Genomic DNA, 288,358 nt, shown 5'->3' on the forward strand with positions numbered 1-288,358 from the left:
GCATGGGCTCTAAGATCTGCTGGGGAGGCCCTCCTCTTGCTCCCACCACCGTACAAGCAAGATGGGGACGAGGGAGAGGACCTTCACAGTGGTGGCCCCCTGACTTTGGAACTTCCCAAGGGAAATTAGGTACGTCCCTACATTGTCCTCCTTTCGCAAGGATTTGAAAACTTGGATGTTTCAGCTTGCATTTAAAAATGCCTAGTCCCTAGTTATAAATGCCCAGTCCCTAGGTTCCATAATAATATTTTGTTCTCTGCACTTCATCCAACACCCAGCCCTATATTATGGTAATTGCACTATCCCTTTACCGGCCCCATTATAGCCTGGTCACACCCTTTGTACTACTGGCAATTGACTTAGGTGAATATTGTTTTAATTGTGCTTTAATGCGGTTGTTTTATACTCTTATGTTTTATTGAATTGTGCATTTATCTGGATTGTTATATTTAACTATATTTTTATTTTTATTGTGTTTTTGCTTTGATGGATTGTTTTGTATTTGTGTCTGTGGGCATTTCAAACTACAGTAGTCTCACTTATCCAACACTCACTTATCCAACATTCTGGATTATCCAATGCATTTTTGTAGTCAATGTTTTCAATGCATTGTGATATTTTGGTGCTAAATTCATAAATACAGTTATTACTACATAGAATTAATTTGTAATGAACTACTTTTTCTGTCATATTTGTTGTATAACATGATGTTTTGGTGCTAAATTTGTAAAATCATAACCTATTTTGATGTTTAATAGGCTTTTTCGTAATCTCTCATTATCCAACATATTTGCTTATCCAACATTCTGTCGGCCCGTTTATGTTGGATAAGTGAGACTCTTCTGTATATGTAAGCCGCCCAGTGTCCTTTCGGGGAGATGGTCGCGGGGTATAAGAATAAAGTCGTTGTTGTTGTTGTTGTTGTTGTTGTTATTATTATATAAAAAAGCTAAGCCATCTCAGGACCTCTGCTTACCAGTCTGAATGGGTGACTGAGATAGTGACACCTTTGCTTTTTAATGGTTCAGCATACCCAAACGTTGCTTTATTCACAAAATTATTGCCTTCAGTCCAAATGTATAAGATAAAAATGTTTAAACATGGGTCCTATTGCTAAGATATTTTGGTATGTGTATATATATGCCAATGCAGATATACCAAAACTGGGAGGGGGGGGGGGCAGAAATCCAAAACACTTCTGGTTCCAAGCATTTTGGGTAAGAATTACTCAACCTATGTTAAAAAGTCTCCAACCAGAATGTCACTCTTATTCCCAACTAAAATATTTCAATTTAATTAGTAGAATTTAAATCAAGGCTGAATTACCAAGTTACCATTGGTTTAAAAGAGTAAGTCTAACAATAGGTAATAGATCTTATTTTCTTGGGGGATATCCAAAACCAAAATGAAGAGATAGTACGTGCATCTCCCCCAATTTGGCACCAAGCAAATTCCACATAGAAAAGCATTTCCATTTGGATATTGACTTCCCCTTTGACTCCAGGGTGCTTTGTAAAAAAAAAAAAAAAAGGTAAATGCTCTGCACTTGCTTAGGCATAGTTACTTGTTTATTAATACTTGATAAGTGCTTAGTCTTCAACATCAGAAAAAAAAGTAGTTGTCAAGAATGTGGAAATTGAGAAGGCGCATCGGTTGCTTTGATAAAATTGTCCACAGATGCCTGTCTCTTTGTGGGTGGGTGTGTATTGTGGCTGAAGCAAGTAGTAGGAAGGAAGCACCATCAAAAATGTCAATAGTTTTTGTTTCCTCTTTTTGGCTTTCAGTTGAAGTTGAAAGCAGGGAGGGACTTGCCATGGCAAAGGAAGATATGAGTTTCACACTTGCCTCTTTCCCAATTCTGGGTATTTTTCGTACATCCGATTGAGGCCATGTTGGCTAAATGTAGCCAATAGCAACTGATGTTTGCTGATGGTCTCTCATCCAAATATTAACCAACTCTTACCCTGCTTAGTTTTCAAGATCAGATGAGATCTGTTGTCTTAGCGTACCTCTTTAAGCTAGACTTAAATCAGAATTATCCCAGAGTGCATCTACACTACAGAATTAATGCAATTTGACACTACTTTAACTGCTGTGGCTCAATGCTGTGACTTCATGAGAGTTGTAGTTTTACAAGATCTTGAGCCTTCTCAAGAGGGCTGGTACCAGGATTACAGGCATTGCAGTTAAAGTGGTGTCAAACCGCATTCATTCTTTCCTCCGAAGTATTCTAATAATTTTGTTCATTGCATCATTTAGTACCCGTGCACCCCATCTAAAGAGGCTTCAGCAGTTAGTAAACTAAAGACAGAAGAGGAAACGGGGAAGATCTGTTAGGACTGCCTTGTGTTCAGGTCAAAAAAGCAGAAAGATGCAGGAAATGGGTAGCAGAGAAAAGAAGCTCTCGTCATGTGGTGTCATCCGGGTCCTAATGCACTCTCACTTTCACCTTCCACAGCTCAAAATGTGCCTTTTCTGTGGCTGAAATGGGGCTCAGTTATCTATTTGCTTCCCTCAGAACATCATGTCTATTGGGTGATGCTTAGTCCTTTCTCTCCCAGATTTCTTATAGTGCTCAATGTCGTACATCATTCTTGCCTCAGATTGGTTAGCACATATAAAAGGAAGATCCAGTATAATGGTTTAATAATAATAATATTTATTTGTATTCCACTTTTTTTCTCCCAAAGTAGTTCACAACTTTAAAAACTATCCAATCTAAAAACCTACAAAATATAAATCTATCTATCTATCTATCTATCTATCTATCTATCTATGTTTCTATTTCTTTTCTATACACGTAATAAAAGTGAAAATCTGTATGTGTGTATGTGGCACAGGTATCCACTCACACAGACAGCCTCCAGCCTCCACAAACAGGCTATAGTTCCCAGTGCTGAGGAGCCACCAAGTCACTCCCTCCCAGGACATTGCAGGTTACAGCGAGCACATCCCAGTGTTCCTTTCTTTTCAATTTGCATGACCCCACCCACGGCCTCTCCCATGAACGTTTCCTATTCTTTTCTATGGTACATCGCAACTGAACATACTAGAGAGAGAGGTTTGGGGAGAATTCAGCATGATTTATAGGAGTTGTAGGGACTGGGGTGTATAGTTCACTTGCAATCTAAGAGGACTCTAAATCCCACCAACGATGGAACTGGAACTCACTTGCCACACAGACCCAACACAGCCAACTTTGCATACTGGCATAATTTGGGGGTAATTGACCTTGACATTCAGGGGTTATAGTTCACCCATATTCAGAGAACACTGAACCCATCTGATGACGGACCTGGACCAAACTTGGCACACAAATTCAACATGGCCAACTGGGAATACTGGTGGACTTTGGGGGTAATTGACCTTTAACACTGGCAGATATAATTCACTTGTATTCCATGAGCCCTCTGAACCCCATCAATGACTAATCTGGACCAAACTTGGCAAACAGACCCAACACTGCCAACCTGGGGTGATTGATCTTGGCATCAGAGAGATATGGCTCACTCGTATTCAGAGAACACTGAGGCATCAGCATTCTCTGACAGAGAAAGCTAAAGATCTTGTGGAACTACACCTCCCATGATTTTTGCATTGGCCTATGGAAGTTGCAAGCTGTATTAAACTGCCTTAGTCTACAGGGTAGATGCACCCTCATTCATAGAGTTGTCATAAGTAAATGCTGAATAAATGGTATGTAACAGGAACAAATACCCCACTTAATGAAGTAACTGAGCTCCTAGGACCCTTCCACACTGCCCCTATATCCCAGGATCTGATCCCAGATTATCTTCTTATCCCAGATTATCTGACATTGGGGACTCATATAATTCAGTTTAAAGCAGATACTCTGGGATCAGATCCTGGGATATAGGGCAGTGTAGAAGGGGCCTTAGGGCCCTTCCAGACAGGCCTTATATCCCAGGATCTGATCCCAGGTTTTCTGCTTTAAACTGGATTATATGGGTCCACACTGCCAGATATTCTGGAATAAACAGAAAATCTGGGATCAAATCCTTGAATATAGGGCCTGTTTGGAAATGGCTCTTAGGCATCACTTATTTGAGATAAAGTTTGACACAGGTGGCAGAAAAAATACAGAAAGAATATGCCACAAAAAAGAAGAAATTTCAGATGTTACAGCAAACTTTTCATTCCAAATTAAGATGCACATGTGAAATGAAACGATCAGATTGACCCACTTTTTAATGATTTCTTAGGTTGGTGTCCAGACGTATAGATCTATACATTTTTAACATGTAGGGGTAAACTAATCTGCACCCCCCTCTTGTCTCTTTTATGCATAGTCAGTAAGGAAACACGAAGAAATCTGCTGGTAGGAAATCCTTAATGAATGTCAAACCCCAGTCCCTGAAATTAGGCTTTTGGTTCAGCCTCACTCATCCTATCAGCTCAATTTTGCCAATTGTATGGGCAGACTTCATCACTACAGCTGCTTAGATAAATTTGCAGTAATTTCGCTGTCAGTCATAACTCCCTTTTGACACATAGCAAACAGGACTGGAGCCTTTGATTCCCATTTCCTTAAAAAAGCAACATTTAAACTGGAATCCTGAGTTTTCATTTACAGTAAGAATTTCATATAAAATAGAACAGCTGTTTTATGAATGGTGTTATTTTTTGACAGGAGAAATGGTTCCCACCAGGAGACTTTGGGTGCGTCTGTACTGTAGAATTAGTGCAGTTTAACTGCTATAGCAAAATGTTAGGGAATCATGGGTGTGTTGTCGAAGGCTTTCATGGCTGGAATCACTGGGTTGCTGTGAATTTTCCGGCCTGTATGGCTATGTTCCAGAAGCATTCTGTCCTGACATTTCACCCACATCTATGGCAGGCATCCTCAGAGGTTGTGAGGTCTGTTGGAAACTAGGCAAGTGGGGTTTATATATCTGAAGGTGGGAGAAAGAACTCTTGTTTGTTTGTTTGAGGCAAGTATGAATGTTGCAGTTGGCCACCTTGATTAGCATTGAATAGCCTCACCGCTTCAAGGTCTGTCTGTTTATATTCCACAGATATATAAACCCCACTTGCCTAGTTTCCAACAGACCTTACAACCTCTGAGGATGCCTGCCATAGATGCAGGTGAAACGTCAGGAAAGAATGCTTCTGGAACATGGCCATACAGTCCGGAAAACTCACAGCAACTCAATCACGGGTGCTCTACAAGATCTTTAGCTTTCTCTGCCAAAGTGCTTAATGCTTCTGCTCCAGCAAACGAAAACTCCCATGATTCTATAGCATTTGCCAAGACAGTTAAAAGTGGTGTGAAACTATCTTAATTCTGCAGTGTAGATACATCCAATGCCTGAAAACATTTTAGGTCTATTCTAAAACCAAAGATGATCTGATTTCTTTTTATTTTCTCCCTGTTTTGTTTTTCTTGATGTACATATGTATGAATTTGTTTGTTTGGATCATCTAGGTAAGCAGCTTGCAAATGCAACATGATCCTGTATCCACCGGGGATATCTTCCTGTAGTTTGAATGAATACGCTGAACCATGGATAATAGCAAATCCCATAGAAATGAAGGACTTCTAGCCTTAAGAATACCATACAATCATGCTGGAGGATCTCAGAAATATCATGAGAGGATATATTTTGTTAGATATGGATAAACAAAACTACGGATATTGGTCTTGCAGATATGTGAGCTTTGTTGTAGCACCCCAGGAACACTTTGCTATTGCTCAAAAGAACGCATAAAAGCATCGGTCCATTAGAGAGTGCGAGAATCCCAAATCTACTCTCAGGCAATCGATAAATCTTTCTGAGGGTATAGCCTAATGTCACAGAATAGTGAGCGAGCTTTCCAGTCGTCGAACTGATCCATAATTTTGGTTGACATTTTGATCTCTATTGTGATTTTTACAATATCTCAGTTGCCCCATCAGCAATCCCACACTTGCGTGGACCCCAGCAGCCCATCTGACCTTGGGAGTTGTCTGCACTGTGAAATGAATGCAGTTTTGCACCACATTGACTGCCATGGCTGAGTACTATGAAATCCAGAGAGCTGTAGTTCGATGAGGTACCAGCACTCTTTGACAGAGAAGGCTCAAGACCTTGTAGAACTACAACTTCTGTGTTTCTGTGAGTTTTCTGGGCTGTATGGTCCTGTTCCAGAAGCATTCTCTCCTGACGTTTCACCCACATCTACGGCAGGCATCCTTAGAGGTTGTGGCAAGGGAGGCTGATATATCTGTGGAAGGTCCAGGATGGGAGAAAGAACTCTTGTCTGTTGGGGGCAAGTGTGAATGTTGCAACTTACCACCCTGATTAGCATTCAATAGCCTTGCAGCTTCAAGACCTGGCCGATTCCTGCCTGGGAGAATCCTTTGTTGGGAGGTGTTAGCTGGTCCTGATTGCTTCGTGTCTGGACTTCCCCTGTTTTAGGAATGTTATTCTTTATTTACTGTCCTGATTTTAGAGTTTTTTAAAAATACTGGTAGCCAGATTTTATTCATTTTCATAGTTTCCTCCTTTTTGTTGAAATTGTTCGCATGCTTGTGGATTTCAATGGCTTCTCGGTGTATTCTGACGTTGTAATTATTAGAGTGGTCCAGTATTTCTGTGTTCACATATAATATGCTATGACCAGGTTGGTTCATCAGGTTAACACCTCCCAAGGCAGGATGATCCCAGGCAGGAAGAAGCCAGGCCTTGAAGCTGGAGGGCCATTTAATGCTAATCAAGGTGATTAATTACAACATTCACACTTGCCTTCAACAGACAAGACTTTTTTCTCCCACTCTAGACCTTCCACAGATATATAAACCTCCCTTGCCTAGTTTCCAGTATACCTCACAACCTCTGAGGATGCTTGCCACAGATGTGGGCGAAAGGTCAGGAGAGAATGCTTCTGGAAAACTCACAGCAACCCAGTGATTCCGGCCATGAAAGCATTCTACAACACGAAGGGGACTGAGACTGTTAGGAATTGTAGGAGTTGAAGTCCAAAACACTTTGTAGAAGTTGAAGTCCAAGTTTGTCCATTCCAGGTGTAGATGCACCTATTGGTTGCATCTACATGCATCTCCAAAAAACCATATGGCCAAACATTTTGGGGTTCAGACAATTGTACAATAGGGAAAGGGGACACACACATTGCGTCAGTGGTAGATATTAGTAGGTGCTGGGATTTGGTTCCAGGATCCCTATGAAGACCAAAATGCTCAAGTCCCATTATATACAGTGACACAATAAAATGGCAAAATTTCAAAACGTGGATGATGAAGCCCGCGGATACGGAGGCCCGGCTGCGTCCCCTTTCCTCCCTCCGCCCCAAACGCCAAGGGCCGCCAGAGAGCTGCGTGGGAGCCGCCGACACGAGGACGGTATTGGATTATGTTGGATGGGGATGATGTTAAATAATTGATCGGCGAGGCCGAACCAAAGCGTGGCCCCGCTCGCTTCCCTCCTCGCCCTTCCTTCCCTCTTGTAATGGGTTGACGAGTTCAGTGGGCTTTTTCTCCCTTTCTTTGACAGGGAGAGAGAGAGAGAGAATGGGAGGAGGAGGAGGAGGAGGAGGAAAAACGTGTCTCGCAGCAGCGTTTTTTTCCGCTTCCTTTCTGGTCGCTTGTGCCTGTGTGTGCGCCCTAGAAGCAGGATCTCTTTAAGACCCAGAGGGAATTTCCTCTTATTTCCCTTCTGCTTCCCTCCCTCCTTTTTAATTTCCTTTTTTCCCCCCTTCTTCTTTCCAGGGTGCCGTTTGCATCAGGGCTGGGTCTCCATCGCTGAGCTGCACAAGCTGAGGATTAAAAAAAGACAAGAGACAGAGAGACAGAGCGAGGAAGAGGAAGAAGACTGAGATGAAGGCGTAACCCACCCAAGCTGCCTGCAGGAGTGGGCCTGGGGAAGGAAGGAAGGAAGGAAGGAAGGAGGGGAGATCTCTTTCTGTCCCCCCCATTTCCACCCATTCAGGGGTAAGGAAGCCTTGGCTTGGACTCCACTCCAACCTCCCACCAACCCTTCCCTGCCTAGCTGCTGGCCGGCCCATTTTTCACATTCCCCCACAGCCCCAGTCAATGACTGACTGACCGCATTTCCCTCCCCGACACAATGAAAGCCGCTTTATAGATGGAGCTGTCGCTGTTGCTGCTATTGCAGCCTCCGCTGTTGCACTACGGCGCCTAAGCGCAGTTCCTCGCTGGCTTCTCGCGATGTGAGTCTGGGCTGCAGCTGAGCAAGGAAGGGAGGAAGAGCCAAGGAGGAAGCGGTGGAGGCTATGTGGTGTCCGCGACACCCGGAGTCCGGCTGAACCATGATGAAGACGGAGCCCCAAAACTGTCCAGGCAGTGGCACCAACAGCAGCGCCAGCAGCAATAGCAGCACCGGCAACGGAGGGAACCTACGGAGCGCCTCGCCTCACCGGAACGCCTACGAAGCCGGCATCCAAGCCTTGAAAGCCCCCAAAGATGCCGAGAGCGAGGAGGCCAAGAAAGCCCGGCACAAGAAGTATGGCTCCAACGTGCACCGGATCAAGAACATGTTCCTCCAAATGGGAGGTGAAGCCGGAGGAGGTGGTGGTGCCGGCGGTGGCATTGGCATTGGAGGAGGAGTGGAGCTGGCCAAGCTGAAGGAGAAGCCTGTCCGGCTGTCCTTGCCCCGGGCCAGCAGCCTGAACGAGAACGTGGACCACAGCGCCTTGCTGAAGCTGGGCACCAGTGTGTCAGAGCGGGTGAGCCGCTTTGACTCCAAGACGGACAAGCCACTGTCCAAGCTCCAGGAGACCCGGAAGATCTTTGAGAGGAGCCTTCAAGAGAAAGAGACCACCAACAAGCTCCTGCTGAGGAAAGAGAGGGGAGGCTTCCAGGACAGGAAGCTGGACGTGGTGGTGCGCTTCAACGGGAGCACCGAGTCGCTGGACAAGCTGGACACTGAAGCCGTCTCGCCCACCGTCAGCCAGCTCAGCGCCGTTTTCGAGAAGGCTGACCTGAGGAACAACCTTCACAAAGCGCCGGGCAAAGTTGGGCCTCTCAACTCCAAAATTGTCCCCAAAAGGTCCAGGGTCTTTCTCCAGGCTCCTGAAGCCGGGGCCAAGGCAGACGCCCGGAGCAGTGATGGGCCTGCCGCTCAGGCAAGAGGACAGCAGACAGAGGCTGACAAGAACCAAGCCAAACCTCCGTCTGGTGGCCCAGGTGGCGTCGGAGCAGGAAAGCCAGGCGATAAGGACGCTCACGCAGGCCTCCGTCCACAGAAGGTCCAAGAGGTGCGCAAGATCAAGCCCGTGGAGGTGGAGGAGAGCGGAGACTCAGAGCAGGAGTTTGAGGCGGCAGAGGTGGCAGTGGCGGCCGCCATAGCGGAGGAGCACAGCAAGGCCTCCAAAGGGTCGGACGCTCTCAGGGCCGAGGTGATCCAGGCGGAGGTCACGGTCCATGCAGCCTTGGAAAATGGGAGGCTGGGGGCTGAGTCTCACTTGGAAACTCCAGACACATTGGCAAGTGCTTACAGTGAGGAAGCTACCAAGGCTGAGGGACCAGAGGAGAATGACTTATGTGACGAGTCTAAGAAGGAAGACTACTCCGAGGCTGACCTGGTGGACATCAGTGCCTATAGTGGGCTGGGGGAGGATTCGGGAGGGAGCGGGCTGGATGAAGACGAGGATGCCGATGGACTGTACGCACCAGAATCCAGCTGTATGGAGATCCCTGGGTTGTCAGATGAGGAAGAGTCTGCCCCCAACCGTAAGATCCACTTCAGCACAGCCCCTATCCAGGTAGGCCTTTGGGTGCAGTGTCCCTTGTCATGGCAGCAGACAGCAGGGCCCAGAAGGACCCTTGTCTTGGGGTATGATGAGGTTGTTAATAGAAATGCAAACTCTAAACCAGAATCCCACATCCTTAGTAGGATGTAAGTTCACAGGCCCTGACTGTGGGCATAATTTCTCATTGATGAGACAGGGATCCAAGGTTTCTTGTTTGTAGCTTTTCAAAGACAGCAAGTGGATGACAATGCTCTTCCATAGAAAACCCAGCAAATGGTTAAATAACTATAGTTTTTTGCACTAAGAAAACGAGCATGTCGAGGACAAGGCTTCCAGCCTCACCTTTCCCCTGATGTGTTACCCTTCTATACGTGGCGAGCTTTATAGGGACATTGTTTTGTTTTGTGAGTATTCAGGCGTGTAAGCTTCCATCTGTCATCTGAAGCGGCACAGGCAAGATACAGGCTTTTCCACCCTGTTTCTGAGAACCAGGCCGAGGCCTGATAGATAAGCAAGGGCTCCCCCTTCCTCTCTTCAATATGATTTCCTGTTGAAGGGCTTGATTTTGCAAAGCATGTTGCTTTTGTGCTCAAGAGCCAGAAGCACCAACAGGAAAGAGGCTGTGTTTTCTTTTGTTTGCATTTTATTCTCTTGGTTTTCGTGCATTCAAATATTCAAAGGGAAGTAGATTATCTCACTATGAAGGGCTGGTGGGTGAAATTTGGGCCTCCTTTTGACAGAATTTGGTCTCTGACTAATGCTGGGCATTAAAATGGTGAATCAGGCTGCCAGAATATCTGTGAAAATGTGGTTTTTATAGCATCCGGCCAGCAGATATCACCAGAGAGAGTGCTGGTATTATACGTACATCTCCTCCCACCCAACAACTCCTTTTTTGCCCCCCCCCCGCCCCCCCCCCAGTGTTGTGTTTGTTTGCTCTCCATTGCAAAATGGGGAAGGAGACAAGGGATGGGGTTGTACAAGCCCACTGGGGTGACTTGATTTCAAAAGGTGGGAAGGCAAAGGGAGAAAGAAATTGGCCTCCATTACTCATCCCCCCATTGCTAAAGCATCCGTTTTATGAAACGCTAGGGGCGAGGGAGGGATTATTAATGAACCCATTTATGTCTGGTGGCTGGTAGTAAAGGGAATAACACATCTGATATGAAATCTCTGCTTCTCGCCTGCTTTCCGGCCTTGACTGTGTGGGGTGGGTGGCAGTGGAGGTGCCTTTGAGACAGATTTAGAGAGATGCTCTCCCGCAAGCGGCACCTTTCTGTCTTTGCCTGCACACCTTGTGCTCGCTTGGGAATCTCTGTCGGTTTCAGTCTATTCTCATAAACCTGTTAGCCTTAAAGGGGTTTTAAGGCCCCTCTTTCCCTGCTCCATCCCAATTCCTATCAGTTGGTTGTCTCACACTATCACCCCCTCCAATGCTGGCAAGGATCAAAGGCATGCTGTGTATCATTCCCTAGGCTTGGACGAATTTCATAAGAGGTAACCACTTTGCCAAGGCAAGGTTGGAGGGCCCTCTATCTTCCCCAGAGAAAAGGAGAAGAAAATGGCATCTCGCTTTGACAAGTCATTGCCTTTACTGCAGCTTTTTCCCAAGGTGCTGTCTTCCATATGCACTGAATTATAATTCCCACCATACTCTGCCAACCATACCCTGGCTTTGTCTGGTGGGATTTGTAGTCCATGGATGAGAGGTGTAGTGCAGTGCATCTGGAGGACACAGTAGCTTGTGAACGGCTGCTGTAGGGTCATAGAACTGGACAGATGACACTCGGCCTGTCCTATCCAATCTGCATAAGACTCCAGGACAGGATTTATGACTTAGTAACCTAGTTTAGCCATCAGCTTCATTCAAGGCCAAGAGCGGGCAACATGCAGTCTTCCAGATGTTATTTGTTTATTTATTTACTGTATTTATATACCGCTTTTCTCACCCCAGGGGGACTCAAAATGGTTTACAACATAATAATGGCAAAATTTAGTGCCTAACATACATATAAAACCAAATCATAAAATCTAAACAAGAAACCCATAACTATGCATTCAAAACAATAAGACGATTAACCATAAGATAAAACAACACTTAGACATGAGGACATAGAATTAAAACCACCTAATATAAACATTAAAATCACATGATCCAAAATCATAGACTGAGGCCATTCCAGTTAACTGCACATATTCCATATTTATTTCTTGCACTGCATTGCTTACTGGACAAAAGCTTGGTCCCATAACCATGTCTTTGTTTACTTTCTGCAACTTCTATCCACCATAGCCAGGATAACAAATGGGGAAGAATGTTGGCATATTTTTGAGCTCCAAACTTTGCCCATCCCTATTCTAGACATTATGGCATAGGGGTTAGCAGACTAGATTAAAAAAACAAAACAAAACAGAAAGATCCTTCTTGAAAGTTCTGCTTAAACAGGAAGATTACTGGTGACCTTGGGTAGTCACCATCCCTCACAATATTGTCACAAGAATAAAGAGGAGGGAAAACAATATGCCAACTTGAGGTTTCTGGAGGAAGAAAGAGCAAAATACACAGAGATGGATTGTAACAGGTGGGCAGACTTCAGGCTTCTAGGTGTTTTTTGTTTTTACTTGTTCTTGATACAAAAGAGAAGCACTATGACATACAGAAGTTTGAATCTGCTCAACAGCAGAACTGATTGCCCTTCTCTACAAAAATCTGCCTTTATTTAAGTGGTATAATTTCAGGCAGGAAGGGTCATTGTTAGGAAATGAATAAAAAAAATCTATGGCAAAACTCACTTGAGATCGTAGGAAGAAACCCATATCTTCTTCCTTGGATTAAAACCTGGGTAAGGATTTTTACACTGTAGACAGATGGTGGGCATGAACAAGGTGTCACATGCCAAAGGTTGGATTTCCTGGGCTCTTGGGGCATGGTTTCATCTCAGCCAACATTCTGTCTTCAAATCACAGCCAACTCAAATGCCTGTAGTAGGGGAAGAAGCAAGGGGACGAGAACGCTTGGTCCCTGGGAGCTGTCCTTACCTTGGGTTTACAAAAATATTTAAACTTAGAAGCCCAAAGCATCTCAGACCCTAGGATTTTAAAACCACTTCCTGATTACTATGAGCCACAATTTACATATGACTGTAACTCTCTAGGGGTGGCAGTTAAATGGGATATGGTTAAGTGGCAGGCTTCAATAGACAATAAGTACATTCAGTTTTGCCTGTTTACTCCCCCAACCTACATTAAAAACTACCAATCCTTACCCACCCAATCTATGTCAGAGTCAAAAACTGAAAACAGGAAACCATAGTTTACCTTTAGAGATAGCTCTTACATTTGTGACCTTTCCAAATATATTCCGCCATTACTCCTTGTGCTGGCTGTGGATGATGGGAGTTGCCATCAAAAAATCTGTGGAGAGGTCCAAATCAGGGGAAGCTACTCAGAGCAATAATTCTCTGTCTTTGGCCCTCCATATGTTTTAGCCCTTTTGAATTGCTACAGACAACAAGGTATGCTCAGTTTTGCTAGATTATTTTCTTCCGCCCGCATACCACTAACCACCTCCCTCTGGAGTATGGAAGGTTGAGGACCAAAGTATCTGAAGAACAAAAGTTGAGAACCACTGCTCTTGGGACACACAGAGGACTGCCACTTGAAGGCTATGAGGTACTTGGCAGTGTTAATGCTTGCTGTGTCAAGCAGGAGGTGTGACATTTGCCATATTTTAGCCAAAGATGGAAAATTTGCTTTAGATCCTGTTGTTAAGCTACCTCTAAAGTTTAGACTGGTCCTCTTTCACCCTCCTGTGAAAACATTCCTTGGCTCACTTGCAAGAACGAACTGGAGTTAGACAGATGTTGCAGTGACAGATGTTTAATCTTGTTCTCTTCTTGGAGATTGGTGGATTGTGTGAGGAGTCTTATCCTGGAAATTTAGTTCCAGCTTCTGTGATGCTGGGAATTTTCATGTGCTCCATCTTTCTCCAAAATCAGGTTGTTGTTAAGTTTGCATCATTATGTGACAAATTATAGGTGCAAAACGCAAAAGGGCTTTAAAAAAAGTATGTTTAACATAGGAAAATAAGGACAGTTCTGCTAGATCAGGTCAAGGGCCTGTCTAGTTCTACAGTCTGTTTCCACAGTGGCCTATCAAATGTTTCTAGCAAGTCTACAAAGCAATATATGAAGGCAGCAACACCTTCCCACTCATGTTCCCCTGTAACCATTGTTCCTGGATATATTGAATAGGTTGCTGGAGGTAATATGTAACAATCATGACTATTAGCCACACGTGGCTGTAAATTTCCTGTTTAAAGCCATCCAGATTGGTGGCCTTCACTACCGTTTTGTGAGCATAAAATTATGTAGTTCTCATTGTGTATTGTTTGAAAAGGTTCATTATTTTGTCTTTTTAATTTCATGCAGTTCATCTTACAGCTGAGTGAGGCACACACAACTTGTAGGAACTCATTTTAGAATCATACAATCAAAGAGCTGAAAGATACCATAAGGGCCATCCACTCCAACCCCATTCTGCCGTGCAGGAACATACAATCAAAGCACCCCTGACAGATGGCCATCTAGCCTCTGCTTAAAAGCTCCCAGAAAAGGAGACTCCACCACACTCCTGAGGCAGCATATTCCAATGATGAACACCTCTTTCAGTCAGGAAGATCTTCCTAATGTTTAGGTGGCATATTTTTCCTGAAATTTGAATCCATTGCTCTGTGTCTTAGTCTCCAGAGCTGAAGAAAACAAGCCAGCCTGCTCTTCAATGTGACATCCTTTCAGATATTTAAGCATGACTATCATGTCGCCTCTCTGCCTTCTCTTCTCCAACATACTCAGCACCTTAAACCATTTCTCATAGAGCAGTGATTCTCAACCTGTGGTTCCCCAGGTGTTTTGGCCTACAGCTCCCAGAAATCCCAGGCAATTCACCATCTGTTAGGATTTCTGGGAGTTGAAGGCCAAAACATCAGAGGACCCACAGGTTGAGAATCACTGTCATAGAGCTTTGGTTTCCAGACCTTTGATCATTTTAGTTACCCCTCTCTGGATATGTTCTAGCTTATCAATATCCTTCTTGAATTGTGGTTCCCAGAACTGGACACAGTGTTCTAGGTGGTCTCAGAAGCCCACAAGGACACTAGAGACCCAATTTTTTTCGATGACGGGTTTTTTTTGTTTTTTGTTTTGCTATCATAATCTCCATAAGAACCTCACATCGATTAACACTTGCCCAAGGCTCACTTTCATCATTGTTAAAGGATTTGTATCTGGTCTCTCAGGGTCCTAGTCCATCTCTCAAACGACAGCCTTCTAGATCCATGGATTTTGTAACCATGGATTCAGCCGTCCACCACTTGAAAATGTTTGACAACAACAAAATCCAAAAGGCAAACCTTGATTTTTCCATTTTATATAAGGAAGTAATTTAACTATATAATGTATATAACGAGACTTGAGCATCCATAAGTCATAATAGCCATAGGGAGTCCTGGAATCAAACCCTAGAAATACTTAGGGCCCACAGTAGTTATGTTGGTTTAACCATTTATATGTGTATGTTTGTGTGTGTGTTTGTGAATATATAGATTGTTAAATGATTAAAAAGAAAGCCAACAGCAGTTCTTACAAGTTATTCCTGGATCAAGAACGATGCAGTTAATTGCTTATATATCTCCAGTGATTAACAAACAAAACTTGAATACACATATAAGGGCAAAATAATTCAGCTTCTATTTTCTCCAGTTGCAAAGAAGGAATTGGAATCCATACCAGGTAGCAGTTTAGAGCATTATACTCTCAGTATTATCAGTAGATGTTGGTATTATTCTGTAAGGCAGAGGTGTCAAACTTGTGGCCCTCCAGATGTTTCAGACTCCCAACTCCCATGAGCCCTAGCCATCTTGTCAAGTGGCAGAGAATTCTGGGAGCTGAAGTCCAAAACACCAGGAGGACCACAGGTTTGATATCATTGCTGTAAGGTGCGGCCATGTGATGGTAGCATTTTTATTGTATAAATCTAAAATGTGTCATTTTTGTCCAAAATACATGAAGAGGATGGCACCACAATGCCCAAAAGAGCAAAATCAGAGATGCGGGGATGTTCCAAGTTGAAACTAAAACCACTGGTTGCTTTAGTTTCCTGGTTGGAATAGCAAATCTGTACGCAGGTCTGCAAATGTTTTGTCCACGTATATCAGACAACATCTTGCATTCCTGCATTCAATCACATAAATATGATTGGAGGACTAGCCAGTGATGTGTTCTTTAATATATTAGACCCTGCCAATCACTGCACTCCTTAAACTGAATGTCTACTAGGACATTTGCAGGTGATGCAGTGCTTTGAATCACAAGGGTGCAATCTCAGAATGCTGACTGGCGTTTTCAGGCCAGTATTTACCAGCAATGTCTTTAGATTTGGTGGCTAGTGAAAAGCTACCACTGGAGGCGTGTTGATGGCTATAGGAAATTTGTTAGCAATGGATAGCTTTCTCTAAGTGTTAGGAAGTGCTGGATGGAAATCTACTACAAATGGGATATGTTGTTCTCTCAAAATGATGGTTACTCTCCTGATGTTGACATCAATTATATGAGAAGGATATCCCATCTGAAGTAGATTTACTTGACCAACCAACTCAACTTTTAGGAGCATCTCAGCCTCGCTGATTTACCTCTGTTGGTTATTGAGGTGCCTTCTTATTTGGACATTTTGGGCAAGTGAGATAATTTTTGGATTTATAAAAACTCTTTAACACCATGTAGCTTCAGCTTAGGGCCCTTCCAGACAGGCCCTATACCTTAGGATCTGATCCCAGGTTTTCTGTTTATCCCAGATAATCTGTCAGTGGAAACTCATATAGTCCAGTTTAAAGCATAAAACCTGGGATCAGATTCTGGGATATAGGACCTGTCTGGAGGAGCCTGTAGATGTTAATATCAACATCCACTAAGAATGCTGCTAATATAGTGTTCTAAACATAGCATGAAATCATGGCAGTTAAAGTGGTTTCAAACTACATTGACACTACAGTGTAGATATACCCAGAAAGGAAAACAGCTTGCTACCTTCAGATACAAACTAAAATGAAAAGCCTTTTTAAAATATAATTTTAAGAGGAGAGACATAGTTGAGGAATATGTTGTTGAAGGCTTTCATGGCAAATCACTGGGTTGCTGTGAGTTTTCTGGGATGTATGGCCATGTTCCAAAAGTATTCTCTCCTGACGTTTCGCCTGCATCTATGGCAGGCATCCATCTGATGTTGTGAGGTCTGTTGAAAACTAGTCAAGTGGGGTTTATATTTTTGTGAAATGCCCAGGGTGGGGGAAATAACTCTTGTCTGTTTGCGGCAAGTGTGAATGTTGCAACTGGCTGCCTTGATTAGCATTGCAGCTACAAAGCCTGGCTGCTTACTACCTGGGGAAATCCTTTGTTAGGAGGTGTTAACTGGCCCTGATTGTTTCCTGTCTGGAATTCCCCTCTTTTCTGAGCATTGTTCTTTATTTACTGTCCTGATTTTAGAGTTTTCAACAGATCTCACAATCTCTGACGATTCCTGCCATAGATGCAGGCGAAATGTCAGGAAAGAATGCTTCTGGAACATGGCCATACAGCACGGAAAACTCACAGCAACCCATAGCTGAGAAAATTGGGTGTGTGTATGTGAGGCCTGCTGAGCAAAATGCCCTTTAGTCAGTCCCATTGGTCATTTAGGGGCAAAAAGAGGTGTTTTATTCCTCGATTAAAGCTTTGTTTGAAGAATATACTGATTAAATCAGTTAAAATTTTGAACCCTTCTTTTAACATATTATCAGGCTGTACCATGGAAGTTCTTCTGACTTACTTTAAAATGTTATATCACTTTAACAACTAGCTTCGAAATGAGGTTGTGCAGTCGATTCTTGCCTTAAATAAAGACGTGGTAGAAATTCACCCACTCCATTTTTATCTTGAGCTTCATTTTGGAAATGCAGAACAGTTTGTATAGTTTTCCTCAGTCCTGTATCTTTGCAACAACCCTGTAAGAGTGAGAGATGATAGATGCATACTATAGAATTATAGCGTTCTGATGCCAGTTTAAGTGCCAATGGTCTGTCCTATGAAATCCTGGATTTTATACTTTGGTGGAAATGCTTGCATTCCCCAGAGTTCTGTAGGATAGAATTTGGAATCCCTTGTGACGCTGCAAATCCCAAGATTCCATAGAATGAACCCATTACACTTATAGTAGTATCAGATTGCTACAATTGTACAATGTGGATATATCTAGAGAGGGAAAAAGTAATCAGTCCATGGTTAGTCATGAAGCATTTTTTTTCAAATATTTATATACTACTTAAATTCAAAATTACAGTCATATACGGTACACAGACCTAGAAAATGCTCATATTAATACGCGTCTCTTATGAGGACCTTATAAAAGGAAGGCTTACTTACTTGAATATGGTTTTTTTTTTCAACCTGCATCTAAAACTAAAAACAATGGGAGCATGTTGCTTATTTAATTTAATTAATTTGACAAAGGAACACATGGTTAGGTTAACAGAAATCGATACTTCCATTTGATATTCAGGTAAAACACAAAACCAGTTAACAGTTACTTCCTGGTTGTCAACCTGGCATGTCATGAATTTTGATTGTCCCTTAGTTCCGTTTGCAGCTTTAATCCTAGAAAAGTAATGGAAGTAAAAGAGATTTTTCCTCTCTATTTGGTTAAGTCTGCAGTAATTTTCTAGTTGGCAGCTGAACAGATGTGATCATGATGTATCTAAGTGAATTGCTGCATAATGTAAATTTTTAAGGCCTGATTTACACATGCAGCAGAATGAGGCAGTGGAATGGAGAGTGCCACTCAAAACTACAGGTGGGAAGGTTTCCTTTTTGAATGTTCACTCAAAATAAATAAATGCATGGAGATGGGAAAAGAGCATACCAGGCAGAAATGTTCCTTACTGGCCTACTCTTCGGTGCACTTTATTCCTTTTTATTTAAAAAATGCAGATGGACACTTTAAAAATAAGTTGCTGAGAGTTTTCCAGGCTGTATGGCCATGTTCCAGAAGCATTTTCTCCTGACATTTTGCCTGCATCTATGGCAGGCATCCTCAGAGGTTGTGAGGTATGTTGGAAACTATGCAAGTGGGATTTATATATCTGTGGAAGGTCTAGCATGAGAGAAAGAACTCTTGTCTGTTTGAGGCAGGTGTGAATGTTTCAATTGGCCACATTGTTTAGCATTGAATAGCCTTTCAGTTTCAAGTTCTGGCTGTTTACTGCCTGGGGAAATCCTTCGTTGGTGCTGCGATCCTCCCACCTCTGCAGGAGTCTACCGTATACCATAGAGCTGTGGACAAGTCTACATAGAGACCATCAAGCACGGCATTGCCCAAACATGAATCAAGGTACACGAAAGGCACTGCAGACTGACTCAACCAGAGAAGTCAGCCATAGCAGAGCATTTGATGAACCAATCTGGACACAGAATATCATTTGAGAATACAGAAATGCTGGACCACTCTTAACAACCACCATGTCAGACTACACAGAGAAGCCATTGAAATCCACAAGCATGTGGACTATTTCAACAGAAAGGGGGAAACCATGAAAATGAACAAAATCTGGCAACCAGTATTTTAAAAAATCTAAAATCAGGACAGTAAATAAAGAACAACACTCAGAAAACAGAGGAATTCCAGACATGAATCAATCAGGGCCAGCTAACACCTCCCAACAAAGGATTCTCCCAGGCAGGAATCAGCCAGGTCTTGAAGCTGCAAGGCTATTCAATGCTAACCAAGGTGGTAAGTTGCAACATTCATGCTTGCCTCAAACAGACAAGAGTTTTTTCTCCCACTCTGAACATTCCACAGATATATATAAACTCCACTTGCCTAGTTTCTAACAGACCTCACAACCTCTGAGGATGTCTGCTATAGAAGCAGGCGAAATGTCAGTAGAAAAGCTTCTGGAACATGGCCATACAGCCCGGAATACTCACAGCAACCCAGTGATTCCGGCCAAGAAAGCCTTCGGCAACACATTTAAAAAAATATGTTCCCCTCCATGCAATGCAAAATAGTATGGATCTATTCTACCTTATCTACCATACACTTTCAGGCTGGACCTAAGGATCATCCTCACATCTTAACTACTGCCTACTTTGGCTCTTGCTTACACTGTTCTACTCTGATACAAGATGCTTGGTTCCTTGCTTAAGATTTCTCAGGTGGTTAATGCAGCCTGTGATGTCGTTCAGATAAAATGCTTCCAGGTCAAAGGTGCTAGAACTATTTAATTAGTGGAAGGTAATAGTATCCGCCAGTCTCCATCAAGACTTTCATATTCTCTTTGAATTTAGCAGGAATCCTCAGATTGATGTTTTTCTTGAAATAAAGTTGTAAGATATCCCAAAGCAAAGTGATTTGCGTGGCTTGGTTTTAAGAGACAGTTAAGATCTGTTAGCTTTACAAAAGACCTGCTTGTTGTTGAGATGGAAATACGTAACCTTATGTGAAGCAGCTGGACTCTTGGCGTATCATTAAAGTCAGGCCTTTTACTCCTCTATACTGTGTCTGTGGTCAGAATCAACTCTCTGATTTAAGGTCTTGCATATCCAAAGCATTTCCAGTCTCCAAACTTTACTGAAAGCTGCAAATCAGTGTGAATACATAATGCCAAATTGGTAATGGACCAAGATAGTGAAAGACCAAAGGGGGGGGGGGGGGGAGAGATAATTCAGTCTAATCTAAACAACAGGAAGAAAACAATAATAGCAAAGGAACAGAGCAGGTTTAAGGGAAGCTTTTCCTCCCATTATAGCAGCATTTCCCTGACTTTAAATAACCAGCAAAGAAAGGATTTAATTTTAGAGTACAGTAGATTCTGGCACACATGGGGATTGGTAGATGCCGGATAAATGTAATTTCTAGCTGGTTGAGAGTTGCTATTAAAAATAGACCTAACTCATACTATATCATACCATAAAGTCTGTATTGATTTGATATGAATATTGAAATACAGTCATTAAAAGCATATTAGGATAAATAAAGACAAACTTAACTTAATGCAACACAGTTTTGCTGTATTATAAAAACATCTTTGTGAAAGCAATATGCAATTTTTGTTAAATGTTTTGTCCAATTGCTTGATTGTACATACAATGGATGGGCAACTTGTGGGCTTCCAGGTGGTTTTTGGACTACAGCTTTTGCACTGGTTTTGTTAGGCTCAGGCCGAAGGGAGTTGCAGTCCAAAAGCATCTATAGGACAACAGGTAGTGCATCCCTGATATTTGTTGTTGTGTGACTTCAAGTTGTTTTGGATTTACAATGACCCTGAAGTGAATTATCACAGGTTTTCTGAGGCTAAGACTTGCCCAAGGTTATCCAGAGGGGTTTTCATGGCTGAGCGGGGATTTGAACCCTGTATCCAGAGTTGTAGTCCAATGCTGAAATCACTATGCCAGATAGGAATGAGTTGATCCCTGGAGAGAATGCTTCTCTTGCATTTCTGCATTTCTGACTGAGCCCCCTTCTACACTGTCATATAAAATCCAGATTATATGCTTTGAACCGGATTATATGGCAGTGTAGACTCATATTCTAGTTCAAAGCAGATAATGTGGATTATCTGCTTTGATAATCTGAATTATTTGGCAGCTGAATAAAATCCCACATTATCTGCTTTGAACTGGAATATATGGCAATGTGGACTCATATATCCCAGTTCAAAGTAGATATTATGGAATTTTCTGCCTTGATATTCTGAGATATAGGGCTATGTGGAAGGGCCCTGAGACTCTTAACTGGAAGTAAAGAAGTGTTATATGCAGACCAAAGAACAGCTTCATTCTTGGCTCCTGTTACAAGAAACCCACAGCATAATCACTCTCCTGTATTGGTGTGTTTGGTTGCACACCTTCAACCAAGCTAATGTTCGTGCCGGAAGCCGAAATTTACCATTTTTGTTTCCCTTATTTCCGCAATGCATAATTATGCGACATCTCTGCAATGAAAGCAGCCAAACTACCCAGTCACATCCAGATGTATTGAGCTATCTGGTCATATTCAGCTGCACATCCAGCTATCCTACTGCATGGACCTCCTGCCTCCTGAATAGCAGGAGATCAAGCCAGTACAACAAATTAGATCAGAGAAACGATAGGCAATCCAGCCCGAGACATTGTGCTGCCCAAGGCAGAGTAGCAAATGATGATCTAAACACATGCATTTTGTCAATTATCTAGGTGAATAAGTATCTTAAATTAAGGGATATTCACAAGGGAGGCAGAAAATCTTACAAACACCTTTTCTCTACCTGATAACCAAAATAGATTGAATGATATACCAGAGCCAAAATGCCTCTGCTGAAGTTCTGAGCCAAACAGGACAACCTAAGGGTGCATCTCTGTACTACTGTAGGAGCAATGCAGTTTGGGACCACATTAATGACCATGGCCCATTGCTCTGCAATCCTGGGAGTTATAGTTTGTTGAGCCACCAGGGTTCTTTGCCTGAGAAGACTGACGGTCTTGTAAAACTGGAACTCATATGATTCAATAGCATTGAGGCACAACAGTTAAGGTGGTGTCGATACATTAATTCTACAGTGCAAATGCATCCATAGTCGCAAGACGGTGATTTTTTTCGCACATGGCTACATGAACTTTGGTACTCCATTGTTGTCCATGAATTTGCTGTTTTCCCCTCTGGTGTTTAAATTGCATAGACCACTTTTTCACATCAAGGGGTGCCCCCACATGCAATACAAATCAAGAATATAGTAGCATTCTTGGGGAAAGCTGCTTTTTCTTCCCATATCATTGCCCTAGTTTGCTTCATGAATCCGTTGCTAATTTATTTAGTTTCTTGATGTCTGTGGCAAGGTAATCTGTCTCCTCCTCCCACACATTTTGTTATAGATAAACTGGACTCCTTCATAAGGCTGAATCAAGCTGCAGTTAACAGTTAGATTCCCCAAATTATATTACAGTAGTTGCAGAGCCAGCCCTAGGTATTTTTCAAGTGTAGGCGAACAGAATTTTGGCGTCCCCTGCCCCCCAAACCAATCACTGAAAAATAAAAGTGTTGGATAAGCAAAAGTGTTGGATAATAAGGAGGGATTAAGGAAAAGCCTATTAAACATCAAATTACATTAAGACTTTACAAATTAAGCACCAAAACATCATGTTTTACAAGAAATCAACAGAAAAAGCAGTCTCAACTGCGCCCCCGTATGTTTTGCGCCCCAAGCGACCGCTTAATTCGCCTCATTGTTGCACCGGCTCTGAGTAGTTGCTTGTAATAAGCTAGATTCTCTCATAAAGCTGCCGCTGCTGCTGCTGCTGTTGTTGTTGTTGTTGTTGTTGTTGTTGTTGCCTCCTTTCTCTCCCACAAAGGAGACTCAAAGCAGTAGTGTTTAACAGGCTAGACTTCAGTGTTGTAGTCTTTTCCTGTTTTGCTATAATCTGTCATAAGTAGTGAAGCTGGAATACCATACAGTACAGTTGGGCTCTCTATATTCACAGCACACCATCATCATCATCATCATCATCATTATTTATACCTTGCTTTATCTCTCCCGAAGGGGACTTAAAGCGGCTTAATATAAAAGCAGCATTAGCACACAATTTAAAATAATACAAACATAAAAACATTAAAACAGAATTAAAAATAAACAGTATTAAAATTTCACAGTTAAAAACCATTCAAACCTATTCAAGCATTTACATTGTCACTATTTTATGTATAGAACAGTATTTGTGGAAATTATGGATCTGAAACCTGAAAATTTGGAAAATTCACTTTATAAAGAAAACTGTGTCTTACACATAATACATACATACAATTGATTACAAACAATGTATGAAGGTCTATATATTCATCTATGTATCTATGGATACATATATATTGAGAGAGAGAGAGAGTTTATTCAGTGCTTAGACCAGGGGTCCTCAAACTTTTTAAGTGGAGGGCCGGTTCATAGTCCCTCGGATTGTTGAGGGGCCGAATTATCATTTAAAAAAAAAAACAAATTCCTATGCACACTGCACATATCTTATTTGTAGTGCAACCCCCCCCAACAACAATTATTTATTTATTCATTTACTACATTTATATCCCACCCTCTCTCATCCTGAAGGGGACTCAGAGTGGCTTACAAGTTGTATGTACATACATACAATATATTATATTATTAGCATAGCACAATATTAGCATTATATATTAATATATTGTACTATACCACACTTATGGCCCCTGGTGGTGGCTCATTGTGTTAAAGCGCTGAGCTGCTGAACCTGCAGACCGAAAGGTCCCAGGTTCAAATCCCGGGAGCGGAATGAGCGCCTGCTGCTAGCCCCAGCTCCTGCCAACCTAGCAGTTGGAAAACATGCAAACGTGAGTAGATAAATAGGTACTGCTCCAGCGGGAAGGTAACAGCACTCCATGCAGTCATGCCTGCCACATGACCTTGGAGGTGTGTACGGACAACGCCGGCTCTTCGGCTTAGAAATGGAAATGAGCACCAACCCCCAGAGTCGGTCACGACTGGACTTTATGTCAGGGGAAAACCTTTACCTTACCTATACCACTATACTGTAATACTATTAGTAATATTACATTTAATATATAATATATAATTAATATTATTATATTCTACAATATTATTATATTGTGTTATTATTATTAGCTGCCCTGAGTCCCTTACTGGGTGAGAAGGGCGGGGTAGAAATACTGTAATAAATAAATAAATAAATAAGTATTATATTGTATTACATTATAATATTATTATCAAGATTATATGTATACACAATATGTTATATTATTACCATAGCACAATATTAGTAAATGAAAGAACAATACAATATTTAAAAATAAAAACAGTTTTAACCAACTTACTGTAAACCTTTCAGGATTTCAATGGGAAGTGTGGGCCTGCTTCTGGCCAATGAGATAGTCAAGTTAATCAGGATTGTTGTTGTGTGCCTTCAAGTCATCTCAGACTTTGGGCGAACCGAAGTCTAAAACTGAGGGCGGGGGCCAGGTAAATGGCCTTGGAGGGCCGCATCCGGCCCCCGGGCCTTAGTTTGGGGACCCCTGGCTTAGACCATAGGTCTTTCAGATGAAGGTGTGAATTTTCAGAATTGGGGGGGGGGGGATCCATTTTGGATAATAGATCTCCGGAAATCCCATGGCCAGCATCATCACTCTCCATGCTGGTTGGGGCATTCTGGGAATTTGCTGTTGAAATAATATAATTTCTAAAAGCCCTAGTTAAAATTACCTAAGGCCAAAGAACGTCAAAAGGTGCTTATGGGTCGGGAGGGTGGAATTCTCTCTCCCACTACTCACAATTAGATCCTATCATTACAAACATTTTAACATAGTCAATGCCAAATAATACTCCTGAAATCCAATTTTTCTTTTCTCCTATTTTCATCCTTCATCCTCTGCTTGTGTTGGTGGCTCCAAACAGCTGAAGTAGTTTGCGCCCATTTAATTCAGAGAGAAGAGAAGATAATCTTGCCCTTTGCTGTAGATTCCAGTAAAATCAAACTGCTGCAGTTTCTCTTGACTTGTGTGTTCCTCCTCATTTATAACTTTTGCCATCTTTGACCACGCTCTGCTGTTGCTTGGCTACGCATGTCCCAATTTCCGCTTGTGAAATGTGGGAGGGCATGAGATTCCCAAGGTTGCTTTTCTCCTTCAATGCAAGAATTGTGCTCAGATGCAAGGAGAGCATTTGGCAGTGAAAGCGTGTGGGCCAATTCCTCCTCCTTCTGCTGCTTAGTCTGCACACCTGTGGCACTTGGAGAAAGAGAGGGACCAAAGGGAGATCAGCAATGGCAGCAGTCGGTTCGATAATGCACTTTCGCACACACATTTTGCTGTTAAAAACGGGCCACGTTCTGTTTCACTACACTGAAACAGATCTATGTTTGAACACAATAATGAGATGCTCTAGTTCCGTCCAAAGCGCAGCTGTAACAGGACCTTCCTTGTGGCCATCGGAACAGGAAAAGGGTCAGTGAGAGAATGAAAGAAAAGGAATAGCAAATGCCAGCTCGAGCTCAATATTAGCTGATGACACTCATCACCTGGGAAAGAAGTATTTATAGCAAGCACATGCTTCGTGATCCGTTTGTGACATCAAACAAAACCGAGGAAATTCAGTATCAACCAAGAAATGACATCTCATTAAAGGCCAACTCATCATGCTAAGATTATTTGAGGGTCAATGTCAAGGGCAGAGAAAGGCAATGCTGAAAATCCCTGCCTTTGGTGGCTCCCTATTGTCCTTTTCAACAGTTGCTGCCTTGCTAGTTATGGTATCAGCCTTCCACATTTGCTGGGGTTAGGGGCACAGGACCCCCATGAAAGTGGAAAAGCTTCTCTGTGATCTCTTAGAACAGGGGTGTCAGTCTCAAACAGTAAATAAAGAACACCACTCAGAAAACATACCTCACAACCTCTGAAAATGCCTGCCATAGATGCAGGCAAAAGTCAGGAAAAAATGCTTCTGGAACATGGCCATAGAGCCCAGGAAACTGACAGCAACCCAATCTCATTTTTATTGAGGGACACATTTGCTTTATGGTTTTTTTTCAGAGGGCAATTGAAGCCATGGCTACAGATGAGTCAACTACACAATGGCCATTGCTCTTTTGTTTTCCCCCAGTCTGGGCCCCCAGATATTATTTAATGACAACTCCCATTACTTTTGATGGTTACTTTTGAAGACTAGGGATCATGGGAACTGCAACCCAACAACACTGGTGGCGCTGAAAAGTCAAAAGGACATTTTAAAGTCAGGCATCCTATCCACAAGACTTGTATTTAAATCCAAACCCCACTCACCTGACTAAACAGAACAAATGGCAGTTTTCCTCATGCTACTGTTTCAAAATTCCCATCAACTCTAGTCATGATGTCTAATAATACAGGAGTTGTAGTCTAGCATCTGGAGGATCATCTAAAATGACATGTTGAACCAGATTTGACCTGTGGGCCTTGAGTTTGACACATATGAACAATGGTGAATATGTCACATTGTCACTCATGATGGGTGTGCCTGTGTGTTCTGTGGATGTGGCATGAAGAGGCACTGGAATCCACACTTTGGGTGTTCAGACATTTTTTAGTTTATGTTCTTGTAACATAGACATTGCAGATAAGGTGAACGTTATTCCTATCTAATACATTGTAACAGAAACTAAATGAAAAGCAAACCAATGTGCTGAAGGGCATATATTGTGCTTTCCAAGTTTTCTGATGTGGTAGACCAGTGGTTCTCAATTAACGCCTCGACCCCTTAATACAGTTCCTCATGTTGTGGTGACCCTCAACCATAACATTATTTTCATTGCTACTTCATATCTGTAATTTTGCTACTGTTATGAATTGTAATGTAAATATCTGATATGTAGGATGTATTTTCATTCACTGGACCTAATTTGGCACAAATACCAATATGCCCAAACTTGAATACTGGTGAGGTTTGGGGGGAGAGGGGGGGGGAATAGATTTTGTCATTTAGGAATTGTAAAGTAAAGGTAAAGGTTTCCCCTGACATCTCATCTCCATTTATAAGCCGAAGAGCTGGCATTGTCCATAGACATCTCCAAGGTCATGTGGCTGGCATGACTGCATGGAGCGCTGTTACTTTCCCGCCGGAGCGGTATCTATTGATCTACTCACATTGGCATGTTTTCGAACTGCTAGGTTGGCAGGAGCTGGAGCTAACAGCGGCTGCTCACGCCGCTCCCGGGGTTTGTACCTGGGACCTTTCGGTCTCCAGCTCAGTGCTTTAACGCACTTCGCCACCGGGGTTCCTTTTAGGAATTGTAGTTGCTGGGATTTATAGTTAACTTACAATCAAAGAGCATTCTGAACACCACCAACAATGGAATTGAACCAAACTTAGCACACAGAACTCCCATGACCAACAGAAAATACTGGAAGAGTTTGGTGGGCACGGACCTTGAGTTTTGGAGTTGTAGTTGCTGGGATTTATAGTTCACCTACTATCAAAGAGCCCCTTGAACCTCACCAATGATGGAATTGAGCCAAACTTCCCACACAGAACCCGCATGACCAACAGAAAATATTGGAGGGATTTGGGTTCCTAAGATCATCAGAAATATGTGTTTTCTGGTGGTCTTTGGTGACCCCTCTAATGCCCCCCTCGCAACCACCCGACCCCCGGGTTGAGAAACATTGTTTTGACCATAAGTGTGCCAGGGACCAATATTTATTTGTGCACATTAACCACCATTATTATTTCTTTCCTGGAACTCAACAGGGATTGGCAGCTGATGGTTCAGGGGCTGATACCAATCAATTCATAGGCCACCACTTTGAGCAGCACTGCTCTAAAGAACCCAAGCTAGAAATCAATTTCCTGCAGTCCAGTGCTTCTTGGTTCTTTTTTTCTGGAGCCGGCATTCTGAAAAACTGGAGCAGGGGTGGATAAAATGCATCAGTGAATTCAATATCACTGTTATTTGGTTGTTTTTTTCCTGTGCAATAATCTTCTGCTGCAGTCCTGGTGTTGCGAATCAGAGGAAGGTCTCGAGAGAATGTCGAAACCATGACTATCCAGTTGTGATGAAATAGAAAAAAATGGGGAGCGGGAACAGAGTCATTTCACTGGGTAGGACAAACATGGGTAAAAAGCAAGGCTATGTAGAAAACTGATATTGGGAATTCGCAACAGCAAAGTGCCAGCATGTTTCAATTGCAACGAGGCTTAAAATAGAGTATTCCAATGATGTTCCATGTATTCTACTCATAAAGGGTTGTAGTAATGGTTAACAAAAGGTACAGCTACACTGTAGAATTAATGCAGTTTGACACCACTTTAACTGCCCTAACTCAGTGCTGTGGGATCTTTGGAGTTCAGTTTGTGAGGCACCATTATTATTTGACAGAGAAGACCAAAGACTTGTTCAACTACAACTCCCAAGATTCCATAACATTGAGCCATGACAATTAAAGTAGCATCAAACTACAGTAATTCTGCATGTAAATGCACCCAAATACATCAGCCCAATTTTCCCGTTGAAAGAGAACTGAGAATCTACTGAAAAATGCAGCATGTACGAAATGCCTTCTGTCTCCTTATCCCCCGTGTTGTGGGCGTTCGTGATGGTTTTGATAGATAGCTGCAAGCCACCAGTTGTAATCTCATTATTCTTCTGACATAACATCATTTTGGTACATTGTAGGAAAATTTTTAAAAAAACGACAACCCATTGTTAGAAATTTAAAATGGTGGGATCATGAGCACACATTTGTAGACATATTTTCCAATATTTCACAGGTGGCCACCAGGATCTGAGCGGCCAGCCAACATCAAAATGTAGCCAAGATGGCAAAAGTTATGAATGAGGGGAGAGACATAAGCTAGGAAAAGCGACAGCAGTAGTTTGCCTTTGCCTGAGTCTAGAGCAGGGTTTCTCAACCTGGGGGTCAGGACCCCAGGGAGGGGGGGGTTCACGAGGGAAGTTTCAGAGGCATCGCCAAAGACCATCAGAAAACACATATTTCTGATGGTCTTAGGAACCTAAATCCATCCAATATTTTCTGTTGGTCATGGGGGTCCTGTGTGGAAACTTTGGCCCAATTCTATCGTTGGTGTGGTTCAAGGGGTTCTTTGATTGTAGGTGAACTATAAATCCCAGCAACTACAACTCCCAACTGTTAAGGTCTGTTTTCCCCACACTCCACCAGTATTCAAATTTGGTCATATTGAGTATTCATGCCTAGTTTGGTCCAGATCCATCATTGTTTGGAGTCCACAGTGCTCTCTGGATGTAGGTGAATTACAACTCCAAAACTTGAGGTCATTTGCCCACCAAACCCTTCCAGTATTTTCTGTTGGTCATGGGAGTTCTGTGTGCCAAATTTGGTTCAGTTCCATCATTGGTGGAGTTCAGAAAGCTCTTTGGTTGTAGATGAACTATAAATCCCAGCAACTACAACTCCCAAATAACAAAATCATCCCCCCCCCCCCCACCGAACCTCACCAGTATTCAAATTTGGGCGTATTTGGTATTTGTGCCAAATTTGGTCCGGTGAAAAATATATCCTGCATATCAGATACTTACATTACGATTCATAACAATAGCAAAATTACAGTTATGAAGTAGCAATGAAAATAATGTTATGGTTGGGGGGTCACCACAACATGAGGAACTGTATTAAGGGGTCGTGGCATTAGGAAGATTGAGAACCACTGGTCTAGAGGGAAGGACAGGATTTTGCCCCTCTTCTCCTGAGTCAATTGGGTATGAACTACCTTTTGAACTTAGTGTGCAGAAACTGATGTAGGTTGAGGACAAAAAAGGAATTAGTAGGAAGAGGCAGAAACTGACATTTTAGACATAGCTAAAAACATGGGATAACAGAGGATGGATTGGGGTAGTTAGGAACTGCAGGGGCACAGTGGGTTAAAACCTTGCGCTGGCTGACAGCTCCCGTCTGTCAGCTCTAGCTCTAGGACATGAGAGAATCCTCCAGCGTACACATCGGGCATCCCCTGGGTAACGTCTCTGTAGACAGCCAATTCTCTCACACCAGAAGCGACTTGCATTATGTTCTCAAGTCACTTCTGACACGATTAAAAAAAATTGGAATAGTTGAAATGTGTATTGCAGCTAGTGAGGCCTGCTGGGGCAACAACGTCTGAGTTAAGTCTTTGGTGCCAACACCATTTCTGGCAATGTGCACATAGGTTATCAATATGGCCAGTTCTGAGGAATGCGGAATACCACTCCAGGTCAGTGCAGCATGCAGTAGTTATGGGTGTGAGATTCAGGGTCATGTTCCCATTCAGCCATGAAATGCATTGGGCTACTTACATTTAGCCAGAATAACCTCACAAGATCGTTGTGAGGATGAAGTGGGGATGGAGAGAATCACTTATGTGCCACTGTGAGCTCACTTAAGGAAAGGCAGGACAGAAATATAACAGGAAAATGTCAGCTAGCAGTGACTCGTGAAATATCAACCGGCAAGGTTATAAACAAGGAAATCAAATGCATTCTGAGTATCAAACACAGCTAGCGTATAGGCGGCAGCTGGGAGACTAGCTGGCAAATCTACAGCAGGAAAGACAAATTTAAGTATAATTTCTGAAAGCCTATTCATCTTTGCTACTTTGGCTTTAGTACCAGCGATATTGGAACTTAGCTCCACGCCCAACCGCATGGATTCCTTCATATTATTTTGGGTGGTAGAGTTTGTCCGAGGGTGTTATTGTCTTCCATGTTTAACCTCCTGCTGCTATAATCCCCCATGCCCCCTCCCCAGGAGAGGATGCGGCTTTATCCTCTTGGTTGGTGGCCTCCATTTGCCGGCTGATGGGCCATCTGCTCGGCCTCATTCTTGGAGCATCAGGTGTACCCTAAGCAGTGGGGATGAGTGAAAGAGAGCAAATTGTCAGACAATACCCTTTGTTGAAAAATATAGCACTAACAGGCTTGTTGAAAGAGCCGGGACGTGCTCTTTTGAGTTGTGCCACACTTCCCCTTTATCTGATTCTTGAGAGAAGTGTGAAAGTGAGGACAAAAGAGAGGCACATGGCACAAAAGTCCTCCTTTGCATGCACCAGATGGGAGATGTTGATGAAAGGAAAGAGGGTGTACCATTCATTGAAGAGGAAGGTAATCTCATGTTTCCAGAAAACTTGGCCACAGAGAGCCCACAGTGGTTATACTAGGCAGAGACAACAGTCTGTCTGGCTCTATGGTATGACAAAGTTGCTGTGCAGAAGAACATCAACAAGTACTTCTGGGTTGAAGATGGGTACCTTGTGTCCATACCACTGGAGTATATCACATGGAGGTGTCAAACAGACAAAGTAGCATTGTGTAAGACCTGTCTGTCACCTCCCTCCCCATGATGATAGCCCCTGGCCATAGAGCATTCTAGCTGGAGATCAGCAGTTACCAACAGTGCTGTGGATTTTGAAGAGGCACTAATAAAGGGTGAAAGGGAGAAACATGTCAGGAGGAAGGCACATCAAGCCAACCCTTGTCGGGACCGTCTTCCATCTGTAAATGTAGGTCCTTATTGCAAAAGATACAGAATAGGTCTCTATAGTCACTTAAGGGCCCACCACCAAGACTCTAATAATAATAATAATAATAATAATAATAATAATAAACTTTATTTATACCCCGCCACCATCTCCCCAACAGGATCGTCTTCCTAGTCATGGAAGACAATCATACTCAGCCACGAGTGATTGCCTATGATGATAGCCCCTGATTTGACACATTACTGGGACTTATCTTGTGTGACAAGGTCTCCTGGTTTCTCTGGTGGCATCTGCTCCTCCAGGTTTTTTGTATTTTTTTACTGCTTTAAACAAAAAGAAAAAAACAAACAAACGGAGGGGGTGACTCACATAGTCGAGGACTTTCAATTGCACAATGTCTGTAACCATGCAATGTTAACCATCACAAAATAATAATAATAATAATAATAATGATAATAATAATAATATACTGTCTTATCTCCCTGACTGAACTCAAGGTTGGTGAACAGCAAACTCAGGAAACATTCAATGCCGTACAACAAACATAAGTAAATAACCATCCCACCCAAATCCCAAAACAAGTACTCATTTATACCATAAGTAAGAATAATTAAAACATGATAGCATATCAAATTTATGATTCCATAATAACTATTGAAAACGAACAAAATCAAACAGGCAGAGTGAGATTTAAAATTTAGGATAAAAATTACAGGTTAATTACTGTCGGCAGCCAGGATAACTAGCCATTTCCATTTGATGATATAAGGACAGTAACTAGCTGCTAACCCGCACCATGGAGACACTGAGAGATAGCGATCCATGTGTGATAATGTACTCTGTCACTGGCATGTTTTCTTAGTAATTTTCCTAAGCTCTTGTTTTCTCAACCTTTCCCAAACTACATATTTTGAATTCAATTTCAGCAAAAATTCCTTTCTCCTCCTATCAGATATAACACTGACAATTTGGAATGGTGTACAGAAAGCCACGGGGTCACACCTTTTCTTTTCTTCCGATAGATCAGTAGTTCTCAACCTGTGGGTCCCCATGTATTTTCTAAAACTCCCAGAAATTCCTGCCAGTTTACCAGATGTTAGGATTTCTGGGAGGTGAAGGCCAAAACATCTGGGGACCCACAGGTTGAGAACCACTGTGATAGATGTTTCAGCTTGCAATATTGTCCAAGTTAATCCTATCTATGATGTATTGAAAGAAGTCAACTTCGAACTGTGGTTTAAGAAACTGGCTTATAGTTGGTATTTTGTGTTCATTCAAAATGCTGAGTTGTGGTTAACTCAAAAGTGGAAGTGAATATTTCTTTATTGTAGCTGCATCAGCAAAGAGAAGGGAGGAAATGGAAAATATAAGACCAAGAAAATGATTATTCCCACAAAGGTGCAGCATGCTTTAGTGCTAACACCAAACTCTGATTTTGTTAAACCAGACATTGTGCTAAATCATGGTTAATGAGGCTTTTCTATAGTTTAACATGTCCAAACTACAAACCCTGTTAGACATCAGTCAACCTGGGTTTGAAATAGATTTGTATTAAATGTGATTTAGCACAATATAATGAGCCCTATGTTGTCAGACTGCAATTTGATAAGCCATATATGGTTAGAAATTATAGGAGTTGCAGTATGACTGCATCCAGAAGGCCACACATTATACTTTCCTGCATTAAAGCTTCTAGATCTAGATCTTATCTGATATTGGAAGCTAAGCAGGATCACCCCTGATGAGTATTTGGATGGGGGTCTACCAACAAATACCTCATTCTGTAGAGTATATATCGGAGGAAGGAATAAGCAAAACCACCTCTCTAAGAAATCGCTATGAAATTTATGGTGTCACCATGAGTTAACAGGCAATTTGAAGACAACTACGTACAGTTACAGTATTTTATTGCTGGTGTCTTGTGCAGGTGTGACATCTGGGGTAGAGTGAACCAATATTATCTTGGACTACATCCATGTTTCTGGTTATGTAGAAAAATGTTGGTGTGGCCCTACTGTGAAATGAAGTGGCTGGTTCAGCCAACAGGTCCAAGAAGCTGGATTAGACCAAGTCCATTTACTTCTGGTTCCAGTAAGATGAAGCTTGCATATGGTTATCACAGCAAATAGCCACTGATGCTTTATCCTTCATGAACATGGCTAACCTCCTTTTAAAGGCCCCTAAGCTAATGGCTGTCACTATATTTTACAGCAGCAAAGTCAATGAGTTTGTCATTTGTCTCTGATTGGAAACCCCTGTCAGTCTCTCTCTTGTCAAATCAATGTCATTGAGTAGCCCTAAATTCTTATAGTATGAGAGAGGAAGGAAAGGGCCTTTCTCCTCCATTTTTCCACACCATACATAATTTCATCAGAACTTGGGAAAGTCACTTTATGGATTACCGCTAGTGCTACCAGATCAACACTGTTTTAGGTCCTGCAGTTTCGGGGCTTCAACCTGAGGGCAAGGACAATCTCTTCTGATGCCATGAGGATGAACCTTGGTCATGTGATCAGGGTAATATAAAGGTCAGCCCCTGGTGATGCCAATAAACACGATAAATTAAACATACAGTGTATTCCAGTAATTTTTTTAAAGAGCCAGAGGAAAATATATATAGACATGGGTCTTGAACTGATATTCTTCCTTTCCCCCTGAAAACTAGAGAAGAGGGGCCAGACCTGGAGATCTGTGAATTCTCACTACAAATCTCAGAGTCCTCTGTCAGAACGTTTGCTGGCTCAGGGATTTGTAGAGTTGTAGTGCAAAAAGTATAATTTCCAAAGTCTGAATGATCGAAACTGCTATCACGCTACCTTGAGTATTTTTTTTCCTGAAACTGAAAAATGCTATATGTCATAAACTTTATGCAATTACTCCAGTCCTTTAAACATGTTAGTTCACCTTTTTTTCTCTAATCTACAATACCTGAGTTGTTTTCATATATGGCATCTTGGGTGAAATAAAGGGTGACTATGAACCAGCATAATGCAGTGTTTTGAGCACTGGATAACCTTTGAGGCCAGGATTCAAATCCATGGAAAACTATTGAGTGATCTTGAGCAAGTCAACTCTCTTAGCCTCAGAGGTAAAGGCAACCCCCTTCTATGCAAGAAAACCTTGAGATAGATTCACTTTAGGGTCATCATTGGTTGGCCTTAAATCAAGAAATAGTTTTCTAAGATACTTGCAGGAACATCTCAGCAAGTGAGAGCCCAAAAGTGGCAGGCTAAAACCTGGAACATCAAGCCATGGCTGATACCGAGTGAGAGACTCCTTCCTGGGCACACAGAAGACTGGGTGACTTGGAAGGCACTGAACAGACTACGCGCTGATACCACTAGATGCAGAGTCAACCTTAAGAAATGGGGCCACAAAGTGGAGTCTACAACATGCGAGAATAGAGAAGAGCAAACCATAGACCACCTATTACAATTGAATCTAAGCCCTGCTACATGCACAATGGAGGACCTTATAGCAACACCAGAGGCACTCCAAGTGGCCAGCTACTGCTCAAAGGACATTTAGTATAATGCCAAGTTAACTTTGTGTTTTTAAATACATTACAACTGTACTTTCAGTTTGCTACTGACACGATAAATAACCATAGGTTGGAAATAAAGGCATACAATACAACATCAACCAAGATTATTGAATAGAACTCTGATTTGACCCAAAAGCATTAATTCAGCAGGCAACACTTATGCCAGTGACCCTTTGAGAAGTTGGGAAGTTCAACTTACTCGTCATCTCCTTCAACAATTTTCAGTAAGGTTGTCCAAGGAAGAACAATTTCCATGGATTGCAACACATGTTAGGTGTGTGCATGCACTAGGTATGTAAAGAATGTACCAACATGTTCTGTCTTGGATGAATAAGGGTGTTTTGACATATGGAGGCACCTGGTTCTTCCCTGCTCCAAAATCAACTGCATCTAGATTTTTGCATTGGGGGTTTTTTTGTCATTAAAATTTGGGGTAAAGAGTTTTTTTCTTTTTCTTTTTTTTTTTTGCAAAAAGACTGGGGTTTGCACAAAAGACCATGTTTCATTGGAAGAAACAGTGATAGTTTGTTTACAGTGCAATCTTTCCTCTTTTTAAAAAGATTATTTTGTGCAGAAAATAATCCTAATAAGATTTTCAACGAAAAGTCTAAAAGTGAAAAAAATTAAAAAAAATTATGCAGACATTATTGGAATTTTCACCCAGTGTAGAGAAACGATTTGCTACGTTTTCTTCATGTATGTGAAAATGAACAAAAATATTGATGTGGAAACCATAGGGCGACTTTCACTTTTAGCCTCCGGATAATAAATGCCATGAAAACCCTAAGCAGAAGGGGTATTTTAATCTGTATTTCAGAGTCATTTCCTGATTTGTGTTTTGGATTCATTTCCTGTAATGCATGGCGAGGCAGCTCTTAGGCATCTGTAGAGATGTGTGAAAATCTTTTCCTAGCTTTTAAAGAGGGCAAATCAGTGCCACTGTTTTGTAGTATTCCCATCTGTATAAAGAACAGGCTTTCTTTGAGTGAGTCTTTGAGCCGGAAAAGAAAAGTCTTGGTTCAGCCTCCAGTGGTTTGGAATGAAGTTGGCTAACTTGACCACACTCTGCAGGTAGAAACAACTCAGGACTCAGGAGAACGTTGTTCGGTCTGCATTTTAAATCAAGCTAGTGTACAATGTGTTGGGTGTGCATTTTAGAGCCTACATAACCCAGTTTCCAGTTTGCTTCTGAGCTCAATCCAAAGTGTCAATTTTGACTTGTTTGTGTTTGTATGTGTCTTCAAGTCATCTATCAACTCATGGTGAGTCTATGAATTTCATATGGTTTTCTTATTCAGGAATACTCAATGGTGGTTCTGCCTTCTGAAATATATCCTACAGTACCTGGCTCTCACTGGTGCTCCCTCATACAAGTCCTAACCAGATCTGACCTTGCTTAGCTTCCATGGTGAGACAGGATCAAGTGCCTTCAAGGCAAGTTATCTGCAAGATCTTGAGCCTACACAAAATTTGAGATTTTTACAAGATGCCCTTTTACATGTCTCAACATTGTGTGAAATTAAGTTGCTATGTACATGTAACAGAGCTTTCTCAGTAGCAGCAGCCCCATCATGAACTCCTTGTCAAAGGAACCTAGTGATTTCATCTGTTTTGAGTTTCTAGCAGGCAACGAAGACAGTGCTCTTCTTCCACGTGGCCTGTAATATTTGAAACTCCTCTGTTTTTGTTGTTTCAGAATTGTATTTTAGGATTGTTTTTAGACTGCCTTCAAAAGGTTCTAAAAGTATTTTGATGTATTCTTAATTTTTTAATCTTTGTGCTCTTTTAATTGCTTTTATTTACTCATCACTTAGAGATCACTCATGGACTAAGATATAGAAATAAAACAACACAAATCACTAAGCAAGCCACCTAATTCTCATTTCCTAGACTAGTGCGCATAAAGAGAGTTTTGTAATACTCTTCTGGGCTCCAACGTTGAACTCCCAATGTGCAAATATGGCATGCAATTTGCCTATGTTATAGGAAATATGTAGGCAAATAATTGCTGTATTTGTATTGCTGGAAAAATTGCATGCAAGCTGTGTGTATTAGGGGATGGGATAGGCTAAAAACATGCATATTGGGAGATGATGTGCACAAAAATGTGTATATTGTAAGGAATGGTGAGCAAGATAGCTATACGGGGAAATCATGTTTGGAAATAAATGTGTATCACTGTGGGTATATTTGATTTAATTCTTTTTAATTAACTTAAATCTCAGATTTGGGAAAGGTAGGAAGCAGACATAGGCTGAATAGACATGGAATTGGCACTGACAGACTGCCCCTGTCTCCCTACCCAGCAATCTTGAAGGGAGAGGAAAAGAGATTGAGACACATTGCTTTACGACTATGAGCACCTTCTAGATTCTTAGATGGAAGGAAGGCTTCTACTAGCAGCTTTTTAAGAGGTGTATGTCCAAGAAAGCACAGTACAAGAAACTGAGTCGCTGCTTAATTTCCTTGCAGACTCAGGTCAGAATGACATGTTTGTTGCTGATGTACAGAGCGCTCTTGGGAGGGATGGGGAAGAACACTTGAAAGCTCAAAATAGCAGATGTTTCTGGGGGTTAATCCTTCTGCTGCTTTTCCTTGGCGTCTCTCTCCTCCCCACTGCTTCCCATCCCTCTGGATATGTCTCAGTTACAGCAGAGCTATGGAGGTGCCATTGCTATGCATAGGCCCTGCATGCTTGTCCTCTCCAGCTCACTTTCTGGCAATTCCAATTAAAATGGGCTGACCTCTTGCCCTACTTTATGCTGATCTGTCTTCAGTATGATGGGTTTTCAGGGGACAGCCCTCTATCTAGAAGCACTCATAGAAGAGCTTTCCAGTCCATATCCAGTTTAATAATAAGGGACCATTAACATAAGAATGAGGCCCAGGAGCCATGAAATTACCATACTTTCTAATTTGTCTATCATCCCAATTTTCCAACTACTTTTAAACTGTCCCAGTTTCTCTTCTATTCTCCCACTTTCCCCATTTGGTTGCATGTTACTTCAGTGATGGAAACTGAGTTCAAAATCCAAAAGTAATTTGCATTCAGTGTGCTTAGCTGGGGAAGAGGACCGAGGCAGACAAACCTTGAAGAGGATAGAAGCCCAAGCAAAAAGCATATCATGTCCACAGGTTCTGCACTCATGGGTTCAGCCATCCACAGCTTGACTAGATCAATAGATAGATCAGTCAATCAATCGATTGATCGATCAACTGACCGACCGGCCAACACAGAGACAGATTGATGGAGCTCAAAAAAAGAAGCAAAAGCAAACGTTGACTTCGCTATTTTATATAAGAGGCACCTTTTTATTATCTATATATATAAAAGAGTAATGGCATCACGGCGACCCACAAAACAACAAAACTACAGGCCCCCCAACCTCGAAATTTGACAACACAACCCATCATCCACGGCTCTAGGTTGATACAACAAAAAGAAAAGAAAAATAAAGTCCTAATTAGAGAGAGAGGAATAATTGCTTTTATCCAATTGCTGCCAGTTAGAAGGCTAAGCTCCTCCAATTTGGTCTCCTAGCAACCCAATAAAAAACAATAAAAAACACTAAAAATAATTAAAAACACTAAAAAAATTAATACAATAAAATACTATAATAACAGAAAATAACTAAAAATAATACAAGAAAATAATAAAATATAATAAATAAAAAGATAACTTACAATAAAATTAATTTAAAAAATACAAATAACGTCAAATAAAAATTACACAACACTTTTTAACCAATACCATCACCACTTTGCCACAGCAACGCGTGGCCGGGCACAGCTAGTGGTACTATATAATGTGACATGATCATCCATGGATTTTGGTATCTGCAGAGGGTGCTGCAACCAAACCCCAGAGGATAACAAGGGCCAACTATATATCAAAGCTGGGCAATATTGTTAACAATGGCACCCATTCTCCTTCATTGTTGGATATACAGACTAAGGAGTTTCAGTCCACCAATATCCATAGACATTAAGATTGTAGTCTTTCCCTGATTGCGAAAAACCCTTCTCCTATAGACACTATAACAACTGTACCAACTAGTTCTACTAACATTAATGAGGAACTAAACGCTCTGGAAGACCATGGAAAAATAAAGCTAGAGGAGCAGAAAGTAGTTAATAGGTCAGATTTGGAAGTGGCCAAGGATGGGGATGGGCTATTATCTGGGAAAGAGGGTCAGGGGAGGGTGGCCTGGAAGGAAATTAATAGAGTCTACCAAAGGACAAACAACACGCTGTCCCCAGAACTGTTTGGACAATCTCGAGATACTTCCTGCAATCTGTTGCGAACCAACAAGGTGGCAGTGGAAGTCTCAGACTCTATGCTAAATAGAGGCAGATGGACATCAAAGCGAGCTGTCCAGATATCTCTCTCTCAAATTCTTTCTTTGAGCTGGTCGGAAGTGAAGATCAAGACCATTGACTGGCTTCGCAGAGACTATCAATCTTGGAACCGCTCCTTATGTCTTCTCATTGGGCTGGAGGATAGAATGTTATTGGAAGAACTGTTTTTGTACGGGCCTAAACTCCAACAATGGGGTATCATTCTTAAGAGGGTATTAGTAGACCCAGTGATCCGCCCCCTAGACATTGGGCTGTCTCGTGAAATACAAGAGTCTCTAATTTCAAGCCATGTCTGTTCTAACCCCCAGCCCTGTCATCAGTCATTAGCTGTGCCTAGTCCCCCTCCCACATTAGATGATGTTATCATATTAGATGACTCCTCCTCTCTCATACCAGCGGAGATAAGCCTCTCTTTTAAACAATCAAATACACTTGGAGGCCTTTCATCCCAGGATAGCTGACTATCCCCTTCAAATGGCAATCTCAACAAGCCAATCCCTCAGGAGGAAGAGGGTTCTCACGGGTGGGGCCCCATTGAGGTGGTGTGGGGGAGAAGGAAGAACGGTCACCAACGACCCAGGGAGAAGCGCAACAGAGTTATTGCGACCCTGGAGAGGAATAGGTGTGGTAGTCTTCAGGACAGACCCCTCAACCTTAAGGTCCTGCTTCTGAATGCCAGATCCGTCAATGGTAAGACAGCTATCATCCAGGATTTGATCCTGGATGAGGGGGCGGATCTGGCATGTACTACCGACACATGGTTGGATGAACCGGGTGGGGTGAATCTCACCCAGCTGTGTCCACCGGGTTTCGGGGTCCATCAGCAGGCCAGGGTTGAGGGACGGGGAGGAGGAGTTGCGGTGATCTTCCGGCAGTCCATCGCCCTGATCAGATGCACCGTTCCACAATCTATGAGGTTTGAATGTGTCCTGCTGAAGGTGGGAGCCCGAGACAGCATGGGGATTCTGTTGGTGTACCATCCACCCCGCGACCCAGCAGTCTCCCTGTCTGAGCTAGCAGAAGTGGTCTCTAATGCGGCCTTGGTCTCCCAACAACTCATAGTTTTGGGAGACTTTAACATCCATGCCGAGACCACATTAACAGGTGCAGCTCAGGATTTCATGGTTGCCATGATGACCATGGGGCTGACTCAAGTTATATCTGGGCCCACACATCAGGCGGGACACACGTTGGACCTTGTCTTCATTGTGGACGGTGGGACAGTCAGAGTGGAAGAACAAAACATCCTTCCATTGTCATGGTCTGACCATCATCTGATCTGTTTAAGTTTCGCCGTGTCTTCTAACCTCCGCAGGGGTGGTGGACCCATTAAGATGGTCCGCCCCAGGAGGCTGATGGATCCAGATGGACTCCTGAGGTCTCTTGGGTATCTTCCTGTTCTGGAGACTGGCGATCCTGTCGATGTCCTGGCTGATCGCTATAATAGTGAGCTGGCTAGGGCACTTGACACGATCGCTCCCGAACGTCCCCTCTCGCTGCGTAGAGTCACGTCAACCCCTTGGTTCACTGAGGAGCTGGCCGTGATGAAGCGTACGAGGAGGGGACTAGAGTGCATCTGGAGAAAATCTCAGGATGTGTCCGACCAAGCACGGGCTAAAGCTGCTATTAAGGCTTACTCCGTGGCTCTGCGAGCAGCCAGGAAAGCTTTCACGACTGCCCGCATAGCGTCTGCAGCCAATAGGCCATCGGAGTTGTTCCGAGTTGTTGGGGAGCTCCTGCGGCCTCCTGAGGCCCAGGAGCTTCCCGATGACTTGGCGACTCGGTGTAGCGATTTCGCACACCACTTCGCAGGCAAAGTTGCTCAGATACGTCATGAGTTGGACTCCAGCTTGACTGTGGTTTCAGCGGAGGTAACCGAGGCACCTGTCGGTTCGATCTTATAGGATTCTTTCCGGCTTGTTCTTCCTGATGACGTGGAGGGGATTCTTGGGTCTGTGAGGGCGACCACTTGTGCTCTGGATCCTTGTCCCTCTTGGCTGGTTAAACTGGCCAAAGATGGGTTGTTGGAGTGGTTTGTGGCTATAATAAATGCCTCCTTGGGTCAAGGGTCATTTCCATCCTGTTTTAAGCAAGCGGTGGTAAAACCGCTAGACCCATCGGTTTGTGACAATTACAGACCAATCTCCAACCTCCCATTTTTGGGCAAGGTTCTGGAGCGGGTGGTTGCCACGCAGCTCCAGGAGTTCCTCGATGACACTGATTTTCTGGACCGCTCGCAGTCTGGCTTCAGGCCTGGGCACAGTACTGAGACGGCTTTGGTCGCCTTGGTGGATGACCTCCGCAGGGAGCTGGACAGGGGGAGTGTGACCCTGCTGGTTCTCCTGGATATCTCAGCGGCTTTCGATACCATCGACCATGGTATCCTTCTGGGGAGGCTCTCCGGGATGGGGCTCGGGGGCATGGTTCTGCTGTGGCTCCAGTCCTTCCTGGAGGGTCGTTCCCAGATGGTGAAGCTGGGGGACACCTGCTCGGACCCCTGGCCATTGACCTGTGGGGTTCCGCAGGGGTCTATTTTATCCCCCATGCTATTTAACATCTACATGAAACCGCTGGGAGAGGTCATCCGGAGTTTTGGAGGGCGTTGCCATCTCTACGCAGATGACACGCAAATCCACTATTCCTTTCCACCTGACTCCAAGGAAGCCCCTCAGGTGCTGAACCAGTGCCTGGCCGCTGTGGCGGACTGGATGAGGAGGAACAAGCTGAGGATCAATCCTGACAAGACAGAGGCCCTCCTGGTCAATCGTGCGTCGGATCGGGGTATTGGGTGGCAACCTGTGCTGGACGGGGTTGCACTCCCCCTGAAACCACAGGCCCGCAGTTTGGGGGTCCTCCTGGATTCAGCGTTGACGCTTGAAGCACAGGTGTCGGCGGTGGCCGGGAGGGCTTTCGCACAACTCAAACTTGTGCGCCAACTGCGACCATACCTCGTGAAGTCTGATTTGACCACGGTGGTCCATGCCTTAGTTACCTCTAGACTGGACTACTGTAATGCGCTCTACGTGGGGCTTCCCTTGAAGATGGCCCGGAAATTACAATTGGTCCAACGCTCGGCAGCCAGATTAATAACGGGGGCGAGTTACAGGGAGAGATCCACTCCCCTGTTTAAGGAGCTCCACTGGCTGCCGTTCATTTTCCGGTCCCAATTCAAGGTGCAGACTATCATCTATAAAGCCCTAAACGGTTTGGGACCCACCTACCTCCGTGACCTTATTTCCTTTCATAAACCTGCCCGATCTTTACGATCATCCGGGGAGGCCCTTTTAGCACCACTGTCTTTATCCCAGGCCCGCCTTGTGAGTACAAGGGAGAGGGCCTTTTCTGCTGTGGCCCCCCGATTGTGGAACTCACTACCTACTGAAATTAGGCAAGCTCACACGCTGTTAGCTTTTAGGAAAGACTTGAAAACATGGCTCTTCCGCTGTGCCTTTGGTGAGTAACTTCTGTTATTTCTGTGTTACTCCCACCCCGAACATCCATCCTCTAGATTACCCCACTTCCATATGTCCCTGCCCGCAGTGGAGTACCCCTATGTCCCTCTCACCCCAGGTTTTATCTTTGTGTTCACGTGGCCTGCCCTTGTTTTACTGGTTTTTTTTTTTTTTGATTTCTTGATGTTGATGCATTTATTGTATTTTTAATGGTGCTATGTTATGTTGTTTTAATTTGTTATATTGTATTGCTCTGGGCATGGCCCCATGTTAGCCGCCCCGAGTCCCCGTTGGGGAGATGGTGGCAGGGTATAAATAAAGTTTTATTATTATTATTATTATTATTATGCCCACTTAGATGCAATTAAGTGTTGAATTCAGTGGAACCTATATCTGAGGGGACATACAAAGGATACCCTTATCACCATCCTTCACAGATAGTAAATTCACAGATTTCAAGCACATATATGATTAGTAGATCCGTTTCTCTCAAAAGAAGGAAGAAAACAGTTCTTGTGAGCATGGCAGGAGCAATGGCCTTACAAATGGGGCTTGTTATATATGCTGTGTATTGCATATTTTATGTGTGCTGCACCTTGGAGTGCTTTTGTGAGCCACTCCGAGTCCCTTCGGGGAGATGGTGGCGGGATATAAATAAAGTTGTTTATTGTTTATTATTATTATTATTATTATTATTATTATTATTATTATTATTATTAGGTCTTCTCTCTGCCATTTTGCTTCCACAAGAAGTTGGCTTGACAGAAATTAGGGTGTCTGCTGTCAGAGGGGCAGGTGGGGAATGGAGACCTTTGGGGATGTTCTTACTAACTAAGGGGAGTTGTTGAGGTGGAGGGAGCCATTTCTCTTTGTCACCAAAAGAAGGACAGAGGAGCAGATGTTATGTTCCTGTATGAATAAGACAATGAAGGTCATTTGGGGGAGTAGGTACAAAGAGAAATGGTAACAACTGGAATGCATGAGCGAGGAAGAGAGATAAGAAAGAGGCTGGTGGTGGAAGAGAGCAAGAGTGGATCACAATAAAAAGAGATTGTACTTTTTATTGCCCAAACTCTACGGATATCTGTGCTGATCTTTGTTGGGCCCACAGACAGTAATTTGGAAGAGATACACTCATATACAAGCTACTACACAAAATGAACACAGCAATCCCTCAGTGTGTGTCTCTGTATAGGATAGGATCTTACTTATCCATCTTGGATTTTTCTATCATGTCAGAGGCAACTTGAGAACATACTGCAAGTCGCTTCTGGTGTGAGAGAATTGGCTATCTACAGAGAAGTTGCCCAGGAGATGCCCAGATGCATTACCATCATGCTGGGAGGCTTCTCTCGTGTTCCCGGAAGCCAGAGTTGACAGACAGGAGCTCACCCCGTTTCGCAGTTTCGAACCGCAACCTTCAGGTCAGCAACCCAACCTTCAGGTCAGCAGTTCAGCCAGCACAAGGGTTTAACACATTGCACTATTGCAGCTCTTCCAGATTGGATAATAGACAAAGTTACTAAAGAAGAACTATTGGGATGTATAGTTGGCCCTACACATGTGTGGGTGTGATTTCTTTGGAATTGGTTATTCATGGATTCAATTAAAATGTCTTATCTAAGAATCTCTAAGTTTTCCAGTGCAATTCTTTTGATAATGCCTCTATGGCTGTCCTATTTATCTGCCTCTATACTAAGATGTTCTAGGCAATATGGTTTCTACCCACTATGTATGAGAGAGGCCCATAGACTTCTGCTCTTGTGCCAGATCTGTAAAACGTTCAAAAGAAATGGCAAGACCAACGTGATGTTTAGAATAAAGGACATCAACCTCATAAAACAAACGAAACTGTCCTTGCCTGGGGATGTAGTGGGTGGGCATGAGTACAAGGGAATTAGCCTGTATTATCGGACCATGCCGCCATTACCAGCTGGCCAAAATCAATACCTCCCCCCAATCTTTTGTGTGAATTTCATGCAGCCCATCTATCAAATCCACCCCCCCCCCTTTCCCTCTGCTCTCTGTGTTACTTCATCAACAACGTGCATATGTCCAGTTCGGGCTCAGCTGTTTCTGTAGGGGAGCCCTCCTTTTCCAGTAAGAACAAAGCAAGGGTGCAGAAGGGGAAATGGGAGGAAGAAAGACTGGGGAGCAAGCTGGTGGGGAAGGTCATAGAAAGGTTATCCATAAAGAACAGAAAATGAGTTTTCAGCTGTCAAAGCACAAGGCCATGGAGTCCTAGTCGATGTGCGCTGTACGTCTATGTGGTCTCTTTCTTTCTTTCTCTCTTTGTATCTTACCCATCTTTGATTAAGCTGGGCAGCATCTTGCAAGGCAAAACAGCTCTCCTTCAGTCCTCCTCAGCAGGTTACCTTCAGGAAGTTGTGCCTTTTTATGTTGCAGCAGGCTGAGAAGAAAGGGTGGGGGAAAGGAGGCAACATTCATGTACAGGTCTGGGTGGATGGAAGGACTTGGCCTTGCAGAGGTCCAGCAACAATGCAATGTGAAGGGCTTCTTTTCAGTACTTTAGCACTTCCATGAAGGCTCAGCAGTACAGCACACGTTATACATGTGGATAACCACAGTCTCATCTCCCATCATTTCTAACCAAGTATAGCAGGGCAAGCTTCTGGGCAAACTTTGGATTACATGTTGATAGCCTGTGTGGATCAACACCTAGAATTATAAAAGGGGCATCTATTAGTCTCATGCATTTGTATGGAATCACTACACGTTTCTGTTTGTCCTGTTCGTATGACCCCGCTTCTGTCCACCACTTCTGGAAATGGGCACCTATACAAATGAGCGTTTTCCCCCAAGGTCTGAAAAAAACTAAGATTTTCAGACCTTGGGCAGCAAAGCACCAGGGCCTGTCAGGGTCTATAGGCCCTGCCAACCAGGGCTTACATCCAAGCAGGCCCGGCGCTCAGCTGTAGGCCCTGCCTGCCAGGCCTATAAGCATCGAGCACTCGACTGTAGGCCCTGCGAGCCGGGCCTATGAGCATCGAGCACCCGGTGCTTGGCTGTAGGTCCTGCAAGCCAGACCTACGAGTGTCAAGCAGAAAATCAGCTGATCAAACAGCTACTGTCCTCATCCCCCTTTTTTGTTTCACTGCTCTTTCCATTCTAGAGGAGGTTGTACCATTCCGTGTCTTCCAAATGGATGGAACAGAATGGAAACACAAAAGAAACAGATTAAATGGGATTCGGGCCCAACTCTAGTGTGTATAGCAACAGTTTGAAATTAATTTGTGATCCAGTGGAATTGAGTGGAGTGTTTAAAGGGGAAGGTAAATTGAAGACCCCACTGGCATTTTAGTATAGGTTGAGCATCTATTACCTGGAATTTGGATATCCAAAATTGTCATTTGTTTGGCTGAGATAGTGATACCTTTGCTTTCTAATGGTTCAGTGTGCACAGGCATGGTTTCATGCACAAAATAGGCCCCTTCTATGCTGTCCTTATATCCTAGGATCTAATTCCAGATTATCTTCTTATCTCAGATTATATGGTAGTGGAGATTCATATAATCCAGTTCAAAGAGGATAACCTGGGATCAGATCCTGGGATATAAGGACAGTGTAGAATGGGCCTTAGTGAAATGTTTGAAGAAATTTACCTTCTGGTTATATGTATCAGGTGTTTAGACTTGGGTTCCATCTCCAAAATATATCATTATGTGCATATGTGCAAATACAGGTATTCTAAAATTCAAAAGAAACCAAAACATCTGGTCTCAAGCATTTCTGATAAGGGATACTTAACCTGTAGGTACCAAAAGATGTCCAATGAAGATATTGAGCCTTGATATAATACTGCTGAAGAAAGCAGTAGTTCTCAACCTGTGGATCCCCAAATGTTTTGGCCTTCAACTCCCAGAAATCCTAACAGCTGGTAACCTGGCTGGGATTTCTAGGAGTTGTAGTCTAGAATAATTGGGGATCCACAGGTTGAGAATATTGGCCTAGGAGATCCCATTCCCCTCCTGATTGTGGCTGGCAGCTTGTGTTCCCCCAGATATTATTGGAAGGCAACCTTTCTTACTCTCAGAAGGTAAGGACTGCTGTCCAAAAAATCTGGAGGATTGAAATCTTCTCACTTCTATTACAGGATGAATACACAATGGCAGAAGGTGGTATGAGAAGATCTCAAAGGTGTCTCTTAGCAATGAAAGGGGGAAACTATTGCAAAGAAGACAAGCTAGAAGGATCTTTGGCTTGTTAAAATCTTGAGTTAACACTCTTCAGCTGTGGCTGATCCTAAGAGCAAATAAAATCACAGCTCATATTGAGTTACAAAGTGAGAACAGGAAGGATTTGCCCCAGGTAATGTCTCTACACTAGAACAACCTCTCTTCACCTTTTGTGCTGTGTTTTTCTCAACTTGCTCACCTGACCTCTCTTTGTCTGTCTCTTGCAACTTTTTCACTTCCCCCAGATTGGGCCAGGCTTCTGTTTTGCTTTCCTTTTGAAATATTGCTGAGTATTATGCATCCACCTCAATGCCCAGAACTTTGCTTTATTGTTGCAAACAAAGAACAGAAATATTTTGGACCCTTGGAGAGTCCAGTACAGTGTTTGGGACCCGTATAAGCACTCCCCCAAAATACATCTCAGAAAGAAATAAAGGCAGAAAAAACCACATTTTGAAAGGTTAAAAACAAATCTGCAGAGCTCAATAGAAATGCTGCTTTGCATAGAATTTGTATGTATTAATTTGTATGTTGAGATTCAAGTTTAGAAAGAATTCTTGTTTAAGGAGAAGTATATAAGAGAAATGTTGATGATGCTGTTTTTATGTTATTGTCTTTTGTAATGTCTGATTTGATTGAGTTATGTTTTAATCTATGGTTGGTTTTAATCATTGTTGGTTTGGGCTTGTCTCCGTGTAAGCTGTCCTAAGTCCCTGCAGGAAGATGGAGGCACAATATAAAAATAAAGTTGTTGTTGTTGTTGTTGTTGTCTCTCACATTAGGTGATAGCTAAATTTGTTTTCTAAATGCTTGCTGGCGATGAGCAACTTCAAAACCCCTTTTATCTCCATTCTTGTGACTCTGTATCTTTAAATTGGATTTGGACTGGATTGTTTTGTAAATAGAGAATACCTTGAAATAGAGGACAGTCCTCTGAAAGCCCTTCTGTCAGATAAATGCCCCTTGTGAAGCAGAGTGCATGGCCATCCTTGGGCAATTTAACTCTTTCCTCTGTGCCATTTTCTCATTTTAAATCGCTTGTTAAAGCTACTGTTGGCCGCACCGGACAAATGTAGGGGAGGGATGTATTTAACAGGAAGCGGATTACTATAACCTTTTCCAGAGGGGAAACCATGTTTGTCTGTGCTGCAGCAAAACAGCAAGGAATCGTGTGGCACATTGAAGCCTAACAGATTTATTGAGTTTTTGTGGGAAGGCTTTTAATCTAAAGGTGCTACACGACCATTGTTTTGAAATTGACATTAACAAATTTCATGAAAAGTGCCAATGCAGCTAGACCTTTGCAGACTCCCTGCTTCCAAATTCTATATAATCTACAAGCACATGAGCTGGCCGCCTGTTTCATGTGCAGACAGCATGGGCACCCACACAGTGATGTTCTATATAGCTGCTCTTCAGGTCCAGAAATCCCCTTTCTTTCTACAGTGTGAGCTAGCCTCCCCCCGTGGATAGGGCTCTTAGGGGGCATTACACTGTAGAATTAATGCAGTTTGACAGCACTTTAACTGCCATGGCTCAATGCTATGGAATCCTGGGAGTTGCAGTTTTATGAGATCCCAGCACACTTTGGCAGGGAAGGCTAAATACTTTTAAAAACTATAACCCTCATGATTCCATAACATTGAGCCATGGCAGTTAAAGTGGCATCAAACTGTATTAATTCTATGGTTGTAGATGCACATTTGGAGTGCATACAGAGCAGACATAAAAAGATTTCCTTTTTATGGGATCCATCAAACAGCATGTCTCAAATCTGTTTGAGCAGAACCTAGATTTACACTAGGTTCTGTAGGACTTCAGTTCAGTTGGACTTATCCAGTGGTAAATTTCTTATTCAATGCCAGTCTTACCAGTCTTACCATTGGGCAGAATGGGGCAGTGGCTTCAGACAGCAGATACAGGGGGGCAGCAAAAGCAGTCCCTTGGCTAATACTTCTGATCCTCTTGTGCATTTCCTTCTGTTGGAAACATAGTGTCCTGCTCTCACTAAGGGTGCATCTACACTGTAGAATCAATGGTGTTTGACACCAACTTCACTGCTATTACAATGCTATAGAGTGATGGGAATTATTTTACAAGTTTTTTAGCAATCTCTGCCAAATAGTAATCGAGATTCACCAAATTACAGCCCCAGGGTTCCCTAGCACTAAACCATGGCAGTTCTAATGGTGCCCAACTGCATTAATTCTACTGCTTGGTGACCTGTTTCCTACTATACACCTTCAGTTTCATCCGGCCTTATGCTTGCTTCTCTTTCTGAACTCAATAAGATTTTATTCATCAGGAAGACACAAGGCGTAAGGCTGAGAAAGTGGTTCTTAACCGCATCAGATTGTATTACAGTTGAGGAAGTGGTTCTTTGAGAATCTCATTATAAATACATGCAGTTATATTTAAGTGTTTTGAATCTGCTGTTGAATTTGGGCATGGTATTGATTCCAGATCATCCAGTTGCCTTATAAAAATTAGCTAAAGAAGCAGTGGTGCCCACCAATAGAAATATTTGACCAGCTCAGCGGGTTTAGGTTTGAAATGCATGCCTAAACATGTCTATGCCGAAGTAATCCCCAGTGAGTTCAGTAGGACTTATTCAGTGGTAAATTTCTACAGAGTTGCATTGTGAGAATATCAGATGGACAGATGTTTTTCCTTGTTTTTTAGGGAAGTGGTTGCCAAGTCTGAAGCATTTATTTTTTGACCTATACATTCTGCAAGTGTGTGATTTTAAACTGTATTGCAAAAGAGGTATTTTTTTCAAGCTCTGCTTATTTCTCATATGAGTTTAGAAGTTAACACATGAGACTTTAAGATTCATAAAAAAGAGCAAAACTATTTACGAATCCATATTTTAGTAACTGTAGGGCAGGGATTTAAATCTTTTGACTATTTTGCCCTTGCACATATATTTTTCTGAATATTTATGAAAATATTTTCATACTTTTTTGTCTGGTATTTGCACTTTCTTAATTGTTTGAGGAAGCAACTGCAAAAAAGATATACCATTTTGCTTGGGAAAACTTTGTTTTCAGGACATTGTCGTTTTGTACAAAATTTCAGTGAGGGCAGGAACTATGTCCCATTACATTAGATTTATAGCAGAGCACCTGAAAATGTTACTTTTTTAAGCTCTGTTCTGGCCTATTTGAACATAAGGGGTGTTGGCATTATGCAAGCACACTTCTTTTAATTTCATCTTGATGATTCATTGGTAATTATTTATCATGTCAGAAGTGAATTGGGAATACATACCACACACAAACAAAGTTAAAAACTTGGCATTATACTAAATGTCCTTGGAGCAGAAGCTGGCCACTTGGAATGTCTCTGGTGTCTCTATAAGAAGGTCCTCCATTGTGCATGTGGCAGGGCTCAATCTGCATTGTAATAGGTGATCTGTGGTTTGGTCTTCTCCACACTCGCATGTCATGGACTCCACTTTGTAGCCCCATTTCTTAAGGTTGACTCTGCATCTCGTGGTGCCAGTCGCCCAGTCTTCTGTATGCTTGGGGGGAGTTTTTTCATCTGGTATTGACCACTGATTGAGGTTCCAGGTTTTAATCTGCCACTTTTGGACTCTTGCTTGCTGAGGTGTTCCTGCGAGTATCTCAGTAGATCTTAGAAAACTATTTCTTGATTTAAGGTGTTGGTGTGCTGGCTGATACCTGAACAGAGGATCGGCCGGAGATGTCCCTGCTTTTGTCCTTTCATTATTGGCTGCTACTTCCTGATGGATGTTAGGTGGTGCAATACCGGCTAAACAGTATAATTTCTCCAGTGGTGTAAGGCATAGGCATCCTGTGATAATGCAGCATGTCTCATTAAGAGCCACATACACTGTTTTAAGATGTATTCCATACTGGGCATCTGTATTCATCAGCGGAGTAGCAAAGTGCAAGGGCAGATGTCTTCACTATATCTAGTTGTGATCCCCAGGTTGTGCCAGTCAGCTTTTGTATGATATTATTTTTAGTGCCCACTTCTTGCCTGATAGTCATGCAATGTTTCTTATAAGTCATAGCAGGGTCCTGAGTGACTCCCAGATATTTTGGTGTTCTGCAGTACTATAGTGGGATTCCTTCCCAGGTAATCCTCAGGGCTTGAGATGCTTGTCTGTTTTTAAGATGAAAAGCACACGTCTGTGTTTTAGGTGGATTAGGAATCGGCTGGTTTTCCCTGTAATAGGCAGTAAGATCACCTAAAGCTTCAGGGAGCTTCTGTTCAACCATTTCAAAGCTCTCTGCTTGAATGGTGATGGCATGATCATCAGCATAGATGAAACTCTGTCCCTTCTGGCAGTGGCTGATCATTTGTGTAAATGTTAAACATTGATGGATCAAGCACGCACCCCTGAGGCAGGCCGTTCTTCTGTTTTCACCATCTTCTTCAATCCCCAAGTGTAAAGATATACCCTGTTTCCCCTAAAATAAGGCATCCCCAGAAAATAAGACCTAGTAGAGGTTTTGCTGAATTGCTAAATATAAGGCCTCCCCCAAAAGTAAGACCTAGCAAAGTTTTTGTTTGGAAGCATGCCCACCGAACAGAACACTAGGATTGGTAAATGTACGTACCATAGTGTTGTACATGGAAATAATGATAATAACAAGAAATACTTGATAGGATTCACAGTTTATCTGGTTATGCTGGTTTGTGATGACAACTACTGTACAGTATATAATAAATGATCATTTTTTTGTTCAACAATAAATGTGAATTCTTCTTCATGGAAAAATAAGACATCCCCTGAAAATAAGACCTAGAGCATCTTTGGGAGCAAAAAGTAATATAAGACACTGTCTTATTTTCGGGAAAACACGGTATCAGTGAGTACTAATGTCAAAACCATCCATACCATATTATTTCTGATATTAGTGAAAGCAAAACAGGAAAGAAATCTAATACGAAAGAAAATAATTTTATTTGCAATGGGGTCCTGGGGCAGCATTCTTCTGACATATTAGACCAGGGGTCCCCAAACTAAGGCCCGGGGGCCGGATGCGGCCCTCCGAGGTCATTTACCTGGCCCCCGCCCTCAGTTTTATAATATAATATATTGTATATACATATAATATTGATAATAATATTATAATGTAGTACAATATAACACTAATTATAATGCCATATAATAATATTAATTATATATTCTATATCACATATAATATTACTAATATTACAGTATAGTGGTATAGTTCAATATAGTAATATACAATGCTAATATTGTGCTATGCTAAATATATAATATATTGTGTGTACATATAATTTGTAAGCCACTCTGAGTCCCCTCTGGGGTGAGAAGGGTGTGATACAAATGTAGTAAATAAATGCAGTAAATAAATAAATAATAAATAAATACATTTTAGTCTTAGGCTCGCCCAAAGTCTGAAATGATTTGAAGGCACACAACAACAACAACAACAACAACAACAACCCTAATTAACCTGACTATCTCATTGGCCAGAAGCAGGACTACACTTCCCATTGAAATCCTGATAAATGTATGTTGGTTAAAATTGTTTTTATTTTTAAATATTGTATTGTTCTTTCATTGTTCTTGTTGTTGTTGTTGTTTTTGCACTACAAATAATAAGTGTGCATCGGAATTTGTTTGTATTTTTTTTTTCAAATGATAATCCGGCCCCTCAACAGTCTGAAGGATTGTGGACCGGCCCTCGGCTTAAAAAGTTTGGGGACACCTGTATTAGACTTCCAAAAAGACAGATAAAATATTGAACTCTCCCTAGAACCAAAATGACTCAAGTAAGGCTATCATACATTGAGCATACCATGAGAAAACAAGATATAAAAGAAATGACAACAATGCTTGGTAAAGCTGAAGACAGTTAGAAAAGAGGAAAATTGAGTTTGCAAGACCTGAGCTGGTATGATAATACATCTGCTGCACTTTGGTTCCAGGACCTTTGGTGGATACCAAAATCCATGGCTTCTCAAGCCTCATTATATACAATGGTGTAATAAAATAGCATCTCTTATATAAAATGGCAAACTCAAGGTTTGCTTTTTGGATTTTTTAAAAAACATTTTCAAACCATGAGTGGTTGAATCCATGGATAGCAGAATCTGTGTATACGAAAACACAGCTGTAATCACGATCTCTTGGAGGTCTCTCATTCATAGGGTCACCATATACCCAACTTGATTTGATGTCAAATAACAACAAGAAGGCTCCTATTAGTACAGATATTTTAGGATGGCTCAGAAAATGAGAAGCAAAATCTCAAAAGGATCCAAATGCCTTTTCTATGGCGAAGCATTAAAAATATTACTGGCTTACAGCAGAAGAAGAGCCATGCTGGAACAGATCCAAAGCTTATCTAGTCTAGGGCCCGAAGGCAATTGCCCCTCCTGCCGTTCTTCCCCAGCAAGAGCTATTCAGAGACCTACTGCCTCTGATCCTGGGGGGTAATATATAGCTATCCTAATCCCTCATTGACTCTGATACCTTTATCCTCCATTTAATGGGCATAAAGCCCCTTTAAAGTGATCTCAGTTATCTCAGTCTCAGCCTGGAGGCCATTATCACATTGTATGACAGAGAATTTCGTAAGTTAACAGTGCATTTTAGTTTGGAAAAAAGGGTTGCTAAGAAGGAACATAATAGAGATCCATAAAATCATGAGCGGTGTGGAGGCAATGGAGAGAGAGAACGAAAGATTTTTTTTGCCATTTCTATTCTCAAAATGCTAAAATGTAGGTTATGCAATGTAATCGATTAGTGGTAAGTTCAGGAGATACAAAAGGAAGCATTTCTTCACACAAGTTGTAATTAACATGATTTGCAGCCACAGGATATAATAATGGACCCAGCTAAGACATCCTGAAGAAAAGATAAAACAATTTTAAGAGTGGAAGGCATCAATAGCTATTGGCTGCATGGTAGCTCAGTCAGTCCTCCGTGTCCTGAGGCAGCATGCCCTTTTTGTTGTTGTCTGTGTGCTATCAGGTCATTGCCAACTTATTGAAACCCTAAAGTGAAGCTATCACAGGGTTTCTTGCCAAGATTTATGCAGATAGGGTTTGCCCTTGTCTTCCTCTGAGGCTGAGAGTGTGTGACTTGGTGAAAGTCACCTGGTGGATTTCCATGGATGAGCGAGAACTTAAGTCCAGATCTCCAGAGGCATGCTCAAACCACTTGCACCATACAATTATAGCATTATATTCCACTCTAATTGCTGTAGCCATATCTTATAACATCCTGGGATTTGCAGTTAGGGAGAGGTACTTCTCAAAGAGCTCCATGGTATATCACCAAATCTCAAATTCTGGGATTTCATGGGATGCAGCCATAGTAATTAAAATGGAATATGTTGGTATTGTTGTACAGTGTGAAAAGCTCAAGTGAATAGCTTTGTGAAATTGACATTTGGACTGTAATTCCCAGAATTCACAACCACCAGAATGCTGGGAGTTCATTCATCAAGGAATAAAGATAGACGGCGTTTTGGGCATCAAGGTTTGCTGAGTAAGTGAGGAGGTACACCTTTATGTAACATATAAACCTCTACAGACACACACACAAATATCAATTTCACAGAAGGTGGGCAGTGAATTTTATAACTTTAAACACTAGCAGGTGGAGGAGATCAAAGTAGATGATAATGCTTTTTATTTTTAGATGGAATGCATCTTCACGTGATGAATGATGTCTGTTCATTATAGCACATGCTATTCCTCTGGAGAGAAACTGCTGAGAGAGGAGAAGAGTCAGACCTTGACCTTCCTTGTGTAACTCATTCCTCTTCATTCCTTTTCTTTTGTGTTGTGGCATTTAATTTGTAAACTGTAAATTGTAAGACAAGTCTGTCTTGTTGCTAATCCTTGTACACTTTGTAACTTTAGTTGCTTTATTACTCTTACTGTTACTAATGCTACTTAAAGTGGGCATAACTATGGAAATACAGCAGACTCGCTTATCCAATGTTCTGGATTATCCAACACATCTTTGTAGTCAATGTTTTCAATACAACGTGATATTTTGGTGCTAAATTCGTAAATACAGTAATTACTACATAGCATTACTGTGTATTGAACTACTTTTTCTGTCAAATTTGTTGCATAACATGATGTTTTGGTGCTTAATTTGTAAAATCATAACCTAATTTGATGTTTAATAGGCTTTTCCTTAATCCCTCCTTATTATCCAACATATTTGCTTATCCAACGTTCTGCTGGCCCGTTTATGTTGGATAAGTGAGACTCTACTGTACTTTCAATTTGATTGGAATTCAAATGTGTTGTAGGTGCTTGGATGACATGGGGTCATTGTCACATGTGAATCTTCCCTCAAATAAAATGTTTGATTAATACAGAAGTAGAAAACATAAACCCTTCCATAGGACTTGAACTGCAACTTCCAGCTGCTCTGGGAAGTGTTAGGGATGCTAGAGGCTGAAGTTCAACGACATCTGGAGGGCTGCATTATTCCTATCCCTTGAGTGCATTTAATTGTAGAATTAATGCCGTTTGAGACCACTATAATTGCCATGACTCAATACTTGGGACTCAGTACTAAAACACGGAACCTCAAACCATGGCTGATACACAACATGCGAGTGTGGAGAAGAGCAGACCACAGACCACCTATTACAATGCTGTCTGAACAATGCCCATGCACAATGGAGGACCTTCTTATAGCAACACCAAAGGCACTCCAAGTGGCCAGTTACATGCAAAGGACATTTAGTATTATGCCAAGTTTTTAACTTTGTTTGCGTTTTAAATACATTACAAATGTACCCTTGGTTCACTTCTGACATGATAAATAAATAAAGATATTAGGGAATCCAGGGAGGTGTAATCTTACAAGGTCTTTTGCCTTCCTTGCCAAAGACTGTCCTTCTCCAAACTACAAACCCCTGGACTTTATAGCATTGAGTTGAGACATTAAAAGTGGCTTCATAATGCAGTAATTCTATAATGTAGATGCACCATCAAACTAATTTTGAAAGATTTCAGAGTGTCCTGGAAATCTTCTGAATGTAGAAACTTTCTGTTGTGATCTTAAAAATGTGCTTCTTTCCGTTTATTCTGTCGTTTGACACTTTGCATACTCTGAAACACTTCTTCCTACTGAACCATGTTCCAACTTTCAGCAACAAAAATTGGGGGTAGAGGTAAATCTTGGTTAACTATTGCCTCAGTTTAACTTTTGGATTTGTTCATCTTTGAATCTAGAGGCTGTTCCAGAGCAGATGTCTGACTCTGGATTGTTTTCTCTCTGATGGAGTTGCTTTCTCCCACAGCTTTGGTTTTGTTTTGCCCCTTGAATGCTGCGAGGCGGAAATCCTGGCCCATTTTGCTACAGATGTCCTGGCCCCGGCTAGCTCGCATGCGTGACTTCCACCATATGTGTGCCTGCTGACTCATACTCTGCTTGGCAGGTTGGCATTCTCATTTGTAGGGCTTGGCAGCTTGCATGTGGGCAGACTTTTCTGGTACAGCTCGGCTCAGTTCTTTGCTCCTCCGGAGACAGTTAAGGGAAATCAACTGCTGGGATGTGGGCGAGGGACAAGAGTTGGGACCTAAAAACAACTGAGATGTCGCCAAGAGCAAACACAAAGGCTGGGTGCCTAAGCCAAAGGGTCTTCAAGGCACCTGGTTTCTTGGGGAATCACCTCTGGGGAGGTATTTCTCAAGGCCGGCTCCAAGAGCCCATGTTTGTGTCCCTTTTTGAGGCAGTCCGAGCCATTGCAATTTTAGGTAACAGAAAACATGGTGTCTCCTCCATCCTAGGATGCATTTATACCAGGCATGGGAAAATTTTAGCCCTCCAGGTATTTTGCTCTCTAACTCTCACAATTCCTAATAGCTGGTAGGCTGTAAAGAATTATGGGAGTTGAAATCCATAACACTGGTAGGGCCAAAGTTTGTCCATGCCTGATCTGTACTGTAGAATTAATGGACCTTGGCAGCTTTCTAACTGCTACGGCACAGTTCTGTGTAATCATGGATTGTGTCGTTTTACAAAGCCTTTGGCCTTCTCTACCAAAAAGTCCTGGTGCCTTGCCAAACTACAAACCCCAGGATCCCATAGCATTGAACCATGGCAGTGATGTCAAATTGCATTAATTCTATGGTGTAGATGTACTCTTAAATGCAACACAATGGCAGTTTCATCTTATTTTGATTTTGGGCGATGGTACAGCATCCCTCAGCATATCCTCCAATGTTTCACAGATGAAAAATGGGACACGTGTGGTTAAGCAATTTTGAGGTATGGTTATAATAGAAAAAGAAAGAATATTTAGGAGAAACCACAACAGTTTTGCTTTTGATCAAATTTACATGAAAGGACATGATTCGGCCCCTTCTTCTCTCTTCCCCGTTGAGTTGATTAAGTGCAAACTGCTATTTTGCATTTACTTTCCAGCAACTGAAATAGGTTCTGGACAAAGGGTGGGATGTTGGATGGAGGACAGAGAAGTTGGGACATTTTAAAAGCAGTTGAAAATGTGACAACAAAGCATTAATAGGATTATCCATGCAAAACTGAAATTGTTGAAGAGTATATCTTCATCTAAGGCAGTGTTTCTCAATCTGTGCTCCTCCAGATGTTTTGGGCTTCAACTCCCAGAAATCTGAGACAACTTACCAGCTGTTAGGAATTGTGGGAGCTGAAGTCCAAAACATCTGGAGGAGCACAATTTGAGAAACTGATCTAAGGACTGAGTGATAGCTGAAGGAGGCCACAGTAGCGTGCCAGATTGGACCAGGGACAGGGTTACTCTAACGCTTAATAGATCTCTGAAGAAGAGAAGGCTTAGCTAGTGTAGCCAATGATGGGAAATGTTGGGAATTAAAGTCTAGGAGGGCCATACATTCTCCACCGCTGATCTGTCTTCTCTCTGGAAAGCTTCCAGAGAGCATGGGAAATGCTTTAGCATGTACCTGCTATTACATTCGGCCAGTCCTGGTCCTTTGAAGTAGATAGCTTCTGAACACAGATGCTCAGTGTATCAGTCTTGGTCAATAACCACCAGTATGTCAACCCTCTATGTTTTAATGGTTGCTTTGTGCACTTAACAGCTCCACACCAGTGATCTGCTTGTGTGAGCAGCATAATAGATGAGGAGGGAATTTGCTCAGTGACACAGATCGACTTACGCAATAGCAGAGCAAGGATGCGTACACGCGCACATATACCCTGCTCGTAGAAGTGCCACTATTGCATAAGTTCCCTTTTCATATATTGCACCGCTCCCATGAGGAGACAACTTGTAGGAACTGTTCAAGCCCAAGTAAGGGAACATAATTCTGTCAGTCTTGGAGTCAGTCTTGTGTAGGTCAGAGGTGGAGAATTAGTTTTGGGTGATGAGGGTGCCTCATCCCATCCCTGTTTGGCCCTCCAGAGATTGGGGAAGGAAGGAGGATTAGGGAAGAAGCCACCCACTTCCTCTTCCCTATTTAAGAGGCAGAAGAAGCAAAACATATTGCTTAGATCTGAGAGCAGATAGCTTTGCATACACAAGGAATTCCTCAACTGACTTTTGGGAAAATTTAAATGACAACTCCAATCTGCTTAATACTGATCACCATGTTCTTATTATGGTCCTAGGAATATACATGTCAATATTTTACGTAGGAAAGCCAGGAAAAGTGTTGTCATTTAGCATCAGAATGTGATCAAGATGGCAGGAGTAAATCAGGAGGAAGGACATACCATCTAGAAGAGGCTGCAGCATGTTGCTTTTGCCTAGGTATCCCAAGGAGGGCAAGATTCTACTCCCTCCTTTATCCTCCTGAGTTAAGCAAATGAAAGCTCCAGTTTGTGGCAACTGAAGAAAGCTGAGGACAAAGAGGAGAAAGAAGGGAAGGAGAGAGAAACTGGAACATTTTGACCATAGGCTAGCACTAGAGGGTTTAGACCAGCGGTTCCCAACTTGTGAGTCCCCAGATGTTTTGGTCTTCAACTCCCAGCAATCCTAACAGCTGGTAAACTGGTTGGGATTTCTGGGAGTTGTAGGCCAAAACACTTGGGGGGACACACGTTGAGAACCACTGGTTTAGACATTTCTAGAAAAGTGTTTCCTCTAGGAATCTCTAGGTCCTTCAGTATAACTCTGTGGTCCACCCCTCTGAATTGCACTTTGTTACGTGAACTGCAGTTTACTATTGCTGTAATAGTACTCAAATTGCTTTATGTGTCCAATGACGATGGTGACGGTGATATTGGTAGTGATAATTGTTTCAATGCAGTGTGTTGCGTTTTCATTGCTTTGTAAAAACATGCCTTTGTTGGTCAGAACTACCAGCCAGTGTTGAGCCCCCACCTTAAAAACTTTTCCAGTTTCCATACATATAGGTAAAAAAGGCAAGCTCTAAGCTTTCAGATGCCAATTTTCTAGTACCAGGACTTCCATTGACACCCCCCCCCCCCAAGAAGATGGAGGAGGAGGAGAAAGAGAAATTGGGAGAGAGCAAAACAAAGAGCAGCAGTGGGTGGAAAACATTTCCATCTTTTTTTCAAGGCTTTCAAAAGTTGCATGCATCTTCTATAAAAGGAGAGTCTTGGGCTTTTCCACACAGCCCTATATCCCAGAATATCACGGCAGAAAATCCCACAATATCTGATTTGAATAGGTTATCTGAGTCCACACTGCCATATATTCCAGTTCAAAAGCAGATAATGTGGAATTTTATTCAGCTGTGTGGAAGGTGCCTTGGATGCTTCTAGGAGTAGCAATTCTCCTTTTTTCCAATGAGTTTTGTGCTTGAGAAATGATCTGGCAGAGGCTGTAAAACAACAACAAAGAAACCTGTGGTTCAAAGGCCTCATAATTTCCACCATTGCTAAAGACCCAGATCCTATCCAAAATGTATGTGGAATTTTGACCTTACGTTGGTGATGTTCACTAGACAGCGTCTGAAAATTGTCATCCTCTAAACCAGATTTTTCCAAGCTTAGCATTCAGGTCCATAATACATATATGTGTAGGCAATTCTAAGTCAGCAAGAGATTTTTAAGAACCTTATCAAGTTTATGGAGTTCCCCAGTGGCGCAGTGGGTTCAACCGCTGAGCTGCTGAACTTGATAACTGAAAGGACGGCAGTTCAAATCTGGGGAGCAGGGTGAGCTCCCACTGTTTGCTATAGCTTCTGCCAACCCAGCAGTTTGAAAACATGCAAATGTGAGTAGATCAATAGGTACCGCTTCGGTGGGAAGGTAACGGCGCTCCATGCAGTCATGCCGGCCACATGACCTTGTAGGTGTCTACGGACAACCCCGGCTCTTTGGCTTAGAAATGGAGATGAGCACCAACCCCCAGAGTCAGACACAACTAGACTTAATGTCAGAGGAAAACTTCTACCTTTATCTATGATGTTTATATCTTCTTTGATGCTGGAGTAGCTGTTCAGAGCAGTAGCAGCACATTAGAGAAGAGAGCAGCAGTTTGTTCTCCAACATGTAGTGGAAGTTGAACTGCAGAAATTGCATGGGAATATCTCTCCCTCCTGATGTTCCCTTCTTACACTGGTAATCTAGAGCCAACCCCCATGGCTCCCATTGGATTTTTTAAGGATAGGCAGATGGGCAAATGAAGAGTGGCAATAATGTCTGAATTCAGAAGAGAAATGACATTTTTCCAGATTTTTTAAAAGAGTGAACAACTAATTGGAAATCTTGGGGGAAACTCCAGAAACACACCTGAATGTATTTCTTTCTCAGATGTTTTATCTTCCCCTTGCTGGGCGATTATATCTCAAAGCAGGTTTATTTTGTATATAATTCAGTTTGAAGGACATGGTGAGAATTTAGTGAAATATTAGGTAGTGGGGGCGGGGGGGAATAATTAACCCAAACTTCAATTTCTCACCACACCAATGTTGTGGGTGGTGCAGAGCTATGTCGGAAGGGCCAAGCTAAGGCAAATAGGCGGCTACCTTGGCAGATTAATTAATGCTGCCAAGGATATGCGGTGGGGAGAGTGAGGGTGTTTTCAAGCTTTGTTTCTCTGACTGTGACAGCCTGCGTGGCTCAATTACAGGATAGAGCAAGCGTGAGAGACGGAGGCTGGGGGCGGAAGAGAATCAAACCTGCTCACAGGAATGCTGGCAGAGGAAAAGAGGCAGGGGTGGTGAGGATGTGCTAGAAAGATCACACTGAGTCTCCCAATTGTGGAAGGGTACCTGTGGGGGAACAGATAAGCTTGTGAAGGGCAGAAAGTAGGGGCAAAGATTGGCAAACCTCTTTGGTTCTTGAGCATGGCAAATGCCAGGAGCCTTTTAACACTAGACAATTACAGCACTTTAACTGCAGTGGCTGCGTCCATGGCAGTTAAATCTTAGGGTTTGCAGTTTGATGAGCCACTAGAACAATCTGAGAATTGTAAATATCTCTTCCTAAACTGTAGACCCCAGGATCCAATAGGATGCAGCTATGACTGGTAAAGGGGAATGCCAAGGGCCCAGTGTACATACAGGAGGATCCAAAACATGGAGGCACCATCAGCCAGCTAGAACCAGAAATGGCTCTGAGATAGTGGTTCTCAACCTGTGGCTCCCCAGGTGTTTTGGCCTACAACTCCCAGAAATCCCAGCCAGTTTACCAGCTGTTAGGATTTCGGTGAGTTGAAGACCAAAACATCTGGAGACCCATAGGTTGAGAACCACTGCTCTAGGACATGGGGTTGACTTGCAACTCTTCACTGCCTTTGCCAGTGTAGGTAATGCTGAAGAATAGTGGGAAGGAATATTGGTAAGACGTAACAAACTTTGTAAACAAGCTACTTAGCTTAACCAACTGGGGCTGACATTAGAAGAACTCTATTTCATCTATATGACCAGGGAAATTGGGAATTTTATACCCACCTACCCCAGTTCGCTGGTTTGTCCCATCAAATTTTCCTGTCACATATCTAAAGCTCTGTTGTTCCACACAGCAGACGAAGAGAGGTGGATCAACAAGTGGTAGTTGCAGTTTACACTGCATGTCCAATATGTCATCTCTGACATCTTTAATCCTAATCAGAGGCTACTCTCTTGAATTTCTCCATAAATTGTCATGCACCACAGCTTGTGTGACCTCCTCACTTCCTTTTTCAGCCACCAAGTGTTAACAATACTAGCAGTGCACACAAGGAAATCAGTCCTGAGGAAATGCTGCCCTTGATTTTGCATTGCAATTACATGTGAAGATTAAATAATACCAACAAATCTATACCAACAGAAATATAGGGTTTTTTTAAAAAAAATATCTAATTTTTAACTGAGCAAACACCCCTTTGAGACTATCTAGGTTCTTCAACATGACTCTGTGGCCAACTTCCACTGGAAGCTAAGCATAGTATCACTAGAAGACAGAGATTCCTGGATAGAACATTTTAATCAAATCTGAATAAAAATATCCACAAAAGTCAGGCCAGCAAATGTGGAGGGTCAACTATACTGTAAATACAATTGTGATGAACTCAGTGCACTCTTGTCAGACAGACTGCAGCCCCTACCTCGAGTTACTGGAGGAAGCATCCCGCCATAAGTCATTATATCAGGAGAAAGGTGAGATGGATAGATGGTTGATAGATAGAAAAAGAGCAAACACTCTCAGACATTCTTTCTGATCCATCCAGCCTTCTCACACTGTTGAAGGGCAAAGCCTTGTGTCCTCCATGGCTTCTCATGGTATACAAGCCTGCTGCTCTCAGGTGCACTGGAGGACACTGTTCTGTCATTCATGTTGAAATATTATGCAACACCAGTCAGATTCACTTCTGCGTGTGGAAGCAGGGAGCGGTTTCATGTTGTCCTTTGCTTCAGGCAGTAGATTGTCTTGGGATCTGTGGCATTCACATTCCTCACTCCTTTGCATGTTTGCTCAGACCTACTGTGTTCCGTGAACACAGTGGGTAAGTCTGATAGAGGATTGAAATCTCAAGTAGCTGTTCACCCATGGCATCCAGTCGACTAGTCCAGCCTTGCAAATAAACCTGCAAAAGGTGTGTGTATGCCTTCACATTGTTTGTTGACATGCACTTGAAGCACACCTGAGGGCAGCAGGCTAGTTTAGGAAGTACAGGACAAGCCATCACTGGATCCCACTCAATTTGGAAACTTTCGGCCTATCTCCAATCTCCCCTATTTGGGCAAGGTCTTGGAACATGTGGTTGCCTCGCAGCTCCAGGGATTCTTGGTTGACACTGATTTTCTGGATCCGGCACAGTCTGGCTTCAGGCCGGGGCATGGTACCGAGACAGCCTTGGTCGCCTTAGTCGATGATCTTCGCCGGGAACTGGACAGGGGAAGTGTGTCCCTGCTGGTTCTGCTGGACCTCTCAGCGGCCTTCGATACCGTCGATAACGGTATCCTTCTGGGACGCCTCGCGGGAATGGGACTTGGAGGTACTGTTCTGCAGTGGCTCCACTCATTCCTGGAGGGTCGGTCCCAGATGGTGTCATTGGGGGACGCCTGCTCGGCCCCACAACCATTGGCTTGTGGGGTCCCGCAGGGCTCTGTGTTGTCTCCCACGTTGTTTAACATCTACATGAAGCCGCTGGGAGAGATCATCAGGAGTTTTGGGGTCCGGTGTCATCTGTACGCAGATGATGTCCAGCTCTGTCACTCCTTCCCACCTGTCACTAAGGAGGCTGTTCAGGTCCTGAACCGGTGCTTGGCCGCTGTGTCGGACTGGATGAGGGCCAACAAATTGAAATTGAATCCAGACAAGACAGAGGTCCTCCTGGTCAGTCGGAAGGCCGAACAGGGTATAGGGTTACAGCCTGTGCTGGATGGGGTCACACTCCCCCTGAAGGCGCAGGTTCGCAGTCTGGGGGTGATCCTAGACTCATCGTTGAGCCTGGAGCCCCAGGTCTCAGCAGTGGCTAGGGGAGCCTTCGCACAGTTAAAACTTGTGTGCCAGCTGCGACCGTACCTTGGGAAGCCAGACTTGGCCACGGTGGTCCACGCTCTCGTTACATCCCGTTTAGACTACTGCAACGCACTCTACGTGGGGCTGCCTTTGAAGACTGTTCAGAAGCTTCAATTAGTCCAACGGGAGGCTGCCAGGTTAATAACTGGAGCGGCGCACAGGGAGCGTACTACTCCTCTGTTACGCCAGCTCCACTGGCTGCCGATTAGCTACTGAGCACAATTCAAGGTGCTGGCTTTAGCCTATAAAGCTCTTAACGGTTCCGGCCCAGTTTACATGTCTGAACGTGTCTCCCGCTACGACCCACCTCGAAGCTTAAGATCATCAGATGAGGCCCTGTTCGCGGTCCCGTCAGCCTCACAGGTGCAGCTGGCGGGGACGAGAGAGGGCCTTTTCAGTAGTGGCTCCCCGCCTATGGAACGCCCTCCCCATTGAAGTCAGGCAGGCTCCCTCCCTCCTATCCTTCCGTAGGAAGGTTAAAACTTGGTTGTGGGGCCAGGCTTTCGAATAAGAATCAGCAGCATTAATTACTATTATGTATACTGGAACTCAATTGACAGACCCAGTCTTTTAAACTTGAGCACGCCTATCTGTATTTTATAATGCGGTTTATGAATGTTTTATGTAAGTTAATTTTTTAAACTGATTTATAGTGTATTGTACAGTTTTTATATGTGTGTTTTATTGTAAGCCGCCCTGAGTCCCCTGTTGGGTGAGAAGGGCGGGATATAAATATTGTAATAAATAAATAAATAAATAAGTCATTGAGAATATCCAGCTGTGCCTTCCATCAAAGAAGGAGTGAATTTCACAGGGTTTTCTTAGGCAAGGAATACTCAGAAGTGATTTAGTTATATTTTCGCAAAAAAGGTGGTTTGGGAACAGATTGATAGCCTACATTTCCATGCTCAACTTCAGATGAAAGGGTTTTTCTTTCTCTGTTAAAAGCAGATTGTCTGTGGATGTGGAACCAAGATATGCATCCCCTGCCTTTCGTTTCACCTAATTGCAGTGAATTTGTGGTCACCTGTTAGTAACAAGGATTAACTAATCACTCAGTTAAACCATTTTCAAAGGTTATCTCAGTTTATCTGTCAGAGAAGGTGAGACCTTTCTTAAAAAAATGTATGTTTGCTTAATATCTACCATGTTTTTAAGTAGGCTGATTAAATTGTCTTTTTTCTATGTGTCTTCAGATACAGTTGCCCTCCATGTCAACGGATTCTGAATCCTCAGATTCAACCATCTACAGATTGACATTTATAAAATATTTCTAAAAATAAAATTCAATTTTTCCATTTTATATAAGGAACACCATTTTACTACACCATTATATATAATGGAACTATAGCATCCATGGAATTTGGTATCTACAGGGGGCCCCAGTGAATACCAAGGGCCCACTGTAGTTTCCAGTTTATGGCAATCCCTAAGGCAAACCTATTACATTGTTACAGGATTTCCTTGAAAATATTTGTTTAAAGAGGGTTTGCCTTCTTAGATGTGAGAGTGTGACTTCCAGTGGATTTCCACATCTGAGCCAGTATTCAAACCTGGTCTCCTAAAGTCCTAGGATGCATTTACACAGCTTGACACCACTTTATTTGCTATGATTCAATGCTTTGAAATCATAGGAGTTGTCGTTTAGTGAGGCACTAATGCTGTTTGCAAGAGAAAGCTCAAGACTTTGTAAAACTGCAACTCCCATGATTCCATAGTATTGAATCATGGCAGCTAAAGTGGTGTCAAACTGCATTAATTCTGCAGTATAAGTGCATCCTTAGTCTAGCACTCAAGCCACAGTAAAAACAAAATGCACTAAAATAGTTACATCAAGTTTGAGATGATAATCAGTTGTTTAAAAACATCCTAATCATAACAGATAATTAGATGTTCATTCCAGCAACAAAACTGTCTCCTGAAGGCATTTGAGAAGACATTTAAAATTGGTTCAGTGTTTAAGAATTAAGAAAGTAAAGGCAATAGAACTAGAAATCAAACCCTCTTTCATTAGTCAAGGGCATTGAAGTGTCTGTAACCATGAGAAGTTGCTCAGTGGAGCGGTAGCAAGGTGACCCACCTAGCCTAAAAAAGACTTGGCAGAAGATTTTGAACACTCTTTGTTTTTGCTGTCATCAGGGATTCTCACCTAATCCACTCCAAAGTACACCAACTGAGTTCTCCATTGTTCGGAGTCTAAAATGAAAAAGGCTGAAATGTACCCTGTACCTACTTCCTTCTTTTAGACATCAGTTCTGATGTGAAAATCTGCCTTTTTTAGTTTCTCTTACATTTTTAGAACCACAGCTTTTTCAGTTACTGGCAGTGAAGAAATTAGACATTTTATTTTTTTAAAAAGATGAACCAAAATGGAATTGCCCCCCATCTACACTGTCTACATCCAAGAGATGCATCTCTTCTCAGAATGTAAAGAGTGGTATTGTGCGCTTGTCCTTGTTGTAGATATAAAAAATTGGAGGGCAGGGGAGCACGAAGAGGTGACAATCCTAATTTAGCCTATCGTGGTTAGAGACAAGTTTTTATTCATTCCTCTTTATGGAGAGAAGTGGATGGAGAATTAAGTTCCAGTGTGCCTAACATCAACCCTTGAGGTGTCCAGGCAAATAGCCTTTTGGGGTTCTCTTCAGCCTGTCAAGAAAGCATAGCTTCTGTTCAGATTTGTGGCTACTTGATAGGCACTCTATGTTCTCGGAAGCACTCATTTATATGTTTCAGAACAGGGATCTCATCTCTGAAAACAATTTCCAAGATTAGGATTGACATGTGTCAGACCTAGTTATTATCTACGTTATTCATTTCTCTCTTTTTTCTTCTTTCCAGGTTTTCAGCACCTATTCCAATGAGGAATATGACCGGCGGAATGAAGACGTTGATCCCATGGCTGCTTCAGCAGAGTATGAACTGGAGAAGCGAGTGGAGAGGTTAGATCTCTTTCCTGTGGAGCTAGAGAAAGGTAATGGAATGAGCAACGAAATGTATAAACAAAGGTGGGGGTGACTTTAATTTTTTTTCTTCCTCTGGACAAGAGGGAGCATGAACGTGCTTTCATACAACTATTTGGACTGATTGGAAAGCCAGATTGCCCTCTGTTCTTTGGTTCTATCATAAAAACACGGAAAAGGTTTATCTTCTTCAAAAACTTTGTTTTTGTGGGACATCCTGCAGCACATTTTGTTATAGTTTTTCAATGAATACCTATCTCAACCAATTCAACATAGTTCATGGCAACCACAAAAGCAAAGTTTCTGGAGTATAATTATTACTTTCACAGTAAGTACCACACAATTAAACAGGAAATAACACTTTCAAACCAGAAACAGAAAATTATCTAATTTTGTTACATAGCATCATGCAAAGAGGCATTGGAGTCTCCTTTCTCAGAGGTTTTATCAGATGTCCAATCATTTGCCTTGCCCCAAAACTACATTATACATTAAGTTTTAAATAAGTTCAAACTTTATAGCACAGGGGTGGCCAACCTTTATCAGAGTGGAAGGCCACATTTGTCCCCATTGAATCCTTTGTCAGCTGTATGAAAGAGCATTTATTTATTAACACATTTATTTCTTATCATTGAAAAGAGATGGTTCAATTACAATTCAAGCACGCTACAGCTATGGGATAGACATAACATTGTGCAACAAGCCTCAACCAAAGGCAATGTTATCCTACCACAGTTGTGTGTTATCGGTCTCGTGTGATGGTCCTCAATTCAAGAACCAAAGTGCTTAGCTCTTGTTGTTCCCATAGAAAGATCCTGTTTAGAGCATAGTTACATGTAACACTCGCTACCCTTAACCACCTGTCTCCATCCTGTTGCTCACCTGTCATTAGTCTCCTTCTCAGCTGTTTTTCTAGAAGAAGAGAAGAGGAAAATAAACCATTCTAAGAAAATGATCAACAGCTGGGTAAAACCCACCAGCGCTTTCTCTATCTCTGTAATCTTCCATCTGTTCCACTACCAGGGAATGCTGATGTTCTGAAGTGCTGATGTACGGAGTTGTTCCTTCCTTGTCCTACTCTGTTTTTTATTTAATGTGATCAAATCTAGGAATTAACTCTGAAACCAGAGAGGTGTTGCTATTTTTTTCATTGCAAGCAGCGAAATTTCCATCCAAATATTTCCCTGAACAATTCACATCTGCTCTGCTTCATTCCCAAACACCCATCTACTCCTTGTTTCCTTTTCAGAGTCCTTCACTGATGTACATCCCTTCTTACACAGACACACTCCAGTCATTTCCCTGCCATGTGTCCTCTGTAGTTACATGCTTCCCTTTTCTTTTTCAAGTCCTCACCTGCATTGAGCCACTCTCTTTCTGCCCCCTGGGGCTGGAAGCTGGGAATACATCTTCTTTTCCAAAAAGCCACGAAGGATTTCCTGAGACAGGATGAGGAAAGTTACAGTACTGGATTTCAAGTGTAAAATGTCTTGTTGGGTCCTGATTACTTCCAGCCTCTGCACTTCATATTTTTTGTACACAAAACACCCAATTGCTTCCAGCCTTAGCACCTCATCTTTTCACACAAAGCACTTCTTTGTTTCTCCCCTGCAGATTCTGAAGGTCTTGGAATCAGCATTATTGGGATGGGAGCCGGGGCTGATATGGGCCTTGAAAAACTTGGCATTTTCGTCAAGACAGTGACAGAAGGAGGAGCTGCCCACCGAGATGGCAGGTCAGTCGGTGTGTTCAAAATGCTTGCCAGTGCAAACTGGTTTTGTTGGTTATACAGTGTTCCCTCACTTATTGCGGGGGTTAGGTTCCAGGACCACCTGCAATAAGTGAAAATCCGTGAAGTAGGGACGCTTTATATTTATACATTATTTTAGTAGTTACACACTATTTTAAGTCTTTATCAACCAATCATGTGTTGCTAAATCTCCTCTTCCTCCTCCCGTTGCCGCTTAGGCTCCTTTTCTCTCCCTTCGGCTTCTCCTTCCTCCCTTCCTTAGGCTGTAAATTGTAATTTTTATGATTTATAATAGTCTTTTAAAGTTTATTGAAAAACCGCAAAACAGCAAGTGGGAGGAAGGCTGAATATATGTCAACACTTTTAAAGTGAATGACATTTTTTAAAAAAAATCAGAATATTTATTTATTCAAGACATGTATTCATTGCCTCTCGGCATAGGATGGGCCCTGAGGCAATGCACAGTTGATAAAAAGATTTTTAAAACATTGCATAAATAACTAAAATCCCGTTAAAAACTGCCCAAACTTCTCTTTAAAAATAATTCTAAAAGTAATCATTTAAAAAACAACTCGAGCAGGCATTCCTAGTTTTAAGAGCCAAAGGCCGCATAAAATAACACAGTCTTCAGTACCTGTTTAGACAAAATAGAGCCAGCCTAACTTCTCCTGGAAAATAGTGTTATCAGCAGAATGCTGCTACTGAGAACCTGTTGTCATGCGTGCCCACCAGCCTCACAGGATGATGGGATGTGTAACACTGCAATTCCTATGATCCCGGACCATAATAATAATAATAATAATAATAATAATAATAATAATAATAATAATAATAACAACAACAACAACAACAACAACAACAATCACTTTATTTTTGTACCCTGCCTCCATCTCCCCAAAGGGACTCAGGCGGCTTACATATGACACAGAGTGCCTAAAACAATGCATAAAATAAACACACAGTACAATACAGAAAGTAAAACCAGTAGCATATAAAACCACAATTTAAACGCAGAACAACACCCAAGAACCTATGGTGGCCATTAGGCATATTGGCAGGAAGTTGTTCCAAACATCTAGGTACACCTACATGCCTTATCCCTAGAGTATTGGAATCCCTGATGTGTGTATATCAGTAAGCTGGGGGTGGCATGTTAGTTGGATTATAATGCACCATTTGAGACTTGCAAACCATTAAAATGTCTAAAGTAGAGAGAGACCTCTCTCTTAACAATGCCTCTCTGCAGACAGTACAGAGGCACAGAGAAACGTTCTCAACAGTTGCTCCACATTTCAGGTAGTCCTTTGTCTGGGAAACTTGCCAAAAGCTAGCTTGAATATTGTTTAAGTAACACAATAAGAGTATTCCCTTAAAAATATTATAAATAGTAACTGACCTCAAAATCCATTGTTCCATATCATTGTACCAAGAAATGAACAAACGTCTGGTTTGTCAGATTGGTTTTGATGATTCTTGTAAAAGAAAAACAAATTGCAATCTGGTGCAAAATACTTGCTTGTGTACCTTCAAGTTTTTTTCTGACTCATGGTGACCCTATCACAGGGATATCTTGGGAAGATTTACACAGAAGAGGTTTTTCCTTGTCCTTTCCTTGAGGCTGAGAGAATGTGACTTTCCCTAGGGCACTCAAGGCCCTTCTACACTACCATATAAAATCCAAATTATCTGCTTTGAACTGGATTATATAGCAGTGGATTATCTGCTTTGATAATTCGGATTATATGGCAGTGTAGAAGGGGCTGTAGTCCTTACATAGAATAATCTGCCCCTGGTTCAGTGATGCTTCCTTCATTTCAGTGCAATTTAATACCTGGTGAGTTGAAAATCATTTCTGCTATTATTTAATGATTCGGCTTCAGATTTTCTTCTCAATCTAGTGAGACCTGCTAGCAAATTCAGATTTACCTTTTGTCCACCCCTCTTACATTTCCTTAGTAAATGAATATATGCAAAGGAAAAGAAATCTAGAATCCACTATTACAACTATTTCCATATTAAAGGATTGAGCCACTTTTAAAATAAGTTATTGCGCTATCCAGATTCTAGCACTGACACAAAAGGTGATGCATATGTTGGCACATCTAGAATATGCTGAACAACTTCCGCTGTATGTAAAATGGTATTGTTTGCTTGCCATCTCAAATGCTTTTAAGAGAAGGTCACATTTGTCATTTTGTGCCCTTTTTACTGACAAAGCAGCCGAAATTCTCTTAAGTGTGTCACGCAGCTGCAATTGTTACAGTATAATAGTCACTTCATTTGGAATAGCTTTGTGGAGGTTAAGTCACAATAGGACTGATACTTAAAAGATTGTTTTATATTGTGTGATTTCCTTTAGGTTTCCGGAATACAGTCAGCCCTCCACATTTAGTAGGTTTAACTTTTGAGGATTTGATTATGCACAGATTTGATTAATATGTTATCTAGGAATCTGTAAGTTCCTCCGGTGTAAAGTTACCAGAAGCTGACCATACAGTCATTTTTGAGGATCGAGAAATTCCTAAAGAAGTGTTACTTTGATTTTAAAAAATCAAAAATGTGTGGTTTTTCACTTTCATAAGGGTCTTGCATCTTTAACCCCTGCGAATGTGGAGGTCCGACTGTATTCCAGAGTCTCGCTAATCCAACATAAACAGGCTGGCAGAACATTGGACAAGCGAAAATGTTGGATAATAAGGAAGGCTTAAGGAAAAGCCTATTAAATGTCAAATTACATTATGATTTTACAAATTAAGCACCAAAATATGCTTTACAACAAATGGACAGAAAAAGCAGTTCAATACACAGTAACATTATTATGTAGTAATTACTGTATTTATGAATTTAGCACCAAAACATTGCAATGTATTAAAAACATTGACTACTAATTTTTTTTACTACAAATAAAGATAGAATTGCATAACAACATTGTCAGAAGTTAAATCCGTAAAAAGTTCAGTCCTGTGAAGATTTTTTTAAAATCTGTGATCCTTGCCCGCCTAGAGAAACAGCTGTGGATCCGGGCGGGAAGCAGACTGCGTTGGATAATACAGAACATTGGATGAGGGAGGGCTCGATAAGCGAGACTCTACTGTACTATAACCCACTGTGAGGCTACATGAAGGGAAAGAGCAGCCTTCCATATGTGCAGGACTACAATCCTCTTCTTCCCAAACGAACTATGGAAGTTATACTCCATATTATTATTTTCAGTCCTAATATCCACTAGGAAGCTGAATAAAGGGAAAGAGCAGCCTTCCATATGGGAAGGACTACAAACCCCTTCTTCCCATCCAACACAATGGGAGTTGTAATCCATATTTTTGGAGAGCACAATCAGCTTCAGAAACGCTGGAGTAGAATATATATGTGTGTGTGTTGTTGAAGGCTTTCATGGCCAGAATCACTGGGTTGCTATGAGTTTTCTGGACTGTTTGGCCATGTTCCAGTAGCATTCTCTCCTAATGTTTCGCCCACATCTCTGGCAGGCATCCTCAGAGGTTGTGAAGTCTGTTGGAAACTAGGCAAGTAGGGTTTATATATATGTGGAATATTCAGGGTGAGAGAAATAACTCTTTGTTGGGAGGTGTTAGCTGACCCTGATTGTTTCCTGTCTGGAATTCCCCGGTTTTCTGAGTGTTGCTTTTTATTTATTGTCCTGATTCTAGAGTTTTTTAATGCTGGATGTACCAATCTAGACACAGCATATTATTTGAGAACACAGAAACGCTGGACCACTCTAACAACTATGATGTCATACTATACAAAAAAAGCATGTGGACAATTTCAACAGAAAGGAGGAAACCATGAAAATGAACAAAATCTGGATAACAGTATTTTTAAAAAATCTAAAACCTGGACAGTAAATAAAGAGCAACACTCAAAAAACAGGGGAATTCCAGACAGGAAACAATCAGGGCCAGCTAACACCTCCCAACAAACTATTCCCCCAGGCAGGAAGCAGCCAGGCTTTGAAGCTGCAAGGCTATTCAGTGCTAATCAAGGTGGTTGATTGCAACATTCACACTTGTCTCAAGCAGACAAGAGTTCTTTCTCCCACCCTGGACATTATTCAACGGATACATAACCCCCCACTTGCCTAGTTTCCAACAGACCTCACAACTTTTGAGGTATGCCTGCCATAGATGTGGGCCAAACATCAGGAGAGAATGCTTCTGGAACATGGCCATACAGCCCGGAAAAATCACAGCAACCCAGAATGTACATACATTGGGATGAATAAGTATCACCTGCTACATAAGAAATGCAGTAAATCAATATATATATAGTTAACCAGCATCCATGGGGATGAATAGATACCTTATAAAGGTAGTTTCTGGTTGCTTGAAAGTTACTATTAAAAATAGGTGCAACTAATACTATATCCCATACTATAAACTATGTATTGACTTGATATTAGTATTGAAATACAGTCATTAAAAGCAAATAGAGACAGCGTAATTTGATACAGCTTTACCATATTATCCATGTATTTTAATGTTTATATAGAGTATTATTTCTTCGATTTTGTTTTGCTGGTTGTTTGAGAGTTCTGGTTAATTCAGAGCCTACTGTAGCTTTGCAAGCTATTTTCGTCTCCCCCAGACCCTTGAGGTTGGACAGGCCTTCCATTTAAATAAATAAGCAGCCACTGAAACAGCCTTTAATGCTGCCTGTGCGTTTCCACAAAACCGAAATTGTCCAAAAAAAAAAAAAAAAGGCAAGATGGGGGAATGGGGGAGAGGAAGAGAAGCAGGCCTTGTACTCCATGCCAGCAGGGTTGCTGCTTGCTGTCATGACAACCAGCATGGCTCCCTGCCCGGTTCTGGGGGCACCAGCAAAATATAAACACCAGCCTTTATGGGAGAGAAGCTCAGCACAATCACATGCACACACAGATATTGGAGATATTGCTCTCCCAACTTGCGTCAGGGAAGAGGTTTTGTGTCCTCGGATGTTTGACTTTTCTTCCCCATTGATGCCACCTTCCATCCTTTCCTTCTGTAAACTTGGGCAACTATAACAATATATTTCTATTTCAGGAAGGACTTTATCCTTGGTTGCATCTACACTGTAGAATTAATGCAGTTTGACACCACTGCCATGGCTCAGTGCTATGGAATCCTGGGAGTTAGATTCATGAGAATCCAGCATTATTTGGAGAGAAAAAACTAAAGGCCTTGTAAAACTACAATGCCCATGGTTCCATGGCATTGAGCCAGGGCAGTTAAAGTGGCATCCAACTGCATTAATTCTCCAGTATAGATGCACTCCTTGATGCCTATGGGTTCATCCCTGCTGCTTTTTACTTCCATCTCTCTCACACAATCCATCCAAAGATGCTCCAGTGGTATGATAGCCTTTGCATCATGATTTATAGTGGCATGAATAAAAACACAAGGATGTGTTTTTCCAGTGTCTCAAACTCAGATGTAAAACCAGAGTTTGGCATAGTAAGTAAAAGGTTGTCTTTGGATGAAAGACATCAAAGTTCAAGTCCTTGATTTAGCCACGAAACCCATTGTATAACCATGGGCTGTACACACCACTGCTTTTTCAGGGTATATCTACATGGTAGAATGAATGCATTTTAGTACCATTTTAAATACTGTGTCTCAATGTTTTGCAGTCATGGCTTTTGGCATTTTACCAGGTCTGTAGCCTCTTCCGCCAACTTGCATGATTCCAAATCATTGAGCCATGGTAGTTACAGTGGTGTCAATCTGCAATAATTCCACAGTGTAGAGGCTCTCTCAGGCTGTATCTACACTGCCATATCATCCAGATGATCAAAGCAGATAATCCAGATTGTCTCCTTTGAACTGGATTATATGACAGTGTAAACTCATCTAATCCAGTTCAAAGCACATAATGTCGATTATCTGCTACAGCAGTGTAGAAGGGGCCTGAGTATATATAATATATATATAAAACTGCCATATAATATAGTTCATAGCAGATAATCTGGATTTTATATGGCACTGTAGCAGGGACCTCAGTTTCACCTATTTGCAGATACGTAAAAAAAATATAAGAGCCAGCAGAATGTGGTGTTTTCAGCTTTGGAAACCAGGATTCGATATACTGCTTGAGCATGGAAGTTCACTGGGTGACCTATTTATGTTCAGGAATATTTTGCAGGCAGACAATTAAAAGAATACACATCCCTTCCTATACTGAGAAGTTCTGTAGAAATGACTGATGAAAATAACAGCAGGTTTTCAGATTATAAAAATAACACATATTCTTCCGTCAAATGAAGACGGACTCCACTTTCCAACAATGAGCCAAGATTTAAAAATAAAAATACAAGAGATGCTGCTTGACAATGAAATAGGAATGTATTCCTAGATATCAAGTTGGAATGTATGGTCTTGGTGGTCTCTTCCAGCTCTGTGATTCTATGAATGGTCTTTTTGCTACATTGCTGGCTTTGCACAAATATATGAATGCTTACCCTCTTCTTTTTCTCCTTCCTGTCATTTCAGGATCCAGGTGAATGACCTGATTGTCGAAGTCGATGGCACCAGTTTGGTCGGCGTGACCCAAAGCTTTGCGGCATCTGTGTTGAGGAATACCAAGGGTAGAGTCCGGTAGGAGAACAGTGTGCACCTAAGCGGTGTGGTGGGACCAAAATATATTGCCTGTCTGCGTGTTTGTCTGCAATATACGAGACATCTACAGTGTGGAATTGATGCAGTTTGGCACCACATTAACTTCCATAGTTCAATGCTATGGAATCCTGGGAGCTGTCGTTTTGTGTGGCATTAGCATAGTGTGGCCGAAAAGCTTAATGATCTTGTAAAACCACCACTCCTGTGATTCTACAGCATTGAGCTGTGGCAGTTAAAGTGGTATCAAACTGTATCAATTCTGCAATGTAGATGGACCTAGAGGTAAATAAGAACAAGATTATTACCTGTGAGGAAGTTCTGAAGCTATTCTATGAATTGACATTTTGTTTCCTGGGATATCTTTATGGGAACAAGATGGCAACAGATAGGTTTTCTAATTATATATGATTTTGCTTTTTCTGTTTATACAGGGATGAGCAAATATGGGAAGGTATTGCCTTGGGGAGTTCATTACATCATGGGAGAGCCAAGAAGCTGAAATCTTAATGGTTCTCTAGCAATATTCGGCTCCCAATTTCAGTTGATAAAATGCTCTATGTAGGAGGCGAGAACAGTGGAAACACATGGGAATTAATGTAAAAGACATATAAGACAGACAATCATTGCAAGCTTTTAACTAATTGTGCCAAAAAAGGTATAAAGAACACTAAGCAATGACAACATCTTTTTTTCCTAGCAGTGAACAAACATAGCTTTTGCTCCTGTGCTTTTAAATTTCTGGTGAGAGTTAGATGTTGAAATAATAACGACACAAAGCTTTGTAGTTTAAAGACTGCCTTTTGTTTAGGAGCATTGAAATAGAATAAGATACATAGTTTTAAAAGTACAGAGGAATGGAAAGGACATCTGTGCTTTTAAAGCTGTGTGAACAGAAGTTCAATTGGTGCAACCTTCCCACGTTATACAGAAAGGCTTCATTTTGGCAAATATCTTTTATCTGTCACATCTGTTCCAAATTCCATTTCAGGTATCAAAAATGAGCTTTAACTTCTAGAACATATGTTCAACAATCCACATTTCATTTTTGACCAAGTATAATTTTCTCACTCTTGCTTCCAGTTGTAAATGTGAATTTAATTCTTTTTCCCCCTTCTCTCTTTAGCAATTTTTCTCAATATGTTATCTTCAATTCTACCAGTATTAAATCTATGAGGGCCCTTCCACACTCAGAATATCAAGGCAGAAAATCCCACAATATCTCCTTTGAACTGTGTTATCTGAGTCCACGCTGCCATATATTCCAGTTTAAAGCAGAAAATGTGGGGTTTTATTCAGCTGTGTGGAAGGGGCCTTACTTGAAATGAGCCAGAGATTCTAAGATTTGGAACATCTTAGGGTGCATCTACACTGTAGAATAATTTAAGCTGCCATGGCTTGGTGCTATAGGCCCCTTCCACATTACAATGTTTTTGCAAGAATCTGAAGACATGGCTCTTCAGACAGGCCTTTGGAAATGATTAAGACATCTGCTAATATAAGGACCAATCTAATATTGTCACTAGCACTTTAATTGCTGAATTGGGTCGGGGATGGGATGCTGTATTATTCGTTTTATGGCAATTTGTTCTGTGATTTATTGATTTTTAAATTGGATTTTTGTGTAATGTGTTGTTTTTATTTTAATTGTTATTGTTTGATATGTGATGTAATTTTACCTCTATTTTATGTATTATGGCACTGTATGTGCTTCTGTAAGCCACCCCGAGTCCTTCTGGGAGATGGTGGCGGAGTATAAATAAAGTTGTTATTATTATTATTGACACAAAGACAAAGTATGACACAGCAAACGAGATATATATGCTGGATTTCATATCACAGAATCACAAGTCGAACACTTCCCAAGCATTTAGGACTGTGTGATGTATTTTCGGATGATGCTCGCAGATCCCAGTAATATTTTGCGTAATATTGTCAACGTTTATTGTTTTCAAATGCCGGCTGAGATCTTTTGGCACTTTTATTTTATACTGCCGTTATATTCCAGGATCTGATCCCAGGTTGTCTGCTTTGAACTGGATTATATGAGTCTCCACTCTCAGATAATCTGGGATAAACAAATAATGTAGGATCAGATCCTGGGAAGTGTAGTAGGCGTCATCGAATCATGGGATTTGTAGTTATGTGAACCACCGGCACTATTTGGCAAAACAGCAAAATACCTTGTAAAACAACTACTCCTGGAATTCCATAGCATTTAGCTATGGCAGTTGAAATGGCATCAAACTGCATTAATTTTACAGTGTAGATGTATCTTTAGACTCCTTCTACACTGCCATATAATCCAGGTTAACAAAGCAGATAATCCAGATTATCTGCTTTGAACTGGATTATGTGAGTCTATACAGCCATATAATCCAATCTTGATTTTATATGGCAATGTAGAAGGGGGCTCAGTCATGCATTTTGGAATGGGATTTGATTGTGGGATATTCAAAGCGCCTTTTTGTTTTTTGGTATCCCAAAGTTTTATCTTAGCTGTCCAGTGAGATGAATAGTGCAGTAGAGGAAAAATAAGGCACATTTGGATTATCTAGATTTCAGTGTGCAGTAGCTGCACATTGACCCTGCCTGTTTTATGTGATGTTTTATTACAGCCGTTCCTCTGTATTTCCACAGCTCTTGCCCAGCACACAAAGTCTTCTGACTGAAATCCAATGGGAGGGCCGAGCGGAACGTTTTGCGCTTTGTGGGTGAACAGTCAATGAGCAGGCATTTTGTTTCCTACGAAATGGACAGCAGCGATTTGCCTGGAGCATTGTGCAGATATTTCATAGAAACTGGGAAAGAGAGCAGAGCCTATTACTTTGTAACGTGTCTTCATGACATGATGGGGAAAAATGTTCACTGTCGCGGCCGTTTTAATTCTTAGCTGAGAAGCGAATAAAAAGGGGTTTTTGCAATGGGTGCTGCTGCTGGTGGCGATAGACATGGAGGAGCTGGCTGAATTTCCCTCTCAGCTGTCGCTCTGTTTTGTCCTTTTATCCGTACAGCTGCCTCTATGGCCTTTTTCGAAACCTCACCAGAGGCATTTGGCCTGCCTTTTCCTGGCAGCGTTCAGAAATCAGGGGTTTGGCCTTCTTCCAGCATCCTCGTTGTAGCGGTTTTAAAAGAATGGTCTGTTTGAGAAATGCCTCACAATCAGGAAAAATCTCCCATTCTCATTTGCATCGTTCTCTCTGTGTCTCTCACACACAAATATACATTTTGGGACAGGCCCATACAGCAGGGAAGCCTCTGCAGAATGTATATGGGGCCAGACCTAGAACCCGACGCCTTGCCTTCCTTTCTCATTTGAGTGATGCTGTGTTCCCAAGCGACAGGAACCTCTGCTGTGAGAAGGGGTTGCTAGGCAACCGTTTTCCTCCATGCGCCACGGCAACCACTCTGCCTTCCCAGGCATCGCCACGGCCCTGTTAACCAATTAAAGCCTTTGGGTAATCAATTTAAGTGGTGCGCTGACCCATTTTAATCACAGCGCCAGGACACACAAATGCAAGGGGGCATCCTTCCCCAGTCCTTACATAGCACTTGCATCCCAACAATGATGCTCGTGGGACTCCAGCCGAACTTGTCAGTCATTTTGTTTCATCTGGAAGCCCTAAGCGTGGTCAATAGCAAGAAGCAGTTATCCAGATATGTAGAATGACTCTTAAAGTGCAGTCATCCAGCCACATTTTGCTAGGATTAGGGCAGGCATGGGCAAATTTTGGCCCTCCAGGTGTTTTGGACTTCAACTCCCACAATTCCTAACAGCCGGTAGGCTGTTAGGAATTGTGGGAGTTGAAGTCCAAAACTCCTGGAGGACCAAAATTTGCCCATGCCTGGGTTAGGGGGGAAAACTATCTGAGTGAAACACCTTTTTAGGAATCTTTAGGTCCTCTACTGCGACTCTATTGTCAACTTCAAATAGAATGATTCGGGAGGAGCTGTAAAAACCTACAGATGTGCTCTATCTATGAATCTCTAGGTCCTCTAGCATGCATCTATAGTTAACTTCCAGTGGAAGTTGGCCATAGTGTTATGATGCGGGACTTAGGCCCCTTCCACACAGCTGTATAAAATCCACATTGAACTGGAATATATGGCAGTGTGGACTCAGAAAACCCAGCTCATAGCAGATATTGTGGATTATCTGCCTTGATATTCTGGGTTATATGGCTGTGTGGAAGGGCCCTTAGATATTCCTAGGTCCTTTCCACACAGCTGAATAAAATCCCACATTTTCTGCATTGAACTGGAATATATGGCAGTGTGGACTCAGGGCCCTTCCACACAGCCCTATATCCCAGAATATCAAGACAGAAAATCCCACATTATCTGAGTGTGGACTCAGATAACCCAGTTCAAAACAGATATTGTGGGATTTTCTACCTTGATATTCTGGGATATAGGGCTGTGTGGAAGGGCGTTTAGATAACCCAGTTGAAAGCAGATATTGTAGGAATTTCTGCCTTGATATTCTGGGTTATATGGCTGTGTGAAAGGGCCCCTGGAGATAACAATCAGATCTGCAAATAATCACATCCGCCAAAGTGAAATCTGCAAATGAGGAGTCCTTTTTCATTCTCATGAGTACATGAGTCTTCTATTTGAAAGCAATCCCAGGCCCTGTTTACACTGCCATATAATTCAGTTTCAGAATGCAACATAGATCTGCATTATATGGCAGTGTAGACTTATAATCCAGTTGGGACATGGGAGAAGCCTCCCACAAGAATGGTAAAACATCAAAACATCCGGGTGTCCCCTGGGCAATGTCCTTGCAGACAGCTAATTCTCTCACAACAGAAGCGACTTGAAGTTTCTCAAGTTGCTCCTGACACGGGGGGGAAAATCCCAGTTAAGTGCAGTTAAACTGCATTATATGGCAGTGTAAATGGGGTCCCAATCATAAAGAATAAGAGTCAGGCTGGATCTATATTGCCCTATCTCCCAACAACAACATGCTGTCATATAATCCAGTTCAATGTGGATTTTATACAGCTGTGTGGAAGGGGTCTGAGTCTCCACTGCTAGATAATCTGGGCTAAGAGAATAATCTGGGATTTATCCAGGCTAAATTTGCCACTAGGATAGAAATTGGGGAGGATCCTTGCACATTTAATGATGGCGTAAAAGAGGGAATTTCAACTGGTTTTGTTTGCCATGCAACAAGATAATGGGGCAAACACTTTTTGAAATTCCCTTTTCTATTCAAGATAAAGCAGCTGTCTCCAGCTTTCATTCTGAGAACCCTAGTCCAGAATCAAGATCAGGGACCTATCCTCCTTTTGTTTTTTGTTTGCCTGGGACACGCACCCTAGACCACCCTTACTGTGATAAATTCATTTCAGCCATCACCTTTTCTTGGCCCCAAATAAATTAAGGTTGAAAACAACCTGAACAGCTATGGCATAGACTAGAAAAGGGCTGATCAAATGGAAGACCATAGACCAGTACTGGGCCACAAATCACTGTTTGCCAGTCTGCATCAGGTTTCCAGGAATGAAAGACTCAGTAATGAGCATAAATATGGTATCAATCCCTAGCACATTAAGGAAAATGAATGCCAATCTTCCATATGAGATAACTTGAGATGCACTAGATTAGAAACTCCATCTGCAGGGGAAATAGTGTTAGTTCACATTTTATTAGCACAATTGTATTGGGGTTGGAATGGTTCCTTTATGCCTCTGCATAGCTTGCTAGAACAGAATATATGCTTCTCCCATGGTATCAGTTTATTTGGGTTGGGGAAGACTAATACACTGCAGAGCTAATATACAATGTGTGTGGTAGGTAGGATTTAGTTGAGAAAAACCGCAAGAGTCTCTCTTGTGTCTGCGCGCACACACAGAGGCCTTTTCTACACTGCTATATAAAATCCAGATTATCTGCTTTGAAATGGATTATATGGCAGTGCAAACCCATGTAATCCAGTTGAAAGCAGATAATGTGGATTATCTGCTTTGATAATCTGGATTATATAGCAGTATAGAAGGGGCCACACATAATGTGGATTATCTGCTTTGATAATCTGGATTATATGGCAGTGCAGAAAGGGCATCCGTCATACTTACTTTGCGACACCATTGCCCAAATCATATTCTGTCCTCAATTAAAAGAAATCCAGTATTATATCCCCCATTATTTCAACCCTCAGAAAGTGTGGACAAAAAGGGGTTTTATTAAGATGACGGTTTTAGCCCCCAGTGGTGCAGTGTAAGTTAAACCATCGAGCTGCTGAACTTGCTGACAGAAAGGTTAGCAGTTCAGATCCGGAGAGCGGGGTGAGCTCCCGCTGTTAGCCCCTAGCTTCTGCCAACCTAGCAGCTCGAAAACATGCAAATTTGAGTAGATCAATAGGTACTGCTCCGGTGGGAAGGTAATGGCACTCCATGCAGTCATTCCAGCCACATGACCTTGGAGGTGTCTACGGTTAGCGTCAGCTCTTTGGCTTGGAAATGGAGATGAGTAATAACCCTCAGAGTCAGCATGGGGCTGCTGTCAAATTACTGCACCATTTTGGGACCCTTACTCTTCCCTTCAGAGAGCCACCATGGTGTTGTGGTTTCAGACCTGGACTGGGATTCTACGAACTAGGGTTTATATCAGTGCTTAGCCCTAGAAACTGCCTGGCTATCCTTGGGCAAGTCATAGCCTCAGAAGAAGGTAAAAGCAAACCCACTCTGATGAACTATAGCCAAGAAAACCCCATGATAGAGTCTCCATAAGTTGGAAACAACTTAAAGGCATATAAGAACTCTTCCCTTCATTCTGCTTCCTTTCATTTCCCTTAGGTTCCTGATTGGGAGGGAAAAGCCAGGAGAGCAGAGCGAGGTGGCACAACTCATCCAGCAAACACTAGAACAGGAGCGATGGCAGCGGGAAATGATGGAACAGCGGTATACCCAGTACACAGAAGAAGATGAAGAAGTAAGTAGAATATTTATCTGGTTGCTTGCGAGGAAAAGAAGACACAGCTTGAGTTTTCTCCCCAATGTTCTTTTTTGGACGGCTGCTGATGGATAACAGCATGGAGGCTCAAAATGGAAGGAGGAAATTAGTGGGCGGATTTCCTAGGCTGGATTTACATTGCCGTATACTCCAGTTTCTGAATCCAGATAATAATAAGATTGTCTGCTTTGAACTGGACTATATGAGTCTACACTGCCATATAATCCAGTTCAAAGGAGATAATCTGGATCCAGAAACTGGATTATATGTCAATATAGTTGGGGCCTTAGTTGTCAACAAGAAACTGCCATACAGACATACACACTCATGACCTTTTCTCGTATTGCTGAATTAAGTTCCTATTCCCTTTGTAAGATCTCTAGAATCACAGAGTTATGGAGTTAGAAGATACTACAAGGATCATTCAGTCCAGTTCTCAGCCATGCAGGAATAGTACTGCTGACAAATGACTATCCAGCATTTATTTACAAACCTTCAGAGAAGACTCCAAGGCAGCATATTCCACTTTCGAAAAACTCTTACTGTCAGGATAATCTTCCTAATGTTTAGATGGAATATTTTCAGTTGGTCTGTGTCTCATTCTTTGAAGCAACAGAAAACAAGACTTGATTCCACTTTGATATAACATACTTTCAAATATTTAAACATGGCTGTCATGTCACCTCTAAACTTTCTCTTATCCAGGCTAAACATACCCAGCTCCCTAAGCCGCTCCTTATAGGGCTTGGCTTCCAGACCTACTTCTGTTTTACTGTGCTGTCTTCTTTTAAATTTCCTTGACACAGCTCCACATTTCATCTTGAAAGCTATTTTTTCTCATGCCTTTTGCTGTTCATCCTACTTCTTTCCCCAACCTTTATGTGGGTTCAACTGCAAATAGCCAACTTTATCTACATTTCTCACATCACTTCTCTGGCCTTCTGATACCGGTGACAGATTTGGAAAAGTATTTCAGATTCTTGTATGCATTCCCATATCCTTTGAGGCCATGTTTCAATTAGGTCACAACACAGGAGAAATTTACCGTTATGATTTCCATTACGTGTTTTAGTGCAAGAAGTAAATTGTTTTACTTGGTTTTAGATTTTATCAGTTGTTAGTCAGCATCCCAAGATACAGCTTATGAATGTTCTCATTTTAAAGCTGGGGAAACAAGTTGAGAGAGAACAATTTATTCAAAGGCCATTTCAGGCTTTGATAAGGTGCCCCCGATGGCACAGTGGGTTAAACTCTTGTGCCGGCAGGCCTGCTGACTTGAAGGTTGGGTTGCTGACCTGAAGGCTGCCGGTACAAATCCAACCCGGGGAGAGTGTGGATGAGCTCCCTCTATCAGCTCCAGCTCCATGTGGAGACATGAGAGAAGCCTTCCACAAGGATGGAAAAAACATCAAAACATCTGGGCATCTCCTGGACAACATTTTTGCAGATGGCAAATTCTCTCACACCAGAAGCGACTTGCAGTTTGAAAAAAGGCTTTGATAACATTAGATATCTCAAAGGCACCAGAGCCTGTCTGATCTTGGCAGCAAAACAGGGTTAGCTCCAGGTAATACTGGGAAGGAAGACCACCAATGACTTGTCAGGTGCTGTGGGCTATATTTCAAAGGAAGGAACTGGCGAAACCATCTCTGAATATCCCTTGCCTAAGAAAACTCCACTGAATTAATGAGATTGTCATAATATGATAGGCAAGTTATATACATACGCATAACTCATCACTTCCCTCAGTAGCTGTAATGTCCATGCTGCTATCTTGGAGAAAATAAAGGGAGGACTGGTAGATCAAGATTTTAAAATCCACACAGTTCAGCATCTTTTTGCTTACAATAGGACAACAAATGATTCTGGGACAAGGGGCAGGGGGTGAAAATAATCTCCATCCTTCTCAGCTGTTGTCCTTTTTTTCCCTTTCCTTTAGCCAGACAGATCTTTTGCATCCACTTGTAGAAATGGATATATTGTTAAGATCCTATTCGTGATCTTGGCAAAATATTTGAGAACTTTATGCAGAACTACATTCACTTAAGCAGTGGATACTAGATCCCACCCCAGTTCTAATGAGAAAAGTGTATGTCAAGTTCCAGTATTTGTTGTATAGAATCACCCACACAACCGAGGTCAACATTTTCACATAGCTTGAATAAGTAACATTTTTTAAAAAAATTTGAAGATTGATGTCAAACTACTTCACCCATTTTCTCTCTGAGGGTGCATCTACACTGTAGAATTAATGGAGTCTGACACCACTTTAACTGCTATGGCTCAATGCTGTGGAATCCTCTGATTTGTAGTTTGGTGAGGCATTAGAGCTCTTTGGCAGAGAAGGTTAAATGCCTTGTAAAGCTACTATTCCCATGTTTCCATAACATTGAGCTATAGCAGTTAAAGTGGTGTCAAACTGCATTAATTCTACAGTGTAAATGCACCCTACTAGTAAACCAGATTTAAAAACATGCCATATATATAAATACAGTTAATAAACTAAATAAACTCTGCCTGTGTCTCTTTCAATCAGAGCATTCTCTCTGTTCTGTAGAGTATATAGCATACCCCTTGTGTGAATACAAAATTGCCCAAATGAGAATCTTTTTTTCTCTTTTGCGACTTGCAGACAGGTGAATATGCAACAGATGAAGATGAGGAGATGAGCCCCATGTTCCCCAGCAGTGAAATGGCTATTGAGGTTTTTGAGCTGGCTGAAAATGAAGATATGCTGTCTCCAGTAGAGATGGACCCTGAAAAGTTGGTGCATAAATTTAAGGAGGTAAATATAATCAGAGAGCCGGTGTCATATAGTGGTTTGAGTGTTGGACTACCCCTTTAGAGACCAGGGTTGGAATCCCTGGTCAGCCATGGAAAACCACTGACAACCTTGGAAAAGTCATACACTCTTATCCTCAGAAAACCCCATGATAGAGTATCTGACAGAGCATCTGGCCCAAACGGATTATCCATGAGGAATGTTGTCAAAATATATTCACAGAGCTCTCTGACTGGTGGAAATAGCACTGGGACCTCTTTCTGTTTCTGTTTCTGACCATTTGGTCAGTACTGTTAGCACAACTGAGGAAATGAAAGTTCTGTTCTTAAGTTTGAAACAAACATACATGAAGAGTTCCCTTTCTCAAATTGTAGAATGATAATATAATAATAATAAATTTTATTTGTATACCTCCCTATCTCCCCGAAGGGACTCAAGGTGGTTTCCAACATGTAAGGCAAACAGTCAATTGCCGGAAAGAAAACCGTACAGACAATAAACAAAATAGACACATTCAACAATATAACACAACATAATTACCATGTTAAAACACACTAAAAGTAAAAATAAAATATTTAAAAATCCATCTCATTGTAGCTCCATCAGTAAAAGGTTCAACAAACCAATGGCCAGGATTACAAGATGAACATGGCCAACTATAAAAGGGCTGGGCCAGGGATAGTACAACAGTGTATCATAGGGCCAGGGAAGTGGATAAAGTGCAAGACAGAGCACTATCTGGATTAACTAGGGACTGGGCTCAGAAGTGCACAATTAGCAAATGCCGTGTGCATGAATTATACCTGGGCAGATCTTTGTCTAATGCAGGTTGAGTGTCTCTTTTCAGAAATTCTTAGAACCAGAAGTTTTTTTGGACTTTGGAATATTTGCATATACATACCGTAATGAGACGGGACTCAAGTCTAAATGCAGAATTCAAAATTTGTGTGCACTGTACCACCAGGAAGCAACAGTGTCACTATCTCAGCCATTTGTGTGGACAGTTTCAGATTTCTAGATAAGGAATACTTTTTCTTTTTAGCCTCAGGACTCTTACTAATGAGACCTCAGAAGTTTCCCCCATTTTTCTGCCCCTTCTTTGCGTCGGGAACCTTAGCCACAGTGCGTGAAAGAACTATATCTTTTTAATATATGAACTATGTGCACCTGATATTCCAAAGTGCGTTCATGGGGTCTGCCGCTTTCCCATCCCTCCCATTTTGAGGCATTTGAGAGCTTTAAGTGAAGATCGAGTGACAAATGTGGATTTTGTGATGAAAAGCAAATTTCCACATGGATGATGACTGGTTGAGGGAGAGAGGAGGGGCTGCTGATGTGAACACGAAGGCAAGAGAGGCTGGCACCCATATTTCACATCTAGTGACATTTCACACTCACTGAGCCATGTTGCCTTGAGACTCAGACCTGCCACTTGGTCATCTACTGAAAAAGGGCTGCCAGATTTCAACACAGTGAATTGCAGCTGCTACTGACAGACACTCTCCTTTATTACTGTATGCCAACTGGTCTTCGTTATTAATGTGGAAAAAATTCTGCAAGCCCTCTGTATTGGGTAAATTTTGTTTCCCCAGGTTAACATTTTTGGATCTTAGCAATATATAAATATTTGTAAAGAAATTATGCCACCTTCCCTGCTTATCACAAAATCCCAGTGCCTTGAACCTATTGGCCTTAGCTCCACTACAACACTGTGCCCAGCAGGCAAGAAGCATCTTGCAATTGCATGGGACTGAGCAAAATTGCTTCATCTGTACTGAGCTGAATTGACATCCCTGGTCTCTGCTGGCCCCTAGTGGCAGACAAAAACCTTCCATTTTTAAGTGGGCTGTCTTAAATATAGAACAAAGTCCTTGAGATGGCTGGGCTGTTCCTCTTATAGCTCGGCTCCACTGTGAAACTTGGCCTGTCGCTGTGCTCTACACACTTTCTACTTCTTGTGCCTGGCAGGAGAAAGCACCGTTCCCTTTGTTGGCTCACTCCAGGTGGCTTCATATACAATTCCTGGAATAGTAGACACTCAATGTGTACCTGGTTCTCCTCTGAAACACATGAGGTGGCTAGCCATTCTTTTGATCCAGAATAGAAATGTGCTGTGAGGTCTTGGCTCTTCAGCATGAGCTTCCGCAATCCATAAGTGGAGAATTAAAAAAGGAGAGGGAGAGGGAGACAGAGAGATGTGCACATGACCAGCTGGAAAGCACTGAATATTTAATTATATCACTTCCTCGGCTGTAATGTGTGAAGCGGCCTCTATTTGACCCTAGAATCTGTGTCAACGAGCTTTCATTGAAGAAGCCAGAATCAAGCCAGTTCAGTGCCTAGGGGATAAAAGCCTTGTGACTTGAAGGTTGGGTTGCTGACCTGAAGACTGCCAGGTTCGAATCCCACCCGGGGAGAGCGCGGATGAGCTCCCTCTATCAGCTCCAGCTCCATGCAGGGACATGAGAGAAGCCTCCCACAAGAATGGTAAAACATCAAAACATTTGGACGTCCCCTAGGCAACGTTCTTGCAGACGGCCAATTCTCTCACTCCAGAAGCAACTCTGGTTGCTCCCGACACGAAAAAAAAGGTGCTGGTTTGCTGACACTCTATCCTGAATTTGAGGGAAGAAGAAGCTGAGAAAGGTTAAGTAGAAATCTACCAGAAGGTTGAGAAGACAGGTCCAGGGTGGGAGATCTTGCTTCAAGGATGGGGGAGCTCTTCCATCCCAAAGACCAATTTCAAGTTTAAGATCATTTCTCAGGAACCCTGTTCAAATAAAAGAAGTAGTTGCTGAAATTGGGAAACCACTAGAGGAGGAGCATGGTCCTTTGAGAAAACCCAGATTTCCGGACAGAGGCCAGTGAAGGATATTTGTCTTCAAACCCTGAAGTTTCCCCCAGCCCTGATTAAGTAGATTAGAGCAAGAACAGAACAACATCTAGATGTTCCTCTATGGGATATGTAGAGACCTGAAGCTGAATTTTGTCGTATCTTTTTTTTCCTATCTGCATACTTTCATTCCTATTTTTTCCACCTCTGGAGAGCTGTTGTGTTAACAAGGAGTGCAAGGACAGCAACTTTACATTTTCGTACAAGCTTTATAGCAAGAGATCAAGATGTGTGTATGTGTGTACATATCTACATGCATACATATATACACACACACACATACAAAAACATGCATGACTTGCCCCTGAAGTTTTCTGCACTGACTGATGGCAGCTGATATTTAAAGGAAAACAAAGCAAGACATACCTGCAAAGTCTATGCCTATCCACAAACACAAGCTCAGTTTTTAATGTGTTCTTTCAACCCAGCTATCCTCATCAAAGGAAATTAAGCATCTTCCAAGAAAGCTGGCTAAACCTTTGACCAGGACAGACACAGTCATATCCCATTAGGTGTCTGTGCTCTCATCCAAATAAAGGGAGGGTCTAAAACTCTCTTTTCTTCTCTTTGCCAGCTCCAGATCAAGCATGCTGTGACTGAGGCTGAAATACAGCAGCTGAAAAGGAAGGTAAGCATGAAGAGTGTCCTGAAGCAATGAAGCATTCTTTTTGGCAGCCTTGAAAAGTCTCCTTCCTTCCCTTGAAGACTTGCCAAAATCCATGCTTGAGCACATTTTCCGGAAATGCTGTGTGAGCTTCTCCTTTAGGCTGGCTTTGAACAGCTATTTTTAATTAGTTCTGGTGTCCACTGGGCAAGCAGTTCGAGTCTGATTTAGGTTCAGCCCTGTTTCGTTCAATATGATCTTAGGCTGATGGAAAATGGAGAAAATTCATGTAAACCATCTTGGGATTTTTCAGGGTGAAATGCAGTAGAGTTCATGTGCATTCCATAGCATTCATTAGTGAACTTACTTTTCTCCCTGTTTTCCTCAGTATCCTCTGATAGTTTTGGAAAAGTTGGTTTTTAGTTCACAGTTCAGGTATGGTTAGTTGGCACGCTGGCTATAGGATTTTTGGCACTGCAAAAATTATTTCTCCAAACTTAACTTCTCTATGCTATTTGGGATACAGAATGTTGGAAGCCAACAGAAGTATCTGGAATGATCCACCACACTGGGATATTATCTACAACTTACTCACTTGTATCTTCTGCTGCTACACCAGTTGTGTCTACTTGCTCTGCACAAACTGATACAGCACTATGAGGATTATAGCATCATCCTAAACTTCCATATGTCCATATTCCTTTGTGAAAATGGGGAAATAGTGACAAAAAACATACTTTTTTTAATCCGAGAAAACACTTCTCTAAAAATTTCTAGTCTTTCAATCACTTTCTACAGGAGGCCTCATACTAGAGGATTTCTAGGGAGACCATATTAATAAAATCATAAATAATTACATCCAAAAATGTTAAGCCCTCAAATTGTATAACCGTTTAGTTAATGAGTAACAACATAAATAACACCTCTGTTCTCTGTTCTCAGCTGCAGTCCATTGAACAAGAGAAAGCCCGTTGGCGTCTTGAGAAAGCCCAACTAGAACAGAGTGTAGAAGAGAACAAGGAACGGATGGAAAAGCTGGAAGGTTACTGGATGGAGGCCCAGAACTTGTGCCAGGCTGTCGATGAACACTTGAAAGAGACCCAGGCCCAATACCAGACGTTAGAGAGGAAGTACAGCAAAGCCAAGCGACTCATCAAAGAATATCAGCAGAAGTAAGAACTCATTCTCAAAGGCCACGGCATATTTCTAGAGCTCCGCTCATCAAGCTCCTGTTCTTTCATAAGGAGGGTTTAGCTGCCCTTGCTGCATGGGAGGCTGCCAGATTAGCAGATAATATCTTATAGAAGGGTGTGTACATTGAACAGGTCAGCAGTTGCCAAGGTGGGAAGAGTGTCTGATTGACTCATGCTTCACAATCGTTATTCCATTTTTAATGAAATAACTGGCTGGAGAGTAAATATCTGATTGGGAGACTCTAAGGGTTGTGATCTAAAAATGTAAATTCTGCCTCGTCTCTCCTCTTTTCTACTCTGGCTTTTTACTCTAATTCTTCCTTTTTGTCCTTTCTTATTCTTTCAGGGAGATTGAGTTCCTCAAGAAGGAGACTGCTCAGCGTCGCATCCAAGAGGAGTCTGAGATGGCCCACAAAGAGGAAGTTGACAAATTGCAAGAGAAGGTGGGCATCAAGGACAGCACTGGGGGCTTGCCTTGAACCCCAAATAAAGAAGGCAGGAAGGCAGGAAAGAAAGAGCGAGAAAACGAAAGAAGGAAAAAGAAAGGGCCTGGTTCATTCTGAGGAGGCCATGGTTCAGCTCAGGGACACATATGGAAACTGTGCTCTTGGAAGCATCTAGTTGTCTCACACTTGTCAGAGGACAAGGAGGGAGGGAGGGAGGGAGGGAGGGGGCACATCAACCTTTCTGAACTTTAGAGATCAATGGCTGGGTTTTGTAAAAGCTTATGTCAAACATTGGACCATTTTGTTGGGCAGTAAATCCTGCTGTGTATAAGTGCAGAGGGGAAAAGCTTGAATCCTTCTGAATCCCAGATTGAATTGCATCTCATGTCCATATCAAAAGGGATCCTGCACTTAGATACTGGGGATCCTTTAACTGAGTGCTGTTGAATCATCCAGCAGGCCAAAGTGGATTTTTATGCCTTTTTTAAGCCTATGCTATAGCTTCTCCAAATCCTGTCAGTAAAAAGCATAGTAGATTCCACATCTCCTGAAACCAAAATCCTATAGTGATCTATTAAGGCTTCAGTAGTTATCTCTAGGCTTATGAACATTTTATTGAAATTTTTGTCTTTTTATCACACACACACACACACAGCTTTTCATATGAGATGCTGTACTAGGCACTAGCTTTTGTTTGACCTTGCAAAAGATCTCATTGTCAAAGGTATTTACCTATTTTGGCTGGGCCATGGTGGATTCCTGCAATATCTGGATCCTACATCAGGCAATGGATCATGTCAGATTTGTTATGCTTGTCTGTGTTCAATGTTTGTGTGTGTGCGTGTGTGCGAATGCACCTGGGTTTCTCTGCTGGGAATATCTAATCTCCAAACAGTTTAGAAAGAGAAAATCCCTCTCTGTGAGCATACATTGGGGGCTCTCATATTAGTTTTTCACTAGTTCCCTCTGCTGGGCACTATTGACCACGCAAGACTATAAAAGCCTACATAAGTAAGGAGAGGTTTCCCCTCTTCTCTCAGCACCCTCAATCATGGGCCACTGCACTTAACAGATTTGTGAGATTAACTATGTTTGAACTTCCCAGTTTTACAAAAACTCATCTTAAGAGTACATTCTTTGAAAACAAAACAGGCTCTTGTTTCTTCATTAACAATATAATCTTGGCTCAACTGTTTTCTGATATCCAAAGAACTTGTACTTTCAGTTTGATCCAACCAACAGACTGACAGCTTCATCTATGATTTGTTTTCTCTGAACATGTGTTTCACTCACTCTGATTTTCTAGTCATCATCTCACCGCCTTCACCCCCAGTGATTTTTCCTTGATCTCTGTGTCATAGAGGCTCCAGGCTAATATTTCCACTTTGTCCCATTTAGGCCTGGTAATTGCTTGTATATACTATTTCTGGAGAGACATGATCAGTATCTTCATACAGATGTTGGAGAAAATGACAGTGAAGTCTTTCAATTTTCATAAATATATACTTGAAAAACAATTTCCAATGGAATTAGTCTGTGGGTTATATAGTCTATAGCTCCCAAGTTCGAACATGATTTTTTGGACTTCCAAATGTTTATGTATTTATTTCATACATAAACATTTGGGGCGGGGGGGGGGAGACTTCACAACTGGCAACCACTAGATGCCAAAACACTACAATTCTAATAACAGTTACAATTAAAACAAATAGTTAAAACATCAATTATAAAAGCATCCATTTAAAATTACATGAATTCCATTCAAAGTCATAGTCCCATCAGTTCCAATCGATAGGGTAAATCATTGGGGTAGATAGGGTAGACCCCATCTACACTGCCATATAATGGAGTTTCATGATACAGTTTAACTGCATTTGCAGTTTCATAATGCAGTTAAACTTCATTATGAAACTGAATTACATAGCCGTGTAAATGGGGCTGTAGTCTATCAACTTTCAAAGAGTCATACATTTTAACCCTGTTGTAACAATAAATCAGTTTATTTGGATACAAAGCTATCAAATTTATGCAAATCTCATTCAAATAGATAGAAAATATCTGAACCCTTTCCACAGAGTTAATACTTGTCCTCCAGTCTACAAAGAGAAGGATGTTTGGAAATAGCTCTCAAAATTGCTCCTATTCCAGAGAGTGAAATAGCAGGGTACAAAGAAAAAATTATCTGCATAACCATGAAATAACAATATAGCTAATAGCTTTAAGAGAGATCTTACAAATTGTGATAGGATGTATGGAGGGATCAACACTAAGTAAAACAAATTGTACGTCGAACAAGATGCCCAGAAAAGGGTAGTCAGTCACAGTGACAGCTGGTCGTGAGACTTGCCTCTGTTGATTTGTTAACAAGGAAGGCACTGGGTAGGGAATAGCCTTTCATTCAAGCTTACATTCTTGTCTATCTCAATTTTGAATTGTTAGATTTATCTGTTTTGTGATGGCTTTGCACTAGAAAACTATTTAGAGACATGTCTAAAGTAATCATATCTATGTCAGGTTGTTTCAGAGGTTTCTAAACTGGAATGAGAGACCCTGCCCGCCTCTTGGCCTGTTTGGATGTTGCCTCTGTTTTTATGTGATTTCCTCAAATGAGGCCATTAATTTGAATACATTTTAGACATCTAATTGTATCCCCCTGTGATTTGACAGCGTGATGTTATTTACAAGAGCACTTCCAGGAAAAATAATTTAGAAATCCTGGTTTTATCCGCTACTCTTTCAACCTCGGATTTACCCTTTACGTTTATGGAATCAAAAAGAATCAGGGGTTGTTTTCCGTTGTCATTATCCCTGGATAACTTAGTCATTAAAAGTCTGGCACTTGGAAGTAGAACTGATTAGACAAAGAAGGCAGCTGTATTTGACTTTACAAACTTTGATTCGTGTAATTTATGCTGCACATTCTGGAGAATGCAAAGTAGAGTCTTCCAGAAACATTTGTCTCAGCAGGGACTAAGAATTACATGAAACAGATTGCTAACCCAAAACCATTCAGAAGCTGTGCTAACGATGTCTCCCAGCTCATATCCATACAAAGATGCCAGGTGTCTCTTCCCTTGTTCTTCACCATTTTTTATCACTACCCCTTCCTCCAATAATTTCCCATTGCTGTTTGTGGCAAAAACAAACAACAAACAAGCCTGTCAACTGCTTTTTTTGCCCAGACGCCTGCATCTCCTGCTTGAGTCCTCCTGTCTCTCCCCACCCGATCCTACTGTTTCTCTTCCCGGAGATACTCTCTTTACCCCTTTCTGTTATGTGTTTTTCAGATCTCTGAACTGGAGGCGAAGCTGCAGACTTTGAAAAATTCCAACCCGACTTAAAAAGAGAGAGACAAAAAGAGAGCAGAAAAACATATAAAACCAACCAGAGCAATTAATTCTTCTTCTTCTAACTACTACTATTATTTGCAAGGGATATATTTAGAATTTTTCTGCCACTCACCCACTCTAGAGTCTTCTCCCATCCTCTGCCTGATTTCCCTTATTTCTCCAATTGGGAAATAAAACCTAGTACAGTCAGAAGAACTACTGGCAGAAGGGTAGCCAATGGCCTTGCCTTCTGTTGAATGTGGGAGAAAGAGGAAAGTGGTGAAAGGTCAGGTGGGGTGCTGAAATACAAAGTGGACTGCAGAGACACAACCCAAGGGGGGTGAATCGTTGTCAGTTTCTGTGTCCAGTGTTCGTCTTGTGTCAACTGGATGGACAGACTTTGGGGAAATGGAGGCTCCAGTCCCGTGTGTCCAACCTTATGTGTCTTCTGTCCCATCTGCCTGATGAGAACCTTGAACCAGCCAGGATGAATCAGGACTGAGATCTCATGGCTTGCCACTACTACACATGGTTTTCTCAGCCCTTCAGGTCTGCAGGCGACAAACTGGAACACAGCAGGACTCTGCTGGCAAGAAGAGAGACCAGCTCATTCATGTTGATTCCTAAATCTTTTAGGGTGGGTGGGGATGGACAGACTTTGGACTTTGGAACTGGATGATCTTGCCTTTAAAATGTTCATGTGTTGGACTTGGGAATCCATTATTCTCTGTTTAGTGCAACGGTGGGAAATACGTCTGTGATTTTATTTTTATTTTTTACCGAGGGGCCAGTAGGAGATTTTGCTGGCTTCCATCTCTGGGGACTGAAAAGAGGCTTTGACCTCCAGAAAGCCCAGGTGGCATCAGAAAAGACACTTTGGCTGACTTTACATCAGGAAAAGAACATCTGCCTCCTTTTTTTCCTCCTCGTTGCATTTTATTAATGTTGTCTTGGAAAAATGGGGCTGGGGGATAATACTCAGGAGGTTTACAAACTGGACGGGAGTTGAATATTTAAACCTAAGAGTCGGAAGCAAACATAGCAAGGTGACTGTAGCCAGGAGTTGAAGTCAGAGCTTTGAGAAAACATGGAACTGAGCAGGGAGTCCACTTTCTCCAGTGGCATCTCTCAACCTACTTGATCAAACCAGTGTCACAGTTCTGTGCCAGCTGTCGTGCATTCGATGAAAGGAAATGTGCAAAGGTACCTCCTTCTCCAAAGACTTGGCATGGGTCTGCTTGGCTCCTGTCAGCACGAGGGTGCATATGTGGAGGTGGGGATCTGAAACCAAGGGGCTGTGAAAGATAGAAACAGAATCAAAATGCATGATGAATCAATCTCTGGGGCATTGCTTGTAAGGGTTATTGCCTGGTGTTCCTTACTTTAGGTCATCACTTTCATTCCAAAACAAAACACTGAACCACTGTGGATATCCCATCACACCCACCTCGGCTTCATAAATTTCACAGATCCATTTCGGTTTTTATGTTTTGACCTGGCATTATTTACAGGTATGTTGTTCCTCTCTGATGCAGCACTATGTTGTCAGAGTTATTCTTGCAGGTGGATACTCACCCAATATCTTGACCAGCATCTCTTTTTTCCCCTTTTTCAAAAATGTGAGATAATATCAGTCCCAAAGGCACTTTAGCAGTGACTTGCAAATCTGGTGGCATAGCCTTTATAATCAGTAGTTTAAAGCAGTATTTAATATTGGCAGTAAATTTCAAAAGCCCTTGGTTTCTAAAACATCAGATTTCAGGTCCTCTTTCTTTCCACCCTACTGAGAGCAACAGTCCAGAAATGTTGCTCCTCAAAATGTACCATAACCATCATGGACCAAGGATTGATATGCCTGAAAATGAAATTATTCAGGCCCAAGTCAAAACATTATACCACAGTAAAAAAAGTTAAAAAGAGACCATAAAGCTGCATTTCCATGCTATGGCTCTCCATCGTGTTTGGAATCTGCTGACCGTGAGGCATCAATTTCATGGACAGTGCTGTGGCTGACAGCAACTTCTGGGTGCAGGGTGTAATGCTGGAATCAGGGTTTACAGAGCAAAATAGCTTATCTATGGAAAATGGCAGGATGAAGCTTTCAAGAAAGCTATACATAGGCTCCTACTTTCTCCATGTTTGGTTTCTTTGTCTCTTTAACATTGTTGCCTTCTGAACCAGACTTTTCTTTTTGACCATTGTAAATTAATCAGTCTAGAATTTGATGAAAGGGTGACAAGATAATTTTCTAAACAGCTGGTGAGAATTGCTAATCCTTGATATTTTCTTGTTTTCTCAGAATTCTGTAAAATAGGTGCATATCACCAAGAAGGAAGTTACTGAATCATATGTAAGACATTTTGACAGTATTTTTGGCACTGCTATTAACTGTGAATCTAAAGCTCTTGTTGCGTATCTTCCAGGGAAAATGGAAGCAAATGTGTATATTGTAAAGTGATTGCTGGAAAAGTCACTTTTTCCCCTCAAAAGGAGCCAAAATAATGTTGTTTGAAAATACTGTAAATTATTATTAGTAGCATTAGTATTATTTAAAAGCAGTATTCTGTCAAGAAAGAACCTACTTTTGGCTTTCGTTTGTAAACTGGAAATTGTTGCGAGAGTGGAAATGCCTATCGCTTCCCCCCTCCTTCCCTCCCATGGCTTTTACTTGGGGAGGAAAGGGGCTATTTCCCTCCATTTAACTTAATATTCTTCTTGTTCTTTTATTTTTGGGGGTATAATATTGGCTGCTGCAGAGAACAGATATCCCCTCATAATCATAATATTTCTTGCTGTGATTCTGACACCTGCTTCAGGGCCTATCAATAGATTGGGAGGTATTTGAAAAGGTGGACCATCTTTCTCCCATTCTTCCAGTCCTTTCCCCAAAACATTCAGACCAAAAATAAGGATATATAAATTCTCCAAGGGTAAATTCACACATAACTCTGTAACTTGGCATTCCCTGTTCATTTCACCAGGTTGGATGGATTAAGAGGCAATGAAAACTGTCAACCATTTTTCATACATGGCGATGATGTACAGGGTGCAAACCTATGACCACAGGTCAGCTATCCATCTGATACCTCTGTAACTATCTTTATGCTCCAAGAGCAGCTAAAGATGGAACAAATGGTAGCTTGTTTTCAGGGCATGCGTAGGAATGAAGTGTAGCTTCTACTCCACATATCTGATGGTCATCCAGAATTAAAATGTGAGATGTTTTGCTCAAGACCGTTTGTTCTCAAGCTGGAAAATCTGTTTGCAGTTGTCAGATTGTATGTGCCATCACAGATATATAGTGTTTAGAAACTCACACTTCAGGAGGTAAGCACATCAATGCCCATAAATACACACCTTGGATATGAATTGCTGAACTCTGTGGATTGGAAAGGAGGAATGTATGGTCTTGGTTTGCCATATTCATTTTCTAATGTGCTGTTATACCCACAGAATGCAGAAGTTCCTGGCTGCTGTCAGTAGCCAGAGATGCAGGAAGGGTGTGGATGACATTGTGGAAATCTCCTTTCCCCAGAAAGATGTCCATAAAAGAAACCCAGATTACCTTAACAAAGACAGCATCCCAGGTTATAGCCAATGGAATAGCTTTGCACCGAAGCAGTGGTGCCAGAGACGTACAATGTACTGTAAACAGTAACTGTGTGCCAGGTCAGAAGGTTTTTTAAAAAATGCAGAGGAAGATAACGTTCTGCCGAAAAGTGTTTTAAAAGAAATCATCTTAAATGTTTAGTTTGATTTCCTTTACACAGGTATAAATGTGTATGTATATAATATATATATATCTGTATGTATGTATGTACGTATTGTTCCTGGTTTTGTATTCCGATTGTCCTATCATCCAATCATATCAGATAAATTGCAGGTCTTTGTTTCCACCCTGTTCAGTTTTTCCAACATTGCTCTGTTCTCCTGAGCGAAAGGCACTTTGCATGGATATCCACTGTTGCTGTTGTTTGGGATCTTCTTCACGGCAGCCCTTACAGAAGGGCAGGGAGTTAATTTTGGATGGATGGATGGATGGCTAGGATGTAACCGGTCAGTGAGGATTCAAATATAAAAGTCCTCTTTTCATGGTGATGTTGACTGGTTTTTATTATTATTTTAAAAGAACACTTCGAGTCATCACCAACCATTCGATAAAACAATGGAAAGGAGATATTTCATGCATTGATTTGGTGTTCTAGAATTAACACTGGTCACTGGTCCGTAGTGTGTACGGTAATGTAGCACAAAATAACATCAATTTGCCTTTTGTATGCAATGTGGGGTTTGGGGGAAAAGGTTCCAAACCTCTCACACCCCAGCTTTACATTAAGCTACTTTGTGTTGGTTTTATAGTTTGTGGAACAAAGGTATTATCACAGTAGAAGTAGGTCAGTGTAGCAGATGAAGAGGACTTTTTTCTGCTCCTGAGGCTCTCTTATGGCTGCATGGACTGGCAAAACAGTATGTAAAAAAAAAAACAGGCAAAAAGTCCACTTCTGGTTTTGGAAAATGTATGTGAACCATTTTTCTCCCCATATTAAATAGTACAGACAACCCTGCAAGCTATGGGGAAGGAACATTGCTGCCGTATATGTTCCCAACATTTTACAGATTAAAACAAAGACCTGTTGGGCCCAGTGCTATCCTAATGACATCAAATAATATACAACTTTTAAAAGTACAGTATACACTTTCCAATATGAACATTGGAGCCTCCAGTGGCACAGTGGATTAAACCCTTGTCCTGACAGGACTGATGACTTGAAGTTTGGGTTGCTGATCTGAAGGTTGCAGGTTCAAATCCAACCTGGGAAGAACGTGAATAAGCTCCCTCTTATCGGTTCCCGCTCCATGCGGGGACATGAGAGAAGCCTCCCACAAGGATGGTAAAAACATTTTAAAATCTGGGCATCCCCTCGGCAACATCCTTGCAGACGGCCAATTCTCACACACCAGAAGTGACTTGCAGTTTCTTAAGTCACCCCTGACACGGAAAAAAAAACAAACATTAAAAGGTATTCTATCAATTGGCTCTTTAAAATTACAGTAGCAGTGACAATCCCCGTAGGCATGAAAACAATGTCTCATTTGCATTATCCCAAACTATTTCCATTCTCATTTCTAGCCTCTGCTGTGGCCTTTACAAATTTAGCTTGGATTTTTTGGGCTGCAACTGCAAATGTGGCAACCTTTAATATTTTTGGAATAATCCACTAACAGGTCACAGATAACTGCTGACTGTTGCCATGTTGCCCTTTCTTCCAAAAGGACTCCCAAAAGATTATTTCTAGGGTCATTATACAAAGGGCAATGTAACAGGTAAAGTATTAAATCTTCTCTTTCTCCTGACCCACAAATACAAAGTCGTTGGGCATACGGGATCCATCTATATCTCCTCTCTAAGCAGCCTGATAGCATTGTTTGGAAGCGCAGAGCTGTAAATGCTTTCCTGAGGGTTACGGACGTTAAGTCTTGATACTGTTAGCAATATTGGTCACTCTTTAATAGGGGATACCAAGTAGTGAAACCCTGCTGTTTGCTAGCCTGCAAGTTGTCAGATGCATCCATCAAAGATTTTATCTTTAACTGCCTTCTTGTCCAACTGCAAGAGTTATTGTTGATGACCCATCAAAATACTGAAACCAATATTGAGCCCAGCCTCCCCGCTTATCTTGCTTGCCAAGCAATATCAGATGATGGTCAAAATGGCAAAAGATACCAGTAAGGAAGAATATGCAAGCTTGGAGGGGCTGCAACAGTTTGCATTTGGCTGAGCCTACTGGGAAAGACAAGATTCTTGCTTGAATTAATGGAGTGGAAATGGGCTTTGCACTTTGAGCCCAATAACTGAAGTAAGCTGAGGACAAAAGGAAACTAGGAGGAGCAGAGAGGAATTAGGACATTTTAAAAGCAGATGATCAAGTAGGATGAAAGGATTAAATAATATTGTTAATTCCAAATGGGAGAATCAATTCATACTGTTTTTTCAACAGTTTTTTTTAAGTTGTCCTAGGAATCTGGAGGGCCAAGTGCCACAAAGACATCCCTGGGGGCCACACTTCACTCCTATATCTACTAGGCAGATTCAAATGCATGAAATGAAAAGGGAGGTCAATCCAAGTAAAGCACCTTAAGAGGAAGCTAGCCTTTTGACAGAGTCCAATAATGCAATGCAAGTCTCCAATTACATTAAAAACACTTTTTATTGAAAGAAACTAAGCAAAGATAAATGTAACATCATGCATGTAAAACTGAATATATTCAACCCTGAATGCAACTAGGGAATATTGGTACACATCTGTTTCAACAAATAGTCTTTTATCAAGTTCATAGGATTAATTCCAATTCCTAAGGGGAATGCTTTTCTGCTGAAATCCAGTTATATTGGGGTCAAACTACATGCTACATTGAACATGTCGCCTGCAGCTAAAGATAACCTTTTTTTGAAAGAACTGTAAGGTAAGTAAATGCCTGTGTCCCCGATCTGGACTGGAGCATTAAGCATGGGTGGCTCTCATCTGCTTCAGACTGAAAAATCCCACATGGGGGCAAGGGGGGGGGGTTAATAAAATTTGGCACCAATTATAAATGTATATGGTTCTTCCTCCCACCCTTTTCATTATAATAACTATGTGTCGCACCTCAGGTTAGTTTCACCTTGCTGAACACACCAGGCTGTACACAGGTTGAAGTCTTTTGTAGTTTATTAGGAAATGGGAAATAAATAGTTCTTAAAAAGCAAAAGTAAAGATCCAAAAGATTGTTGCAAAACCAAGAAACATTAGGCATAAAACAAGGTTCCATTAATACATGACATAGTCACATGAACTTGAATACACAAAGCTGCAAGATATTCTGAGAGCAAGAGCTGCTTCTAACTCAAACGAGACGTTGCTTTTGACAAAGATTTCTCTCTCAGCACACCCTTTAATATTCCCTGCATAGTATGAACACATTTCTTTGGCCTCTGACTTCTTTCTTGTTTGCTATTCTGACACTCTGAAATTCCAAATGGCCAGCTCGATCCAGAGATGCCGTTTCATCATGGCCAGACAACTCGTTAGCAGCAGCCTCTGTCTGCATGCTATCTAACTGGGAGCAGTCCTCCCTTTGCACCTGGCTAGCTTCGGTATCATCTCCAGTATCATCCCTGCCATGGGAATGCCTCCCTGCTCCTCATCTCTTACAGCAGGGACACTCTGAACCTGAATCTCATAATTCCCATCAGTCATCTTGAACCTGAATCCCATCATCTTGAACATCTGAAACCTGAATCCCACAATCCCCATCAGAGTCATTCTGAGACTCCAGATGAGTCACAACACTATGTGGAAAGGGGGAGATTTAAAAAGATTTAAAGGCATACTAACAGGAGAGGAATTCTAGGTCCTCCAGCATAACTGAAAGAAGTTGAACATGGAATCAAATAAACCTAAAGATAATCAAATCCATAAAAATGAAACCCACAAATGTGGAGGGCCAACTGTACAGATACTTTATTTCTCTGCATGAGGAAGAGGGTGTCATTAAACAGTTGCTAAAAAGAGGTTACTGAGGATCTTGGCACATTCATAATGTGAAAATAAATGTAAGCTAATCCTCACACACAGACATACAGGACAATGGACCCTTAGTATCTGTTGGGGTTTTGTTTTAGAACATCCACTTTAAAAATGAATACAGGATGCATTCAAGGAACAGCCCACATTGCAAGCCACACTTCCTTCTATAGCCATTTTCATTCTCTTTCATTGTTTGTTGCTGTGTGCCCTCAAGTCATTTCCAAGTTATGACAACCTTAAGGTGCCTCTATTGTAGGGTTTTATTGGCAAAATTTGTTGGAGCCACTGTTTTCCTCTGAGAGCCCAAGATCATTCAATAGGTTTCCATGGACTATCACCTACAGAGACGTACACAGGCATATGGTTATGAATGGTGGTAAAAAGGTTTCCTTTAATGCTATATCACAACTTGGATCATAACAGCAAGGTGCAAATCAACACAATCCACCTCTAAGGCAATTTGCTATCCAGTCAGAAATGCTTCTCTGTAAACATGAGATCCAATTTTCAGGAGCTGTCCATTCAGCACCCTGTACGTCCTTCCCTTCCCTCACAACTTGATTTTTTTATTTCAGTGACTCCAGAAAAAAATGATAACCACCTTAATTTAATCCAGCTGTGGAGGAGATGAGAAAAGATCATTGAAGAGTCAGGGAAAGTATTTGGAAGGATTCATTTATGTAAGGGCACTGGTAGGAAGAAATCCAGCTCATCTGAAATGTGATTTTGGAGAGTCTTACAGAATGGACAGCTAGCAAAAGGCAAATGTATGGGCCCAAAAGTAAGTTAGGCCTGAATTTTCCCTGGAAGCTAAGATGACTAAACTGAAGCAGTTGTACTTTGAACATATCATGAGATGACAGAACTCCCTGGGAAAAAATGACAATGCTCAAGATAAGTGAACGCAATAAGAACAGAGGAAGAAAGTACCACAGGTGAGTTAATTCATTAAAGCAGTGTTTCTCAAACTGTGCTCTCCGGGTGTTTAGGATTTCAGCTCCCAGAAATCCCAGTCAGCATATCAGCTATTATAAATTGTGGGAACTGAAGTCCAAAACACCTGGAGGAGCAGAGTTTGAGAAACACTGCAATAAAGAAACATATAGCAGAGTTTGTAAGATCTCAGAAGAGAGGTTGATGACTAAGGCTCTTGGAAGTCTTTCATTCATAAGGGTTGAAGTTGGCTTTGTTCCAAATTAAAATTGTGAGAGTATCTATGAGTGTTCATATACAGGATCCCAACATTCCTTTACTTCAAAAAGAATCTGGATGAGCTGAAAGGTCTCTTCACATTTCTGATTTGTTCAGACTAAACATCCATGCCGCCTTTTACACCGTGCCTCTAGTACAAGGGGTTTTTAAAAAGCCACACTCTATAGACTAGTCTAACTAAGTACTTAATAGGAAGTCAGTAGGAACTGATCTTCTTGACCAATCGCACTATCTGATAAGAATAGCTTAGGCCAGCCTTACCCAGTCTGACACTATTTCCATCTGTCATGCTTTTTGAACGTGTTGAGTATGGATGATGGGGTTTCAGTCCCACCCTTTTCATAGTGGCCAATATATTTTATTTGCAAATCCAGCCTGAACTGTCCCTAAAAGACAAAATGACTACAATTGAGGCTGTCATGAGTTGACCATATCAGGTGAAGACATGATCCACTGGAAAAATAATAGTGATTGGTGAGATAGATAGTCATAGAAAAAGATGAAATTTGCATTACAGATGGAAGACTCAAGCAAGAAAGTCACAGCCCCGAGTCTGTAAGACTTGAGTAGGGCTGTTGAGGACAGAGTGATTTGGAGATCTCTCATAAATCAAAGTTCATTTGATATTCGTTAACATGTTTATTCCTTGAGAACCAGTACATTTTCAGAGTGGGACCAGGACTCTAGGATACCAAGGTTCAAGTCCCCATTCAGCCATGGAAACCCTTTGGGTGATCTTTGGCAGGTCACACTCTCTCGGCCTCAGAGTGCAAACTCCTCTGAGTCAATCTTGCTGAGAAGAGATACCCCCTGTGAGAAGTCAGAGTTGACTAACAACAGCAATATAAATGTTGGAAACATTCATTAAAAGTCAAGGTGCATCTGTGGTGTAGAAGCAATGCAGTTTGGCACCACTTTCACTGCCATATCTCAATACTATGGAATCATGAGAGTTGTCATTTTTATTTAGAGTCTTTTGCTTTCACTGCCCTAGAGTGCTGGTGCCCCATTGAAGTACAACTCCCACAATTCCATAACATTGAAACATGGCTGTTAAAGTGGTGCCAAATTGCATGAATTCCAGTGTGGATGCACCCTTATGTGGGCAGTGTGCATACCCCCACTTCCATACTTAGACTGAACATTTCTTGCTGTGCCTCAGACTGAAGAATAATTTTACAATGTCATTTCTATATGGATATTTGTTCTGTTCTTATTACTCCCATTGAGTAATATACCAGGCAGAAATGAAGAATATTATTTAAAACATCTTATTATAGAGGATAGGGATCCATTGCTCACTTGCGAAGGTAGACTCATAGCACTATAGAGTTGTAAGAGACCACAAGAGCCATCCAGTTGAATCGCATTCTGCCAGGCAGGAACACACAATCAATCAAAACCTCCAAGACATTGGGATGTGCTGTGGGCTCACACTGAGATGTAGTGTGGGCTTGCATTAGGATGTGATTTGGGCTTTTAGAGGTGAGGTGGCCTTCATTGGGATGTGAAAGCTTGCATTGGGATGTGAGGTGGGTCTGCATTGAGATGTGGTATGGGCTTGCATTGAGATGTAGGGTGGACTTGCATTGAGATGTAGGATGGGCTTGTGTTGAGATGTAGGGCGCTGTTGCGTTGAGATGTGGGGTGGGCTTGCATTGGGATGTGAGGTGGGCTTACAGTGAGATATGAGGCGGGCGTGCATTGGGACATGAGGGTTAGGGTTAGGGTTGCTTTGAGATGTAGGGTGATGCTGTGTTGTGATGTGTGGTGGGCTAGCATTGGGATGTGAGGCGAGTTTGTATTCGGATGTGAGATGAGCTTGCCCTTTAATGTGAAGTGGGTTTGCATTGAGATGTGACTGGGCTTGCATTAAGATGTAGGGTGGCTTGCATTGGGATGTAAGGTGGTGGGCTTGCATTGGGGTGTGGGGCAGGCTTGCATTGGGATATGAGGAGGGCTTGCATTAAGACATGAAATGGGCTTGCATTGCGATGTAGGGCGGGCTTGCATTGGGATGTGAGACAGGCTTGAATTGAGATGTAGAGTGGGCTTGTGTTGAGATGTAGGGTGGTGTTGCATTGAGATGTGTGGTGGGCTTACATTGGGATGTGAGGCGAGTTTGCATTCGGATGTGAGATGAGCTTGCCCTGAGATGTGAAGTGGGTTTGCATTAAGATGTGACTGGGCTTGCATTAAGATGTAGGGTGGCTTGCATTGGGATGTAAGGTGGTGGGCTTGCATTGGGGTGTGGGGCAGGCTTGCATTGGGATATGAGGCGGGCTTGCATTAATACATGAAGTGGGCTTGCATTGCGATGTAGGGCGGGCTTGCATTGGGATGTGGGGCGGGCTTGCATTGAGATGTGAGGTGGGCTTTTATTGAGATGTAGGGTGGGCTAGATGTGAGAGTTCTTTCCCCTTCAGTGGCAAAGCCTTCTTCCTTCCCTCTCTCTCCCTCCTCCTCTTGCAAGCTGTGCTGCTCCTTTCCCTTTCCGCTTTCCATCCGCGGGGCTCCTGGGGATTTTCGCAGAGCAGCCCAGCCAAGGCAGAGCATCTGGGAGGGGATTTCAGGAGATCAGCTCCGCGCGGCTTCCGGGCTCCAGGTTCCCTCCGCCCTTTGCTGACCCTCCTTCCACCAATCCTCGCCGTGACTCTTTCAGGGGTCGGGGGGTTTTGAGAGAGAGAGGGAGGGAGGGAGGGGGCAAAACATCTTCCCCGCAGAGCTGCCCATCTTCTCTACTAAAGGCTGGGGCCCGGCTTGGCGGTCCTGCCTCTTCTCTGCCCAAGGATGCTTTGATTTTTATTTTTGGATGCTAAGACCCGAAGGACCAGAGAAGCAGCAGCAGCAGCAAAAGAATATAAAAAACGGGGGGCTCATTTTGGCGAAACCATGGGGGGAAAGGAAGATGGCCCTGGAAGGCAAGCACAGCGGGTCCTAGAAGAGAATTAGGAGGCTGGTCGAGGATGCCTCCCTGCATCAGGTAAGACTCTCTGATGGAGCAGCTCTCTCCTGTTTTGTTTACAGTGCATGGGCTTCTTGGGCAAATCTATTCCACTCCACACTTTTGGGGGATCTTAGGTATTGTCCCCCTTTAATATAAAGGGGCTGAATTGGAACACAGGCTCCAAGCTCCATCGCTGGCACCTTCTTTTTCCCAGTGCCAAGCATTTCCCGAGATCTTCTTGTGCTTTCTTTGCCTGGAAGCCGAGCCATGACAGTGTGATTTGCGATTTCCTTCCCACACACACAATCCATTGATTTTATGTCCCTCTCTGACCCTTTTCAATCCCCCTTTCTCCCCTTTTCCTTGCCTCTGTTCTTCCAACCTGGGGAAAAAGTCTAGTTGTGTGGTTTGTCTTCAGACCTCGAAACAGAGGAGATTTCAAATGATCGCCAATCATTCCCAAATAAATAATAAATGGGTGTGCGGTATAGCAGAGCCAGCAAAGGTGGGGAGATGTATACGTTGCATCCCTGGGAGTGTCCACTGTCCATGGCTCTGCAGATTGGGATCTTTTTAAAATTCCTCATTCCACATTTGCAGTTCTTATCTCTTTTGGGCTGGCTTGCTATCCAGGCCCTTTGAGGTCCAGTTCCCTTGAAACGTGGAGAATGTTTTGAACAAGTTGCTTCCTTCTCTTTCTGGATCTCCATGAATGATTTCCCTTCTCCGTCTTTAGTCTACTGTTCCATCTCTAATAATAATAAGATGCTTCATTGTGTGGTCGAAGGCTTTCATGACCGGAATCACTGGGTTGCTGTGAGTTTTCTGGACTATATGGCTATGTTCCAGAAGCATTCTCTCCTGACATTTTGCCCACAACTATGGCAGGCATCCTCAGAGGCTGTAAGGTATGTTGGAAACTAGTCAAGTGGGGCTTATAGATCTGTGTAATGTCCAGGGTGAGGGAAAGAACTCTTGTCTGTTTGAGGAAAGTGTGAATGTTGCAATTAATCACCTTTATAAGCATTAAAAAGCCTTGTAGCTTCAAGGCCTGGCTACTTCCTTCCTGTGAGAATCCTTTGTTGGAAGTTGTTAGCTGGCCCTGATTCTCCTAGGCAAGAAGCAGACAGACTTTGGAACTGCAAGGCTATTCAATGCTAATCAAGCTGGCCAGTTCCAACATTCACACTTGCCTCAAACAGACAAGAGTTCTTTCTCCCACCCTAGACATTCCACAGATATATAAACCTCCCTTCCTAGTTTCCAACAGACCTCACAACCTCTGAGGATGCCTGCCATGGATGTGGGTGAAATGTTAGGAGATAATGCTTCTGGAATATGGCCATACAGCCCGGCAAACTCACAGCAACCCAATAAGATGCTTGTTTATATGGATTTTATACCACTCCAAGCATGTTGAGTCAGCCATGAGGCCCATTAAATTGAGTGGAGCTTTCTCTATCCTACATCAGACACAGATGTGCTTAAGATTGCAGTGTTATTTATTCAATTTCCCTTCCGAGCCACTTGTGATAGCTATTCCAGCAGTGTTTTACAACCTCAGGCTTTCTCTCTCTCTCCTTTTGGCCCCAGTTCTGTTGTCTTGTTCCAGCACAAAAGATATTGACTGGCTAGTTGAGTTTCTACATATGTGGCCACAATGAGTTCAGAGTTGAGGAAACCATAGTGTGGTGGCTACTGCTTTTGGCTTGCAAGTGGGAAAACCCATATTTAGATCCCTGTTCTTTGGTGGGATTCACTTGGTGGCCTTCTCTCTCTTAGCTGAATCAGCCATACACCCTTGCTTTAAGGCTGTACTGCTGCTCTGAGTTAGTGGAAGGGTGGGGTTGAGAAATGCAACACACAGTTGGGTGTTTAGCTTGGACAGCAGTTCGCTTTCCTTGTATTTTGGTGACTAGTTGATGTGTTCTAGAACGAGAGAGGGATGTCTTCAAAGTTGGCCCATTGTTCCTATTTTTTCTTGCCTTTGACTGAGCAGAATATTTAGATCTCATATACCCATGGAGTATTTTGTAGTTTTAAAGTCTGTGGTTGATTGATTTGTATGTCTTGTGTACTTATGTTCATTATAGTGTTACGTTTTAGTTGTATGGTTTTTAAGTGTTGTATGGTTTCCTTTGCTCTGTTGGAAACTGCCCTGAGTCCCTTGAGGAGATAGGGTGGTATATAAATAAAGATTATTATTATTATTATTATTATTATTATTATTATTATTATTATTACCCAATTCCCCTTCTCTTTTCATCCTTTATTTTGGTTCACTTTCTACCAACCCTTTTCCAAATCTCCCTCATTACCTTTCTGTAACCAAATGCACAAATATCACCACTAGCATTCTCACAATGTCTTTTCCTGTCTGATTTTCAATTTTTTTTGCATTCCTCCTTATTTCTCACTCTCTTTTAACATAGGGCCATTCCACACAGCCCTATATCCCAGAATTTCAAGGCAGAAAATCCCCAAACATCTGCTTTGAACTGGGTTATCTGAGTCCCCACTGTCATATATTCCAGTTCAAAGCAGATAATGTGGGATTTTCTGCCTTGGTATTCTGGGATATAGGGCTGTGTGGAAGGGCCCATAGTCCGTTATGTATTCTATCTTGATTGTGTCTTCCTGCATGGCGGAATGGGGTTGGTCTAGATGGCACTTGTAGTCTCTTTCAACTCTGGCCCCTTCCACACAACTGTATAAAATACACATTGAACTAAATGATATGGCAGCGTAGACTCAGTTAGTTCAAAGCATATATTGTGGATTATCTGCCTTGATATTCTGTATTATATGTCTGTGTGGAAGGGCCCTCTGTGCATCTATGTCAGATGCTTGGGGAATGTTGAAAGCATGGGAAAAAGATGATCAGAAAAAGTCTCCACTTCTAGACTGCTAATATGGCCACTCTGATCCAGCTGACAAGCAGAAGAAAGCTTCCATAGGCACATCTAGTCCCAAGGGTGCCTGCTAGAAGATTCTTGTCACATGGGAGGAAAATGTTTTTTTCACTAAGAATAAGATAATGCAATGCACATACAACTCCTGGCATATTCCCTTTAACACAGTGGTTCTCAACCTTCCTAATGCCGCAAACTCTTAATACAGTCCCTCATGTTGTAGTGATCCCCAACCATAAAATTATATTCGTTGCTACTTCATAATTGTAATTTTGCTACTATTATAAATTGTAATGTAAATATCTGATATGCAGAATGTATTTTCATTCAACGGACCAAGTTTGGCACAAATGCCTGATATGCCCAAATTTGAATACCAGTGGGATTAGGGGAGGAATAATTTTGTCATTTGGGAGTTGTAGTTGCTGGGATTTATAATTTACCTACAATCAAAGAGCATTCTGAACTCCACCAACAATGGAATGAAACCAAACTTGGCACACAGAACTCCCATGACCAACAGAAAATACTGGAAGGGTTTGGTGAGCATTGATCTTGAGTTTTGGAGTTGTAGTTCACCTACAGTCAGAGAGCACTGTGGACTCAAAAAATGATAGATCTGGACCAAACTTAGCACAAATACTCAATATGCCCAAATGTGAACCCTGGTGGAGTTTGGGGAAAATCGATCTTAACATTTGGGAGTTGGAGTTGCTGGGATTTATAGTTCACCTACAATCAAAGAACCCCTTGAACCACATCAATGATAGAATTGGGCCAAACTTCTCACACAGAACCCCCACGACCTACAGAAAATAATAGTCTTTGGTGACCTCTCTGACACACCCCTCATGACCCCCCCCCCAGGGGTCCCGACCTCCAGATTGAGAAAGGCTGCTTTAGCAGGATTGGACAAAATGCTATCTTTCCCCACCCTCCACAACTTTGATACCACTTTATCTGCCCTGGCTCAAGGCTATGGAATCACAGGATTTGTAGTTTGGGGCCACATCAGCACTCTTTGACAGAGGAGGCTAAAGACCTTTTAAAACTTCAACTCCCGGGATTCCATAGTGTTGAACCATGGCAGTCAAAGTAGTGTCAAACTGCAATAATTCCACAATGTAGCTGCACCCTAGATTGATCTTGATATTAGCATTCAGACCCAGGATGCTCAGTTAGAAAGATCCTACTGTGTTTGTTTCTGTTTTTTAAACTATTTTGAGACTTTGCCTTTTCAACCCATCTCCATACCACACAAAAACAAATGAACAGCCAGAGCTCCTTTTTTTATGGTGGTTTTGTTTTCTCCTGCCAGTATCCCTCTTTCTGTATTTACTGTTCTCCCCAAACCTCTTTCTGTAGCCCCCTTCATTCTTTCTCATCTAGACGTTGGGTCATCTTATTTTCCTGGCAGGTAGGCCCAAGCAATAGTGAGCTGTCAACGAAGATGTATGGGGCTTTTCTCCCCCTTTCCCTCGCTCTCTCCTTCTGCCAGACTCATTTGATCTCTGGCTTTTCCCATCAGCCTTAGGAAATGCACTTAGCTTTTGTGTCAAGCCAGGAGGTGGGGTTAGATGTGGAGGATTGCTTCCACCTCCTTCACACACATACACACACATTTAGATAGACAAATGGACACACAGGCTGGGCGATGTCTGAGTGGTGGGTTAGGCAGGTCTCGGCTGGTCCCAAGGAGGATGCCCCTGCTGAGTGACGGATTATTTCAATGCAAGGATATAATCGGAAAATACTTGCAATTCAGGGAGAGAAGCCATGGGTGTCATTAAGACTCAAATCTATTTTGTTAATACATTTGCATGGTGTTTGCCTTCTTTCTTCCTCACCAACCTTTCCATCAAACTAGCACCTGAAATTGAGATGAAAATACAGTGAGAGCATTTAGGATGGATAGAAGGAATAATGTTTTGTGTTATTTGAATTCTTAAGGAATGGCAGTTTAATTTTTTTTTGAACCTTCTGGTTTTCCTGATTTTTTAAAAAATTATTATTAAAGCTCCTGATCCAGCTTTGCTTTTAATGTACAAACCGGGAACTGCAAAACTTGCACCCACTGTATTATTTACCTCCATCTGACAGAATATGTCCTTTGTAGGCATTTTCTAGGACCTTCGGGCAATTCTGCGTTATGCTACTGCCAGAAGTTATCCATAGAATTATGCTGTTTCTATAGGCATTTCCTAGGTACTCCAGTGTGACTCTATGACATGCTTCCACTGGAAGTCATTCATTCAGTAGGTTGCTGTGAGTTTTCCGGGCTGTATGGCCATGTTCCAGAAGCATTCTCGCCTGACATTTCATCCACATCTATGGCAGGCATCTTGAGAGGTTTTGAGGTATATTGGAAACTAGGCAAGTGGGGTTTATATATCTGTGTAAGGTCCAGAGTGGGAGAAAGAACTCTTGTTCTACAAATCCTGTTTGAGTCAAGTGTGAATGTAGCAACCAGCCAGCTTGATTAACATTGAATAGCCTGGCAGTTTCAAAGCCTGGCTGCTTCCTGCCTGGGGAAATCCTTTGTTGGGAGGTGTTAGCTGGCTCTGATTGACTCATGTCTGGAATTCCCCTGTTTTCAGAGTGTTGTTCTTTATTTACGGTCCTGATTTTAGAGGGTTTTTTTTAATACTGGTAGCTAGATTTTGTTCGTTTTCATGGTTTCCTCCCTTCTGTAGAAATTGTCCACATGCTTGTGGATTTCAGTGGTTCCTCTGTATAGACTGACAAGGTGGTTGTTAGAGTGGTCCAGCATTTCTGTGTTCTCAAATGATATGCTGTGCCCAGGTTGATTCATCAAGTGTTCTGCTATGGCTGACTTCTCTAGCTGAGTTAGTCTGCAACGCCTTTCATGTTCCTTGATTTGTGTCTGGACAATGCTGCGTTTGGTGGTCCCAGTGTAGACGGCTGCATGGTATATGGTAGACTCCTCCAGAGGTGAGCAGATTCCTCTTGTCCTTTGCTGAACATAGCATTTTCTTAGTGGGTCTGTAAATAGTTTGTAGATTGTGTTTCATTGGCTTCCCTGTGCGGTCAGTGGTTCCCTTGATGTATGTATGGTAAGAACACTTTTCCTCTGGGTCTTCCACAGATATAAACCTCCCTTGCCTAGTTTCCAATATACCTCACAACCTCTGAGGATGCCCGCAAAATGTCAGGAGAGAATGCTTCTGGAACATGGCCATAGAGCCCAGAATACTCACAGTGATTTCAGCCATGAAAGCCTTCAACAACACATTCATTCAGTAGTTTGTTATAGTTTCATGTATCCACTCAGATTGTGGAACCTATTTCCCTGTAAGGGTGTGGGTGGTCATACAGACCCCAACATAATACATCATAATTATGGATTACATTTATTTCCCTTCTATGTGGGCATCTGTTTACTGCTGGCTTTTATTTTTGTTTTAATAAATACTGTTTGTCATTCATTTTATTCTTACTTTGTATTTGATGTTTTTCATTTTTCTATACCCTACTAAGGAAACTTGGCTTAATGGGCAATCTAAAGTGTAAGCTATAAACCAAGAAAAGAAATTTAGATTTGAAAGCTACAACTCCCAGAATCCCGCAGCCAGCATCTTATACCATTCTCAGAATAATTCTGGATGATTCTGAGAACCAAGGCTCCCAGAAATAACTTGTCCAAGGTCTTCTCTTACCTGTTGGGAACATTCATCAGCAGCCAGGAGGTGGCAGATTGAGAATATACAGTTAGGGTTTGAAGTTGTCAACAAACATTGTTCAAAGCATGACTCACACAATCGCCAACATTTCACAGATGGGACACATGTAGCCAAGCAATATCAGAGTGTGGTCAAAATGGCAAAAGTTATTAATGGGAATGAACAGACAAGGCAGCCCTTGTTCAGCCCTTTATTAAGGATGAAAAAGCCTCCTTCGCCTTATATTCAAGCCAAGGTTATTTATTATTTTACTCTGTTATTATTGTTTTTTTATTACATTTATTATTTTACTCTATTATTATTATTATTATTATTATTATTACATTTATATTATTTTACTCTATTTGTTATTATTATTACATTGAAATTGAGACATTTAAAAAGCAACAGAGAAAGTGGGACAATGGAGGGTTAATAGGAACTGTCGGTGTCCAATGGGAATATTTGGAAAGTATAGTATTGCAGAGGTTGAGCTACTTGGTCATATAATAAGACCTTGAAAGACTCAAATTTTTCTCTGTTTTAATATTTAAAAAACTTTATGGAGTGATAATTGAATCAAGGTTATGTTTGATTTCTCAAAAATAAAATGGTAGATAGGCACAAGAGATAACTCTGGTTTTAGGCTCCACAAGTTTATAATCTGTCCACCTCTCACCTGTAAGACCAGATGTTTTTAAGGCTCTTATTGTTATTTTTCTCTCATTCTCTCTCCAGATTTACATCATGTCTTCCTCCAAACTCCAAGATGCGGATGAGGTTTTTGGTAAGCTCTTTGTGACTTTTCTAAGCTGAAACTTGTTCAACCCTCCTACAGTCTTGACTGCAAGGGGAACACCTAATTATGGAGAAAAAAGAGGGTTTTTTTTTTGAGGGGGGCAGTAGCTTTTACTATCATTTTCTTCTAATCTTTGGAGTTGTATGTGGTGGGGAAAATATGCTTTATGTCAGTGCTTTCAAAGTCTGGTCACAATGGCTAAAGTTATTAATGAGGAAGAACATGAAAGCAAAGAGAAGCTGCAGCAGTTTGATGTTGGCCAAGCCTACTGGGAAAAACAAGATTCTGCCCCTCTTCTCCTCTCTTTCCAATAACTCACGGCCCTTCCACAGAGCAACATAACCCAGAATATCAAGGCAGATAATCTACAATTATATTATAGGAGCCCCTAGTGATGCAGTGGGTTAAACCACTGAGCTGCTGAACTTGCTGACTGAAAAGTTGGCGGTTCAAATTGGGGGAGCAAGGTGAGCTCCCACTGTCAGCCCCAGCTTCTGTCAACCTAGCAGTTCGAAAACATGCAAATATGAGTAGGTTAATAGGTATTGCTCCAGCAGGAAGGTAACAGCGGTCCATACAGTTATGCCAGCCACATGACCTTGGATATGTCTATGGACAACGCCGGCTCTTCAGCTTAGAAATGGAGATGAGCACCAACCCCCAGAGTCGGCACGACTAGAATTGTGGCTGGCCTTTTTCTCCAGACTTCCTTCCCAGAACTGGAGATGGCTACGGAATGAAATCAGGGGGAATATTCACTGCAACAGATCAGGCATATTGTACTGACTATGATAGAAACAAAGCTTCATACAGCAACATTGCAAATATGCATTGTGGTTGCACAGTATATATGGCCATTACTCACTTTGTGGTTCTAACTCGTCATTGAATGTGTTGTGCAATTCTGCATCGGGATTGCATAGTGCTGGCATAGCATAGCTCTGCATGTGGGTATTTCTGCTATGCTATGTTGCATTGCAGCCTATGGTTGGAATTCTGTTGATGAGATACCCATGTGTAAGCTAACATAGCAGCCTCTGAGGATGCCTTCTACAGATATGGGCGAAACATCAGAAGAGAAAGCTTCTGGAACATGGCCATACAGCCTGAAAGATTCACAGCAACCTATTAATGTATGTCCTTTGGATGTTGAGGAACAAGGGAAACACTGCCTCCTTGACCAATACCTATTTATCCAACTATCTCAGCAACTTCCAAGAACCAATGCTGACATGGCTGGGGATGGGGGAAGGAGAAGGGAGAGCACCAGTCTGTGACTCTATTTTAACAACTGGAAAAGAAAGCTGGGTTCACTCTTTTAGATCGGAGCTAGTCTCCAAAGATCTGGGAATTCACTTTTCAGTGTGGCTTTTTGATAAGGCTGGCTTGATGCCTGCTGGGCATTTTCCATTTCTCTGCTTTTGAACTCACAAGCCTGGCATTTGAGGACAAAGAGAATGAGGTTGGGACTGGATTTCAAATGGCCATTCAAGCTTGCATGCTGTTAGTGTCTAGAAAGATAATACAGTGTAAAGAAAAATTCAGAACTAAATAACCTTCCAAAAAGGGTGTGGAAGGGCTCCCTTTTTGGACTACAGCTCTCAAAAACCCCATAGAGCATGGCCAAGGACACTTTCCAAGTATCTGTGTTGAACCGTGGCCCAGCCGCGTTCTTTCTTTGTGTGATAGCCTCTCTTTCTTTGTAGTGCCTATAGACTTTCACCTTGGTCCAGTCTAGGGACATAGACATATGCCTTTTAAGAAATCAGACTGGTTGTTCATCCTGGCAAGAGTGATTTCCCCTGATTGACAATGGCTTTCCAAGATCTCAAACAACCAAGGACCTTCCTCATTTGTTGTTATTGTTTGACTTCCATTCATTTCCGACTTATGGCAGCCTGAAGCACTGGGTTTTCTTGGCAACATGGCTGAACCATCCAATGGATCTCCATGGATGAGTAATTGGAGTTTTACAAGTTCTTTAGCCTTCTTTGTGAAACTACAACTACCAGGATGTCATATTATTGATCCATAGCAGTTTAAAATGGATCTAACTACAGTGTTCTAAGGGCCCTTCCACACAGTCATATAACCCAGAATATCAGGGCAGAAAATCCCACGTTATCTGCTTTGAACTGGGTTATCCACACTGCCATATATTCCAGTTCAAAGCATATAATGTGGGATTTTGTTTAGCTGTGTGGAAGAGGCCTAAGTTGAATTACAACTTCCCAAAGTTCTTATTGTACTGACTAGAATGGATTGCAAGGACTGGATTCAGGGGTGACAAGAGACCTTCCCTTGCTTAAAAGGAATCCCTTTCAAACACTATCACTTAAACCCAAGGAGTTGAGTTTTCCTGGGATTTTCAAGGCAGTCTCCAAGTTAAATATTCACACATATGCACATGAACTGCTCACATCCTGGAAGAGAAACTATGCTGTTTGAAAAGCTCCACAATGCATACATGTTGGCTACCATAAGCAGAAATTTCCCGTGTTATGAGAATATTTCTCAGTATGTTTCAAATTCTCATTATGAAGTAACAACAGTTAGCCTCTGCATTTGTCATTTCCAAACCGGGTTGTGTTTACCTTGTATGTGTGCATGTGTATACACACAAACACTCACTCCCAACACTCCGGCTTTGCCTGCTGATATTTCATGCCTTCCGATATCGATGTGCCTTGCTTCCCACTCCCAGCGTGTCTGTGTAGTCAATTAAGCGGTGGCTGACTTTCAAAACCCAGGAGACACTCAGATATATGCCTGGCTATCCTGCCCCCCCCCCCACACACACACACTATTTGCATTCAGAAGATGCTGAGCTGATTCGAATTAACAATTCATGAGGTATGATTGTCTTCGACTGTTCTGTATGCAGGGAAGGTGCCGTTGCAACGATGCATGAGCACAGATCGCAAATGGTAGGGAAGATAGGACTAGTATGCAATTGTGGGGAGAAAGCAGAGCTCAGGTCGTGTGTACCAAGCAAGGAGATGGTATAATTAAATTGCTTCATCTCAGGACTGTAATCCATGCATGATGAAATCTTTGGGCCGTACTAAAGGCTGGCAGCCCTTTCTGTTTATTTTAATTGGTGAGGATGTGACTAATAACAGGGAGGAGACCATAATATGTATTGTGGCATTTGTACCCACATACCTCCTCTTTCTAGATGTTGTTGAAAGAGGTAATTAGTTACTACCTGTTTGAGCAATGTCCACCACACTCTGGTAGCCTTCAGGAACTGGAGCAATGCTTGCCCTTTCTTCACCTGCTATTAAATGGTAATACATATACTTCAGAGCTTTTCAGACATTGTGGGATTGTAGTTCCCATCATCCCAGGCCAATGTAGTCCATGATGGTGGGGTATCATGGGAATTGTAGTCCAACAACAGAACCACATATTTCATGGTGTTTCTCAAGTACATCTACGTGAGAAAATAAATTGCATGGATCTGAATGGGAAAAAATACATCTGTATGGAAGGCAGTAGTTGAGCCTACACTTAAGCGAGAGCACTTGTCAAAGAGATAACATGCTTCTCTGTTTCAGTACAAATAAGAGGGGAAGGGTAAAAATGTAGGCCAAGGTCCTGCATTGGGAATTGTACATGTGTCTTCCAACACAACCTTACCAAACCCACCTTATAAGCAGCACTGTTCCCCAAACATGGCCATTTTTGTGTTGACAACTCAAAGATATTATTGGGTTAGTCTTGAATGTCAGTATGTAAAGGGATGACCTAGAATCACATTTGAGACAGAAAAAGTTCAAGTGGTGTCAAACTGCATTAATTCTACAGTGCAAATGCACCCAGAGTCAGCCAATACTTCTGTTTTTACTTCGCATTCGCCTATGCGTTCTCAACCCACCAGAGTCTCCTGGAGAAAAACACGATAGATAATTATTATATTACAGGTTGAATATTAGTTATCCTGAGTAGACCTGTATCATTATTCTGTTAGAAGCACATGAATGTGCGAGAAGGATCCATTTGTGTCACAGCCAGTATTGGATGGTATCTGACTTGTAACAGTCGGTTCTTTTGACAGCCAATTTGCAGCGCATGTCAACGTTAGACAATATCAGATGGGGAGGGATAAACATTTCACAGTATGTTTTATGTGGCTTGCTGCCAAATTAGTAAATGTTGTATAAACTCATTTAATCCATCAAAACAGGCCAGTTTCAAAATCTGAAATGTTACACTTGTGATTCCAGGCATTCGTTTGCTAAATCTTTCCAATTTCCTGGTATAAAATATGATGAGGGATGTTTTATCTCCTTGCAGTCTAGTTAATCACCCAAAATTATTTTCACTCAAGCCTATAATTCTCACTTAGGGTACATTTATGCTGTAGAATTAATGCAGTTTGAGACCACTTTCATTGCCATGGCCCAATGTCATGGAGTCATGGGAGTTGCAATTTCACAAGGTCCTTAGCCTTCCCTGCCAAGGAATAATGGTGCTTCACCAAACTTCATCTCCCAGGATTCCATTGCATGAAGCTAAGGCAGTTAAAGTGGTGTCAAAGTGCAGTAATTCTACAGTGTAGATGCACTCTTCATTTAATCTTCAAAGGAACCAATGGGTTCTTCTAGCAATTTTCTTCCCATGAGAAAAAAACCTCTAAAATTTACAGTTTTCAAAGCAATCCGATACTTAATCAGCACAAAATGCGCATGTGATTCTTTTGCAGACAAAACAGCATTTCCCATGCTGTACAGAACTTACCATATGCAGGTTTTTGGTGTAGAATTAATGTTAAATTGTATTAGGTTTTTTGAAACTGAAATGGCATTTTTCTGTGCAGAAAATTCTGTTTGCTATGCAAATCATGTGCAATTTCTTCTGTGCAGGAAATATTATTTCTGCAGAGAAATATTTTTCTGTACAGAAAAAGGCTGTCCCATGCATAAATCAATCATATGTTAATTTGTGCAGAGTAAGTCCTAAACTGTAAAAATTCTCAACCAATAGGATTCCTTTCATCAGGGTTTGAATGGGATTTCTCTCCTCATTTAAAATTGTTAAAGTGAATTTCCTAAGACTATTGCTGACAGAGATTTAAGCTAAATATGCTGTATTTTGGATACCATTTGTATCTCCATCAAGAAAAAGTAGAATAATAATAAAAATAATAATTGTCCTGGTCATCACTGGAATTCCATCCTGGGGATATCTAGTGGACATTAAAATACACAAAGAACAGATTGAACATCACTTATATTGTGTGAAATTACCCCAGCTATGCTTATATGGTGGGTATGAAACAAAAATGAATTGCATGTTTAGACTTGGGTCCCATATGCAATATATTTCTCATTTTGTGAGTACAGTAGACTCTCAGGGCCCTTCCACACAGCCATATAACCCAGAATATCAAGGCAGAAAATCCCACAATATCTGCTTTGAACTGGGTTATCTGAGTCCATATTGCTATGTATTCCAGTTCAAAGCAGATAATCTGGGATTTTATTCAGTTGTGTGGAAGGAGCCTTAGTTAACAGGAACTCGAGTAACCAGAACTCTTAAGCAACTTGCAAAATATCCAGAGGAATAATGCTAAAAATAAAAATAACACCAATAGTTAGTGGAAATATACACTTGAGTTAAGTTTTTTTCTTTGATTTAATTTTCTTTTAATTACTGTATTTCAATATTAATATCAAATCAACACAGAGTTTATGGTAAGGTATAGTATGGAGTATAGCATTAGATAGGTCTATTTTAATAGTATCTTCCAAGCAACCGGAAACTACATTTGTCCGATGTTTTTCATGGGTGGTGCTGGTAAATGAGAGTCTACTGTGCATGCAAATAGAGGTATTCCAAAATCTGGAAAAATCCAGTATGCTTCTGGTCCCAAGCATTTCAGATAAGGGATGCTCAACCTGTAGCATATGATTGCTTATTACCTGGACAGATTTTGCTTTGTATTTGTATGGCAGGCCATTGGCCATGCACATAGAACAATTATTCACTGGCATTCTATTTGGGGGCCCAAATATACAACAGGCAATTGATATTTACACTGCATTGAACTCGTGTAGGATCCCATCTAGGGACCACATCCTTTTGATAGAGGGCATGGAAAGAACAAACACATCTATGCAGTTACTTTTGACAGAGGGACAGGCATTTGTTGGGTGGATTCACAGACTATTCATGTGTCCTTTTTCTATTTTAATTGCATTTACCCCCAGTGTAGCCTAGTTGTCATGGGAGGTCGTTCTGGATCTTGGTTTTGAAAGGGTAATGGGGATGATGGGTGTTCCTCTCTTCTCTGAACACTTTCTCTGTGTCTCCTCCCTTTCTGACCCTTCATTCCACTACCCCTTCCCCTGTGTCCACACTCTGGGCATCTCATTTTAAACGTTTCTCCTCCCCGCCTACCACTTTTACGTTGCCTCTGTCACTTGGCAACCTTCTTTATGCCTCTTGTTGCTCTGCCTTCCACGCTGCCTCGTGCAATTCGGCTTCTCCTTCTTTGTGCCATCTTCTGCCTTAATCTCTTTCTCTCATGCGCTCTTCCTTTCTTGCCTGCTTCTTCTCTGCTCCCCCACCCCTTCTGTCCCCACGGCCACCCTTCCCGTTTCTCTCTTTCACTCCCAGATTTTAATGATGTGATTCCAGAGACCCAGAGGCTGGACAGCAGCTTGCAGAAGGCCCGAGCCCAGCTTTCCGCCAAGGGCAGGCGGCAGCGCCCTTCCCGGTCCCGTTTGAGAGACAGCGTCAGCTCCACAGAAGGCGATGAGATCCCAGAGAAGAAGGTCAGTCATGAAATGGAGATGTCCTCTCACTTCCTATGATTTTGGGTACATCTACACTGTAAACAGTGGTTCTCAACCTGTGGATCTGCAGATGTTTTGGTCTTCAACTCCCAGAAATCCTAACAGCTGGTAAACTGGCTGGGATTTCTGGGAGATTGTGGGCCAAAACACCTGGGGATCCACAGTTTGAGAACCACCGCTTTACCTGCCATGGTTCAATGCCATGGAATCCTCAGCTTAGTAGATTGCTGAGGTGCCAGCATTCTTTGGCAGAGAACTACAACTCTCATGTTGCCCTACATTTGAGCCATGACAATTCAAATAGGGTCAAACTGCATTCGTTCTTCAGTGTAGATCCAACTTTCGTGCCTGTATAGTGATTTGGGTGTTGGTCTGTGATTCTGGAGACCAGGATTCAATTCCCTACTTGGCAATAGAAACCTTGAGTGACCTTGGGCAAGTCACACTGTCTCAGCCCCAGAAACCTCTTGGACAGATTCATCACAAGTTGGTCTCTTCCAACACTATGAATCTATTATTCTACTTGAAGGCACACAAGAACATATGTACTTCTGTTTCGAGGTACAAGAAGAAGCTGAAGACATTCCAGGCCACTTACTTTGGAAATGTTCCTTTTTTTGAACTGTGTTTCCCCGAATCTTGTACTAAGAGGTATCCTGGTTGGGTCATCAAAAAAAAATCCAAGATCTGAGTCAAAGTGCTTGCTTCTCATGCATTTTAGCTAATTCTTATACACTGTGTACACAACTCAGCTCCAAGGCCGGTCCCACCATGTGGTTGGATAGGCAGACATTAGAGTTACAGTAGAGTCTCACTTATCCAACATAAACGGGCTGGCAGAATGTTGGATAAGTGAATATGTTGGATAATAAGGAGGGATCAAGGAAAAGTCTATTAAACATCAATTTATGTTATGATTTTACAAATTTGAGCGTTGGATTATGACTCTGGGTGGCCTAAGGCAAGTCATACTCTCTCAACCTAAGAAGAAGACAAAGGCAACCTCTCTGTCAACAAATCTTGCCAAGAAAGCCTCGTGATAGGTTTGGCAATGTGATAATCCCATTTCATAGCACTTCTAATGCTGGGGTGTGTGTTAGTTAGTAGCAGCAGGATTGTAAAAGACTAATATCTCTCAGTGAAGACAGTGAAAACTTTGCTCACTGTTGTAGCTGTTTTTAATTCATTTTTGGGTACTGAATTTGGAAAATGTCATAAAAAAGTATCAGACGTCACAAGTATTTTCACAAATGTCATGACAAATGTCAGTGCTAATTTCATTCAGTCACATCTCATCAACTCAAAAGAATTAAAAATATCAAGCATGTTCTGGAAAAACCGCAAGTGATGGAGGTAGTTTTTGAATTTAGTGTGCCAAATGCCTATAAAACCAGCATACATTAATAAAATCTTTTTGTGACTTTCAATTTTTCAGGCCTATGAATTGTCACTGGCAGGACTTCCTGCTGCTTTCACAATTAAATTGGCTGCAGTCCATGAAAGTGAATGCAATAATAAATGTATTAGCCATTAAGACTCCATAGGATTCTGTGGGCTGAGTTGTATTGGTATGCCAACGGTAGTAGACCCAGTGAATCAATGAGATTTGCAAATGTGATGACTCACCACTCACCTACTGATTCAACTGCTCTACCTTTGTTGAAAATGCCAACAGAATCCAACCCCTTATTGGTTTCCCTGGGGTGCAATCAGCTTTCTTTTCTTTTTGCTGTAAGCGCTTACTTTCTTAATTACTTAGGATGATGTTGATATATACCTTGAAGGAATAGTACAAATCATGGATGCAAAGACAGAGAGATCACGACTAAGACAAGTCACTTTTATATCTAAGGCAAAGCAGCAAATGATCCCCTTTCTCAAAGTTAAGGCACATCGCACTCAAAACTGATCAAATCGTTTTAGGATTTGGGGGCACAACAACCCACAAGTGCTACCCCTCCTCTTGGCAGTAAAGCTTCTAATAGAATAATAACAAAGAAATACAGCTAAGGTCTCAGTGGTTCTCAACCTGTAGGTCCCTAGGTGTTTTGGCCTACAATTCCCAGAAATCCCAGTCAGTTTACCAGCTGTTAGGATTTCTGGGAGTTGAAGGCCAAAATATCTGGGGACCCACATATTGAGAACCACTGATCTAGCTGGAGCTAGATGACAAGCTTCCATTCACTTAACCAGAATATCATTGTAGTGTATTGATTCAGGGGTGATTTGCTGCTTAAATGTGCTCTGGGAAAGCTGCCTTGAAGCTTCGCCTGTCCCAAAGTAATTTTACAAGAGGTGATTTCCCGAGGAAGCCTTTCCACAGTGCATTTAGCATCAAGGATTCCTCAGAAAGCCAGCCATTGTGGGTAGCATCAGCTTCCTCTGTCAATAGAGGAGTTTCTTGGCTTCCCACCACCCCCTGCAGCTACATCCTTTTTAATTCTGCTGCCAGTATACCTACAGCCTATTCCAGTATAGTTAAAAATAGCCAATAAGATCACAGCTTATGTGTCTCCTGATGAGGCTCCCTGGTTTGTATCAATGTACAGTACGACCCCCATATCGGCAGGGAATACAACACTGAATGTGCTGCGGAAACTGAAAAACATGGATGGTAGTGAACCCTACTGAAATGAACAGCCAGACACAAGTTACCATAGAGTCTTGATGAATAAAATTCTTAGAAAGGTAACCACCCTAGGAATTTGCTGGGCCCTTCAGTGAGGAGCTATGGTAGAGCTTTCCAAACATTTCATTTTGGTGACACATTTTTTTTAGATATGCATCATTTCATGACACAGTAATTCAGTTTTACTGGAGAACTGGAAGTTAAACCTTCCCCTTATATAAGATACGGATATATAAATGCACTGTAATAATAAAACGTATGGGGACACAATATATCTCATGAAATCCTTTCATTTATATTTTTAAAATTATTTATTAATTTATTTACAACATTTATATTTTGTTCTCACCCTGAAGGGGACTCAGGGCAGATCACAGAACACATATATGGTAAACATTCAATGCCTTCATACAGACAAGACAGACAACAGATAGAGGTATTTATAGGCATTTCCCTTCTTCGATGTCCTGGAGGTTGTACTGAATATTGACCACAGGGGGTGCTGTTGCTCTATCCTCCATGTCGAAGAGCTCATGATCACAGACTTCCTTCTTTCTTTCATCGCCAGAAATTTATGGTATTTCCTTTTTATGGTGCCATAAAATACCTCCCTGCTTAAGCAGTACCTAATTTATCTACTCACAGCTGTTTTCGAACTGCTTAGGTGGACAGTGAGCTGGGCTGAAGGTCGGGTGCTCACCCCGACCTTCACATGATTTATTGCTTAGTTCACATAGACTCAGAGGTTTCTTGTTCCATTTGTGCATTACACCTACACACTACAGCAAACACACTACAGTAGAGTCTCACTAATCCAAGCTAAACGGGCCGGCAGAAGCTTGGATAAGCGAATATCTTGGATTATAAGGACTGATCAAGGAAAAGCCTATTAAACATCAAATTAGGTTATGATTTTACAAATTAAGCACCAAAACTTCATGTTATACAACAAATTTGACAGAAAAAGCAGTTCAATACGCAGTAATGTTATGTTGTAATTACTGTATTTACGAATTTAGCACCAAAATATCACGATATATTGGAAACATTGACTACAAAAATGGCTTGGATTATCCAGAGGCTTGGACAAGCGAGGCTTGGATTAGTGAGACTCTACTGTAACGTGTCTCAACACACCATTCGGAAAGCTTTTCTTTATGGTAACTTCTGGCCGAAGCATACAATAAAACCCCTGGAGGACCTAAAAAAGTCTTAGGTCATATTTTGTCAGATGCAAGTTGTTAAAATTGGAGGTACTATCAGATATAGAGTCATATATGTCAGCTGATAAACTTAGAAAAAGTAATGTGACTTCTGGGAAGGAAGGTCCACAAGGGTACATATTGAAAGCTCTGTTTTGGTCAGGATAACTTTGCCAGCTGGAGGCTTTTCTATCTGTTCTTTGCTTTTCCTTCCAGGGGGGTGATACCTGTGGAAGCCCACTCCATCGCCTGAGGTCCCCTCTTCATGGCTCCCTCCAAGCCTCTTCACCCCTCTCAGGTTCCTCACCCTTCACTCGCACTCCAGAGTTCTCGTTCGACACCTCAACGGCCCGGAGGTCATTGGAGCAAGACGAGCAGCCGTCCTCGCCTCTCATCCGTTACCGACCCCTGACCAACACCTCCTCCCAGGAAGCATTGGGTAGCACCCCCACCAGCTCCTCCCCTAAGTCCTGCCCCAGCTCAGACAGCTCGCCCATCTATGCACGCAGAGAGAGGCACAGTGAAGGTAGTTGCCAACTCAAGGCTCCTGGGAGTAGTATGAGAAAGCATATGCCTTGTCACCCCAAGCTGGGATATTGCTGGATATTCCTCTCAAGCAGTCCTGGAAGATGCTTGATGCACTGAGGTGGACTTCAGAGCTTGATAACATCACTTTTTTTGGACAACAACGCCCCCAACCCCTCCGCCAGAATTGGGGGCATCGTAGTAGCTTTTGCAATCTCTGGTTAACACCACATAAAAACATGGTGACTCCCAGTGACATGAGTAGCTAAACCTTTTGTCACCATTTCTTGTCACCATTTTGAGAGAGATTGCCAAGGAAAACAGGGTTGTTTGGCCTCTCTTGGGCACACATTACCAATGTGAATAAATAATAATGATGATGATAAACATTAACATCAACAATAATAAATTATTCGTTGTCTGTCTCTCCCTGTGGCCCAAGGCAAGGTACAACATGATTAAAACAGACTGTCAAATACATTACTATTAAAATGCATATATCAAAATGTACACAACAAAGACAGACACCAATAAATTCATGGTTAAAATTGACTGGGTAGGCCTGCTGGAAGAGATAGGTCTTCAGTTGTATCTTTAATTCTAACAGCAATAGTGGTTGAATCTCTTCTGGCAGGTCGTCCCACAGTCTAGGGGCAGCTAATGAAAAGATCCTAGAAGGGAATTGATCTCACGCCACAAGCATTTACTCCTGTTTTAGATATAATGCTGGCTTTCTCCAACCCTCCAACCATTCAGCCTCCCTTCCTTTTCCAGACGACAGCCGAGACACGAGTCCACCAGAGCCTGCAAGCCCCACCATTGGGCTTGACAAGAAAACACGGCGGAAGTTCTTGGACTTAGGGTGAGTCACAGAAGCTGGTTGTTGCAAATTCAGAAATAAGTTGTAGGTGACAGAGGTTCATCTTTGCATTATCCTGGGACCCCTTCCCATATCTCCAAGCTGCACCCAGTTCTTTCTTGTCCTCCTTACCATCTTGTTCATCCTGCATAGGGTCACCCTCAGAAGAGCATCTTCTGGGAAAAGCAGGAAGGAGAAAGGGGGAAATCGTCTCTCCATGGGCAACAGGTAAGCAGTTTGAATTTCTGTGGCTCCTCCTTCCAAGTAACTTTTTGCTGAATTCTGAGATTTTATTTGGCATTTTCAAATGGGCACGCCCTGCACCAGGAACGTCTACTGTGAAAGTAGTGAAGGGGCAAGCTAATGAAAGTCCTTGGGGAAGCTCAGCAGATGGCATTGACTAATTCCTGGGACCTGAATGTTTGTTACTTGAAACTGCCTTTTTACCAGGTCAGACTATTTGTCCATTAGCTCAGCATTGTCTACTTTCATTTGACAGTGTTTCTTTAGGGTATTTGGCAGAGATCTTTCACATCATTTCTTATCTGATCCTTTAAAGCAGAAGTGGATAAGTGTGGCTCATGGACTGGTTTTGTGGCCCTAGGGCTCCCACCAGTAATTTCTTTCCCTGCAAAGATACATGAGAGACACTTTTTGTAAAGCTTTGGCCATCCCTGAACCATATTAATCCCAGGGGAGAGATATTTTCTAGAATAGACAGTTAACAGCAAGTCATTTCCAATCACTTCCAGTTGCCAAATATTTTTTTCTTTCACCAAAATACTCCCCATGCCCTTACAGTTTAAAGTGGGCAATATTTTACAGGTCTATGTGACCTGTCACAGATCATCCCGTCTCATCAGCACTGCCACTACCACCTAAACTAGAAATGACTGGAAGTTATTTGAAACTGGTGGCTATGAATTGTCTTGGGTTTTATTCCAAACTTTTAAAAGAGCTATTCAAGTCATGAATCTTATCTCCTTGCAACATTTTCAGCATTTGGATGGCTCCTTAACACCAGAACCAGCAACTGCTACTTCTGGAAGACCACATGTGTGTGTGAGAGAGTGAACTTTAATATAGCTCAAAAGCAAAATGTTTTGGCTTCTCTCCTTCAGTTGCTAAAACAAGGCCACCATATTTTTATCTGCATTCTTCTGAGATCCAGGACAAACTTGGAAGAAGTGCTTTAGGCCTGCTTTTTAATCATATCTGGATTATGAGTCACTTTGGGCCTCATAGTGACAGAAAGATGGGACGTTAATTGGTTTGTTGTTGTCAACAGTTCAAATATTTATAGCTCAGCCTAGACATTTGGGTGGTTTGCAATAAAATTCATGGATCGTTTCTGGTCATTTTTCCCAACTGAGTCATTCTTCTTACACTTCAAGCAGCTGCTTTTTTCCTGTATACCTTCAGGTCATTTCTAATTTATGGTGCCCCTAAGGTGAACCTGAGTCAGTGTGATGCAGTGGTTTGTGAGTTGGACTATGACTCTGGAGACCAGAGTTTGAATCCATTCAGCCATGGAAACTCGCTGGACAGCCCTGGGCAAGTCACTCTTTCAGACTCAGAAGAAACCAAAGATAAACATCTCTGAACAAATCTTGTTCAGGAAACCCCGTAATAGTTTCACCATAAGGTTGCTATAAGTCAGGATTACTTGAAGGCACACAACAACAGCAAAAGTGAACCTGTCATAGAGTTTTCTTGGCAAGATTTCTTCAAAAGGGGCTTTGCCACTCCCTTCTGAAGACAAGAGAGTGTGACTTGCCCAGGATCACTCAATGGGTTTCTGTGGCTGAATGAGGATATGAACCCTGATTTCCCAGAGTCCTCGTCCAGCATGCAAACCAGTACAGTAGATTGGGGAAATTGCTTGCTAAGTGCTTTCTGCTTGTTTTTTGTTGCCCCCCTATAGGGAGCTGATGGAGGGCTCCAGCCGTTCCTCTGTCTCGCCCTTCATGCCTTTCTCCTGGTTCACAGACAGTGGGAAAGGTTCTGCCTCCTCGGGCAGCACAGCTTCACCCAGCTCTTCCCCCAAGAACGAGGCCTTCAGCCGCAAGAAATCTGCCTCACAGGTTACAAATCCATCTTGTGTGGTTACAAATCTCTCAGCTGGGGAATGGTCCAGCAGATTTTCCTTCTACACTATTCAATCCTTATACTGTAAAATTCACAGGAGTTGTAGTTTGTAATAAGATATAGAACTGGGAAACGATGAAGTAGGCTGGATAGAAACACTGTATTTTTCTACATTCACCCTAAAGTGAAATATATGCATGACTGTATTACAAATGATAGAAAACTTGCTGTCACCATATCTCTCATGATACCTACTTTGGATATAATTTCTACATGTCAAAATGCTTACTGTCACAATGCCAGGACTCTGCCAGTACGGAGACCGAGGTGAACCAAAACAAACTCCCAGCTTGTGTCAAACAGTTTAATTAAAGCAGCACTTTGACTGTTTTCATAGTCCAAATACAAAACATAAATATAGCACTCAGCCACAGAATATAAAACAAAGACTGATAGCAAACGCTGATGCAAGTTCAAGAGAACACCGTAGTCAAAAGGTCCAATCTAGTAGTCAAACACTGAGAGTTCAATTTAAAGTCCAAGGATCAAGAGTCTATACTATAGTCAATAGTCAGCCCAGAGATTCAAGGTTCCAGGGTTCCAAAATTTCAGGAGACATTTCAGGATACCAAAAATCCACAAACTTGGGGGGGGGGGGGGGGGACCAGCAGCATCCACAGCCAAAATAGAATAAAAGATCAGTCTCCATGCTAGCTCCTGATAACCAGTTAAACCCAGCTGCATCCAATCTCTTGCATGTCTCGACCCTTAATTGCTTTCACCTGCATATTCTTACTTACAGATTACTCTGCCCTTTAGAACTAGGACTGACATTAACCCCTTCCACCACCAACCACCATCAACTGTGGAACATGATACGTGACACTTACATGCTTTCCACCCATCTCATAAAGTCTCTTGTAAATGTTCATTCATGTGCAACTATGTGCATTTCTCTGTCTCTCTCCTGTACCTTCGTTTGCTTCCTCCTACCATAAAGTGCACCTCTGCAGCTACATAATAAATAAATAAATAAATAAAAATTGCATTTATACTCTGCTCTATCTCCTGGGGGGGGGGGGGCTCATGGCGGATTCCCACATACAAAAGACAAACATTCAATGCCTCCAGGAAACAAACAAATAACAACATATTAATCCTGCATGAGCCCACATATGAGTACAACATTAGAACCTAACATCAATAAATCAAACAAAACATAATCAAACAAAATTATATGACTTAAAATCTAAACATAAAACATCCACAATTAATTTATGAGGGCCAACTAAGGTTCATAAAGTTGATTGTGTGGCCAGAGATGGTAGCTGGGTTAACATAAAATGATAGAGCCCAAATACAGTAATAATTTTCAAAGCAGAGGTCAGGTAGTGATCTCTCATTATCTATTCCTTCTCCTCTCCGTATGCTAGTGAGCAAAAATGAGTGAGTATTCAGTTGTTCTTTTTAAGGAGAGCAGGGAGGGGGGGGGCATCTTTATTTCTTTAGGAAGGGAGTTCCAGAGGTGGGGAGGAATCATGGGGAAGGTGCTCTCCCTCGTTCCCACCAGCCGTACTTGAGATGGGGGTGGGAACGAGAGCAGAGCATCCTCCATTGACCGCAGTGCCCGAGCTGGTTTGTAAGAGGAGATGCAATCGGTCAAATAGCCTGGACCTGAGCCATTTAGAGCTTTAAAGGTAATGACCAGCACTTTGTATTTAGCCCAGAAGCAGACCGGCAGCCAGTGGAGCTGCCATAACATGAGAGTGGATCTCTCCCCATATGGAGCCCAAGTTAGTAATCTGGCTGCCGATCCCTGAACTAGTTGGAGCTTCCAAACTATTTTCAAAGGCCGCCCCACGTAGAGAGTGTTGCAATAGTCCAAACAGAATGCGACTGAGGTGTGAACCAACATGGCCAGATCTGACTTTTCAAGGTATGGCTGCAGCAGGCACACAAGTTTTAGTTGTGCGAAGGCACTCCTGGCCACCGCCAAGACCTGGGACCCCCATTTCTGTTTTCACATCCAAGTGCCCCCCCCCAGTTAATTTGGTAGCTCTAAGGGGTGTAGCCTGGGTTGGGGGGGTGCATTTTCCCCAGTAAATATTCTGGCCCCCTATAAAATTTTCTTTTCCTGATTCCTGGAAACCTCCAAGAGCAGCTTTTGAATAGCTTGAAGGAATAACTTGCAGGATGGATGATAGCTAGATGAACAGACAGACTGGCAGATCTCCAGCCATTTGTGGCTTGAATTCAGTGTAGGGAAGAGTCCAGATTAAATTTTGTAAGTCTGGGCAATTTTCTGCTCTCCGACCCACATAAGCTGCTCACTATTGCCTTAGAGCCCTTTCACACAGCTATAGAACCCAGAATATCAAGACAGAAAATCCCAGGATATCTGCTTTGAACTGGAATATATGGCAGTGTGGACTCAGATAACCCAGTTCAAAGCAGATATTGTGCAATTTTCTGCCTTGATATTCTGGGTTATTTGGCTGTGTGGAAGTGCCTCTAAACCCCAGCCTTCTCCCTCTTCTGTGTCTCTTACCTACCCATTACATCTAGCTTCTGGAGAGTAGGAAACATAAAAAAATGCCCTTTAGAGATCACCAGCTGCCTGTAGGCTACCTGTCTGGTGCTATTTTAAGGCCCTGCTGCTCTCAGCAATGTGAGGTAATGATGAGAGTAGGAAAGTTGCCAAATTGGGGAATCGTCTTTGATTCCTGCAGATCATGCCCCTCTTAAAATGGAAAGAAGCAATGCGGCCCTTTCCACACAGCTGTATAAAATCTACATTGAACTGGATTATATGGTGGTGTGGACTCAGATAACCCAGGGTTTTTTTTTCTTTCCGTGTCAGGAGCGACTTGAGAAACTGCAAGTCGCTTCTGGTGTGAGAGAATTGGCCATCTGCAAGGATGTTGCTCAGGGGACGCCTTGATGTTTTGATGTTTTGACCATCCTTGTGGGAGGCTTCTCTCATGTCCTCACGTGGAGCTGGAGCTGATGGAGGGAGCTCATTCACACTCTTCCTGGGTTAGGTTCGAACCAGTAACCTTCAGGTCAGCAACTCAACGTTCATCAGTCCTGCCAGCACAAGGGTTTAACCCACTGTGCTACCGGGGGCTCCTAGACAACCCAGTTCAAAGCAGATATTGTGGATTATCTGCCTTGATATTTTGGGTTATATGGCTGTATGGAAGGGCCCCCAGTCTCTCCCAGCCTTGCCATTTGGTCATCTTCATTCTCATACCTTCCAACCTTTCACAGATTTTGTGTGACCAAGCAACACCAGAGTGTAGTAGTTGAGAGGAGAAAAGTTATTAATGAGGAAGAGCACTTATGTTAAGAGAGGCTGCTTTTGTCTGAGAGCCCTTCCACATAGCCATATAACCCAGAATATCAAGGCAGATAATGCACAATATCTGCTTTGAACTGGGTTATCTGAGTCCAGGCCGCCAATGTGGATTTTATACATCTGTGTGGAAGGGGCCCAAGTCTAGTGGGAAGAGCAGGACTCCATTGTTTCTTTTCCTCTTTTCCCTGCTGCTGAACTACTATTGCACTTTGAACTTGGTTAGTAGCAATTGAGGTAAACTATGGACAAAGGGGGAATGGGTCAAAAGAAAATGGGTCATTTTAAATGTTCTTGAAAGAGTTGGACAGCAGAGGATTAATTAGGATTGTCCCTGCCAAACTGTTGAAATTGGATAGTATGCATCCTAGCATTATGTGTGCATGTTTTAAAAAATAATCTTCCTTGATCTTTGACAGGAATCCACCTTGAGCGATGACTCCACTCCTCCCAGTAGTAGTCCGAAGACTCTGAGTACTGCTCCACCTGAGGCCAAGTATTCCTATCCCTACCACACACTGTCACAGTCATCTGATGAAGTAAGTTCCCTGGCTAAAAAAAAGACACATCTGGGTTCACCTGTGTAGACCTGCAAGGATCTTTCTCCAGTTGCATTTTATGCTCAGCGAGGACTCGAAATGTTTCTTATGTGGAATACATTTTTGATAGAGCTTGGAAGACTTTGTCTTTTTGGACAGCGGTTCTTTTGAGAGGTGGTGGGGGGGGGATTCTGAGAATTATAGGCAAAAATATAACTTTTGAATATCGACACAACCTACCTGCTGTTTTCAGGGTTCAGTCTTAACCAATGCTTAGTAGTTGGCTCTTGTGGATTCATAGTAAAGGGATGAAATGATCTGATCATATGCAGGGAACATCCTTTTAGAAATGAGTGACCATGATTTATTTAATTAAAGTATCTTCTTTTCTGATGTCCAGGCATATTAGAAGTCACATTTTCTAACTACAAAAATAGACAAGTTTGAAACATTTACTCCCTTAATATGTAATTGAATAAGATATTACAGATATTACTGAACCTACCTGGACACAGCATATTATTTGAGAACACAGAAATGCTGGGCCACTCTAACAACCACCATGTCAGACTACACAGAGAAGCCATTGAAATCCACAAGTATGTGGACAATTTCAACAGAAAGGAGGAAAGCATGAAAATGAACAAAATCTGGCTACCAGTATTGAAAAACTCTAAAATCAGGACAGTAAATAAAGAACAACACTCTGAAAACAGGGGAATTCCAGACAGAAAACAATCAGGGCCAGATAATAACCTCCCAATAAAGGATTCCTCCAACAGGAAGCAGCCAGTCCTTGAAGCTGCAAGGCTATTCAATGCTAATCAAGGTGACTAATTACAACATTCACACTTGCCTCAAACAGACAAGAGTTCTTTCTCCCACCCTGGACACTCCACAGACATATAAACTCGACTTGCCTGATTTCCAACAGACCTCACAATCTCTGAGGATAGCTGCCATAGATGTGGGCAAAACGTCAGGAGAGAATGCTTCTGGAACACGGCCATACAGCCCGGAAAACTCACAGCAACCTAGTGATTCTGGCCATGAAAGCCTTCGACAACACGTTACAGATAAACATTATCAGTTGCTTAGAATAAATTAAAGGCATGCATAGAATTGTAATTTAAACACCCTAGTTTTGACAGGAATAATCTTTTACTATGGCTGTGTCTACATTGTAGAATTAATGCAGTTTGACACTACTTAAACTTGCATGACTGAATCATATGGAAGTTGGCAGTTTGGTGAGCCGACAGCACTCTTTTGCAGAAAAGGCTAAGGCCTTGTAAAAATACTCTAATGATGTCACAACATTGAGCCATGGCAGTTAAAGTGGAGTCAAACTGTATTAATTCTACAATATAGGTACACCTATAGTCACATATGGAGAGTCTGATCCATATCAAGTTTCTGTGTGTTTACTTGCAAGCTGGCCATGGGAAAGTTGTTTAGTTATCCAGTTGAGGGATTTCTGGCAATTGGACCCCATAAAATAATTTCCCCAAGTTCTACTTGCTGGTTAAAAAGAAAATTTCAATTGTGTCTTACACATTCTCATGGGGTTTAAATGCCTCCCTCCTAATATTCATACCGTTTGCCTTTTGGAGAACACAAGAACAGTCTGTAAAATCATATTCTTTTGTACTCTCTACTTACCGCTACTCCCACAACTCCATAATCCCCCCTGAAGTTCCTGGATGAGCCTTTGAGTACAGCTTCAACCTGGAGCAGCCAGAAAGTGGGCCAGTGGCTGGAGAGCTTGAACTTGGAGCAGTACATGGCCGAGTTTGCTGCTCAGGAGGTGGATGGCCAGCAGTTGCTACTCTTGGATGGGACCAAGCTAAAGGTAAGGCAGGATCAGGGAAGCGGTGAAATCTCCATGCTCTCCACAGACCATTGTTGTGGTTGTGTGCCTTCAAGTTGTCTCCCTTACAGAGTCCTTAAGATAAGGTCTTACAGAGACCTTAAGATAAAACCTATCAAAGGAGCTTCTGGGGCTGAGAATGTGTGACTTGCCCAGGGTCACCTAGTGGGTTTTTGTGGCTGAGTGGAAATTTGATCCCTGTTCTCTAGAGTCATAGTCCATCACTCAAGCCACAATGTCATCTTGGCTGCTTGGCCAATTACTATGAGGTCACATCTTCTCCAGCTTCTGGAGCCTGAAGAGGTGAACATTTATTATATTACTCATGATGCATTTAGCTCTGATGTGACAAGAGCCTTGCTGATAGATCAAGCTCAATATATAAAAACAGAGTTTTGATATTCGAGTTTGTGATAAAATATTTGATCACCTTGTATGTAATCTATAAAAGGAGCTCATGTCGAAATCAACCCAAAGAGAGAACTGAAGAATGTAACTTCAGTCAAGGAACTCTAGGGATATAGGATGCCAATTTTATACCAAAGTGAACAATGTGACTTAAAAATCCCCTTTTAAGACCAAACTGGTGTCTTAATTGACAGTGAAATGGATGGCAAACTTCTAAATCTAGGATGGAAATCACCATGCCCTCCAAATGCCATTGGGTGGAAGTTCCAGCACTCTTTACTGTTGGCTCTGTCCTCAGGAGGACTACATAATTCCCACTGTTCTAATTGTCTTATAGTCAACAGGGAAGATATGATACTGATATTGACTGACCTAGTGATTCTAGGCTACGGTCAATGAGAGGGTATACCATTGTAAATACAAGTTGGGTCTCCCTTATCTGCAGATCCAAAATATTAAAGACTCCAAAACCCAGAACTGTTTGCTACCAGTCATCCATATCTGCCTTTGTGGGAAAGGAGGCTAGTCACACTTCCAGTGCCTATAAATTTGAAAAGACTTGAAGGCATATAATAATAACAACAATAAATAATCACTCTGCATACATAATGTGTGCATGTATTTAGCATTAACACAGTGGTTCTCATCCTGTGGGTCCCCAGATGTTTTGGCCTTTAACTCCCAGAAATCCTAACAGCTGGTGAACTGACTGGGATTTCTGGGAGGTGTATGTCGAAACACCTGCGGACTCACAGGTGTTAGAACCCCGACACTAACAGGATCCAAGCTTGAGCCTCCCATATGCTTTCTACAAGCATGCTCTTGCAAATGGAACCTTGGTCTTTAGAGTTAGTTTCATCTATCCCACATCCTCCGCAATAGACCTGAGGCAACAAAGTGACCTAGCTTTAGAAATTCTAAAGTCTGAAATTGGGCCTGGCTTTGCTCTATATGTGTGTCTTTTTGATAGGAAAACTCATGGGCACCAAAGCCCCCGGCACAATCCAACCCATGGAGGGCTTGGGGTGTGATAATCGTTGTTCTCTACTCCTTCCTACTTGATAATTTGTAGTCAGAGATTCAACCTGGAATTTTCTTGGTGCAAAAATGTGCTCTACCACTGAGCTGTGGATCAAGCAAAAAGGGGGAGAAAGGAATGCCTGAGGATAGAGACTTCTAAATGCTCCTATTTCTCTTCCCTCCACCCTTCAGGCTCTTGGCGTCAGCAATTCCCATGATCGATCTCTTCTGAAGAGGAAGCTGAAGGAGCTGAATGCAGCTGTTGAGAAGGAGAGGAAAGCTCAGGAAAAGGTGGAGAAGCAGAAGGAGAAACAGAAGAAAAAAGAACAGGAACAGAAGAAAAGTTAGATGGGGACAAGCATTTCCCAGTGCCCGTGGCTTACAGCCTTCCCCCCTTCACCCATGGAGCATCTCTAGGGTGAGAGGGGATGGTACGGTCTACAGCCAGGAAAAGGTGGGTGGGGGGGAATAGGAGGCAGGCCAGAGCCTGCGGAAGGTTATGGGTTTGGGTGGGACATATACAGCAAGGCAGAGCTTGCTGTGGGGCCAGGCGCGGCGAAGATGGCAGCAGGAGCTGGACACCACCCAGAACAACTGGATAGACTGCAAGGACAGAGTGGGTGATGGCTCTGCAAAATGGTGCCCCTTGCCCTGCAGCACCAGGATTGTTAAGCAGCACTCTTGGTGGCCCAGCAAGCCTTCCCCGCTCCCCTCTTCCTGGAAAGTTGTGCAGAAGGTAGTAGTGAAGTTGTACACCGATGCTACTCCTTGTGAAACCCTTCAGACCACCCCTTTGGACTTCCCTTTCAATCCTCTAGATGATGCCATTCAGCTTGAAAGGCCTAGATGTGTTCACCTGTGTGCCAATTTGGTGTCCCGTCACACTGTCCCATTCCTACAAACCACAGCGGGGTGGGGAGGGAGGGAGGGAACCACAGCTGCCTCACAAAACACAACCCACAGAACCACAAGCACACAAACACATGTGCGTGTGCGGACACACAGTGTCATTCACCAGAACTCCATCCGTTACCCTCCGCCACCTCCCTCCCAAACAGATTCTGCATCAGGTGTCATCCTTTCTAGACCTACCTGTTGGGGGAGCTGGGCAGGAGGGAGAGGGTCGGCTGGCTGGCTGGCTACCTGTAGCTGAGATGAGAAGAATTATATGTGTGAGAGAAAGAGACAGAGCTGCAGATGTTTGATGATACACAGCAACAAATCACAGTGGAATAAAAAGCAGTTTGAAATCATTTGTAGAGTGCAGTTTTTGCACTGCGGGGAAAGAAGCTGGAATGTTTGAGCATAAAGGTTTTCTCACTTCTCTATTTTTTCGCATGTCATTTTCATCTCTCCTTAGGATCACCTTTTATGGACAGGCTGGACACTAATGAACAAAGTCACATCCTCAAAACAAATGTATAGTTGAAGATAATGGCTGCTAGCAACCTATGATGGCATACATTGATCTTACGTTGTCAGAACTCACTTTTTTGATCATTGCATTGCTCAGAATTCTTTTTTTGACCATGCAATGACCAAAAGTCCTTCCTAAGACACCTTGAATGCCATTCAGCACCTCCAACAGGGCCATTTCTGTGTTGTGAAAGAGTGGTGGGTGGAGAAACAATGGTGATGTGTCCAGATACTTTTCTTTAGTTGGATGTTGTGCTGTAAGTACGTACGTACATCTTTAGCAGGGACAGCCCAAGTTGATCCCTATGTCTGTCACAGTGCACTGCTGGGTGTATCCCCATGGATTCCCTTGTTCTACCACAACCGAGACATGACGATGTTGTGTGTGTTGGGGGGCGGGGGGGGGGGGGGGAATATGGCTTAGAAGGTGGATTTGGGGAGTTGCATCAGGAGGCCTTGACATAGCCAAGATCTTCCACTGTAGTCTTCATAGTGCAAATAATTCCCTTTATGCCATTAACAGCCTTATCCCTTCCGCCTCTGCTGAATCATTCTGTTCCCCAGCTTGCTTATGAACAGACAAGGACAGGCTGCTGCCTACACAGTGAAGTGTGAAATCCAGACTCATTTATTTTTAGAGCTGGAAATGTCAGACTACAGTGTGATTGGTATGTAACATTCTTAATATATGTGTTTTTGTAAAGTCTGACGTTTGATGCCCACACTGTGACGTTTATCGTCACAGAGTAGGGTGCAGCTTAGTGTTGCCAAGTTCTGAAATAGAGACTGAAAATCACAACCAGCATTTGGGAGTCTAATCATGTAGGCTGGTGCAGGTTGAATCCACTTTGATTTGGGGGGAGAATTTGGACTGGATCTTCCTGTATTTTTTCCACCCAGAAAACTGTCATTCCCTCCAAGCTTAGCTACGAATGCACGGTCATGTGATGAATGCTTGTTTCTTCATCTGAAAAACAGGGTAAATTTCATACATGTGATAATCACTGTGAAAGGTGTTGCCAAACCACTAATGTGCCAGTGAAGAATGGAAACTGAAGGTGCTCTGATCAAAGCTCAGCCAGCGGTCAACTGGACAAGCCTTGGCACTGGCAATCACGGGAGATGCAGCAGCACCTCTCCAGGGTACATTGTGTCTCACATGCCTCCCGCTGACCTTGCAAAGTATACTTGAGGCTCAGGGGAAAAGGGACAGGAAGGGAGGTCCTTCTAAGGATAGTCCCAGTTTTAAAAAAATGCATTACTGTTATCTGTGCTACAGAATAATGTGCCAGGGCTGTGTTTATTTGTAACCTTGTTACAGAGGAAAAAATGCAAGCAAAGGAAACTATTTCGGAGACTAAGGCATTCTACTTAGTGTCGGCTGCCATCAAATAGGCTTAAATTTTGGCAACAATATGAATGGGACACTTTCAAGATCAGTAGTTCTCAACCTGTGTGTCCCACGTGTTTTGGCCTACAACTCCCAGAAATCCCAGCCAGGTTACCAGCTGTTAGGATTTCTGGGAGTTGAAGGCCAAAACATCTGAAGACGCACAGGTTGAGAATAGGCTTGATCGATCCATGAAAAATTTGATTCTAAACTCGTTTCAAAACTAGAGGGGGGCAGCTTTTCGTTTCTGATGGTATTTCCGAATTTGGCCCCCAAAAAATTTCGAAATTAACGAAAATTCGTTATTTTCAAAATTAATACGTTAATGGCGGACGCGCATGCGCAATTCCCAAAAACAGCACAGAGGGAGAGGACTTTACAGGACTCTCCCACCCTCATTTTTTGAGTGATCTTCTTCAAACTTGGTACAGTGGTAGAACACATTTAACACTGATAGCTCACCAAAATTTGGAACGTTTCCCTTATCCTCTGATTTTTGGAGAATTTCCATAGCTTTTATAATAAACCATTTTTTAATAATTGCAGAAATCTGTTCCTGGTTTGAAAGTCTTATTTCCTGTTAAATTGGGTTGTCTTTACTGTGAAAGTCATTGTTCTACTTCAGAAACTTTGTTAAATTGGTGTGTGTGTGATATATATTGTGTGTATATATATATATATATATATATATATATATATATATATATATATATATAGTCCCTGCTTATGTGTGTGTGTGTGTGTGTGTGTGTGTGTATAGGTAAAGGTAAAGGTAAAGGTATCCCTTGACGTTAAGTTCAGTCATGTCTGACTCTGGGGGTTGGTGCTCATCTCCATTTCTAAGCCCAAGAGCCAGTGTTGTCCATAGACACCTCCAAGGTCATGTGGCTGGCATGACTACATGGAGTGCCATTACCTTCCCAGAAACACCCAGAAAATGGGAATTCCAGACAGGAAACAATCAGGGCCAGCTAATACCTCCCAACAAAGGATTCCCCCAGGTAGGAAGCAGCCAGGCTTTGAAGCTGCAAGGCTATTCAATGCTAATCAAGGTGACCAATTGCAACATTCACACTTGCCTCCCACAGACAAGAGTTCTTTCTCCCACCCTGGACCTTCCACAGATATATAAACCCCACTTGCCTAGCTTCGCACAGACGTCAAAACCTCTATGTCTGCCACAGATGTGGGTGAAACGTCAGGAGAGAATGCTTCTGGCACATGGCCATAGAGCCCGGAATACATACCACAACAGTGTGATCCCGGCCATGAAAACTTTCGACAACACAACCACAGTATCCATTCAAGTTCATGTAGCGTGGTATGGAGAGACCTGTATTGGGGGGAGGGAGGGTGCGAATCTGGGCCCCTGGGAGTCGTAGTCCTCCCTCCCTCCCTCCCCGGGAGCAGCCGAGGACGGGCCTGGCCCACACCCCCTCGCATCCCGGGCCTCTTCCTCCTCACCGCCGGGCCCCTCTCTGTCTCTCCAGGCCTGAGCTGAGGCGAGGCGGCGGCGGCGGCCATTTCCCCCCTCCGTCTTCCTCCTCCTCCTCCTCCTCGGCCTCCTTCCCCCTCGCCCCCTCCCATTGGCTGAGCCCGTGACGCCCCTTTTGCTGAGGGGCAAAAGGAAAGGAGTTTGGGTGATTTGCAGAAGCTTTTTTTTCCTAACGAAGAAAACGAAGAAATAAGAAAAAACGGCCTCTCGCGATTCGAAACCGCGATATCCAGACATGTGGACAACCAAGGTTCTATATTGCTTCAAAACAAACGAAAATAACGAATTAATAACGGGTAACGGGGAAATCGAATTATTTGAGCAAGCCTAGTTGAGAATCACTGTTCAAGACACTCTTGTCTTCAACAAACATGCTCAAGTCCTGCAAGCTCAGGACCCAAGCAGTTCTGATTTGTGTCTATTCACCTGGTCTTTCTCTTTTCCTATTGTCTTCCACTTTAGTCAGTGTTTTCTAATGTTGTCTCATCAGACAATCAAAGTACAATAACCTCAGTCTATTCATTTTGGCTTCAAGGGAGAGTTCTGGTTTGGTGGCATTCAGGCATCCCCTTCCTCCCTCAATGACCAACTCCTGCACCACCACTTTCCCCCAAATTACTATAGTACCACCAAAGTGCCCGCCACATGATTTCTGTGAAGAACAGAATTGAAGAATTGTCTGGCCGTGATATTTTCATCTACTGAGACCTCTGTAGGGCCTTGATGGACTTCAATGGATTATGGAATCATTTCACATCTGGCTACAGGAACATAGCTAGATACTTCATCCTTCCACCAGGCACAGAATTGCAGAGCAGGGCACAGTGACTCCACATTAATTCCAGCAGGTAGTGAATGACCATCTGCAGCACAATACTACATGCAGTATTGGGCCATGCTGAGCCACAAAGGACTCTGGCCTATATTACGCTTTTGCTGGTGGATATAAGTTCTGAGCATTCTCCTGGTGAAGAATTGCCTTCAGATCATCCCATACCTTAGAGCTAAAGTAACCTCATTATTTCACCCCAAACTAGCACAGGTGGGACAAATAATAATACTGAAATGAGGTAAAATCCACAACCAATTAAGCAAACCAGACAAATGGATAGATTTCAAGTTTCATGGTTCTTTAATTATATTTTTTCTTAACCAACCAGTGAACAAAGAATATCATGGCAGAATTTGTGTCTTGAACATGTCTGAGAACACACAGAGAATAAAAAATATATGTATTTATATGTACAGGTAAATTTTCCAGACAATCCAAGAGCATGCCAGTGGGGTGAAGGAGATGAAAGGAAGGAGAGGCTGGTTTTGGGTGGTTGGTCCACCCCCTCCCCTGCCCAAAGAAAGGTGTGAGGTGTGAAGGGTTTAGGGGCACAGATGATGCCTACTGGAAGGATAGGCATCAACTACAGTTCCTATTCCAGGAGTCAAATCTGCTCTTGCATCTTTGCATTTCCACTTGCTAAGACTGATAACCACAGGCAAGAGCCACTGGGGTGGGGATTGTGAGGAAGATAGAAAAATGGCAACAGTAGCTGGGGAAGCAGAGTTCTACAGTCTCAAAACCTCCACTATATTCGTGATGGGCACAGTGGTTATGCACGACATGCAGACCTATTTCTATGGTCCTGCCCCCCAAATTTTTATTAATATTTTCAGTGGGCTTTTGGGGCAATTTTTGCCTGCCAATCAGGCAGAAAACATGAAAGCATGTGAAAATGCTCTATCCCCGTGAGCAGCCCAGAAATCTGTACTATTCTGAATTATTTGATTTACACTGCAGTCCCTCTCAAAGGGTGACAGGAAGCAAAACAACATGCCACCATTTTGAGAGACTGCAGAAGGGGATATCAGGTAGGTATTTGGGGTTTCTCCAGATCTCAAACTTTGGAGATCTGGAGGAAAACTGGCCCCAGCCTCACATTCAATTTCCCATCACTGTACTAGAAAGTATATGATGCTTCTGCAAACAGTTTGTAGGCAGTCCTTTTGCTAATACTGGAGGTACATAGCTCAGAGTCCCCTCAGAACATAAATACTTTACCCACTTATCCTGCTACAACTGGAGGGTAGGGAATTCTGAGGACTCTTCTCAATCTCCCACCCCAAAGAAGTAGGCCCAGGGCTTGAAAAAGTAACATTTTTACAGTGTCCCCAACAAGCCTAGACATATTGACTTGGGGATTCTGGGAGCTAGTCCACTTTACGTCTGGCTCCCACCTCGCCATTTCTTCTACTCCAACTTTTCTCTCTTGCTACAAGAACAATTGTGCAACATCAGCGACAATCACAAAGGGCTTCACCATCATAAAGCCAACCCAAATAACTCCACTTCCTTTCATGAAAAGGCTATGATAATGAAGAGAACTCCTGCTCCCTTGCTGTCCCTACGAATTTCCTGGATACAAACAGCCCCCCTTTGTTACAAAGAGAAGTATCACAATCCAACATAAATCTCACTAGCTGCTGAGCAAAGCCAGGCAAATTGGCCATTTCTGCCCATGGTGAACAAGACCAATCAGTGGAGAGGAAAAAAAAACCTCAAAGAAGGAAAATATCTGATTGCATCAATGTTGGCCAAAGCAATTCTTTTTACACTTCATCAGGATTTTCTATTGCACTATTTAAACTCTCATGCTGCTGCTTTTAATTTGGGAGATTCTTCCATGTGCTTGGGAAAGTATAGAGATTATAATGCAAAAATACCCAAGCACTATTTTTCTCTCCTGATACCCTCCCCACAAAAACAGTCTCTTGGTTTTCACTGACTTGTCTGTACATATCCGAATTTCACATTCCCTACTCTGCAGCCAGGACTTTGTGTCTACACCAGGAAATGTTAACATGATCAGCTCAAAACAATCAGCCTTTGCCATCGTTTTCTTCTATAGAATCACTTCATTCCTTTCAAAAGATTCATAACCAGCCTTTCAGGGTCTACAATCCCTCCATTTTATGGTTAAGGATTATTAAAAGGTTGTGAGCAAACACCAAACATGACTTTTGAAAGCAAAACAAAACATAAAAAAGATCTTTAGGAGGCAAATCCCAATTTGTCAAACAGGACTGGACAAGAAGGAGAGGTCCCATGCAAGACTATGGCAATATGGTGAAAAATCTATGCTACATATTTCCCAAAATAAAACTGAGAAAGTAATCAGGCTTCTGACAGGCTGATGCACTAGTCAGTCCAGTCGAGAAGAAATATCTGTTAAGAAGTTACAACACAAGGTGGATTCGTGCTGGCGATTACTGTTTTGTCTGTCTGTCTGTCTGTCCATTCCCACACAAAGGTTTAGTGTTTCTCTTTTGGAGGCAAGGGAAGAGGCCTTTTTCTCTCGCAAATGAAAGCTTGACTTAGGTCACCCGGTAAGTAGATGTGTTCTTCGGTTCAGTACTGGGAACACACCAATCGTCAGCTTCCTGGATAGTTTGGTAGTGACGCCAAGCCGACTTGTTGTACACTGGAAGCCTCTCCACAGAGTCCGTTGACAAGGCCTGAAAAAGCACAAAATCATTTAGGATGCACTATTGAAAAATATCAATGGTTAGAGTATTGAATTACAACTCTGTTGGCCAGGGTTCGAACCATTGCTTGGCCATGAAAACCTATTGGATGACCCTTAGCAAGCTGACCACTCAGGTGAGAACTGGAAAGGGGATATTTTCTGTTGGGGCTGAGAGATACTGAAGCAGATGAACTAGGATGAAGTCCTGGTGATGGCAAGGAGGAGGATGATACAAACTCACTTTCAAGTAGATGACAGCATCTGTTCCAAAGCCCTCCATGGAAAAGAGTTGAAGGTCACCTTGGAAATACTTGGCATAGAGTCGGGAAATAGGCAGCCCATAGCCAAAGCCAGCCTAGTTTGAACAGGAGAGAAAAGACAGAGAAAACCTGGTTGCATTATATCTCCAAAACTGATTGTACCTTTGTCGCTCCAACCCAGGCTCCTTTGACCTCCTGCCCAATAATTATAAAGGATAATATAAATCGGAATGGACAAAAGGAAAATTTTGATTGGACCTGCAATAAAAACCTTTAAAATACAAGGGAACAGGTTCTAATTCTGATTTGAGAAGAACTACAGGTTTCCCTCGCCTTCTGACATCTTGCTTTCCAAGATCTAAGTAAGATCCATGTATTGCACTTTCAACACATGGTCCATACTTTTGACCAAGCACTGCCTCCCCCCCCACCCCAACACATACACTTTTTGCTCCCTTGGTGAACATGGCACCATTTAGTGCTCAATCTTGCATTTGTAAACTAAAAAAAGATCTGTTTTTTTTCAAACTTTCCTAGTTTTTGAGAGTGCCCTGGTCCCTAACTTATCAAATAATCAGGGGGTGGCCTATACTCGAAATGTTTAACCAATCAATTCTTTGATGTTTTCTTGATTAACACTGCCTTCTAAACCTAGTACTAGTCTTATTGAGGGAAAAGAACCAAGCATGATCCACTTGCTCAGTATGCAACATAGTTAAGCACAAGACAAGTAAGGTCAGGAAAATCCCACAGAAGGAAAAGAATGTATGTCATCTCCCAGCAGTGTTGCTCCCAGCAATACAACAAAAAGTCCCTTCACCCTTGCCCTCACATCACTGATCTCTCAAATCACATCTCTTTTGTCTAATGACCATTCTTCTCCTTGTGGTCTTTTCAGCCTAAAAAAGAGATTTCCAATAATCACACTCACTTTTTCTTCATATATGTTTTGCAAAAAAAATACTACAATATTTTTATATTTGAAAGCAAACTACTTCAGAGTCCTTGGCCAGGATTTTTCATATCTCCCCTTATGTAGTTGTGATCTGAAACGTCCTGATCTTCTCACAGATCACATTCCAGTTAATATCTACCAGAGGGCAGTTAACACCTACCAAGGGTGTCCCACCAGTGCCCAGTTCTGGTTTGGGTGCTGTGGAATACATGTAGCTGAAGAGCCGTTCAATCTTCCGGAGAGGGACTCCACCTCCTCGGTCGCTCATCTGCCCCAACAAGGGAGGAAAAATAAAAATGCATTCAGTACAGATGAGCAGGATGGCCCAATGGCTTATATACAGAGGACAGTCATCTATTTCAAAACAGTAGAGTAGGACTCCCATGTGACTGGTACCTGCAATTTCACCTACCCACATCCAAAAGATGTTCTTTCTGGGCATTTTCTAGACCCATTAGCATAATTCTTTCTATGCTTCTGCTGAAGGCTAACCACACAGTCATGCTGGGGGACTTCTAAATGCTAGAGAGGTATTTTCTCTGGGTACTTTCTAGGTTCCCCATCCAGCACAATTTTATATCATACTTTCTTCTGAAACCACGGTAAGTCTAGGAATATATTCCTTGAGGATATGGGGGTTGTACTGTACGGCCTAAAGGGTTGTCTGATCCAAGTCCCCTTTAAAGAGAAATAATTGGAAGAAGGAAGAAAGAGCAGAAAGGGGCCTTGGAAGCTGCCCATCAGCAGCGGTGTACCTCTCTGGCATTCACAATTCTACTCACCCTGATAGAGAGATCTTCATTCCCCAATGCCACCATTACTTTTATGGGTGGCAATCTGGGGCTGGATTCATGGCTTTCAACAGTGGCTCTCATGGCATTCTGGGAGATAAAGATAGGGAACAAAAACACACAAGAATGTTTGTCTCCGAAAGCCCAATGAATGAGACATCCATATACCAACTAGGTCCCTGACATATTTGCTTCTGCTGGAAATTGCCTGGAGGACCCAGAGATTTTTAGAGAGGTGGTCTGATAGAAGTTTACCACAAATAAACCTAGAAATTTCTAAAAACAACATATTATGAGCCGCATATAATCAAGTGTGGAAGGCCTACTATACTTTCACGGCTACTCAATATTTCAGAGGAATTTCTTTGCAGATGGAAATTTATCTGGTGGTGGGGAATGTTAAGTGGACAAATGCAAGAAAAGAGTGGGTGGAAATGTTTCTACTTTCCACTCCTGTAGCAAACTATAGAATGGGGAAAAATCAGCCAGCATTCTTTCCCATACATTCCAAGGACTAAGGTAATTAGTTTATCAATAGTGCAGGAATCAGGCCAGCTCATAATTCAAGTCTGTAGGGGAACTTCACGCCTAACCTTTGGAGCACAGCATTTCACTGCTCTGGTCAAGAGCAACCAATGAACAGGGATCATATTTCCATTAAAAAGGCACAGAATGAGTAGCTACCAAGAAGTGCTTCTTTAGTTTAACTGTGAGAGAAGAACTTGTAACTGATTTGATACAGACACTGCTAGGGTTTAACAATGGCCTCCCTCTGCCCCTTTTCCTCCAAGCATCCCTCGGCAAAACATTGGAGTGTAGACTATTCCTTGCTTAAGTTTCCCGCTAGCTATACCACTTTCAGCAATACTCCATTCCATTCTTTCTTATCACCTTCCTGTTCCAATTTTCCCCTCAACAAACATGCAACATTCTGTGGCCACAGAGCATGTTTATCCCTCACAGGTCAGATAGCAATGACACACATCTCCTCAAATGCAATTACAGGTGAAGGTTATTAATATCCCACATTATTCCCAGTATAGGACCCAGGGCAACTTACAACAAAAGTTAAAAACATAATACAGGCCAAAGAATTTGGGGGACAGTGAAATCCAAACAGATAATTTTCTGATTAAGAACACCAATTTAAAACAGTTAAAAACATTCAAAGCACACTAATGAAGATTAAAATAAAGAACCTCCAATGCAACAGCTGAATACCTGTCTAAATGGAAAGGCTGTTGCATGTCAAAGAAGAGTAGACACTAACCTGATCTCCTGGAGCAGAGAAAAACCACCAAGGCGGCCTTCTATGATGTCCTTACCACATATGCCCAGGACAAAGGTAGTACCGAAGGAAAGACCTCCCCTGAAGAGGAGGCTTTCCTATAGAAAGACAATCTTTCAGACAGCTGGGACCTAAGCTGTTCAGGCTTTTGTGTCACTGCTCCATTTTTCCCCAACAGAATGCAGCAAAACTAATAATCAGAGCTTGAAATAGTTACTTTTATGGACTACTGCTCCCAGCATCTCCAGCGAACAGCCATGATGGCTAAGAGATTCTGAGAACTGCAGTATACAGAAAACTAACTCCCCCAAGCTCTGCTCTTGTTCTCACACCCCAAGAATGAATCCAAAGTTGCAGCTCTGATTTCTGATCTGGATTGCCTGGTGTGAATAAGTGAAGGAATGATACTCCTAATGCCAAAAGGGAAGATTACCTTGAACAGTTCAAAGAGCATGTGGTACAAGTGAGATGGGACATAAACCATGTGGATGGACTGGTCGAGCTGGTTAGCTAGAAGTGAGAGAAGAGAGGTGTTTAAGAGCATGTCAGCCTCTATCTCTTAGCCACTTGCTATCAGCCTGTTACATGCAACTCACTTATCTTCGAATGAAGAGGAGCCATTAGTGAACATCTTTTCGGTTTGGCCAGTCAACCTAACATTTTCTACACATTTTACTAGCCTGTTTTCAGGAAATATAATGGTGAAAAGTCCTTAATAGAATCAAGGTATGCTACATCCACAGCATTCTCATTATTTGTGGAGGTTCTATATGAAAAAGAGGCAGGATTAGCCTGCCATGACTTGTTTTTGAAAGGACCATGTTTACTTCTAGCATTCTGTTCTAATTGAATGTTTCATGATCTGCTCCAGAATTTTTCCTGGTACTGATGTAAGACTGACTGGATGATAGTTGTTTTCAGAACTATATATTTCTTTTAGCCAAATTCTAAGACCCATGCTAATAATTGCATTAGATAAGATGCTATGCTCCATGTCTGCCACCCCCCAAATACACTAAAGTGCATGTCCCCACTCCTTCATGCCAAACAGCAGGAGGCCTCAGCCTGTGGGGCCTGTAACAAATCTAATTTTAAATCCCAAGGACAGAAAAGCAAATGAATCAATAGAATGTACAAAACAACTGACTTGCCAAGGTTGGCTCTAATTGGGAATAACAACTGCCTTTAGACCAAGAACTCCTGCTGGATCAGACCAAAGGCGGGTTATTTTGGACTACACTTCCCAGAATCCTCCAGTCAGCATGCTGTCAAATGTCCATTTAGTTCCACACCGCATTTGGTTCTCAGAGTGGCTTACCAAAACCCCCTAGAACGAGGTGTAGTTCCAGGCACCAAAAACTGACACACATTACTTCTAGATCATAAAAAGTACTGGTTGAAAATGATGCAGCGGATGGCCTACAGCAAAAAAGCATTTCAGCCTTTTCAACTGATGGGGTCCAACAACTCCTCACAATCAGTTGAAGAACTGATCCCCCAAACAAATTCTACCCAGATGATCTCTTGGCTAGTAATTAAATTGCTCATTGCTGCATATAAAGGGAGACTGGAAATGTTTCAGAAACAAATAATCAAAATGCACATGCAAAATTACTTCTATCCCCTCGCCACCAATATCTGTAAATCACACAAGCCGTTTAGCAAGAGAAAAATTCTCTCTCCCAATCCCACCCCTCGGGTGAGAAAGGTGGGGTAGAAATGCCGTAAGTAAATAAATAAATAAATAAATGTTCCCAGCCTTCATATCTTTTCCTAGTCTCAAACTGCAAAGCTAATACAAAAAGTACCTAGCAAGGTATTCAAGGCAAATTAACTCTGTCATGCCTTTATGGTGCCAAGTAGGATTTAAAAGTCCATGTGGCAGAGGCCCAAGTAGATAAGACTGCAAGACCCTCGGGCACAACTATGTTACCAGAGACTGAGCCAGGAATGTTTTTGCAAAGGTGAGTCAAGCATCGTGGGCCAGAAAAGGGGACTTTGGACTCTGTGGCTCATGGGCTACACATGACTCACCTCTGCTGCAAACTATTCCAAGCTGTGATGGGGAAAAAAGCATAATAACATTGTCTAATTTTTCCATTCAGTTCCAGTGATGTACTGGATCAAGAGGGGTCTTGATCTCAATCTCACCTCTACGCCATGGCAGTGTCAGACACAGGAGCTGAGGTTCTTTTGTTTTGAAAGGTAAGGCGAAGCCATAAGCTATGAAGCCTGGTTTCTAGCAAAGCTGTTGGTGCCAAGCCATAATGCTAAATGTATGCTGGCTGCTTATCAAATCATCAGTTTATCTACTTACTAAGCCATGGATGGGGTCTGGTTCCAGGGGCTGAATCAAAGGAGGGAAACGTGAATGAGGCTAACACAGACTCTTGAAGTTCAAACGACAGAGGTTGTTTTCTTATTTTTAGTTTTTAAAACCCCTTTAAAAGAGAGGCCTAGAAAAAATACATTGAAGATTGCAACAGATACAGAGATAGTTTACTGTCCAGCAGAAAAACCTAAATCCCATTCTTAGTCCCAGGCCAATGGAAGCACAGGAAGTTGAGACATAAAGTTCATTCAGTTGATTCAGATCTAGTTAGGATTAACATCTGGATTTCAGAAAAACTAGATGATCTTGTTATATTTTCCAGCCGATCAAAATTGAATGAATCCAAGGAATCATTTTGTAATGGCAGTTCTTTGAACAAAAATGAGGTGATCAGCGATCCATTTAAAAGTAAAATAAAACTTTAACCATAAAGTTAAATTGCCATATAAAACATAAATGGTGGAACTTTGCCGACTACCTTTCTCTGTCTTTCTCAAAGAAACACACCATATAAAAGGAAAATCCTGTCATTTGGAGCTAAGTTTCTAAGGATGGGATGAAACTGGTAAAAAGCGCCAACGTTTTATTGTAATGTTTTAAACCTATGGTTAAGGGCACAAAAAAAGACAGCCCATGATTACCAGACCTTTGTTAATAAAGAAGGAATGTAAACCATTTTGGGAAATCCAGCTGCATTCGTTTAAAAATAGTGGTGAGAGACAGAGTTTATGGCAGGAGATGGATTGTAACCTCAAGAGACCTCAAGGGTTCATGTTCCACCTCCGTCAAGGGCACCTGTAATGGCTTTGGGTCTTCCATCCTTAACGCTTTGTTTTTGTGATCGACAGAAAACTACATTAATGGGTTGTTAGATCTAAGGTTAACAGCAATGCAACACTTTGAAAAGTCAAGAGTTACTGTAGCTGGATATTTTGTCTCCATTCAGTCATGGAGTTCATTGGAGGGCTTTGGGATAGGCACCATCACATAACTCTGTCTACTTCAGTGTTCTTGTGTAGATAAGAAGAGAAGGCAGGACCATGTACACGTTGTTGTTGTTGTTTCTTCATTCAGTCGCTTCCAATTCTTTGTGGCCTCATGGACGAACCCACGCCAGAGTTCCCTGTCAGCCGTTGCCGCCCCCAGCTCCTTCAAGAAGGTAATGGCAACCCACCCCAGTATTCTTGCCATGAAAACTAAATGGATCAGTACAACCATGTACATGAATGCATATGAATCCTTAGAAAAAAGGGATTAAAAATTAAAACAAATTGAAATACTGTTCGACTGTCTTCATTCCTGAGTCCCGTGGGACGGGATGAACTAGAAAATGACAGTCCATTGACATGTAGGTGGTTGTCATGTATAAAGCCTGCCTGCTAGTCTTTGATATTTCTTGTATACCCATGTGCATGCCTCCCATCCAAATCCTAAGAAACTGGGATAGGTCCCTCAGGAATAGTATAGGCTGCTTTTATGAAGTTTCAACTTCTTTTAAAGAAATCACAGAGAGAGGGGGGGGGGGGGGAGAGGAAGAAATGCATATTCAGTAATCTTATTATTAGTTTTTATAAAGAGCTAGACTGTGCAAAACTGGTCACAAAGCAAGTCCCACTGTTCCTATTTTATGGCAAACAGGTACCAACACACTAAGATAAGTCACAATCATTTCATTTAAAAATTATAACATGCTTTGTATTTATCACAATTATATGACATATTAAACTCCTCATATTAAAATTGCTGCCTGATTTTTTTTTCCATTTTAATACTTGTGTACCATTTTTAGAACCTCTTGCTAAATTTCAGGTAACAATTCCCATGTGTGCATACCCAAACACAGGCTGAGGGTGGGTGGGGAGTGGACATATTTTTTGAACCTTGGAAAATACCTATGAAGATAGAAGGCTGTGCCAAAGCTGTTTCCGGCAATGCCCACCATCTCCTGGGCAACATATCCCTGGTATTTAAGTTTCTACTTTGAACTTAAAACTTTGTTGCTTCTCTTACCATTTACTTCCTGGATCTCTAAGTCAGGAGAAGTCATGTAATATTTGTCACACAACAGCTTGGCCATGTCATACGCATCTGCAACAAAGAGAGACACAAAGCTAGGGTTATCAGACAGAACATTGTGTCTCTCTCTTCTTGAGAGAAATCAGCTTCTTATGCTTCGTAAAACAAGGGCTCTGGCTATAGATTTTTAGAAATATATTTGTGTTGTTTATTCATTCAGTCCCTTCCGACTCTTCGTGATCTCATGGACCAGCCCACACCAGAATTCCCTGTCAGCCGTAGCCACCACCAGCTCCTTGAAGGTCAAGCCAGTCACTTCGAGGATACCATCCATCCATCTTGCTCTTGGTCGGCCCCACTTCCTTTTCCCTTTCATTTTCCCCAGCATCATTGTCTTCTCCAAGCGTTCCTGTCTTCTCATCATGTGGCCAAAGTACTTCATCTTTGCCTCTAATATTCTTCCCTCCAGCGAGAAGTCGGGCTTTATTTCCTTGACTATGGACTGGCTTGATCTTCTTGCGGTCCATGCATAGAAATACAGAGAAGCAGTTAAAAAAGGAGATGGAGGCCCTGTATTCCCTTCCCTTCCAGGTCCCATCCTCCTGAAGAAACAAAAAGACCTGAAGATGTTTCAGCTTTGTGAGCTAGAGATTGTCCTTTTCTCTCCATTCCACTTCATGGTTGTCCTTGGCCAGCAGAGTGGCAAGGAAGGAAATTCTGACCTTGTCCATTGGCCACAAGATCAAAGGCCATTAGAAGGCTGGACACAAGAACAAGGCCAACCCTACCATTAAGAGGACAGCCACCTCAGAAAACAACTTCAGTATAATAAAAGGCCAGTAGATAACAGGGTTTTGTGCATATGTGTGCGTGCATGTGTACAGGTATGATATCAAATTAAATTGACTGGCTTGTGGTACCATACAACAATCAACATGAATACGCTGAAAATTTCCAACGTGCTATTAAAGAAGGACACTGACCTCTAACTACCTCTGAAACATTGCAGTTGGGATCAATGCTGCCGATGTGCTTGGGATGGGCCGGGTTGGTGCTGCCATCAAAAATCAAGGCTGTAGAAAAAGGAGAAACAAATGAAGACAAGACAGGTCACATTTTCCCACATCTGCTGTTAAACTGTGGTTTCCAAAACCCTTCAGCCAATACAGTTTAAAAGCAAAGTGAATTGGAATTGGTGACTTCCATTTAACTTGTATTCCTCATGTGCCTTGTTTCAAAGCAAGGTGAACAAAGTATGGCCCTCAGGGTTTTGTGGGCCACAGGGATCAAAAATATTTTTTCTTTTACTTTAAAGTGCTTCTAAATGCACACTAGAGGATGTGAAGGACATCTCCATCATATCTGTAGGTCCCTTGTGAGTCAAAAACCATTTTTGCTTGGCCCTACAAACTGCTCCAAACTGTCTACTAGGTGTGTGTTTGGGGCATTTAGAGCAGATTTTTCCTATAAGAAGTCTTATTTGAAACCCAAATCATGATGACAATACCTCCCTATCCCCTAGATGTGTCTGGGGGCAATTTTTAACATAATTATCTGGAATTTGCTGGAATGGGAGAGGTCTTCCAAGGTCTCCTTGGGAGCAGATGTAGCTCTTCCAGCCTTACACAGTTGATCATAAAGCAATGGTACACTATGTTTTAAAGTAATCTATGTAGTATAACTGGCTGAAGGACTCCAGATGTTGTAGTTCAACAGACCCAGAGAAGACAAGTTTGGAGAAGCCTGCAATAAAACGATGGCATGTACTTTGTAAAGATTTGTGTGGGTGAGAAGAAGCAGGATCTTGACTACCAACATGGCCTTATCAAACCAGTGAACCACATCAAGAAAATAGCCTACAGAAACTATGGCCACACTCTTGCAGATCATGAAAAAAGGAAACGGTAAGAAGCAAAGACAGTAACTCACTATGTTGATTAATGAGCATACGAATGGAGATGCGGCTAAGGTAGAAGCGGTCCAGGAAATATTGGATGTTCTGGTTGGAGACAGGGTCATCCCCATAAGCCTCCTTGTACTCAATCACACCCTGTGCCATGGTGGGGACTACATCGTTATGACGGTTTCGAATTGTGACCAGGGCATTGGTGAATCTGAAAGAGGAGATGGGCTGTCAGAAAAAGGTTTCAAATGATAAATGAAGTTTCTATCTCCCACCAAAACAATTCTTATATATTTGTAGAGCAAAAGCCATGCCTTGACACTAGTCCTCCAGTGCTATTCTATATGCCATGTTTCTGGCCCAAGTCTAATCAAAATATAGGGCTTGCCATTTTTTGTTGTTTCGGATATCCATGAAAGGGGGGGGGGGGTCTTGGGACATACAGGGATATGAGGAGCACACACTTTTATTATAACATAATGTGAATTACAGATAAACTACAGCCTTTTCTGCAACAAACGGAACTAGAAGGCAATATAGTCTCATTTCCCAGGACTCGCCCCACATTGACTTGCAAAATTATGCGGGAATTTCATGAAAGATATACAATCATTTCACCCTCCTCCTGCACAAATAGCTTTGGCAATAATATCTCACTTTGAAGTACAAAGTCAAAATAAGACTTTTCCACTCTGCGGATTCCTTGTTCCCTTGTACATATCTGCAAGCTTTTTTTGTAGCTTGTGTTCTATGAAAGATTTTCCTGATAGAGTTTCAGCTACTTAATTCTGGGTTTTATATTTCCTTCTTGAAAGCAACCAACTATTTCTGAAACTCTCAGCTGGATTTTCAAATAAACATTCTCAACTGAAAATTGAAGATGATTACATTCTTTTTGTCTAGCGGGAAGATGGTCTGGTTTGCTTGCTGGTTATTTGGCATACCTGGAAATAAACAAGGGTATTGTAAAAGGAACCTGTTTTTCTCCAGAAGTAAAAACCATATTCAGGTAAGGCCACACTATCCTGACGAGGTGGCAAATTCAGTGGAGGCAAGTCCAAAAATGGGCTTAAGGATAAAGTCTTCTCTAAGGGCCCTTCCAGACAGGCCCTATATCCCAGGATCTGATCCCAGGTTTTCTGTTTATCCCAGATTATCTGGAAGTGGGGAACAGGAATCATTTTCAGACCCAGAAGGTTACCATCTCTCATCTTGTGCCTTTGGGAGTGACAATAAAGTATTCTGGAAAGGACCTCCTGCCAACCTAACTGGAAAGATTTTGACTGAGAGATCTAAAGGGCAGTCAGGCAGGTGGCAGTTTTCTGTTCCTTAGATCTTTATGTGCATTGTCAGTTACTAGTTGCATCTGAGTCATGTTCTCATTTAAGGCCTTCTCATGGGATCATATAATATAAATCTCCCAATGAAGGGTCAGAAAGAACACAGCTGCAACCCTCTCCAGCTCACTGTCTGCCAGTTGCCAAGTGCTGGGCGTAATGAACATCAAACCACAGCACCACATCCAATAGGTCTCCCAAGGAAAGCTATATATGCCATTCATCTCATGTTTAAAGGTCAACTTTGTCAAACCTCAAGAGGGAAGAGCCAAACAAACAGAACCAAGCAGATATTGCCCTGACTCCAGATGATATGCTATGGGCACCGCATGCAGAAAAGTAGTGAAAGAAGCAGCCTTCAAAGATACTACGTAGTAAGATCTTCACATAGGCTTTGCAACAGGAGTCACCACATCCCAAACTCACTGTCCAAGGGCCGCAGAATCTTCAGGGTCCTTATCCAGGAACACCATGATGTCCAGCAAACTCTGCACATACCTGGTGGAAAAAATGGAGAAATGAAATATCAAAACTGGCTTGACTCCAGGACTTTTGTCTTTCCCAGGGAACACAAACACAACTGTTTAAGAAAATGAGAGTAATATAGTAATATAGTATGTGCGAATTTCAATTTCTCTTGGTTATTACTAAAACAGAAAATGTAAGAGCACAACTGCTTCCACTTCACTGGGGTTGTCACTGACTGTAGAGAGCATATAGTGAACAAAGCCTTTGTCAAAGAAGCTCCTTTATACCAAGTCTTTTTCTACCCACTCATCCCCTAAAAATTTCCCTTTTGTCCTTCTTCTAGCTGGAGGTTTGTTTGATAAGGACACTGCTGTTTACTGAGAAAAGAGATTTTAAAACCAAGCAATTCAATCCATTAAACACTGTGGTGTTATATGAATCAAAGAATATGATGGTTGTAGGTTGCTACTGGCCAAAGCTGACTCGATGCCAAATAACAAAACAACAAATAATCAAGACTGGGGGACAATGAGGAAAGAGGCCTTTAGAAAGCTAGAGAGAGAGCAGAGATCTTACACACACAAAGTGTAAGATACAGCAGTTGATACAGCAACGAACGGGACTAGAATTAAGCCTCTTTTGAGGCTGGGCTGAATTGGGTTTGTTTTCTTTTTGGCATTGCTTTAAAGAGTGATCAGGACTGGGTCCCCTGTGTTGTGGCAGGAGAACATTTTTCAGTTCCTCTGGGATGGAATTTGGCATTTTTGTTCATAGCAAAGCAAAACAGAACACTACTTGACTTCTAAGATAAGTTAAACATAAGGAAGTTCACAAGAGGGAAACTTCCTTCTGCCTCCACAGCCTCATTGTCTCACCTCCTGTAAACCTGAAGATCTTGGGAGGAGCTCTCCTAAACAACACAGGATTCAGCATGGGGTGGGGAGGGAGAGGAGAAGGAAGGGATGAGAAACTTCCTTCAGTTATCTTAGGGTTTGAGCCACATTGGGGGTGATTTTCCCCTTCTCTTGTAGACCCTGGTAGCCTCCCCCCACTCTGTCTCAAATTGATCCCATCTCCTTACTCTTCAGAAAAGTCAAGGAGAGTTTTAAATGGGGTGAAGCAATGGGAGAAGCTTTCCTTTTTGTGGCTTCTTTACATTAAGCTTATTGGAAAACTCAAGCCAGTGTGGTGTAGTAGTTAGTGCAGCAAACTGAGATCTGGGAGATCTTGGTTCTTGTCCCTACTGAGCCATGAAATCCACTGGATCCACTTGGGCAATTATTCTTCCTAGACCAGACTGTCATGGAGTTGCTGTATCAATAGCACTTTAAAAAAAAGATTTCACTGGCAAGGACAAATGGGAATAATTCAATCGCTTTCAAACTGGCATCTTTCAAACATGTTAAGTACAAGTATGACCAGCCCTTGTACGTATAATAAGTGCAAGTACATATTATCATCTCTTGCCATTGTACTAAATAGATTTTTGGTGTGGATGATAGGACTTGTAGTACAATACATCAGGCTGACGAAAACTGGCAGAATCCTTCATGTAGTAGACCCCATCTTATCATATATTGGAACATTACCCTTAGCAGGTAAAAAAATGTAAATACCTGAACCAGAGCAGGGGGGTATATGCAAACAGCAAAGCTCAAAGTTCGCTGTGACCTTTGCATGGAAATTGAAGATAAGCAGCAAGATTTTCAACAGCATTAGTTAGCAATAATGGCAATCTTCCTCACTTTGCTGTGATAATGGACATGTGTAGTGGAAGAAAAGATGTTGCTGCTACCTGCACCCTAATCATATAATCTAATTTGCTGATATATTCTTATTCAGTATGCTCAGATTGTCAATTCTGCTCTGCCGGCTGAGAATGCACCATGCATTTAATGAAGCAGACTTTATTCCACACACACATTTAGACCATAAAAATTAGTACGGACTAAGCCAAAGAACTCATGGCATTTATTCCCATTAGTAGCCTAAGGGGATATTTGCTACCTTGATCACACAAAGATGTTGCTTGATTGCACAGTTTTAATCTGTGAAATGTTTCTTAATCAAAACAAACAACCACAAAAAAGCTATTAGTTTTTATTATGTCACAGGATACCTGTGTGGAAATACGCTTGTGGGCATCAGATTACAGCTTAGCATGCCTGGTATTGGCCCTCAAAAGTAAAGTACATGTCTTCATTGCCTATTGACCTATCTCCATGAAATCCATATGATTTTCTTAGGCAAGGAATACTCAGCGGTGGTTTTGCTAGACTCTTCTTCTCAAGTATGGCCAACAGCTCCTAATATCCCCCAACTACTCCCCTTCCAAGTACTAACCAGGCCTGACTTTGCTTAACTTCAGAGATTTGGCACCTTCAGGGCATTTAGGCCCTCAACCACACTATAAATGTGAAGGTAGGAAAAGGGTTTCTGGAATGGAAAGTGCTTTATGTTTTAGATGAACTGATATCCGATCAGCCAAGCCCACTGCAGAAATCTTGGTTTACAAACCCCATCATCCCAGGTGATGAAAGATGGGCATTCACAGACTATTTCAGGATTTATATCTCAGAGTGCAAAAAGGTAAATGAGCATTCTTTTGTGAAGGAAATTTCAAAGTTTGGACAGGTTCCAAAGCCAGCCCCTGGGAAGTAATGGGAGGGAGAAATGGTGCTTTCAAACAATTCATCTGACTACAGGAACTGTGAGTCTGTGCATTTCCTATGCTTGTGATTCTATTGCAGCCATAAAGGGATGCAGAAGGCAGGAGAACAGGGGGATTTGAAGCAGACAAACAAAACACCAGTCAGTCAATGCTTTGCCTAAAGTAGGACACAGTTTGCACCGGCTCCTTAAAGGGCTACACCTCCTTCCTCCTTCCAGTTCTTGTTCATATTAAAACCTGAAGGCAGCAAGAATAGCATTGTCAACAGTGTCTGCCAGTCACACCCATTAAAAAGAGTCAGGACCGGGAAAGAGAAAAGGGACAGGGAGAGAACAAGCTCAGTTTTTCAGGATAGATGTTAAATAACATGAAGGATCCTGATGTTGAGACTATGATTCCTAGACAGTCTGACCTCCGGATTCACTGATATTAGGGCGCAGGACCCCTGCAAGAGTGGAAAAATTTAAAAAAGCTATTTTTTAATCTGAGAGATTACCTCTAACAATCTCTCCATCCTTCTGGTGCAACACAATAGTCAACTTCCACCAGAATCAAACTGGAGGACCTGTAAAAACCTAGAGAAGTGTTCTCTCTCGTAATCTCAAGGTTCTCCATCACGTCTCTATGTTTAACTTTAAGCAGAAGTTCCACTGGAGGACCCATAAATTGCTAGAGATAATCTATTAGTTAAATCAATGAATAACCAAATCTGCAAAAAAACAAAAACAAATCTACCTCATCCAGCATAGCCAACAGTGGAGAATCCTGGGAGCTGTAGTCAAGGAATTTTAAAGTAATAGTGAGACAAATGGATGTAACCTTTAATCAGTTTATGTTCATGCCTTGCAGCAAAAAAGGAGAAAAGAGAAAAAAAGGATTGTGGCAACATCTACAAGAAACATGATTTGCGACTTTCTGGATTGTAATATATTCTATCTCATTCCCACAACTGCATAAATATGTTGTATACCTGGTCTTTAATATCTCTCTGTACTACATCTATCTCTCTGTACTGCTCATGCTAAACTGAAAACCAGTCAGTCTTAAAGGTGTTGCCACATTCTTTCCTTTTCTCCCCCTCCCTTTTTATACTTTTAATCAGTGAACCATGTGATCAAAAATCTCATCACTAAGCCTGATTTAACTGAACACAGCTCAAGACAGACATCAGTATTAAACAAAATATCAATTAAAAATGGCCTAGAGCAGCATCAGATACAGCAGCAAATTATCTGTAAATAATCCAACTGTGAAAGTTTGACCCACAAATGTGGAGGGATAACTGTAATTCTATTCAAATAGGGATCAAATATATTGCAGTTCAAATGAAAAATGTATAAGCACACGTGAAAAATAACACTAATCTATTCTGGGGGAGAAGCTGCAACAGCTGATTCTGTTTCGACATTGAAGAACATGTGAAGGACAAGCTGCCAGCATTCATTCTTGGTTTAGATATGCAAGTACAGTGACATGGGTTTTAATCAGTTTTAATCCTTCAAACAAAATATGAAGGAATGCATTGCTCAGAGTAGACTAATGTTGCTTTGCATAAACAGTTATGGGTTTGACTTATGTAGATTTGATTAATATGTTCTCTTTAAGAATCTCTAGGTCCATCAGTGTAATTCTATGGTTATTTCCACTATACATCATGCTGGAGATCTAAAGATTATTAGGGAGAACATTTGTAAATCCTCCACTGAGATTCTATTATCAACTTCAAATGAAAGTTGACCATGGAGTTATGCTGGAGAACCTAGAGATTTCTTGAGAGGTGTCTTCTCAGGTTAAAATAAACACTGTTTATCTAATATATGTTTTTCCCACTTTCATAGGGGCCCTGTACCTTTAACCCCAGCAAATGTGGATGGCTGACTGTAACTAAGACTGTGAATGTGAAGTGCGTTATCTCCAATTTTGTCTTAGGATTCTACATCCTTCCTCTGTGTGTTTAATGTTTAACTTTACTCATTTGATATCCTTTCAGTGGCTAGTTATGAGGGTGAGAAGTGGGGTTTTCAAAAATTCATGCAACTATATTTTTCGCATAGCAGGAACAAGGTGAAAGAGAAAAGTAAAATAATGAATGGGATATTCTACTGATCTTACAGTATGGTTTTAAGTGCAACAGCACAATTCAAACACCAACTTGGAATTAACTTAATTGCAATCCATATTCTCTTTTTAAATTACAACATAAATGTAATTAACACAAGGTGGCTTTTTAAGGCAAATGTATAATTAATAGCACTTTTTAACTAACTTGCCTATCTGATATTTATCAGTTTGTAAAAGCAGAAAGCAAAATAGAATCTTCCTCATTGACATGGTGAAGTGAAATCCTCCATTCTCTGCCCAATTCACAGTAAAGGGAACCAAGCTAAGAACTCACCAGCTCTGCACCAACTGAACAGAAGGGGTGCTCAGCACTCGATCTGGGAGAAGATTGATTTCCTTCATGATGTTGGCAAGCCGGACAGGAAGTTCTTGACGGAGAAAAGTGAATGAGGTCTTCTCGCAGGCATTACTGGACCCTAAAAAAAAAAACCTTACCATTAACTGACGTGGTATAGCCAAGCAGAGTGATCTGATCTTTTTTTTCTTTTTCCAGATACACATATTTTTTTGTGAAAATATATAGGTCGGCCCTTCTTTTCTGTGGTGCAGAAAACATTCTCTATTCTTTTCTGCTTCTAGCATAAAATTTTCTGTTAAAGAAATAATGCTCAGGAACATGTCTTCTTCCTTAACTGAGATATAACTGTTCTTTTCTTTAAATTCTAATGACCATAGCATGTTACAACCTTGATTTTCCTGCAAAGGGTTCTCATTTAAGAAACCACCCTAAATTTGTTTGTATTTTAGGTGTTCTAAAACACCTCAGTTATTTATGCTAATGTAATTGGAGGTGTCAAATACTTTCTGGAATATTGCCCAAAGAGCAATACCTTCTTGCACAATGTATTTCTTCCAAGCACAACCTGGATGGCAATGGATTTAGCTCTCTCTTCAATCCAAATAGCTACTGAATGGTTGAGGATGCCAAGAAATTAGTGTCACATTGCTTCTCTACCAGGCCTCCTAAACAACTACATAGGCAGTGAATTTTGCCCCTCCAGTGTTAAATAGCATCTTGCCATTTCTTGGTTTTTATTTCTGTGAGCAAATGGCTACATCTCATAACTTAAGAGGACACGCTGAAAAGGGGATAGGTGGCAGGAACGTCTCAGGTTGTCTGATTTTTCAAATGCATGACAAATCTTACTTGACTCAGGCAAAAGAAAATGATATAAAACAGCATTACTTGTAAGTGAGGGAGAGCAATGAAGAAACAAAGGGAAACTGTACTAGTTTAATCATTCACAGGCATACTAGAAACTTTGCATTACTCAGTCTTGCAATTTCAGAATTTCTGAAGGATTTGTATTTGTGTGTACATGTGCCTGCATGCATATCTTGCCAACCTTACAAAGGTCAAAAGGACTTAGAAAAACAAGAGGAAGTACAGAAAGATAACAATTTTCAGAAGCTGATTTCATCCTAAGGGATTCAAATGGGTTTAATTTTCTTCAAGTCCTGTTGCTGCCTTATTTTAAACATTAAATCACATGGAAGTTGCATACTTCTTTATCTGTATACCTCAAGCATGGACAAACTTCAGCCCTCCAGGTGTTTTGGACTTCAACTCCCACAATATTTATTTTATTTATTTATAGCATTTATATTCCGCCCTTCTCACCCCAAAGGGGACTCAGGGCGGATCACATTGCACACATAAAGGCAAACATTCAATGCCATAACATAGAACAGAGACAAGACGCAGGCACAGGCTGGCCTCGAACTCATGACCTCTTGGTCAGAGTGATTTGTTGCAGCTGGCTTGCTTTCCAGCCTGCGCCACAGCCCGGCACAATAAGACACAAACAAGTCTCAGAAGAACTGCTGATTTCTTTAAGTAGCAAAAGTTAGCGATCACCAAACAAATAAAGATAGGAAGCTCCATTCAGTAGGTAAAGCTCTATTAGGAATTGTGGGAGTTGAAGTCCAAAACACTTGGGAGGGCCGAAGTTTGCCCATGCCTGGTCTACCTCCTTCAACTCCAGCCAAGAGAAGACTTTCAGTTCCAATGGATTAAAGCACAGGAAATTCAGTTTACTCCTGAAGCTGGCAGTGAAGTAACTGACATGTTTGAACAGGGAAGTTTCCAAGATGTCCAAGGCTAAACTACAGAGCAGTGAGAAAGTGAATAAATACAAAGGCTATCTTGGCATGGAAGCTGAAGCACAGTCAGATGCAGAGGGCACTGCCAGCTAGAGCAGGCAAGAAAAAGCAGATGAGGTGATTGCAAAGTCAAAATGAAAGAGAGATCCTAAGGTTACCCTGACACTGTTCTATTCAAACTGTCCAGAGCAATGAAGAACAAGGCAAAATACTGAGGCAGCCACAGCTTCAGAAGGGGACAGGGAGGAAGCAAATGTCTCCTTCGGGTCTGTATTGTTGGTGATTTTCCACAAGGACCAGGCAAAAATCTCAGAGTTCTTTATTTAGCACTACTGTTTTGAAAGAGCAACAAACATAGTTATCCTGGTCTAGATAAAGCACTGCAGAAAAAAGGGGGGAAGATGTGAAGCTAGGGGAGGTTCTTTTGTGCCCTCTGACGCTGAGAATGATTCCCCCAATCAGAACTGGTTGTCCTTCATATCCTTCAAAGGGCATCATCAAATCCCTCCTCCCCATTCCACCGCACAACACCAGCAAAGACAACGCAATGCCTTCGCTGCTCAAAAGAGGAGTTCTATTCGGCTTACACTACCAGCACTTAAAAACCACAAGAGGAAAGGGTAGAGGGACTGCAAAATCTAGCAAAAAAAGCTTTATAGAAAACAGGACGTGGCCAATATTATCTGACAAGTCTGAAGTCAAGTGCCTGCTCTGCTGTCTTATGGGCAGAACAGAGCAAATCTGACTTTCCAGATGTCATTGGACTCAACCTTCCACTACTACTGTTTTCTACCTATACTGGCTGGGAGTAATGGGAGATGCAATGCAACAGCAGGTTCCCCACTCATGGAACAGAGGGATACTATATATGCCTTTACTTCAAACTTCAGTTATTTACCAATGCTAAGAAAATATGTAGCACCAGAAGCAGCTTTCTATATGTAAAAATGATGTGAATGAAGGATTTGTATGCAGTTATTTATTAACATACACATATTTCTACCAAAGGAATCTCTATGTCCATCTCATCCCTGATCTTGGGTAGCGGGGAAGTTTAACTTATAGCAGTGATTCCCCAAACCTTGGTCCTCCCGTTGTTTGGCACTTTGACTCCCAAAAGCCCCAGCCAGTTTGGCCAACAGTCAGGAATTCTGGGAGCTGAGATCCAAAATACCTGGAAAATAGATGTTTGGGAAACATTGATTTGCCTGGTACTCTCCAAACCTCTGAACAATATCCTTGACCACTGGCCCTGCTGGCTGGGAGCTGAAGTCCAAAGTACTAATGGGAGGACACACTTCTGAGAAACGCTGGCTCACAGAAACTAACTAAATCCACCAGTAGCTCACAGAATTCATAAGACCACAGAATCATGGGAGTTGGAAGAGACCACAAGGGCCATCCAATCCAACCACCTGCCATACAGGAATACACAACCATAGCATTCCCAGCAGATGGCCACCCAGTGAAACAAGTTCCACTGGAGATAAGGAGATAGCAACTTTTCGTTTATTTGATAAAAGAAAAGTGCCAGACACGTTCCTTCCAAAACATCCAGAATCATAGAAGTACAAAGTTTCTCATGATTTGCTGATACTTTCCCTCAAAGATGCTTGTGACAGAATATAAGATTTTCTGTATGAAAACCATATGGTCAGCAAAAAAAAGATTACCTCCCTTCCATTTTCTTCAGAGATGAACAGGGTGTAGGAGAGAATTAGATACAGCTATGAAACATTCTTTCACATGCAAAACAGGAGCTGTTTGGAGATCAGATTAAAGTGGCACTTGGTATGCCAGAAAGAGAATCTGAGGTCATAACTCAATGCCCCTAGCTGTAGTGAATACATTGGGTTCAACGCAGATAATATCTCCACCTGGAAACGAAATTCCTGAATAGATACCATACCACTGATGGGAATACTTACCCCACACATAGTTAAGTTTTACACTGAATCTTGCGTATCTATAAGCTTTGCAGAATAATATCAGTCTCTACTAATGAAGTGGATTCAGTCAACAAAAATAAACAACATACAGTGTCAGGCTGCAATCTTATAGCAATTTTGGTAGTTCCTCTCATTCAGCTCCATGAGAATCGCCTCTGAGTAGATATCACACCATTTAATTGAAACAAAGGTCTCCTTTTTCCTTAAAAAGCTGACCTTGGTGAATCTTTGGCAGGGCTGCTGATTCTTTAAAAGAAAACAGTGGGGAAGAAAATTGATGTTTAATCTAATTACAAATTAGAGAGTGGAAATGTCTCCTTTTGTTGATTTTAAAACTTTTATTTCCATTTACCTCCTTTCTATACAGAGGTAATCAGAAAAACACAGCAAGGCTGAATATCCTATTCCCACCTCTCTGGAAATAAGTCCTACTGAATGCAATAGAACTTAGATCTAAGTAGACATGTGCTTTGTAAACACAGACTGCTCAAAAACAAAATACAGGGTGAATATCCTTTATCTGGAAATTCAAAAGGCTCCCAAATAAATCACATGGGTGACTGAGATGGTAACAACTGTGCTTCTGAAAGGTTCATGAACTATTGTTAAATTGTTAAAAAAAAGTGTATACAATTACCTTCAGGTTATGTGTAAAATGAGTCTATGAAAGATAAATGAATTTAATGCTAACATGTGGGTCTCAAATTCAAAATGCATGACCTAAATAAACTAAAGGCACCTGATCCCATTTGATCTTGAAAGATGAGCCAGGTCAACCCTGGTTACTACTTGGATGAGAGACTGACAAGACGTACAATATGCTGCGGGCTACATTTTAGAGGAAAGAACTGGCAAAAACCAACTTTTGTGTATTACTTCCCTAAGAAAAACCATAATTCAACAGGTGACCCTATAATATAGAACCTCATCTCCGAGATATTCCATTGAGTACAGGTTGAGCATTGTTTACAGGCCAATTATTTCACACCAGAAACGATTTGCAGTTTCTCAAGTTGCTCCTGACACGAGAAAAAAAAATCCAGAGTTCCAAAATCCCAAACACTCGAAAACCCAAAATTGTTCGCCAGAGTGACTGAGAAAGTGACACCTTTGAGTTCTGGTGGTTCAATGTACAAAATGATTTAAAATATTGTATATAAAATTACATTTAGGCTATGTAAATGAAGTGCACATTAAGCATACATTTATTTAAACATGGGCCCCATCTCCAAAATATCTCATTATGTATGTACATACAAATACAGGTATTCCGAGGACGAAAACTAAAATTCATAACACTTCTGGTCCCAAACATTTCAGATAAATGATACTGTATATTATGCACATATTCCACAACTGAAGAGGAAAACCCCAAAAACTAAAATCTTTCTGGAATCAAGCGTTCAAAACTAAGGGATGCTAACCTATATATGCAAATATTCCAAAATCCAGGGAAAGGAACTGAAATTCCAAATCAAACTTTGCTTCATGCACAAAATGATCACAATACTGTATATGAAACTACCTTCAGAAGGTTCTATGAAACATAAATTGACTTGGATCCCACTTCCGAAATATCTCGCTACGTGTGTATGTGCAAAATCCGAAGGGGAAAAAAACTCAAATCCAAAACTACATTTCAGATGAGGGTAAATGTGAGTAAATAGTACAAAATCCAAGGAAAGTAACCAAAAGTTTAAAAATCAGACAAGGGAGCATCAACTTATAGATCAGCTGGTAGGGTATTAGGAATGGTGGATGTTGAAGTCCAAAACACCTGGCAGGCCGAAGTTTGCCCATGCCTGCTATATATGACTTTATTCCAAAATCTGGAGGGGGGAAAAAACAAACTCCAAAACCCTTCTGATGTCAAGCATTTCAAATAAGGAAATTTCAATGTGTCGTCAAAGGCTTTCATGGCCAGAATCACTAGGTCGCTGTGAGTTTTCCAGGATGTATGGACATGTTCCAGACGCATTCTCTCCTGACATTTCACCCACATCTATAGCAGGCATCCTCAGGGTGAGAGAAAGAACTCTTGTCTGAGTGTGACTGTAGCAATTGGCCAGCTTGATTAGCATTGAATAGCCTGGCAGTTTCAAAGCCTGTCTGTTTCCTGTCTGGGGCAATCCTTTGTTGCGAGGTGTTAACTGATTGTTTCTTGTCTGGAATTCCCCTGTCTTCTGAGTGTTCTTTTTTATTTTCTGTCCTGATTTTAGAGTTTTTAAATAGAAGCATGTGGGAAATTTCAATTTAATACAGTGGTTCTCAACCTGGGGTCCCCAAATGTTTTTGGCCTACAACTTCCAGAATTCCCAACCGGTTTACCAGCTGTTAGGATTTCTGAGAGTTGAAGGCCGAAACATCTGGGGGCTCACAGGTTGAGAACCACTAAGCATGTGAATTTCAGTGGCATCTGTGTAGTCTGACATGGTGGTTGTTAATGGTCCAGAATTTCTGTTTTCTAAAATAATATGCTCTGTCCAGATTGGTTCATCAAGTGCTCTGCTATGGCTGACTTCTCTGGTTGAGTTAGTTTACAGCACTGAATGGCCTTTCAGCTTCAAAGTCTGGCTGTTTCCTGCCTGGGGGAATCTTGCTTCAAACAGACAAGAGTTCTTTTCCCCACCCTGGACATTCCACAGATATATAAACCCCACTTGACTAGTTTCCAACAGACCTCATAACCTCTGAGGGTGCCGGCCATAGATCTGGGCGAAACGTCAGGAGAGAATGCTTCTGGAACATGGGCATACAGCCCGGAAAACTCACAGCAACCCAGTGATTCCGGCCATGAAAGCCTTCGACAACACAAGCCTTTCTTTCCCAAACTTTGGTCTTCCCAGCTGTGTTGGACTCCATCTCCCAGAATTCCTGGCTGTTGGCCAAGCTCGCTGGGACTTATGGGAGTTGAAGTCCAAAAAAGGTAGAGAAGGAAAGTTTGGAAGAGAAGCAGAAGAGGTAATCGAAACACTTCCTTCCTCCTTCCCTCCCTTTCCTTCGTGCCTCCCTCTCCTTCAACGCACCGAAGTCAAGGAACTGCTTCATGGAGAGCGGCGACGGCGAGAATTTGCTGAAGTGCTCGATGTACTTGGGTGCGCCGGCCAGAGCCGACTGGCCCTTTAAGAGGCACCGCAGGAGACGCATGGTGCCGAGAAGGATACTAGGCCCAAGTCTGAAGGAAAGCAGTGGTCTCCCGAGGCCTCACCCCGGAGAAGACCCCCTCACCTCCGAACCCTCCACGGCCTGAGCGACGACTGTGGCCGCCAAACACCTCAGCCGGAAAGTGACCGCCCCTACGACTGTACCTGACCAATCTCGGCAGGGCCCGCCCACTTCGCACCCAGCCAACCAATCGCAGCTCAAAAACAACTCTTTTCCAGCCAATGGAAAGCAAATGCCGCCACGTGGCATAAGGGGCGGGGAAAAGGTGCACCCAAAATTCCGACAGTTAACCTCTCCCTCACCGTGTGCATCATAAAATCATCATTACCACTTTTAGTCACTTTGTGCTGATGTAGAAGAGATGGCATCTTGTGAACTAAACTATAGGTTGCATATCATAGAATCACAGAATAATAGTCTGGGTTGTGCATTTTCCAGGCTATGTTCCAGAAGCATTCTCTCCTGACGTTTCGCCCACAACTATGGCGGACATCCTCTAGAATAATAGAGTTGGAAGAGACCACATGGGTCATCTAGTCCAACCCGTTGCCATGCAGGAAAAGCACAATCAAAGCACCCCGGACAGATAGCCATCCAGCCTAGAATCATAGAAACATAGAATAGCAGAGTTGGAAGAGACCTCATGGGCCATCCAGTCCAACCCCCTGCCAAGAAGCCTCTGTTTAAAAGTTTCCAAGAAGGAGCTTCCACTACACTCCGAGGCAGAGAGTTCCACTGCTGAACAACTCTATAAATATGTGAGGGGAGGTCATAGGGAGGAAGCAGCGAGACTAAGACGTGGGACAACAGTTTCAAACTACAGGAAAGGAGATTCCACCTGAACTTCCTAACTGTGAAAGCTGTTCAGCAATGCAACCCTTTACCCCAGAGTGTGCTAGAGGCTGCTTCCTTGGAGGCTTTGAAGCAGGGACTGGATGGCCATCTGTCGGGGGTGCTTTGAATGCAATTTTCCTGCTTCTTGGCAGGGGGTTGGACTGGATGGCCCAGAAGGTCTCTTCCAACTCTGTGATTCTATGATTCTTATGGTCTTCCTAATTCATTTTATTTATTTAACTTTGTGTTATATACAATCCAGCCCTCTCTCCCTCATTGAGGGATTCAGAGAGGCTAACAATTCAATGCCATTCAGATATAATACAATATTGACTCAAAATAAATAAAAAATAAAAATAAAACAACAATACATGATAAAACATGTTAAAACTAATTACATTAAAGACTAGTTCAATCTCATTGACATAGGTGAAATCCATTGTCATTTAACATGGTTACTCGTTGTCTTCCCCAAAAGCTTCCTTCCAGAGATAGGTTTTTATTTGCTTTCTGAAGTACAACAGGGAGGGAGTCAGATGTCCTTAGGGAGAAAATTCCAGAGCAGAGGTGCCACCACCAAGAAGGCCCTCTCTGTCGCTCCCACCACCTGAGACAGGGGTGGGATCAAGAGTAGGACCTCTCCAGCAGATCATAGGACTCAAGCTGGATCATATCGGAAGATGCGATTGGATAAATAGGTTGAGCCTGAACCGTTCAGGGCTTTAAAGGTTAAAAATCAGTACAGTATCTTGAATTGTGCAGAGAAGTAAACTGGTAATCAGTGGAGTTCCCGTAACAAGGGGGTTGACTGATGCCTGAACGGTGCTCCAGTGAGCAGCCTAGCAGCAGATCTTTGAACCAGCTGAAGCTTCCGAAAAATCTTCAATGGCAGCCGTATGTAAAGTAATCCATTATAATAATCCAGTCTGGATGTGACAAGGGCATGGACCACTGTGGCCAGATCTGACTTCTCAAGGTATGGGCACAGTTGGCGCACAAGTTTTAATTGTGCGAAGGCTCCCTGGCCACCAATGATACCTGAAGTTCCAGGGTCAGTTATGATCCCAGAATTACACCAAAACTGCAAACCTGCATCTTCAGGGGGAGCGTAATCCCATTTAACACAGGCTATAACCCTATACCCTGATTGGCCTTCCGACTGATCAGGTGGATCTCCGTCTTGTCAAGATTAAGCTTCAATTTGTTTGCTCTTAGCCAGTCCATTATGGCCCTCTTCTTCTTCTTCTTTACTCGTTCAGTCGTTTTTGACTCTTTGTGACCTCATGGACCTGTCCACGCCAGAGCTCCCTGTCGGCCGTTGCTGCCCCCAGCTCCTTCAAGGTTGAGCCAGTCACTTCAAGGATACCGTCCATCCATCTCGCCCTTGGTCAACCTCTCTTCCTTTTTCCTTCCATTTTCCCCAGCATCATGATCTTCTCCAAGCCCTCAGGTACTGGTTTAGGATTGGAATGGCTTCCTTGGAATTGGGTGGAAGAGTAGTAGAGTTGGGTACCATCTGTGTAGAGGTGGCACCGCACTCCAAAACTCCGGATGATCTCCCCCAGTGGCTTCATGTAGATGTTAAAGAGCATGGGGGATAGAACAGACCCCTGAGGAACCCCACAAGACAAAGGCCAGGGGTTTGAACAGGAGCCCCCAGCACTACCTTCTGGGATCGACCCTCCAAGAACGACTGCCGCCATTGCAAGACAGTGCTCATTAGTCCCATCCTGGCGAGCCAGCCCAGAAGGATGCCATGGTCGATGGTATCAAAAGCCTCTGAGATATCCAAGATAACCAACAGGGAGACACTCCCCCTGTCAAGTTCTCTGTGGAGGTCATCCACCAAGGTGACCAAAGCCGTTTCCGTTCCATGGCCAGGCCTGAAGCCAGACTGGTAGGTATCTAAATAATTAGTTTCTACGGAGAATCCCTGAAGCTGAGAGGCCACTATGTGCTCCAGAACCTTGCCCAGAAAAGAGAGATTTGACACAGGCCAGTAATTGTTCATTTGGGAGGGATTCAGTGATGGCTTTTTTAGTAATGACCTCACAACAGCCTCTTTCAGACTTGTTGGAATTTCACCTTCTCTTAAAGAGACATTTACCACCACCTTCACCCACTCCAACACTCCCCCTCCGATTCATCTGATCAACCAGAAAGGGCAAGAGTCCAGGACACACGTGGTAGGACTTGCAACCCCGGGCTGTGGCGCAGCTGTTGAGCAGCTGCCTTAAATCACTCTGACCATGAGGTCATGAGTTCGAGGCCAGCCCGTGGCGGGGTGAGCACCCGTCAATAAAAAATAAAAAATAGCCCCTGCTCATTGCTGACCTAGCAACCCGAAAGATAGTTGCATCTATCAAGTAGGAGATAAGGTACCACTTATAAAGTGGGGAGGCAAGATTAACTAATTTACGACCTGGAATGAGGAAGTGCCGTCAGTGTGGATGATGAAGCAACTGCTCCCCCCTGTGGCCAGAATCAAACATCCCCTCAGAAGAAGGTTAACTTGTCTCTGCGTGTGTCTCTCAGTCTCTGTTTGATGTGTTTATGGGCATTGAATGTTTGCCCTATGTGTGTTATAATGTGATCCGCCCCGAGTCCCCTTCGGGGTGAGAAGGGCGGAATATAAATACTGTAAATAAATAAATAAATAAATAAACCCCAAGAATCGGGTGTAATCTCCTTTCTTGTAATTTTAACCCATTGCTCTGAGTCCTGGTTTCCAGGACAGCAGTAAACACGCCTGCTCCCTCTTCCTTATGTCACCCTTTTACAGATTTATCCATGGCTATCATGTTTCCTCTTAACCTTCTCTTCTGCTGGATAAACATACCCAGTTCTTTAAGACACTCCCCAGAGGGCATGGTCCCCAGACCTTTGATCATTTTAGTTGCCCTTCTCTGTATTTTCCAGCCTTTTCCTTCCTCCCCTCCCTTTTTTTCCCCTTTCCCCTTCCTTTCTCTTCCTTCTTTCTTTCTTCCCTATCTGTCTCCCTTTCCTTTTTCTTCCTTTAACCAACTTTTTCCTGGACGCTGCAGTCTCTCAGGCTCAGAGCAATGTGCAGGCACACATGCATTTCAAAATCTAAATATTCATTAATTTGCTCACTTATGGGGAGGGCCTTCAAGGCTGTCTGGTAGGCTTCATGGTGCAGCTATTTTGTCTATCAGTCGCCAATCCTTTCTTAATATACACTGCCCTCTTGTGGCTGCAGCTGAACACTGCATACATATCTATGGGCCAGTAACGAATCCTTTTATATACACATACTTTTTTTAATGGCCACTCCCCAAAGCGAGGTAGATTTTTTATAGTTAAAACCCCTCAATTCTTTTAAGTTGGGTAATGCGTGCCAAATTTGGTCCAGATCCATCAAACCATATAGGAGCCTTTGTGATACAAACAAATATACATACATACTTTGACTTTTAGATAGATAGATATCGCAGAAACTGAAGCTTGTTGAAAGAGTCAGTATGTGTCCAGAGATTTGACAGTTGAATAGTGAGATCCTTTCCTTCATGTGTACAGGATTGATGGAGTCCAAAAGAAATCATAGTTGTTGAAGGCTTTCATGACCGGAATGACTGGGTTGCTGTGAGTTTGCCAGGGTGTATGGTCTTGTTCCAGAAGCATTCTCTTCTGACGTTTCACCCACATCAATGGCAGGCATCCTCAGAGGTTGTAAGGTAAGTTGGAAACTAATCAAGTGGGGTTTATATATCTGTGGAATTCTCAGGGTGGGAGAAATAACTCTTGTCTGTCTGAGGCAAAATTCCCCCAGGCAGGAAACAGCCAGACTTTGAAGCTGCAAGGTCATTTAATGCTGATCAAGGTGACCAATTGCAATATTTATACTTGCCTCAGACAAAAGTTTTTTCTCCCAACCTGGACATTCCACAGATATATAAACCTCATTTGCCTAGTTTCCAACAGACCTCACAACCTCTGAGGATGCCTGCCATAGATGTGGGTAAAACATCAGGAGAGAATGCTTCTCTCCTGATGAATGGCCATACAGATTTTTTTCAAAATGAAAAATGTTTCAAAGTTATGATAATTCGCTTAGGTTTTTTGGGGGGTAAGTACCTGCATTACCTTATTTTTCAGATGTGTTATGTGTGTGTGTGTGTGTATGTATATGTATCATATTCTTGAACTCCAATTCAGTCCATTCAGTTCTGGGTATTCCTGCATCAATTCTTGATCATACTTCATTCACCCTGGAGGATTGAAAAAACACGAAATGTTCTGAGAATTTAATTCAGGACGCAAACAATTTTTTTAAAATAAAAAAAAACTGAAGTTCCAAGTTACAAATCAGTTTCTTTTTTTATTCATAAAATAGCCACTCAAGCTTATTTACAACCAAGGCACAACAATTTAAAACCTCCAGTACCATAAACAGTGATAAATTCCATTGAAGAACAAATATATATATATATATTATTTATTTATGTACACCTAGATAAAAGATAGATACATTCTTAATAATTTAATATACAATTGGGATATGCGATGGGAGCAGCAGAAGGCAGACATGAGTTAACACAGCACTAGCTTCTTGGACTGTGATATATTAGCAGTTTGTTCTGCTTTTGAGGAGTAGTTTACATCGCCCAATTAGGCCCTAATTTTAACTCAACATGGAACCAATATTGTAGTTTGCATCGTTAGCAATCACTCCTTTAAAACAGTGATTGTGATAGATTTAAGGATACACAAGAAATCCAGACAACTGGTCAACAGTGTGGATGTAGACCTGTGGATTCTCAAACTGGAAATCTGCCCATTGCCACTCTTATGCTCTTTTGAGTCACGCATGAGTGACGGTCATGCAGTTTTTAAAATGAGCTGCGTTTTTGACATATCCTTCTAAACATTCAAGATATGGAAAGCAATGTTCTCCCTTCGAAAGACTGGTACTGCCTACTTTACAACTGTAAATTCCCAGTCGATACCATGCTCCTGCATTTCAACCCAATTTTGACAAGAAATGAACAGGTTGTGAAGGAGGCACGCCTTGCTCTTTCTTAGCTATTTCAATTTCCATTGAAGTAAGAGTTATTTCTGTCCTTCCAATCTTTTCATTCTTTTACAGGCACTTAAATTTCTGAAATGAGGATTGTCAGGTATTAAGACCCCCTCCCCCCACTGACACACACACAAAAGCTCTCTTTAACCTGAAAGTTCACCCTCCTGTCCCCATTCCCATGCATGGTGCATACCTTGGAAACAAGGGCTACGCCATCTACACTACTGAATTAATGCAGCTTGATACTACTTTAACTGCCATACCTTAGTGCTATGGCAGTTAGGCACTAGCACTCTTGGACAAATAAAATTAAAGACCTTGTGAAACTTCAACACACATGATTCCATAGCACTGAGCCATAGCAATTAAAGTGGTGCCATTTGACAGTGTACAGTACATGCAGCCAAGAACATGTTGTCATAAGTGATACCAGAAACATATTCTGGAGCTGGTCTCCAGCCTATTGTGGTTGCTGTTGTGTGCCTTCAAGTCATTTTTGACTTATGGCAATTCTACCATGGGATTTTCTGAGTCTGAGAGTGTGTTAACCACTCAAGGTCACTCAGTGGGTTTCTATGGCCAAGCAGAGAATTGTCTAATACTCATAGTTTAATACTCATAGTCTACCACTACATCATGCTGACTTCTTTTAGCTCATAGCATTCCCTATATGTAAACTCTTGGGCCTTTAGCATAGCAGCCAAGAGTTGCATTACTACCACTTGGCATTCTTAAGCCAATGCCAGGACCTAAGCGCCCCAGCAGGTTTCATGTTGATGTCGACATTAGGTTGTTCTCCCTCTCCCCTCCAAAAAAAGAAATTAAAATCATAGAATCATAGTGCTGGAAGAGACCTCATGGGCCATCCAGTCCAACCCCCTGCCAGGAAGCAGGAAAATCACATTCAAATCACCACCAACAGATGGCCATCCAACCTCTGCTTAAAAGCTTCCAAAAAAGGACCTTCCACTACACTGGTATTTGCCTGGTATTTGCAGCATCCTCTAGCTGCTATTTTCATGTATTAGTGTTGTCCTAATTTGGGGCACAACAAGACATTAAAACAATAGCTAGACCCATTTGTCCATTATTCTTAAAGTACCACCGGCACCCATCAGTGGATAAAAGGACCAGCCTAATCCACTTTGTCCAGAGAATCTTCAAAGTTGGACTGCATCTAACCTAATGTCTCCTACCACCACTACATATCACCCACCACCCAAGTGAGTTTAAGTATCTAGGCACCTCTATAGATATACTGTATACCAACAAATTTGTTCTATTAGTTTCCATTTTCCAGGCACATGTCGTTTATAAAGCCACAAAGAAGCCTTTCAAGACCAAACCACCGAATACTTTGGTTTGCGACAGGAATAGTTCACATCATGAAATCTATCCCTCTTCAAACAAGCTACTGAAATGCTTACATCTAAACTAGAGAAAGAACAGAAAAACAGAGGTATTGGGATTGGTTGTCAAAATATCCTTGCATTAAAACCTTGGCTCAATTTCACCATGGTCCCCGGCACCTTACAGGTGAGAGATAGCTCCACATTAGCTCAGGTAAGATAGATATTTACATTACAAAAATGCTATCCCTGCCCTACATTTCAAGCTTAGCATATTTTTTTCTGCACTCCTTCAATAGAGTACTACAGTAGTGGTAATACTACCTCCTCCAACGAACAAATGATGAAGGAAGTTCCAGAAACAGTGGTGCAAAAGGATCAGTAGTTTTGAGCAGAGCAGAAGCTCCAATGGCAATAAATCCAGTGTGAACTGTATAGCAGTATGAGGTTGGGAGAGAAATAATAATTACAGTAAAAATAGGGCATATTTTGCCTCTGGGTGATGATTAGTAGTTTGTAACAAGGCAGAGGTGAGGATGAAGACAAGGTGTTAATTTGAAGCAAGAGACAAAAGGAATAAGGTAGAAAATAATGGCTGAACAGAGGAACCATGAAATCAAAAATAGGGGGAACTGTGCATTACAAAGAAGGCTGTTTGGGAAAAGTAGTTTTACACACATAGAATCTGCATTAGCAAGTGACCCGACACAACTGACATTCACAGTTACTTACATGGGAACAAGTATTCATATAAAATGGGATCTTGCACATCTAAGGCATTTGGCTTAGTGTACAATTTTGCACCAGAGTCAGCAAGAAAGCATTATTTGACACTACGTAGTGGATATATTATAGAGGCTTTGAGGAACAGTTGTATGGAGTGGGGAGTACAGATCAGTTGTGCAAATGGTCCCAGGTTCAATGCCCAGCGTCTCCAGGTAGGTCTGGGAAAGGCAGACCCTTGCCACAAACCCACTCAGTTGAGACAATACTAAGTTAAATGGTTTGATTCAGTGTAAGATCGCCTCCTCTGTTCCTATGTGTTGACATTAGCAGACAGTTTTCCTAAGTGTTTGCATGAACAGCAAAGCTTTTCAGAAAGCCCAGAGAATGGCTTGAAGGCACATGACACAATTCTACCGCTAAGCAGGTTTGGTTTGGTAAGCTGCTATCTAATAGTTGCTCTGAGCACTCTAGAAGAAAAGGGGGCATTGATGTAATAAATAATACCTATAAAAATAATCTCACAAATACACAATCGCATCCAAGAAACTACAGCCCAAAAGAAAGAAGGTCTTCACGTTTGTGTTGCTAACACAAGCACCTAGGCACTGTTGTGTTTTTGCATATATATATGTCCAGTGCAAAGCTACGCTGATTTTCATACCTGCCCCCTTTTCCACAAAGAAATGCAATTCCCTGGTAGCGGGTGGTAGTTAAAAAGGAATCCATCAGTGCAAATAAAATGTCTGCCCCTTTGTGCCTCGTGTTTCACAAACGCCTAGCAGGTCCATTCCAAAAAGGTTATTTTTCTCCTAAGATCGCTAGGTCTGCGCAAAGTTTTGGGTCATCCTCACTGACCTAGGTCATATAACTTAGGTTTAAATAACAGTTCCTCTGTTGGTCCGGCACTATTTACAAAAGGAAGCCAAGCAGCCTGGAACGGAGAGAGGATTGCAGGCAGCAGGCATCAGTAGTATCGCCCTGACTCTTGCCAATTCGTCACCCATTGCTTCTTGTGCTTCTGAGGCAGGAACCCACCGGCCGGCTGGTAACGTTCCTCCTGCCGGATCCGAATGGCGTGGTATTTGGGCATGATTCGATAGTAGCGGGTTCGCTTAAAGAAGTTGCACTGAAGGGGTGAGAGGGAAAAAGAGAGATTACTGGGAGGAAGGAAAACATATGCAAACAACCCTGAGTATCTGAGCGAGAAGAATATCTAAGAGCAGAGACGAAAAAGGAGAAGGAGAGGTTTTAGTTGTCCGGAGAAGAAAGACAATAGCAAAGAGGGCCAATGTATATGACCATTCTCCTGTGGTGGTTGAAAGGCTGTCAGGATAAGCATAAGGATAACTGCAAGCATAAATATCCCCAAAGATCTTTTTATGAGACTCAAAGGCCCTGTACTCCCCTTGAGTTAAAAAAATGGGAAAGATGTGCTTTAATTTGGGAAAAAATGGTGGAAAATGAGCATAAAAATAAACAAAAAAAATGAAAAATGTGTTGAAAAACTCAGCCAGCTTCTGTCTTGCAGATCCATAGGTGTTTCAGGAGTAAAAACGAGTTCTTGCTTCAATCCCTCACTCAAATCGAAGTAAGGCTGAATGCCAGTGTGTTGTCGAAGGCTTTCATGGCCGGAATTACTGGTCTGCTGTGAGTTTTCCGGGGTATATGACCATGTTCCAGAAGCACTCTCTTCTGACATTTCACCCACATCTATGGCAGGCATCCTCAGAGGTTGTAAGGTCTTTTGGAACCTAGGCAAATGGGGTTTATATATCTGTGGATATATTAAACCCTGGACATTCCACAGATATATAACCCCCACTTGCATAGTTTCCAACAGACCTCACAACCTCTGAGGATGCCTGCCATAGATGTGGGTAAAACGTCAGGAGAGAATGCTTCTGGAACATGGCCATACAGCCCGTAAAACTCACAACAACCCAGCTTAATGCCAGGTTGAGACACAAGACAGAGATTGGTAGGAACTAATTATTTATAACATACCTTTTAAAATAATAAAGTGGCTCCCAGGGACAAAAGTCTAAATGAAACCCTTATTGGAGAAAGTAAAACATTTCTCAGAAGGGAAGTGCAGTAAAATAAGGTGTATGCCCCCTTCTCTCTTCGCATAGAGGTTTAATCTCAACATGGGCAGTGATTTAGCATGGAGCAAACCTTTCGCCACTCAGCAAAGATTAAATTTGTCCATTACAGTCAGGGCTATTTTTAAATTTATCCTCTGAGTAGCACAAAAGTACTTTCCTGTATGCTTTAACATTAATAGGAAATATCACTTAACGAAAGGAGTGTTATGGTGTTAGAGCACAATTAAGTGCAATATATTAAAGCAAGGAAAGAAAAAAAATGTTTTCCAGTCACTGGTATTCTAGCAAGGTTGTTAATATTACTTACGAGAAATATTCTTAATGGCTTTAAACTGATATGATAAAATGTCCTTTAAAAAGTCTGGACAATGCCCAGTGGATGAAATTGCCAGCTGCAGGAAATCTACTGACTGTAGGTTTGGCAGTTCGAAGCCGTGAGTCGGGGTAAGCTCCTGCTGTTAGCCCTAGCTTCTGCCAACCTAGCAGTTCGAAAGCATGTAATGTGAGTAGATCAATAGGTATCGCCTCGGTGGGAAGGTAAAAGGGTGCCCCATGCAAACATGCTGGCAACCGGTCGGAGATGTCTACAGACAACAGGCTTCTCGGCATGGAAAAATGGAACGAGAGAACCTCTCCATGGATGGAGTTGAGCATCGCCTCCAGATGCCGGATATGAAAAAAGGGGAAGGCCTTTACCTTGTCTGTGTATTGTATGTCATTCTGTTCACTGTGTAAAAGGCATTGAATCTTTGCCTATATGTGTAATGTAATCCACTCTTGAGTCCCTTCAGGGAGATAAAGTGGAATATAATTAAAGTATATTATTATTATTATTATTATTATTATTATTATTATTATTATTATTGATGATTGTATAAAACAGTTGGTAACTGGAAATGAGGTTTTCTTCAGCATCCTCATCTCTGACTCTATCTCTATCCACACACACAAATATCATTACCCACCCTTATATTAAGACATTACTGAGAATGGGGACTATGCCCACATTGGCCCACCTCTGCTGGCTCTGCCATCTCAGTGCCACATCAGAATGGTCATTTGGACCCAGAAATTTCAGGGGAAGAATGAGTTTAGAAAGTGAAAAATTTTGGTCACACAGAAGTAAGCACCATCTTGGAAGCCACTAAAGAAACAGCTGGTTATTAAAGTCTAGGAAAAGAAAACTTTTGAGTTAGTAGCACAAAACAGGTGAAACCGAGAAGGTAAGAACCTGGTGGAGAGCATTTAATGTGTTGTGTGAAGCACATATTTTATGGTGGCAAGGCTTGGGAACAAAGGTACCTGGTCCAATACTAATTAGTGTATGAGAAAACTTCTGGGAATGTGGCCAGTGGACCTGGTGTTGAAAAAGCCTTTGTTCAAAACAGTAGCTTTTCTTGATTCTGCATATAAGAACATTTTTGGAGCCAAAAGCTAGCAGTGTAATCCAACAGAACAAACCCTAACAACCAAACATGGCTCCTCCTCATCTAGAAAAAAGTATGTGGTAGTATGCGACCTCGAGTTTTACTTTCCCCTCCACAAAACCAAAAAGTCTCTTCCTTAGAATTTTGTTATTTTAGCATAAGAAGAATCAAGTTCTTCCTAATTCAGCCAGATGAGAAGATTAATTTACCAGAAGATCATATGCAGAGTACATGATTTGTGTGTAGAAAGTGATGTAATAGTTCAAGCTCTGCACAGGGCATCTCCACTGGGCATCTCCAATTAAAGAGATCAGGTATGAGGAGATGGGGAAGACCTCTCTCTGTATGAGATCCACTGTGAGTCATAACAGACAAAGCTGGACTAGGTATGAATCCAACCAAGCATAAAGAATCCACCTAGAACCTCTTGCCATGATAAATTCCATTTTCCATGCCTCAACACTGGACTAGAGCTCTCCAAGACAGAGACTTTGTAGAAGGACAAGAGAAGTCGAGAGCTGACAGTGAAGAAGACAGGCCTTGCCCCCAGCCAGCCACCCATCCATGCAGATTTACCAAGATACAGGGCAAAGGGGTAGGCAATGTCCACCCCGAGACAGGAACTAGTAGCTGTCAGTCAGCCGCTTAGTTTCCGATGGCTGGATCTTCATCATGGCTTTCTGGCCCTTGGCCTCGTACATGGCTCGTGTGCTTGCCCTCCGGAAGAAACCACACTATGAAGAAGCAGGGGTCAAACGTTAGGGTCAACAAGCAAGGAAACAGTGTGATGAAGTGTGCAGGACAAGAAGGACAAACTGATCAGATTTTGGCTTTTTTCCCCTAAATTCAGCACAAATGTCCATGTTTGGAGAGCACCTCTGCTACTGATTTCATGTTTCACTTTGTTTTATACACTGTGACCGGCAACATGCCAACTGGGACTGAGTGAATTATTCCTAGGGGTCCTGGTATTGGTGGTGTGCATTTCATGCCTTCTGGCATCTGCAGTTTCCCCATTTTCATAGGAAAAGAAATCATGACTGCAAATAATAAGATAAACTTTCCGACCCATCCCAGTTATATCTCACTAGGTATTTCTGGAAGATGCTATGCAGAATAATCTCACAGGAACTTATCTCTAGCAATACAGTAAGTGGCACAATGGATTAAATACTTATGCCAGCTAGACTGCTGACCTGAAGGATGGGTTGCTGACCTGAAGGTTGTCAGTTTGAATCCGCGAAATGGGGTGAGCTCCCATCTGTCAGCTCAAGCTTGTGGGTACATGAGAGAAGCCTCCCAGCAGGATAATAACACATCCACGCGTCCCCTGGGCAACATCTCTGTAGATGGCCAATTCTCTCACACCAGAAGCGACTTGCAGTATGTTCCCAAGTCGCTTCTAACACAATTAAAGAAAACCCTTCACAACATCAAAAATCTTCTGCCAGAAGCAAACACTTCTCTGTACTTAATGGAAGAGCTGGCTCTGAATGGAACACAGTTGTAGTAAAGATATAGAAGAAAGTAAGATAACAAATACATTTTGCAGGTACTCTCCAGCCCAGAGTTTGAAAACTTTCTAATTTGGGACTACAACTTCCAGAATCCCTGAAACAGTATGTCCAATTAGTCCAAAAATAACTTTTGCCAAATTCTGTTCTTCACAAACAGGCATGGGCAAACTTAATCCCTCCGGGTGTTTTGGACTTCAACTCCTACAATTCCTAACAGCCTGTAGGCTGTTAGAAATGATGGGAGTTGAAGTCTAAAACACCTGGAGGGACGAAGTTTATTTATTTATATTTGCTTATTTATTTACATTATTTATATACCACTCTTCTCCCTCAGGGGGACCCAGAGCGGTCAGACATTTGTCCAGTATAGCCAGTGGCCATAATGATGGGGGAATTCTGGGATCATAATTAAAGAAAAATCTTTCCCTCTAACATCTGAGACCAATACAAATAGGATGAAGAGGGATAGAATGGCCATATACTCATTTTCCAAAGATTCACCTGATGCCTGTGTTAATTCGAGTCTAAATACGGTTTCCTAACAGCCCAACCAGGTTTTCCATGAAGTAAGAGAAGTTTGTTGGTGCTCCATTGGCTGTGCTCCAGAATGACATGATCAATGCCAAAAACATGTCCTAACTCTGAACAGATATTACGTCACTCTAAATAAATCTCAATAATGTAAGGTGACACTTCCTGCATTGCAAGCTGGTCTGGCCAGGTTGCTCTAGCCTTGATACATGAACATTTTGTTCTGAGCAGAGATCAATCCACCCTCTGACTGATCAAGAGATTTATGTCAGCCCTGAAAATCTGCTTTGACATCCAGACTTGCCACAGGCAACTGCTTTGTTTATTTTTCCTTTCCACAAGTCTGCTGTAAAGATCAACAGCAAGAATTATTAGAGTATTTTTTAAAGTTAATCTTCTGCTTAGGCTGGGGATTCTGGGAGTTTCTGTCCAAAACATTCCTAAGCACAGTTTTTCTAAACATACGAAGGGGTAAAAAAGATGGAGCTGCATGTCCTCGCCTTCACTTCCTGGTTTTATTTATTTGTTTGTTGTTGTTTTAAAGAAACAAACCCTCCTCTTCTCACCTTCCACAGCAGTAAGACAATGATTCCCAAAAGCAGAAGTCCAGCTGCAACAGCAACCAACACCAACCACAGCTCAAGTTCAGCCGGCTGTTCTTCGCTCAACTCAGAATCAATGTTCACAGTGTACTAAAGGGGAAGCACAAAAACAAAAAGGAATTGTGCTATTAGGGAGGAAAGATAAGAGAAAGAGGAAGCCAAACACAACTGTTTAAATATAAAACAGCACTGAAGCAGCAGTCCAGCATTGTTTAAACTATATCACACATTTGCTATTATTGTCATTTGTCAACGAATCAGCTTCAACTCATGGTGACTCTCTAAACGAAGCCTCACAAAGTTTTGGGCTTTCAAGCAAAGTTTTCCAAACTAAGGGCCATGGCTTTTTTGATTGGATCAAAAAATATCACTCTTTTTCTACTTCCTTCTATGTATACTATATACATACAACTTGAAAGGCTCATTATTTTGAACTGCAATTCCTAGAAGCTTATGGGGGGGGGGTTTAGTCTCAAAAATGCATAATTTCTAAGCTCTGCACATATAGGTAAGATGGGATATAGTGCAGAAGGTTAATTCCCAACATGTATACACCATATTTCCTAAGTCTGCAGAGTGTTTCATTAAAAGTATTTAAGAAATTTAAGAAATTTACAGCAGTGATGAAAACCAGGCCAGTACTATTGTTCTCATACTGTAAATACTGGTGAATGATTGGCAAAATCATGAGGCTGAAAGAGAGGTGCTTTTCATTTAGCCTCTCTATATCTTTGGTAAATGCATGGATGGGGAAGACCAACAGCAGAGAAAGGCAAGCGGGTTAATATTTCAGCTGGTATCTCCCTCCTGCTCATGTCTTACAATCATATGGGGCCTTTTACACTGATGTAGGTAAACTATGCCATGGATCTGTATTAGCATGCCAGATGTAGGTCAGTGATGTGGACATCAGAATGCCGCTGTAAGCCAAAATGTAGTGGTGGTGGTGGTGATGACGTGCCTTCAACTCTTTTCTAGTCTATGGCAGCTCTAAAGTGAACCTATCAGAGTATTTTCTTGGCAAGATTTGTTCAGAAGGGTTTGCCATTGCTTTCCTCAGAAGCTGAGAGTGTGACTTGCCCAAGGGCACCCAGTAAATTTCATGGCTAAGTGGATATTCAAACCCTTGTCTCTAGAGTCATTGTCCAAAGTTTGAATCACAGCACCATATTGGTTCCTTTAGCAAAATGTTGGTTTCAACCCATCAGCAACATAGATATTCAAAGGGCAAATCTGGAAGGCTCAAAAATAATTTTGTCTTGCCCAACATGGAACATAAAATGATATCCTCTCTCATTCTATATATAGAGGTCAACTAGACTAATAGTTCAGCACTGGCATCCTCCATCCCATCAGCACTTGCCACTTCAAAGAACTGCTTCTCTTTAGGTGCATCTGGAATTAATGTAGTTTGATACCACTTTAACTGCCACTGCTCAATGCTATGGAATCATGGGAGCTGTCTTTTTACAAGATTTTTGGCCTTCTCTGCCAAACAATGCTGCTGCCTTGCCATACTACATATGAGAACCATGGCTCTACAGCAGTGGTTCTCAACCTGGAGTCACCAGATGTTTTTGGCCTACAACTCCCAGAAATCCCAACCAGTTTACCAGCTGTTAGGATTTCTGGGAGTTGTAGGCCAAAGACATCTGGGGATCCCAGGTTGAGAACCACTGCTCTACAGGAAGATGCTTCTCTGCAGCCGACAGGGGCTTGATTTGGTGACTTTTGGAAGCAGCTGTGACATATGAATCCAGTTGTACTCACCCACACTGTGCCATTTTTCATGTTGATAGTAGATACATTTGTCCTGAGAAACAGTGTGGCTTGCCCCATCACCTTCACCCGGTCAAAGTCATGATAATCCTACATTTCCAGGAGGGTGGACAGGAAAGGATAAACATGTTAAAATGAGCTGTACTAATTTCCCCCCCAATGCATTCCTTCTATTGAATATTCAATATATGTATGTAGCTGTATTAGTAACCACACAGTTCCTGGAAATGTTTAAATTATTTATATAGATAATGATTGACGACAGTCATGCTCTATATATGCCAGGACTGTCTCTACTGCGACGTAGAGTTTAGAAAAGTGACTATTTGCACATGTTGATGGGAGGGACTTTGAGATGTATAGTCTTCATAAGTAAATATTTTGAACTTTTTCTAACTTGCATTGTCATCTAGGGTTTCAGGTTGGAAACTGTTTCTATTTCTGGCATTGGACTCTGTTATTGGAGAAATGAAGGACTGAATCTGGGCCCTTCTGCACACAAAGGATGGGGTTGACCACTGAACTATGGAGTTTACCAATGTTTTGTCACTGCTGTGACAAACTACAAAATCGGAGTTAAAAATTCTCAGAGATAGAAAACTAACATAAGTCACAAAGGCAAGGAAACAAGAAGAAAACTTTAGGATGCCTACATATATTGCTTTCTTTTAAATTTTAGGAATTAAAATATCTAAACCTAGTAAGCAAACTACAGTTTTCCAGATACTGCAGGGCTGTAATTTCTATAATCCTGGGCTATAATGGTTAACAGCTGATAAGAACTGCAGACCAACATCTGGTACACCAGGAGTTGCTACTTCCTGATCTATAAAACATATTTGGCTATCACATATTTGGAAGCAGTTCTTTCAACCAAGAAAAAAAGTAAGTAACATCTAGATGCCTTGAAACTGCCTTCAAACAAAGAAATATATATACATACATGAGGTAAGGGGAGAAAAAAACTTGCTCATAGTCACACATAATTACTTCTTATTTTCTTCTTCATTACAACTGATGTACCACACCACCAACATTATGTTAACATTTCTATTCCATTCTAAGTCCAAAGAACCAGGATGCCATACATGGTCTTTTTGCCCCTAATTTAGTTTGACAACAACCGTAGATGAGACTGAAAGATTGTGACAGTCCCCAATGGATTCTTTAGTGGGGATTTCAGTTTGAGCATTCCTTGTTCTGGTTTGATGTTCTAGCCCTTGGCCAAAAGAGTAAGATTGGCAGGGATAGTGCTTACCTCTATGAAGGTGCTATTCCAGACCCGTGCTCGGACCGTTACATCTGTCACAGCTCCGATGTCCTTGAGGGGGCACTCAAACCAAATGCATCGAGATGTTCCTTCAGAGCAGCTCTGGAGACAAAGGAAGAACATGAGAAAAGACAACATAAGGTGGAGAGCAGTGAAGAAGTTTGTTCAGTTTGGTGGAGGGTAGGCTTTGGATGCTCACCAGTGATGTGTCTGACTTGGCTTTCTTCGCTGCTGCCAGTGTGATGGGCACTTCACTTTTGGAAGAAGCCTCCAGTTCACGCTTCTTCCTTGTTAGGTTGCTGCTATGATTACGTTGCTAGAAAGGGAAAGAAGTTGTCACTTTTCTGAATGTAAGCCACAGCTTGTAAAAATCCTTTTTAAACTATAACCCCCAGAATCCTACATGCAAGGGTCTCTGGGCAAACTGTGAAAAGGGAGGGGGGCTTCTGGGAACTGTGGTCCATAAAGGACTATTCCAAACTCTGAATCATGCATACTCAAGAGCCTGGCAAAGTAACTTCAAAGGATATGTGAGAATTCTTTTTCCTATGTGACCTTGGGGCAAACTGCACCAGAATACTGTGCTACATAATTTATAGAATATGCAAGTGTTGCAATGGTCAGATCACAGAAATGCTGGCTGGAGGAGTCCAAGAGCCAGCAATTTTTTAAAAGTATTAGTTTCCCAAGCTCTAATAAAAGTTCATATGTTAGCAAATTAGTATATAATTGGGAAGATGTCCCACATGACTCAAATATTAGAGGCCACCAGTGCTGTCAGCGTGCCATGTTTTCTTTTGTATGCCAACTAACAGATACTCATATATGCAGTTATGGTAGTAATTTGCAGGCGTCCACTGACAGAACACTCTCATTGGATCTACATCTGGTGTGGCACGCATTCAGGGTCCCACCTCTTCCACCATCTGCTCCCTTGGTCAGATCAGAAGGCAAGCTGTTGCTCGCTCATGCATCTCTGGCAGATCAAAGCCCACTGTTGCCCAGGGGAAAATAATGTGATGATAGACTAGGTGTAGCACAAGACTATAGCAGTGATACCTTGTCTAAAATAGAATACCATATACTCATGTATAAGTTGAGGGCATGTTTGAGAGCCAATATTATAGATTTTAATATGACTTGTGGATAAGTTGAGGATTCTAGACTTGTAAATGAATATGTAGGATAGATTAAGAAAACAAAAAAGGAAACATACTGGGGTGGGAGGGGCTAAAATTTTGACTCACATGGACATTGAGGCTCAAGTTGAGGTGGTTGATGACCTGCCCAGGGGGTTCACAGAACCACTCTTCATTTCCTTTCACCATGATATCAGTGGGGTACAAGAGCCACTTCCCATTGCTAACTTCATAAGGCCATTCAAAGCCTAACATGATTGTTCCCAAGGAACCCAAAGATTCACCCTTTGTGGTCACCTAAAAGACAGAAGCAAGATGACATTTTCAAAGGCCCATTTTGGCCTCTCGTGGAGCAGGCATGATAGATTTTCTTGTCTGATAAGAAACAGCAAGAGCACCTCATATTTCCTGAAGAGGATATATGGTTTTCTAACCAGTCAGGTTGTTTCAATACAGGAGGCAATATGTTCTACAAGAATGTCTCCCCATTTCTGATCATACTGGCAATGCAGCACAAGCCCTGTATTTATGGGGGATATATTCTAGACTTTGTGTAGATATGCAAAATTGTGGGTAATAGTGAATCCTATTAAGGACTTTTGCCCAAAAAGTACCACAGCATTGTGTTGGAGGACTTAAAAAATGCCTAGAGAAGCCATATTCTGTTGGAAGTGGGTAAATTAAACTGTGGGACCAGGGACACAGGGGTTGTACTTTTCACTGATAACAAAGTAGTAAAGGTAAAGGTTGTCCAACTCTGCGGGTTGGTGCTCATTTCCATTTTTAAGCTGAAGAGCCAGCGTTGTCCGTAGACAACTCCAAGATCATGTGGCTGGCATGACTGCATTGGAGTAAGTAACCTAAATGTCTGCTGCTCTGTCATGAAAGTTGAAATCAGCTGTCCTATTCTTGGGTTCTGCCTGCCAAAGGTGGAAATACTATAACGATAATCAAACTGAGTGGACATGGGCATAGATCACCATTTATTCTACATTGAAAATTAGATGTGTAAAGAGTGGCAGGATAACTGACTGCGGTATCTGGACAACAAAATCATTCATTGTCTCCAAAAATAAAAGTGTATTTCATTGTAACTGAGAAATGAGGAGAATCAAATTATATCCCGCAGTCCCCCAAAAGATCCTTTGCATACTGCAAACCCAACTTTTCCAGTAAAAATTAATTGTTGGAAGTAATATACACTTTTATGGATCTTTGCCTTAAACTTCCCTTTTTCTTTATACTACCCATAACTTTTTTACTTGCAAGGTCTATGGAATTAAAAAAATACACTAGAGTCTCACTTATCCAAGATTTGCTTAACCAAGGTTCTGGATTATCCAAGGCATTTTTGTAGTCAATGTTTTCAATATATCATGATATTTTGGTGCTAAATTCGTAAATACAGTAATTACAACATAATATTACTACGTATTGAACTATTTTTTTCTGTCAAATTTGTTGTATAACATGATGTTTTGGTGCTTAATTTGTAAAATCATAACCTAATTTGATGTTTAATAGGCTTTTCCTTAATCCCTCCTTATTATCCAAGATATTCGCTTATCCAAGGTTCTGCCGGCCGGTTTAGCTTGGATAAGTGAGACTCTACTGTAGTAGGAAAGTTAGAGTTAGATTTGAAGTTAGAGTTAATCATTCCTTCCCACTAGTCTTCTGATCAAGACTAAGGCCCCTTCCACACAGCTGTATAAGATCGATATTGAACTGAATTATAGGGCAGTGTGGACTCAGATAATTCAGTTCAAAGTAGATACTGAGGATTATCTGCCTTGATATTCTGGGTTATATGGGTGTGTGGGAGGGTCCTAAAATCTTCCAAAACTGCTGCTGATTTTAAAAATATCAATGCAAAGATATAATGCAACTTAATGTTATATATAGTTTAGCTTCAGAAGAAAGGTCAACGTTAATACCAACATTTTCATTGTATGAAGTTACTTCCCATTCCTACAGTCATGGCAAATAAACAAAATTCAAGGTTCAACAATGCCTTGAAAGATCAAGGATATAAAAGAATACATTCAAGCAGTAACAGCTTCCATTATTATTTCTATATGAGGATGCAAACTAGAAAAATGCCAGGATACGCACTAAAGCAACTTTGAAGTAGTCGTGTAACATTTTGCAGAGAAAGTTGGCAAAAGTTTCAATGTTTTTAGATTTTTTAAACAAATATTTTTTTAAAGGGAAACTGTTTTGTGGTAGAAGCAGGGAGACCTCAGAATGACACATTTATTTAAATAAATACCAATATATAAAAGCAGCTTTCCAAGCTCTACTCTTACCTGGAAATGAAATCTGATGGGACTGCCGACATCTTCTTCATGCTTCATGGCTGACTCGCCCATGACTGTCCCACTAAAATGTGACTGGAGCCATGGGTTGAGGCTGTCACAGACAAAACACAGTTGAGAAGTGTGGAAACAATAACAAAGCACCAGTTTTGCAGGCAATAAATTCAGTAATTCATTAGTACTTTGCAGCCAGCAATAACTTTCTTTTTCGAGTCAGGAGCGACTTGAGAAACTGCAGGTTGATTCTGTTGTGAGAGAATTGGCCATCTGCGAGGACGTTGCCCAGGAGACGCCCATACTGTGGGAGGCTTCTCTCATGTCCTTGCATGGGAAGCTGTAGCTGATACATGGGAGCTCACCCCACTTCCTGATTCAAACCACCGAACTTTTGATCAGCAGTCCTGCCGGCACAAGGATTTAACCCATCGTGCCACCGGGAGCTTTAGCAATAGCTGAAAGACTTCACAGGTCCATTTTTAAAATAAAGAAAGGTATTCCTCTTAGAGAAAGTGGCATGTCAGCACTAGATACATGATGTGTTAGCATTTCATCTTGCATGGCTCTGAAAACCCTATTCCCACAATTCTTTGATTTTTTAAAACTCATATTCACCCTTTCAGCAGATACGTACATTCTCAGGGATGCATCAATAGTGTAGTCCACCAAAAGTACTGCTGATACTGCAGTGAGATCGTCTTGCTGGCTTAACCTGTCAGAAAAAAAACAATAATAATACAACCATCAGTTTTGGCCTATCAAGCTATTTTCTTAGGTTGCTAAAGCAACAAGCGAGCCACAAAGATGCTCGGCCATCATTCTGAATCACTGGGGTCATGTAAGAGACCATTGGAACAAGACTCACGTGGAAGGCTCCACTTGTATGATGACATCCTGGGTGTACAATGAAATCCCAATCACTTCAAACGTAATAATTAGCTCTGCCTGGAAGAGAGGCACAACTTGGTTACCAAGAATGCTTTGCTGACAATGATGCCTTCTGAAGCTTAATATTACTCAACCAACAGTGTGGCATAATGGCTTAAATCTTGGACTAAGACTCTGGAAGACCAGGGTTTGATTCCCCGCTGAGCCATGTGTCAGGCGCAACTTGAAGGCACCCAACAACAACAGCAGCAACAAAAAGAGAGAGCAAAGGTTCAAGGAGAATATTAGATTGATTTTTATTTTTTAGAAGTGTGATAAGCTAAATTCCTTCTCAATTGAAAGACAAAATATTTTCCCTTGCAAAAAATATTTACAAGAACAAGTCAATGTCATTTCCAACTTGCCAGATTGCAATTATATATAAAGTACTAGCTTCAGTGTTCTGCACAATAAACATCAAGCAACTAATGCTTCAAGTGAGGCAAGGATAACAGCAAGATTTGGAGAACAGCCTTTCAAGTGCATTCAGATCCAGAAAAAACTCACCTGCTGGTTCCTTTTGAAGGGGTTGCCTAGTTGACACAACACTCCTCCATTAAATGTGCAGGCTCCACTCTGAAGAACCAAAAAGACAAAGTCAGTCTGGTGAGTTGCTGTTTTATTTCACTAAAATACAGCAAAATCACCCTGTGTATCATGCTGCATACAGTGTAGCACTCAAAAATTGGAATTTAAAGTTACATTCAGATATAGTGACTAGATTCCCCTCCAGTTTGGATTACCATATTGGCTGGTGAAAACCTGGACACCAAAATTCAAAATCTAATTTTTCTAACTTTTTGTGTCAGAAGTGACTTGCAAGTCACTTCTGGTGTGAGAGAATTGGCCGTCTACAGAGACGTTGCCCAGGGGATGCCCGGATGTGTTACTGGGAGGCTTCTCTCATGTCTCCACAAGCTAGAGCTGACAGACGGAAGCTCACTCCGTCTTGTGGATTCGAACCGGCAACCTTTAGATCAGCAACCCAACCTTCAGGTCAGCAGTTCACAAGGGTTTAACCCATTGCGCCACTGTGGCTCTTATTTTTCCAACTATAAGTATGATACTGAATCCATGTAATTCACAGAAGCGAGTGCTTTACATATCCACTTTATATACACTGTGTCCAGAACTGCTTGCTCTTTGGAGTTTCAACCAGCATTTTCTAGCACCTGCATGTTGATCCTTTCTTTCAGAAGACACCAAAGTTCAAACCTTCCACAAGCAAAACTGAGTTACACCCTCTATCTCTGTAACTCATATTGAGATTTAAACACTACCATGGGAAAGGTTCTTGTTGGTGGTCATCAACCATGATAGACAACTCTGCAAGCAAAACTATGAGTGGCATCATTGGCAGGCAGTAGTTGTGTACTTCTCTGTGGTTTTTGACAAGTCACTGACCACCGAGTTGGAAAGAGCTAATGGAAATATTATTATACAAGAGAAGCCATCTCTCACCGGCCGAACAGAAGAAGGCAGCAAAGAGGGAGGGAAAGTGATGTTGAGGAGGGCTTGGTGAGCATCCTCTCCATTGGTAGGTGATGTTGGCTGATTGGTGACAGTGATATTCAAGTTCAGTTTCTTGACATCTCGGCTGTACTGTAATATCTGCATACCATTCCTCCTGTCGCAGGAAAGATTGCACAGTTGAAGGAAGGCTTTCCATCCTCCCTGAGACATTTTGCTACCTGATAAAGGCTCCCCCACCTCTCCAGTTCTACATACAGAAGGCAAAGGAAATGGCAACTGAATCTTTCTTCAGCGCTCACAGGTTCAGGATAGCATGAGTGACCTACACAGCTCTGACTACCATGAGAGCAGAAAGACCAGATGCTGAAGAGGAAAGGCCTCACTGCCTCCCAGCATCTTCTGCCTTTGGCTTGGTTCCACTCTGTCTAAAGGTAGAACTGATCCTGAAGCTGCATCATCATCTCCTAGTAATACCTCCAATCCATGGATTTCAGGTCCATGGTTTCATTTAATCACTATTCATACAACAGCCTCAGGTTTTGGAAGCAGGAGAAGTAGGAACATTTGCTATCACTGCCAACTTTTTCTCATAGATGAAGCTGTTGCATGCACATTCACTCAACAACCTTGATTATTTTTTTTTGGCGGTGGGGTGGGGGGGTGTATGAAAAATTTGTCACAGCTAACTCCCTGCCAAAGACTGAAGCTGTCACACAATACACTCAGTATTAATTCACTGAAGCCCAAGGCTGTCCTGGAATGTATCCTCCATGTTGTATTGTATCCCCATGTTCTAAAGTCGAAGCTCCAACCATCTAGATCAGTGATTCTCAACCTGGGGTCCCCAAATGTTTTGGGCCTACAACTCCCAGAAATCCCAGTCAGTTTACCAGATGTTAGGATTTCTGGGAGTTGAAGGCCAAAAACATCTGGGGACCCAGGTTGAGAATCAATCATTGACTGTTTTTGACCCCATGGATTAAAAGAATCTGAATCACAGTTTGCCTGCAAAGAAACATCACCATTTGGGTATTTACTTAGGATTTCCTGGCTCTTTTTCAGTGGACTATCAATTGGAGCCATTTCACCCCCCATGTTTCTGGGAATAACCTTTAGCAAACAGAAGTCAACCAGATTTACTGTCATTATTAAGATTAGATAAGCAAATAATGTTTCTCAATTTTATCACATATCCTCAATTCTTGATTATTATCTCACATGGTTTTAGGCCAAGCCCTGACATTTTCACTAGTTGTGGCCCACAACCAGAGGCCCTATCACACTACATTGTGATAGTACATTGTGATATATCCCACTGTTACTACAATGGCCACTTTCTAAGGAATTCTGCAGTTTGTAGTTTAGTGAGGCCAAGATCTCTCTGGGGCAGAATTCTAAATGGCCTTCCCTAAATTAAAATCTCAGGGTTCCACAGGATGTAATAGCACTATAATGGAGTAGTGATGGATAGCTCTTCCCTTTCACCAGCAGGTGGCAGTGTCTTACCTGGGCAGCATCTGGTTCTGATCATTCAAGTAAACAGCCTGGACCTGCAGGTTACTGTGACATTTGTTGTCGGTTCCACATTCTTTCTGGAACTGGATCTGAAAACAGAAGTATCAAGTCAGGAGAACAGGAACAGTGGATCAGGTGTCAGACAGGGACTTGGGACAGCAACTTCAAATTTCTGCTCATCCATGAAGCTTCATAGGTTACTTTGGGCCAGTCACTGTCTATCAGCCTAGATTAGGTTGCTGTCAATATCAAAGCTGATGAAAGGAGGACTCAATATATGACCTTTGGTTCCTTGGAGAAAAAGTGGGATCATAGAATCAGAGGGTTGTTGTGTATTTTCTGGGCATAGAATCAGAGAGTTGGAAGGTACTACAAGGGCCATCTTGTCCAATCTCTTGCCTTGCAGAAATGCAGAATCAAAGCACTGTCAATTATGGCCATCCAGCCTCCGTTTAAAAACCTCCAGAGAAGGAGACTCCGCCACAATCCAAGGCAACATATTCCACTGTTGAACTGCTTTGACCATCATGAATACCTTCCTAATGTTTAGGCCGAATCTCTATTGAATCCATTGCTCTGTATTCTAGTTTCTAGAGAACAGAAAACAAGCTGCCTGTTCCTCAATATGACACCCTTTTACATATTTAAACATGGCTATCGTGTCATTTCTCAATCATCTCTTCTCCAAGCTAAATATATCCAGCTAAACTGTTTCTCATATGGCTTGGTTTCCAAACCTTTGACCATTTTAGTTGCCCTTCTATGAGCATTTTATAAATATGTATAGATATCTTGTTTGCTCCATTTTTTGATGTGAAGGAGGAGTACTAGCATTGTGTAGGTGAGGGATGTTGGATTTTTGGGAGCTTCACACACTGCCATCTTTTAAGGATTAGCTCTCATTTCCTAATATAGTTTATTCTTAAAGTGGAACATTTCACAAAATATAACATAAAACACAACACAAAATTGTAATATTATGATGCAAATAAAGAATGGGTATGACTACAACATGCTGGCAGATCTACGGTTTGTATGAAGCTGTCAATTCTGTAGTTATAAATGAAGGTTGTAAACCATTTGCATGTGTCTGTGATGTCTGTTACCAACAAGTAGTAGGCGTACAGAGAATCTCAATTTATTATGACAAAAATCCAATCTGCGAGCCTCCTTCCTCTTTATTTTATTTCTGCTCCTTTCTGTAGAGATGACCATTCCATTGGATAGATCACATCAGCTCTAGATTATTAAATATGGTTTTCTGTGGGCAAGCGGATGGCGACTACTGGATGGTTTATGTTCTGTATCAGAAAATAGAGCTAATGTGGTCTATCCAATGCAATTTTCTGAATCAGCATCCCAAGTAACCAAACCAAATCTGAAGTTGACCAAAAAGTGTTTCATAACCCTTTTGGTACTAATGTTGGAGACTGGGCCCTGGTCAAAGTGGGCCCTGACCAAAAAAGGTTGGGAACCACTGTTCTAAAGGGAAGATGTCAATCTGCTAGAATGTTTTGTTCTCCATCTTTAAAACTGCTAGGAGTGGTCTTTACCAGTAGATGGTGCAAGCTGGCAGCTTGAATGCTGGAAGTGTAACTAATAGTGGAAAATTGGAGACAATTTCCTGCAAGTAAATATTATTTGTCATGTGTGTGTGCTCCTATACACATGCATGCATACATGGAGCATATGCCATGGTTGTTTTCTGGAGAATGCAACCTCTGTTGCTGAATGTTTACAGACATTTTAACTGATGAGAATGAAGAATGGTGTCAAGTAATGCAGCATTTGTGAGAGTAATGAAAGAGTAGTAAAGTGATAGGAAAAGAGGCTCTTGTTGCACTTTAGGGAAAAGAGGATCAAGAAAGGCAGATTAGCAAAATCTAGCTATTGCTAAAGACTATGCACTTAGCACTTTAATTGTGTTCTACAACATTGTGGGCTTTGTGATGTGGTGAGGTATTAGACCTCTAAATACCTCTCACAATTACAAGTCCCAGAATTCCACTGGCAGTTAAATTCATACCCAAATGCTAAAGTGTGTGTTGTGACGGAGACTAATGAGATTCAATAGTAAATAGGAAAGAGATGCATTTCATTTTTGCACAGTACAAACCTCAGTGTGATTCTCGCGGGGCTGATCCTCATTCAAGACAGGAAATGCATCAAGGGACTGTGGGCCCAACCTGAATTTCCTCGATTTCTCAGCAAGAGAATAGTTCATGGAGAATGCAATTGGGTGTAGCTTGTCTCGCACGTCATCCTGCAGAATAGATGAGAGTTTATGACAGGAAGTGGTAAGAATAATCCAGCATAAGAGTTTCAGAAATTTACTTTATTCAACAATAGATCCCATAATCCCACCAGCTATACTCGGGAGCAAATTCTGGGACTTATAATCACTCAAGTGCAAAGCTCTGGAAAACACTAGGGAAGACAAAAGGAGGATGTTCAGGGAGAAGATGCACATAGGCTAGACTAGGTCATCTTTGAGTTCCCTCCCAGTTGTCTAATTTTTGTCACCTGCACACTTTTTTGTCAATTTTTTTTAATTTTTTTTAATTTTTGTCAATTTTTTTTAATTTTTGTCAAAGCACACTTCTTACCCGTAGAAGGACCTTCAGGGTTTGGCATTTCTCATTAGGCATGGAAAACTGTCCCCTGTAGACTGCAGACTGTGTCTTAGCAAAGTAAACCCGCCGACGGTCCTGGTCAGCTTTTATGACATAATTCAGTTCTAAAATGAGACAAAGAGAAAAACGTAGGAGAATACAAGTAGAGGATTGACTAAGGTTGAACAGGTAAAATGAGGTGTGTATGAAAGCATACTCTTTTGGACTATAACTCCCAGAATCCCCCAACCAACTAAGTTGCTGGTAAGGCCTAACCTCTGGTAAGGCTCAATTCCAATTTAGTTCTACGATGATGATGAAAAATAGACAAGTCTTTGAAATATTTCAAAGGCTTAACCACAAGGCGTTGGCAATGTGCCTTCCAGATACTGCTGTACTTCAGTTTTCAGCAAGTTAGCCAATAGTGAGGGATGATGGAAGTTAAAATCCAACATTGCTTACAAATTCCCCAGCCTTGTTTCACAACATGGGCATTATTCTGCCCCCACACTAGTTATTTATTTGGAAGGTGTCTGTGATGCAGGAAATGGATTGAATGCTACACATTTGAAGTAAAAACAACTAGGTATTAAATAACAGATCTCAAACTTCCTCTCCTCCAGAGTTTTACTGACAGTTTTTGTGAGAGGAGTTAAAGTCCTTGAAACACAACCACAATTCTGACTGGATGTCACTTTAATATAGCTTTAATTGGATCTCAATCTGTTATATCTTCAACGTGGCTTTACTTTGTGTCTTTACTTTCATATAACTTTTATGTAACTTGTATGACTTGTGTGGCTTCAATGTGATGTTCTATTTTGTGGTTCTTCCACGTTCCTTGCTCTTCACCTTCCAATACCACACTGCCTGACTCCACAAGGAGCTAGAAGGATCTTGGCTAAGGCTCCACTCCTGAGAGGAGACCTAAAGGACAGGGCAAGGGAAGTTTCAAATATAAGGAAGAAGAGGCTATCTAGACTAACCCCACAAACTATACATAAAATATTAATCTCCTCTAACTAAATGAGGTCTTAACAGGAGTAAACAGTGAGAAATCTTGCGGAGGCACAACAGGTATGATATAGTCTGGTATATGCTCAGTTTGAATCTATGACAATAGCAGACATAAACAGGGTGATGCTGCCTCTAAGCATATTCAGTGCTGAAAGCACCCACTCCAAAGGTGCACACACACATACCTAGAATTATAGAGTCAACTGGCTACTGTTGGTGGCCAAGCTCTCAAACTTCTCTTTTAAAAAACAAACTGATGAACCCGTCCCAGTTCTACTCACTGATGGTCTCCTTGTATTTGGGGTCTCCGGCACTTTGGGAATAGGAGAAGCAGAACTGCACCTTGATACTGTTGGTGAGGAGATGGGGAAGGGAAAGGAGAGAGAGGGGAACAGAAATGTGAGGTGTACAACCACATGGAATGGAACCCACAGACGGAGCAGACGTCTCCAAGCACAAACAAGACAGAACAACATCCAGGTGCCGACTTGCTGAACAAAGACACAGGGGAGTAAACCTATTTCAAAGACCCATCAACCTCAAAGAGCCAGTCTACAAATGCTAAGCATGTAGAGACAGCTTGAGGTTGCTTTGCACATTTAAAAGGTAATCTGCTGTGCTCCTCATTCACAAGAATTTTAGGAAATGCCATAGGGGTGAGTAACTGAGGCTGGATCTGCACTGCCCTGTATCCCAGGATCTGATCCCAGGTTATCTGTTTATCCCAGATTATCTGGCAGTGTAGACTCATATAATCCAGTTGCAAACAGATAATTTGGGATCAGATCCTAGGAACTAGGGCAGTGTAGATCCAGCCTGGGAGAGGCTAGGTGATGGGAAAATCTGTGCTGGGTTTTAGTATTAAATTTAAAGGAGCTGTCTAGAGTGCTGAACCCTACTGCCTTGGATAGTTCCTTAAAAGCTCATCATATTGATATGGAAGCATTATGTACCACAGAAAATAAATGAACACAGGTTTGCCTCCTTGCTCTGGGCAGGATGTCCTGTACCAGAAGCTTATCCCAGAACCATCTGTGCTTTACTTTTAAACTCCATCAAGGAAGGTGCCTTTCCCCTCCCTTCTCTCTGCAGCTGGCTCATACTCATGCATTGCCATTCTCTTTCCAATGCCAAATGTGTTATTTTTATTTACATTTAATCTTAATCTTTCCCTGTCTTGTGTAAGCACTATTACTCCTCCTGCACCCGGTGAGGAGGGTAAACAATGGTTCTTCCCATTTCTTTCCGACTTCCTCTTAAATACATTGAAAGCTGGTAATGCATTTCCCTTTCACCTTCCTTTCAGTAGGCTAAATATAGTCAAATACGTCCATCCCATCTGTGCTGACACATGCCTTCCAGCATCTCCTGGTATAGGGATGTGGAAAGGAGAAGGAGAGAATTAATAATCCAGATACAAGAAGATGTAGAAGGAACCCATTACCAGGAGTCTTCTGTACATTTGGCTGGATCCAGAGGGTTTGGAGTAACTGTAAAAGTCTTGCTCACAATGTTGATCACAGGGCGGGCTCTGAGGAAAAGTAAAAAAGGTAACTCAGGCACAGTAGTTCATACACCAGTAATCTTCTGATTAGATTATTGTATTTGCACTCTGTGTGGGACTCAGAAACTAGTCATTGCAAAATGTAGCAGCAAGACTTCTGACTGACATACCATGAAGACAACAGATAAAGTCAATCTTGAAGAAGCTAAGTTTGCTCTCAGTTTGTTTTTGATGTGAATTCCTAGTGACACTGAAAGAATTCTTACTTGTTTGAGGCAAGATTCCCCCAGGCAGGAAACAGCCAGACTCGCAACATTCACACTTGCCTCAAGCAGAAAAGAGTTCTTTTTCCCACCCTGGACATACCACAGGTATATAAATCCCACTTGCCTAGTTTCCAACAGACCTCACAACCTCTGAGGATGCCTGCCATGGTTGTGGGCAAAACGTCAGGAGAGAATACTTCTGGAACATGGCCATACATCCCGGAAAACACACAACAAACAAGCCCCTTTAAAGTTTGACTCTGAACATTATATAGACACTGGTGTAGCATGTTTTCTACTGCTCAGAGGTTACAAAACAAACCAATGGATTCAAGCTACAAGAAAAAAGATTCCACCTAAACATTAGGAGAGACTTCTCTATAGTATGAACTGTTCAACAGTAGAACAGACTGTCTTGGAGGGTGGTGGTTCAAGGGAGCTTTTCAAGGTGCTGAATCAATTCCTCAAAATAAGTCTAGTACTCTGGAAAGCTCTTTAAGCCCCCTTCAACACTGCCTCTATATCTCAGGATCTGATCCCAGATTATCTGGCAGTGTAGACTCATATAATCCAGTACAAAGCAGATAATCTAGGATTAAATCCTGGGATATAGGGCAGTGTAGAAGGAGCCTTAGTCTTCTCCCTTAAAGTTCAGAATAAACACTGGAGTGGATTCACTGCCCCACTTACATGGAGCCACCAGTTTTCACCACTAGGAATTCTAATAGTTGCTAACTTCATTGGAAAAGGAACTTTATGAGTTCTTGTCCTAAATTAGTTAAGAAGTAAGAAGACAACCCTATGAGACTGCACATGACACTTTCTTCATGCCAGCAGCAACATCCCATCTCACCTGAGCAACAGGAGATTTTCTGAGAGGGTTCCCACCAACAGATCAGGATAGGAGTTCCCATCAACATCCATTCCACCACTAAAGGAGTAGCCAAAAGTTGGGATGCTAGGAACAAAATCGTTCCCACTAATGATCTGCAGAGAAAGACCAAATAAGAGCAGAGTAGGAATGAATACAAAAGGGAGAGAGATTTTTGTTTGGTGAATGGTGAGATAGCAATACCTAAGGAAGAGGGCGGTAAAGCATACAGGTGGAACAGTAAGGAGGATTGCCCCTGGTGTCATTGGGCTGCCCTTGGGGTAATTAAATAGGGGTAAACAAGATGCTTTGGACTACAATTTCCATCAGTCCTAGCAAGAATGGTTATTGGTCTAAGTAACATGATGTGTACTCAAAAGCATTATGAGGGCTTCAGGTTGCCATCTAGTCCATGGAAGCAGAAACTGAGGGGCATCCAATGAAATCAGCTGAGGAAACTGGAGGCATATCTTAATATGTCATTAATCAGCCCTACTTGGAAATATCAATGATTGAACTTGAAACTTTCTGCCTGTTCTCTACAGGGAACACCACCTAGTTTGATTTCTTATACCTAAAAGAATAGCAATTTTCAGGTGAGGCCTAGCTCTTCTGATATCTAGCCCACAAAGTCTAAGGCCATTCCAATCATGATATTATGTAACAATATTGGAAAATGTTCCTTTAATTGTGTGGTATTTACTTTGGAGGTGTTGTTATACTCCAGAAACTTCATTTTTGTGGCTGCCACTAACTATGTTGAATTGGCTGAGACTCTACGAGATATTCATTGAAAAGTTATAGCAAAATGTGCTGCAAGATGTCCCACAAAAACAAAGTTTTTGCAGTTGAATAAACCCTTTCCATGTTTTTTTATGATTAGGAAATGACGTTTATAACACAGGAACAAAAGTCGTGTTACATAGTGTAATAGGGTGCTTGTCACAGGCATCAGATTTTGGGACAAGACATCAAAATCTGTTGGAACATAACAGCAAGAACTGAGTATTCCTGATTAAGATGCTGGCTCCTTCCCTTTATTGGGTTGCATATTGCCCATCTAACTAGTGGGGAACCCATAACTACTACTGGAATAAGATTCAACCTCCTGTTCATGTGGTTCTGTTGGGATAGAGCCCCATCTTGCCTTTTGCCTTTGAAACAAAATGCCTTGGGCCAGTCTTTCTGAATTCATGGTGATTGAAGGCACTGTGATGACTGTAAAGCAGGAAATGGGAACATATAGCCTATTAGCAAGTGTAGACCAAGGCTTCTGATTCAGGACCTCTGCTATATCTCTTTGGTAATTCCACTTTGAATTATGGATAGGATGTCTGGATGCTCCTTGCTATTGAATTGAGTTTCATGTACAAGTTCACCCATTTCTGGCTCTAGCCACAGCCACTGTTGGAATGTGGACCCTGTCTGTGAAATTGGGTGTTTCAAAGTTTTGGCTCCTCCTCAACTGAAGAAAAGCTCCCATATCTGATATTATGCTGGGTGACATTAGAGGGATTTTCTTCAGTGTATGTGAGGAGGAAAACATTACAATGCTAAAAAGGAGAAAGCAAGGTACGCTTACCTGCCGGGGCTTATCAATAAGCCCTCCCACACTGCTGTGGTAGATATATACTTTCCCTGACCCTTCAAATGGAGCCCCAATGGCTATATCTGTGGGGAAAATGGGGGGAGAAGGAAAGGGTTAGATGGAAGTATCTGAAACAATGTATTACAAAACAAATAAAAACCAGAGTTGTTAGGGGAAAACTGGTGACTTTTTTGGAATTAGCAGGTCAAATATACCCAGAAATGAGACTAATATCTGAGGCACCAAAATGTATGTTGGCCAGTGTTATTACCGAAGCATGTTTATAAATCATTTTCTCTACCCTTCCACATTCAAATCCCAGAAATCTTTTATCACTTAAAAACAGTGGTCCTCAACTTTAGCTCCTCCAAATGCTTTGGATATTGACATACAGAAGACTCAGTCACCATGGCCAAGGGTCAGGGATTCTACAATTTGAAATCTCAAACCTCTGTGTTACTAATGGTTATGAAGGAAGGCAATGATGACATCCCATTGGCTTTCTATTAGTACATATCAATTTTTCTCTATGTTCATTTTTAATCCTGTTTGGGGAATAGGGTACACTTTGGGCAATAGGTAAGAAGTCACACTAAAGTCTAGGTGGTCTTTAGGAGCCCTGATGACTAGTCCACCTCAGATCATGACAACATTCTTCGGAGAACTTCCAACTTCCATCAAGAGCACCATTGTTAACTGAAAAACACAAGGTCAAGTTTAGAAAAAAAAGCAGGCTAACCTTGGAAATCATCTTTGTCGACATCTCCAATGCTGGCCACAGCAAGACCAAATGAGGAATTGCTGGGCCCGGTCAGGGTGAGATTTGCACTGCTGTGGAAAGTTCCACCAAGGTTCATGTACACATAGACAGCCCCACCCTTCTCTTCTTTCCGATCAAAGTAGTAAGGTGCTCCAATGATCAAATCCTTCCACCTACCAATAACAGAAAGGAGAAATTAGGCTAACCCTTACATCTTAGGCATGGGGTGGCTGAAGACATTTTGCTGTCTAAAGCAAAAAAACAAAACAAAACCCAAGACAGTGCCTTTTCCATTCCATGAGTCTAATGGTTTGGAGTTATTGGAGGCTACAGTTCAATTGAATATTAGAAGGAACTTCCTGGTAGTAGTAGCAGTTTGGCAATGGAAGCAATCACCTAAAGAGGTTGTGGAGACTCTTTTTCTGGAATGCATGTGCATGTCTGTGTATGTATCTTCAAATCCTGTATTGACTTATGGCAACATCATGAATTTCATAGGGCTTTCTTGGGCAAAGAATACTGACGGACGGCTTTGCCAGTTCCCTCCTCTGAAATATAGCTGACAGCATTTGGTATTCATTGATAATCTCTCATCCAGGTACTACTCAGAGCTAACCTTGCTTAACTTACACCATCAGATGTCATCTGGTGCCTTTAGGGTACTTAAGCCCTCTTTTTCGGGACATCTGGATATCTTCAAAATGGATAATTGCCTTTTGAGAATGCTTTTGCTAATCTTGCACTGAGCAGGGGATTGGGCTCGATAGCCCATGGGGTCACCTATACGGTTTCTATGAGACTTCAAAGAATAGAGCTAGCCATGATTGGACAAATGAATAAGTTTAGATACTTCCCCAGCCCCCTTGTTAAATCAACTCACCCATCATTGTTGAGGTCAGCCAGAGCAATGGAACTGCCAAAGTAGGAGCCCACTTGCTCTCCCAAGAGCACCAGTTTCTCCTCAAGGGTTGTGCCGCTGTCATTTAGCATGAGGAAGACAGCCCCAGTATGATTATAGCGGGGAGCTCCTGCGATGAAAGTGTTGCTGTGTTTGTGCAGTACAGCAGTGCTGGCTTCAGTTGTGTATCCTGGAAATAAGAGAAGCAACAATGGGGAAAGAATATGAGTCCTCTCTTTCTTCATCTTGACAGCTTTTTGCTCCTGGCAAATATTCTTATTCTTTGTTTAAGTTATTATATCTGGGATTACTAAGCAATTGCTAAAACAAGATACTAAGCTTAGTAAAATATTAAGACTTTTTCCTATTGAGGAGCAGAGGAAAAACAAAGAACTCAATGTTGCCGCATTAGACAGTGAGATTTGGTTACACATACCGATATAGCTGTTGCTTCTCTTCTCATCTGGATAGGAATAATCCTTTTGATCCCAGCTCTCACGCTGCAACACGTAATCAGTCCCTACATCAGACAGAGGCAATAAAGCAGCACTTTAAGTATTCCTGAGGATACCCTACCCTTGTTAGACACAACTTCCTGTTGAAGACGAGCCTACACCTACAAAGGCCAGCAGAAGTCAGTTTTCTGCTTGAAGAGTCTTCTACTTGGAGTTTAAAATAAGACCAATGGTTCTATTTAACATGCCATATTTGCATGTTAATTTACATCTAGATCAGTGGTTCTCAGCCTGTGGGTCTCCAGATGTTTTAACCTACAACTCCCAGCCAGTTTACCAGCGGTTAGGATTTCAGTTGAAGGCCAAAACATCTGGGGACCCACAGGTTGAGAATCACTCAGATAGTCAACTGGAAGACGTTTCAGTAACAATTTGCTAATTTGATAACTCTTCATATGATTTTTTCAAAATCTCCTGAATCCAACACTATTTAAGTTTAAATTAATTTATATTTTCATTTAAATTTATTTAAATTTAATTAATATTTTACTCAGGTGTGGTGCAGTGGGTTGAATGTTGGGTCTATGACTCTGGCTATGGAAACCCACTCTTTGACCTTGAGCAGCTCACATTCTCCATCCCCCAAAAAACCTCAAAAAAGAGTCATCTTAAGTCAGAAATCACGTGGAGGCACATAACAACAATTCATTATATCAACTGTGTAAGTCTTGATAATGAACTGGAAGTCATGTTTTGTAATTACTATTCAATACCTTTCAACTTGTACTGTCTCCTAAATGCAACAGCATCTAACGTTTATACACACACACTTATAAGACTATATAGGTAAAGGTTTTCCCCCTGACATTAAGTCTAGCTGTGTCCGACTCTGGGGATTGGTGCTCATCTCCATTTCTAAGCCAAAGAGCGTTGTCTGTAGAAGTCTCCAAGGTCATGTGGCCAGCATGATTGCATGGAGTGCCGTTACCTTCCCGCCGGAGCGGTACTATTGATCTACTCACATTTGCATATTTTTGAACTGCCAGGTTGGTAGAAGCCGGGGCTAACAGCAGGAGCTCACCCTGCTCCCTGGATTCAAACCATCAACCTTTTGGTCAGCAAGTTCAGCAGCTCAGCTGTTTAACCTGCTGTGCTATCGAGGGCTTCATAAGAATATATAAACTTGTGGAATTCGTTGCAAATGAATGACTTTGTTTTAATCCTCCCCAGCACTTCACCTTTGTTCTGAATAAATTAAACAATAAAACCATTTGAGGCCACACACAATGAAAGGTTAAAATGAAGGAGGGTTGGGAGCACACTGTGCCACAAACCTTGCCAATTGTAAGCACCAGGAGCTCCAAAATAAACACTGTTGTGGGTAAAGCCGCCACTGATGCCCATCTGGCACATTCCAGTTGACTCCAGGTCTGTGTTGGCATTGCACATCTCATTGTGGTACGCCTGCCACTCATCATCTTCCTGCAGGCCCAGGTCATTGCCACGAATATAACATTTCCCCACCATGCGTCTCTGGTCTTCATTGCCAGCCCATAAAATCCTGGTATATCGGTGAGCACAAGCCTGGAAGAAACAACCCAAAATAATTTATACTCAAACAGAAGGTGAATTCCTAGTATCTCTGGAAGGGATGACTTCTTTTGTTGAAGCCCTTGTCCATGGTACATTGATACATTGGAAATGTAATGAAAGCAACAACTTCTTCATGGTGTCAGCACTGACTCTGAAAATGGTTCTGAACCTAAGACAGAGATGGAAAATCAGGGCCCAACAAATGCCACTTTCCTCGCTCCTTATAATTGACTATGCCAAAGAAGCTGTGGTTTTAAATATTTCTAGTCAATCATTCATTTTCCAATCTTTGGATGGCTTTATACGACACAAAGAGCACATTTTTGTAGTGTATTGACCACATGTGTCAGTGGCAAATACAACACCATAAAATCTCAAAAAAGAAATGCATCACTATCAAATGCAAACTACAAATAGACTACACCGTAAGAAACCTACTCTCTTTCGATACGTGTTGCAAGAAGTGATAGTCATGTATGCCCATCTAAGTCTTCCTAATTGTGCTTCTAGAAGACTATTCAGTTTGTAGTTCATCCTTGCCTGGTTCCTCTCCATCCCCATAATCCTCCTAAACATTGCCAGGTCAATATCACCCAAGCTGTAGAGATAACAAGGCCCAAACCTGTGATCGAATTAATGCAAGCTGAATATCACTCTAACTGCCATGGCTCAATGCTATGGAATCCCAGGAATAGGGTGAGAATGAAGATCTTGTAAAACTAAAAAATTTATGATTCCATAGCATTGAATCATAGTTGAGGAAGTGTTTCCAAACTGCATTAATTCTACAGCATGGATTAATTGAGCACAATACATTAATCATCAGCCACAACTTCATGGGGTATGCCATTCAAAATGTTAAAAAATAAGGACAAACACACACTTTTCAATAAACTCTCTTAGATTTTCTCCCCTTTCTCTGTGGATTGGAAAGAGGGCCAGGTTGGGATACTTGGGACTCACTCTGGAGCTCTGGGAAATCTAAATCTTCCTCCACATCTTTCTTCCACCCAAGAGTCTTCTCTTCTCTGAATCTCTCCCAGTTGCTATTTTGATCCTCTGCCATATCAGCACCTTTCAGTACTTCAAAAATATCTTTAGTGGAATTAGCTGAAATTCAAGAAATAGCTCTGGGCAATGGAAGCCAGACGTGCAGGCGCCTTGGAGAACAAAATGCAAGTGCCAGTGACACCGATGACTCTCATGCTTGACAGATGCCAACTGCAGTATTCCTTTCCACCTGAGTTCCACTTTCCCAGGAAATTCTCTCTTCTGTTCTGTCTCCTTTCCTAATCTATCTGCCATCTCACATTTTATTACCCACTAGGATAGAACTCATAGGTTTAATTGTGTTCTTTTGTAGTATATAATACTTAATTTAGTAAAGCATCTTCAGGATACAACCCAGAGTCCTTTTACTTAAGATGGCCAGATTTAAAATTGAAGATGTCTCCTGTGCCTTTAAAGGAGATTTCAGAAGGACAAGGAATACATAGAATCATAAAATCTAAGCGCTGGAAGGTAATTTAATGGTTAACATACTGCTTTTTAAAAATTTTAAGGACCTAGTAGTAGTGAATTAATTTTAAACCTGTTCCCAAATTGTAATTTATCTAGATAAGTGGTATTACAACATGGTGTTAACAATCTTACAATTTTACAGACAATGGCAAACCCATGTTGTACATCTCCTATTCAGGAGCCCCCGATGTTGCAGTGGGTTAAACCTTTGTGCCAGCAGAACTGCTGACTTGAAGGTTGGGTTGCTGACCTGAAGGTTGCCAGTTCGAATCCACCCGGGGAGAACACGGATGACCTCCCTCTATCAGCTCCAGCTCCATGCAGGGACATGAGAGAAGCTTTCCACAAGGATGATAAAACATCAAAACATCCGGGTGTCACCTGGGCAATATCCTTGCAGACGGCCAATTCTCTCATACCAGAAGTGACTTGCAGTTTCTCAAGTCGCTCCTGACGCGAAAAGAAATGCACCCATTCTGCCAAGATTGTGCTTCTCCTCCCAAAAGGAGTTTTCAGGGATGCAGAGTAAAAAGTCCTCCCTTACTCACAAGCATCCTACTCACCATTACTCTTCCAGAAGCTGTTCTCTGGCTTGCTACTTCAACCCCCAGCCACATATCTTCAACAATATTATTTCGGGGTTCACCTGAAAGAAACATGGAGGGGCAGAAGATAGGGGAAAAGCTATTAAGAAGCTCCACAATCCTTCTACAACCGTCTTTTATAGCAGGAAAAAAGAACTTCTGCTCTTTCACTTTCCCCCATTTCAGTTTTAGATTTCCACACTCTTTCTCATGCACAGAGGACATAACTTTCATTGCTGAAGGCAGACAAATATACTCCATCAGAGAATGATGCAGGAGGGAAACACAGAATTTGTATTATTCTTGTTTACAATGAATTACAATGCAATAGATGTTAGGGAATATTTCTGGTGAGGTTAAGCAGAAATCCAGCAAGTGATAAGGGATATTATAATTTCATTTGTAAAAAGAAAATTATTATTGGGTTGCAAGACTTAATTTGGTCTTATTTGCAGCTTCACATATCCATGCAAAAACTGGGAACGTGTTCCCCGCAGATGATGGTGGTGGTGTGTATGTGTGTGTGTGTATGTGGGGGGTGTGGGGGTGGTATCCTACAGTATTTCTGCAAACAATACCCAGAACTGGGATTTCTCTGTCTACTGTCTGTACTTAAGCATTTCACATAGTATATTTAAACTTTAATATAACTATAACCCTACCCACTTTTTCACAATGTGACTCTCTCTGTCTTCTTAGTTCACATTTCCCCCTGTTATACCTATGTTCATTCAGGATATCATTCTGCATATTCTTTACTACATCATTTCTCACACTTTGGTCCTCCAGTTGTTCAATGCTTCTGGTCCCAGAATGCTTAGTCATTGGCCCTGCTGGCTGTGACTGACAGCTGAAGTCCAAAACATCTGGAGGACAAATACTTGAGAACCATTTGTGTAGTCCCAGTAAACTCATGCCATGAAATGATGCTCCTTTTTAATGTGAAAGAAAAGTCAATGTAATTTTTACTTCAACAGATTAACACATCTAAACCTCTGGAAAATGCTGTTCTGTAGAATTTAACAGTTTCTATAGATGCTGCAAGCTTTATCCTACACCTGTATCCAGTCCTTGAACTGAAGCATGCTCAAGGGGAGCTCTCCTTCGCACATTTTCACGTACTTAACACCTTAATGTCCACCCGTTTACAGTCTTCAGTAGATGCAGACAGAGGGCAAGCATACATGGCACCCATCCTCGTCGTGTTGTCCATCTCTGAGGCCACATCTCGGGGAGCTCCACTTAGTAGCCTGAATAGAAAGGAAAAGCCATGCTGTTAGAGATGGGTGTCCCACAGAGAGGAAAATATATAAGATTCAGTAAACACAAAGATGGCTTTAAATCAGAATGCTTGTCATTGGAAGTTATTCAGGAAGCTCAAGTATAGTCTTGGTGGTCCTGATACATGACCATTTCAGAAGTGAAGAGATCTCACTTCTCCAGCCGAACAACAACAACAACTTTATTTTTATATCCCACCTCCATTTCCCCAAAGGGACCTGGGGCAGCTTACATGGGGAACAAGCCCAATCCAACAGCAATTAAAACCAACCATAGATTAAAACATAACTCAACAAAATCAATAACATTACAGAAGACAATAACATAACATAAAACAGCCTTTAACTTTTAAAACATTTACTTTTTTGGATGACAAAATAAGAAGTGAGAAATTCTGAGAATTGGGAGCCACGTTAATTTCTAAGCCTTCTCACAGCCCAACCCCACAATTATTACTGATCATATTGATGGTCAAATGACAGCAGTGAAAAGAATTAAAAAGCCCAATAAGACGGAAAGTAGGTATACATTTTTCATGCCTTCTTTACATGTACCCCACCCTACATAACAGTGCTCCTGCTGCTGTGGTCAACTCAAAGGACGGATGAGGGAACCCATGTGGTAGTCTGGAAGAAAGAGCTAACCAACATATTGCCTAGCACATATATTTTGTATAAAAGGGCATCTAGCTCTGAATGCTGGATTTCCAGACAAGTTTTGCACCTCATTCTTTTAGGGCCCTTCCACACAGCCATATAACCCAGAATATAAGGCAGATAATCCGCAATATCTGCTTTGAACTGGATTATCTGAGTCCACACTGCCATATAATCCAGTTCGATATGCCACATAACCCACAAGTTTGGAGGAGCAAAGGTTGGGAACCACTGGTTTAGATGAAAGAACCAGCTGGTGGCATTATAGTGCTGTCTTTCAAGAGAGGAGAATATCCAGACGATTTAAAAGGAATAGCTAGGTAACCATCATCACTGGTCCCCATCATCGAATACAGAGGTGTCAAACTTGTGGCCCTCCAGATGTTTGGGCCTCCAACTCCCATAAGCCATAGCCAGCTTGTCCAATGGCCAGGAATTCTCAAATGCCTCTCCTTAAAGGCAGGACTGACCCTAAATTGTTTGCTTTTCTATGTAGCTGTGTCCTCTTCAGCCATAGTAGAATAACAGCTGGGATGTGTGTTCTGTTGCATTCTAAAAACACAGCTGTATTTTTTCAGCATTGTAGGGTTAGACAGAAACAAACAGAAGTACGCCAAGAGAACATTTCATAGTGACAGGTAGCATAGCGGAAGAAAATATGAAGAGCAAAAGTCATGAAACAGCCCGTCTGTACAGAAATAAGACCAACAGACATCCAGCTGAGATTATGGTAGACAAACATTCAGAACTTCAAATCATTGAAAACATTAGTAGCTTTGAGGACAAAAACAAGGGCTTCCAAGAAATCCTAAAGTACTAATCACAATTCTAATAATAATCATAATTCTGCAGTTCTTAAGCAGCCCAAATAACAATAGAGCAGAAGTCAGGGAGTGTGGGCTGAGGTTTACATAAGGACAAGAAATCTTATGTGGAGGGGGGAGTACCAAGTGTGTGGGACAAGTAGGAATATAATGGAGTGTCTGGAATCCGAGGCCCTTTCACTGTACACAACCATAGCACTATGGTTCCCTTTTGGGACTTGTACAGTAGAGTCTCACTTATCCAACATAAATGGGCCGGCAGAATGTTGGATAAGCGAATATGTTGGATAATAAGGAGGGATTAAGGAAAAGCCTATTAAACATCAAATTAGGTTATGATTTTACAAATTAAGCACCAAAACATCATGTTATACAACAAATTTGACAGAAAAAGTAGTTCAATACGCAGTAATGCTATGTAGTAATTACTTACAAATTTAGCACCAAAATATCATGATGTATTGAAAACATTGACTACAAAAATGCATTGGATAATCCAGAATGTTGGATAAGCGAGTGTTGGATAAGTGAGACTCTACTGTAGTTTGATTAGACACTTAGAGCTCCTTGGCTGAGAATTCTAAAGCTCCCTCCTGTCAATCCCAATATTTCATTGGCTGGAACCATAACAGTGAAAGTGTAATCATAGTTTTGGGTTGCTGTGAGTTTCTGGGTTGTATGGCCATGTTCCAGAAGCATTCTCTCCTGACGTTTCACCCACATCTATGACAGGCATCCTCAGAGGTTGTGAAGTCTGTTGGAAGCTAAGCAAGTAGGGTTTATATCCTGTGGAAAGTCCAGGGTGGGGAGAAAGAACTCTTGTCTGTTTGAGGCAAGCATGAATGTTGCAATTGGCCACCTTAATTAGCATTGAATGCCTTTCAGCTTCAAAGCCTGGCTGCTTCCTGCCTTTGTTGGGATCACAGTGCTATATAACTATGCAGAGTGGAAGGAGTCCTGGAATGGAGGCATTCCACACTTGTCAGTCTCATCTATTTCCTATTTCATAAGGCTCCTTATTAGCTTCATTTCATAATGACTGATGAAGAAGATCATTTAGAAATCCATTAGAATGGATTCTATGCATGATTGATTATTCTTCTGTAGAATGTCCAGCTTTTTAAACCTCTGTCTTAATGAAACCTAAAAGGCAGTTTGCTCTCAGTGTACTTTCCCAGAACAAATGAGATATGTTGAAGATTAATTGGCAGAATTCTCATCTTGGATGGGGAGTGGGGGATTCAAGGCAATTACTGCAAAGAGAACTAAAGGTAAGAAAACTAAAGGTAACATTAGTAATGTATGACTCATAAAATTACGAGTAATATGCATTATGATTCAAAAAGTAACAGTGAATGCTATTGCGTTGCTCTAGCATTCCAAGTTATGGCATTATCCTTGCAAACTCTGCCAAGAGACCTTGGCATGAAGATCCTGATTCAGTGACTCATGGATGACCCTATACCAGCCTTCCTGCCTGAGCTGAATGAGTGGTGCAGAAAATATTTTATCACTTGGATGGATGGCACCTGAGTCATGGGAGAAAGAGGCTTTCCACAGGGACGTTGCCTCCAGGCAGCCTTATTACAAGCAAAGGATGTAGAAAGGAAGAGTGAGGTGGCACTTCTTACCTCTTTTGATTTCATCAAAGGCCTAGAAGTAAATGTCTAAATGATAACGCTCCTTCCTTCCTACTAGTTCTTAGTAATGTGGACTGCTATATCCTGCCTAGTTGTGTACCTATGCCCATGGGAGGTATTACTCATTCTAGGGTTGACCTTACTCTTTGGAAGATTAAGGTAAACACCTCAGGCAGCAGATATGGGAAGGTACATGGTCTTGCTGTATCTGTTATACAATTACAAATCCACAATCCAAATGGACTGTTGATAAAGAAGCACTGCATTATCCTATTGCAAATCTATCAAAATACATGCTCAGCTTTTAATAAATATGTTACGTGATTCTAGTTTATCCAACAGCACTATGCTGCACTTAGACAATACCAAGTTTATGGCAAATACGAAGGTTGTTCAGATTATCATGGTTTTGAAGGGTTTTTTTTGCCCAATACTAAATCTATAAGGATAATCAAACAGCAATGAAGCTACAGTATAGGGTGCGCAAACTGGCAATTTGAAAACACTGGCCTGAATTCTGTTGTTAAGCCCAACTGGAATATACCCATTGAATTAATGTGATTCATTTATGTGTTAGTTCATCATTTTATAACTGAACTTCAAGGAAAACTAATCAGGAGAAAATAATCCTACAACTGTTGTATGAAGTGCAGTAGCACTGGATTTATGTTATGTAAAACTGTCATTATTTGCATATATATATTCCAAAAAGAATGGAGCTGAGTGATCCTTTGAGATGGAAAAATATGTGGAATTGGATTATATGTAATAATAATACCGTATTTGAAGTCAAACTTAGAATTATTAGGAGCCCCGATGGCAAAGTGAGTTAAAGCACTGAGCTGGAGACCGAAAGCTCCCAGGTTCAAACCCCGGGAGTGGCGGGAGCGGCCGCTGTTCACTCCAGCTCCTGCCAACCTAGCAGTTCGAAAACATGCCAATGTGAGTAGATCAATAGGTACCGCTCAGGTGGGAAGGTAACGGCGCTCCATGCAGCCACATGACCTTGGAGGTATCTATGGACAACGCCAGCTCTTCGGCTTAGAAATGGAGATGAGCACCAACCCCCAGAGTCAGTCACAACTGGACTTAACCTCAGGGGAAAACCTTTACCTTTACCTTAGAATTATTATGTTAAAAAAGAGAAGTCAAATTATTATACTAATTGGAAGTAACATTTCACTTCTGTTTATTTAATTTAGTGTTATAGGTGGTGTTTAGTGTTTCAATGTATTCTACTTTAACCTTTTGTCTTCTGTTAGTTGTGCAAACATGTATACTTGTTACCGGTACTCTGTTTCTGTAGTCTGATTGTTGCTTGATGTTGTCTCAAATGTATATACATAATAATGAATAAATTTGATTGATTAGCCCTTAGATAATATCACCATACTGAACCAAACAACAATTCTTGATACAACTTAATAAAACACTATGTAGTAAGTTAAATAAGACACTTATAAAAATTCAGTTAATAAGTATGATAAAACTGAATATATACATCACATTTCCCTATCCCCCTGACAATCTACCCCAATCTAAAATGGATACGTTAAATAATAATAAATAATAAATAAAAAGTTATTTAATTGGTTTTGTTCTGCCTTGAATAACTGTGCATACAAAAGAATACAGTAAGAGATGGAAGCCTTCCAGATTTGTCAAACTAAACATGCCATCATCCATTAGGCAGCAAGGAAGGTAAGCCTGTAAAGGAACTGTTCTGCAGTTGGTGAACTTGGACCTCTCCCCAAACAAAGCATCTACTTTACACCCCACCAGCTAGAGACCCTCCCTGGAATATTCGGAGGAAGTACTTGGGTCCACAGATGACAACAAATACACATTGAACTAAGACAAACTGTTCTCCTTCCATTGTGGTTGTCAGTAGCTTGGGAAGTGACAGATAGGAAATGCCCTTTGTCACATTGTGGTCACTCCCTTCCTCTACAATGCAGGGGTGAGACATTGGGGTGTCACTCATTCAAGCCTTAGAATAGCCTTGCGGTTGAAGCTGAGAAAGAACTAGAGAGAGACTCGGTTTCAAACTGTTACTCTCTGTGGTCCTTTTTTTGCATCTGGTTTCCCTTTGGTCTGAGTTTATAATTCTACTGCAACTGTGTGTACGCACAGAGGGCATTTGTTGTTAACTGCCTTCAAGTCGACTTTGACTTATGGCAACCTTTTGAATGGAAGACCTCCAAGTCACCCTACTCAGGGCTGTAAATTCTGTATAATCCTACATACACTTGCCGAAAGATGCTATGGTTCACAAAGGTCAGGTCTTAATAAAAGTGTTAACTTCTAGGATGCTAGGGAACTCTGAGGCAAATGTTTGTCTTACATGACTGATTCACAGGTTTCTTCTCAAAGATTTACTTTTAGGGTTCCAATTTTCTTGTTGCTATAACTATCATTTTTCTAGATCAGTGGTTCCCAACCTGTGCTATGTGGACCCCCAGTGGTCCTCAAGAACTAAATATGGTCCGCATCCTCACCGTTACAACACAGTTGCAACGAAAGTGACTGATCTTGCAAAACCCTCTTATAGTGCTGAGGAAACAGGGATGTCAGGAGAGGAGAGGCTGACTACCCACAAAAGGCGCAACCACAAGCCTCCTGACTGCTGCTTCTCCTCCTCCCTCCACTGAGCGGGGCCGTTGCATGTGGCATCTGGAAGTGGGGGTTCCTTGGTGTCTTCATTTTTAGGTCTGTTCCTGGGGTTATTTGGGGTGCTGATTCAAAAAATTATGTTGGATATACCACATCAGCTCTAGATTATTAAACACTGTTTTCTGTTGGTGAGCAGATGGCAACTACTGGATGGCATATGTTCTGTATCAAAAACTAGAGCTATCCAGTGCAATTTTCTGAATCAGCACCCCAAATAACCAAACCAAATCTAAAATTGACCAAAATCTGATTTGTAACCCTTTTGGTATTAATGTTGGAGAGTGGTCCCTGGACAAAGTGGTCTCTGGTCAAATGGTCCCTGGTAAAAAAAAAAGGTTGGGAACCATTGTTCTAGGTTCATTCTTCATGAAAACTATTTTTTCAAAAAAAAAATACACTCTTTTTTGCCCTGAGAAAGCACCTCTCAAGGAATCTCTAGGTCTTCTGGAATGACCCCTATGGTCAACATTCACCATAGAATCTCACTGGATAAACTACAAATTCCTACAGAAATGTTCTCTCTATATTCCTATGGTACAACTCTGAGGTTAACTTTGGAAGGATCTAAAGATTCCTAAAGATAACATAGTAATCAAATCTGAAAATAATTAAAGTTAAACCCAGAAGTATGGAACACTAACTGCATTTTATATAAAGTATCTGTGTAGATAGCTTTTAACTGTTCTGGCCTTTTTAACTGTTTTATTCTTATGATTAATTCGGTATGCTTTTATCCTGTTTAAATTATTCTGTTATCCTGTTTACATTTTTCTGTTGATTTTAACTGGAATTATTTTAAACTTTATTAAATTGTACAGGACCTTGAGATCTCACAATAGAGGCTGGAATAGAAGTATTGTAATGAATAGCTGAAACCTTGAAGGAGGGGGCTCCATTCTCTTCCCAGGAGACCTTTCCAACCTGAAGCTGCCCTGATAGGATGGTAAGATGTGCCTTCCTTGCTATCAGAGGGATGGATTCTGCTTTTCTAAGTACCTTTCATTTTCCAGCAAGCCCAGCTTTCTCTACTCTCAATCAATCTTGCAGCAAGCGAGACTCAAGGAAGTCCAACTGGCATGACAAGGAAGTCATTGGGACAAAACACAATAGCTCTGAACAAGCGCCAGAATGGAACAGTACCAACCCACCCTAATTTTTTTTGCTGGGAGGAAGGAAGGAGAGAGAGAGATGTGGGGAGGGTCTCTGCTGTATCCAAAATGTAGCTTTTGTATAGGCCTTGCGTGTCTTGCAAAATGCAAGAAGAAAAGGATGAGGAGAAGGGGGAGTGGATCAAAGCAGAGCAATTACAGTCTCAAATGTCAACTTCATCCAGAACTATGCAGCTATCCAGCTTCCAGGCAGCAGCTTGAGGCAGTCATCTGCATGCATTGCTAGAATGAGTCTCAGCTGACATTAATGTAGCCAGCTTCCTGAACGGGGTTACATCTCTCCTTGCATCTGCAAGGAGGGGATGCCATGCACTTTTCCTCCGCTACAGACAGGATGACAGACATGAAGGACAGGTGGTCTCCCTGCTCCACTTCCCCATTGACCTTCCAGAGGATGACATTCCATGCGTATCCACCTACACACCCTGAATTAGTGATTATAAAGAAACATACAGATTGTTTGCATCCCCAGAGGGTGAACATTGACAATAACATGGTGCAGCCAGAGCTCCAAGGGTCTGAGTATCAGCCACAGGGCTCCTGCAGTGTTTGGGTCTTGAACAGGCTGTTAGGATCCATTGACTTTACAAAAGACCCGCTTCTGGTGGGGATGAACATTCCTAGGCCCCTTCTACACTGCCATATAATCCACATTAACTGCTTTGAAGTGGATTATCTGAGTCTAAACTGCCATATAATCCAATTCAAAGCAGGTAATGTGGATTTTATATGGCAGTGTAGAAGAGGCCTCAGTTGTTTGGTCTTGCAGACTCTTCCTTTGAACAATGACTTTGGGAGCTGTCACTTGTGGAAAACTGAACTTGGAACCCTGTACCTGATTTTTTTCGGGATCGCTGTCTACAGAAACACACAAATTATGATAAGATTATTATTTTATGTACAGTATCTCATAATACCGGTAATTCCTAGTCTTGGTTTCATTTAATTACGTCTTTCTATGGGAATGAGCGATTTGTGCCTGCTTGCCACTATGGAGGACTAAAGGAGATAAAATAATTTTCAGTTTCATTAGTATTGATCATTTCTTCTGTTTCTAATATGTGATTTTTACCTAGTCCTTTTGCAGGCTGTATTGCCATGTTCCAGTAGCATAATATTGTTTTAGAACACAGAAATGCTGAACATGTATGAATAAAGTACGAGGATATTGGATGAACGGATTTTAAGCATATGTTTTATATTTTATACTGTATTAAACTGTTTGTAATAGATTTTATATGCTGTTTGTTTTTAACGATGTATCAACATCGAATTGTTGCCAATTGTACGTCGGCCTGAGTCCCTTCAGGTGAGAAGGGCGGGATAGAAATATTGGAAATAAAATAAATAACCTCTCTGACAACCATCATGTCAGATTACACAGAGAAGCCATTGAAATCCACAAACAGAAAGGAGGAAAACATGAAAATGAACAAAATTTGGTTACCAGTATTAAAAAACATCAGAACCAAGACAGTAAATAAAGAATAACATGCTGAAAACAGGAGAATTCCAAACAGCAAACAATTAAGTGCCAGTTAACATCTCCCAAACAAAGGACGCCTCCAGGCACAACAGCCAAGCAACCTCTATGCAAATACCCTCACTGGATGACTTTGCAGCTGCAAGACTACTCAATGCTAATCAAGCTTGCTAATTGCAACTTTCATACTTGCTTCTAACAGAGGAGGGTTTTTTCTCCCACACTGGACACTTCACAGACACACACACACACACACACACACACACCACTTACCTCACTAGCAACAGAACCTCTGAAGATTCTGGCCACAGATGCAGGCGAAACATCAGGAGAGAATGCTACTGGAACATGAATGAAAAACTCACAGGAACACAGTGATTCTGGCCATGAAAGCCTTCGACAACACAATTTCTTAAGGTAAAAGTTATTATTGTTTACTAAACAAAAAAGAGATTCACCCACAAATTTCAAAACTCTTTTTAATTAAAGTAGTTCTTTGTTCCAACTAGATGTAGTTCAGAGTTTCTTTCTATTTGGGGTAGCCAGGCTGGTAAATTTCCTCTGCAACTTCTCTTTTGCCTCTGTTCCAAACAGGCCAAGCTAAATGTGGACTTTCGGGAAATGTAGTCGCAAAAGTAACTGTACCATCCTGCATATCCCGACGGAAAACTGTCAGTCGACGAGAATGCCTTTGTTTCCCACCCACCCCTTCTCTGATGCTGTGGAATTCAAATTCCAGCACGCAAGATGGTAATCTTACTCAATGCCTCGGCTTGTGAAAGGTTTCAGTTTTGTCCCGGGGGTCTGAATGCATCTCTCTTGGGAGAGGGCCAAAAATGTTGACCTCCTCAGGGAAGTATGTAGAGATAAGAGAGTGTAAAGGCAGAAGCAGGTGCAATGGAACTGATGGGAAGTGTTTGGAGATGTGTGAAGCTTTCAAAGACCAATTGCAAACCATTAGGTGGGAGGAGGTTATACACTAGCAGCTTCTCTGTATTGAGAATTGGTGTAGAAAAGGGCTTATTCCACTTGCGAAAACAGAGAAATTTTTATGTGACCCCGGATATATAGGTATATGAAATCTGCTTTGAACTTGACACATTCCAGCTTGTCAATACCTCTTTTGAACAGTTCAAAGCAAATTATCTGGGTTATCTGCCTTTGATAAACTGGATTATATAGCAGTGTAGATCCAGCCTGGAATTGTCCCTGCAAGACAGGAACAGTTGGAAGTATAATCATACATACCCATTGTACTTCCCTCTGTCTTCAACCTCAATCAAAGGGAGAGAATATGGATTTTCCCAGCAATAATGTGTTGCTATACATTATCAAGGGGGGCCCTGGTGGCACAGTGTGTTAACGCGCTAAGCTGCTGAACTTGCAGACCAAAAGGTCCCAGGTTCAAATCCTGGGAGCAGAATGAGCGCCTGCTGTTAGCCCCAGCTCTTGCCAACCTAGCAGTTTGAAAACATGCAAATGTGAGTAGATCAGTAGGTACCGTTCCGGTGGGAAGGTAACGGCGCTCCATGCAGTCATGCCGGCCACATGACCTGGAGATGTCTATGGACTCTTCAGCTTAGAATTGGAGATGAGCACCAACCCCCAGAGTCAGTCACGACTGGACTTAACGTCAGGGGAAACCTTTACCTTTACTTTATACATTATCAAAATGTATAGCAAAATTGTGTGGAGTAGATTGACCTTCAGTAAGGAAAAGCCCATTATCTTTACAAAAAGATCTACTCCTGGTAAGCATAAAACTGCTTTTTAAAAAAAAACTGCATAAAGCAACATGGTTAGCGGCAGTTTTGGATTTTCTGTGTCATGAAGTGAGTCTGCAGTTTAAAAATGTATAGCTGCACTACTGATACTGGATTTTGGGCAAAGAATCACATTTTTCAGTTGCAAGAAATGGGATCAAACCACCATACAGCCAAATAGTTAATTGTGTGATCTCACAGGCTGGATCTGCACACCATTATTTCCCAGGATCTGATCCCAGATTATCTGGCTGTGATGTTATTTTGCACACAAGGAAACCACAAACACACATGTGCCTCCAACTCTCTGGCAACTGTTTTCGGTGTGTGCCATCAGTTCTTTCCAACCTATGGTGACCCTATGGCATCCCTATCTCAAGGTATCATTGGGAAGATTTGTTCAGAAATGCTGAACCACTCTAACAACTACCATATCAGACCACACTGAAAAGCCACTGAAATCCACAGGCATGTGAACGATTTCAACAGAAAGGAGGAAACCATGAAAATGAATAAAATCTGGCTACCGGTATTAAAAAAACTCTAAAATCAGGACAGTAAATAAAGAACACCACTCAGAAAACAAAGGAATTCAGACATGATTCAATCAGGGCCAGCTAACACCTCCCAACAAAGGATTCATCAGGCAGTAAACAGAAGAGGTTTGCCATGGCCTTCACCTGAGGCTGAAACACTGTGACTTGCCCAAGTCAGCCAGTGGGCTTCGTGGCCAATTAGGAATTCAAAGTCTGGTCTTAAGAGTCATATTCCAATACTGAAGCCACTACACCACACTAGCTAAGTACTATAAAAACAAACAACTAACTAATGTGTTGCCTTTTAATTACAACTAAAATATACTACCTGAGGCACCCACTTCCCTCTAATGATAGGGCAAACCATGGACAAGGAATGCACCTAGTTAACAAGCAAGATCTCTCAATTTCCTAATGTAACAAAAATACTCCAGGAGCATCAGGAAAAAGTGTATGCAATCCCTCCTCACCCCCTGGGCATCTCCTCCCTGGCGCCAACACTGGCACAACGCAATGTTGCTGCGAAAGCCAAGTGTAAACACAACAAGGAAGCTGTGTCAATTGAGGTCTCAGAGAGTCAGTCTCTGAACAAACGTAATTTCCCACGAAACCATATGTTCAGAGATGGATCATCAGGGAATCTGTTCTGAACATAGAACACCTGCTCAAGGCAGGGAAGGAAAATACAAAGATCAATGATAAAGTGATATTCCACTCCACTTACCATGACTGCATCCTGTGGGATCCTGTAATTTGCAGTTTATGAATGGGAATTTAGACTTCCTAGCCAGAGGGTTCTAGTGCATCACAAAATGTTTAGCTTAGAGAAGAGAAGACTGGGGCCCCTTCAACACTGCCATATAAAATACAGATTATCTGCTTTGAACTGCCATATAATCTGGGATAATCAGATAATCTGGAATCAGATCTTGGGATATAAGGACAGTGTAGAAGGGGTCTTGAACACAAACTAATGGTGAAAAGAAATTTCACCTATACATTAGCAAGAACTTTGAAACTAAGGCTGGATCTAATTAAAAGTTAAGGTTTTCCCCTGACATTAAATCTAGTCATGTCCAACTCTGGGGGTTGGTGCTCATTTCCATTTCGAAGCTGAAGAGCCGGCGTTATCCATAGACACCTCCAAGGTCATGTGGCCAGCATGACTGCATGGAGCGTTGTTACCTTCCCACCAGAGCAGTACCTATTGATTTACTCACATTGGCATGTTTTCGAACTGCTAGGTTGGCAGAAGCTGAGGCTAACAGTAGGAGCTCAGTTCAGCAGCTCAGCGGTTTAACCCGCTGCGCCACCAAGGACCACAAGGCTGGATCTGCATTGCCTTATATCCCAGGATCTGATCCCAGATTTTCTTCCTATCCCAGATTATCTGGCAATGCAGACTCAGGGCCCTTCCACACAGCCACATAATCCAGAATATCAAGGCAGATAATCCACACTGTTTGCTTTGAACTGGATTATCTGAGTCCACACTGCCATATAATCCAGTTCAAAGCAGATAATGTGGATTTTATACAGCTGTGTGGAAGGGGCCTCATATAATCCAGAGCAGATAATCTGGAATCAGATCCTGGGATATAGATCAATGTACATCCAGCCTATGAGTTGTTCAACGGTGGAATAGATTGGCTCAAATGCTGGTGGACTCTCCAGTTTAGGAAGTCTTTAAGCAGACAGTAATTTGACGATTTTCAAGAATGCTTTACCTACATGATAAGTTAATTGTCAAGATGAGCATTTGCTCCTTATGAGGTGCACACAGCTCTATCTATTCCATGACGCCCATCATCCCCAGTCTTTGTCCTAATACAGCTGCCTCACCCTGCCTCAAGGTAAAGCTGACCCTGTGTATCCCAAGGCAACTGTTCCAGGCCAGAGAAGCTGAGTTATCATTCTCTTTCACCTAACGTTCCTGGCAAAAGTAAACGTGTTGGGATGATGCCACCAGCAGGCTGGAGTTGTGCCATACTAGCTACTTTCCAGGGAGCTCTGCGCCTTTATAGTTCTTCTATTTCTTCCCCAGATGGACCACACACAGTCCAACCTGAAGCAAAATGCTTAAGGATTAACAAAAGAATTGAGAGTAAAAGATAAAGCTCTCAGTCTGAGAATGTACAATGGTTGCAATTTGGGACAGAATCTGTTCCTCTTGGTCTCCTCAGCTGCCACAAAGTATTTCCAAATTGGGATCCTTCAACACATCATTACCAGCAAGAATGTCAATTTTGCCTTGGATAACAACACTGGCTCTTCAGCTTAGAATGGAGATGAATGCCAACCCCCAGAGTAGGACACAACTTAACAACAGGAGAAAAACTTTACCTTAACCTATTATTATTATTATTATTATTATTATTCTATTATGACACAGCAAACAAGATAGATATGCTGGATTTCATATCACAAGTCGAACACTTCCCAAGTGTCTAGGACTGTGTAATGTATTTTCGGATAATGCATGCAGATCCCAGCAGGGTGGCCTTTTGCAGTTGGCAGATCGTAATTTTGTCAATGTCTATTGTTTCCAAATGCCGGCTGAGATCTTTTGGCACGGCACCCAGTGTGCCGATCACCACCGGGACCACCTGCACTGGTTTCTGCCAGAGTCTTTGAAGTTCAATCTTAAGGTCCTGATAGCGGCTGAGTTTTTCCTGTTGTTTTTCGTCAATGCGACTGTCACCTGGGATGGCAACATCAATGATCCAAACCTTTTTCTTTTCCACAACTGTGATGTCTGATGTGTTGTGTTCCAGAACTTTGTCAGTCTGGATTCGGATTATTATTATTCTGGATTATTATTATTATTATTATTATTATGAAGGAGGTCACAGCACAGGAAAACACACAAACATTAAAAAATTCTATAAACACACATTAAAATGTAGTTCTATAAAAGATACATATAAAACATATTTATATAAAATACATATTAAATACACAGGAAGAGATAAAAAAGCAGGACACGAGTTTAAAATTCATGCTTAAAACTGGCTGGGTTTTTATAGGACTGTGGGTTGGATCTGGGATGGTTTTTTTGTTGCAATATTAATTTATACTAGTTTATTGTACTGACATCTTTGTTTATTTCAATTTGTTTGATGTTTTGTTATGAGTTGTTAATCTGAATTATTTTCAAATGTGATAGCTGCAATGCAATGTTTATTGCAAGCTGTTCTGGGTGCATTCCAGAGCAGAAAATGGACACATAAATAAGCTAAACAGCACTGGTTGGGACCAGGCACAAAGTGGAAGAATAGAAGCTGAGAATTAAATGAAAGCACCAAGAGAAAATGTGAAATGGATGTCCAGGCCAGATTTTAGGAGCAGGAATGTTAATCTTTGCGTATTTTGTTCTCACACATAAGAATATACACACACAAACAACATTAAATGTTTTGTCCCCATTGGGCAAGTCTGAGAATATTGCAAATCTTTTTTATTATTATTTTTACGCTTCAGATTTTTTTTGTGAAAAATTTATTCACACAAAACTATTTTCCCATTTTTAAAAGTCCACAATATTCCTGTGCAGAAAGCAGTATGTTTTACACAAACCTCAAGGGGAAAAACACTATTTTCTGAGCAAATGAAACTGTTAAGGCTATCACAAAATGCAAAGAAATCTCACCATGTTTGACCACATGTTTTTTTTTTTTTACCAGTGCAACATTCTTTCTTCTCAAAGACAACAAAATGTCTTTGTGGGCCTACAAGTCACCTGCTTTTTTTCATGTCAGGGGCAACTTGAGAGACTGCAAATCACTTCTGTGTAAGTGAATTGGCCATCTGCAAGGATGTTGCCCAGGGAGACGCCCAGATGTTTGATGTTTTACCATCCTGTGGGAGGTTCTCTCATGTCCCTGCATGGGGAGCTGGAGCTGACAGAGGGAGCTCATCTGCGCTCTCCTTGGATTCGAACTGGCAACCTTCAGATCAGCAACCCAACCTTGAGGTCAGCAGTCCTGCCGGCACATTGCACCACCTTGGTGGTTTATTGTGACAACATGAATGGCGCTCCATGCAGTCATGCTGGCCACATGACCTTGGAGATGTCTACGAACAACGCCAGCTCTTCAGCTTTGAAATGGAGATGAGCACCAACCCCCAGAGTCAGACATGACTGGACTCAACATCAGGGGAAACCTTTACCTTTATGAATTTCATAGGCTTTTCTTGGGCAATGAATATGTGGAATGCCATTATTTTCGTCTAAAATCTGGTGGTCTTTCTTCCAAGTTCTGACCTTGGTGAACACAATAAAGTATTTCTTACTGCAGTATTCATTACTGGATCTTTTATGAGCCAAGAAATGCCAAATTCTTAACTCAAAACAGAGTGGGAAAAGTCAATAAGACATTACTGTAAATGTGTCACTTGGCATAAAATTGGTCCCATTTCCCTTTCATGAATATCTGAATGGCTACAGAGTCATACTGACCACAATCTCACAGATGAAAAGAGCGACAGGCTTACAATATTCTTATTCCCCCAAGGATCATTTTGTGAGTGAAACTTTCTATTCTACATCCACTGTACAACACTCTTGAAGACTCATCTCCTGTTACCGTATATTGCATTCATCAGAGCCGGAAAGCTTACTGCTTTGGACAACTTTCAGAATCTTCACGGTAAGGATTTGGGGAGCTGGGGAACTTTCATGTCAGAGCAACAGTGAACATAATTCAGACTTCAAAGGAATCATTCTAATTGTTGAATCCTATCTTGGATAGAGGGCCTAAATACTCTAAAGCAGGGACGCCGAACTAGTTTTCGTCATGGGCCACATCAGCCTTCAAAGGGCAATTGAAACCATAGACAGTGAATTCATGGATACAGAAGGCCAACTATATTTTGTTTACGTAGCGGTCAGTGCTCTTTAGTTTTTTATCCAATTTGAGTCCCCAGAAATTACTGAATGACAAATCCCATCACTTTAGATGATCAGCCATGAAGGCTGGGGATAATGGGAATTGCAACCCATGTGTGGGTCTGAGATCAGGGGAAGATTAAAGGCCATTTTAAAGTCAGACATCATATCTACAAGCCTTGTATCTAAATGCAAACCTCACTATCCTGATGAAACGGAACAAACTACAACTTCCCATATGTTATTGCAATGGAACTCCCATCAGCTCTTGTCATGATGTCTAATGATGTCCTCGTCATTAGCATCTGGAGGACCATATAAAATTGCATGATGGGGCAGATTCGGCCTGTGGGCCTTGAGTTTAATGAATGTGCCAGATCCCACCTGATCTTGAAAGCTGAGCAGGGTTAGTCCTGATTAATACTTGGATGGATGACAACTTACAAATACCAGGCACTATGCAGTGGTTCTCAGCCTGTGGGTCCCCAGATGTTTTTGGCCCTCAACTCCCAGAAATCCCAACAGCTGGTAAACTGGCTGGGATTTCTGGGAGTTGTGGGCCAAAACACCTGGGGACCCACAGGTTGAGAACCTTTTTGCTATAGGGTATATTTCAGAGGAAGGAAATGGCAAAAACATACCTGAGTATTCCTTCTCTATGAAATGCATGAGGTTGTCGTAAGTTAATAGGCAACATGAAGGCACATATACACATGCTCTGGGCAACTCCTTTGAAGTTCATATTTAAACCCAAAGCAGATGCATGGCTGCACTGCTACTGAAACCACTAACCACCACTTAACTATAATCTAGACAAAGTAACCTACACATGCTTGAATATTTACTTTCTCTGACAGAGACTGTTCTGTGTTGATTTAAAACCCAAGAGGACAACATCCTTTTTGTTTAAAGAAGTGCTAGAAAAAGATCACTTGCCTGCAGTTTTAGGAGTATGTTGTTAGTTTTGGTTTGTGACATAGCAGGCTGAATTGCCTTGGAAGCAGCATAGCAGTAAATTTTTGAGGTGCAGGTCAACATGACAACTTCAATACCCATGGCCCCAAGAAAAGTCTATAACTAAGTAGCAGGGATTGTATAAAATATTTGGGGGGGGGGATAGTTACCTGTACCTGTACACAAAAAGATCTAAACCCAGTTAAAAACTCCATGATAAAATGCAGACATAAACACAGACCAGTCAAACAAATGGTTTACAGAAGAAGTGGAACAAGTATAGCTAGCAAGATGCATGTGAAATTCAAACCTCTGATTTTGTGGAGTCCAAGCCACTCCCAAAATCAAAAGTGTAATTATTTGGAGGTGATTGTAGTCAAAATCATAGATGGTGATGATGACACACATAGATCCTCGTGAGTCAAAAATCATTACAAAGCATATATCAGGAACATATTGTACAAAAAATTATGCATTTTGGAAACATGTGATCCACCACAAAATAAACTGGAAAATATATATGTTTTTAAAAGGGTGTCCATTTTCAAAGCACACATGTAAAACATGCCATGTTTGTACAAGTTAGGGTGAAAATAAATAAATTTGCAAACAGATCTGGAAATAGGATGAAACATATGGAGGTGTGCAAAAATGAGCAACCCTGACACTGACTTATTGGCTAAAATTCTGGGTTTGTCCTGATTTTAGAACAGACCCATTAAACCAATGTGATTTGCTTACATGTTGGTTCACCATTCAACCACTGAGCCTTGGGATTGCCACAAGACAACAGATGACTTGAAGGATCATAGATGCATATTCTAGTTGGGATTAACCAACAAAACGTCAGCCATTATTAAGTAGGAGTGACTTCAAGGAAAAGTTTCCAGCATCTGATTCATTATGTTCCTCAGGGAATGAGGAAGCTGGAAACCTCTTTTCCATTACACGCTAACCAGTCACAAACAAAAGCACAAACGTTCATTATATGTTTTATTTACCAGGCAGAGCATGGGGCTCCTTGAGCAACCTTGGTGTTTCAGAGTTACACAGGAGGACCTAAAGATTCCAAGACAAACATTCTCACAGGTTTAGAAAAGTGTTTTTTTCTATTCCCATCTTTTCCATTTTTGCAGGGATCTTGCTCCTCTAACCCCAATGAATCACTGTACTTTTACAATAAACAAATTCAATTAAAAACACCTATGGAAAATTTTCACAAAATGCTCCTCAATAATGAAAATCCTGCAAAAACTTCACAGAAGGAAAAAATGATATTTTTTCATTGCCATGTGGGAACAAAATAAGCAATGATTCCTAATGAATAGGAAGTAATTCTACCTGAAATAAAATGATGCTTCCCTTTTCTAGAGTTTGTTCCCACAGTCTAAACATATTGCAACAGGCTGTCAAGATCACTAAGAGTAAGCCTTGCCAGGTCTACGTACTTTTGCAAGCCCACCTCTGGAAGTTATCCCAGATAAGCAAGACACATATCGCAAAAAGACAACTAAGGCCCAGATGCTACAAATGGAAGAATCCCAAATCTAATACTGAGCCTTAAAAGAAATACCCAAGATTTATGACCTGGGCAATGTCCCTTTTGCACAACCAGACAATATCTGTTTATTTCAGGAAAGGACTAGTCTAAAACTGACATGAAACAGACACAATATGTCAATAAACCAGTCAGAGGTAGGACTGACTTTGCAAATAAGAGAAGTGGAAGACTCTGCCATATGTATAAACATAAAAGCCTCCTCTGTTTTCACTACAGCTGTATGTAAGATAGAGACACAGATCTTAACTCTGCTTGATTCCTCTGCAAAACAAACAAACAAAAAATCCAAGAGTGCCATCCAGCCAAGTGGGGAAAGAGATCCAGAGGCAATGTAAAGCACAATCAGCAATTAATAACATGACAGAGTTAAAAGAAGACTTATAGAAACCGGTACTGGACTCATAGGATGGTGGTGGCTCCCAACCCATGTCAGTCAGGCAGTCCAAATTTTAAATGAGAATAGAGTTAAGCACCTTGGATAGCTCCAAAAAGTCTACAGAAAATGAACATCTTTTCTCCAGAATTCTGAAATCAGAAATACTGTCAACCCTCCCCATTCGCTAGGATTGGGGAACCAGATCCCTATGAAAGTGAAAAAAATGTGAAAAACATACATTATGAATCTTTTTACCTGGGATAACACATCTCTAGTAATATCTAGGTCTTCCAGCACAACTCTAAGGTCAACGCCCACTGGAAGCAGACCAAGAAATTACATTGGTGGATCTAGAGATATCTAGATGGTCAATCTCTCTAGGAATTACTAAGTTCAAATACATGACTGGAGGATATGGACCATATGGTCAGACTGGAGGCCCTAGAGATTCCTAATGAGAACATATTTAATTAACTCCATGAACAATCAAATCTGCAAGAACCACAAATGTGGAGGGACAACTGTGCTCCAAATCCAAAATTGTCCATATAGGTGGCAGAGATAGTGACATCTTTGCTTTCTAATGGTTCAATGTAACTTTTCCTCTCATTTTCGTACCTGGAAAGGCCTGCACTTCAAACATAAAACTATGCCACTGTTAATAACCTTTATGGTCTTATTTACAAAATAATTTCAGAGCCAATGTGAGGAAACTGCTGTGGGCCCAGGAACCAATTCTCTGCCCAATGATGAAAAACAACCAGAAGTTTAATTCTAATTTTGGACAGTAGTTTTGTCCTTTTTTCAACAATGCAAGGGACTGGGTATCACATCCTATTAAAATGTAATTCCCTTTCATGCTGAGATACTCTGTAAATTTCAGAAGAGACAGCTCAAATGGCTTCTTGATAAAGTTGGGAAGGTTACGTTCTTTTTACAAAGCACAATTGGGGCTGCGATATGAACCACAAATGTACAAGGAGTTCATAATCAAGCCAGACGCCACTGTGTTCCATTCCCGTGTCATTAAACCTTCATGTTCCAGTAACAGCCTAGACTATGAAGCTACAGTGGATCATATTCTCAGAAGCACATTAAGAAATCTAGAAACACATTTAAGATGCATCTTTTTCAAAACCATACTCCTCTCTCTCTCTTTAAGCACTTGCAATGTGCAAAATACTGGACACAGATACTTCTTGAGCTATCTGATATGGGCAAACAGCCATTGTCTTCTGCCAGTGTATAAGAGATGGGTACCATATTTGTGCCCATTGGCTACAGCATTTGTTTTATTTCCAGGAAACCCTCCAAGGACCAGAGACTGATGACTCATAGACTAGCACTTATTGAATTATGGAATCATAGAATTGGACGAGACCTCATGGGCCATCCAGTCCAACCCCCTGCCAAGAAGCAGGAAAATTGCATTCAAAGCACTCCCGAAAGATGGCCATCCAGCCTCTGCTTATAAGCATCCAAAGAAAGAGCTTCTACTGCTGAACAGCTCTCACAGTTGGGAAGTTCTTCCTAATGTTCAGGTGGAATCTCCTTTCCTGTAATTTGAAGCCGTTGTTCCACGTCTTAGTCTCCAGGGCCGCAGAAAACAAGCTTGCTCCCTCCTCCCTATGATTTCCCTCACATATTTATAGATAGCTATCTTGTCTCCTCTCAGCCTTATCTTCTGCAGACTAAACATGCCCAGCTCTTTAAGATGCTCCTCATAGGGCTTGTTCTCCAGACCCTTGACCATTTTAATCACCCTCCTCTGGACACCTTCCAGCTTGTCAACATCTCCCTTCAATTGTGGTGGCCAGAATTGGACACAGTGTGGTTCTAGGTGTGGTCTGACCAAGGCAGAATAGAGGGGCAGCATGACTTCCCTGGATCTAGACACTAGACTCCTATTGATGCAGGCCAAAATCCCATTGGCTTTTTTTTATCCGCCGCATCACATTGCTGGCTCATGTTTAACTTGTTGTCGATGAGGACTTCAAGATCGTTTTCAATGTACTGCTGTTGAGCTAGTATTTTGCATTTGTCCCTGTTGAACTTCATTTTATTAGTTTCGGCCCATCTCTGAAATTTTTGAGATCATTTTGGATTCTGCTCCTGTCTTCTGGAGTATTAGCTATCCTTCCCAATTTGGTGTCATTTGCAAACTTGATGATCATGCCTTCTAGCCCTTCATCTAAGTCATTAATAAAGATGCTGAACAGAACCAGGCCCAGGATGGAACCCTGTAGTGCTCTACTAGTCTGCAGCACTTGTCTATAGACCACCATTTTGAGCAGCATTGCTTCCATAAGTTGAGCTGATGTGGCTTTTGGGGGTCAATTCTGACCTTCCACTTGGAGACAGGAGTCCTGCACAGAGCTTTGAAATGTCACTTTTTCTGAACTAATAATCCCAGAATCTCCATTATCCTATTGCCAATTATGAATCAAGATACAGCAGCCAACCCAGTTGGCACTGCTATTAGGAATGAAGCTGATGTACCATTTTGTACTTTGCCTGAACTAGCAGGATTTCTTGAGCCAGCCCTGAAGAAAGAGCAGGATTAGGTAAACACTTAATTAATCTGAGCTAAAATAGAAAAAATGTGAGCTTTTAAAAATGTCTATTGTAGGACAAAGCAAAATAGATTTTATTGTTCAGAGCAGACAAATTGCAGCCTACAGCCACAGTGAAACAATACTGCCCATCTTTTCATTACAGGCTAGAAGGCAGTTTTGTGCTAGAATTTGTGGCTTATTGGTCCAGTCAGTTGACAAAGATGATGTTCTAGGTCTGGTAATGTTCAGATGTCCTGCAAAGGGATAGCCGTGTCTTGAAAGGGAGAAGTATGTGGGCCTTCATACCCAGCATATCTTATTTTTAGGACTCAAATCTGAGTGACAAGGATTAGAACCTCGCACTGTCCCTTTGCACACAGCAGTGGAAATCTCCTGGAATCTGTGCAAAAGGGCAACCTGAAATCTACTCCAGATAGAAGCTTGACTTTTTTGTATGTGGCATTAAAGGCATAGTACATATTTCACAAGATGAACCCCCCTGCCCCCAAACCTAATGAACACACTTGTGTGCGTCACACAGCAGTTGGGAAGAATGGAGAAGATTCACAGGCTGCCTTTGAAAAGCCACTTTTCTTTAAAAAAATGCACATGGCTTCTGCAACTTAATCTCTTTTCAAAGGTCAAAGAGCACTTGTGGAAGACAGCAAAGGGCAGACCCAGGGTTACATGCCTCAAACAGACTGACTTGCCTTTTGAACTTTATCCTTGGTTGTTATCTCAAGACTATAGAGAGCATCCTTCAAGAAGTCCCAAGTCCATGTTGTCTCCTTAGAGACCACTGCTGCTGGCAGAACACATACAGTAAGAATAGAAATGGATTCTGAATATGCTCGGAAATACAGTCAGCTATTAGGTATTATGATTTATTTATTTATTGGCTTTCATGGACAAGAATTCCCATCATCTGATGCACAGTGTGGATGTGTTTGATTGAATGCTGTAATCTATGAACTGCAATAATTTTTTATTGTGTCAGAAGTGACTTGAGAACATACTGCAAGTTGCTTCTGTTGTGAGAGAATTGGCCATCTACAGAGACGTTGCACAAGGGACAGCCAGATGTATTAGCTGGGAGGCTTCTCTCATGTCCCTGCAAGCTAGAGCTGACAGACAGAAGCTGACTCTGTCTCACGGATTTGAACGTGCAACCTTCAGGTCAGCAGTTCAGCCAGACAAGGGTTGTGCCACTGCACCAGTGTTGTCCCTTCTACCATGACATTATTAGGTTTCTGGCACTTTGCAGGAATGAAAACTAGAGAGAGTTATTAGACCTTTAATGGTTGTACAGAAGAAGGAATTCCATTAGGTGTTGTATATCATGATACCAGGTAACAAGAAAGACTTGCTAAAATGTCATCTTCCCTACAACCATGAAAACAATAGGAGCCCTCTCCATTTTTTCCATTGGCAACTCTAATTTCAGGTTTTGGTGCTGAAATCTTGTGCCTGGACTAGTCCCAACTTTTTGTCCTACCTCATCTGTCCCTGTTTCAGACTATGCTCACAGGCATGAGAGCTACGCCATGCAGTAAATGAATTCTAGGTGTACTGATCTTGGAAGCTAAGCAGGGTCAGCCCTAGTTAGTACTTAGATGTGAGACTGCCAACAAATATCATATGATGGGGACTTTCTTTCAGAGGAAAGGCCTGGCAAAACCATCTCCAAGTATTACTTGACTAGGAAAATCCTATGAAGTTCATAGGTAAAGGTAAAGGTTTTCCCCTGACATTAAGTCTAGTTGTGTCCAACTCTGGGGATTGGTGCTCATCTCCATTTCTAAGCCAAAGAGCTGGCATTATCCGTAGGTCCAAGGTCATGTGGCTGGCATGACTGCATGGAGCACCACTACCTTTCCGCTGGAGCAGTACCTATTGATCTTCTCACATTTGTATGTTTTCGAACTGCTAGGTTGGCAGAAGCTGGGGCTAACCTTGGGAGCTCACCACATTCCCCACATTCGAACCACCAACCTTTCAGTCAGTAATTTCAGCAGCTCAGTTAAACCCGCTGTGCCACGGAGGCTCCATGAAGTTAATAAGATTGCCATAAATCGAAAGACAACTTGATGGTGTATAAACATACATAGGGGAGAGATTCTAGAATTAAGTTCAGGCTCCAGCTAAACTTTTAGGATGTTCCTTTCTTGGCACAATTTATGATGAATGCCAACACCTGGAAAGCAGGGAAATCTCACCCTTCCTGACATGCTACTTACCATTCTTAGCATCTCCCAGTCTTTAAGCATGCAGAAACACTCACACAAATTGAGCTTATTGCTTTGCAGCTGCCTCCTTCCTTCTTTTCCCCCTTTCCCTACCAGGAGGCTGCTCTTCAGGAAAAAAAGATCATCCCAAAAACCTCATCAAGAGAGCTTTACAAATGAATCCCTGGAATGTCTCCACAGAGGCTTTTCAAGCTGTGCAGCTGCTGCCATCAGAAATCCACTCCAGGGCACAAGATATCCTTGTTAAATGGGTAAGAGAGACAGACAGAGAGGGACCCTCCAGCTGTCTCAGAAATGTAAGAGTCTGTTCTTTTTCTCTTGCTTTCCCCATACGTAGTCTATTTAGTGTTTTTGGCATGGCGATGGTACAGCTTTTCTTTTCAATTCAAAGCAGAAATTGAGACCTGCAACCAGAGAATCTGTGCTTTAAAAAATCAGTCAGGCAATGGGGCAGGTGATAATAAAGAGACACTAGGAAAGTTCAGAACATGGGAAAGTTTCTTGAATAAACTAGATCTCCTCAAATTCCTCTGATTTAATGGGCCACACAACTCTTAGAATTCTTCATCTAACATGGCCATACCAGTAACTTTCCCAAGCTTTCTGTATTTTTAAGGGGAATATTAAGGGCAGGGCCGGCCCCACTAATGAGGCCCCTGACGCCGCCGCCTCGGGCGCAGGCCCGGGGGGGCGCCGTCAGGCTGGGCGGGAGGCGGGGCACCGCCCTGACGGTGCCCCGCCTCCCGCCCAGTGCGCCCTGGCCCGTCTGGCCTGCTAGAAAAGGCCAGACGGGCGAGTGGGAGTAGCGTGGGAGGCGGGGCCAGCTCTGACGCCGCTCCCCCCCCCCGCCCAGCGTGCCTTGGCCCTGCCTCCCACGCAGCGTGGGAGGCGGGGCCAAGGCACGCTGGGCGGGGGGGGGAGCGGCGTCAGAGCTGGCCCCGCCTCCCACGCTACCCCCGCTCGCCCGTCTGGCCTTTTCTAGCAGGCCAGAGTTCAGCGGAGGTCCCTCCAGGCCGCAATCGCGGCCTGGAGGAACCTCCGCTGAACTCTGGCCTGCTAGAAATGGCCAGACGGGCGAGCGGGGGTAGCGTGGGAGGCGGGGCCAGCTCTGCCCCCCCCCCCGCCCAGCGTGCCCTGGCCCCGCCTCCCACGTTGCGTGGGAGGCAGGGCCAAGGCACGCTGGGCGGGGGGGGGGGGAGCGGCGTCAGAGCTGGCCCCGCCTCCCACGCTACCCCCGCTCTCCCGTCTGGCCATTTCTAGCAATTGCGGCCTGGAGGAACCTCCGCTGAACTCTGGCCTGCTAGAAATGGCCAGACGGGCGAGCGGGGGTAGCGTGGGAGGCGGGGCCAGCTCTGCCCCCCCCCCTGCCCAGCGTGCCCTGGCCCCGCCTCCCACGTTGCGTGGGAGGCAGGGCCAAGGCACGCTGGGCGGGGGGGGGGAGCGGCGTCAGAGCTGGCCCCGCCTCCCACGCTACCCCCGCTCGCCCGTCTGGCCATTTCTAGCAGGCCAGAGTTCAGCGGAGGTTCCTCCAGGCCGCAATCGCGGCCTGGAGGAACCTCCGCTGAACTCTGGCCTGCTAGAAATGGCCAGACGGGCGAGCGGGGGTAGCGTGGGAGGCGGGGCCAGCTCTGGCCCCGCCCCCCGCCCAGCGTGCCCTGGCCCCGCCTCCCACGTTGCGTGGGAGGCAGGGCCAAGGCACGCTGGGCGGGGGGGGGGGGGAGCGGCATCAGAGCTGGCCCCGCCCCCCCGCCCAGCGTGCCCTGGCCCCGCCTCCCACGCTGCGTGGGAGGCGGGGCCAGGGCACGCTGGGCGGGGGGCGGGGCCAACTCTGGCCCCGCCCCCCTCACTATTCGCCCTGGCCCCGCCTCCCACGCAGCGTGGGAGGCGGGGCCAGGGCACGCTGGGCGGGGCCAGGGCGCCGGTGGCGGGGGCGCTTTTCAGCACCCCCGCTTCACATCAAAAAATATCTCCGGCCGGCCCTGATTAAGGGTATAAATGTATTAATTAGGTAGGACTCAAGGTCAGGATCTTGTTGATGCATGACATCAATGTTGGTAGTTTATCCAGGGTTACAAATTGGTGATAAGTAGAGGCATACAAAGCCAATGTCCATTTGTTCTTCCTTCCATCCGCACCTTCAGCCTATTGTCTCCTTCCATCACTGCCTGCACTGATGAAGTAATAATGCTGATGCCATGCACCAAACAAATTATGTCCCTATTGTCTACCCTTGCTGTGACTACTCTGATCTTAATGGAGAGGTACATTACATACACTTGGAAACACACCTCATGTTTTTTTGATTTACTCATGTCCTAACTAAAAGAACTACGGGGCACGGGCAATCCATGTTAGACCTTCAAAAACTACACTGCAGCAGCCAATGGGGTTGTCAGTTCAGGACTGCCTTAGGTCTTGAAGTTTCTGTGTCACATAATAAAATCTGGGAATGGTTCCTGGTGATATCATTAACCAATATGCATTCAGTACCAACCATAGTTGGTCACAGCTTGTCATTCAAATACACATGGAGAAAAAATATGTTCCTGTTTGGAAATAAAGAAATCTAGAAATCTTGGCTGAAGGAATCATTTTCTGATAAAAGTGAAATGAGAAGATTATATTATTTCCTCACTTGCTTAGGGGTGATTGAATAAGCGATATTTAAACTAACTAAGCTAGAGGGTGAGTTTTGGTGCTACATTGATGAGGGAAGGGGAATAAATACATAGATCCCTTTGGATCTTTGAGAGCTGTAGCACTAACTATACTAACTGAGCTAGAGTTTTGCCCTTTCCTCTCGAACTGTCCTGAGATCAGCAGTATGGTATAATATGACCCTTGTCTATGACCACTAAAAGACTCAGTGCCAGGCTATGGCAATTTTATTGGCAAGTTATGGCTGCCATCCAGATCTCATGGTCAAGCCATACGAGGCCTCCAGAAAACATACTTCATTGGCAAACCTTGATTTAGTCTCTCATCACACTAATGTCTTAGTAGCATTTGAAAGTGGGTGGATCCTTGTGGAATCAATGTAATTTCTATTGGTATCCATGGGTGTACTAGATTCCCCCCTTCAAACCTCTCCGCAATTCCAAATCTGGGGCTCCTGTCACTCACCTCATATTCTTGCCCCTCCAGATCCCTAACCAGATCTAGTACTTGTACCTAAAAGTGATCCCTATACAGTTCAGTGGATGTGATTTTCATTTAATTTACTATGGTGTGACTAGACTCTTTCTCAAAACTTAACAGGAACAGCCAGACCCAGTTGTAAAAAAAAAAAAAAACAAGCAGACTTTATTAATAGAGAATTAGATGACACATTAACTCCTGAACTATTCAATCATTCACAGCTCTCTAAAAACATATTCAGTTATTCCCCAACTGACTGTCCTATCTCTATCGCAGTGTCTCCTTCACTGTATGCCATCTGTCCACTTATCTTTCAGAATTTCCCCCATTGCTAGATCATATTTCCCCTATCTGTCCTCTATGAGAGAAAAGCCTCAGTTTTGTACACAGTAAGCATCCCTTATTCCAAAATCCAAAATCCAATATATTGGGTGGTTGAATGACACCTTTTCTTTCTGATGGTTCAATGTACACAAACTCTGTTTCATGCACATAATGATTTTAATATTGTATTATTTTACTTCCAGGCTATATCTATGAGGTATATATTAAACCTAAATGAATTTCATGTTTAGATTTGTGCGCTCCATCTTGAACATATATGGAAGCACCTTCTTTGGAGGCTTTTAAAACAGAGGCTGGATGGCCATCTGTCAAGGATGCTTTGAATGAGATTTTCCTGCTTCTTGGTAGGGGGTTGGACTGGATGGCTCATAAGGTCTCTTCCATATCTATGATTCTATGATTCTATGTACACATCTGCAAATACAGGTAATCCAATATCCAAAATATGTTTGATTTCAAGCATTTTGAATATGAGATATGAAACCTGTATCCTTTCTCCCACATAGCTCTCCTCCCTTCATAATATTCCCTGTGATGAACCAATTCCAACCTGGCTTGCCTACCTTCCATCTTCATCAAAAGCCTTCCATAATCTGCTGTCCATCAATCTGCTGTTTAGAATGTATCTCCTATCATCCTCAACCAGGAGGCCATCAGCCATGATTAGAAAAGATGGGGGCATAATAGGAAGCTTCTTTTTGAACTATGTATCACATTTGAGAAAACTGAATAAAAATTAAATAAAAAGGAAGCAAGACAATATGGAGCAAGATGGAGTACCAATAGGGTGACCAGATCAGAATTGTCCTTGAGATTTAAGGTCAAAATTTGAGACTTATAGATAATCCCCTGTAATGTCAAGGAAGTGGGTCCTGGTGATGGGGTGCATAGATAATGAAGAATTTATGCAGCTTGATTTTGCTTTAACTGCCATAGCTCACTAACACAATTTGGTAGAGAAAGCTAAAGACCTTATAAAACTACAACCCCTGCGATTTCATAGAATTTAGCCATGGCAGTTAAAATGGTGCCAAACTGCATTAATTCTGCAGTCTAGATACACCCTTGGATACACCAATGGTTTGACTCAGCATAAAGCATCTTCCCATGTTCTCTCCCCTAATCCCCTGCATACGCAACCACAACCATCTCTGCAATATCAGCAAAATTAGAGCAGTCACTAAACAAACATGAACCAAAGCACTTTGCACAATTAAACTACTACAGAATTCATTTGGACGAGGCACACTCGGAAGAAATCCCAATGTTGACTGCAAAATCAATTCAGGGTTGCCATTTTTGTTCTTGGCAGGGCTGCTGTGTCTTTCCCCAAGTTAGACTTGTCACTATCAGTTTGATCTCCACACCAAAAGAGAAAGGGATAGGTTGAGAGCTTTGCTTACTAAATTTCCACCTGGCTGATAGCTCTTAAATGTAGAGGAAGGCCCCAGGGAGCTATTAAAGGCAGAGGAGCCAATGTAGCTGCCCCAGTTAAACACACAAGGCACACAGACAGACATACCGCCAGCTGGAACACAGTCTAGAAGATGATCCCTTTAGTGCACTTAACTTGAGCACAGTTAGCCTTGATTTATACCAAGGTTAAGTAAAAAAAAAAAAAAGGGGGGGGTTGCTTGGAGAGAAAGATTGCCTCTTAAACAACATAATATGTCTCCATAGGAACGGAGGCTTGGGCAAAGAAACTCAGAGTTAGTTAATCGAGAGGAAAAAACCAGTGAATTGAAAAGGTCTTTTGTAAAGCACAGGAGGATTTTCGCCAATCCGGCAAAGTACTGCAAGAATGTTCACAGGTTCATGAGAAAAGTCATACCTCAAGCCTTGAGGATGAGCTTTAAGTGAATCTCTGAGTATTCCTATTAACAAACCCCAAAGTATAAAACAAAACCAGCATAAAGGGCACCATTTGGGGGTCACGCCGGATTCAAACATCCAAATGATGAATGTGTTTAAAAATCAAACCACTGAGACTGAGAATGCCAGCCACTCAAGGACCTCATCTAAAAAAATGCTTTTAGGTCTACAGCTCCCAGAATTCCCCTACCAGCATCTGGGTATTGGGAGCTATAGTCCAAAAAGGAACTTTTCCAAGATCAACCTCTGAGTTTGTCCTAGGTTGTTTACATCTTTTTTGGAAAACAGGTGCACAGCCACATAACCCGGAATATCAAGGCAGATAATTCACAATATCTGCTTTGAACTGGATTATCTGACTCCACATTGCCATATAATCCAGTTCAATATGTCACATAACTCATAAGTTGCTGCAATGAAAAGTAGCCTCATAAGCAAATGGAGAGATGATGCTGTCGCAATGTAAATCCAATTGGAAGATTTAAACCTTAACTGGGCAAAAGCAGCGGTCTTAAATCTGGCCATCCACACTGAGTACAGACCCAGCTGGAATGCAATTGCTCGCAATGGGAACTAGACAGAAACTTTAGGAAGTTGGCAAAAAGAGGGTTAAGTCCAGAAGGCTGGGTGGTCAATTTGCTTGGCAACTGTTCCCCAGTAGTTCTAAGCTACCAGCTAAATCCCCCCATATATCACCCATATGATTCTTCATAGTACACAGAGAAGCAGCGGGAGTCATAGAAGACATGCGCCACACTCCAGGGAAGCTTCTGCAAGACTGGGCATGTGCTTGTTAGAACAAACCCAGAGGGATAAAGCAAAGACTTCTTGCTGTGTGCTTTAAGGAAGGCCACAAGAAAGAAGACAATGCAGCCAGGATTCATATGCCCTGGGGATATGTTTTTTCTGCATTTCCAAATATGGCAATCCCAACTGCAGCCCTCCAGAACAGGAGGCAACAGGCAAGCCTAAAAATCACAAAGCAACATCACCAGGCAGCTCTGCTCGGAGATATCACAACATTTCACAGTCAAAAATGAGGATATCTGTAGCTGAGCAACATCAGAATGGAGTTGCAAATGTTAATAATGAGAAAGCACACAAGCTAGGAGAGGCTGCAGCGGTTTGCTTTTGCATGAACTTTCTGGGCAAGCCAAGACTCTGACCCATCTTTCCTCCTCCTCAATGGCAAACTGCCTGTGAAGCCCATTTGAAGCAATTGAAGCACATTGAGTACTAAACAGAAAAGTGTGAGGAGGAGAATGAAACTGGGACATTTTAAAAGTAGCTAAGGGCCCTTCCAGATAGGCCCTATACCCCAGGATTTGATCCCAGGTTTTCTGCATTAAACTGGATTATATGAGTCCCCGCTGCCAGATAATCTGGGATAAACAGAAATCCTGGGATAAAGGGCCTATCTGGAAGGGCCCTAAAGAGTGGCAAGAGAGGATCAAGCAGGACGGTCCCTGCCAAATCAGGATAGTTGGTGCGTAAGTGACTGGCCATGACTGTCACTAGAATTCTATTATTATTATTATTATTATTATTATTATTATTATTATTGACACAACGACATTGTATGACACAGCAAACAAGATAGACATGCTGGATTTCGTTTCACAAAATCACAAGTCGAACACTTCCCAAGTGTCTAGGACTGTGTGATGTATTTTCGGATGATGCGTGCAGATCCCAGCAGGGTGGCCTTTTGCAGTTGGCAGATCGTAATTTTGTCAATGTCTATTGTTTCCAAATGCCAGCTGAGATCTTTTGGCACGGCACCCAGTGTGCCCATCACCACCGGGACCACCTGCACTGGTTTCTGCCAGAGTCTTCAAAGATTATTATTATTATTATTATTATTATTATTATTATTATTATTATTATACCCTACTTTATCTTTCTCGAAGGAGGGCCCTTCCAGACAGGCCCTATATCCCAGGATCTGATCTCAGGTTTTCTCTTTTAACCTGGATTATATGAGTCCCCACTGCCAGATAATCTGGGATAAACAGGAAACCTGGGATCAGATTCTGGGATATAGGGCCTGTCCGGAAGGGCCCAGAGACACACACTGAATTAATTTACCTATTCCTAATATAATCCCATCCACAAGACATAAAAGTGCTATGATTACACTTTTAACTACCATGCCAAAATCCTATGGAAGCTTGAGATTTTTAGTTTGGTAAGGAACCACAGTTCCTCCAGGATTTCATAGAATGATGCCATGGGATAGCTAAAATGAAATCATAGTACTGAAATTGTGTAGAGTGAGCAAACCCAGAAATACAAGAAATCTCAATATAGTGACTGTTTGGAAAGGCTACTGCAGTCCAAGAGCTAAACGTTCATGAAAAATATCAGTGACTCTGCTATCATTCTCATAATCTTTTAATTTTTAATTCAAATGTAGACTGGAACACCCTTCTAATCAACTGATTTCCTATAAATCTTCAAAGAGAAACTTATTATATGTAAAGTGTGTAAAGTAGGACACACAGTCAGCCTAAACACATTACAGGACATTGGCCTATGAGAGTACCTAAGAAAACAGCACACCAAAAGCTCCCTGAGATAAGGCTCAGGCCCACTAATAAATGCTATGCTAAACTATTTTCCCACATACATTGCAGCCATTGACCTTTAATGGTGGCATTCTGAATTTACAGAAATAATTCATTTGGACTGGCACATCATCACCCCAAGAAATCAATACAGGTCTCATGCTGTAATCTGGAGTTTCTTGCATGGAGCTCTCTAGGAAGAAAGACAGCAATTATGACAGTATTGAAGAGGACAATAGTTATTTTTCTTTAACACTTGCCTCTTCGGTATACTAGTAAAAATTATGTTTCTAACACATCTGGAAAGTAGAAGAATCAGAGTAGCAAACCCAGAAAGAGGAGCTATTCTGTACAGCCCCTGCCACAGATATATTTGGTGACCATTGACTCATTTTGACTAGGCGGACCACTCTTCTTCCACCCCCCACAAGGAAAATTGCCTTTCTGAAATTTCCATGAGCAGTCATTTGCCTTTTCAGTAGGTCATAGGACTCCCCTGCATTATTTAACAGCAAAAATGTCCTTTTTTCAAATCCAGAACTGAACTTCTAGGGGAGCTATCTGCTTTTTAGCAGTTTATGTGGCCCTAGAGACCTTGGGGACAGACATTGGCCCTCAGACCCAGCACTACTGCATTAATTTGGTTTATAAAGTGTGCCAAGGCAAGTAAGGGACACTGAGGCACTATCTTTCATGTTTTTTATGAAGGCCCAATATATCTTTAGGGTTTCCTTGCAAAGCACAGAGCTAGGATCATAAAGTCAACCAGTAGGGCATTTCTCTAGTTGGCCAATCTGGACGTCAGCTATTTGCATCAGAACAAAAGGTGGAATGGAGCTGCAATAATTACATCACTATACCAATAAACAAGCTAAAAATTACTATATGGATGAAAATAAGTTTACAGAATAAAAGAATGTGTTGTCTGGTGTTGCAATGACAGATTTGCTTAAAATGCTTGCCCTTGTTCTTGCCCTCTTCAGTAATCTGATGTGTTCCCAAAGTCTCACTTGCATTGATATGCCTTAAATGCAACACTGCGGGCTTGGTATGGAAACTACAGAGCCCTGGTACCAGAACGATAGGACTGGAAGCAGAACCCTTCACTGTGACTGGACTTAGTAACCACCACTGTCATTATTCCAGAAGCATTTTTGGGATAATGAAAACTATGGTGACTGCTGCAACTTTGTAAAATGTTACTTTCGCTTAGGAAAAGGTTATTTTCTGGACTTTGTTGATGTCTGCCTTTAAGCTGACCCTAAGACGAACCTACCACAGGGTTTTCTTGGCAAGATTTGTCCAGGGGGCTATAGCACAGCAGATTAAACCACCCGCTACAAAAGATCTTGCTGACCAGAAGGTTGACAGTTCAAGCCGCAGGTGGGGTGAGCTCCCACCATCAGCCTAGCTTCTGCCTACCTAGCAGTTCGAAAACAGCTGTGAGTTGATAAATAGATACTGCTTTAGCGAGGAGGTAAAAGATGCCCCTGAAAAACATGCTGGCAGTTCGATCAACAGTCTCCTTGTTGTGGAAGAATGGGACAACAAGACCTCCACATGACCAACTGGAGCACAGCCTCCAGATGCCAAAAATGAAAGAGGGAAGCCTGTCTCTGTTTATATATTGTCTGTCTCTGTCAATTATATAATGACATTGAATGTTTGCCAATATACGTACCTGTAATCCACTATGAGTCCCCTTGGGGAGACAGAGTGGAATATAAATAAAGTTTATTATTATTATTGCTTTCCTCTGAAGCTGAGAGAGTGTGACTTACCAAAAATCACCAAGTGGGTTTTCATTGCTAAATGGGGATTCAAATCCAGATCATCAACATGCTTGACCAACTACAACTCCTGAAATTTCCCAAATACAATAACCAAGGGACTTCTGGAGAGTGTAGAACACAAAAGGAAACTCTTCCAAGTTCTGGTCTTTTTTCTATTGCCATGAAAACACATTCACAAAAAACCTCTTAACTCCGCCCAAACTAAGTCAAGGTGAACTCTACCAAGAGCTGGCCTGGTAATTTTCACACCCAACAAAAAAAATCTTACAAGCACTACCTCTTCCTACCTGGCCATAAAAGGTACTGACCTCCCTTGCAGGGTTGTTGTGAGGATAAAGAAGGGAGGAAAAGAGCAGCATATGCCACTGAAGGAAAGGTTTACATGTAACTATTAAGGCAGGAATGAAGGGGTAGGAGGAAATGGCCATATAAGGAGGTACGAGCAGGCCAGGAACACAGCCGATGAGTTAACACATGGTTTCCCTGAAATCATGTGTTTTGAGAGAAACGAAAGTAATGAAATGTAATACTGCACCACAAATATGCACCAATGGTTTGATATGTGGGTGGTCGTAAACTGAACCCACTGAATTGTATAAATAGACACTCGACCCTGTCTGCGGGGTTCTCCCTTTTCAGCATCTAGTTGTGCGTGGGATGAACCTCTGCAGCTGCAGGAAACTTTTAGTAAACTGCTTTCTTTGGAAAAAACCTCCAGTTGTCTGTCTCCTACTTCCACTGCGTCCGCACAGACACACAAGCCGAGAAGAGGGGAAGTCTGGTTTCCGCTACACTATTAATACATCAAACTTCTTTGGAAAGGTAGAAGGGAAGACTTAGGGCTACATACATATGTGGATGAAATGGCCAAATAAATACTTTTCAATCACCTCCCAACAAAAGATTCCCCCAGGCAGGAAGCAACCAAGCTTTGAAGCTATTCAATGCTAATCAAGGTGATCAGTTGCAACATTCACACTTGCTTCAAACAGACAAGAGTTCTTTCTCACACCCTGGACATTCCACAGATATATAAACTCCACTTGCTTAGTTTCTAACAAACCACACAACCTCTGAGGATGCCTGCCATAGATGTGGGCAAAATGTCAGGACAGAATGCTTCTGGAACATGGCCATACAGCCTGGAAAACTCACAGTGCTTTTTAGATGGACAGATAATAACCATTTCCACAATTAAGTCCAATCACCATTCATGGAAATCATAGAGTTCTTCACGTGCGGTTCAATTGTAGGTCCCAGCACAGCCAATGGTAAGGCAGTCTGGGAGTCATAATCTAGCAGTTTATGAAAGGTTTCATAATCTCACCCTCGTCACATAGAAATACATTCTTTCTACATTGAAAATTAAATTGAGTAATGTAAACAGACGCAGACAGCGGCAAAGTTGAAAATCAGTAACTTTGCGTGCATGCACTTAAGAGGGGGTAAAAGACTCTGCTCATTAAACTGTAAGGGACTGAGATTCAAACTTGTGATCCGCTTCCAAAAAAAGAAACCATGAGAATGGCATTTAATTGAAAGCAGACTAGGAGCTGTCAGGCTGAATTTTTGAAATGAATGAAGAACTAATGGCTTTGCCTCGTTTTCTGTCTTGTGCCTTCAGGACTTTAAACACACGCACACGCACAGATCATAGACAGAAGGCCTTACAGAACAATTCTATACAGTACATCTTTATGATAAAATCCAACTTCATCAAATTCAGTGGGGCTGACGACGAGGTAAAGGATATAACTCAAATCCTGAATGTCTTAACTTACGGTGCATTTACATCAGGCATGGGCAAACTTTGGCCCTCCAGGTGTTTTGGACTTCAACTTCCACAATTCCTAACAGCCTCAGGCCCTTAAGCGGCTGAGGGGGAAAAGGAAAGGGCCTGAGGCTGTTAGGAATTGTGGAAGTTGAAGTCCAAAACATCTGGAGGGCCAAAGTTTGCCCATGCCTGATCTACACTGTAGAATCAATGCAGCTTGACTCCACTTCAACTGCCAATGGCTTGATGCCATGGAATGATTGGAGTTGTAGTTTTACAAGGCCTTTAGCCTTCTCTGCCAATAAACACAACTCTTGTGATGCCACAACATTGAGCCATGGCAGTGAAAGTGGTGCCAAACTCCATTCATTCCACAGTGTTGATACACCTTCAATGTATGAATGTTCTGTGTAATTCAAAAATATTGTACAGGCAAGAACTGAGTTATATCTCAAATCTGGGGAATAAAGAAAAAAAAAGGAGGGTTATATCTTGATTCTGGGGAATAAAGAAACTAAGGAGAACTCTCTGCACATACTATGCGATCCAGAACTAAGGGGGGCATCTACACTGTCAAATTAATGCGGTTTGACACTACTTTAACTGCCATGGAATCACAGGAGTTGTAGTTTGGCAAGGTCTTGAGCTTTCTCTGCCCAATAGTGCCAGTGTGTTGCCAAATTGCAGCTCCGAGGATTCTACAGCATTGGGCCCTGGCAGTTAAAGTGGTGTCAAACTGCGTTAATTCTACAGTGTAGATGCACTCTAAGGGTCCTTTCACACAGCCCTATATCCCAGAATATCAAGGCAGGAAATTATTATTATTATTATTATTATTATTATTATTATTATTATTATTATTACAGCATTTGTATCCTGCCCTTCTCACCCAGGAGGGGACTCAGAGCGGCTTACAATAAGAGCACATATATAAAAATAATACAATACATTGCAATTCAATTAAAATTAATTACATTAGACATTCATAAAAATACACTTATAAAAGTGCAGATTGGTGCGTTCAGAGTCTAAAAAAATCCCACAATACAGCAGACATTGTAGGATTTTCTGCCTTGATATTCTGGGATATACGGCTGTGTAGAAGGGCCCTAAGTTATATCTGAAGTCCGGGGAATAAATTCCAGGTTCAGAAAGTAAGAAGGGAGAAAATCCCACAATATGTGCTTTGAACCAGGTTATCTGAGTCCACAATGCCATATATTCCTGTTCAAAGCAGATAATGTGGAATTTATTCAGCTGTGTGGAAGTGGCCCTATAGACCAGTGGTTCCCAACCTGTGGGCCATGGCCATGAGACCTAAAATAAGGTCCTCGAGACATGAAGGGAAAAACAGCTCTAGATTATTAAATATGGTTTTCTGTGTGCGAGCAGATAGTGATTACTGGAGGGTATATGTTCTGTATCAGAAACTAGAGCTGATGTGGTTTATCCAATGCAATTTTCTGAATCAGCACCCCAAATAAATCTAAAGTTGACCAAAAACTGATTCGTAACCCTTTTGGTACTGATGTTGGAGAGTGGCCCCTGGTCTAAGTGGTCCCTGGTCAAAAAAGGTTGGGAACCACTGCTATAGACAAAAGGGCCACTCTCTGCTCATACCAACCCATCCCTTCCAGAACCAGGAATCCCTGCAGTTTTACAGCCTATGCCCTGATGCTCACAATACTCACAGGTACTTCTCCGGCTTGGTTTGATGGTGCAGAGCCACCGAGAGTCCGAAGAAGCTCTCCGGGGTTTTGCCCTTCTTGAGGACCACGAATTTGGTGTCCAGGTTGAAAGCAGCGCAGGGAAGGACGAGGAGAGAGATCCACCAGGTGGGTGCTAGAAAAAGCAGTATTTTCTGCCCACAAAGCGGACTTTTTGTTCTGCAAGGCTGGCAGCCAGGAAGAGCCATGTCTGTTGCGATCGGAGGGTTGGATCCTTGATTCGTTGCCTTGCCGTGGATGGGCTTTTCCTTCCTTGTGCCTTTTCCCCGCTCCGTAGCGTCAAGGGATCCCCCGATTCCCAGCCTATCCGCCGAGCTCAGCTCCCGATGGAGACCTTAAAGGGGAGGTGCGCTGGGTTACCTCCTCCTCCTCCTCTTCCACCTTTGAACGCAGAATCGAAGCGGGCGCTTCTGGCCACGGGCGCCACTTTTCTTCCGGGGGAAAAGAGAAACAGCCGCTTCTTAAAGGGGCCCCGGCAGGTTGGACACCTGCCCGGCGAGCAAACACAAACCCCAACAGCAGGGATCCGAGGGAGAGAGGAACCGGTTCCACTTCAATTCCCCACCGAGAGGCCCACGATTGGTCTCCGTTGCCTCTGAATGCGTTCCTCTTTCAAGCCCCGCCCAGATCCATCCTGATCACAGGCCAGGTGTGTTAGAGCCGCCTGCGGTGCCCTTGCTGAGTTGGAATGCACTCTGCACAGGCTCAGGGACGCGAGGGAATCCATTCTGCACATGCTCAGGGACCCGAGGTAATGCACTCTGCACATGCTCAGGGACCCGAGGAAATGCACTCTGTACAGGCTCAGGGACGCGAGGAAATGCATTCTGCACATGCTCAGGGACGCGAGGGAAGGCACTCTGCACATGCTCAGGAATGCGAGGGAAGGCACTCTGCACATGCTCAGGGATGCAAGGAAATGCATTCTGCACATGCTCAAAGGCCCTTTCTACACTGCCATATAAATTTCAGATTATCTGCTTTGAACTGGATTATATGGCAATGGAACAACATCACTAATACTTCTATTTCTCTAAACTCTCTCTTGCTGTATATGTACATATACAGGGTGTTTGAAAAAGAACTCCCTAGTTTTAAGTTAAAACACAATAAAACTAGGGAGTTCATTTTCAAACACCCTGTATAACTGAAATAGAAACTTATGGTACATACATCAGCTTTCAAGGAGGATTTCTTGTCTCCCTGTTGCTGGTTTTTCTGCATTTTAGCATTTTTAAGGATATCCAGCAAATTGTTTATGTTTGTTTTTACCTTAACAAATGCATACCCCAAACAGTTCATATTTCAAAACCTGTATATAAACTCTTTCCCTCTCTCTTAGGACCCTTCCACACAGCCGTATAACACAGAATATCTGATTTGAACTGGATTATCTGAGTCCACACTGCCATATAATTCAGTTCAATGTGGATTTTATACAGCTGGGTGGAAGGGGCCTTAGATATGGATAAAATAGGCTTCCATTCTTTTAAGAATGTGTCCAGTGATACATTGCTCAATGCGATAGTTAACTTGTTTGTTGCTATTAGTGCCCTTATCTTCAATGCCCAATCCTCTACAGTTAGTATTTCTGTCATTTTCCATTGTGTTGTGTGTGTGTGTGTCAGGAGCGACTTGAGAAACTGCAAGTCGCTTCTGGTGTGAGGGGATTGACCATTTGCAAGGTTGTTGCCCAGGGGATGCCCAGATATTTGATGTTTTACCATACTTGTGAGACGCTTCTCTCCTATCCCATTTTCCATTGTTGTGTATATAGGAGTCTTGCCACTGTTAATATGCAGTGCAGTGCCTTGTCTCTTTGGCCCCATCTGCACTGCCATATAAAACCAGATTATCTGCTTTGAACTGGATTATATGGCAGTGTAGGCTAAGGCCCCTTCTACACTGTCCTTATATTTCAGAATTATATTTTCAGAATTTGATCCCAGATAATCTGTTTATCCCAGATTATATGGAAGTGGAGACTTCCAGTCCTGGCTGTATCTACACTGTAAAATGAATGAAGTTTGACACCACTTTAACTGCTCAATGCTATGGTAGTTTAGGATTTGCCATTTGGTGAGGTTGACTCCTGACTGTGGTAAAAGCAAAGTTGCACATTGCAAACACACCCTGTAATTGCAGGTAGCACATGGTGTGTTGCATGTTGCTTGATTCCAACCAGTCACTGACCTTTGCTGCATTGAGAGAGAAGGCTAAAAACCTTACAAAACTACAACTCACATGATTCCTTAGCATTGAGCCATGGCAGTTAAAGAGGTGTCAAGCTGTATTCATTCTACAGCTAGATGCACCTCTTGTTGCTGTTTATGCATTTCCCACTCATGATGAACCTAAGGTGAATCTATTTTCTAATTTTCTTGGCAAGATTTGTTCAGAGGGGGTTGTTTTCCTCTGAAGCTAAGAGAGTATGACTTACCCAAGCTCCTATGAATTTACATGCCTGAGTGAGGATTCGAACCCTGGTCCAAAAGCTCAAACCACTACAAAATGCTGACTCTCACTGTCATGTTATAATCCCACTGAAATCAATGGATTTAAGTCAGTCTTGATTTTTCCAGATAGCTTTGCTGGAGATAAAGTGTGACTAACACAGTCGGGACCCAGTCCAGTAAGGACCTGTTCTGGGCACACTTGGAAGTTTTTCTTACTTTCCTAGTACACTGCAAGGCTTTATCTACAGGAAGCAGGTGCTCACCTGACCCCTGGAACCAAAAATGGTTCCATAAGATTTACCAGATGTATCTTCCATTACTCTGAGATCTACTGGGAAAGGAGGACATTTGCTCTGTTTGAAACATATATTTTACTATTATGGTAGTGACAGCACCCAAAAGGCTGAGGTTGATCCATCATTCACCCCATGTTATTCTCACAACAAACCTGTATGGTAGGTTAGACAGAAAGAAAAAAATCAGTTGTAAAGCCACTATGGCATTTAAAAAAAAATCTTCTGCATGCTGCCTTTTCATTCAAATGCTTCTTGCACAGAAGCTTCCCTGTTAGATACAATCCTACTATTCAGAGCAAAAGTGATAAAGAAGATAAACTGATAAGGAAGGAGTAAATATAGCATGCAAGTATACAGTACTAGCTGTGCCCGGCCACGCGTTGCTGTGGCTTAGTCTGGTGGTGTTGGTGAGAAATTGTTGAGGTAGTGGTGGTATTGAATGTCTGTTGTATGGTTGTCTTTATGTTTAGTATGCATTTGGTTGTTTGTGTACTGTGAAAGTGGTGAGGGTAGAGGGGGTCTATGTCCCTGTGTAGTATTGTATAGTATTCATACGTTGTCCATGTGTTGTGAATGCTTGGATTGTGTCCTGCTGCATAGTAGAAAGGGTTGGGCTGGATGGCCCTTAGGGGTCTCTCCAAACTCTTGTGCCTGTCCCCTGGGCTGAGTAGGTTGCTAGGAGACCAAGTGGGCAGAACTTAGCCTTGTAACTGGCAGCAATTGGATAAAAACAATTATTCCTCTCCCTCTAATTAGGACTTTATTTTTCTTTGCTTTTTGTTGTATCAACCTAGAGGCGTGGATGATGGGTTGTATTGTCAAATTTTGAGGTTGGGGGGCCTGTAGTTTTGTTGTTTTGTCCGCTGCCCTGATGCCATCACTCTTTTATATATAGAGATTTACACACATTGGCCAGCTTTTAGTAAAGTACACGTTTATAACTTGTGCTACACATGCAGAACAAATAATGTACCATAGCACAACATATATGTGCTGTTGATTGTGACAGAATTGCACATATTGCAATATTAAGGATACCCCCAGGCAGGAATCAGCCAGTCCTTGAAGCTGCAAGGCTTTTCAATGCTAATCAAGGTTATTAATTGCAACATTCACACTTGCCTCCAACAGACAAGAGTTCTTTCTCCCACCCTGGACCTTCCACAGATATATAAACCTCCCTTGTCTAGTTTCCAATATATCTCACAACCTGTGGGGATGCTTGCCATAGATGTGGGTGAAATGTCAGGAGAGAATGCTTCTGGAACATGGCAACACAGCACGGAAAACTCAGAGCAACCCAGTGATTCTGGCCATTAAAGTCTTTGACAACACATTGCAACATTATGCATTGCAAATGCACAGTACAATTACACACAGGATATGCACATCGCACAATGGCAACCTGCCACTTACCTGTGCTGCACAATGTTGCTATTCTACAAGGTGCCTTCATAGTGCTGGCTTCACATATCCTTTGCATGTGAAGATTTATACTACACTAAGGATGTTGGATTGTAGCCATTGTACACTAACTTTAGGGAGTGTCGCTTCTGATCTGAATCTGTGTTCTTGGTTCATTGAGTCAATTGAATGTGCCCATTTGCATCCACTGGGTGTCCAAAAAGCTAAGACTAGGTGTTCATTTAGACACACAATTCTTCACTAAAATTGCCTTGAAATTCACCCAATGAACTTTGTGGCCAAGCAGGTCTTAAACCTATGCAGGCTTGACACATACTGATTGAGCATGACTTATCCAGAATTCCAAAATATTCCAAAATCCACAGTTGTCCACATGGGTGACACCTTTGCTTCTCAGGCTTTCTGATGCTTCAGTGCACATAAACTTTGTTTCGTGTACCCAATGATTTAAAATAGTGCCCAAAGGTAATGAGATGTAAATAAAATGTAAATGAATTTTGCGTTTAAACTTAGGCCCTCTCTAAATTATCTCATTATGTGTATATATGGAAATACAGATATTCCAAAAACTGAAAAATCTCCAAAATCAAACACACTTCTGGTTCCATTGTTTCAAATAAGGGATACTCAGCCTGTAGCCCCTTTGTAGCAACAGTCTCAATTAATCTCTTGTCTAACTTTTTCAGTTACTTCAGTTACATATTTAATCTCCAAGTTTCTTGTTCCTCTTTTATTCTCACCTTATTTTGATTGTTGAAAAATGAGTTTAAAGTGCAAAAGTAATTTGCAAAAATGGGCAGAGAACAAAAGCATGCAAAATCTTGCCCTTCCCCGAAGACTCGACAAAAGCAAACTGCTGCAATCTGTCCTAGCTTTTCAGTTCTTCTTCATTTATAACTTTTGCTACTTTGATAATACTGATGTTTTTGGCCACAACTATCTTGATTTTCATCTGAGAAATGTTGGAAGGTATGCAAGTTCCAGGATGGCACAAACAACACCACCACTGGCCATACAGTTATTGGATGAATTCTGGGACTTGTAGCACCAAAGCATGGCTTTTTCCAAACTCTGAGAATGTGCAAAGCATTTAACATATATCACTATGGCCTGGTCAAACACAGATAGCAAATATTTGAGCAACGAGAAAATATTTGGAGAATAGCCAACATTAAAAATTCACAGAACAGAATATCAGAGAACCAATTTGTTTCAGCTTCAGGGTCTGTGACAGGACATAGACAGGACACATTTGGGTGGCCAAAACCTGACTTCTTGCCAGAAAAGGGGTAAATATCTGCATTTTTTCATGTTCTTAACCACAAAATGTTCCCAGGAAATTGACTTGTGTAATGTTACAAGCTCTTCTTATGAGGAATGGAATGCATTAATGGTTGCCTATCGACATTGTCTGCTTGATAATTTCAGGATTCTAAGTAGAGCAAAGAGGAGTTGGAACAGAGTGAAATATAAAGCCTTGAGGTCCAATTAAGGATCGAGAAACTAACTATGGCCCATTCCACCCAGCTGTATAAAATCCACATAGAACTGGATTATATGGCAATGTGGACTTAGATAACCCAGTTCAAAGCAGATATTGTGAATTATCTACCTTGGTATTCTGGGTTATTTGTGTAGAATGGCGCGATAAGAAGGGCGGGATAGAAATATTTGAAATAAATAAATTTGAAATAGAAGGGCTCTACAACTTCTAGAATCTTTATGATGGTGGTTTGGAGATTTTTGGAGGTGAGGTCTGATGTACTAGCCTTCCTGGGCTCAGCATCCAGTTTAGAACCCCTAGCATTCTCTGAAATGGTTGAAGAAATGTGAATGGAACAGCATGAAAAATAAGGTTAATTTTACATTCTGTTGGGTTTTTACAAACTAGCCTTTCTCTCACTTGCATGACATCATTTCCTTTCCCAAAATACCCTAAAGGTACTGGATACTGTCTGATCTTGGAAGCTAAACAGGGTCAGCTCTGTTTAGTACTTGGATGGCCACCAACCAATGCCAGATACTGTAGGTCAGTGGTTCTCAACCTGTGGGTCCCCAGATGTTTCAGCCTACAACTCCCAGAAATCCCAGCCAGTTTACAAGCTATTAGGATTTCTGGGAGTTGAAGGCCAAAACATCTGGGGACCCACAGGTTGAGAACCACTGCTGTAGGCAATATTTCAGAGGAAGGACCTTGCAAAACCACCTCTGATTATTCCTTTCCCAAGAAAGCTCTTTGAAATTCATGGAGTTGCCATAAGACAACAGATGTCCTGAAGACATACACACATGTATATATGAAGGTAGAAAGTGCATGATGTAGTGGTTTGAAATTTGGATTAGAACTATAGGAGAACAAAGTGGGATTCCCCACTCAGCCATTGAAAGTCATTGGTTGATCTTGGGCATATCATATTCTTTCAACTTCATACAAAGACAAGGGCAAATTTCCTCTGCATAAATCTTGCCATGAAAACCCCATGACAGGGTGGCCATAAGTTGACGTTGACTTGAAGGTATGTAAAAACAGCATAGTTATGTTGAGAAGGTAAATGAGTACGTCAATCCACAACAGATACACCCAAACTTCTACACCCAGTAAGTTCTGAGTCAGCATCCCGTTAATTCTGATGACTCTGTATAACCTCTAAGCAGGCAGAAAGTACATCTGCTTTGAAAAATTTTAGTGCACAGCTTAGGTGTGGCTGACACCTTCTGAAAGAGCCTTCATGAATAATAAAATAAAAGGAAGCAAAGAAGTGAGTTCCATAAAAAACACTACATCAAGATAGTATTAAGCATTAATTGCTTTTAGTGTCAAGAAAGCCCCAAGCAAAGCACATCCAGGTACCTGCAAATGGGTTCCAAAGGATATTCCTGCCATTAGCAGGGCGGGTGTGGCAGTATGTATTGGCAATTGCCAAATATACTTTCAGCCACACTTCTCTTTGATATAGAAGAGCTATGTGATTGGGATGACTTTGTAGTCGGCGGATATATATATATGTGCTGGCCTTTGGAAACTAGCTATTATACTACATCACCTGCAGTCCCCAGCCACAATAGCTACTAGCCATACTGGCTAGGGTAGTGGTTCTCAGAGTCCCCAGATGTTTTGGCCTTCAACTCCCAGAAATCCTAACAGCTGGTAAACTGGCCGGGACTTCTGGGAGTTGTAGGCCAAAACACCTGGAGACCCACTGGCCTAGAGAATTTGTAGAGCTGTAGTCTAAAAAATATATATGGTAGTCTACTGCTCTTATCATCCCAGAACTTGATAAGTTGTCTTCAAAATGAATGACTGAGTGCATCTACACTATAGAATTAATGCAGTTTGCCATCATTTTAACTGCCATAACTCAATGCTATGGAATTTTGGGATTTGCAGTTTGGTGAGGCACCAGAGCTCTTTGGCAGAGAAGACTAAAGATTTTGCAAAACTGCAGTTCCCATGATTCAGTAGCATGGAAACCTGTTAGTTAATGTAGTACCAACCTGTATTCATTCTAAAGTGCAAGATGCTGGGAGACCAGGGTTTGAATTTTCTGCTCAGCCATGAAAACCCATCGGGTGACCAGACAAATCACACTCTCTCAAAGTGAAGCAAAGTCATATCCTCTCTTAAGTAATTTTGCCAAGGACACCCCATGATAGGTTTATCTTGTTGGTATCACCATAAGTTAGGAATGACTTGCAGGTAACAACCACATTAGATAGCTTCCTCAATGTTTGGATGACACAATAGCTGCTACAGCATGCAAATTTTTATATAGACCCATGTTTTCTTACTTCCTTTTCCTTAGAAATATGTAAACATCTATCTTGGATATCTCATGTGTAGAAGGTTTTTTTTCACTGCTACTGATGATATGGTGCACGTGGAAAGGAAATAGCTCTAGCATCTTTCTGAACATCTCTTATCCATATGGTGTATGTGGATCTATCTAAAGGAAATGGCTCTAGCATCTCTCAAAATAGCTCTTTTTAGAAATGTACCACACTCATTACAAAACCACAGCCTGAGATGCAAGAAGACATTTCCTTCAATCTAGTTTGCTTGATATTTATAAACATGTTGCCAATTTCATCGGTTCTTGCCAGGCAGGTGCCACACTACCACTACCCATTTGTTTCTATTACACTTATTTTCCAACTCTCCTTCCTTCCTTTTCAGCTCTATGATCCATTTCTTGTTTGCATTTGGTGTCCAAAACAGCTGTTCTAATCATTACCATGAGTATACCTTGCTTTAAAGGCACACAGAAAATTGCCTTGGTCTTCAGGATATGCGTCTCATCTCACAAGATCCCCATTCCTGGAATATTGTCATCAGGCCCTTCCAGATAAATGTTGATGTAGTCTTCTCTAGATTGTGTCTTCTTCCTCATTAATAACATTTGCCGTCTTGATCACTGTTTGAGGTTGCTTTTCCACACTTGTTCCAGGTTTCATCTGTGTAAGGTTGGAGAGTCATTTGCAGAGAGTTGGGTTAGATCAGGCCTGATTTAAAGTGGATTATATGAGTCTCCACTGCCAGATAATCTGGAATAGAAGATAAAATGGGATCAGATCCTGGGATATTGGGGCAGTGTAGAAGGGGCCTAAGTAGTCCTCTTCATGTTTTCAGTATCGCTTACTCTGAAGTAAATGGGCACAAGCAGCCCTCCACATTCACTAGTGGTCCTTCCACACAGCCATATAACCCAGAATATCAAGGCAGAAAAATACCACAATATCTGCTTTGAACTGGGTTATCTGAGTCCACACTGCCGGGGCTGTGGCGCAGGCTGTTGAGCATCTGCAATAAATCACTCTGACCATGAGGTCATGAGTTCGAGGCCAGCCCGTGGCGGGGTGAGCACCCATCAATTAAAAATAAAAAATAGCCCCTGCTCGTTGCTGACCTGGCAACCCGAAAGATAGTTGCATCTATCAAGTAGAAAATAAGGTACCACTTATAAAAAAAAGTAGGGAGGCAAGTTTAACTAATTTACGACCTGGAATGAGGAAGTGCCGTCAAAGTGGATGATGAAGCAGCTGCTCCCCTCTGTGGCCAGAATCGAACATCCCCTCAGTAGAAGGTTAAATTGCCTCTGAGTCTGTCTGTCTCGGTCTCTGTTTGATGTGTTTATGGGCATTGAATGTTTGCCCTATGTGTGTATAATGTGATCCGCCCTGAGTCCCCTTCGGGGTGAGAAGGGCGGAATATAAATACTGTAAATAAATAAATAAATAAATAAATAAATAAAATATATCCCAGTTCAAAGCAGAAAATGTGGGATTTTATTCAGTGTTGTGAAAGGGGCCTAGGTGTGCTGGACGCCCATAAAAGTGGAAGAACTATGAATAAAAAGCACTATTTGTTTTACCTGAGAGATCACCTCTCTGCCTCTTCTAGAATGAATTTATGGGCAACATCTAGAGTTGTGCTGGAAGACCTGGAGATCATTAGAACATATTAATTAAATCAGTGAATAATCAAAGCCACAAAGGTGAAACTGTATGTGATAGAATGCATGCAGACGGTCATTCCTGGCAAGGCTCACCTGCAATAGCTATCTGCTTTTCTCTTTCTCTGGAATTTAGTACATTTCTAAATGAAAATTCTTGAGAGGGCTCAACTACATAAGAGTCTTGGTGGCCCAATTTGGCATGGTCATTTCAATCGAGTTCAGCTGCCCCAGTCTTATCTCTTTGAGGACTTCAGTTCCTCCTTTTCCGGGGTCTTTGGCTATAATTGCTCCTTTAATCAGCTTAAACTTCCTGGATTCCTTTGAATCATCTTCCCGTAACTTTAACATCTTTCTGCACTGATTAACCCTGTTCAGACTATTGGGTCATTGAAGTGAATTCATAAACCTCACCATTTCTGCTGAATTCCAGAGCTAACAAAATACCCCTGTTTTGCTGCAGCATTTGAGGGGTTTCCATCAACAAGCTATCCTGGAATCTTTATTTTTCAGAAGCTAAAGCAGAGTAAAAACTTTATTGAGACTAACTAAACAATTATTTTAAGGTTAATGAAGTTGAATGTGAAAAGAAACAGTCAAGATGTGGCTGAAAGGCTGTGGGCAATCTTAAAATGGTATGCAAAGGATTTTTGTATTATTGTTTTCATGTGTATTGCCTTATTCTTCTACTAATATGCACTTAGTGTGGTTTGCAAGGGGAAGTGCTCAAGGGGGGGGAGTACATTAAAAAAAATCATGTAACATTAAAAGCCACAGAATGAAGAAAAAACCCACAGAAGAAGGCAATTGCATTAATTAAGAAACAGCAAAGCTGGACAAATCTAACAATTGTTCCTTGTTATAGCACACTAATGCCCCTTCCACACCGCCCCTATATCCCAGGATCTGATTCCAGATTATCTTCTTATCCCAGATTATCTGGCAGTGGAGACTCATATAATCCAGTTTAAAGCAGATAATCTGGGATCAGATCCTGGGATATAGAGCAGTCTAGAAGGAGCCTAAGGTGATTAAGTATGAAAAAGACTGTAGCTGAATCTAGAGATACCAAGAAACAAGAAGGAGACATTAGCATGTCTGGATGAACCCCAAAGTATGTATCTTGCACAGGATATGTATAGCCAAGGAATATCAGTGTCATCAAAATGGCAAAAAAAATGAGTTGCTGTAGTAAAAATCATTGAGGAAGAAGATATGCAAAACCAGCAAGAAAAGAATGACGTTGAGCAATAAGTTCCAATCAAAGCCAAACCAAAGACTGTAGTAAAACTGTCTTCAGTTGTCTCATAAACGCACACTTCAGATTTCTCTCATTGTTTGCTTTAAAATGCACAGCAATGGCATGATTTTGACCACACTTAATGTTCAGACTTCCTCAAACATTTTCATGATAGTGTTGGGTCCTACAAACCTTTCTTTAAGTAGGTGGAGTTGACAAAATATCTTGACCACCCTTGAATTTGTCTTAGGCCCCTTCCATACAGCTGTACAAAATTCCACATTATCTGTTTGAACTGGGATATATGGCAGTGTGGACTCAGATATTCCAGTTCAAAGCAGATGTTGTGGGTTATTCTGCCTTGATATTCTGGATTATGTGGTTGTGTGGAAGGGCCCATACTTTCTTAAAACCCATCCTTTCTCGTGTAAGAGATGGACCCTTATGTCAAACCCTAACTCCCCCCCCCCCCAAAAAAACAGGAAGCAATAACAGTTTCTTAAGAATGTTCTCAAAGCAAACATAGTACAACTCAACCCAACTTAAACTAGAAGAAGTCAAGCATTTCCAAGCAGAACCATAGAGAGCCCTTGAGACTCCAAGCTGTTTTGTTATCTCTGATTAGCTCTCTAAATATTTGCCTGGCTCTGTGGGTGTGTAATGGTTAGGTGGTTAGTCCTGACTTTTCCTGGCACTGGACATTCTTTCAAAAGGAGTCAGAAGGTAAAATAGAAGAGAACAAAGTACAGGTGGAGAGGTCAAATTTAAGGAAAGAATCCCTCCATCCAGGATCAGTTTGGAGATAAATACAAAAGCCTAAGATTACCCAGTGGGTTTTTTGTGACCAAGGTGGGCTTTGGGCCCTTTTTGTGGCCAAGAGGGACTTTGAATCCTGGTTATGGTGCAATGCTCACACCATTACACTGCACTCGGTTTGCCTCAGGGTTGCCGTAAGTCAGGAAACACTTGAAGGCAGGGAACGAAAAAAAATGCACTTCATCCAATCTCTTTCTTTGGCCCATTCTACACAGCTGAATAAAATCCCACATCATCTGCTTTGAACTGGAATATATGTCAGTGTGGACTCAGATAACGCAGTTCAAAAGAGATATTGTGGGATTTTCTGCCTCAATATTCTGGGATATAGGGCTGCGTGGAAGGGCCCTTCAACATACCATAACTGGTAAAGACAAGGTACCTTGTTTTGTTTGCTTTTTTGCAGATGGCCAATCCCTTGTTTCCTCCAGGAAACTTCAGCTGGGATTTCACTTTTATTAGTGGCTGCCATTTCTCTTTCAAATGAGGTAGAGAGCTAATTTAAGGCTGAAAATCCTTCCCCCCCCCCCCCCAATGGATTTCCTGTAAGATTTCTTCTGAGGTGGCCTATCCCTGTGGGTTGCCTAGAGGTAATATTTGCGCTTGATAAAAGAATCTTAATAGTCCTGTAATTTGTTGCCATGGAAGCTAACTAGTTAGACAATTGCTTCTTGGTGTAAGATGTGCAGAATATTCATGAAAAGGGAACAAAGACTCAGAATACTGCCCATAAACTGTGTACACTATAGCCAGCATACAAAAGGGCGACTTCTGAGAACAGAAACTGTACACTATTAAGTGGTACAGTTCAAAAATAGGCTTGCTTTCTTGTTGGTTTGCTTGTCTACGCCTGAGTTAGTAGTGCAGATAATAATCACTATGCAATTATATAATTGCACTTTGGCTGTCTGTGCCCTGGCCATAATCACAGGTGATTTCCACCCCCACCTTCCTTTTTAAAAAGCAAAGGTTCTAGGAGGATGGGTTAGAAGAAACCACACTTGAACCATGAAAGCAAGGAGTGAGTCTCCCAGCCTTGGCCCTTGGATTCTTGCCAAGGTTCGTAAGGAGGCTACTTGCAGAGCTCCATAAAGCCCAGCATGCTTGTCATGGCAAGCACGCTGGGATGAGCCAAGGCAAACAATCTCTTTTAATATCCGCTCTGATCCCCCCACCTCATGCCTCTTCCCTACTCCAGCCCTCCCCTGCAACTTCGCTGCTGGTGCCCCACCTTGCTTTTCATGTCGGGCAGTGAATAAATTTCCTCCTGAAAAGGAAAGTCGATTGCATGTCCAGAATGCACAGCCCTGTAACCAGAATGAGTCACTTCCCTTCTTTCGCCCAAGCCTTGCCCAGGACAGGACGTGCCTGGGCTTATCATCAGCAGAGGCCCGTCACTCATGTTCCTTCAACCTAGCACTCTCTCATAGCATAAATCCCATAGAATGGAGGTCAGAAAAAGTGATCCCAAACTGGAAAGTGCAGGTGTTGCAATAAGGGGTCATGGAACATGTGCAGAATGCCTCTGCCGCCACTCCATAACTTACTTATATTTAATGCATGAATATTTTCCCTCCACCAAAGGAGTAATGATATTGAACATGGGATTCCATGGACACCTAGAGTTAACTTATCGACTGCTTAACGCCAGCGGGATCCCTGTACCGTGTATGTTCAGGCCTGCTCTTAGCAGTCAAAGTGATTATTCTTAAAATAAAAATGAATTGTACACAACAAGCAGAAAGACGCAAACTGAGCTTTTAAAAGATCCTAAATGTGAACTTGTTAATACAGTTTTAATTACACTCCATGTGTCTATTGTGGTCTTGCTTATACCTATCTCCATATAAACGTATTTGCCCACCAGGAGTGGGAACAAGGTTGCAGTTATGGAGAGGTATTAAAGTGACAACACTTGAGGACATTCCTTATTGAGAGAAATTTGTGCAAGATTCTTATTCAACCCCTCGACTGTCGAGAACCCCATTTTTTCAACCTGGGATTGAGTACAAAATGAATATTCTTTCCATTCCCAGGCCAGTATTATTATCCCAAGATGCAGGTGGCATGGTGGGAATAAAGGAGAGCATTTCCTCTGAAGTCACCAAACAAGATCTTGATGGAAACAAAACAGCAGAGACAAGGGTTTTCTTATTCAAAGCTTAAATTTCAAACCTCTTAACAACTTCATTATTTCAATTATTTTATAGATTGTTTGTGTTAGTTATCATGTAATGATTTTTTTTCATGTCAGGAGCAACTTGAGAAACTGCAAGTTGCTTCTGGTGTGAGAGAATTTGCCATCTGGAAAGACGATGCCCAAGGGACACCTGGTTGTTTTGATGTTTCACCATCCTTGTGGGAGGCTTCTCTCATGTCCCATCATGGGGAGCTGACAGCGGGAGCTCATCAGCGCTCTCCCCGGATTCGAACTGGCAACCTTCAGGTCAGCAACCAAACTTGCAATTCAGTAGTCCTGCCGGCACAAGGGTTTAACCCATTGCGCCACCGGGAGCTCCATCATATAATGATAAATGCAGTGCAGATATTAAAATGTTCATCCAGGTGTTCTTGTTTTGGTCTTAGCTTTCATTATGAATGATTTAATAGCAAGCAAGAAGAGGCTGGAAAAGATGCATACTAAACAGTCTTGCTCCTTCAGATTTTCTCAAATTAGCATTTTAAACTTGAATGGAAATGATTACTGTATTGCACACATTAAAACCGGCACTGTCTTTTAGAGCCATTTTTTTTCTTAAAGCAAACACTGTCAGCTCCCAGCTGTCATCACGTTAGCCCTTAGGCTGAAACCACATATTAAAAGTTCTGTGATTCTTTTGTGAGGTTTTTTGTGTTTTGTTTGTTTGATCAGCCTTTATTGGAACCCAAAGCAGCCTTCTGCAGGCTGTATCTCACAGGAGAGAGTAGGAGGGAGAGGGGATCCTAACTCTTTCCTCTGATGTCTTTTTTTCCCTGTTCAAAGTTACTCCTTCACACACACACACACACACACACACACACACACACACACACATATTTTTTTCTTTTATCATTAGTTTGGGAGATAACCTGCATGGGGAAAGGGTAATATATAGTCCTCCAGCTTTTAGTACTCTAACTACAATCATTCTTTATCATTGGGGACACTGTCTTTGGCTGATGAGAACTGCAGTTTGTGGCGGGTCACAAATCCCTAAAAGGGAACAGGCAGTAGTAAAGCAAGCAGCGCCTGACCTGTTGAACTCTAGATAATCTGCAAAGAGATGGGAGAAATAGCCAGGGGCATGGGACACCTTTTGACAGATATTTAAAGCTGCTCAGATGTGGCCTAAAGGACAAGAGTGGAAGCAACTATATGAGACATTATGCAGATGGTCCTGGTCTAGTATCCATTATTCTGGATAGGGCTGGTACATCCTGGATAGCTGTTGTTGTCAGCCCAAGTAGATAATATATGCAAAATGATAAAGTTTGCAAGTCAAATATAGCTGACACTCCATATTTACAGGCTTAACTTTTGCTGATTTGAATATTTGTATATTTGAATAATGTAGTTTTTCTAGGAATCTCTAGATCCTCCAGTGTGATTCAGTGATCAACTTCCAATACAAGTTGACCATAAATGTGCACTGAAGGACCTAGAGCAGTGGTTCTCAACCCGTGGGTCCCCAGGTGTTTTGGCCTACAACTCCCAGAAATCCCAGCCAGTTTGCCAGCTGTTGGGATTTCTGGGAGTTGAAGGCCAAAACATCTGGGGACCCACAGGTTGAGAACCACTGCCCTAGAGATTCTGAGAGAGATGTTCTGCTAAATCTTCTGCCCCTAACCAGAGTGAATATGAAGGACTGATGTATACACTTTTGATCAAATAATACATTCTGTGGGAGAACCATAACTGGATCTCCCAACATATTTGTTGGGTAGCTTGACTATTTGCCTGCCATGTTTTTTTTAAGGCACAGGTCCCATGTGTAGGGAAATTACAACAACTCCAGGCTATATTCTGGCAAATTTTGTCATTGACATTAAGCCTAACTCTTCTTTCTTAGGAACTGGGAGGCAGCCCTGTGGTTTTCTATCAACTTGTCAGTGGCAACCTTTCAGACTTCCTGACTGATCCTTCTTCCTATTGCTGCTGCAATGTGTTGGCGATCATTGGTGGTGGAGATGGGGATTAAAATCTCAACGAAAGGATCAAGTAGTGATAACAAAAGGAAGAGAAAGCAGGAAATGCAGACTGGGTTGGGCTTGTTTGTTTTGGCACCAATCTCATCCCTATTGTTTCTAGACACATGGCATTGGCAATGACTCCGAGAACAGTCATGGAGATGAAGAAAGCTTCTTCTACTACACCAATGATTTCCAAACTTTGGTCTCCAGGTATTTTGGACTTCAGCTCTTCAAAGCCTCAGTCATAATAGCCAGTGACCAGGAATCCTGGGAGTTGAAGTCTAAAATGCTTGGGGAATCAAAGTTTAGAAATCATTATTCTCAAGCAATCTAGTACCTTGCAGATACACGGCATGATGATCTACTGACAATGCAGGCTCTCTGGCTTAGAAATTGTGATGAGCGCCACAATTTCATGAGTAAACCATACTTTGGTTTTGGTTTTTTTTACCTGAAAATTTTGGGGGCGGTTTGAACCCCTAAACCGACCCCTTGGCTACGGGCTTGGCAAGGAGCTACTGGGCCTGCATTTTTCTTTGTGTCCACTATAAAGTCATTACTCAGTATAGTTTGTCATAGCAGGAAGCTAGCTATACTTGTTCTCTTTACTTGGGATGTTCAGACTACATGTAAAATTGCCATGTTGGCTTGGAAAGGGAATAGGTAGAGTCATATGGGATTTGTTTGTTTCTTTTGTACATGTAAGTGATTCCTACCTCCGGGTCTCAATAAATCATAAGCAGCTGTGCCCAGTGATAAACCATCACTGGACATTTACTAATTGTCATTCCAAACTGTTTAAGATGGAAAAAAACATCCTTTCTGTCTTGTTATCCCTTTGGCGTAGAAACATAGCAGCTCCTGCGACTGTTTCTTATCCTCTCCCATCTGTATATTTACAGGATATTTATGGAACCCATATATCTGGATGTTGTTTATACAGCTTCCCCAGATGAAAGGAGAGCATGGGACAAGCTGGCAATGGGAAAAGATGACCTAAGTTTTGAAAATGACTAAATGTGATGGAAAGGAATTTCAGAAAAGCAGCCTTATTAGTCAGCGGAAGTAAAAAAAGGAATACAAAGGATGCTCATCCAGATAAGAGCTCATGGGAGCCATAGAAGGATACATGCTATTGAATTCACAGAGAAATAGGACTTATAGTAATTCATGTACAAATTTAGAAACACAGGGATTCCTCCATAAGCTATGGAACAAGCTTGTATACTGGCTGTCTTAAGGTGTATTTACACTGTAGAATTAATGCAGTCTGATACTACTTTAACTGCCATGGCTCAATGCTATGGAATTGTGGGAATTGTACTTTGGTGATGCTCTGTAGCTATTTGACAAAGAAGATCTTGTAGTAGCACAATTCCCATGATGTGAGATTTGGAGCCAGTGTAGGTAAAGCTCAAATCATCAGTTTTGGGGCATCTTTCTGGGATGAACCTCTGGCTATCTAACTTGGCTAGTCCTCACAGAGAGAGCCTGCCACCAAAAAGGCATGTTGTGAGCATTGCCATGCATCTGGCAGAATGCATAGAAAGGTATCCAAATTCTGCATGGTTGACTTCTAATGTTTAGAAGCCTACAATTCTACTATTTCCAAAGAATGATGCTTTGTTTGCAACTGCTAAACTTATCCAGCTTGTAGTCAAACCAGAAATGTTTCTCACCCAAATGCCTCCCACACTTTTAACCTTTATCAGTCTGGAGTATTTATTTAATCTGAAAGGCTTAAGTGTTTCTCACTGTGCAAAAGGAACCTACCAGAATGTTTCACAGTCTCAAATAGCTGGACTGAGCCAAAGGGGAAAGCCAGTGGGGACTGTCTGCCTTCTGTATTCACATATTTTTCATGGATTCCACCATCCCCAGTTTGAACCCTCCAATTCATTTTGTATATGATTTTACAATGCCATTATATATAAGAGGATTTGAGCACCCATGTGTTTTGGGATTTCCAATACCCTTCTCAAACTGTGTTTTCCTCTGCAAGTATGAAATCAACAGAATAAAAGACTGAGTAGGCAAATCAGAGGCAAGAGAGGGCTAGTGAGAGAGCATGCAGATGCGCACTCAGACACACTTGTCTGCCTCTAACAAGTTTCTGAAGCCAAGATCTAGTGCCAAACTTTAGGAAGCCTCCCACTGCTCCATAGGATTAGCTAGTCTTCCAGAACATGTTTTTAGGACATATGAGGAGATCACCAATTTTGACAAAACCAGGGAGGATCCAATGGAGGCATGCTTTTGCACCCTGATCCTGCTCTCGATTACAGCATTTGAAAACTGGTTTTTGGAGATTTAAAAATGTTAATAAAAGGATAGCATGCTCTGTGACAGGGCCTAAATAACCTAAAAGTACAAGATCCCATCTGATCTTGGAAGCTAAGCAGAATTAGGCCTCTTTAGTACTTGAATGGGAGTGCATGTTGCCTATTGAGTGACTCCATGAACCTTTCTTGAGCAAGGAATGCTCAGAGATTATTTTTGATCATTCTTTCCTCGGAAATATAGCCTACAGCACCTTACCTTTGTTGGTGGTCTCCCACACAAGTCCTAACCAGGTCTGACTCTGCTTAGCTTTCAAGATCAGATAGGATCTGGTGTCTTTAGGAAATTTATTTTTCCTCTGATAAGGCACTACCATATCGGCTATACTTCAGTGAAAAGAACTGGAAAAACTACCGATAAGTATTCTTTGCCTAAGAAAACTGTATGACCATAAGTTGTCAGGTGACTTGAGGGCAGATGCTCACACATACATCCCCTGTTACATCTAATTTAGATTTCTCAAAAATGGAAATGTTGGACATTTTTCTAGCAGAAGTTAAATGACCATGAGATAGGGATGCTGCAGGAATGGATTTTCTGTGTTTGTAGAGGTTTGGACTACACCAAGTGTTTTTCCGTTCCATAATTGTACACATTCTATGCCATTGAGCAAGAATATCTAGAGGAATCTGTGAGCTGGTGTGTAAGAGATATTCCTACCAGAGCTGCAAACTCTGGTGTAATTATCACGCACACTCTTGAATGCAGCTTGTTAAAGCCAAACCGTTGAAATGTTACTTGTTTTACCACATCTCCCAAAATCACAGTCAGAAAAATCCAAAAAAGTTTATTTTCTGTGCTTTGTTAAAGGCAGAAGCTACTTTCTAGAATGGAACTTGCAAGGTCTTGAGATGATCTCCAAGGCCTGCCCCTTGCTCCCTAAAGTTATGTTACAAACTATTCAGTGGTAAGAGAAAAGCATTTTGCCTGTACTCAAGGAATTCTTTGCATCACTCAGTGTGACACATTCCAACTCCTTGACTCTACAAATCCCGGGACTCAGTCCTGGTCCTGAAGACGTCAAAAGATTTATTGGCCTCTTTTTTTCAGGGAGAAAAAAAATCTGCTCTATATACCTGCTTAAGGGATAAGATCAGAACAACCAATATGCCTCATCACCAATGCACCCGCTTCTTTTCAAATCCACCTCTTACCAAATATACACACCACCATCCCATGCCCTGTTGAGCCTCCTCCCCAAAGAAAGCGGCTGCCTCCCTCTCTGGGGAGACATAACAAGGACAAAGGAAGTATATAGGCAAGCCTCATCCTGAAGAAAGTATGCCCGGAGGACAGACATGCTATTGGGAAGGAAGAACAAAGGAATGCAATAATATTTGGAGAATTTTTGCTCATGTGCAAAACGGGGGAAGTGGGCAAGTCAGAACATCTATGAACAAGCAAGGTGGGAGGAGGTTGTGTAAGCTGCCCCAAATAGCTGTGCACCAATACACTTCAACTACCCTTCAGGAGTGAATGACTAAGCCACGTTCCCCAGTGTTTGTGCAGAAAGCTTCCTTGAGGAAATTCTGGATAAAAATATATTGTATTTCTTTGATTCTAATATTTATTTATTTACTTATTTATTCATTTTACTGATACCCTGCCTTTCTCCCCATAGGGACTAATATTTCATTGATTGTAAGACACACAATCTTACAGTGCTGCCCCCGGTGGCACAGTGGGTTAAACCACTGAGCTGCTGAACTTGCTGACTGAAAGGTCAGCGGTTCGAATTTGAGGTGCGGGGTGAACTCCCGCTGTTAGCCCCAGCTTCTGACAACCAAGCAGTTTGAATACATGCAAATGTGAGTAGATCAATATGTACTCTCCTCCAATATTTGTCCTCCAGATTGCACCACTACGTTATGACCCTGTCCTTTGTGGTTTTTACTCTTATTTCTTTTCTCACCCCGAGTTTTAACTTAGTGTTCATGTGGCCTGCCCTTATTTTATTGTTTTTCTGATTTTGCGTAATGTAATGTATATTATCTTTTATTGAATTGTTCAATGTGTTATGACTTGTTGTTCTATTTATATTCTGTTATATTGTATTGTTCTGGGCATGGCCCCATGTAAGCCGCCTTGAGTCCCCGCTGGGGAGATGGTGGCGGGGTATAAATAAAGTTTATTATTATTATTATTATTATTACTGCTCTGGCGGGAAGGTAACAATGCCAGCCACATAAACATGGAGACGTCTACGGACAATGCTGGCTCTTTGGCTTAGAAATGGAGATGAGCATCAACCCCCAGAGTCAGACATGACTAGACTTAATGTCAGGGAAAAACCTTTACCTTAGACACACGCTAATTTCAGTACAGGTAACAGAAAAAGCCCCCCCCCCCTCCTCATCTGTTTATATATACAGTAGAGTCTCACTTATCCAACATAAACGGGCTGGCAGAATGTTGGATAAGTGAATATGTTGGATAATAAGGAGAGATTAAGAAAAAGTCTATTAAACATCAAAATAGGTTATGATTTTACAAATTAAGCACCAAAACATCATGTTATACAACAAATTTGACAGAAAAAGTAGTTCATTACACATTAATGCTATGTAGTAATTACTGTATTTACGAATTTAGCACCAAAATATCACAATGCATTTAAAACATTGACTACTAAAATGCATTGGATGATCCAGAACGTTGGATAAGTGAGACTCTACTGTATGTATATATCACCCACAATTCCAAGATGCACCCCATTTTTAGTGATGTTTGTATGGGGGGAAAGGTATGTCTTAAAACCAAAGAAATGCAGTAAATCCTGAGCCTTTTTTAGTCTGGAAAATACACATTATCTGTAGCTCAAGTATCCCCTCTTACTGTCCCAATTTTCCAAGGACATCCCAATAAATCTTCTGTCATACCATTTTTTCAGCTGCTTTTAAAACATCCCTGTTTCTCTGTCTACTTCCTATCTTTCTTCTTTGTCTTTTGCTTATTTCTATTGCTGCAAAGTGAATGCAGTGTACACCCAATAAACTGTGAAGGGGAAAGAGAAGAAGAGCCAGCATCTTGCCCTTCCCAGCAGCTTTAGGCAAAGTCAAACTGCTACGTCCTCTCCTTTGAAGTATATACTTCCACATTAATAACTTCTGCCGTCATGACTACACTCTGGTGCCTGTGAAATGAGAGGGGGTTTGCACAAATGTATTCAAATCCTTGTGGGGGAAGAGAGAAGACGCATAAGTAGTCACTCTACAGAGAATGACGAAGAGATCAACTGCATCAAGGGGCTGAGCAAGGGTTTAATCCTTTGCCGCAAAGATTACAACCAGTCTGCTGCACACCACGCAACTGTAAACCCAGAGATAAATGAGGTGTGTCACTGAGGAAGGATGTGGAAATCTGTCGGTTTTGCATTAATCTTTTTCTTTCCATTCCAAATATGAAAAAATCTGTGAATTTAGCAAACTCTTCAAGCCCAATCTAAAACACAGTTCCTTCGCATCTACATTGGGCAAATTCAATAGATACAAGGTCTATGGAGTTGACTATGTGGTGGCTCCATGCCTTGTTGTTGTTGTTGTTGTTGTTGTTGTTGTTGTTGTTGCTGTGTTTCTTCAAGTTGTTTCTGACTTATGCCAACTCTAAGGCAAACCTATTACACGATTTTCTGGGGCTAAGATTGTGTGATGTGCCCAGGATCAGCCAACTGGTTTTCATGACCAAGCAGAGATTTGAACCCTGGTCTCCATAATCACATTCCAACAATTAGTGTGAAATTTCAGGAAAACTCAAAACACGCTATACTACACTGCTGTTAAAGCATCTCTCAGAAACAAGAGCCGGCAACCCTCATTCAGCAAGAACATGGCTTAGTACACCAGGCTTAAATACATTCAGACTTTAAATCCACACATGATTGATAGTGATTTTAAAAATCTTTGTATATTTGTGTGAAATGTTCAAGAAAATTGGAAAAATAAAGAAGAGGGAAAACAGCAAAACAAAGCATTACTATCCAGGCTTACAAGCCCACCATGCCTATTCCCGTAAACTGTAAAATCCAGCCAATTATCTGCCACATTAATTGACTATAATGGTTTTTTTCTCATGTGGCCTGTCTCAGTTAATTTATCAATTTTACCTGAATCTGGATGGAAGTTGACTTTCTCTCTCAATATCTCCAAGCCATATATTAGTTTTCTTCCAATCTGCCACCCTCCAGTTGAATTGGACCATCATATCCAGGGCGAGGGAAGATCAGGGTTTTTTGGATTTTGGAATGTGTGTTTCTGCATAATGAGATATTTTGCAGATGGAACCAAAGTCTAAACAATGAAAACCATATATGTTTCATATATATCTAATTATATACATGGGTTGAATATTTTAAAAATAATTTTGTGTATGAAAGAAAAAACGTATATGCACTTTTTCATGTCAGGCGCAACTTGAGAAACTGCAAGTAGCTTCTGGTGTGAGATAATTGGCTGTCTGCAAGGACGTTGCCCAGGAGACGCCCAGATGTTTTGCCATCCTGTGAGAGACTTCTCTCATGTCCCAGCATGGGAAGCTGGAGCTGACAGATGGGATGTCTCCCTGCTCCACAAATTCGAACCTTGTGCCCTTTAAGTCAATATTCCTGCTGGCACAAGGGTTTAACCCATATATACTGAACCATCAGAAAGTAAAGGTGACAGTAGCATAACCATCCGTATGGACAATTTAGGAATTCCAGTTGAGGAATGCTGAACCTACATTATTATTATTATTATTATTATTATTATTATTATTATTATTATTATTATTATTATTGGAGCCCCCAGTGACGCAGCGGATTAAACCACTGAGCTGCTGAATTTGCTGATCGAAATATTGGCAGTTTGAATCCAGGGAGCGGAGTGAGCTCCTGCTGTTAGCCTCAGCTTCTGCCAACTTAGCAGTTCAAAAACATGCAAATAAGAGATCAATTGGTACCACTCAAGCGGGAAGGTAATGGTGCTCCATGCAGTCATGCTGGCCACATCACCTAGAAGACGTTTACGGACAAAGCTGGCTCTTTGGTCTAGAAATGGAGATGAGCACCAACCCCCAGAGTCGGACATGACTAGATTTAATGTCAGGGGAAAACCTTTACGTTTACCCTATTATTATTATTATTAGGATTATTAGTATTATTATTATTTCTGGCTATACGAAATGACAACATTTAACAACACAAAATGTAACAAAATATATTAGTATAGAAAACTGTTGTTTAGGATGCCTAACTCTTTTCTTTTCTTGGTAACTTCATTCTACTTGAAATGCACTTGGACAAATTTAGACAAATGTCCTATGCTCTCTTGCAATCTGATGTCCTGTTTTGTGATGCTTTAGAGTGCTTTTTTAAATAAATACCATAGCAGAATGGATCACTTTGCTTAAATAAGAACTCTCCCGCTCTTTCTATCAAGTGCACCTATAGACTTCTGCCTCTAAGTCCTGTTGTGATTATTACAGTACTGATTCAATTTTCCCTCCAATGTGGTAGATGCCTTCATTCCGTTTATGGTAATGTATAGGGGGAAAAAACATGCTGGAAACTAGCTTTTTGAGGTAGCATCCCAGGTAGATGGTAGTTTTCATGCAATGGAGCAACAAATTCACCTTACTGTGCACTTATTGCCAAAGCAAGTTCAGGACCTTGGATAGCATATTTGACCTTCCGACTAAAATCCAAAATGGATTCACTGCCCCGCTGACATGGGAACCCCCACCAGGCAGCCTTTTTAGTGGGAGACTTCTGTAATAGTTATAAGCAAGAGAAAAAGGGTGTGCGCTGCATCCTTGGCAGCCAATGTTCCTGCTTGCCATCAGCTCTAGTTAAACATTACGTGTCAACATAGGCTATCAAAAGTGACTTAAGAAACACACCTCTTTTACAAAGCTAACATCTCCTTCTAGCCAGACCTCCCTCCCTTCCTCCCTCCCTCATACAGCTGGAATTCCAAGAACGTGACAGCTAGATGCAAAAGCAGGACTCCCCTCCTCACTTGACATGAAGATCTATCCCTCCTACATGATGCTCCCTGGCACCAAGAATGCGGCTGGATGGGTGGGAGGGAGGCCATTACCACCCACCTTTCAGAATCATTTGGAAGTAGGTGAAGACAGCAAGTAAAGCCTTTTTCTTAAGAAATTCTACAGGGATCCCAGGGCTCAGTTTGAGAGCTCTAAAGAGACATCTGAGTTTCACTGCAGGATGCCTTTGAGAAATCCATAAATGTAGCATGAAGGCAATCCATCTCCCTATGTGCCTCACAGCTGTCCCCAAACATGAAAATTTTACTTAGTTATTGTGGCCAATAGATATACTGGCAGTCCCCAAGTTACGAACAAGATAGGTTCGCTAGGTCAAGAGTCTGGAGAACAAGACCTATGAGGAGTGGCTTAAAGAGCTGGGCATGTTTAACCTGCAGAAGAGATGGCTGAGAGGAGACATGGTAGCTATGTATAAATATGTGAGGGGATGTCATAGGGAGGAAGGAGCAAGCTTGTTTTCTGCTGACCTGGAGACTAGGACGCGGAACAATGGCTTCAAATTACAGGAAAGGAAATTCCACCTGAACATTAGGAAGAACTTCCTAACTGTGAGAGCTGTTCAGCAGTGGAACTCTCTGCCCCAGAGTGTGATGGAGGCTCCTTCCTTGGAGGCTTTTAAGCAGAGGCTGGATGGCCACCTGTTGGGAGTGATTTGAATGCGGTTTTTCTGCTTCTTGGCAGGAAGTTGGACTGGATGGTCCACAAGGTCTCTTCCAGCTCTGATTCTATAAATCTAGGTTTGTTCTTGAGTTGAATTTATTTGTTAAGTTGGAGCAGGGCTGGAGTTAAGTGTAACTCCAGTCGTGTGTGTGTGTGTGTGTGTGTGTATGATAGAATAGCAAAGGGTTAACACCCCTGTAGAGTTTGTTTCACTGTAATTTTTCACCTCATTTTCTGTTCTTATGATAATAGAATTTTGGAAAAAATGGCTTGGTGAGAAAGCTTGAGTTGAGACACCTTTCTCCTATGATAACTCTTTTTGGAGTGAATTTCCCTTCCGAGAGATAGATGTCTCTCACTTCCTGTTATCTGACCCCCATTGTTTATAATTCAGGGGACTGCCTCTAGATAGATTCTCTCCAAACCTGGAAATGCTACATTTTTGGACTATGCTTCCCAGAATCCACAGTCACGTTGCTGAACTTTGAATCTCTCCTTCATTTTAAAAATATCATTTTAAAGACAGAGCTAGTGGACAACATCGTATCTTGTGATGGTGAGTTCCATAAATCAATTGCGATATTTAGTAAATCCTTCTTTCCCATCCTACCACATTTCACAGATGAAATATGGGACACACGTGACAAACAACATTAGAACATGGTGATGATAGTAGACTATAAGAACAGTTGGGTTAGGAGAGACCGCAGCAGTTTTCTTTTGCCTGAGCCTACTGAGAAGAGAAGCTTTCCCCCACCTTCTCCCCAATGAGTTAATTTAATGCACACTAGTTTTACACTTTGACCTCAATTTTTCACAGTTGACAAAGAGGAGAATTGGGAAGAGGAGGGAGAAACAGATATTTCAAAAGCAGCTGAAAGTAGGATGACAGAGGATTGTGCCTGCCAAATTGGGACAGTTGGGATATATATGCCATTTTGACTCAGTGAGCTTGACTGGGAAACAGGAAAGGGTTAGAGTTTTCAGTACTACATATCATCCTTATCAGGCAAAGATTATCAGTTTAAAAAGAAAACCAATGGATACAGTGCAGTTATCAATAGTAAAGATGCATAAACACATTTGTGATGCTACCATATATTACATGAGAGATGGGTAAAGCTGAATTGCAGCTCCCGGAAGCACTTGATGAGACTTGCAGTACAACAAATATCTGGTGAGCCACATTTTGCTCACCTCTGCATTTCAGTGAGAAAGCCTTTTTTAAAGTTCAGGTTTGTCCTGGACAGCTCAACAGATGCAGCTTTGTTTGACTTCCTGTCTGGTAGCAGCAACAACCAAATAGTTTTATTACTTTCTCTGGTCAGTTTCACTTCTTTTTCTTAAGCGACAGCAAGGGAGCCTATAAAATCCATAGTTCTCCAAAACAGATGAAATGTCACTTCTGGATGTAGCAATGAGTTCTCACGACTACTGTTGTTGGGGGAAAAGAGAAAGGCTTCATACTTACTGCGGAACTATAGTTGTCTGGCAGTCTTTTAACTGTCGTAACTTCATCAAATGAAATCTAGGGATTTGTAGTTTGTTGAGACATTAGAGGTCTCTGGCAGAGAATTCTAAACCCATCATGAAACTACCATTTCTGGGATTTCTGAAACCATGTGGGAGCAAATATAGGAAGGCAGGTATTTCAGTACAGGTCAAAAAGGATATGAGCGGATGACAAAAAGCAGAAGTGATGGCTATGGTGGCAAGCATGTTTTAATTTGGAAATGTAAGATGGAAACATGGAGCCCCTGGTGGCACAGTGGATTACACCACTGAGCTGCTGAACTTGCTGACTGAAAAGTCGGCGGTTCGAATCTGGGGAGCGGAGTGAGCTCCCTCTGTTAGCTCCAGCTTCTGCAAATCTAGCAGTTCAAAAACAAGCAAATGTGAGTAGATTAATAGGCACTGCTCCGGTAATGGTGCTCCATGCAGTCATGCCAGCCACATGACCTTGGAGGTGTCTACGGACAATGCTGGCTCTTCGGCTTAGAAATGGAGATAAGCACCAACCCCCAGAGTCGGATACAACTAGACTTGATGTCAGGAGAAAGCCTTTACCTTTATCTTAAGCTGTAAACAATACGTCTATTATTACAATCATGACTATGGGCCTTTCCATATAACCCAGAATATCAAGGCAGATAATCCACAATATCTGCTTTGAACTGGTTTATCTGAGTCCACACTGCCAGATAATCCAATCCAATGTGGGTTTTATATAGCTGTGTGGAAAAGGCCTAAATAGAGCTCAGTCCAGTAGCTTTGATAATGAAATGTTGTTGTTGTTGTTGTTGTTGTTGTTGTTGGGTGCCTTCAAGTCAACCTGAAGGCCCTTCCTGCCAAGATTTGTTCAGAGGAGGTTTGCCACTGCCTTCCTTTATGGCTGAGACAGTGTGACCTGTCCAAGGTCATCTAGTTGGTTTCTTTGGCTGAATGGGGAATCAAACCCCAGCTTTTCCAGTTCTAGTGCAATACTCAAACCACTACACCACACTGGTACCTTGGCCAAGATGCATTAGCTGGGCTCTCCCTGTGGTGCTGTATTTCTTCTAGTTTTACCTATTCACTTCTGTTTCTTTCCCAGGACCTACCTAGCCACTCACTCACCATCTTTTAAAGAAGGCATAACCGGCTTTCGGGCCAGATATCATTTTTCTGACAGCATCCAGACCTCTTCTGGAGTAAAAGCAAGATTCCCTAAAATAGACAGCTGCTACTGTTTAGAATAAAACACCCATTTAACACTTGGAAAGAGCAACAAATCAAGAACAGCACCTGTTTACTGTTGTTATTTTACTCGGCACAGCTTCCAGTTTAAGCTATTGGCTTAAACAGCAGATTACACTGGTGAAGTCAGTTGCCATGTTAAGGCTTCCAAAATCCCTCAGTGTTTTGTTTATAAATCCAGCAGGTCCAAAATTATTCTGGATGGAAGAAGGTGAATGAAACCCCTTAAAGCAATGGTTTGGGTCATCTTGGAAACCTGTGTGGGAGAGTTTCTCAAGGTTGATAAGGAAACAACTCCTCTATCTCTTATTAATTCTATGTATCTGTGTGCCTTCAAGTTGCCTGTCAAATTATGGAAACCCCGTGAATCCTATGTTTTATTTAGAAACAAGAAATAGAGCTGCTTTGCTGGTTCCTTCCAGCTTACAAAACCATGTATTCATTGACCGTCTCCCATACAAGTACTAATCAGGACTGACCCTGCTTAGCTTTGCATAATTTTCAGCGCATGGTTTTCCATTATGAGGATGTTCCACATTTTCTGGGTTTTTTTTCCATCATACATGTGAATAAATATGTTTTCTGTTAAATGAAGATGCACTAATACTGATATACAGTTATACTCATGCACAAACTTTCTTCATTTTTTCTTCAAATTCCACCTGAGACAGAATCACTTCCTTGTGGGAAAGCTCACCTCCTACCATCCAGTTTAGTCCAAAACAACACAGCAAAGTGATATCACCAGAAGGAATTTTCTGTAAAATTCTGAGATTTTTTTTTTATCATGTCAGAAGCGATATGAGGACATATTGCAAGTCTCTTCTGGTGTGAGAGAATTGGCTGTCTACAGAGACGTTGCCCAGGAGACACCCAGATATGTTAGCTGGTAGGCTTCTCCCATGTCCCTGCAAGCTAGATCTGACAGATGGGAGCTCACCCCGTCTCGCAGGTTCGAGCCAACAACCTTCACGTCAGCAGCCCAACCTTCAGGCCAGCAGTTCGGCTGGCACAAGGGTTTAACCCATTGCATCAATGAGGTCTGAAATGAGTTAAAGCCCTTAAGAACCCATTGCAAAAAGGATAATAACAGGGTAAATCTGTAGAATAAATGTAGTTCAACACCCCTTTAACTGCCATGGCTAAATGCTATGGAATCATGAGAGTTGTAGCTTTATAAGGTCATTTAGCATTGGGTTGTTGTATGTCTTTCGGGCTGTGTGGCCATGTTCCAGAAGTATTCTCTCCTGACGTTTCGCCCACATCTATGGCAGGCATCCTCAGAGGTTGTGAGGTATGGATGAATGCTAGTATCTTCCCAAATGACAACCCCAAAAGCTCCATAGCATTGAACCAGGGCAGTTAAAGCGGTGTTAAACCACATTAATCCATTAATGTAAATGCACTCATGGATGTCATGTATCAGGATCTTTTTTAGTTTGTGTAAAGTAAAGGTAAAGGTTTCCTTTTGACATTAAGTTTAGTCGTGCCCGACTCTGGGGGTTGGTGCTCAACTCCATTTCTAAGCTGAAGAGCCGGCGTTGTCCGTAGACACTTCCAAGGTCATGTGGCCAGTATGACTGCATGTAGCGCCATTACCTTCCCGCTGAAGTGGTACCTATTGATCTACTCACATTTGGAGGTTTTCGAACTGCTAGGTTGGCAGAAGCTGGCTAACAACAGGAGCTCGCTCACTCTGCTCACCAGAGTTGAAGTGCTGAACTTTTGGTCAGCAAGTTCAGCAGCTCAGCGGTTTAAACTGCTGTGCCATCGGGGGGGGGGGGGGGGGGCACCTTAGTTTGCATAGACAACTCCAAAGTTATGTAGAAACTGTTCTTCAAGGCAGATTTGAATGAGATCCTTGCCCTGTGACATTTTATAAGTTACACTGCCACGCAGTGGCCACTAGAGGATTATAACCAAAATTTTGGAGGAAATTCCCAATGACAATTGACTCACCCAAAGTATATATTCTCTTAAACTGACACCTACCTCTACCTTAAGCGGCTGAGAGGTAAAAGGAAAGGGCCTGAGGCTGTTAGGAATTGTGGGAGTTGAAGTCCAAAACACCTGGAGGTCCCAAGTTTTCCCATGCTTGTTCTAAACTGTGTTTTTAAATAAGAGATCCAATCCCCAAACCAGAGTCACTACCCTGCTGACTTTAAAACCACTGGCTTCCAGTGTTTCGCTGCCTTGGACTAACTTCACAGCCAACGAGATTTGCTTTGACTTCTAGAGGCATAAAATTGAAACAGGATAGAAAAGTTACATTTAAAATTAAATATTTACAAGGTAAAAATCAGTATATTCCCTAATATATTATTATTCCGGGTTTCTAAAAGCAACACGAAAACAAGCCTAGTAGAACTTTGAAGGTCAGAAGCCCTTTCACACTGCACAGTTATAAGGATATGGTTCCATTTCAACTGCCATGGCAACATCCAATGAAACTCTAGGGCAGGGGTCCTCAAACTTTTAAAGCAGAGGGCCAGTCCACAATCCTTCAGACTGTTGAGGGGCCAAATTATCATTTGAAAAAAAATACAAACAAATTCCTATGCACACTGTATATTTGTCTTATTTGTAGTGCAAAACAACAACAACAACATCAACAACAACAATGAAAGAACAATATAATATTTAAAAATGAAATAATCTTAACCAACATAAACCTATCAGGATTTCAATGGAAAGTGTGGGTCTGCTTCTGGCCAATGAGATAGTCAAGGTAATTGGGATTGTTGCTGTTGCGTGCCTTCAAGTCATTTCAGAGTTTGGCCGAGCCTGAGTCTAAAATTAATTATTTATTTATTTACTACATTTATTTACTACATTTATATCTCACCCTTCTCACACCGAAGGGGACTCAGAGCAGCTGTATGTACATACAATATATTATATTATTAGCATAGCACAATATTAGCATTATATATTACTATAGTGAACTATACCACTATACTGTAATATTATATGTAATATATAACATATAATTAATATTATTATATTGTATTATTATTAGTATTCTATTGTATAACATTATAATATTTTTATCAATATTATATGTATATACAATACAGTAGAGTCTCACTTATCCAAGCTTCACTTATCCAAGGTTCTATATTATCCAAGGCAGTCTGCCTTTTAGTAGTCATTGTTTTTGTAATAAATGTTGCAATGTTTTGGTGCTAAATTCGTAAATACAGTAATTACTACATAACATTACTGTGTATTGAACTGCTTTTTCTGTCAATTTGTTGTAAAACATGATGTTTTGGTGCTTAATTTGTAAAATCGTAATGTAATTTTATGTTTAATAGGCTTTTTTCTTAATCCCTCCTTATTATCCAAGATTTTCGCTTATTTAAGGTTCTGCTGGCCCGTTTATCTTGGATAAGTGAGACTCTACTGTATATTATATTATTAAAACTGATATAAAAATAGAGTGCGGGAGCCAGGTAAATGACCTTGGAGGGCCGCATCTGGACCCCGGGCCTTAGTTTGGGGACCCCTGCTCTAGGGTTTGCAATTTTAGGGAAGAGTATTTGGAATTCTCAGCCAGAGAGCTCTAGTACTGTCAAAGTGCAAACTCCAGCATTCCATAGGTTATAGACGTGGATGTTAAAGTGGGAATCTTCCGCCCCATCTACACTGCCATATAAAATCAAAATTATCTCATGTGAACTGGATTATATGGCAACGTAGACTCATATAATCCAGTTCAAAGCAGCTAATGTGAATTATCTACTTTGATCATCTGGATTATGTGGCAGAGTAGATCCACCCACAGTTATTTTATGACTACATAACATGAAAGGATCAGTGGCTATGCTGGTCATAAAATGCTGACACTATAACCAAATAAGCAAAAAAAATCACCATTAAAAACTCTGTTCGGCCTTCCTGTGTTTTCCCTGTGTTTTCCAATCCCTAGCAGACAGCAAAGATGAGGCATTGCCTCAACAACTATACATAACTGATGGGCTACTACTGTCTTCCTTTGTCTGGAGGTGATGGGAATTTTAGCTCAACACATTCAGAGGTCTCCAGACAGAAAGAAGTTACTATGGAAAGTTCCTTTGCACTAATGCTTTTGAAAGAGGTTTGCATAAGTTTAAGTTCACTTTATTACAGACAATGACCAGCATAAGAGAACATAGAATCATAGAATCATAAAGTTGGAAGAGATCAAATGGGCCATCTAGTCCAACCCCCTGTCAAGAAGCAGCAAAATCACATTCAAAACACTCCCGACAGATGGCCATCCAGCCTCTGTTTAAAATCCTCCAAAGAAGGAGCTGCCACCACACCCATGGACAGAGAGTTCCACTGCTGAGCAGTTCTCACAGTGAGGAAGTTCTTCCTAATGTTCAGGTGGAATCTCTTTTCCTGTAGTTTGAAGCCATTGTTCCGCGTCCTAGTCTCCAAGGCTGCAGAAAACAAGCTTGCTGCCTCCTCCCTAGGACTTCCCCTCACATATTTGTACATGGCTATCATGTCTCCTCTCAGCCTTCTCTTCTGCAGGCTAAACATGCTTAGCCTTTTAAGCTACTCTTCATAGGGCTTGTTCTCCAGACCCTTGATCATTTTAGTCACCTTGGACAGATTGTGGGATCCCTGGCTGTTAGCCTAATAAAAATGGTAAGCTGTTGGCCTTTGATTTGTATAGAGATTGTCTATCTTGAGTCCTGTTTAAGAGAGGAAAATGGGATATAAATGTAATAATAATCATCATCATCCTTGTGTTTCTGTTGTGTTTTTGCCTGCTCTCCCCACTTCACAGAGATGGTGGTCCCCTTTGGGTGAGACCCCCATTCTTCCCAAGGGAGCTCACCCATTAGCAATTGCTGGCAGTCATGCTCCCATCAATGACAGGAGTGAGCTAGACTTTGCATTTCTCAGAATGATTCATACAGATGAGCTGCTACTTATCGTTTCCCAGAACACCCAAGATTGATGAGGTAGCAGTTACATTTCTCAGAATACCCCAGAATGACGAGCCGTCACTTCCATTTACTAAAGTGTCGCAGAATGGTACAACATCGGGTGATTAATAATAATCTATGATACTACCTGAGGATGCTGGAAAAAATATTTATTTTTTTCTCACCCCTAGGGGGACTCAAAGCGGTTCACAACACAATTAATGGCTAAATTCAATGCCTTACACATAAAAAACATCACATATCAAATCAACCACATATAACAATATATTAAAACCAATTAAAAGTATGAAACTATAAACAAACACTACATAAAACATTTAGAGCTTGCATCGATCTTGAAGTTATATTTAACTACTTCCATGTTTCCATGTTCCTGTCATTCACCGAATGCCTTCTTGAATAACCAGGTCTTAAATTGTTTCCTAAATGCTAGACGGAAGGGGGCCAATCTAATCTTGGTGGGGAGGGAGTTCCATAGCTGACAGGCCATCACCAAGAAGGCCCTGTCTCTCGTCCCCACCATTCGTACCTGCAAAGATGGAGGGATTGAGAGCAGGACCTCCCCGACAGATCTTAATGTTCTAGCTGGTTCATTATGGGAGATGCGTTTGGACAAGTAAGCTGGACTAGAACCGTTTAGGGTTTTACAGACTAAATTATTTATTTATTTATTTATTACAACATTTATATCCCGCCCTTCTCACCCAACAGGGGATTCAGGGTGGCTTACAATAAAACACACATATAAAACCTGTACAATACACTATAAATCAGTTAAAAATTAACTTACATAAAACATTCATAAAACACATTATAAAATACAGATAGGTGTGTTCAAGTTTAAAAGACTGGGTCTGTCAATTGAGTTCCAGCGTACATAATAGTAATTAATGCTGCTGATTCTTATTCGAAGGCCTGGCCCCACAACCAAGTTTTAACCTTCCTACGGAAGGATAGGAGGGAGGGAGCCTGCCTGACTTCACTGGGGAGGGCGTTCCATAGGCGGGGAGCCACTACTGAAAAGGCCCTGTCTCTCGTCCCCGCTAGCCGCACCTGTGAGGCTGACGGGACCGCGAGCAGGGCCTCATCTGATGATCTTAAGCTTCAAGGTGGGTCGTAGCGGGAGACACATTCGGACAGATAAGCTGGGCCGGAACCGTTTAGAGCTTTATAGGCTAAAGCCTATAAAAGCCAGCACTTTGAATTCTTCTCGCTAGCAGACAGGCAGCCAGTGGAGCTGATGCAACAAAAGGGTTGTATGCTCCCTGTACGCTGCTCCAGTGAGCAACCTAGCTGCCATGCATTGGATTACTTGAAGCTTCCGAACAGTCTTCAAAGGCCACCCCAGATAGAGCACATTACAGTAGTCTATTCGGGATGTAACTAGAGCATGGACCACCATGGCCAAGTCTGACTTCCCAAGGTATGTGCGCAACTGGCACATTATAACCTGACACAGTGTTATTATTGGTCAAAAGAGGCGACATCTAACTTGGTTACATTATCCAGTAGATGGCACTGCTGTTCCACCAAGGAAAAGCTTAAACACTAGGAAAGAGAAGCAACGAAGTCCAGGGTTATATGTGCACACATAATATGTGCAGAGTCCGAAAAGAGTGAGTGTTAGGATCAGCAATGAGTAGGGGCTTTTGAGGGAAAAAATTAAGTGGCAAACAGTGGTGGAACAGGAAGACTGGAGATCATTCGGCAACAAGAGCCGAACACCAGGGTAGTTTTAAGGGTGAAGGGGTTTTTCCAACTGAAGTCACATCAAAAGCTTCTGTTTCTAGGTGATATATTAAGTGATATTACACTGGGAAAGGGAACCAACTTTCTTTTTGGTACATCTGCTGAGGTTTGGTTCCAGAACCTGCCATGGATGCTAATATCTGTGGATGCTCAAGTCCCATTATATACAATGGCATAGTAAAATGGTGCCCCATACACACACACACACACACACACACACATCTGACTTCTAAGTATCAAGATTTGGCAGGGACAGTCCCAATTAATTCCCTGTTTTCCAGTTTTGTCCACTGCTTTTTAAAAATCCCAGTTTCTCTCTCCTCTTTTCCACTTTTGTCCCCAGCTTACCTCTCTTGCTGCAAACTGAATTCGAAGTGCAAAATGTGTACTCAATGCAGCTGATTATTGCTCTTTTTACTTTTTCCAGTAGGTTCAGGCAAAAGCAAACTACTGCAGATTCTCCTAACTGGGGTGCTCTTTCTCTTTAATAACTTTTGTACTCTTGACCATACTCAAATGTTGTGCTGCCACATACCTTCATTTCCATCTGCGAAATGTTAAAAGGTATAGATTTCTTTAACCAGGCATACATTATAGCAGAAATGGAAATGCCTTGACCTTTGATCTCATATCTATTCAAACCTCCATTCTCATCAGCCTCGCCCAATATAGCCAATGATAAGCAATTCTGGGAGTCAGTTATCAATATGTCCCACAATTAAACTGAATGTTGCAGAACAAAGTCAACAAAGAGGCTAAATCAGTGGTTCTCATCCTGTAGATTCCCAGATGGCTAGGATTTCTGGGAGTTGTAGGCCAAAACACCTGGGGACCCACAGGTTGAGAACCACTGCACTAAATAAAGTTACTGCCCAATATATTTGGGAGACCTTGTTCTGAAACTTCGCCAGCCATATATTGGGAATTCTACTGAGTTTTTCTACCCACAATCCTCTTTGAAGTTTTCTTTTAAATATAACATGGGATTAAGGGAAAGGACATAGTAGTCAATCATACTGGATTTCCTCAAATTTTGGGTGTGTGTGTGTCTGTTATAATTCCCAGAATCCCCTAGAGGCTATGCTGGCTGGATAATTTTGGGAGTTGAATTTTAAAAAGTATTTTCCCAAGTTCTGGTTTGCTTATATTAATACAACTAGAAATGACTGCTATTTAAGGGAAAGCTGTTAAGTGCAATTTAGTGGAAATAATAAGAAAAAGATTGGGAAACTTTCTTTATTGACATGTATGTTTGTTTAAGGAAACTTCAAATTGGTTATCTAGGAAAGCAGTGGATTTAATAGCAAATGCATTGCTAGGTTATTAGTTAATGTATATAAAAGGGATAAGATATACATTGATGACATCTGGATTTCATGGGGCCGTGACGGTGCAATAGGTTAAACCCCTGTGCTGGCTGGACTGCTGACCTGAAGGTTGGCAGTTCGAATCCGTGAGACAGGGCGAGCTCCCATTTGTCAGTCCTAGCTCATGTGGGGAAATGAGAGAAGCCTCCCAGCAAGATGGTAACACATCCGGGCATCCCCTGAGTAACGTCTTTGTAGACAGCTGATTCTCTCACACCAGAAGCGAGTTGCAGTATGTTCTTAATTCGCTTCTGACACAATAATAAAATCTGGGCTTCAAATCAAGTAATCTTAGGGAGAAAAATGGACTACAACTCCTATGGCCGTGCTGGCTGGAAATGTCATCTAAAATAACATTGTAGCCCCAAAAATGCCATCTTTAAAGTCTTTTTAAGTGTATGTGCTATATGAATTTATAGAAAAATCTACCTTGGGAGGACTTTTCCTGGAAGGTGGCCAAGCCTATCCTCCCCCAAAAAGATAAACTTTTAGAAAATAGTCAGGGTCCATGTGAAATAATATGACATTCAGCAGCTGTTCATTCATATGGGGCTTTCCAAGGTCCAAATCATTCCCTAGATATAATATTGTTAATGCAACTTCTCTAATCTCAGGTTTTTTTAGAACTGAGTTACGGGATTGTACTCTGCACGTGCTCTGGGGCTTGGCTTGGTTTGAATGTTTCAAGCACATTCAGTGACTTGAATCATTTTTAATGATTTCTGTATTATAGTTATATCGTAAGGGGCCGCGATGGCATAGCAGGTTAAACCACTAAATTGCAGAACTTGCTGACCGGAAGGTCAGTGGTTCAAATCCGTGGGACAGGGTGAGCCCCTGTTGTTAGCCCCAGCTTCTACCAACCTAGCATTTCAAAAACATGCAAATGTGAGTAGATCAATAGGTACCGCTTTAGTGGGAAGGTAACAGCACTCACATGACCTAGGAGGCATCTACGGAAAATGCTGGCTCTTTGGCTTAGAAATGGAGATGAGCACCACCTCCTAGTGTCGAACTTGACTAGACTTAATGTCAAGAGAAAATCTTTACCTACTACTTTAGTTATATCCTGCTTTTCCTCCAATGAGTTCTGTTCCTTCCCTAACTTAACCACTTTAACTTAGGAACAGCTCTGTGAACAAGTATTATTGGGATCATGTACCCATAATACCATGCTAGTTGTCAAAGTTAAATAATACCACTGAAATCATGAGATGAGAGAGAACTCATTGTCATACCTAGCTGGGCTGGATAACAGGCTGAGTTTAATGCTAATTTGATAAAAGTCTAAGGTGCTAAAGCTAAAGTAACTCTGATCTAGCCGTTCTTTTGTTTCCAAATACTACAAGAAGATGCCCCATAGCTTTTCCTTTCCAAACATGGACACAATTGCTGTGTATTCAGGACATGGAGAAATGTGGGCAAATAAACCATGAACAAAAAAAGCCTTTCCCCCATTTTTAAAGGAATTGTTGTATACAAAAAATCAGGCTTCCGTGTGCATTGGACAATGGCTATCCAAAGCACACAGGAACTTGACTGCCTGTTTCCAATAGGTCTCTTTGACATTGGCAGAAATGAAAACACTGGAAGGGATAGATGTACTAGATTAGGAATAGAATTCAACTTTGCAGGATCTGAGTAGTTGCTGTTGTTTTTATAGTAGAACCCAGGGGCAGAGCATCAGCAATGACAGCCTAAGCTCCTATAAACTGTCTGCCCACCCTCAGGCATAGGAAATAAGGCTGAATTGATGGGATTTTGGCTTCTGGAATGAAAGTATGGGGCAACTTGTCGTTCTTGTTCAACTGGCAAAATGTCCTTGCTAGTTCTCCCAACTAGAGAAGAGAAAAGGCTAAGCCAATTTTTGCAGACTCATTGAATAAATGAAAATCAAGCAACAATTGACGTGTCAAATCCCCACTGGCTCCATGTATCTGCTATAATGGGGACCAACAGTTGCCTTTTAGTCCATCACCCTTCGAATTTCAGCATTTTGAGCCAAGGAGTTTATTAACTCAACTGAACGCAGCTCATCAGCTTTTCTGTGCCCCAAAATCTACATCCTGGATTGCTGCACACTTTCTTAATTTCAGCAGTAAAATTTAGGGTGGCTGAGTAATCATTTTCTTGCTCCTATGGTTAAAGTGGGAGTTGGGAATCCTTGCCAATCTAAGAGAAATCACCCAGTGATCAACCACTAGATCCAGATCCGCACTGGATTTCCCAAAACTTGCAAACAGGTTAAGCTGACAAAATCCATTTAACTTACTTTGCAAATACATACAACCCCACTGAAGATGAATGGACGTAGACAGAAACATGCAGAAGAGAAATATATAGCAGCAGAAACAGAGAAGGGAGTCTCCAGCCAATTCCCTCTATTTTAATCCTTTAAAAAACATACATCACATTCTAATTTCACTTTTGGGGAGTAGGGTCATCGTAATAAGTTATGGATTCAGATAGAAATTTAAGGTGGAAAAAGACCGGACAGGACAGGATGGTTTTGGGATCCATCATCAAGGCTGTGTTTTTCAAAAACTGGTCAAGAAGAAAATAATATTGCACTCCATTTCCAAACATTCATTCATTGTCATTCATTGTTGGATTCATGCAATATGTTTTGGTTCCAAACACAATGCCTACTATTTCACATACACATTGATACTCCTGACACCTCTAAACAAATACACGTACACACCCTAAAAAGCCCCCTCCCATAGATGCTCAGACCTACACACATATCTCTGCCGTATACTCAGAGCCAAACCTTTTGCCCTCACACGTCTTGTAGTGCAAATGCACACCTACGCAGACATCTACACCCTAAACATACCCACCTACACAAGTGCTGTCCTCACATTCTTAGCCATCGTGCAACTTGGGGCTGTCTTACATCTCTGTGTTGTGCCACACAAAACGGCAGATGGACATCCAACCTGCCCACTCCCAGCTCTTAACCCAGGTTATTTGCTTTTATCATTGTTACGGCCATGGAGCCTCCAGTGGCCTAGGGGATAAAAGCCTCGTGACTTGAAGGTTGGGTTGCTGACCTGAAGGCTGCCAGGTTCAAATCCCACCCGGGGAGAGCGCGGATGAGCTCCCTCTATCAGCTCCAGCTCCATGCGGGGACATGAGAGATACCTCCCACAAGGATGGTAAAACATCAAAACATCCAGGCATCCCCTGGGCAACGTCCTTGCAGAGGGCCAATTCTCTCACTCCAGAAGCAACTCCGGTTGCTCCTGACACAAAAATAAAAATTGTTATGGCTAGGGTTGGAAGCCTTCCAGATGTTGTTGTGTCACTTTTCTCAGCAGCCTCATATCCAGCATAGCCCATTAGGAAGGATAGTGGGAAATCAAAAGATGACCAAACATCTCCGATCCTGTACCTTACTATATGCTAGAAACATAGTGCTCCAAATGAGGTAACTTTCTGAGACTTTCTTATGATCCTGAGCATCATGTTTGCTATGAAGGTAGATGAACATAGCGTAAGAAAAATGAATTGCTTATTTCTATGAATATATATATATATATATATAATGATGTCACATTGAAGAGGAGGCAAACTGCTCTGGAGACTAGGACATGGAGCAATAGATTCGAATTGCAGGAAAAGAGATTCCACCTCACTATGAGGAAGAACCTCCTGATGCTAAGTGCAATTTGCTTCCTTGGAGTCCAGTGAAATCTACATCTCTGGAGGTTTTTGAACAAAGGCTGCTTGGCCATCTGTCAGGAGTGATTTAATTGTGTTTTTCTACATTACAGGGGGTTGTACTAGTTGGCATTTGGGGTCTTGTCCAACTCTAATTCTACGATAGAGAAAGAATGAGAGAGAGAGAGAGAGAGAGAGAGAGAGAGAGTGAGTGAGTGTTTGGAAAATTTGGGGGGAATCATAACTCCCAAAGGAGCTCCCAGTTGCACAACCAGGTTAAACCGCTGAGCTGCTGAACTTGCTGACCAAAAGGTCATCGGTTCGAATCCAGGGAGCAGGGTGAGCTCCTGCTGTTAGCCCGAGCTTCTGCCAGCCTAGCACTTCAAAAACATGCAAATGTGAGTAGATCAATAGGTACCGCTCCTGCAGGAATGTAACAGCACTCCATGCAGTCATGCCGGCCACATGACCTTGGATACGTCTACGGACAACGCCGCCTCTTTGGCTTAGAAATGGAGATGAGCACCAACCCCCAGAATCAGGCACGACTAGATTTAATGTCAGGGGAAAACCTTTACCTTTACTTATAACTCCCCAAATCCACCAGCTATAAGAGCCAAAGTGGCTAGTGTAGTCCCCCAAGTAACCTTTTCAGCCTCTGCATGTAGCAGATTATACAAGCACACATACATATATATATTTGATCAACCTTGATGCCCACTCCCAAACATCTTTTCACATTCTGTCCATATAAAATAAACAAATACACACACAAGTACACCGTATATCTGAAAAACCTTTATCTCCACCCACAAACCTTCTAGTCATATCCTAAGCATTTAACCAGCGTATGACAAAGCTGCCGCATTATTTGCATATCTGCAAGGAGAAGCATATCACAGAGCCTCGGAAATCCAGGCCTCAGTATCTGTGGGCTTGGGATGCTAGAAGTCATGAATCATGCAAAGGATTGCAAGCTCTTCTTGCACAAAGGCAAATATATCCTGAAAGTGGAGGTGAGCTTGTGTACGCACACCCACACATAACGCTCCTTCAAAATAAGAGAGATAGAGATGACAACATGCACACCAACTCGTAAGAGGAGGCAGTCCAAAAGCCCAAATAATAATATTCATGTAATTAACAAAAAACTATTTTTCAGAAAGGGGAGGGAGAACAAACAGTTCATTATGAATATTTTTATATGGCAACTATATATTGGGCATTAGCATGTTTAAGTTGTATGAAATGGCAACTTCTGGGGAGACATGGAAGAAGGGCTGAACTGTGTTACATGGGGGTAAGGTTTTAGCCATTTTCCTTTGTTGTGACCCCAACAAAACACCTTCAGCTCTTTCCATTGCTGAATTAATTGAATGCAAACTACTTTTGCACTTTGAGCTCAGTTTGCAGCAACTGAACTAAGCTGAGGACAGAGGAGCAGAGAGAAACTGGGACATTTAAAAAATGGGATTACAGAGGATTAATCTGAGGTACTCCTGCCAAATCAGGTCAGTTGGAGGGCCTGATAATTATTCTCCCCATCCCTGAAAGTTATGCCCAGGGCAATGTACATAGAAAGACTTCAATTTACCCCATATTTCAAAACCAAGAAATTCCAGCCTATTTGGAGAAGGTTTATTTTAAGACTACACCTTCCAGAATCCCACAGGCATCATAACTAGTGATATTGCAAACAGAGATCATGATGGCTGAGGGATTCTGGGAGTTGAAGTCCAAGAGATAGCTAGGAGACTGAAGACACATTCTTAGCTTAGCATAATGCCTGCTTACTCAAAAGCAGAGGAGTTGAGTCCATCCTTGATATACTTAAATTGTTAGGATGACAGATGATAGCAGTTGATGGGACAATCTTAAGCAGATACCTTAAAATGCTTGATTTGTATCCTAATGTGAATATACTTCATTGTGGGAAAGGTCAGAACCCTTGTTTATTACATACAGGAATTTCAGAAAAGTTCTGACATTTCCCAGGTGAATGGTAGAAACATATCAGAACTCTAATTTCAAACACTCATGATTTGGGTTGCTGTGAGTTTTCTGGGCTGTATGGCCATGTTCCAGAAGCATTCTCCCCTGGCATTTCCATGCTTCTGGAACATGGCCATACAGCCCAGAAAACTCACAGCAACCCAATGATTTTGGCCATGAAAGCCTTCGACAACTCATGATTTGGTTATATACACCTTTTTTGAAAGTCAAATAAGGACATTCTTTAAATTCAGATTTCCCATTGTTGTTAGATTTTGAATTTGCATGAGAGTTTGTTTCGTCTTGTATCATATTGACCTAACCTGAAACAGGTAATGTATGATTGTGCAATGTGAAAGTGGTATGTCTTATATGTGCCCCTATCAACTGCATTTGGGAACAGTAATATTTGGGCTCATTTACCTATCCCTATGGGACAAGAGCCTTGGAAAAACTGAATCCAAACACAGTCTCAACCAAGAATCCCCTTCATGCATTACCTGTTGATCTCAGTCACTTATCTTTGAAATGGGAAGAACAGTGTTCAACCTGAGAAGGTGATCATTAGGGGGCGGGAAACACACTCTGGCCCGGATCCAGCCAAAAAATTAGTCATGACAGCATCTCAACGTAGCCAAGACACAAACAAAATAGTCACAACAAATCCAATTCCTGTTACTTTCAGTGGATTTACATATAATTTTAATTGGATTTTTGCTTTCTGTTTTCAAAAAGAATCCAGGGCAGTAAAGATCTATGAAGCCTTTGAAAAGGGATAAGCAGCACTATATGAAACCTCAAAGTATTCAGACAAGTCTAAAAGTTCAGATCGCACCATTCAGTTAACAGCATTACATCTCACAGGAATTTCAAAGTGGCAACAAATATGCACCTTAAAGTAAGTGAACAAAATGTTTCACTGATCATCCATAGGGACAGCTAATCTACCTACTTTTGTTCACTCTACCCCATTTTCCAACCAAAGTACCCACCTTATTTAACCCAGTCGATCCCCTGTCTGATCTACTGATTGAGTTGGGGGTCAGTTAGAGATGAGGGAGGTCTAGATATAGCATATATATATATATATATATATATATATATATATATAGAGAGAGAGAGAGAGAGAGAGAGAGAGAGAGAGAGAGAGAGAGAGAGAGAAGCCCCCAATGGCGCAGCAGGTTAAACCACTGCACCGCTGAACTTGTTTACCAAAAGATCGGTGATTCAAATCCTGGGAGTGGGGTGAGATCCCAATGTTAACCCCAGCTTCTGCCAACCTAGCAGTTCAAAAACATGCAAATGTGGGTAGATCAATTGGTACCGTTCCGGCAGGAAGGTAACAATGCTCCATGTAGTCATACCGGCCATATGACCTTGGAGGTGTCTATGGACAACGCTGGCTCTTCAGCTCAGAAATGGAGATGAGCACTAACCCCCAGAGTCGGACACAACTAGACTTAATGTCAGGGGAAAACCTTTACCTTTATACTAAATATATTGTGTGTGCCATATGTGAGATATATGCGGTATATACTTGTATATATATTCAAAAACTGCTGGTGCTTGTGAGTGTGTATCTATAAGTGTAAGAGAATATATTCCTTTATTTTCCAATGTGCTCTTGTTTTAAAATAGATATATTTTAAATATACGCACACAGAAATATGTATATATGTGATAGAAAGAAAGGAGGGGGGGAACAAGAGGCTGTTTTGCCTGCGAGGCAATATTTCTGGAGCCAATCGGAATGTAGCATCCACCCTTCCCTACTCCTTAATTAAAGGGTTTAACCAAGCTGGCTAGGTTGGATTTCTTACACATTTTCCCTGGAGGAGGACAGCAGCAAGGAGGAGCAGTAGCAGCAGCTATGGCTGGAGCCATGACTGAGTAAGCCGACTCAGAAAGAGGAGGAGAGGTGGAGAATTTTCTCCCTCCCCCAAAAAACAGCACACAACTCTCTGCAACCTTGCACACTTTTTCTTTGGCTTCCCTTTGTCCAACGTTTGGGACCTTCCCCTGGCGGGGCCTTTCAGCTTCTCATCATGAGCAGCTCCTTCGAGAAGAAGATCACCAGCATCTTGACAGACATCTCCAGCAACCTCAGTTGCCATGCGGCCACCAAGGATTCCCCCACCCTCCCCGAGTCGTCCATCACGGATCTGGGTTACTACAGCACCCCGCACAACCAGCACGAATATTACCCCAGCCAAGCGTTCACCCAGCCCATGAATCACTATGCCTACCACCCCCAATTTAACCTCAATGGAATTGGGGGTGCTGGGACCTACTCCCCTAAATCTGACTACTCTTACAGCACCTCGTACAGGCAATATGGATCTTTCCGGGACCAACAATTGCCCAGTCAAGAAACAGGTAAGGTTTTCATTTTCTTCCCCTTCTTTCTTAACAGCCTAGAAATGTATCCAAGAGTTTATATGGCCGAACATTTGGAAGAAACAGGACTGAAAGATTTTGGGATTGATGGTGTTGTCTTTCCTAGAGCCCACAAAGCTTTTGTTATGTAGACGGTCCTTTCCCTTCTCTTCTCTGCATGATTAATTTTTATTTTTACTTATTTTAATTACTTTTTGTCACCAAAGGTAAAGGACTGGTCTAGCTAGAAAGCTGAAAAAAGACACAGTATCCACATTTGCACTAGCACTGGACAGTCCAATGTACAAGGTCAGACGTGACCCCGTGCGTATCCTCCATCTCATAATTTATCCACTCCTGTCACATGCCTTTAGGGGCTTTGCTATTGTTCTGTGTTTGGACACCACTTGAACATGTCACCTGCCCCATCAATGTGCTCATCCCTCAGTATAAATGTATCGAAAGTGAATTTCTAGTTTTGTGACTTTGAAAAACGCATGCCCAATCCCCAACTGAGACACAAATGTAGCAGAGAGGATGTTGAATTTGTCTTGCACTTTCATTTTCCTTCCACTTGCCAGATCAAAGAGACGGAATGGCACCTTCCTTAATCTTTTGTGGATTTCACAGGTCAAAGAGATTCCTGCAACTTTTATTCCAAGCTGAGAGCACAATTCTCCAACTAAAATAATAAAGGGTGTAATTCTGATCCCACCTTACCTGGGAGTAAACTCCACTGAATTCAACAGGCTTGCTTCCGAAAAGAGAGAGATAGCATTTTCAGTGCATACACTCTTTTAGGAGGAGGAAGGGTGAGCTACATTTCTAAGTTCTGAAAGGAGGTTCAGAAAAGTATGGGGACTCGGCCTTTGTTTCTCAGGGCACTTCCACACAGCCATATAACCGACGATATCTGCTTTGAACTGGGTTATCTGAGTCCACACTGCCATATATCCCAGTTCAAAGCAGATAATTTGGGATTTTATTCAGTTGTGTGGAAGAGGCCACAGTTAATTTCTTCCATCTACTTTGGAGACCAAGGGTCCAGTAAATCCCAGTTCCAAAGCATTTATGCTGCTCCCTTCTTTAAAATTGAGGTATTTTCTGAGTTTAGACTGACGTCTTGTTTTTTATACAAAAAACCAAAAGTTCCTTACAATCTGGCAAAAGTTCCTTACCATTTGCTCAACAGAATTGGATTCCCCTCCTTGCTTGGACAAAATAGTTTGGCAGACTTTGTTTTCAAGGCAAAAAATATACTTGCCTCTTTTTTTTTCTTTTCAAAAACCCACAGATTTATTCTGAGACCGTCTCTCATCAAAGTTTCTACACATTTACTTCCTGTGAGAAGCTCCTTCTCTCCCACTCGTGCAAAAAATAGACTCCCCAGATTTGCCGTTCCACCTCCTAAAATCTTGAAACACTCACGCTCCACTATTTGAAAATGTCTATTTGTGGGGGCACCCTGTTTGGTTTTTAATTTAATAAGGAGCAGAACGAAATTGAAATATTGAAAGATATAAAAGATTTCAAGATGATCAGTTGCTTTCCATGAAAGTGTGGAACGTACAGACAGTTGCATGCGGTGGGGAGTTAACTGAAGACAATTGTGCGTGCTTGCTAATAGATAGTTTGCATTTGAGGGTATAAAGGTGAGAAATGTTTCAATCTCCCAACAAACCTAAGCCTGCCTGTTTGGAAAGCTGAGAGGCCAGAGATGCTGGCAGGGCATTTGAGGCCTCAAATTCACGCCCTCACTTTCCACAAATATTTCAGGAAGGGAACACGGGGGCTGTGTGGTTCCGACTGTCCCCACGTAACCGGACAATGCTTCCTGCCAAAGAGAAAAAGAAAATACATCAGAGAAATGATGGACACCTTTCTTTTTTTTAAAAAAAAAAAAAGCCAAGCTTGGTCAAAATGCCGAGCGTCATATCTGTGACACAAATGAACTAAGCCGGCTCGGCTAGACAACCTGGGGCTTGTTAGTGTTTAAAAGATCAGCTTTTAAATTGGTGTGTGTATTTGCAAAGGAAATTGAAATACAAAAAGCCATATAACATTGGTTTAAAAAGTGATAAACTATATCTGATAAGCTAATTTTTGTGTTTTTTGAAATCAGAATTATATATTTTCTTTTGACAAAATTACATGCCTTGTACCTTGCAGGAAATTGTAGTTTTAGTACCGTTTGCTATGTCCGTAACCAATTTATATCTCATATGAGTACACTATTTGTTAAGGTACCGACTCCATGGGGGGAAATTCATTGTTCAGACAAAACCATCAATGTAGGAGTAAGTTAATGGGTTTACTTTTGAGTAGACATTTTTAGGATTACACCTTTCACCCAAGATATACTCCAGACACCTCTCTTTCAATCCTAGATTCTACCTTGCACTACAGATCTGATCTTAAACACTACAGATCTGATCATAAACAATTGGCATTATTTATTTACAAAATTGCTTCCATCCCTTGCTGTCATTTATTTGCAGTGTTCATTAAAATGTTTCGATTCCATCGTATGTCAAAAGATTTCAAGGCAGCATTACTTTTATTTTGCTGAGAATTGGGTGAGAATCGGAGGTTGTGGCACATGCTATAGAAATGCCAAGAAAAAATAATGCACTTGTGATCTAATAAAAACAATTTGTGGCTATAGGATGACAAAGGTGGGAGTTTTGTCCTACCAACAAATTTCTGAAATTTCTGAAATTCCAGAGAATGAAACATTGAAAATCATTTAGTTATAGAACTCATATTTGCTGTGTTCATGGTCCCTACATTACTTTGCCTGTCTCCATTCTTTGGATGTCTAAATTACATGTTTAAATGCTCAGTTGTAATTTTAACTTACTACAATGCTAGAAATTTGGGTGAAATTGGATGGGGGTTGTCAGTGGTCTCATTTCACCTCCCTACCCATAACTTTGCTTCAGAATTTTTTAATTGTTTATTTTCCGGTACAGATACTTTTGCTTTTCCAAAAAAATTAGGCAATGACACCAAACATCTATTTCATGTCCTAGATTGGTTTGATATGTCGATCTGAATGGTCAGACATTAGTAGTGAATTGCCTACATGGAGTGCAAATTTTCATGCTTCAGGAAAAATATAAAAGTGAACTGAAATTGAAGATCACAATTATGGTAGAGTTAGGGCACATCGCCATCCTCAAATAAAAAGTCCTTTTTATAGTTCTGCATCAACATTTGGAAACTTTCTATTTGGTCG

The 288,358-nt window shown here is 41.9% G+C and overlaps 4 protein-coding genes across 8 annotated transcripts in view; 2 read left to right on the forward strand and 2 right to left on the reverse strand.

Annotated features, from left to right (window-relative positions):
• Nucleotides 1–7,741: 7,741 nt before the first annotated feature.
• Nucleotides 7,742–135,509, forward strand: ppp1r9b (protein phosphatase 1 regulatory subunit 9B). The gene is made up of 19 exons (XM_062957162.1): nucleotides 7,742–9,741; nucleotides 67,076–67,208; nucleotides 68,812–68,932; nucleotides 75,436–75,540; nucleotides 82,362–82,497; nucleotides 85,151–85,303; nucleotides 88,768–88,821; nucleotides 89,740–89,969; nucleotides 90,337–90,433; nucleotides 93,724–93,774; nucleotides 112,823–112,871; nucleotides 119,508–119,665; nucleotides 123,734–124,043; nucleotides 124,817–124,904; nucleotides 125,055–125,129; nucleotides 126,826–126,985; nucleotides 130,764–130,883; nucleotides 132,580–132,735; nucleotides 134,374–135,509. The coding sequence occupies exons 1-19, from the start codon at nucleotides 8,287–8,289 to the stop codon at nucleotides 134,527–134,529; spliced, it is 3,807 nt and encodes a 1,268-aa protein (XP_062813232.1). The 5' UTR covers nucleotides 7,742–8,286; the 3' UTR covers nucleotides 134,530–135,509.
• Nucleotides 135,510–139,591: 4,082 nt separating this feature from the next.
• Nucleotides 139,592–165,472, reverse strand: pdk2 (pyruvate dehydrogenase kinase 2). 2 transcript variants are annotated; one of them, XM_008113521.2, is made up of 12 exons: nucleotides 165,221–165,472; nucleotides 158,417–158,558; nucleotides 153,309–153,380; nucleotides 151,572–151,756; nucleotides 150,626–150,715; nucleotides 149,637–149,714; nucleotides 147,612–147,641; nucleotides 145,728–145,804; nucleotides 143,998–144,096; nucleotides 143,376–143,483; nucleotides 142,242–142,355; nucleotides 139,592–141,989 (listed from the first exon to the last, which is right to left on the reverse strand). In XM_008113521.2, exons 1-12 carry the CDS (start codon nucleotides 165,339–165,341, stop codon nucleotides 141,849–141,851), a joined length of 1,257 nt encoding a protein of 418 aa, XP_008111728.1. In that variant the 5' UTR covers nucleotides 165,342–165,472; the 3' UTR covers nucleotides 139,592–141,848. The 2 variants fall into 2 exon arrangements, with proteins under 2 accessions (XP_008111728.1, XP_003222685.1); XM_003222637.3 differs by lacking the exon at nucleotides 147,612–147,641.
• Nucleotides 165,473–168,100: 2,628 nt separating this feature from the next.
• Nucleotides 168,101–242,089, reverse strand: itga3 (integrin subunit alpha 3). Of its 4 annotated transcripts, XM_008113520.3 has the most exons (26): nucleotides 241,361–242,085; nucleotides 204,698–204,825; nucleotides 203,555–203,637; nucleotides 201,212–201,461; nucleotides 199,859–199,942; nucleotides 199,405–199,612; nucleotides 198,504–198,697; nucleotides 197,759–197,847; nucleotides 196,159–196,292; nucleotides 194,980–195,066; nucleotides 193,817–193,884; nucleotides 192,513–192,643; nucleotides 192,023–192,169; nucleotides 189,898–189,995; nucleotides 188,380–188,545; nucleotides 187,426–187,494; nucleotides 186,857–186,936; nucleotides 186,626–186,703; nucleotides 185,986–186,088; nucleotides 183,788–183,976; nucleotides 182,740–182,856; nucleotides 182,529–182,642; nucleotides 181,262–181,360; nucleotides 179,456–179,581; nucleotides 177,418–177,575; nucleotides 174,297–174,435 (listed from the first exon to the last, which is right to left on the reverse strand). In XM_008113520.3, the coding sequence occupies exons 1-25, from the start codon at nucleotides 241,582–241,584 to the stop codon at nucleotides 177,465–177,467; spliced, it is 3,177 nt and encodes a 1,058-aa protein (XP_008111727.2). In that variant the 5' UTR covers nucleotides 241,585–242,085; the 3' UTR covers nucleotides 174,297–174,435; nucleotides 177,418–177,464. The 4 variants fall into 4 exon arrangements, with proteins under 4 accessions (XP_062813685.1, XP_062813684.1, XP_062813686.1 ...); XM_062957615.1 differs by lacking the exons at nucleotides 174,297–174,435; nucleotides 177,418–177,575 and adding an exon at nucleotides 168,101–170,422 and having other exon boundaries at nucleotides 241,361–242,089; XM_062957614.1 differs by lacking the exon at nucleotides 177,418–177,575 and having other exon boundaries at nucleotides 170,513–174,435; nucleotides 241,361–242,086.
• Nucleotides 242,090–283,867: 41,778 nt separating this feature from the next.
• Nucleotides 283,868–288,358, forward strand: part of LOC100564927 (homeobox protein DLX-3) — an 18,795-nt gene continuing 14,304 nt past the window's right edge. The window contains exon 1 of the mRNA XM_003222636.4: nucleotides 283,868–285,120. Coding sequence (XP_003222684.1) covers nucleotides 284,790–285,120 — 331 coding nt within the window. The 5' untranslated portion in view covers nucleotides 283,868–284,789. The remainder of the gene's footprint in view (nucleotides 285,121–288,358) is intronic.

Source organism: Anolis carolinensis, chromosome 6 (genome assembly GCF_035594765.1).
Source record: "Anolis carolinensis isolate JA03-04 chromosome 6, rAnoCar3.1.pri, whole genome shotgun sequence".
Lineage (NCBI taxonomy): Eukaryota > Metazoa > Chordata > Lepidosauria > Squamata > Dactyloidae > Anolis > Anolis carolinensis.

Excerpts from the sequence above, each read along its gene's own strand:
- ppp1r9b (XM_062957162.1), top strand. The coding sequence starts at position 8,287 with ATGATGAAGACGGAGCCCCAAAACTGTCCAGGCAGTGGCACCAACAGC. Across the intron at positions 90,434-93,723 it reads TTGACAAATTGCAAGAGAAG|ATCTCTGAACTGGAGGCGAA; the intron begins GTGGGCATCAAG and ends TGTGTTTTTCAG. Across the intron at positions 119,666-123,733 it reads ATGAGATCCCAGAGAAGAAG|GGGGGTGATACCTGTGGAAG; the intron begins GTCAGTCATGAA and ends TTTTCCTTCCAG.
- pdk2 (XM_008113521.2), bottom strand. The coding sequence starts at position 165,341 with ATGCGTCTCCTGCGGTGCCTCTTAAAGGGCCAGTCGGCTCTGGCCGGC. Across the intron at positions 151,757-153,308 it reads GATTCTGCGGCCCTTGGACA|ATTCACCAATGCCCTGGTCA; the intron begins GTGAGTTTGGGA and ends CTCCTCTTTCAG. Across the intron at positions 143,484-143,997 it reads ATGAAGATCTCTCTATCAGG|ATGAGCGACCGAGGAGGTGG; the intron begins GTGAGTAGAATT and ends TTGTTGGGGCAG.
- itga3 (XM_062957614.1), bottom strand. The coding sequence starts at position 241,584 with ATGGCTCTTCCTGGCTGCCAGCCTTGCAGAACAAAAAGTCCGCTTTGT. Across the intron at positions 198,698-199,404 it reads GCTGACCTCAACAATGATGG|GTGGAAGGATTTGATCATTG; the intron begins GTGAGTTGATTT and ends TGTTATTGGTAG. Across the intron at positions 186,937-187,425 it reads CCTTCAAAAGGAACCAGCAG|GCAGAGCTAATTATTACGTT; the intron begins GTGAGTTTTTTC and ends CCTCTCTTCCAG.